Genomic DNA, 270,590 nt, shown 5'->3' with positions numbered 1-270,590 from the left:
TATACCTCTTATGCTGCTGCCATACTGTTTACTATTTTTATCATAATTTATCCTGCTACCAGTCACTTTCTCCTAATCCCTGCCTACATGTACACATCTCAAATCAAATCAAATCAAATCAAATTTTATTGGCCACATGCGCCGAATACAACAGGTGCAGACATTACAGTGAAATGCTTACTTACAGCCCTTAACCAACAGTGCATTTATTTTTAACAAAAAAAGTGTTGAGAAAAAAAGAGCAGAAGTAAAATATAATAACAGTAGGGAGGCTATATACAGGGGGCTACCGGTGCAGAGTCAATGTACGGGGGAACCGGCTAGTTGAGGTAGTTGAAGTAATATGTACATGTGGGTAGAGTTAAAGTGACTATGCATAAATAATTAACAGAGTAGCAGCAGCATAAAAGGATGGGGTGGGGGGGCAGTGCAAATAGTCCGGGTAGCCAGGATTAGCTGTTCAGGAGTCTTATGGCTTGGGGGTAGAAGCTGTTGAGAAGTATTTTGGACCTAGACTTGGCACTCCGGTAACGCTTGCCGTGCGGTAGCAGAGAGAACAGTCTATGACTAGGGTGGCTGGAGTCTTTGACAATTTTGAGGGCCTTCCTCTGACACCGCCTGGTATAGAGGTCCTGGATGGCAGGAAGCTTGGCCCCAGTGATGTACTGGGCCATACGCACTACCCTCTGTAGTGCCTTGCGGTCGGAGGCCAAGCAGTTGCCATACCAGGCGGTGATGCAACCAGTCAGGATGCTCTCGATGGTGCAGCTGTAGAATTCTTTGAGGATCTGAGGACCCATGCCAAATCTTTTCAGTCTCGTGAGGGGGAATAGGCTTTGTCGTGCCCTCTTCACGACTGTCTTGGTGTGTTTGGACCATGATAGTTTGTTGGTGATGTGGACACCAAGGAACTTGAAGCTCTCAACCTGTTCCACTACAGCCCGTCGATGAGAATGGGGCGTGCTCAGTCCTCTTTTTTTTCCTGTAGTCCACAATCATCTCCTTTGTCTTGGTCACGTTGAGGGAGAGGTTGTTATCCTGGCACCACACGGCCATGTCTCTGACCTCCTCCCTATAGGCTGTCTCATCGTTGTCGGTGATCAGGCCTACCACTGTTGTGTCGTCGGCAAACTTAATGATGGTGTTGGAGTCGTGCCTGGCCATGCAGTCATGGGTGAACAGGGAGTACAGGAGGGGGACTGAGCACGCACCCTGAGGGGCCCCCGTGTTGAGGATCAGTGTGGCAGATGTGTTGTTACCTACCCTTACCACCTGGGGGCGGCCCGTCAGGAAGTCCAGTATCCAGTTGCATAGGGAGGTGTTTAGTCCCAGGATCCTTAGCTTAGTGATGAACTTAGAGGGCACTATGGTGTTGAATGCTGAGCTGTAGTCAATGAATAGCATTCTCACGTAGGTGTTCCTCTTGTCCAGGTGGGAAAGGGCAGTGTGGAGTGCAATAGAGATTGCATCATCTGTGGATCTGTTGGGGCGGTATGCAAATTGGAGTGGGCCTAGGGTTTCTGGGATAATGCTGTTGATGTGAGCCATGACCAGCCTTTCAAAGCACTTCATGGCTACAGACGTCAGTGCTACGGGTCGGTAGTCATTTAGGCAGGTTATCTTAGAGTCCTTGGGCACGGGGACTATGGTGGTCTGCTTGAAACATGTTGGTATTACAGACTCAGTCAGGGACATGTTGAAAATGTCAGTGAAGACACTTGCCAGTTGGTCAGCACATGCTCGGAGTACACGTCCTGGTAATCTGTCTGGCCCTGCGGCCTTGTGAATGTTGACCTGCTTAAAAGTCTTACTCACATCGGCTACGGAGAGCGTGATCACATAGTCATCCGGAACAGCTGGTGCTCTCATGCATGCTTCAGTGTTGCTTGCCTCGAAGCGAGCATAGAAGTGGTTTAGCTCGTCTGGTAGGCTTGTGTCACTGGGCAGCTCGCGGCTGTGCTTCCCTTTGTAGTCTGTAATAGTTTTCAAGCCCTGCCACATTCGACGAGCGTCAGAGCCAGTGTAGTACGATTCAATCTTAGTCCTGTATTGACTCTTTGCCGGTTCATTGGAGGGCATAGCGGGATTTCTTATAAGCGTCCGGGTTAGAGTCCCGCTCCTTGAAAGCGGCAGCTCTACCCTTTAGCTCAGTGCGGATGTTTCCTGTAATCCATGGCTTCTGGTTGGGGTATGTACGTACGGTCACTGTGGGGACGACATCATCGATGCACTTATTGATGAAGCCAGTGACTGATGTGGTGTACTCCTCAATGCTCAATGCTGTCTGAAGAATCCCGGAACATGTTTTTTTTTACATTTTACGTCATTTAGCAGACACTCTTATCCAGAGCAACTTACAGTTAGTGAGTGCATACATTATTTTTATTTTTTATTTCTTCATACTAGCCCCCCGTGGGAATCGAACCCACAACCCTGGCGTTGCAAACGCCATGCTCTACCAACTGAGCTACATCCCTGCCAGCCATTCCCTCCCCTACCCTGGGCCAATTGTGCGCCGCCCCATGGGTCTCCCGGTCGCGGCCGGCTACGACAGAGCCTGGATTCGAACCAGGATCTCTAGTGGCACAGCTAGCGCTGCGATGCAGTGCCTTAGACCACTGCGCCACTCGGGAGATTATGTTCCAGTCTGTGCTAGCAAAACAGTCCTGTAGCTTAGCATCTGCGTCATCTGACCACTTTTTTATTAACCGAGTCACTGGTGCTTCCTGCTTTAGTTTTTGCTTATAAGCAGGAATCAGGAGGATAGAGTTATGGTCAGATTTGCCAAATGGAGGGCGAGGGAGAGCTTTGTATGCGTCTCTGTGTGTGGAGTAAAGGTGGTCTAGAGTTTTTTTTCCTCTGGTTGCACATTTAACATGCTGGTAGAAATTAGGTCGAACGGATTTAAGTTTCCCTGCATTAAAGTCCCCGGCCACTAGGAGCGCTGCATCTGGATGAGCGTTTTCCTGTTGATGTATGGCCTTATACAACTCATTCAGTGCAATCTTAATGCCAGCATTGGTTTGTGGTGGTAAATAGACAGCTATGAAAAATATAGATGAAAACTCTCTTGGTAAATAGTGTGGTCTACAGTTTATCATAAGATACTCTACCTCAGGCGAGCAAAACCTCGAGACTTCCTTAGTATTTGATTTTGTGCACCAGCTGTTGTTTACAAATATACACAGACCGCCACCCCTTGTCTTACCGGAGTCAGCCGTTCTATCCTGCCGATGTAGCGTATAGCCCGCTAGCTGTATGTTATCCATGTCGTCGTTCAGCCACGACTCTGTGAAACATAAGATATTACAGTTTTTAATGTCCCGTTGGTAGGATAACCGTAATCTTAGGTCATCCAATTTGTTCTCCAATGATTGAAGATTGGCTAATAGGATTGATGGAAGAGGCAGTTTACTCGCTCGCCGTCGGATCCTTACAAGGCACCCCGACCTACGTCCACGATATCTCCGTCTCTTCCTCATGCGAATGACAGGGATTTGGGCCTTGTCGGGTGTCTCTGTATGATATCCTTCGCGGCCTCCTCGTTGAAGAAAAAATCTTCGTCCAATACGAGGTGAGTAATCGCTGTCCTGATATCCAGAAGCTATTTTTGGTTATAAGAGATGATGGTAGAAACATTATGTACAAAATAAATTACAAATAACGCGGAAAAACACACATAATAGTACAATTGGTTAGAGGGCTGTAAAACGGCAGCCATCTTCTCTTCTCCGGCGCCTACGTGTACACATCTATCTCAATACTCCAGTATCCCTACCTACATGTACACATCTACCTCAATACTCCAGTATCCCTACCTACATGTACACATCTACCCAAAATTACTCCAGTATCTCTGCAAATTGTAAATTTGGTATTGCCAAACTACATGCCCTTTAAAGTCCTTGATATATTTTTCATTTCAGGTTAATATTCCACAGTATATGACTGCTTTAACTGTCTCTGCCTGAACATCATGGAGATGAGAATCATTTGCTAACTAACATGAGATTGTTGTATGCTATACAGGTTTTAATACAGTGGAAGTGGTGTAACGTGCACTAGAGGCATCTGAGCTTGTGAATAACTAACTCTTGACCCTCAGTTGACACAACTAGGAGTCTGACACAACTAGGAGTCTGATAGAACTAGGAGTCTGACACAACTAGGAGTCTGATAGAACTAGGAGTCTGATAGAACTAGGAGTCTGACACAACTAGGAGTCTGATAGAACTAGGAGTCTGACACAACTAGGAGTCTGATAGAACTAGGAGTCTGATAGAACTAGGAGTCAGAACTAGGAGTCTGATAGAACTAGGAGTCAGAACTAGGAGTCTGATAGAACTAGGAGTCTGATAGAACTAGGAGTCTGACACAACTAGGAGTCTGATAGAACTAGGAGTCTGATAGAACTAGGAGTCAGAACTAGGAGTCTGATAGAACTAGGAGTCTGACACAACTAGGAGTCTGACACAACTAGGAGTCTGATAGAACTAGGAGTCAGAACTAGGAGTCTGATAGAACTAGGAGTCAGAACTAGGAGTCTGATAGAACTAGGAGTCTGATAGAACTAGGAGTCTGATAGAACTAGGAGTCTGATAGAACTAGGAGTCTGACACAACTAGAAGTCTGATAGAACTAGGAGTCAGAACTAGGAGTCTGATAGAACTAGGAGTCTGATAGAACTAGGAGTCTGATAGAACTAGGAGTCTGACACAACTAGAAGTCTGATAGAACTAGGAGTCAGAACTAGGAGTCTGATAGAACTAGGAGTCTGATAGAACTAGGAGTCTGATAGAACTAGGAGTCTGATAAAACTAGGAGTCAGAACTAGGAGTCTGATAGAACTAGGAGTCTGATAGAACTAGGAGTCTGATAGAACTAGGAGTCTGACACAACTAGAAGTCTGACAGAACTAGGAGTCAGAACTAGGAGTCTGATAGAACTAGGAGTCTGATAGAACTAGGAGTCAGAACTAGGAGTCTGATAGAACTAGGAGTCTGATAGAACTAGGAGTCTGATAGAACTAGGAGTCAGAACTAGGAGTCTGATAGAACTAGGAGTCAGAACTAGGAGTCTGATAGAACTAGGAGTCTGATAGAACTAGGAGTCTGATAGAACTAGGAGTCTGATAGAACTAGGAGTCTGACACAACTAGAAGTCTGACAGAACTAGGAGTCAGAACTAGGAGTCTGATAGAACTAGGAGTCTGATAGAACTAGGAGTCAGAACTAGGAGTCTGATAGAACTAGGAGTCTGATAGAACTAGGAGTCAGAACTAGGAGTCTGATAGAACTAGGAGTCAGAACTAGGAGTCTGATAGAACTAGGAATCTGATAGAACTAGGAGTCAGAACTAGGAGTCTGATAGAACTAGGAGTCTGATAGAACTAGGAGTCTGACACAACTAGAAGTCTGATAGAACTAGGAGTCAGAACTAGGAGTCTGATAGAACTAGGAGTCTGATAGAACTAGGAGTCTGATAGAACTAGGAGTCTGATAGAACTAGGAATCTGATAGAACTAGGTGTCAGAACTAGGAGTCTGATAGAACTAGGAGTCTGATAGAACTAGGAGTCTGATAGAACTAGGAGTCTGACACAACTAGAAGTCTGATAGAACTAGGAGTCAGAACTAGGAGTCTGATAGAACTAGGAGTCTGATAGAACTAGGAGTCTGATAGAACTAGGAGTCAGAACTAGGAGTCTGATAGAACTAGGAGTCTGATAGAACTAGGAGTCTGACATAACTAGGAGTCTGATAGAACTAGGAGTCAGAACTAGGAGTCTGATAGAACTAGGAGTCTGACATAACTAGGAGTCTGATAGAACTAGGAGTCTGATAGAACTAGGAGTCAGAACTAGGAGTCTGATAGAACTAGGAGTCTGACATAACTAGGAGTCTGATAGAACTAGGAGTCAGAACTAGGAGTCTGATAGAACTAGGAGTCTGACAGAACTAGGAGTCTGACACCACTAGGACACTACCAGCCATTCCACATACACATACGTTTATTCCGTCTATTGAAATAATACCAACATGTCTCTGACGTGGAGTACGTGTTTTACACTATGAATAAACAACTGAGACACGGTTACCTCCTAAAGCATTTGCTAATGCTACAATATATATTTTGAAATGTTGTGGTTCTGAAGAACACTCCAGATGAACCTCAGCCTCCAGCTTTGTACAGTAGAAGGGAAACGGTTACTCGACTTGAGGAGGAAGAGAAATCCGTTACGCTGGTTGGGCTGCGGTGACAACAAACCAACAACAACAACAAAAAAGTAGGCTTTCTCGAACATCTGCTCGGAGTGGATGTCGACCACAGTGCCCCTAGGATGTCTCCCACGAGCCTGGCCAGCGGAAAGAGTCGGCCCTCAGGTTGAAGGAGGGAGCCTCTCTTTTCTTACTCTTTTATTCTTTTTTTACGCAACCCTCACTTTGTGGTGGGATCCCCCTCGGCTCAGTGCTGGGGCATCTGCCGGAAACAGGGCAGCCACAGTGGGGATGTGCATGCTGCCTTGTCAGGCTTCACAGGCCTGAAACAGCAGCTCTGGTCAGGGCCCTAACAGTCTGTCTGCCTGTCTGCACGGGGGGGGTGATAGATAGCCAGAGACCCCCTGAAGACTTCTACATGCACACACTCATGCACAGACACACACACACATTTATTTGCACAAAAACACACAAATGCGAGTGCATACACACACACACACACTCTCTTTTTTTTTTCTCTTTCTCTCTCACTCTCACACACACACACACACACACAATGGCATGAGAAACACTGGGCTGGTAAACCAGATATTATTTCTGTCAGAAGTAAGACTAGTTCTGAGAGGCATTGTGTCTGCTTGTGGTACACTGGGTTCTAGTGGAAAGTGGCACCTGTTACTCCTGGTTCTGAGGTATTTTAGTCTTTGGAGCGGTTCAACTGTCAATTTGAGTTAAAGGCACAGTTTGCAATACTAAACGCAAGCGGACTGTCAGAACACAGTGCTAAATTCACCTCTATGCTCCTTGTTCCTTTTCACCAATTATTATTCTACAATAGTATCACGTCAGGTCCTGACAAAGACCTAGTTGTCCTTTTCTCCTTAAACACTTTGGGAGCAGCATAACAGTATGCAGATTAATATTTTTCTAATCTATATTATTCTATAACAATGAGTTAAATTCAAAGAGCAAAGCAGGACCGAAATCCATTCTTCCCCTCCACAAGGGAAGAAAATTAGTGTTTACGTCAACAGAAATAGGCCTGCTCTGATCGCCAAGTGTCTGTGTCCTGGATAACACCAAGTAACAATAAATGTCTTAGAAAGTAAATCATCGGGGCCTCCCGAGTGGCACAGCGGTCTTAAGGCATCACTACAGACCCGGGTTCGATCCCAGGCTGTGTCACAGCCGGCCGTGACCGGGAGACCCATGAGGCGGCACACAATTGGCCCGTCGTCGTCCGGGTTAGGGGAGGGTTTGGCCGGCCGGGATTTCCTTGTCCCATTGCGCTCTAGCGACTCCTTGTGGCGGTCCGGGTGTCTGCAAGCTGACTTCCGTCGCCAGCTGGACGGTGTTTTCTCCGACGCATTGGTGCTGCTGGCTTTCGGGTTAAGCGAGCAGTGTGTCAAGAAACAGTGCGGCTTGGCAGGGTCGTGTTTCGGAGGACGCATGTCTCTCGACCCTCGCCTCTCCCAAGTCCGTAGGGGAGTTGCAGCGATGGGACAAGACAATTGGGGAGGAAAAAGAGGTAAAAGTACAAAAAATATATACCAAAAGAAAGTCAAGCATCTGCAAACTACTAGCGTAGTAAATCGCTGGCATATTGTCAAAGGACTACATCCATTCCTTCATAGCATTTGTGAACTTCAGCGACAGTGCTTCTAACCCCTTCAATCTACAGTACAAACATATTACACCTACAGTGAGCTTCATAAGTATTGGGACAGTGACACATTTGTTGATGTTTTGGCTCTGTACTCTAGCACTTTGGATTATAAATTATAAAATGACTATGAGGTTAAAGTGCACTGTCAGCTTTAATTTGAGGGTATTTTCATCCATTTCATCACACTTCGACATTAATGTGGATGCTACCATGATTACGGATAATTCTGAATGAATCGTTAATAATGATGAGTGAGAAAGTTACAGACGCACAAATATCATACCCCCATCATACCTCTCCCGATTACAATAACAGGGGGGGGTATGATATTTGTGCATCTGTAACTTTCTCACTCATCATTATTCACGATTTTATTCAGGATTATCCGTCACCATGGTAACATCCACATTAATGTAGAAGTGTTTAGAAACACATTACATTTCTATTTACAATAAAAGTGACTCCAAAATGACACAATACATTATTTACCATTAATTTCTATTGGACACAAAATAATCTCAAACACAACCAAAACAAACACCAAATGCATCCAACAAATGTGTAGATTCACAAGCCTGATGTAGTCATTGCGTGCTATGAATATGGGACCAAATACTTCACTTTTTACTACTTTAATACACGTTTAAGTGAATTTGTCCCAATACTTTTGGTCCCCTAAAATGGGAGGACTAAACCGTGCACCTGATATGGATGAAAGTACCCTCAAATGAAAGCTGACAGTCTGCCCTTTAACCTCGTAGTCGTTGTATGAGCCAAAACAACAAAGAATGTGTCACTGTCCCAATACTTTTGGAGCTCACTGTACTGATGGTGTCAATAAAACTGTGCCCTCTCTAAAGTCAACGAAGCATGTACTAAACAAATAGAATTACAGTCAAGCAACACTATCTCTAATCCCTACAGTCACTTGCAGCCTCAACCTGATGTGTAATTATGAGGTGTTGTATTGAATAACCCCGTGTGAGGAGACAGTGACGAAGGTGCTGTGTGGTGCGGTGTTTTAATTTATTACGCGGTGCGCAGTGGAAGCGGCTGCCAGTTTCAAACCACCGGATATCTATTAGAAGTCTATACAGTCAGACTGAGTCTTCCCTGGGCCCTGTGTGGTTGACCTGCGGTAGACCCTCGCCAGTCACTGCACTGCAGAGGCACTAGCTGAGAGCTAATGCTAAGCTAATGCTAAGCTAATGCCCAGAGGCTATCTAACTACAGCAAACTAGTAGATCAACGGACTACACACAGAGCAGATTCTTTCAACAACTGTCCATAGATGGTTGGGTTGGCTATAGTTGAATAGTTGGGCTCCCGAGTGGCGCAGCGGTCTAAGGTCACTGCATCTCAGTGCTTGAGGCGTCACTACAGACCCCCTGGTTCAATTCCAGGCTGTATCACAACCGGCCGTGATTGGGAGTCCCATAGGGCGGCGCACAATTGGCGTCGTCCGGGTTTGGCCGGTGTAGGCCGTCATTTTAAATAAGAATTTGTTCTTAACTGACTTGCTTAGTTAAATAAAGGTAAAATAAAAATAAAATAGGTGTGTAGAAGCCTTAACAACCCTGTGGCTATTTAAAGTTTGTAGAAATGTTTTGGGGAAATGTGCAAAAATGCTACACTGGGCTTCAATGGTTGGAAACTTTTGTGGTAAGAAAACGGTGAAATTCTATAAAAATCGCATCAAAATGGATAAAAAGCATTGACATGATGGAAAATATTGTATAAATGTATACAAATCTGAAATGAAGTTCTATTTAGTCAGAAATCGCCAAATGTATCAACTTCACCAATCCACATTTTTGTATTTTGCTATCAAATACATCTATTCTTGAAAGAATCAACTATTTTGTGGGTTCTCTATGTATAGAGAACATCTAACTTATTGTCCTTTCTGGTTTGAAGCGATAACCTCATATATTAGCTAATTCTTTACCATAAAATAAATGGTAATCAATGGCAGTATTCTGACCTCATAAACCACAATTGTATTTTTTAAGATATTCATTTTTGTTATTTTGATGTTGAGGGAACATCAAAGTCACTCCTGAAGTATTTGGTTGTCCATATCTGCAGTATTTGGAAGGGAAACAATCTCTAACTTGTCTATCAATATATGAATGTGGCCTTATTTCTTGGTTTTGCAATGAGAAAGAGATGTTAAAAATGGATTTGAAGTACAGTGAGAGCTAGTGTACAAAGTGAATCACTGAAAACATGCTTAGTCCCTTTATCAACCACTAGAGGGGGCCCGTGCACAGAAGAAGACATTTGACTCACTGTATCTTACCACTGTCTCAGGGCCGTGTCTTACCATTCCCTCAGGGCCGTGTCTTACCACTGTCTCAGGGCCATGTCTTAACACTCCCTCAGGACTGTATCTTACCACTGTCTCAGGGCCGTGTCTTAACACTCCCTCAGGACTGTATCTTACCACTGTCTCAGGGCCGTGTCTTAACACTCCCTCAGGACTGTATCTTACCACTCCCTCAGGGCCGTGTCTTACCACTCCCTCAGGACTGTATCTTACCACTGTCTCAGGGCCGTGTCTTACCACTGTCTCAGGGCCGTGTCTTACCACTCCCTCAGGGCCGTGTCTTACCACTGTCTCAGGGCCGTGTCTTACCACTGTCTCAGGGCCGTGTCTTACCACTGTCTCAGGGCCGTGTCTTACCACTGTTTCAAGGCTGTGTCTTACCACTGTCTCAGGGCTATGAATTACCACTGTTTCAAGGCTGTGTCTTACCACTCCCTCAGGACCGTGTCTTACCACTGTCTCAAACGGTCCGAACCAACAACTGCTACTCTATTGCCTCCTCTACAGCAGGGATCATCAACTAGATTCAGCAGTGGGACGATTTTTTCTTGAGCGGATGGTCAGGGGGACGGACTACTTTGGAACAGATTTCCGTAATTAAAATCAATTGGAGCTGATTTGCTCGTGTTTTATGTCCAACAATAATAATAAAACTAAAATAAAACTTGGGGCTGCCAGTTGGGGAACCCTACTCTATTCTTTGTACATTGTCATTGGGAAATCCACTGAATAGCTATAACAACCTCTGCATGTTATATCATCATGTGCACATGCTTCACACATGTTGTGCCAAAGACCTCATACCTTTACTCTACAGGAAGAGGATGTTGACATAGTCCAGCCTACGCTGGTGATTCAGGACTATGACATGCTGACGCAACAGGGCTATTCACAGCTAGGCCTGTCTTAAGAAAAAATGTGTGGGCTTTATGTAACTTTAACTTCCTTAATTGTGACTTAAGAGTGTATCTTTTGGAAGTTATGGTGTTTGTTGCAGGTTAAAACTTAAAGTTAATCATATTGCTCACTGTACCTTGGTGATCAGGTTTGGTGCCTAACCTTAACCTTAACCATTTTACATTTCAACTTCAATGGGGTAGGGACGTCGCAAGGATTCCGGATAGCGAGGACCTTAAACAAATACAGTGGACTACCTCTTGGCTTCTGTTTCCACTGACTGGTGGTGACATCAAGTTTTGGTAGAGCCACACCCAATTGTAAATGCCGCACAGCCGAGCATGCTAGGCATGCAGTTGTGACCAACTGACATTAGTGGACAGAAGAATTAGTCACAAACCCAAGGGGATATACCTTCACCATTTACTCAACTTACGGACGTTTGGTAACTTACAGCCAACGGTTATAATGCATTATGATGTGGTTGTAATGCATTGTAACACTTGTCATCAGCATGTATGACCCCCTTATAATGTCTCCTTTTTTTTTCGGCATTAGGGTTAAGTGCCTTGCTCAAGGGCACATCGATAGATTTTTCACCTAGTCGGCTCGGGGATTAGAACCAGCGACCTTTCAGTTACTGGCACAACGCTCTTAACCACTAAGCTACCTGCCACTCTTATATGTTAGCCATTGTAAATCAGTTGAACATTTGCTAGATGGAGAGATGTAATATATTAGAAGCCTTGTAATAAGGCATTGTGAATGCTCATACATGCTTCTGACAGGTAATAATGTGGTACAAGACATTTCGACAGAGGCATCAACTACTTCCTGCTTGAGAGGTAGAAATAACAGTGCTGATTGTTGCTGGTTCAGTCTTGTATGAGATAAATTAACTTGATACTGGTTTTATCACAGCCTCCTAAGTGAGACCAACTCTATCTGTGTAGAGAAGAAACAAGTCAAGTGGTATTAAGTGAAATGAAAAAAGCTAAACAAAAAATCAACAAGATCTGGAATCCAAATATATTATTGTGAATGTGGAACCAAACTATCGTACAAAAGCTGCCTCCCAAAGGCCCCCGGGCAGGTGGCCAATATGGGCAGCCACAGGAAGTAAAGTGCCTGCTTTGCCTGCTTTGTATTTGTGCCTGTCACTCAAACCTTCCACTGTAATCAAGGTCCTGTTGCATAATGCCATGAATGGGCATGTTCGCTGTGGGTGGATTAACCCACACCACATGCAGGCTTAGAGGTGTGTGTTCAGAAGAACTAAACATTGTTGTTGTGTTTTTCTTTACTGATCTTGTTTTTCATGAAGAGTACTTTATCTACAGTAGAGCACTTTATCTACAGTAGAGTACTCTGTAGTCTACACAACCATCACAATAACTGTAGAGGGGGAATCTTTCTAGAATTACATCTTCATTTGGGTCATTTCCAGTTGACTGTTATATTTGTCTTTACGCAATGTCTCTATTTACACATATAAGAAACAGCCCACTGGGCACAGAGGTCAGTTCTAGCTTTGATTTAGATTTGGTTGAGTTGTCAACTAACGTGAAATCAACAAAAAAATTCACCATGTCATTGGATTTAGGTTAAAAATTAGATTAAAAAAAAAGCTCAAATTCCCTTACGTTGATGACTTTTTTCAAATCCAATCAGTTTTCCACATTGATTTAATGACATCACTGTCGTAGCCGGCCGCAACCGGGAGACCCATGGGGCGGCGCACAATTGGCCCAGCATCGTCCAGGGTAGGGGAGGGAATGGTCGGCAGGGATGTAGCTCAGTTGGTAGAGCATGGCGTTTGCAACGCCAGGGTTGTGGGTTTGATTCCCAAGGGGGGCCAGTATGAAAAATAAACTAACTGTAAGTCGCTCTGGATAAGAGCGTCTGCTAAATGACTAAAATGTAAAATTTCATTTTTTGGTTGAAATGATGTGCAAACAATGTTGATTCAACCAGCTTTTGCCCAGTGGGTGGTGCCTTTGTCAAGGGCAAATTTTAACAGTCCAGAGAGGGTGGATTTACATTTCTAAGGGAGCTGATGGTTACATTTAATATAGCCTATTTCTAGACATTGTAACACAAAACCAACTATTTTATTCTACATTCAGGATGAAAACAAAGGGATAGGTGCCCTCAGTTTGAATAGATACAGTGGCTTCAGAAAGTATTCACACCACTTGACTTTTGTTGTGTTACAAAGTGGGATTAAAATTGATTTGTCATTTTTTGTCAATGATCTACACAAGGTAATCTGTAATGTCAACGTGGAAGAGAAAAAAATATATACATATATATTAATTGATTGTACAATATTTGCCCATTATTCTTTAGAGAATTCTTCAAGCTCTGTGAAATTGGTTGTTGATCATTGCTAGACAGCCATTTTCAAGTCTTGCCATAGATTTTCAAGCCGATTTAAGTCAAAACTGTAACTAGGCCACTCAGGAACATTCGATGTAGTCTTGGTAAGTAACCAGTTAGGTTATTGTCCTGCTGAAAGCTGGATTTGTCTCCCAGTGTCTGTTGGAAAGCAGACTGAACCTGGTTTTCCTCTGGGACTTTGCCTGTTCTTAGCTCTATTCCTTTTCTTTTTATCCTAACAAACTCTAGTCCTTGCCGATGACAAGCATACCCATAACATGATGCAGCCACCACCATGCTTGGAAATATGAAGAGTGTGACTCAGTGATGTGTTGTGTTGGATTTGCCACAAAAATAACACTTGTATTCAGGACAAAAAGTTAATTTCTTTGCCACGTTTATTGCAGTATTACTTTAGTGCCTTATTGCAAACAGGATGCATGTTTTGGAATATTTTTATTCTGTACAGGCTTCCATCTTTTCACTCTGTCATTTAGGTTAGTATTGTGGAGTAACTACAATCTTGATGATTCATCCTCAGTTTTCTCCTATCACAGCCATTTAACTCTGTAACTGGTTTAAAATCACCATTGGCCTCATGGTGAAATCCCTGAACAGTTTCCTTCCTCTCCGGCAACTGAGTTAGGAAGGACGCCTGTATCTTTGTAGTGATTGGGTGTATTGATACACCATCCAAAGTGTAATTAATAACTTCACCATGCTCAAAGGGATATTCAATGTCTGCTTTTTATTTGTTTTTTTTACCCATCTACCAATAGGTGCCCTTCTTTGCGAGGCATTGGAAAACCTCCATGGTCTTTGTCGTTTAATCTGTGCTTGAAATTCACTACTCGGCTGAGGAACCTTACAGATAATTGTATGTGTGGGGTACAGAGATGGGGTAGTCATTCAAAAACACCATTACTGCACACAGAGTGAGTCCATGCAACTTATTATGTGACTTGTTAAGCACATTTTTACTCCTGAACTTATTTCGTTTTGGCATAACAAAGTGGTTGAATACTTATTGACTCAAGACATTTCAAGCTTTTCGTGTTTTATTAATTTATAAAAATTTATAAAAACATAATTCCACTTTGACATTATGGGGTATTGTGTGTAGATCAGTGACACAAAATCAAAATGTAATCCATTTTTAAATCAGGCTGTAACACAACAAAGTGTGGAAAAAGTAAAGGGTGTGAATACTTTCTGAAGGCACGGTATATCTGAAACTTTGGTTAGGCCAGTAACCGAAAGGTCACGGGTTCGAATCCCTGAGCCGAGCAAGGCACTTAACCCTAACTGCTCCTGTAAGTCACTCTGGATAAGAGTGTCTGCTAAATGACTAAAATGTAAAATGGGTAGAATACACAGCACATCTCACCTCTAGCCTCAGTAAGGCTCAAATAGAGGGGACCTGAACCAATATACTCCAAAGTTTAATAGAGGGGTCACCCCAGTAAGTAGACAGTGTGCACGGCAGTGGGCTGTATACGGGACTACAGGCCATGTGAAAAGGCCACTCTCGTCTTACTTGGTTCTATGCTTAATCAACCGCTATTATAGGTACATTCAGCACTATGACATCATCACACTCAATGGGGTGACTTCCTGCAGCTTGGAAACACACATTCACATTGAAACACACATTCACGTAGAAACAAACCCCCCCCTTATTCCTAGTACACCACGGCCGAACTTGTTGAACCCCCGGCGGCAAACATGCCGGTCCGACTGGGCCACGTGAGGGACGACACACAAGCGCTGGCTAGCTAGCATTTGGCTTCTGGAATGAGTCCAGCGGGCATGGCTGTTCACCGTTCAACATTCCAGCTGCATTCAGCACATCGAGCTGGTTAATAATCATGGACCAACCTTACATCAGAATTGAGGGGTATATAATATAGTCACTGATAAGCAGCTAAAATTGGGTCAGCTGTGCCGGGGCTAAAACAAACTGGTCTTTGGACTTCAAAGCATGTTTGGCTTGTGTCTTCGGTAGCTGTGTTATTTGTAGCTCTCTATTGCAAGAGCAGGCCTATATAGGCCTACTAAATTTAGATACATCTCAGATACTACACTTAGACCAAGAGACACTATTGTTCAACAGTAGTCTATAAGACAGTCAAAATAGATTTTAAAAAATGTAATAAAAAAGGAACTAAAAGGGGATGGCCTCTTCTCTGATAGGGAAGCAGAGATAAGACTCTCTAGTACTAGTGAACTGATTACTTTGTTTATTTACTGACAGAGGGGACAGATCCCTGGACAGAGGGGACATCGTCCTAGGCAGAGGGGATATAGTCCTAGGCAGAGGGGACATAACCCTGGACAGAGGGGACATCGCCCTGGACAGAGGGGACATAGCCCTAGACAGAGGGGACATAGCCCTAGATAGAGGGGACATCGCCCTAGGTAGAGGGGACATCGCCCTAGACAGAGGGGACATAACCCTGGACAGAGGGGACATAGCCCTAGACAGAGGGGACATAGCCCTAGACAGAGGGGACATAACCCTGGACAGAGGGGACATAGCCCTAGACAGAGGGGACATAGCCCTGGACAGAGGGGACACAGGCAGAGGTAACATAGCCCGAGGTAACATAGCCCTAGACAGATGGGATATAGCCCTAGGTAGATGGGACATCACCCTATACAGAGGGGACATAGCGCTAGGCAGAGGGGACATAGCCCTTGACAGAGGGGACATAGACAGAGGGGACATAGCCCTAGGTGGAGGGGACATTACCCTAGAAAGAGGGGACATCGCCCTAGACAGAGGGGACATAGCCCTAGACAGAGGGGACATCGTCCTAGACAGAGGGGACATCACCCTAGACAGAGGGGACATAGCCCTAGACAGAGGGGACATCGCCCTGGACAGAGGGGACACTAGACAGAGGGGACATTGCCCTAGACAGAGGGGACATCGTCCTAGACAGAGGGGACATAGACAGAGGGGACATAGCCCTAGACAGAGGGGACATCGCCCTAGACAGAGGGGACATCGCCCTAGACAGAGGGGACATAGCCCTAGACAGAGGGGACATCGCCCTAGACAGAGGGGACATAGCCCTAGACAGAGGGGACATAGCCAGAGGGGACATAGCCCTAGACAGAGGGGACATCGCCCTAGACAGAGGGGACATCGCCCTAGACAGAGGGGACATAGACAGAGGGGACATAGCCCTAGGTAGAGGGGTCATCAACCTAGACAGAGGGGACATAGCCCTAGGCAGAGGGGACATAGCCCTAGACAAAGGGAACATAGACAGAGGGGACATAGCCCTAGACAGAGGGGACATAGCCCTAGACAGAGGGGACATCCCTAGACAGAGGGGACATAGCCCTGGACAGAGGGGACATCAGCCTGGACAGAGGGGACATAGCCCTAGACAGAGGGGACATAGCCCTAGACAGAGGGGACATAGCCCTAGGCAGAGGGGACATAGACAGAGGGAACATCGCCCTAGACAGAGGGGACATTGCCCTGGACAGAGGGGACATAGCCCTGGACAGAGGGGACATAGCCCTAGAAAGAGGGGACATCGCCCTAGACAGAGGGGACATAGACAGAGGGGACATAGCCCTAGACAGATGGGACATAGCCCTGGACAGAGGGAACATCACCCTAGACAGAGGGAACATTGCCCTAGACAGAGGGGACATCGCCCTAGACAGAGGGGACATAGCCCTGGACAGAGGGGACATAGCCCTGGACAGAGGGGACATAGCCCTAGACAGAGGGGACATCGCCCTAGACAGAGGGGACATAGCCCTAGACAGAGGGGACATAGCCCTAGACAGAGGGGACATAGCCCTGGACAGAGGGGACATAGACAGAGGGGACATCGCCCTAGACAGAGGGGACATAGACAGAGGGGACATAGCTCTGGACAGAGGGGACATCGCCCTAGACAAAGGGGACATAGCCCTGGACAGAGGGGACATAGCCTAGACAGAGGGGACATCGCCCTAGACAGAGGGGACATAGCCCTGGACAGAGGGGACATCGCCCTAGACAAAGGGGACATAGCCCTGGACAGAGGGGACATAGCCATGGACAGAGGGGACATCGCCCTAGGTAGAGGGGACATATCCCTGGACAGAGGGGACATAGCCCTAGACAGAGGGGACATCGCCCTAGACAGAGGGGACATAGCCCTTGACAGAGAGGACATAGCCCTAGACAGAGGGGACATAGCCCTGGACAGAAGGGACATAGCCCTAGACAGAGGGGACATAGCCCTAGACAGAGGGGACATCGCTCTCAGACAAAGAGACATAGCCCTGGACAGAGGAGACATAGCCATGGACAGAGGGGACACGCCCTAGACAGAGGGGGACATAGCTCTGGACAGAGGGGGACATCGCCCTGGACAGAGGGGACATAGCCCTAGACAAATAGAGATATCTATTAAAGGACAACACTCAAAAATGATATTTTGGTATTTTTTTCATTAGCCACTGATGTTTTGCATGTCAGCAGTCAGGTTTTCAAGATATTGGACTTTCAAGAAGCAAAGTGTCACCGCCCACATCACCATGATGATGAAATGTAATGACGAAATGTAATGTAAATGTAATGTGGGGCAAATGACACTTTGCTTTTCTGGTCAAAAGTAGTGCACTATGTAGGGAATAGGGTGCCATTTGGGAGACATACTGTGTTTGTGAGTCGAGACAGTGGTCAGACGGGTTACATAACCCTATGGACGGGAGGCCAGCGGCAGTGTATGTCCAGTGTGTGTCCAGTGGGGTGTCCAGGGTGGTGTCCAGTGGGGTGTCCAGTGTATGTCCAGTGTGTGTCCAGTGGGGTGTCCACTGAATGTCCAGTGTGTGTCCAGTGGGGTGTCCAGTGTGGTGTCCAGTGTGTGTCCAGTGTGTGTCCAGTGTGGTGTCCAGTATGTGTCCAGTGTGGTGTCCAATGTGGTGTGCAGTGTGTGTCCAGTGGGGTGTCCAGTGTGTGTCCAGTGTGTCCAGTGTGGTGTCCAGTATGTGTCCAGTGTGGTGTTCAATGTGGTGTCCAGTGTGTGTCCAGTGGAGTGTCCAATGTGGTGTCCAGTGTGTGTCCAGTGTGGTGTCCAGTATGTGTCCAGTGTGGTGTCCAATGGGGTGTCCAGTGTGGGTCCAGTGTGGTGTCCAGTGTGTGTCCAGTGTGGTGTCCAGTGTGTGTCCAGTGTGGTGTCCAGTATGTGTCCAATGTAATGTCCAGTGTGTGTCCAGTGTAGTGTCCAGTGTGTGTCCAGTGGGGTGTCCAGGGTGGTGTCAGTGGGGTGTCCAGTGTATGTCCAGTGTGTGTCCAGTGGGGTGTCCAGTGTGGTGTCCAGTGTGTGTCCAGTGTGTGTCCAGTGTGGTGTCCAGTATGTGTCCAGTGTGGTGTCCAATGTGGTGTGCAGTGTGTGTCCAGTGGGGGTGTCCAGTGTGTAAGCAGTGTGTCCAGTGTGGTGTCCAGTATGTGTCCAGTGTGGTGTTCAATGTGGTGTCCAGTGTGTGTCCAGTGGAGTGTCCAATGTGGTGTCCAGTGTGTGTCCAGTGTGTGTCCAGTGTGGTGTCCAGTATGTGTCCAGTGTGGTGTCCAATGGGGTGTCCAGTGTGTGTCCAGTGTGGTGTCCAGTGTGTGTCCAGTGTGGTGTCCAGTATGTGTCCAATGTAATGTCCAGTGTGTGTCCAGTGTGGTGTCCAGTGTGTGTCCAGTGTGGTGTCAGTGTGTGTCCAATGTAATGTCCAGTGTGTGTCCAATGTGGTGTCCAGTGTGTGTCCAGTGTGGTGTCCATTGTGTGTCCAGTGTGGTGTCCAGTATGTGTCCAATGTAGTGTCCAGTGTGTGTCCAGTGTGGTGTCCAGTGTGTGTCCAGTGTGGTGTCCAGTGTGTGTCCAATGTAATGTCCAGTGTGTGTCCAATGTGGTGTCCAGTGTGGTGTCCAGTGTGGTGTCCAATGTGTGTCCAGGAGGAAACAACAGCTGTGCTTACGCCATGTCAGGCCCATGTCACATTCCACACATCCACTTCCACACTGATCCACAATCAGCTGTGGGTGACAAATAGGAGCTTAGAGGGACGAGGTATGCAATATACACACTCCCTTACAATAGCTTGGCTCATCCATTGGTTCTATGCCTCCACTTTCCCGGCTTCCTACTCTGAACACAAGAGGAGAAGTCATAAAAGAGAATGATGACTCTTTATGTCTTCATTATGACTCTTTATGTCTTCATGATGACTCTTTATGTCTTCATTATGACTCTCTATGTCTTCATGATGACTCTTTATGTCTTCATTATGACTCTCTATGTCTTCATCATGACTCTCTATGTCTTCATTATGACTCTCTATGTCTTCATTATGACTCTTTATGTCTTCATGATGACTCTCTATGTCTTCATTATGACTCTCTATGTCTTCATTATGACTCTCTATGTCTTCATCATGACTCTCTATGTCTTCATTATGACTCTCTATGTCTTCATGATGACTCTCTATGTCTTCATCATGACTCTCTATGTCTTCATTATGACTCTCTATGTCTTCATATGACTCTCTATGTCTTCAGCATGACTCTCTATGTCTTCATTATGACTCTCTATGTCTTCATTATGACTCTCCTATGTCTTCATCATGACTCTCTATGTCTTCATTATGACTCTCTATGTCTTCATTATGACTCTCTATGTCTTCATCATGACTCTCTATGTCTTCATTATGACTCTCTATGTCTTCATCATGACTCTCTATGTCTTCATTATGACTCTCTATGTCTTCATTATGACTCTCTATGTCTTCATTATGACTCTCTATGTCTTCATCTGATGACTCTCTATGTCTTCATGATGACTCTCTATGTCTTCATTATGACTCTCTATGTCTTCATCATGACTCTCTATGTCTTCATGATGACTCTTTATGTCTTCATGATGACTCTTTATGTCTTCATTATGACTCTCTATGTCTTCATGGATGACTCTTTATGTCTTCATGATGACTCTTTATGTCTTCATGATGACTCTTTATGTCTTCATGATGACTCTTTATGTCTTCATGATGACTCTTTGTCTTCATCATGACTCTTTATGTCTTCATGATGACTCTTTATGTCTTCATTATGACTCTTTATGTCTTCATGATGACTCTTTATGTCTTCATTATGACTCTTTATGTCTTCATGATGACTCTTTATGTCTTCATGATGACTCTTTATGTCTTCATGATGACTCTTTATGTCTTCATGATGACTCTTTATGTCTTCATCATGACTCTTTTATGTCTTCATGATGATTCTTTATGTCTTCATGATGACTCTTTATGTCTTCATTATGACTCTCTATGTCTTCATGATGACTCTTTATGTCTTCATTATGACTCTCTATGTCTTCATCATGACTCTCTATGTCTTCATTATGACTCTTTATGTCTTCATGATGACTCTTTATGTCTTCATGATGACTTTATGTCTTCATGATGACTCTTTATGTCTTCATTATGACTCTTTATGTCTTCATTATGACTCTTTATGTCTTCATGATGACTCTTTATGTCTTCATGATGACTCTTTATGTCTTCATGATGACTCTTTATGTCTTCATGATGACTCTTTATGTCTTCATGATGACTCTATGTCTTCATTCTGACTCTCTATGTCTTCATTATGACTCTTTATGTCTTCATGATGACTCTTTATGTCTTCATGATGACTCTTTATGTCTTCATGATGACTCTTTATGTCTTCATGATGACTCTATGTCTTCATTATGACTCTTTATGTCTTCATGATGACTCTCTATGTCTTCATGATGACTCTTTATGTCTTCATGATGACTCTTTATGTCTTCATAATGACTCTTTATGTCTTCATGATGACTCTTTATGTCTTCATGATGACTCTTTTATGTCTTCATGATGACTCTTTATGTCTTCATGATTACTTTATGTCTTCATGATGACTCTTTATGTCTTCATTATGACTCTTGTGTCTTCATGATGACTCTTTGTTCTTCATTATGACTCTTTATGTCTTCATGATGACTCTTTATGTCTTCATTATGACTCTTTATGTCTTCATGATGACTCTTTATGTCTTCATAATGACTCTTTATGTCTTCATGATGACTCTTTATGTCTTCATGATGACTCTTTGATGTCTTCATGATGACTCTATGTCTTCATTCTGACTCTCTATGTCTTCATTGCTGACTCTTTATGTCTTCATGATGACTCTTTATGTCTTCATGATGACTCTTTATGTCTTCATGATGACTCTTTATGTCTTCATCATGACTCTCTATGTCTTCATTATGACTCTCTATGTCTTCATTATGACTCTCTATGTCTTCATCATGACTCTCTATGTCTTCATTATGACTCTCTATGTCTTCATTGATGACTCTCTATGTCTTCATCATGACTCTCTATGTCTTCATTATGACTCTCTATGTCTTCATCATGACTCTCTATATCTTCATTGTGACTCTCTATGTCTTCATTATGACTCTCTATGTCTTCATTATGACTCTCTATGTCTTCATCATGACTCTCTATGTCTTCATGATGACTCTCTATGTCTTCATTATGACTCTCTATGTCTTCATCATGACTCTCTATGTCTTCATGATGACTCTTTATGTCTTCATGATGACTCTTTATGTCTTCATTATGACTCTCTATGTCTTCATGATGACTCTTTATGTCTTCATGATGACTCTTTATGTCTTCATGATGACTCTTTATGTCTTCATGATGACTCTTTATGTCTTCATGATGACTCTTTATGTCTTCATGATGACTCTTTATGTCTTCATGATGACTCTTTATGTCTTCATGATGACTCTTTATGTCTTCATGATGACTCTTTATGTCTTCATGATGACTCTTATGTTCTTCATGATGACTCTTTATGTCTTCATGATGACTCTATGTCTTCATTCTGACTCTCTATGTCTTCATTATGACTCTTTATGTCTTCATGATGACTCTTTATGTCTTCATGATGACTCTTTATGTCTTCATGATGACTCTTTATGTCTTCATCATGACTCTCTATGTCTTCATTATGACTCTCTATGTCTTCATTATGACTCTCTATGTCTTCATCATGACTCTCTGTGTTCATTATGACTCTCTATGTCTTCATTACGACTCTCTATGTCTTCATCATGACTCTCTATGTCTTCATTATGACTCTCTATGTCTTCATCATGACTCTCTATGTCTTCATTATGACTCTCTATGTCTTCATTATGACTCTCTATGTCTTCATTATGACTCTCTATGTCTTCATCATGACTCTCTATGTCTTCATGATGACTCTCTATGTCTTCATTATGACTCTCTATGTCTTCATCTATGACTCTCTATGTCTTCATGATGACTCTTTATGTCTTCATGATGACTCTTTATGTCTTCATTATGACTCTCTATGTCTTCATTATGACTCTTTATGTCTTCATCATGACTCTTTATGTCTTCATGATGACTCTTTATGTCTTAATGATGACTCTTTATGTCTTCATGATGACTCTTTATGTCTTCATCATGACTCTTTATGTCTTCATGATGACTCTTGTATGTCTTCATTATGACTCTCTATGTCTTCATGATGACTCTTTTTATGTCTTCATGATGACTCTTTTATGTCTTCATGATGACTCTTTATGTCTTCATGATGACTCTTATGTCTTCATGATGACTCTTTTATGTCTTCATGATGACTTTTTATGTCTTCATGATGACTCTTTATGTCTTCATGATGACTCTTTATGTCTTCATGATGACTCTTTATGTCTTCATCATGACTCTTTATGTCTTCATGATGATTCTTTATCGTCTTCCATGATGACTTCTTTATGTCTTCATTATGACTCTCTATGTCTTCTGCATGACTCTTTATGTCTTCATTATGACTCTTTATGTCTTCATCATGACTCTCATGTCTTCATTATGACTCTTTGTCTTCATGATGACTCTTTATGTCTTCATGATGACTTTATGTCTTCATGATGACTCTTTATGTCTTCATTATGACTCTTTATGTCTTCATTATGACTCGTTATGTCTTCATGATGACTCTTTATGTCTTCATGATGACTCTTTATGTCTTCATGATGACTCTTTATGTCTTCATGATGACTCTATGTCTTCATTCTGACTCTCTATGTCTTCATTATGACTCTTTATGTCTTCATGATGACTCTTTATGTCTTCATGATGACTCTTTATGTCTTAATGATGACTCTTTATGTCTTCATGATGACTCTATGTCTTCATTATGACTCTTTATGTCTTCATGATGACTCTTTATGTCTTCATGATGACTCTTTATGTCTTCATGATGACTCTTTATGTCTTCATTATGACTCTTTATGTCTTCATGATGACTCTTTATGTCTTCATGATGACTCTTTATGTCTTCATGATGACTCTTTATGTCTTCATGATGACCTTTATGTCTTCATGATGACTCTTTTATGTCTTCATTATGACTCTTTATGTCTTCATGATGACTCTTTATGTCTTCATTAGACTCTTTATGTCTTCCATGATGACTCTTTATGTCTTCATTATGACTCTTTATGTCTTCATGATGACTCTTTATGTCTTCATGATGACTCTTTATGTCTTCATGATGACTCTTTCTATGTCTTCATGATGACTCTTTATGTCTTCATGATGACTCTATGTCTTCATTCTGACTCTCTATGTCTTCATTATGACTCTTTATGTCTTCATGATGACTCTTTATGTCTTCATGATGACTCTTTATGTCTTCATGATGACTCTTTATGTCTTCATCATGACTCTTTGTCTTCAATGACTCTTTATGTCTTCATGATGACTCTTTATGTCTTCATGATGACTCTTTATGTCTTCATGATGACTTTCTTGTGTCTTCATGATGACTCTTTATGTCTTCATGATGACTCTTTATGTCTTCATGATGACTCTTTATGTCTTCATGATGACTCTTTTATGTCTTCATGATGACTCTTTATGTCTTCATGATGACTATTTATGTCTTCATGATGGACTCTTTATGTCTTCATGATGACTCTTTATGTCTTCATGATGACTCTTTATGTCTTCATGATGACTCTTTATGTCTTCATGATGACTCTTTATGTCTTCATGATGACTCTTTATGTCTTCATTATGACTCTTTATGTCTTCATGATGACTCTTTATGTCTTCATAATGACTCTTTATGTCTTCATGATGACTCTTTGTGTCTTCATGATGACTCTTTATGTCTTCATGATGACTCTTTATGTCTTCATGATGACTCTTTATGTCTTCATTATGACTCTTTATGTCTTGCATATAAGGCTCTATAAATGCAACATACTCACCACCACAAGGTAAGTGTTACCGACAAAACTGCTTCCTACTCTAAACTCAAGAGGAGATCTCATCTTTGCGAATGGAAAGCCCTATCTGGGTAGTGAATGTAATCCCCTCTGGGTAGTGCATGTAATCCCCTCTGGGTAGTGAATGTAATCCCCTCTGGGTAGTGAATGTAATCCCCTCTGGGTAGTGCATGTAATCCCCTCTGGGTAGTGCATGTAATCCCCTCTGGGTAGTGCATGTAATCCCCTCTGGGTAGTGAATGTAATCCCCTCTGGGTAGTGAATGTAATCCCCTCTGGGTAGTGCATGTAATCCCCTCTGGGTAGTGCATGTAATCCCCTCTGGGTAGTGCATGTAATCCCCTCTGGGTAGTGCATGTAATCCCCTCTGGGTAGTGCATGTAATCCCCTCTGGGTAGTGCATGTAATCCCCTCTGGGTAGTGCATGTAATCCCCTCTGGGTAGTGCATGTAATCCCGTCTGGGTAGTGAATGTAATCCCCTCTGGGTAGTGCATGTAATCCCCTCTGGGTGGGTAGTGCATGTAATCCCCTCTGGGTGGGTAGTGCATGTAATCCCCTCTGGGTAGTGCATGTAATCCTCTGGGTGGGTAGTACATGTAATCCCCTCTGGGTGGGTAGTGCATGTAATCCCCTCTGGGTAGTGAATGTAATCCCCTCTGGGTGGGTAGTACATGTAATCCCCTCTGGGTGGGTAGTCACATGTAATCCCTCTGGGTAGTGCATGTAATCCCCTCTGGGTGGGTAGTGCATGTAATCCCCTCTGGGTAGTGAATGTAATCCCCTCTGGGTGGGTAGTACATGTAATCCCCTCTGGGTGGGTAGTGCATGTAATCCCCTCTGGGTGGGTAGTGCATGTAATCCCCTCTGGGTGGATAGTGCATGTAATCCCCTCTGGGTAGTGCATGTAGTATTCTCTGGCTTTAGGACCATGCGGACGCCTCCGAGCGGTCGGGTAGGCTGTTTGGAGTGTTTATCCGACTGGATTAAAAAAATATATATAATTGATGTCCCCCCCCCCACTTCTAAAACCAAAGTTGCGCCCCTGAGTGTGTATATACTTCTGTACAGTAAATTACATTTTTATAGTGTATCTTTTCATTAAATGGAGGCCGAAGTTTGGAAAAGTTTTATGTACGAGGGCCAGAATCAAAATAACACCAACCAATTTTGATGAGCCACATTATTTAAATTAGATCCAAAATGCAATTAGCGTAGTGCAATCAAAGTTTTTTCTGAAACGGCACAAGCTACGCCACAGCAAAAAGTTTTCACTGTGGCCACAGGCTGAATGAATCAGACATAGCCCAGTCTCTGCACACAGATCACTCTCATTAATTAATGGTTTTCAGCAAGGTGGTAGTTTCCATGGCGACATATAGACCCACTCATAATCATACCTTCACCGGAGGTTTGGCTGTTATGCATATGGAAGTATGGCTAGTATTCATTGGATCTGATGCACTGACAAGCATTTTCAGGGCTAAAGGTTAAGACCACTAAAGGAAGACTTAGGGCTCTATTCAATCCGTGTCGCGGAAGTTCAGAGCTAAAGCCCAACAGAAATTCAAAGACAATGTTCCCACGTTGGCGGAGACTGCATTCTAGGTAAACGCTGCATATGTCTGCTTAATCTAAAATGACCTTTACATTTCAGCGATACAGATTGAATAGAGCCCTTAAAATATGATTATGACAAGTGTTGTTTGCGTCATTCATCATAGTTATTAGGACTGCCCACTCTTTTCTCGGTGCAGTGTTGCCGAGCAACTGGAGTTCATCTCCGATTTCAAACACGTGAACGTGAGGTAACATACTGAACATAGAGGGTTGAGAGCATGGGGACACAAGGGTGAGACTGGCCCCGAATACAATAATAATGTAGAAAACAAACAATGACACACGGATGAAAGGACAAGGACACTGCTCGTTTCAACCCTGTCTTCCCTTTTCATTTCTTTCTGTTGAGGATAAAATAAAAATACTTATGGGTTTGAGTCAGCAGCGGAAATTATTTCAAATCGTAATTTTGTAATTGAAAAGGGCCCTTTGGTTTTCTATAAGGCATGGCAAAGGAATTGACCCAAACTCTGAAATGGGGACCATTAAATTGGCTACTTGACACACATTTGATGTCATTCCAGTTTTAACAACAGGAAGCTACGCTAAACTCTGGTAATATAAGTACATGTGCTTTGGTTCAGAGTAAGGTTACACAGAACAGATATGCTGGATTCATTCAACAGTTAGATGGCTATATCTAGGAGGGTATAATAGAGTCTTTGCAAACCATATGGGAGGTCAGTTACTCAACAGGAGGAGAAAAAGACGGAGGGTGAGAGAGAGTAAGAGAGAGGGAGAGAGAGAGAGGGGAGAGAGAGGGGGAGAGAGGGGGAGGGAGAGAGAGAGAGAGAGAGAGAGAGAGAGAGAGAGAGAGAGAGAGAGAGAGAGAGAGAGAGAGAGAGAGAGAGAGAGAGAGAGAGAGAGAGAGAGAGAGAGAGAGAGAGAGAGAGAGAGAGAGAGAGAGAGAGAGAGGGCGCAAGAGATAAAGGGAGAGAAAGAGAGAGCGAGAGAGAGGGAGCAAGAGAGAAAGAGAGAGAGAGAGAGAGAGATATGGAGATAGGGATAAACAGTGGGAGAGAGTTGCTGACTCCAGGCCCTCCATGCCCTTGGCTCGAAGATCTAACTGCACTTGTTGGTAAGGGGGAGGGGGGCACAGACTGTGAAACAGAGAGTCTATTTATAGCTCTTCCCCAGGAATAGCACACACGTGAAGAGAGAGAGAGAGCAGCTGTCCTGGGAGGGAGAGATGGACTGTAGGAGACCAGCAGGGCTGCCCCCAAATGGCTCCCTTTTCCACATGTAGTGAACCACATTTGACCAGGGCCCATAGGGAATAGGGTGCCATTTGGGACGCAGGCCAGGAAGGAGGGACTGAGAGGATGGATATGTTGTTCCTTGATGAGATATATTGGATATATGTATATGGATATGTTGTTCCTTGATGGGGGCCTTTCATGACCTTTCACCGCCCAGTCTTAACAGCAGCTAGGGTTTCAAAACCACTGATACCAGGACAGGATTATTATTCAACTAGAGCTGACATGGATACTCTCTCCCTCCCTCCCTCACTCACTCTCTCACTCACTCACTCTGACACTCACTCACTCAGTCACTCACTCCCTCACACACTTTCTCCCTCTCTCACTCCCTCACACTACAGCAGACATGCACACTCACACATAAACTCAAAGACACATTCACACACACATAAAAGCTACCACAGACGTGTCAAGTGGCTAACATTACACTAAGAATGTAGTGTTACATTGCGGAAGATGACATCATTGGATAGCTGGGTGAGCTTACACTATGACTATAACCTGTTCCTTGGGAAAACCAAGTCACCTTCCATCAGATCTAAAGGGAGAAAGTGTTCACCATTCTTTGTAGATAAAAAGCATTTTACTCTATAAACAGTTGTTCTCACACACACAAAACATCTCCAGCACACCGCCTCAACGTCAAATGAATCTTCTCCGGCGCCACCCCAACGTCAAATGAATCATCTCCAGCACCACCCCAATGTCAAATGAATCATCTCCAGCACCACCCCAATGTCAAATGAATCATCCCCAGCACCACCCCAATGTCAAATGAATCATCCCCAGCACCACCCCAATGTCAAATGAATCATCCCCAGCACCACCCCAACGTCAAATGAATCATCTCCAGCACCACCCCAACGTCAAATGAATCATCTCCCGCACCACCTCAATGTCAAATGAATCATCTCCAGCACCACCCCAACGTAAAATGAATCATCTCCAGCACCACCCCAACATCAAATGAATCATCTCCAGCACCACCCCAACATCAAATGAATCATCTCAGCACCACCCCAACATCAAATGAATCATCTCCAGCACCACCTCAAGCGTCAAATGAATCATCTCCCGCACCACCCCAACGTCAAATGAATCATCTCCAGCACCACCCCAACATCAAATGAATCATCTCCAGCACCGCCCCAACGTCAAATGAATCATCTCCAGCACCACCCCAACGTCAAATGAATCATCTCCAGCACCACCCCAATGTCAAATGAATCATCTCCAGCGCCACCCCAACGTCAAATGAATAATCTCCAGCACCGCCCAACGTCAAATTAATCATCTCCAGCACCACCCCAATGTCAAATGAATCATCCCCAGCACCACCCCAACGTCAAATTAATCATCTCCCGCACCACCTCAATGTCAAATGAATCATCTCTCGCTACCACCCCAACGTAAAATGAATCATCTCCAGCACGCCCAACGTCAAATGAATCATCTCCAGCACCGCCCCAACGTCAAATGAATAATGTCCAGCACCACCCCAACGTCAAATGAATCATCTCCAGCACCACCCCAACATCAAATGAATCATCTCCAGCACCGCCCCAATGTCAAATGAATAATCTCCAGCACCACCCCAACATCAAATGAATCACCTCCAGCACCACCCCAATGTCAAATGAATCATCTCCAGCACTACCCCAACGTCAAATGAATCAGCTCCAGCACCACCCCAACGTCAAATGAATCATCTCCCGCACCACCCCAACATCAAAATAATCATCTCCAGCACCACCCCAATGTCAAATGAATCATCTCCAGCGCCACCCCAATGTCAAATGAATCATCTCCAGCACCACCCTAATATCAAATGAATCATCTCCAGCACCACCCCAATGTCAAATGAATAATCTCCAGCGCCACCCCAATGTCAAATGAATCATCTCCAGCATCACCCTAATATCAAATGAATAATCTCCAGCACCACCCCAACATCAAGATAAGTGAAAACAGAATATCATTTTACAAACCACACATACAGGTAACTGCCAAAATAAAGGAATCACTTGAGTAAATGAGGGACACAAGGTATATTGAAAGCAGGTGCTTCTACACGGGTGTGGTTCCTGAGTTAATTAAGCAATTAACATCATATCATGCATGTATATAAATGCTGGGCAGGCCATTATTTTGGCTACCATGGCTATGCCCCCATTGGATGATAATGCCCTCATCCACAGGGCACGAGTGGTCACTGAATGGTTTGATGAGCATGAAAACTATGTAAATATGCCGTCTCAGTCACCATCTCAACCCAATTGAAAACGTATGGGAGATTCTGGAGTTTTCCACCACCATTAACAAAACACCAAATTATGGAATTTCTCGTGGAAGAATGGTGTCGAATCCCTCCAATAGAGTTCCAGACACTCGTAGAATCTATGCCAAGGTGACATAAGACACTTTATGTTGGTGTTTCCTTTATTTAGGTAGTTACCTGTAGGTCGCTCTAAAACAAAAACAAAAATCCTATTGTAAAGGCTTGTACAATGAAGCCACGCCTGTCAACCCTGTCAACCCTGTCTCCACTGATGACTGTTTAGACTGTGTCGCAGGGCTGTGGCAGCCTGCTTCCATGGCCTCTCTATTCCAGGAAGGAATGCAAGGTATTTCGTCAGCACAGCTGAAGGGGGTGGAGGGACACATAGGCCTGGACCCCGGGGCCTATAAACACACAGGCTATGAGCTGGCAGCTGGGTTTTCATTTAGTTGTTGTTGATTTCTGTAAACAGGAAGTCACCCCATTGAGTGTGATGATGTCATAGTGCTGAATGTAAGCTATAATAGCGACTTTGATTAAGTATAGAACCAAGTAAGACAAGGGTGGACTTTTCACATGGCCTGTAGTCCTTCTGAAATCTGTTCCGGCTTTAAAAGTACACACCCCATACAAGAAGATATGCAAGCCCAATGTTTTGTTATAGCTAGACAAAGAACTTAATACAGTTTAACCCATTTGCCCATTTAACCCATCGTCCCATGCAGGACGTGTTACCACAGTCAAATGCAGCTCTTTGCCTCCTTTCTGAGCTGAAATGCTTGTTTTACCTACATTTAGCCCAGAGATATAATAATTGTTTCACCTCCATTCAATTCAACCCAGATAAATAATGCTGGTTTTACCTATAGTCGTGGTCAAATGTTTTGAGAATGACACAAGTATTGGTCTTCACAAAGTTTGCTCCTTCAGTGTTTTTAGATATTTTTGTCAGATGTTACTATGGTATACTGAAGTATAATTACAAGCATTCCATAAGTGTCAAAGGCTTTTATTGACAATTACATTAAGTTTATGCAAAGAGTCAATATTTGCAGTGTTGACCCTTCTTTTTCAAGACCTCTGCAATCCGCCCTGGTATGCTGTCAATTAACTTCTGGGCCACATCCTGACTGATGGCAACCCATTGTGCATAATCAATGCTTGGAGTTTGTCAGAATTTGTGGGTTTTTGTTTGTCCCCCGCCTCTTGAGGATTGACCACAAGTTCTTAATGGGATTAAGGTCTGGGGAGTTTCCTGGCCATGGACCCAAAATGTTGATGTTTTGTTCCCCGAGCCACTTAGTTATCACTTTTTGCCTTATGGCAAGGTGCTCCATCATGCTGGAAAAGGCATTGTTCGTCACCAAACTGTTCTTGGATGGTTGGGAGAAGTTGCTCTCGGAGGATGTGTTGGTACCATTCTTTATTCATGGCTGTGTTCTTAGGCAGAATTGTGAGTGAGCCCACTCCCTTGGCTGAGAAGCAACCCCACACATGAATGGTCTCAGGATGCTTTACTGTTGGCATGACACAGGACTGATGGTAGCACTCACCTTGTCTTCTCCGGACAAGCTTTTTTCCGGATGCCCCAAACAATCGGAAAGGGGATTCATCAGAGAAAATGACTTTACCCCAGTCCTCAGCAGTCCAATCCCTTTACCTTTTGCAGAATATCAGTCTGTCCCTGATGTTTTTCCTGGAGAGAAGTGGCTACCTCGCTGCCCTTCTTGACACCAGGCCATCCTCCAAAAGTCTTCGCCTCACTGTGCGTGCAAATGCACTCACACCTGCCTGCTGCCATTCCTGAGCAAGCTCTGCACTGGTGGTGCCCCGATCCCGCAGCTGAATCAACTTTAGGAGATGGTCCTGGCGCTTGCTGGACTTTCTTGGGCACCCTGAAGCCTTCTTCACAACAATTGAACAGCTCTCCTTGAAATTCTTGATGATCCGATAAATGGTTGATTTAGGTGCAATCTTACTAGCAGCAATATCCTTGCATGTGAAGCCCTTTTTGTGCAAAGCAATGATGACGGCACGTGTTTTCTTGCAGGTAACCATGGTTAACAGAGGAAGAACAATGATTTCAAGCACCACCCTCCTTTTAAAGCTTCCAGTCTGTTATTCTAACTCAATCAGCATGACAGCGTGATCTCCAGCCTTGTCCTCATCAACACTCTTACCTGTGTTAACGAGAGAATCACTGACATGATGTCAGCTGATCCTTTTGTGGCAGAGCTGAAATGCAGTGGAAATGTTTTTTTGGGATTAAGTTCATTTTCATGGCAAAGAGGGACTTTGCAATTAATTGCAATTCATCTGATCACTCTTCATAACATTCTGGAGAATATGCAAATTGCCATCATAAAAACAGAGGCAGCAGACTTTGTGAAGATTAATATTTGTGTCATTCTCAAAACTTTTGACCACGACTGTACATTCAGCCCAGAGATATAGTTTTACCTACATTCAGCCCAGAGATATAGTTTTACCTACATTCAGTCCAGAGATATAGTTTTACCTACATTCAGTCCAGAGATATAGTTTTACCTACATTCAGCCCAGAGATGTAGTTTTACCTACATTCAGCCCAGAGATGTAGTTTTACCTACATTCAGCCCAGAGATGTAGTTTTACCTACATTCAGTCCAGAGATATACTTTTACCTACATTAAGCCCAGAGACATAACGTTGGTTTCCTACATTCAGCCCTGAGATATAGTGCTTTACCTACATTCAGCCGATATAGTTTTACCTACATTCAGCCCTGAGATATATTGCTGGTTTTAACTACATTCAGTCCAGATATATATTTTTACCTACATTCAGCTCAGATATATAGTTTCACCTACATTCAGCAAAGAGATATAATGCTTGTTTTACCTACATTCAGCCCCAAGATATAATGCTTTACCTACATTCAGCCAAGAGACATAATACTTGTTTCACCTATATTCAGCGCAGAGATAAAATTCTTCTTTTACCTACATTAAGCTCAGATATATAAAGTTTTACCTACATTCAACACAGAGATATAATGCCGGTTTTCCTACACTCAGGGCCCCGAGTGGCTCAGTTGGTAGAGCATGGTGCTTGCAACGCCAGGGTTGTGTGTTCGTTTCCCACGGGGGGCCAGTATGAAAATGTATGCACTCACTAACTGTAAGTCGCTCTGGATAAGAGCGTCTGCTAAATGACTAAAATGTAAATGTAAATTCAGCCCAGAGATATAATCCTTGTTTCACCTACATTCAGCTGAGAGATATCAAGTATTAACTTAATTCAGCCCAGTGATATAATGCTGGTTTTACCTACATTCAGCCGAGAGATACAGTTTTACCTACATTCAGCCCAGAGATATTTGACCCCGATCAGATAGCGCTCAGGAAATGGCAACAGACGCAGAGTAAGCACTTCTCAGGGGATTTGTGCATTCAGCTAACTGTTATACAGAGTGAAACAACTGGGCCTGTATTACAATGTAGTCTATAGCCCGAATAGAGGCGGGGATGTTTTTGTGTGAAAGTAATGTAATGTCTGAAAAACAGTAATCTTTCCTGTCGAATTACATTAATCAAGACATTGTCTCATTCCTTTCATTTTTTTAAAAAGCGATAAATAAGACCACATTTACCCTCAAGGGACAATCTTGCTCTACGTCTAATAAAATAAGGATACGTCAAACACTTATGAAACGTGTAGCAACATGGTGTTGACCGTTAACACTAAAACATCAGTGACAATCCAAAGGTATGTCGATTAGAAATGCATGGTTGGATAAAAGGCATGCTGCGAATAGCTGGTTGAATACATATTATTGTTGCATCATGGGAAGTAATCATGCTCCAACCTGTTGAAACGCCTACACAGTTCCTATCCTATTGAGGTTTTAATGCTATTTTGTAATGGAGCACGTTTGCTTAATGTTTCCGACTAACCCTTCCCATCACTGTGTAATAACTTTTTATGATCGTTAAGTCAAAGACTATGTACCACAAACTGCTGAACAAGTGTAATAAAAACTTTAGCTCAGCTGGTAGAGCACGGCGCTTGTAACGCCAAGGTAGTGGGTTCGATCCCCGGGACCACCCATACACAAAAAAATGTATGCACGCATGACTGTAAGTCGCTTTGGATAAAAGCGTCTGCTAAATGGCATATTATTATCATGTCCAATGGACCGCGCATGGATCAAACCAGCTATATCTTGTGTCTGCACAACTTCCGTATTAAATTCCTTGATAAGTGGCTAGTTTTACATGAATAAATTACAGTGGGGAAAAAAAGTATTTAGTCAGCCACCAATTGTGCAAGTTCTCCCACTTAAAAAGATGAGAGAGGCCTGTAATTTTCATCATAGGTACACGTCAACTATGACAGACAAAATGAGAAAAAATAATCCAGAAAATCACATTGTAGGATTTTTAATGAATTTATTTGCAAATTATGGTGGAAAATAAGTATTTGGTCAATAACAAAAGTTTCTCAATACTTTGTTATATACCCTTTGTTGGCAATGACACAGGTCAAACGTTTTCTGTAAGTCTTCACAAGGTTTTCACACACTGTTGCTGGTATTTTGGCCCATTCCTCCATGCAGATCTCCTCTAGAGCAGTGATGTTTTGGGGCTGTCGCTGGGCAACACAGACTTTCAACTCCCTCCAAAGATTTTCTATGGGGTTGAGATCTGGAGACTGGCTAGGCCACTCCAGGACCTTGAAATGCTTATTACGAAGCCACTCCTTCGTTGCCCGGGACGTGTGTTTGGGATCATTGTCATGCTGAAAGACCCAGCCACGTTTCATCTTCAATGCCCTTGCTGATGGAAGGAGGTTTTCACTCAAAATCTCACGATACATGGCCCCATTCATTCTTTCCTTTACACGGATCAGTCGTCCTGGTCCCTTTGCAGAAAAACAGCCCCAAAGCATGATGTTTCCACCCCCATGCTTCACAGTAGGTATGGTGTTCTTTGGATGCAACTCAGCATTCTTTGTCCTCCAAACACGACGAGTTGAGTTTTTACCAAAAAGTTCTATTTTGGTTTCATCTGACCATATGACATTCTCCCAATCCTCTTCTGGATCATCCAAATGCACTCTAGCAAACTTCAGACGGGCCTGGACATGTACTGGCTTAAGCAGGGGGACACGTCTGGCACTGCAGGATTTGAGTCCCTGGCGGCGTAGTGTGTTACTGATGGTAGGCTTTGTTACTTTGGTCCCAGCTCTCTGCAGGTCATTCACTAGGTCCCCCCCGTGTGGTTCTGGGATTTTTGCTCACCGTTCTTGTGATCATTTTGACCCCACGGGGTGAGATCTTGCGTGGAGCCCCAGATCGAGGGAGATTATCAGTGGTCTTGTATGTCTTCCATTTCCTAATAATTGCTCCCACAGTTGATTTCTTCAAACCAAGCTGCTTACCTATTGCAGATTCAGTCTTCCCAGCCTGGTGCAGGTCTACAATTTTGTTTCCGGTGTCCTTTGACAGCTCTTTGGTCTTGGCCATAGTGGAGTTTGGAGTGTGACTGTTTGAGGTTGTGGACAGGTGTCTTTTATACTGATAACAAGTTCAAACAGGTGCCATTAATACACGTAACGAGTGGAGGACAGAGGAGCCTCTTAAAGAAGAAGTTACAGGTCTGTGAGAGCCAGAACTCTTGCTTGTTTGTAGGTGACCAAATACTTATTTTTCACCATAATTTGCAAATAAATTCATAAAAATCCTACAATGTGATTTTCTAGATTTTTTTCCCTCAATTTGTCTGTCATAGTTGACGTGTACCTATGATGAAAATTACAGGCCTCTCTCATCTTTTTAAGTGGGAGAACTTGCACAATTGGTGGCTGACTAAATACTTTTTTTCCCCACTGTAGCTTTATGTGCTGAATGTGGATCGTGAGAAAAACAACGCAGTTCTTTCCTGTTCCCTCTGTGTTTATGAGATAAGCATTACATCACGCTGGCTAATCATTCCCAGAATGCCGCAGTAAAGGTGACCATCCCCCATGACCCCTTGGGGCACAGTTCCAGTTCAGTTAATAAACAGCAAAGTTGCGGAGTCCTGATTTTTTTCTCTCCTCTTGTCACATTCTTCAGCCCTGAGGGAAACGAAGTGTCCTTAAGCAGACAAAGTGGCTAAAACTCCCTAGTCCTTGCCAATGACAAGCATACCCATAACATGATGCAGCCACCACCATGCTTGAAAATATGAAGAGTGGTACTCAGTGATGTGTTGTGTTGGATTTGCCCCAAACATAACGCTCTGTATTCAAGACAAAACGTTTGTTGCAGTATTACTTTAATGCCTAATTGCAAAGAGGATGCATGTTTTGGAATATTTTTATTCTGTACAGGCTTCCTTCTTTTCGCCCTGTCATTTAGGTTAGTATTGTGGAGTAACTACAATGTTGTTGATCCATCCTCAGTTTTCTCCTATCACAGCCATTTAACTCTGTAACTGGTTTAAAATCACCATTGGCCTCATTGTGAAATTCCCTGAACGGTTTCCTTCCTCTCCGTCAACTGAGTTAGGAAGGACACCTGTATTTTGTAGTGACTGGGTGTATCGATACAACATCCAAAGTGTAATTAATAACTTCACCATGCTCAAAGGTATATTCAATGTCTGCTGTAATTTTTCTACCCATCTACCAATATGTGCCCTTCTTTGCAAGGCACTGGAAAACCTCCCTTGAATCTGTGCTTGAAATTCACTGCTCGGCTGAGGGGCCTTTTTAAATCATGTTAAACACCATTATTTCACACAGAGCTAGTCCATGCAACTCATTATACGATCTGTTAAGCAGATTTTTACTATTGAAGTTATTTCGGCATAACAAAGGGGTTGAATACTTATTGACTCAAACTTTTTTACTATTAGTACAAATTAGACATGGGGTATTATGTGTTGATCAGTGACTCAAAATCTAAATTGAATCCATTTTAAATTCAGGCTGTAACAACAAAATGTGGAAAAAGTCAAGGGGTGTGAATACTTTCTAAAGGCATCGTATGTGTCCTCAAGCAGACAAAGTGGCTAACCTTCAGCCCTGAGGGAAACTGTGTCCTCAAGCAGATAAAGTGGCTAACCTTCAGCCCTGAGGGAAACTGTGTCCTCAAGCAGACAAAGTGGCTAACCTTCAGCCCTGAGGGAAACTGTGTCCTCAAGCAGATAAAGTGGCTAACCTTCAGCCCTGAGGGAAACTGTGTCCTCAAGCAGACAAAGTGGCTAACCTTCAGCCCTGAGGGAAACTGTGTCCTCAAGCAGATAAAGTGGCTAACCTTCAGCCCTGAGGGAAACTGTGTCCTCAAGCAGACAAAGTGGCTAACCTTCAGCCCTGAGGGAAACTGTGTCCTCAAGCAGACAAAGTGGCTAACCTTCAGCCCTGAGGGAAACTGTGTCCTCAAGCAGACAAAGTGTCTAACCTTCAGCCCTGAGGGAAACTGTGTGTCCTCAAGCAGACAAAGTGTCTAACCTTCAGCCCTGAGGGAAACTGTGTCCTCAAGCAGACAAAGTTGCTAACCTTCAGCCATAATGTTAACGTTTTTACAACTGACTGTTAGAAGTATGAGCTTAACCTTCCCACCAAAACAAGATCATTATCTCAGGAACGTTCCACTAATGTTTAACAGCTTATGTTTCATCTTTGAAATGCATTCAGAGTGAAATAAATGACCAGTGGGCTTTTGAACGGGATGAAACGCCATTCTCCAAAAATGTCTCTCTTAGGGTGAAATGTCATAAAACATCAATATATTGATGGTAATCTAAAACAATAACTGGGCTTACATCCTAGGTTGGCGGAATGTATTCACATTTGTTTTTACCAGCGAAGTCCCAATATATGTTTTTATGCAAAGCTACAGTATGTCATGTTGTGTAACCAGCTTCAAAACATGAGACGAGAAGCATGGACAGGCGACAAGAGTTTGAGACAGAACTTTATTGTGATAGCTCAACAAAGATTTCCTCTGTGATCTAGGAACATATCCTTTCTCCTAACATTCAAACATTAGAAAACACAGTGAACTTGGGAAGTGCATCGCTTTTATCATGTGATTTGCTGTTAGTGAATGGCCTGCCTGATATCATGAAATGTAATTCGAAAATGGATTGGATGCGCTGACGACCATTCGCTGCTCAAACAAATAGGGCATTTCAGGGACGATTATATTCTGCGTAATACTAGGGTTCTAATCTCATCATAGTTACCAAATTCTTCATTATTCTGATCTCATGAATGTGCTTCTGAATCACTGAGGAACAATGACGTTAACATACAGCAGACAGACCACATGTTGGACACGACAACAAGGAAAGGCAACTCATGACATTAGAAACTGGAAAAAAATAAAATAAAATAAAGAGTCATCATGCAGATTAGCGGTTCTGGTTATTAATCAGCTGTAAAGTTGTTCTCTCCCTAACTTCTATCTCTGTCCGGATACAGTACTTTCACGTGACCTCTCACCTCTCGGTTAGGACACCCCACTCCAGTTCTAGTGCGGAGGGTACTGGCTATAATGTCATCTTATGGGAATCTGACAGAAGCAGTGAAAGGAGGAGAACTGAAGGTAGCCGTTTGCGATTGCTCTTGATTGGCCCAAGGTGGCGTTTACTCTCCCTTGATTGGCCCAGGGTGACGTTTACTCTCCCTTGATTGGCCCGGGGTGGCGTTTACTCCACCTTGATTGGCCCAGGGTGGCGTTTACTCTCCCTTGAAGCGAGGGGGCCTCTTCTCCTTGAACGCAGCCAGTCCTTCCAGCCTGTCTTTTGTCGGAATCACCTTGGAAACCACAAAAGATGTGTCAATGAAAGACAACGACGTAGATGTTCTATCTTTAGTGATCCTGCGAGCGCTAGTGGTTGTGTTGTTTATGTGTCATACTGTGTGAGTTGTTTGAAAGATAATCGAAGACTGTTCAAAGTGGCGTCCAAAGTGAGCGTAGGTATGCAGGTGGAAGAGGTACACTAGGTTAATAGACGCTATCTAACCTTGACAAATCGTGGCGTCATTGTATGTGAACTGCATATAAAAGAAGTGTACATTTTAAATAGTTCTAGCAAAAAATAAGCATAGAAATTCTAGAGAATATGGGCTATTTAACAGAAGGGTTGTTGTTCATGACTAGACCTACCTGGGCATAGCATGCTTCTTCAATTGCTAATCCCGTATTTAAATCCACCTGAAAAATATCAAGATATTAGAGAACATAACTAACATATGCAGCAATATAGACCGTAAAATATCTATTTTCTACCATCTTTATTCTTGACCAGCTATGTGGTTTCCTTGTTTCATTGTTTCCAGTCATTCCTACAGGATCGAAACTACAGATGTAGGATCTTAATTTGATCACCCTGTTGCAGAAGAACTGAAATGTAAAACTTGTAGTGTAGTATTTGAGGTTTAAAAAGGCTTCTGAAGTTTGTAATTCCCACTTTGAAATTTCAGACTTGATTTTCCCTTACGAAAAATGTATCAACACCTACAAAAATGTCCATTAATTACACTGAACAAAAATATAAACGCAACATGTAAAGTCTTGATCCCATGTTTCATGAGCTGAAATAAAAGATCACTGAAATTTATTTAATAAATGTTAGTGAGCATTTCTCCTTTGCCAAGATAATCCATCCACCTGACAGGTGTGGCATATCAAGAAGCTGATTAAACAGCATGATCACCACACAGGTGCTGGGGACAATAAAAGGCCACTCTAAAATGTGCGGTTTTGTCACACAACACAATGCCACAGATGTTTTGAGGGAGCAGGCAATTGGCATGCTGACTGCAGGAATATCCACCAGAGCTGTTGCCAGATAATTTAATGTTCATTGCTCTACCATAAGCCGCCTTCAACGTCATTTTAGATAATTTGGCAGTACATCCAAACGGCCTCAAACCGCAGACAACGTGTAACCACGCCAGCCCAGGACTTCCATATCCGGCTTCTTCACCTGCGGAATCATCTGAGACCAGTCACCCGGACAGCTGATGAAACTGTGGGTTTGCACAACCAAAGAATTACTGCACAAACTGTCAAGGAAACTCATCTGCGAGCTCGTCGTCATCACCGAACGCTCATCTTTGATGGCCACTGGCACGCTGGAGAAGTGTGCTCTTCACGGATGAATCCCGGTTTCATTTGTACCGGACAGATGACGTTGTGTGGGTGAGCGGTTTGCTGATGTCAACGTTGTGAAGAGAGCGCCCCATGGTGGCGGTGGGGTTATGGTATGGGCAGGCATAAGCTATGGACAACGAACACAATTGCATTATATCGCTGGCAATTTGAATGCACAGAGATACCGTGACGAGATCCTGAGGCCCATTGTCCTGCCATTCATCCGCCGCCATCACCTCATGTTTCTGCATGATAATGCACGGCCCCATGTCGCAAGGATCTGTACACAATTCCTGAAAGCTGAAAATGCACCAGTTCTTCCATGGCCTGCATACTCACCAGACATGTCACCCATTGAGCATGTTTGGGATGCTCTGGATCGACATGTACGACAGTGTGTACCAGTTCCTGCCAATATTCAGCAACTTTGCACAGCCATTGAAGAGGAGTGGGACAACATTCCACAGGCCACAATGAACAGCCTGATCAACTGTATGCGAAGGAGATGTGTCGCGCTGCATGAGTCACACCAGATGCTGACTGTTTTTTTTTTTTAAAGGTATCTGTGACCAACAGATGCATATCTGTATTCCCATTCATGTGAAATCCATAGATTAAGGCCTAATTTATTTATTTTAATTGATTTCCTTATATGAACTGTAAATCAGTAAAATCTTTGAAGTTTATATTTTTGTCCAGTGCATAATCCACACTGTAGCAAACTGGCTCAAATTAAGATCCTATATCTATATTGAGCATATGTCTGTGCATTGGTAAAATGTTTACAAAACTTTAACAAACCTACCTTGATCCAAGACCCATTCCACATTCACACTTTAAAGGTTAAATTATACAGAATTAAGGGCAGCATTTATTTTCCCTGACAGCACAGAGGGAGGAGAACCCTACATTAATAGGTTACCTTGGCATTTAACTGAACCAGAAATATCTCCTGTGCCATACTCTCCTTGAGAAAATAACTTAAATTTAAAGATTTCTTGAGCAATTTTATAAAGGAATGCACAGGTTCTTTGTGGAGTAGAATTTCTCTCTGTTTAAAAATGTGCATCTTTCAAGTGGGCCAGATGCTGTTCAAAGTAGGCAGGAACACGTTAAGCTTTAATGACCCGAATTCATATAGCCTGAGAAAACTACATGAAACCAGGCTGGTCTTGCTTGTGATTTGCGTGATTTGACCATTGGTCGTATTTTGCCCCAATATGGATATTGCAAGTTTGTATAGCCTATGACACATTAACTTGGTAGTACAGGCTGTCTACAAACGACACAACACCTGTCAGAAAGTGCGGTTTGGAGATATCTTCACTTGATTCGTCAGTCGTTACCGTTGGCCTCTGGGATAACGAAGTCACTCAACAGATTCTCTCAGGTTTATCTGACGGCCTTCAGATGTGACATGGGTCTCTTTGGCAAGTGAGCTGACTCACTGACTACTGAATCAGATGCTAACTTCAAACCTCGACCATGCTTTGTGGCACCAATTCCTAAATACAGCAAGATCCAAGAGGCCATTCCCAAATAATATTGCTAGACCTAGGAGATCATTCCCAAACACTGTTGCTAGACCTAGGAGATCCTTCCCAAACACTGTTGCTAGACCTAGGAGATTCTTCCCAAATACTATTGCTAGACCTAAGGTCATTCCCAAATACTATTGCTGTAACCAGGAGATCATTCCCAAATACTATTGCTAGACACAAGAGGACATCCCTAAAAGGTCATCCCTAAGGGGCCAATCTCCGATATTATTTGAACCCAGGTCTGCTTAGAACATTACATTGACTTAACCTGTGCCCTGACCATTCAATAATAAACATATGAACAGATTTGGTCAAATTATAAAATACTGTACTCGAGGCCAGTATGTTGACTGGAAACCGAATTTGGGGACATTTGATCACTTATTACAGAGATGGAAAAAGTACTGTTATGTATGAGTCTTACCTCTATGCCCTGGTTGATGGCCAACTTTGCCATCCTAATTGCAATGGGACCCTGAGGAGATCAAAGCAACACAATGGTTTGTTTAGGGTCAAAAGTTCATGTAAATAACAATGGTCGTTGTGTCTACCCTGAGTCTATATACCAGGTGGTTGTCCGGTATAATGTTGCAGGTCACTAGAAATCTAATCCGTACATAAAAGGTACAACATCTGCATTCGCTCAGGTGTTATTTCTGATACATCACGACTGTATGCAACACTCCAAATCATTCAGCCTATTCTGAGTATAGGTTTGATTTCAGGTCAACCACAGAGTCAATGGCCATGTCCGAATAACCGTACACTGCGTTCGAAATAGTACGCTGATTGGGTATGCAAAAATAAAACATTTTATAGTATGTGAAATTTCAAAAACATTTAGTATGCTTTATATATGCCAGGATGTAATCCTCATTTCAGTTTTTCATCTAGTATGAATTCGCTGCACGCTATTGAGGAAGAAAATTACATTTTTTAGACCCAGCTGATAATCAGGTAAGGGCACACGATTTCGGACACAGCCGACGTGTAATTTCTTCCCTGCCTTAACGGTGGTATTTCACAGGTTTCGATACAATATACACACATGCTTTATCGTCCACTCACATTTGGGTTGAACTCGCGGGCCAGGTCCAGAGCTCTCAGGTAGGCGGCATCTCCACTGTTGTTTTGCTCCACGGCATGGCTGACCAGGCCCAGTCTCTTCGCCTCAGTTCCGTCAATCGCCCGCGCCGCAAAGATCAGCTCCTTAGCCAGGGCTACCCCGATGGCCCTGGGCAGTCGCTGGGTACCACCTGGACAGAGGAGGAGGAGGAGGAGGAGGAGGAGGAAGAGGAGGAGGTGGTGAAAGAAGCGGAGAGAGTGGGTGCTACAGTGAGTAACGTTATGTTAATGAATAAAGATGGCCTGCATGCTGACGCGGAACAAAATATGAGCTATAATTCTATTTGCGAGAGGTGGCAGTTTTTATTCATACATGTTGGATTATTCATGGACTATAACACCCAAAGACAGTCTACAGTCGTGGTCAAAAGCTTTGAGAATGACACAAATATTGGTCTTCACAACGTTCGCTGCTTCAGTGTTTTTAGATATTTTTGTCAGATGTTACTATGGTATACTGAAGTGTAATTACAAGCATTCCATAAGTGTCAAAGGCTTTTATTGACAATTACATTAAGTTTATGCAAAGAGTCAATATTTGCAGTGTTGACCCTTCTTTTTCAAGACCTCTGCAATCCGCCCTGGCATGCTATCAATTAACTTCTGGGCCACATCCTGACTGATGGCAGCCCATTCTTGCATAATCAATGCTTGGAGTTTGTCAGAATTTGTGGGTTTTTGTTTGTCCACCCGCCTCTTGAGGATTGACCACAAGCTCTCAATGGGATTAAGGTCTGGGGAGTTCCTGGCCATGGACCAAAATGTAGATGTTTTGTTCCCCGAGCCACTTAGTTATCACTTTTGCCTTATGGCAGGGGGCTCCATCATGCTGGAAAAGGCATTGTTCTTCACCAAACTGTTCTTGGATGGTTGGGAGAAGTTGCTCACGGAGGATGTGTTGGTACCATTCTTTATTCATGGCTGTGTTCTTAGGCAAAATTGTGAGTGAGCCCACTCCCTTGGCTGAGAAGCAACCCCACACATGAATGGTCTCAGGATGCTTTACTGTTGGCATGACACAGGACTGATGGTAGCGCTCACCTTGTCTTCTCCGGACAAGCTTTTTTCCAGATGCCCCAAACAATCGGAAAAGGGATTCATCAGAGAAAATGACTTTACCCCAGTCCTCAGCAGTCCAATCCCTGTACCTTTTGCAGATTCCTGGAGAGAAGTGGCTTCCTCGCTGCCCTTCTTGATACTAGGCCATCCTCCAAAAGTATTTGCCTCACTGTGTGTGCAGATGCACTCACACCTGCCTGCTGCCATTCCTGAGCAAGCTCTGCACCGGTGGTGCCCCGATCCCGCATCTGAATCAACTTTAGGAGACGGTCCTGGCACTTGCTGGACTTTCTTGGGTGCCCTGAAGCCTTTTTAACAACAATTGGACCTCTCTCCTTGAAGTTCTTGATGATCCGATAAATGGTTGATTTAGGTGCAATCTTACCAGCAGCAATATCCTTGCCTGTGAAGCCCTTTTTGTGCAAAGCAATGATGACGGCACGTGTTTCCTTGCAGGTAACCATGGTTAACAGAGGAAGAACAATGATTTCAAGCACCACCCTCCTTTTAAAGCTTCCAGTCTGTTATTCTAACTCAATCAGCATGACAGAGTGATCTCCAGCCTTGTCCTCGTCAACACTGTGTTAACGAGTGAATCACTGACATGATGTCAGCTGGTCCTTTTGTGGCAGGGCTGAAATGCAGTGGAAATGTTTTTTGGGGGGATTAAGTTCATTTTCATGGCAAAGAGGGACTTTGCAATTAATTGCAATTCATCTGATCACTCTTCATAACATTCTGGAGTATATGCAAATTGCCATCATAAAAATTGAGGCAGCAGACTTTGTGAAAATTAAATATTTGTGTCATTCTCAAAACTTTTGACCACGACTGTACAACACTAACACACCTCATTTAAAACATTAACCAATCATGGAACGAAAGCCTCCACACCCTGTGCAGCTGTCCAGGACCTTTGGAACTGGAGAGGAGACCCCTGGTCTACAGTATATCTTTGTTGAAGTTTTCAGTTTAATTTATTGTGATGATTTGACAAGTATGAGATAAGGATGAAAAGTGATGTTTGAACAATGCTGTGGGTCATGGCACAATCCTCCTGGGCTGTGATGTAATGGGCTGTGACCTCCTGGGCTGTGACCTACTGGGCTGTGACGTACTGGGCTGTGATGTACTGGGCTGTGACCTCCTGGGCTGTGACCTACTGGGCTGTGACCTCCTGGGCTGTGATGTAATGGGCTGTGACCTCCTGGGCTGTGACCTCCTGGGCTGTGATGTACTGGGCTGTGACCTACTGGGCTGTGATGTACTGGGCTGTGACCTCCTGGGCTGTGATGTACTGGGCTGTGACCTCCTGGGCTGTGATGTACTGGGCTGTGACGTACTGGGCTGTGATCTCCTGGGCTGTGATGTACTGGGCTGTGATGTACTGGGCTGTGATGTACTGGGCTGTGACCTCCTATGGCTGTGATGTAATGGGCTGTGATGTACTGGGCTGTGATGTACTGGGCTGTGACCTCCTGGGCTGTGATGTACTGGGCTGTGACCTCCTGGGCTGTGATGTAATGGGCTGTGACCTGCTGAGCTGTGATGTACTGGGCTGTGATGTAATGGGCTGTGACCTCCTGGGCTGTGATGTAATGGGCTGTGACCTCCTGGGCTGTGATGTAATGGGCTGTGACCTCCTGGGCTGTGATGTAATGGGCTGTGACCTCCTGGGCTGTGATGTAATGGGGAGGCAGTTTACTTGGTGGATCACAGGAAAATGACTAGAGCTTTATGTAATGTACTAGGCCACTAGTATATACAGTACACAACACTAGAATATAGAGTACACAACACTAGAATATAGAGTACACAACACTAGAATATACAGTACACAAAACTAGAATATAGAGTACACAAAACTAGAATATAGAGTACACAACACTAGAATATAGAGTACACAACACTAGAATATAGAGTACACAACACTAGAATATAGAGTACACAACACTAGAATATAGAGTACACAAAACTAGAATATAGAGTACACAACACTAGAATATAGAGTACACAACACTAGAATATAGAGTACACAACACTAGAATATAGAGTACACAACACTAGATTATAGAGTACACAACACTAGAAAATTATATTATATTATATTATATTATTATATTATATTATATATTATATATTATAATATAGAGTACACAACACTAGAATATAGAGTACACAACACTAGAATATAGAGTACACAACACTAGAATATAGAGTACACAAAACTAGAATATAGAGTACACAACACTAGAATATAGAGTACACAACACTAGAATATAGAGTACACAACACTAGAATATAGAGTACACAAAACTAGAATATAGAGTACACAAAACTAGAATATAGAGTACACAAAACTAGAATATAGAGTACACAACACTAGAATATAGAGTACACAACACTAGAATATAGAGTACACAAAACTAGAATATAGAGTACACAAAACTAGAATATAGAGTACACAACACTAGGATATAGAGTACACAAAAGTAGAATATAGAGTACACAACACTAGAATATAGAGTACACAACACTAGAATATACAGTACACAACACTAGAATATAGAGTACACAAAACTAGAATATAGAGTACACAACACTAGAATATAGAGTACACAAACGGAAGCAAGCTAGAAGGGCAAGACAACTGAACAGCTAATAATTAGACAAACAGTCACTATCTCACCCTATAGTCAATCCTAACCAGTGAACACGGTACAGAATATTTACAAAAATTGTATGTTCATACAAATAGATCAATAAAAATGTATTTTTATATGGAGAGTTGCTCCTCACAATAGTTAGCAAAAAGTCAAATTTTTTTCCCATCCCAGGATTAAACATTCTATAACCACTTCTCTGTATCTCCTGGGAAACGTGTACAGTAGTGAGTCAATTTATTCCTTTGTTCGAGGGACACTGTAAATCCTGACCTTTGCTTTAAAGGCTGACATACTTTCTCATTCAGTGCAAGCAATTACCTCACTCCGTCTGTGGGAGTCACATATCTGGGGAGGTGAAATACAAAGAGAAAGAAGGCCATGGCTTCTCACCACCTGAATATACAGTAACCCCATCTTGCAGGAGCTGTGATGCACCTGGCAGCAGTTATGTCAAGCCTAGATCTAGACATATTAAATATCTAGAAGGCGAACACTGAACTAAATGAGGGGTAAAAAAAAAGGGAGAAATTTGAGATAAAAAAAAAACAGCAATGGGCTTTTTTATTGGGCTTCTCATAAACTGCTAAAGTAGATCGCTTTCCTGTAACCACGAGGGGAATGCTGAAGTAACGCTACGACTAACTTCCTTATCAGACTAGAACAGCGGTTATATTGCTCGCGGCACTGCTCAAAAAGGTAATAATCTCAGTCCGGATGCATTTCTACAGCAAATACAACATTTACATACGCTCTCTGAGGAGACAAAACAATGCAATGCACATGGTCCAGGGGAAAAATAAAACCAGATATGTTGAACTAATGGCGGTGTAGTTCCTTGGTAATAGGGCCTACAGTGAATATGGGTCAGCCACTTAATTTGCAGGGTCTCCTCCCGTCTCACTGGTGTATTATCAGTATGTCTGAGAGTGGTTTTTGTTTACAGTGATCACAGACACTTTCTTCACCTCCCAGACGGGATGCTGACACACACTCATTCTGAATGGATCAGGTTGAGCAGACGGAACAGGACAGGGGGAGTGGTGGCGGCGATAGTCATCTTGGTTAGTTGTGTTTTCTTTCTGACAGCTGCCTACAGCCACATATCTAAGCCACTTGGAAAAAACTAAGACAAAATGATAACACAGAAAAATAAGGGACATCACTAAAAAGTGACATATTATTATTATTATTATTATTATATATTTGTATAAATGACAGGTAAACTATACACAAGCTCAGGTAGAATGTAGCTGTTGCAGACTTTTGGATTTAAATAAATGCCATCTGTTTTTGTTCTCATGAAAGTAGTCGGTTTGAAGCGTTTGGCCTTGTTGCTCAACTCTTACACAAGAACTTGGATGGAAAAGTGTTTACCCGTGGAGGAGCCTGCATGAGTTATCACAGAACCCTGATGGCGCAAAGACAAAACACTAATTTGTTTCCAGTTGCTGTTTTTCGCTGTCTCTCGGTCTACCTCCCTTTCCTTTGGACTGTTTCGCTGTCTCTGTCTACCTCCCTTTCCTTTGGACTGTTTCGCTGTTTCTCGGTCTACCTCCCTTTCCTTTGGACTGTTTCGCTGTCTCTGTCTACCTCCCTTTCCTTTGGACTGTTTCGCTGTCTCTCGGTCTACCTCCCTTTCCTTTGGACTGTTTCGCTGTCTCTCGGTCTACCTCCCTTTCCTTTGGACTGTTTCGCTGTCTCTCTGTCTACCTCCCTTTCCTTTGGACTGTTTCGCTGTCTCTCTGTCTACCTCCCTTTCCTTTGGACTGTTTCGCTGTCTCTCGGTCTACCTCCCTTTCCTTTGGACTGTTTCGCTGTCTCTCGGTCTACCTCCCTTTCCTTTGGACTGTTTCGCTGTCTCTCGGTCTACCTCCCTTTCCTTTGGACTGTTTCGCTGTCTCTGGTCTACCTCCCTTTCCTTTGGACTGTTTCGCTGTCTCTGTCTACCTCCTTTGCTTTGGACTGTTTCGCTGTCTCTCGGTCTACCTCTCTTTGCTTTGGACTGTTTCGCTGTCTCTCTGTCTACCTCCCTTTCCTTTGGACTGTTTCGCTGTCTCTCGGTCTACCTCCCTTTCCTTTGGACTGTTTCGCTGTCTCTCGGTCTACCTCCCTTTCCTTTGGACTGTTTCGCTGTCTCTCGGTCTACCTCCCTTTCCTTTGGACTGTTTCGCTGTCTCTCGGTCTACCTCCCTTTCCTTTGGACTGTTTCGCTGTCTCTCTGTCTACCTCCCTTTCCTTTGGACTGTTTCGCTGTCTCTCTGTCTACCTCCCTTTCCTTTGGACTGTTTCGCTGTCTCTCTGTCTACCTCCCTTTCCTTTGGACTGTTTCGCTGTCTCTCTGTCTACCTCCCTTTCCTTTGGACTGTTTCGCTGTCTCTCTGTCTACCTCCCTTTCCTTTGGACTGTTTCGCTGTCTCTCTGTCTACCTCCCTTTCCTTTGGACTGTTTCGCTGTCTCTCGGTCTACCTCCCTTTCCTTTGGACTGTTTCGCTGTCTCTCGGTCTACCTCCCTTTCCTTTGGACTGTTTCGCTGTCTCTCGGTCTACCTCCCTTTCCTTTGGACTGTTTCGCTGTCTCTCGGTCTACCTCCCTTTCCTTTGGACTGTTTCGCTGTCTCTCTGTCTACCTCCCTTTGCTTTGGACTGTTTCGCTGTCTCTCGGTCTACCTCCCTTTCCTTTGGACTGTTTCGCTGTCTCTCGGTCTACCTCTCTTTGCTTTGGATAGCCTCTCTTCTTACTTGCTTCATCAACTTATAACAGATAGCTTAAAATAACGCAACATAACGTAATGACAGAACTTTGAAGGCTAAAAACTAGCCAAAAATGTGCCTATTGTTTATCTATTCTACAGCATGGTGCACTGCAAATTCTCAGACAACATTTTCAAGACTCCCTCGACAGACAATTAGTGAAGAAGAGGCAGATGAGAGATAAGATGTTACATAGAATAGTTGTGTCACTCATCATTTATAGTATTAATCACACAATTCTGGTAAATTCTGTGGCTCAACCTCATAGCCTTGCATAACATTGTGTAACCAAGTTTTAATACACCAGAAAAATGTTGCAACAACTTCTAAGAAATCATTGTCACAATGCCACTTTCCCCATGGTGGTTGGTCAATTTGCTCATTGCTTAACCATTGCCTGAACTGTAAACATTGCACATTGCCTTGTTAAAAAATAAAATAAAAAAATAAAAAAGGGAAAAGCTACAGTTAGTGTCTTGACATACCTCGAGACAGTATGCTAATAATGTTGCACAGTGCTATCATGTCGAGGCGCTGCCTTTGGGGCGTGTGTTTGAAATCAGTGGGCCGGACAGCAAATGAAGCGAAGTGAAAACGCATTCTGGCTTCAAAGAAAAGTTCAAGGTCGGCGCTGAAGAGGACTCACGACACATGGCAGCTTTGTGAGGAGTCAGACACTTTCTGCAGAAACATGGCTCCTGGAATCCCAACATTAACCCTTCCCAACAGCCTGCACTATAGACTTACAGTGCTGTGAAAAAGTATTTGCCTCCTTTCTAATTTTCTCTACTTTTGCATATTTGTGATACTGAATGTTATCAGATTTTCAACCAAAACCTAATATTAGATAAAGGGAACATAAGTGAACAAATAACACAACAATTACATATTTATTTCATTTATTTCATAAACAAAGTTATGCAACACCCAGTTCCCCTGTGTGAAAAAGTAATTGCCCCCTTACACTCAATAACTGGTTGTGCCACCTTTAGCTGCAATGACTCCAACCAAATGCTTCCTGTAGGCAAATAGTTTTTCCACATAACTGTATATCTAGTAGAATGCTTCTGTTTACCACAGACGTTTGGGGTCAATTCAGGATTGAAATGACCAGACAATTCTCCAACATGAAAACATGAAACGGTGAAATACCTGAATAATTGAAATCTTGCTGGAACGTACCTCAGCTCTGCTGAGTACCGAAAAAAAATACGTTTGTTGAAATCCCAACGTGCTATCACTATGCTTTCAACCATCTAAAAGCACAACCAAATTCCAACGGAAAAACAATGTCTGAATTTTGGTTTAGTTGTCATCTAAATGTGTTATCACTGCACTTTCAGCCATTTAAAAGCACAACAATGTTCAAATGGGAAAACAATGTCAGATATGTTGTATTTAAATACAACAACATAATGTTTTACCACTGTGCTTCATCTAATAGCAGAACCAAATGACCTGGATTATAGTTCAGATTACATTAAATGTACATTGTGCAAGAGATCAGTGCTGTTTGAGATTCTGAGCAGATTATGAATATTGTGAAGATCTTAAACATGCACACTTTCTATGATAATAATAATAATAATAATAATTATAATAATAATAATAATAATAATAATAATAATATGCCATTTAGCAGACGCTTTTATCCAAAGCGACTTACAGTCATGCGTGCGTACATTTTTTGTGTATGGGTGGTCCCGGGGATCGAACCCACTACCTTGGCGTTACAAGCGCCGTGCTCTACCATCATGAGGGGCCACAGTGACTCGGGGGTCTGAACTCATCATGAGGGGCCACAGTGACTCAAGCAGTCAGAGCCGGGTCTTGCGAGCAGAACATTTTAGCCCCCTATTGACAGCAGAGATCTTGTATTCATATTTCAGGGTTCATTTCCTATAACTCCACATATTTTGCCATGAGAAAATGTAGCAGTTTTAAACAAAGGGAACATAAGTGAACAAATAACACAACAATTACATATTTATTTCATTTATTTCATAAACAAAGTTATGCAACACCCAGTTCCCCTGTGTGAAAAAGTAATTGCCCCCTTACACTCAATAACTGGTTGTGCCACCTTTAGCTGCAATGACTCCAACCAAATGCTTCCTGTAGGCAAATAGCTTCCTGTAGGCAAATATATTAAATAATAAGCCATTTATAGTTAGAGTAACCTCAAAATGTGACCATGGATGAGTTACTAATTTTGGGGTTGAATAAAAACTGCTTGGATAGTTTCATCAGAGCCACTGGCTTAATCCTATTCTTTAACTTTTATTTTTTGGTTTAGTTGGAGACGTGAATACAACATATAATTTGTTAACTTGTGTCCACAAGTTAATAGACATTTTGCAAATCCAATGTATTTTCCACATAGATTCCACGTCACAATAAGTGACAAATGACGTTGGAACAACGTTGACTTAACTAGTTTGTGCCCAGTGGGCATGCACTGATTTATAACATACTATTTTAACAGAAGACATTTTTCAATATCTGTAATAACATTTCATGAAGGGCACAAAAACAATCTCAATCAATTTGAGAATATGGCAGCTCATTCTTGACAGGACAGTCCTGATTTTGTCAAATGCAAAATTCAAATGAGATTTATTAGTCTATCTAAATAGAATCCGAATCAAACTGTTGTATCTAACGGAAACAGACAGGCCCTGTGCATTCGAAAAGTATTCAGACCCTTGACTTTTCACCACATTTTTTACGTTACAGCCTTATTCTAAACATTTTCCTCATCAATCTACACACAACACCCCATAATGACAAGGCGAAAATATATATTTTTATTTTATTTATTTTTGTATACCTTATTTACATAAGTATTCAGACCCTTTGCTATGAGACTCGAAATTGAGCTCAGGTGCATCCTGTTTCCATTGATCATCCTTGAGATGTTTCTACAACTTGATTGGAGTCCACCTGCGGTAAATTCAATTGATTGGACATGATTTGGAAAGACACACACCTGTCTATATAAGCTCCCAAAGTTGACAGTGCATGTCAGAGCAAAAACCAAGCCATTGGGTCGAAGGAATTGTCCGTAGAGTTCCGAGACAGGATTGTGTTGCGGCACAGATCTGGGGAAGGGTACCAAAAAAAAATGTCAGCTTTGAAGGTCCCCAAGAACATCGTGGCCGCCATCATTCTTAAATGGAAGAAGTTTGGAACCACCAAGGCTCTTCACTCTGACAGAGCTCCAGAGTTCGTCTGTGGAGATGGGAGATACTTCCAGAAGGACATCCATCTATACAGCACTCCACCAATCAGGCCTTTATGGTAGAGTGGCCAGACAGAAGCCACTCCTCAGTAAAAGGCACATGACAGCCTGCTTGGAGTTTGCCAAAAGGCACCTAAAGGACTCTCAGACCATGTGAAACAAGATTATCTGGTCTGATGAAACCAAGATTGAACTCTTTGGCCTGAATGCCAAGCGTCACGTCTGGAGGAAACCTGGCAACATCCCTACGGTGAAGCATGATGGTGGCAGCATCATGCTGTGGGGATCTTTTTCAGCGGCAGGGACTGGGAGACTAGTCAGGATCGAGGTAAAGATGTGCGGAGCAAAGTACAGAGAGATCCTTGATGAAAACCTGCTCCAGAGCACTCAGGACCTCAGAGTGGGGTGAAGGTTCACCTTCCAACAGGACAACGACCCTAAGCACACAGCCAAGACAACGCAGGAGTGGCTTCGGGACAAGTCTCTGAATGTCCTTGAGTGGCCCAGCCAGAGCCCGGACTTGAACATCTCTGGAGAGACCTGAAAATAGCTGTGCAGCGACGCTCCACATCCAACTTGACAGAGCTTGAGAGGATCTGCAGAGAATAATGGGAGAAACTCCACAAATACAGGTGTGCCAAGCTTGTAGCGTCATACCCAAGAAGACTCGAGGCTGTAATCGCTGCCAAAGGTGCTTCAACAAAGTACTGAGTAAAGGATCTGAAAACGTATGTAAATGTGATATTTCAGTTTTATATTTTTTATAAATTTGCCCAAAAATCTAAAAACATGTTTTTGCTTTGTCATTATGGAGTATTGTGTGTAGATTGATGAGGGGGGAAAAAAAGATTGAATCCATTTTAATAATAATAATACTTTCCGAATGCACTATATGTGTGCCATTCTTAGGGTGAATGGGCAAGATAAAATATTTCAGTGCCTTTGAATGGGGTATGGTAGTAGGTGCCAGGTGCACCAGTTTGTGTGTGTCAAGAACTGCAACGCTGCTGGGTTTTTCATGCTCAACAGTTTCCCGTATGTATCAAGAATGGTCCACCACCCAAAGGCAATCCAGCCAACTTGTGGGAAACATGGGCCAACATCCCTGTGGAACGCTTGACACCTTGTAGAGTCCATGCCCCAACGAATTGAGGCTGTTCTGAGGGCAAAACAGCAGGGCCTCTAACCCATCGCTTTCATGAGCTTAATCTGTACACCAAAAAAAAGTGTAAAGAAACTCATAGTGAGAAATACATACTTACACCTCTGGGCTACATTTCACCTCTGAATTCCTCTGTGGCCTACATAAAGTGTTGCCTACTTGGGGTCATATTTTTGTTGACAGAATAAAGAGAAGGTCTAAACAAAACACTGCCACCGTAGCAACCGTGGAACTAAAACAAAACTTTACCGTAGCAGGATACTTTGCGAGAAACTTGGCAGTGATGCCACAAACATGTAGAGTGGCTTGCGAAAGTATTCACCCCCATTGGCATTTTTCCTATTTTGTTGCCTTACAACCTTGAATTTAAATTGATTTTTTGGGGGGTTGTATAATTTGATTTACACAACATGCCTACCACTTTGAAGATGCAAACATTTTTTTATTGTGAAACAAACAAAGATATAAGACAATTAATTCACCACCCCCCCAAAGTGAATACTTCGTAGAGCCACCTTTTGCAGCAATTACAGCTGCAAGTCTCTTGGGGTATGTCTCTATAAGCTTGGCACATCTAGCCACTGGGATTTTTGCCCATTCTTCAAGGCAAAACTGCTCCAGCTCCTTCAAGTTGGATGATTCCGCTGGTGTACAGCAATCTTTAAGTCATACCACAGATTCACAATTGGATTGAGGTCTGGGCTTTGACTAGGCCAATCCAACACATTTAAATGTTTCCCCTTAAACCACTCAAGTGTTGCTTTAGCAGTATGCTTAGGGTCATTGTCCTGCTAGAAGGTGAACCTCCGTCCCAGTCTCAAATCTCTGGAAGACTGAAACAGGTTTCCCACAAGAATTTCCCTGTATTTAGCGCCATCCATCATTCCTTCAATTCTGACCAGTTTCCCAGTCCCTGCTGATGAAAAACATCCCCACAGCATGATGCTGCCACCACCATGCTTCACTGTGGGGATGGTGTTCTCGGGGTGATGAGAAGTGTTGGGTTTGCGCCAGACATAGCGTTTTTCTTGATGGCCAGAAAGCTCAATTTTAGTCTCATCTGACGAGAGTACCTTCTTCCATATGTTTGGGGAGTCTCCCACATGCCTTTTGGCGAACACAAAACGTGTTTGCTTATTTTTTTCTTTAAGCAATGGCTTTTTTCTGGCCACTCTTCCGTAAAGCCCAGCTCTGTGGAGTGTACGGCTTAAAGTGGCCCTATGGACAGATACTCCAATCTCCGTTGTGGAGCTTTGCAGCTCCTTCAGGGTTATCTTTGGTGTCTTTGTTGTCTCTCTGATTAATGCCCTCCTTGCCTGGTCCGTGAGTTTTGGTGGGCGGCCCTCTCTTGGCAGGTTTGTTGTGGTGCCATATTCTTTCAATTTTTTTAATAATGGATTTAATGGTGCTCCGTGGGATGTTCAAAGTTTAGGATATTTTTTTATAACCCAACCCTGATCTGTACTACTCCACAACTTTGTCCCTGACCTGTTTGGAGAGCTCCTTGGTCTTCATGGTGCCGCTTGCTTGGTGGTGCCCCTTGCTTAGTGGTGTTGCAGACTCTGGGGCCTTTCAGAGCAGGTGTATGTATATATACTGAGATCATGTGACAGATCATGTGACACTTAGATTGCACACAGGTGGACTTTATTTAATTTAATTATGTGACTTCTGAAGGTAATTTGTTGCACCAGATCTTATTTAGGGGCTTCATAGCAAAGGGGTGAACACATATGCACGCACCACTTTTCCGTTATTTATTTTTTAGAATTCTTTGAAACAAGTTATTTGAATGTCCATTACATGAAATCCAAATAAAAATCAATTTAAATTACAGGTTGTAATGCAACAAAATAGGAAAAACGCCAAGGGGGATGAATACCTTTTTGCAAGGCACTGTACCTTGGCGCATGTTTGGAACTTTGTTCAGGGAAAATAGGTATATATATATATATATATATATATATATATATATATATATATATATATATAAATACAGTGGGGGAAAAAGTATTTAGTCAGCCACTAATTGTGCAAGTTCTCCCACTTAAAAGATGGAGGCCTGTAATTTTCATCATAGGTACAGGTCAATTATGACAGACAAAATGAGGGAAAAAAATCCAGAAAATCACATTGTAGGATTTTTTATGAATTTATTTGCAAATGATGGTGGAAAATAAGTATTTGGTCAATAACAAAGTTTCTCAATACTTTGTTATATACCCTTTGTTGGCAATGACACAGGTCAAACGTTTTCTGTAAGTCTTCACAAGGTTTTCACACACTGTTGCTGGTATTTTGACCCATTCCTCCATGCAGATCTCCTCTAGAGCAGTGATGTTTTGGGGCTGTCGCTGGGCAACACAGACTTTCAACTCCTCCAAAGATTTTCTATGGGGTTGAGATCTGGAGACTGGCTAGGCCACTCCAGGACCTTGAAATGCTTCTTACGAAGTCACTCCTTCGTTGCCCGGGCGGTGTGTTTGGGATCATTGTCATGCTGAAAGACCCAGCCACGTTTCATCTTCAATGCCCTTGCTGATGGAAGGAGGTTTTCACTCAAAATCTCACGATACATGGCCCCATTCATTCTTTCCTTTACGGATCAGTCGTCCTGGTCCCTTTGCAGAAAAAACAGCCCCAAAGCATGATGTTTCCACCCCCATGCTTCACAGTAGGTATGGTGTTCTTTGGATGCAACTCAGCATTCTTTGTCCTCCAAACACGACGAGTTGAGTTTTTACCAAAAAGTTCTATTTTGGTTTCATCTGACCATATGACATTCTCCCAATCCTCTTCTGGATCATCCAAATGCCTCTAGCAAACTTCAGACGGGCCTGGACATGTACTGGCTTAAGCAGGGGGACACGTCTGGCACTGCAGGATTTGAGTCCCTGGCGGCGTAGTGTGTTACTGATGGTAGGCTTTGTTACTTTGGTCCCAGCTCTCTGCAGGTCATTCACTAGGTCCCCCGTGTGGTTCTGGGATTTTTGCTCACCGTTCTTGTGATCATTTTGACCCCACGGGTGAGATCTTGCATGGAGCCCCAGATCAAGGGGAGATTATCAGTGGTCTTGTATGTCTTCCATTTCCTAATAATTGCTCCCCACAGTTGATTTCTTCAAACCAAGCTGCTTACCTATTGCAGATTCAGTCTTCCCAGCCTGGTGCAGGTCTACAATTTTGTTTCTGGTGTCCTTTGACAGCTCTTTGGTCTTGGCCATAGTGGAGTTTGGAGTGTGACTGTTTGAGGTTGTGGACAGGTGTCTTTTATACGATAACAAGTTCAAACAGGTGCCATTAATACTGGTAACGCAGTGGAGGACAGAGGAGCCTCTTAAAGAAGAAGTTACAGGTCTGTGAGAGCCAGAAATCTTGCTTGTTTGTAGGTGACCAAATACTTATTTTCCACCATAATTTGCAAATAAATTCATTAAAAATCCTACAATGTGATTTTCTAGAGAGAAAAAATCTCAATTTGTCTGTCATAGTTGACGTGTACCTATGATGAAAATTACAGGCCTCCCTCATCTTTTTAAGTGGGAGAACTTGCACAATTGGTGGCTGACTAAATACTTTTTTACCCCACTGTATATATATATATATAGTTACAGGAGGGGATCTACTTCTTGTGTTACCATTGGAGAAAGGCTAGCACAGTAGAGCCCTGTTGCCTAGTGATGAGCAATGGTAACACAAGAAGTAGATCCCCTCCTGTAACTATATATATATATATACAGTGGGGAAAAAAAGTATTTAGTCAGCCACCAATTGTGCAAGTTCTCCCACTTAAAAAGATGAGAGAGGCCTGTAATTTTCATCATAGGTACACGTCAACTATGACAGACAAAATGAGAAAAAAATATCCAGAAAATCACATTGTAGGATTTTTAATACATTTATTTGCAAATTATGGTGGAAAATAAGTATTTGGTCACCTACAAACAAGCAAGATTTCTGGCTCTCACAGACCTGTAACTGCTTCTTTAAGAGGCTCCTCTGTCCTCCACTCGTTACCTGTATTAATGGCACCTGTTTGAACTTGTTATCAGTATAAAAGACACCTGTCCACAACCTCAAACAGTCACACTCCAAACTCCACTATGGCCAAGACCAAAGAGCTGTCAAAGGACACCAGAAACAAAATGTAGACCTGCACCAGGCTGGGAAGACTGAATCTGCAATAGGTAAGCAGCTTGGTTTGAAGAAATCAACTGTGGGAGCAATTATTAGGAAATGGAAGACATACAAGACCACTGATAATCTCCCTCAATCTGGGGCTCCACGCAAGATCTCACCCCGTGGGGTCAAAATGATCACAAGAACGGTGAGCAAAAATCCCAGAACCACACGGGGGGACCTAGTGAATGACCTGCAGAGAGCTGGGACCAAAGTAACAAAGCCTACCATCAGTAACACACTACGCCGCCAGGGACTCAAATCCTGCAGTGCCAGACGTGTCCCCCTGCTTAAGCCAGTACATGTCCAGGCCCGTCTGAAGTTTGCTAGAGTGCATTTGATGATCCAGAAGAGGATTGGGAGAATGTCATATGGTCAGATGAAACCAAAATAGAACTTTTTGGTAAAAACTCAACTCGTCGTGTTTGGAGGACAAAGAATGCTGAGTTGCATCCAAAGAACACCATACCTACTGTGAAGCATGGGGGGTGAAACATCATGCTTTGGGGCTGTTTTTCTGCAAAGGGACCAGGACGACTGATCCGTGTAAAGGAAAGAATGAATGGGGCCATGTATCGTGAGATTTTGAGTGAAAACTCCTTCCATCAGCAAGGGCATTGAAGATGAAACGTGGCAGGGTCTTTCAGCATGACAATGATCCCAAACACACCGCCCGGGCAACGAAGGAGTGGCTTCGTAATAAGCATTTCAAGGTCCTGGAGTGGCCTAGCCAGTCTCCAGATCTCAACCCCATAGAAAATCTTTGGAGGGAGTTGAAAGTCTGTGTTGCCCAGCGACAGCCCCAAAACATCACTGCTCTAGAGGAGATCTGCATGGAGGAATGGGCCAAAATACCAGCAACAGTGTGTGAAAACCTTGTGAAGACTTACAGAAAACGTTTGACCTGTGTCATTGCCAACAAAGGGTATATAACAAAGTATTGAGAAACTTTTGTTATTGACCAAATACTTATTTTCCACCATAATTTGCAAATAAATTCATTAAAAATCCTACAATGTGATTTTCTGGATTTCTTTTCCTCATTTTGTCTGTCATAGTTGACGTGTACCTATGATGAAAATTACAGGCCTCTCTCATCTTTTTAAGTGGGAGAACTTGCACAATTGGTGGCTGACTAAATACTTTTTTTCCCCACTGTATATATATATATAGTTACAGGAGGGGATCTACTTCTTGTGTTACCATTGCTCATCACTAGGCAACAGGGCTCTACTGTGCTAGCCTTTCTCCATTCAACCTGGGTTTGTTAACATTTCTGCTCACACTGCTCTTGAGAACATTTGCCATTATCCAATTTATCAATTGAGTTCTATCTCAATTGGCCCAGTTTTGAACTCTGACCGTGGCAAATGCGTAACTATGGTTCCAAGGATTGCTCACAACCAAGATAAACATTCTTTCTTTTTTTATGTTTACATCTATTATCTGCACCAAACAAATGCATATATTCCTACACTGTCTCTCTATTTACTGTAGGTCAAAACGGTGATAAAGCAAGTCCAACCCATGCCACTATGCTACCTGATACAGTGCTTTTAGATATGCCTATATCATGTCCTGTCTGTTATCCCCATGGGGTTGTTGGACATGAATAAAGGGCCTGTGATATTAAAAACGCCTACTTCTGAGACAAAGTGGCTCTTTTAAAAGGAACTGGGCCAAGCACCAATTGTTATGAGGAGACCTGGAACTGGGTCAGTGGAGTCATGCAGATACAGTATGTTCTACTTCACAGATACAGTATGTACTACTTCACAGATACAGTATGTTCTACTTCACAGATACAGCATGTACTACTTCACAGATACAGTATGTTGTACTTCACAGATACAGCATGTACTACTTCACAGATACAGTATGTTCTACTTCACAGATACAGTATGTTCTACTTCACAGATACCGTATGTACTAGTATGTACTACTTCACAGATAAAATACAGTATGTTCTACTTCACAGATACAGTATGTACTATTTCACAAATACAGCATGTACTACTTCACAGATACAGTATGTACTACTTCACAGATACAGTATGTATTACTTCACAGATACAGTATGTTCTACTTCACATATACAGTATGTACTACTTTACAGATAAAATACAGTATGTTCTACTTCAAAAACACAGTACAGTCTACTTCACAGATACAGTATGTACTACTTCACAGATACAGCATGTACTACTTCACAGATACAGTATGTTCTACTTCACAGATACAGTATGTACCACTTCACAGATACAGCATGTACTACTTCACAGATACAGTATGTACCACTTCACAGATACAGCATGTACTACTTCACAGATACAGTATGTTCTACTTCACAGATACAGTATGTTCTACTTCACAGATACAGTATGTACCACTTCACAGATACAGCATGTACTACTTCACAGATACAGTATGTACTACTTCACAGATACAGTATGTTCTACTTCACAGATACAGTATGTTTTACTTCACAGATACAGTATATATTCTACTTCACAGGTACTGTATATATTCTACTTCACAGATACAGTATGTTCTACTTCACAGATACAGTATGTACTACTTCACAGATACAGTATGTACTACTTCACAGATACAGTATGTACCACTTCACAGATACAGTATGTTCTACTTCACAGATACAGTATGTTCTACTTCACAGATACAGTATGTTCTACTTCACAGATACAGTATGTTCTACTTCACAGATACAGTATGTACCACTTCACAGATACAGTATGTACTACTTCACAGATACAGTATGTTCTACTTCACAGATACAGTATATATTCTACTTCACAGGTACTGTATATATTCTACTTCACAGATACAGTATGTTCTACTTCACAGATACAGTATGTACTACTTCACAGATACAGTATGTACTACTTCACAGATACAGTATGTACCACTTCACAGATACAGTATGTTCTACTTCACAGATACAGTATGTTCTACTTCACAGATACAGTATGTTCTACTTCACAGATACAGTATGTTCTACTTCACAGATACAGTATGTACCACTTCACAGATACAGTATGTACTACTTCACAGATACAGTATGTTCTACTTCACAGATACAGTATATATTCTACTTCACAGGTACTGTATATATTCTACTTCACAGGTACAGTATGTTCTACTTCACAGATACAGTATGTTCTACTTCACAGATACAGTATGTTCTACTTCACAGATACAGTATGTTCTACTTCACAGATACAGTATGTACCACTTCACAGATACAGTATGTACTACTTCACAGATACAGTATGTTCTACTTCACAGATACAGTATATATTCTACTTCACAGGTACTGTATATATTCTACTTCACAGGTACAGTATGTTCTACTTCACAGATACAGCATGAACTACTTCACAGATACAGTATGTACTACTTCACAGATACAGTATGTTCTACTTCACAGATACAGTATGTACTACTTCACAGATACAGTATGTACTACTTCACAGATAAAGTATGTACTACTTCACAGATACAGTATGTTCTACTTCACAGATACAGTATGTACTACTTCACAGCTCGTGGTACCTGTTGGCACACTTTATGATGGGGAGCGAAACTTGTCATAACACCACGTTCTCAGTATTGGTGTCTGGTACTTAGAAATGGATTATGCGTACCAAATGGCACCCTATTCCCAGTCAAAAGTAGAGCACTATATATGAACCCCATTTGGATGCAGCCACAGTCTTAATACAGGTACCAGAATCACAATGGACAAAAAAGGGAAGAAGTGCTCTCAGGTTTGAACAATACTTCAAGTGCACTTTTTTAATCTCACCTTGACCCTGAGTAAAATAAACTAAATGGGTGTGAGGATGTCATTTCTGACTTCTCAGAAATAGTGAATGGCCTTTTTCTGAAGGAAGAGAAAAGCGTCTTTGGCAATTCAAGAAGCTAATAAAAGGTATTCCAATAATGTTTTCTGTACGATTTGCATCAGGGCAACCACTACATACTGAGAGGAGTAACTCAAGCCTGAGTTCTTAGAATCAGAGCTGATGCAAACACCATTATCACAGGAAATCACGGTTGATATAAAATTAAGATTGTGACAGTCACAGTTGGGTAACACTTCAAAATAAACATAAGGACTACGTAAGATTCATTACACCTTCATAACACTGCCAAAGTCTTTAAGAATTAGTCCTAATTTTTGTATGACACAACATACTTACAACAATAAGAATGCATTAATACTTTCTATTATTATATATTATGAGATTTATTAGGATCCCAATTAGCTGACACCAATGGCGACAGGTAGTCTTACTGGGGTCCAGCACATAACTACAATTTCAATTAGTTTACAATGCAGTAAACTAATTGAAATCATCATATTATGGCATTGCAGTCCAGACTTTAGTCAAAGCACGGTATACATTGATCCAAGTAGAGCTCATTTGGAAACCAGCAGACAAATCTGGCCATGCCAAACGAATGAGCTTTCATTTATTTTCCCGTAAATCCTAACTGGTGTTCTCATTAAAGAACAGGCCAAGACTCTGTGTAAGGGTAGTACTGTATTCTTAGAATTTAGGTGAGTCATGGCTGATAAAAGTTTGCCTGGGACTACGGTGCATCACAAAATGTCACCACATTCCCAAGATAGTGCACTACTTTTGACCAGGGCTTTAAACTTTACTAGGGCTCTGGTCAAAAGTAGTGCACTATATAGGGAAAAGGTGCCAAATGGGACACAGACTACATCTGGCACGCCCACTTCCCTGAGTGTTTCGGAAAACCCCTCAGATGACATGGGCACTTATTATCAACATCTATATTACTAACGTCTTTATTATCGACGTCTTTATTATATTACCTTATTAACAACGTCTTTATTATCTTACCTTATTATCAACATCTATATTACTAACATCTTTATTATCGACGTCTTTATTATCTTACCTTATTAACAACGTCTTTATTATCTTACCATATTATCAACATCTATATTACTAACGTCTTTATTATCGACGTCTTATTATCAACGTCTTTATTATCTTACCTTATTAACAACGTCTTTGTTATCTTACCTTATTAACGTCTTATTATCAATGTCTTATTAACAACGTCTTTATTATCTTACCTTATTAACAATGTCTTTATTATCTTACCTTATTAACAACGTCTTTATTATCTTACCTTATTAACAATGTCTTTATTATCTTACCTTATTAACGTCTTTATTATCTTACCTTATTATCAACGTCTTTATTATCAATGTCTTTATTATCTTACCTTATTATCAACGTCTTTATTATCTTACCTTATTATCAACGTCTTTATTATCTTACCTTATTATCAACGTCTTTATCAAAGTCTTTATTATCTTACCTTATTAACAACGTCTTTATTATCTTACCTTATTATCAACGTCTTTATTATCTTACCTTAACGTCTTTATTATCTTACCTTATTATCAACGTCTTTATTATCAACGTCTTTATTATCTTACCTTATTATCAACGTCTTTATTATCAATGTCTTTATTATCTTACCTTATTATCAACGTCTTTATTATCTTACCTTATTATCAACGTCTTTATTATCTTACCTTATTATCAACGTCTTTATCAACGTCTTTATTATCTTACCTTATTAACAACGTCTTTATTATCTTACCTTATTACCAATGTCTTTATTATCTTACCTTATTAACAACGTCTTTATTATCTTACCTTATTAACAATGTCTTTATTATCTTACCTTATTAACAACGTCTTTATTATCTTACCTTATTATCAACGTCTTTATTATCAATGTCTTTATTATCTTACCTTATTATCAACGTCTTTATTATCTTACCTTATTATCAACGTCTTTATTATCTTACCTTATTATCAACGTCTTTATCAACGTCTTTATTATCTTACCTTATTAACAACGTCTTTATTATCTTACCTTATTATCAACGTCTTTATTATCTTACCTTAACGTCTTTATTATCTTACCTTATTATCAACGTCTTTATTATCAACGTCTTTATTATCTTACCTTATTATCAACGTCTTTATTATCTTACCTTATTATCAACGTCTTTCTTAATGTCTTTATTATCTTACCTTATTATCAACGTCTTTATTATCTTACCTTATTATCAACGTCTTTATTATCTTACCTTATTAACAATGTCTTTATTATCTTACCTTATTATCAACGTCTTTATTATCTTACCTTATTAACAATGTCTTTATTATCTTACCTTATTATCAACGTCTTTATTATCTTACCTTATTATCAACGTCTTTATTATCTTACCTTATTATCAATGTCTTTATTATCTTACCTTATTATCAACATCTTTATTATCGACGTCGGCAGGTGGCCTAGCGTTTAGAGCGTTGGGCCAATAACCGAAAGGTTTCCCGTTCTAATTCCCAACCTAACAAGGTGAAAAATCGGTCGTTCTGCGATTGAGCAAGGCAGTTAAGCCCCCACTACAACAGCTCCCAGTGTGGCAGCCTTTAATCCTTTATTATAGACGTCTTTAAAAAAATTAAGTAGAAACCATTTGTCTCTGTACAGACCGCTCTCTGGCCTTGGCGTTGAATGCTGAATCGCTGAAAACGGCTCAGTCGGCTGCCAAAGGGTTTGTCAGGGAGCTAAGAGTTTCAACGTAAGGATCTTTGGAAGGGAGAATGGCATGCACATTACCTTTTAAGGTTTTGTTTCGTGTTTATAGTCGGAGAGAAACAATATTTTGATTATTTCCCATTCATACCCCAACAACCTAGTGAGCGGATTAGCTGTAACGTGTACGCTAGGAGTCGGGAAGCAAGTACAGGGAATGAATTTAATAATAAATGAAACATGGAACAAAACAAGAAACACGTACAGACATGAAACACAGGAACAGACTCAATAACCAAAGGGATTGACACATATAGGGGAGGTAATCAGGAAGGTGATGAGTCCTAGGGAAGGAACCAAAGGGAGTGACATATATAGGGGAGGTAATCAGGAAGGTGATTGAGTCCAGGTGTGCCTGATGATGACATGCAGGTGCGCGTAATGATGAATCCCAGGACCGGTGACCTCAAACGCCGGAGAGGGAGTATACGTGACAGCACCCCCCTCCTGACGCGCGACTCAAGAGGGACGGTCCCGAAGACAGTCACTTCCTGTTGAGCCAGCCGAGGCACCGCAGGACGACGCCGACCAGAGGGATGGTCCCGAAGACAGTCACTTCCTGTTGAGCCAGCCGAGGCACCGCAGGACGACGCCCGACCAGAGGGACGGTCCGAAGACAGTCACTTCCTGTTGAGCCAGCCGAGGCACCGCAGGACGACGCCGACCAGAGGGACGGTCCCGAAGACAGTCGCTTCCTGTTGAGCCAGCCGAGGCACCGCAGGACGACGCCGACCAGAGGGACGGTCCCGAAGACAGTCGCTTCCTGTTGAGCCAGCCGAGGCACCGCAGGGACGACGCCGACCAGAGGGACGGTCCCGAAGACAGTCACTTCCTGTTGAGCCAGCCGAGGCACCGCAGGACGACGCCGACCAGAGGGACGGTCCCGAAGACAGTCGCTTCCTGTTGAGCCAGCCGAGGCACCGCAGGACGACGCCGACCAGAGGGACGGTCCCGAAGACAGTCGCTTCCTGTTGAGCCAGCCGAGGCACCGCAGGACGACGCCGACCAGAGGGACGGTCCCGAAGACAGTCGCTTCCTGTTGAGCCAGCCGAGGCACCGCAGGACGACGCCGACCAGAGGGACGGTACCGAAGACAGTCGCTTCCTGTTGAGCCAGCCGAGGCACCGCAGGACGACGCCGACCAGAGGGACGGTCCCGAAGACAGTCGCAACTCTGAGACCCGGGAGCCGGTCGCTTCTGCTGAGGTGCTGAAGACTGTCGAGCCGGCCGAGGCGCTGGAACCTGTTGAGCCAGCCGAGGCACCGCAGGACGACGCCGACCAGAGGGACGGTCCCGAGGACCAGGGGCGGAACAGCCGCTTCTCCTGAGACCTGGGACCAAGTCGCTTCTGCTGAGGCACGGAACCTGTCGAGCCAGCTGAGGCATGGGAACCTGCCGAGCCAGCTGAGGCATGGGAACCTGCCGAGCCAGCTGAGGCATGTGAACCTGTCGAGCCAGCTGAGGCATGGGAACCTGCCGAGCCAGCTGAGGCATGTGAACCTGTCGAGCCAGCTGAGGCATGGGAAGCTGTCGAGCCAGCTGAGGCATTGGAACCTGCCGAGCCTACCGAGTCTTGTGAACCTGCCGAGCCAGCTGAGGCATGGAAGCCTGATGAGCCAGCTGAGGCATCCTCGGTAGACTCGGCAACGGACGCTTGACGGGCCAACCGGGTCTTGTGAACCTGACGTGCCGGCTGAGGCATCCCCGGTTGCTCCGGTAGTGGCACCCTGACCCGACGTCACCTACACTAACAAAAAACACTCCCTGATGCTTCCCTTTGGTGAGGCATTATTCTGTAACGTGTACGCTGGGAATTGGGAGGCAAGTACAGGGAGTGAATTTAATAATACATGAAATATGGAACAAAACAAGAAACACGAGTAGCGTACATACATGAAACACAGGAACAGAATCAATAACATCTGGGGAAGGAACCAAAGGGAGTGACATACAGTAAGATAAATAAGTATTTGATCCCCTGCCGATTTTGTACGTTTGCCCACTGACAAAGACATGATCAGTCTATAATTTTAATGGTAGGTTTATTTGAACAGTGAGAGACAGAAAAACAACAACAAAATCAAGAAAAACGCATGTCAAAACATTTTATAAATTGATTTGCATTTTAATGAGGGAAATAAGTATTTGACCCCCTCTCAATCAGAAAGATTTCTGGCTCCCAGGTGTCTTTTATACAGGTAACGAGCTGAGATTAGGAGCACACTCTTAAAGGGAGGCTCCATGCAAGATCTCACCTCGTGGAGTTGCAATGATAATAATAATAATAATAATAATAATAATAATAGGTAATTTAGCAGACGCTCTTATCCAGAGCAATTGGGGTTAAGTGCCTTGCTCAAGCGCACAGACAGATTTTTCACCTAGTCGGCTCGGGGATTAGAACCAGCAACCTTTTGGTTACTGGCACAACGCTCTTAAGCTACCTGCCGCCTCATGAGAACGGTGAGGAATCAGCCCAGAACTACATGGGAGGATCTTGTCAATGATCTCAAGGCAGCTGGGACCATAGTCACCAAGAAAACAATTGGTAACACACTACGCCGTGAAGGACTGAAATCCTGCAGTGCCCGCAAGGTCCCCCTGCTCAAGAAAGCACATATACAGGACTGTCTGAAGTTTGCCAATGATCATCTGAATGATTCAGAGGAGAACTGGGTGAAAGTGTTGTGGTCAGATGAGACCAAAATCGAGCTCTTTGGCATCAACTCAACTCGCCGTGTTTGGAGGAGGAGGAATGCTGCCTATGACCCCAAGAACACCATCCCCACCGTCAAACATGGAGGTGGAAACATTATGCTTTGGGGGTGTTTTTCTGCTAAGGGGACAGGACAACTTCACCGCATCAAAGGGACGATGGACGGGGCAATGTACCTTCAAATCTTGGGTGAGAACCTCCTTCCCTCAGCCAGGGCATTGAAAATGGGTCGTGGATGGGTATTCCAGCATGACAATGACCCAAAACACACGGCCAAGGCAACAAAGGAGTGGCTCAAGAAGAAGCACATTAAGGTCCTGGAGTGGCCTAGCCAGTCTCCAGACCTTAATTCCATAGAAAATCTGTGGAGGGAGCTGAAGGTTCCAGTGGCCAAACGTCAGCCTCGAAACCTTAATGATTTGGAGAAGATCTGCAAAGAGGAGTGGAACAAAATCCCTCCTGAGATGTGTGCAACCTCTGTGATTGCCAACAAGGGTTTTGCCACCAAGTACTAAGTAATGTTTTGCAGAGGGGTCAAATACTTATTTCCCTCATTAAAATGCAAATCAATTTATAACATTTTTGACATGCGTTTTTCTGGATTTTTTTGTTGTTATTCTGTCTCTCACTGTTCAAATAAATCTACCATTAAAATTATAGACTGATCATGTCTTTGTCAGTGGGCAAACGTACAAAATCAGCAGGGGATCAAATACTTATTTCCCTCACTGTATATAGGGGAGGTAATCAGGAAGGTGATTGAGTCCAGGTGTGCCTGATGATGACGTGCAGGTGCGTATGGACAGATACTCAGATACTCCAATCTCCGCTGCGGAGCTTTGCAGCTCCTTCAGGGTTATCTTTGGTCTCTTTGTTGCCTCTCTGATTAATCCTCTCCTTGCCTGGTCTGTGAGTTTTGGTGGGTGGCCCTCTCTTGGCAGGTTTGTCGTGGTGCCATATTCTTTCCACTTTTTAATAATGGATTTAATGGTGCTCTGTGGGATGTTCAAAGTTTCAGATATTTTTTTATAACCCAACACTGATCTGTACTTCTCCACAACTTTGTCCCTGACCTGTTTGGAGAGCTCCTTGGTCTTCATGGTGCCGCTTGCTTGGTGGTGCCCCTTGCTTAGTGGTGTTGCAGACTCTGGGGCCTTTCAGAACAGGTGTATATATACTGAGATCATGTGCCAGATCATGTGACACTTGCACACAGGTAGACTTTATTTAACTAATTATGTGACTTCTGAAGGTAATTGATGCACCATATCTTATTTAGGGGCTTCATAGCAAAGGGGGTGAATACATATGCACGCACCACTTTTCCGTTATTTATTTTTTAGAAACTATTTTTTTTCATTTCACTTCACCAATTTTGATTATTTTGTGTATGTCCATTACATTAAATCCAAATAAAAATCAATTTAAATTACAGGTTGTAATGCAACAAAATAGGAAAAATGCCAAGGGGGATGAATACTTTTGCAAGGTACTGTATGTTGCATTACTCATCTCATCTGTATATACTGTATCCTATACTATTCTATTGTATCTTAGTCTATGCCGTTCTGACATTGCTCGTCCATATATTAATTTATATATTCTTAATTCCATTGCTTTACTTAGATTTGTGTGTATTGGGTATGTGTTGTGAAATTGTTAGATATTACTTGTTAGATATTACTGCACTGTCGGAGCTAGAAAAAGTATTTTGCTACACCCGCAATAACTAAATGCTAAACACGTGTATGTGACCATTAAAATTTCGATTTGATTCATTTGAAAATCGCTCTAACTCATCTCGCATTCAAGTGTGCTCCATTTCCTATGTGAGCAAGTGACTGCGCTAAACTCTGACTGGGCAAAAGGTTACATCCTTAATGACTATTTACAGACAGCGCTCGCACACAAACACACACCGGGGTTTCCGTTAGCCGGTAATTGGCAGCTTTTGTCAACAACAAAAAAATATTAAAAAACGATAAATACAATTGTTGCTGGCCAAATTGACCGGGAGATAAAACAAACGTAGGCAGGCTATCAGCACAGCACCCACCACTTTACAATGTGAGCTGGAAGCAGTATGCATTTTGAAAACATACTTAAATTGTTTGAAACCTGAATGTTTTACTTCAGGTCTTACCTTGCTTGAAAATCCGACCATAGAAACACGGAGGCAATTATTTTATAAAGACTTCATAGGAGGGGCATGAGTTTCAAGTTTGGGGAAGCATACAATTGATTATATCTACTATTTCTACCGATCTGCGTGCCAGTTATGATTTTCATATGCGCATGTGGAACGGTTTAATTTAAAAAAATAATGTTTTTGTTTCTCATAATCATTGTCACGTGGTTAATCATACTGTACAAATCTTAATGAAAAAAATATAAAAGTAAAACGTTCAACTAATGCGAGAGCGCCAGCCTCTGCCATATGGACACATTGATACACCGTGATCACTGGCAGCTAAATAGCCTACATTTTTATATATATATATATATATTATTTTTTTTTGTCATTTAGCAGACGCTCTTATCCAGAGCGACTTACAGGAGCAATTAGGGTTAAGTGCCTTGCTCAAGGGCACATCGACAGATTTTTCACCTAGTCGGCTCAGGGATTAGAACCAGCGACCTTTCGGTTACTGGCACAACGCTCTTACCCACTAAGCTACCTGCCGCCCCAGATGTGTTAGAACTCAGAGACGGCCAATGCAGCCGTTGGCCTATAAACTTCCATTGTCAACTAAGTAAAAATACAGAAAGCAGACAAATAAAAACAGTAAAAAAATATGCAGGTGAAAATTGAAAAGGTTGTTTCAATCACAATCATCTCCCTACAGTCTGTCTGTCTGTCTGTCTGTCTTCCATTCTATCTGTCTTGACTTGAGCTATTGCTAGTGAAGTGCAACATTGTATCAAAATCAATCAAACTGGATCCAGCCAAAAGCTGTCTCTAGCAAATTTTGCAAACACTGTATCAACTAGTCTATTCCCTCAGAGTTTTCCATGCCAGTGAGCTCAGGACAGACAGCTGGGACAGACAGCTGGGACAGACAGCTGTTTTTTGCACAAGGGAAAGTTATCTTATGATGTTTCCACTGGATATATGGGATCATCGGGCGATGATTCTTTTTGCTCTTTCACACCGAGGCTTGGTGATTATCGAGGGGGAATAGGCCTACTGTGAGGAACTGTTAGGCTATCAAGAATACTTTGTTGACTTCCTGTGTGAGGTGAAGAAAATATGACTGTGAAGCTCTGCTTAGTAGTGGTGGACGTGGTGAGTTAAGACGATTAGAAATCAGACATCACCAAAATGGGCACTTTCCTTACATTTATGAGCAGCAGACGAGGTAGGCTATTTCAGTGCGTGCTCAGGCGTGCACGCTCCCTCAACTTTAACAGAGATCATTGCACACATGAATGAATGTGGTCCTCTGTAGCTCAATTGGTAGAGAGCATGGCGCTTGTAACGCCAGGGTAGTGGGTTCGATCCCCGGGACCACCACCCATACGTAAAAATGTATGCACACGTGACTGTAAGTCGCTTTGGATAAAAGCGTCTGCTAAATGGCATATTATTATGAAGCACTCCAAAACAAAAGACAATGTAGCTCAGTTGGTAGAGCATGGCGCTTGCAACGCCAGGGTTGTGGGTTCGTTTCCCACGGGGGGGACCAGTATGAAAATGTATGCACTCACTAACTCTTAAGTCGCTCTGGATAAGAGCGTCTGTTAAAATGACTAAAAATGAAAAAAAATGGACAAGTCATAAATTATGGTTATGATATAAAACCAAAACTTGTTTCTCACAAGTGAACTCTGCAAACAAGAATGAGTATGGTAAACAACTATAGGCCTAATTAGTAATACAATGCATTAACAGAAATTAATGTAACCAAATGACGGGGATTAACGGTACATTTACTCTTTTGGTATTTTATTAGCATCCTCATTAGCTGTTGTGAAAGCAGCAGCTACTCTTCCTGGGGTCCACACAAAACATGACACATGACATAATACAGAACATTAATAGACAAGAACAGCTCAAGGACAGAACTACATCAATTTTTAAAATGGCACACGTAGCCTACATATCAATACGTACACACAAACTATCTAGGTCAAATAGGGGAGAGGCGTTGTAACATGAGGTGTTGCTATATCTGTTTTTTGAAAGCAGGTTTGCTGTTCATTTGAGAAATATGAGATGGAAGGGAGTTCCATGCAATCATGGCTCTATATAACACTGTACACGTTCTTGAATTTGTTTTGGATTTGGGGACTGTCAGACATAGTGGGCCAGACATAGTGGGTCAGACATAGTGGTCAGACATAGTGGGCCAGACATAGTGGGTCAGACATAGTGGGCCAGACATAGTGGGTCAGACATAGTGGGTCAGACATAGTGGTCAGACATAGTGGGCCAGACATAGTGGGTCAGACATAGTGGGTCAGACATAGTGGGCCAGACATAGTGGGCCAGACATAGTGGGCCAGACATAGTGGTCAGACATAGTGGGTCAGACATAGTGGGTCAGACATAGTGGGCCAGACATAGTGGGCCAGACATAGTGGTCAGACATAGTGGGTCAGACATAGTGGGTCAGACATAGTGGGCCAGACATAGTGGGTCAGACATAGTGGGCCAGACATAGTGGGCCAGACATAGTGGGCCAGACATAGTGGGTCAGACATAGTGGGTCAGACATAGTGGGCCAGACATAGTGGGCCAGACATAGTGGGCCAGACATAGTGGTCATACATAGTGGGTCAGACATAGTGGGTCAGACATAGTGGGCCAGACATAGTGGTCAGACATAGTGGGTCAGACATAGTGGGCCAGACATAGTGGGCCAGACATTTCCGTGGGTAACTGCAACAGCCCTTCAGATAGATGGCGCTTAATAACAGGTCAGCAAGCAAATTTGTTCAAGGGCACAGGAAGGCAATCTGGCCAAACAAAAAATGTATCCTGCCGACGTCTCTCCCCCCCCTATTTCCAGGGAGCGCGGCAGTGGTGAATAAATCTCCAAAGACTTGGACGGGCGCCAGGGATCTGGTGACCTATTTTCAACCAGGGGGAGAGACAGGCAACAGGCAAGCAGAGGAAAGACTCTCTTTTGTGGCTGTCTTTTTCTCTCTGCAGAATGCCACTGCTTCCAATGATAGAGACCTAGATGAGAACGCTTTATCTCGCTCTCAAATTTCGATAAGAGACCAAACAGATTTAAAAAAGGCATTTGGGTGCACTGGTGAGACCTCATTAGAAGACAGGCAGTCTTCTCTGAACCGCTGCTAGGCCCCAGGTTTATTCAGCTGTGGTAGTGAAGCTTTGTGCCCTATAAAATCAATTTTGCAGTCCAGACATTAAAACGGACTACAACTATTTTCTAAAATGTGTTGAACTTAGTAGGAAATCAACTAAATGTATTGAACTTAGTAGGAAATAAATTAAATGTACTGAACTTATTAGGAAATTATTTAAATTTGCCCAAGTTAATCATAAGACATTAACAAAATGCATTAGTGATTGGTATTTTCCTGCAACTTTCTGAAACGGCACAGGAATGCCCGTCTGTGTGTGTTGTGTGGTGCAAGTATGTCTCCACTTTGTGTAGCCGTTAGCGATAATGCTAATGATAACCGTCTGCTGGTAGATGGAAAGGCTTTCCCAAAAACCTTCTCAATTAAATGTTAACTACAAAGTAGCCTATGCCTACCTGGCACAATTAAATCATGATTATTTGCATCATTCCAGTGGCCATTTGTTTTGCAAAACTCTGCAATCCCATGAGCGCTACAGAAACACCACTAACCAAACAATGGTCTCTGGCTGGTCCGCACTTGCATTAAAGGGTAACTACACCAACAATTCAGTGAAAATGTACTTGATACGATTGTGATGTTTTGTTGTCTCACCTAGCGATCTTTAGATGAATGCACTAATTGTATGTCGCTCTGGATTTATGCATAAGAGCGTCTGCTAAATTACTCAAATGTAAAAAAATCGACACTTCTTAGATTTTTCCCAGAGCTCAAAAGTGGTCTACTGATGTGGGTTAAGTGTTGTTGTGGACTCAGAACATCAAATGTTGTTTTTCTATTTAAAAAAAAGTGTGATTCTGAAAGCGAAAATCTGAAAAAATTGTGAAAACTGAAACCTGGAAAAACAAAATGGAAAAAAACGAAATTTGAGAAAAACATGAATTGAATAATAAATGAACGGATTCTAAAGGGACATAGAAGCTCCTTCAGCCTGATGGAGTTGACCAATTATCTCTCCTTCTTCCCAAAGTGTGCACTTGTTCACTTCCCTTCACTGATTTGAAAGGAAATGACAGGTGTAAGAAATATGGTGGACACTCCCACTAGCCTATGGCTACACCAATCCAATGCGAGTGCACACTTCAGGAGAAAGGAGATATTATTGGGACACACCCCTTGGACTCACGACCTTCAGTTTATCAGCTGTGATGGTACAGGATCTGTGGATACTGGAGAACCTCAAGAGCTCTTTGTTGCTCTCAATTCAGAGGACCTTTAATATCCAGGGAAAAATACAAAATAAATTCCCCCCAAAAATCCTTAGAACATTATTTGTAAGGGGAAGTGACTTGTAACATTTTAAATGATGCCCAGCGAGAAGGCGGCGTTTATTTATACGAGATTGAAGTAAATAGTGCATCAATGAGTTGCATGCGATGCAATCACCAGCTGTCGTCCTAAAGTTCATTTGGGTTTGCATCCATCTACATCAAATCTGTTATTTTGGGAAACTTTTGGCGCTGCGAGAGCTTTTCTGTGGACACGATTGATACTCCTGAGTGGTGCAGTGGTCTAAGGCACTGCATAGCAGTGCTAACTGTGCCACTAGAGATCCTGGTTCGAATCCAGGCTCTGTCGCAGCCGGCCGCGACCGGGAGACTCATGGGCGGCGCACAATTTGTCCAGGGTAGGGGAGGGAATGGCCGGCATGGATGTAGCTCAGTTGATAGAGCATGGCGTTTGCAACGCCAGGGTTGTGGGTTCGTTTCCCACGGGGGGCCAGTATAAAAAAAATAATAATAATAAAAAATAAAAAAAATAAAGTATATATATATATATGTATTCACTAACTGTAAGTCGCTCTGGATAAGAGCGTCTGCTAAATGACGTAAATGTAAATGTAAATACTCTAATGAACACAACTCACTACTAAAATCTCAATAATGATACATTTTAGGCCACTGACAGATCATTAGGTCAATCCTCAAGTCAAATTTGACTTAAAAATAATGAAATGTGTGACAACTGTGGCTGTCAAATATCCAACAAAATAAATTGTGAGGTGAGATCAGCAGAGAGAGAAATTAATTTCAGAGAGGGAGCCAGCGAAATGTCAAGAGCTAAATCCCTTAGGCCTTGAGAGAAAGACAAAAGGGTACCCGAATCCCTGGATGAGACCGAACAGAGACAGACAAAGCTCTGACATCAACCCTGATGAATCATACAGCAATGGGCTGGTGGTGCCTCAGAAATGACTGACATGCTCTCTGTAATGTAGAACACCCGTCAGATCCAAACAGCAATTCACACTGACATACATATATCTCTGTGACAGATAGGCCCAACATGATGCTCTATACATTTGAGTGAGAGAAATGTCATTGGTGGTACATTGGTGTGGCATTGGTGGTACATTGGTGGTACATTGGTGGGGCATTGGTGGTACATTGGTGGGGCATCTGGATAGATGACAAGTTGTCTTTTAAAAAAACACATTGATGAGTTAACTAAGAATCAGAGAATATAAATGGACTTGTTCTATAGGAACAGGTCATGCCTATTGCTTAACAGTAGAAAGTGGATCATTCAGTCGACTTCCCTACTGGTCCTAGACTACAGTGACATCATCTATATGAATGCAGCTGCCACTTCATTAAAGCCGTTGGATGCAGTCTACCAATAGCGAACTGCGTTTCATTACGGACGACAGGTTTAGTAGTCTACACATCTTCAAAAATTCTCTCCCTTCCTTTTTGGGTGGCTGTGCAGCTAATAGCTATAAAACTAGACACAGGACCTCTGTTGATGCCTCTCTATTCTTAGACCGGGGAGCAGTAAGCTGGTTTTATTAAACAATCCTTGGGAGGGGCTTCAACACCAGTGCAGCTCTGTCAGACATGGATAGACCTATTCCCTTACTGTGTCCTGCCTCACAACTACTTCCTCAACTGTCTTCATCCAAAGTTCCCAACCGCTGCCACCGCTGAGGGAACCTGGATCTTTGGCCATATGGAAACGAGAGGAGCTCCTACTTTTACATGACAAAGGGGAAGACTTTCGTAAAACCATCAGCGGACTCTAGAGAAACGTAAAGAACATGGGGCGACAGCGTAAATGGGAGACACGTGGCCTACTGTAAAAGAGCATTCATGTAGCGAATATGGCACAGTTACATTGCTTAAGTGATGTTCGAAAGAGTTTGGGTAGCATACTGTACGTGCAATAAAAACAGTTGAGGCATATGCGCTAGAATGAGTCAGTATAAGCTTCTCCTAATGAAAGGCTGATCCACAGCAGTTCAGGGTTGTGTACATTTGTAGGTGAACAAATTTGAATTGTGCTCCTTCCTGGTTACAATGGATGAACAAAAGCAGGAAACAAACACACATTTACCACATACATACATACATACACAAGGATACATACAGTGGGGAGAACAAGTATTTGATACACTGCTTTTGCAGGTTTTCCTACTTACAAAGCATGTAGAGGTCTATAATTTTTATCATAGGTACACTTCAACTGTGAGAGACGGAATCTAAAACAAAAATCCAGAAAATCACATTGTATGATTTTTAAGTAATTAATTTGCATTTTATTGCATGACATAAGTATTTGATCACCTACCAACCAGTAAGAATTCCGGCTCTCACAGACCTGCTAGTTTTTCTTTAAGAAGCCCTCCTGTTCTCCACTCATTACCTGTATTAATTGCACCTATTTGAACTCGTTACCTGTATAAAAGACACCTGTCCACACACTCAATCAAACAGACTCCATCCTCTCCACAATAGCCAAGACCAGAGAGCTGTGAATAAATAAAAATTGTAGACCTGCACAAGGCTGGGGTGGGCTACAGGACAATAGGCAAGCAGCTTGGTGAGAAGGCAACAACTGTTGGCGCAATTATTAGAAAATGGAAGAAGTTCAAGATGACGGTCAATCACCCTCGGTCTGGGGCTCCACGCAAGATCTCACCTCGTGGGGCATCAATGATCATGAGGAAGGTGAGGGATCAGCCCAGAACTACACGGCAGGACCTGGTCAATGACCTGAAGAGAGCTGGGACCACAGTCTCAAAGAAAACCATTAGTAACACACTACGCCGTCATGGATTAAAATCCTGCAGCGCACGCAAGGTCCCCCTGCTCAAGCCAGCGCATGTCCAGGCCCGTCTGAAGTTTGCCAATGACCATCTGGATGATCCAGAGGAGGAATGGGAGAAGGTCATGTGGTCTGATGAGACAAAAATAGAGCTTTATGGTCTAAACTCCACTCGCCGTGTTTGGAGGAAGAAGAAGGATTAGTACAACCCCAAGAACACCATCCCAACCGTGAAGCATGGAGATGGAAACATCATTCTTTGGGGATGCTTTTCTGCAAAGGGGACAGGACGACTGCACCGTATTGAGGGAAGGATGGATGGGGCCATGTATCGCGAGCTCTTGGCCAACAACCTCCTTCCCTCAGTAAGAGCATTGAAGATGGGTCGTGGCTGGGTCTTCCAGCATGACAACGACCCGAAACACACAGCCAGGGCAACTAAGGAGTGGCTCCGTAAGAAGCATCTTAAGGTCCTGGAGTGGCCTAGCCAGTCTCCAGACCTGAACCCAATAGAACATCTTTGGAGGGAGCTGAAAGTCTGTATTGCCCAGCGACAGCCCCGAAACCTGAAGGATCTGGAGAAGGTCTGTATGGAGGAGTGGGCCAAAATCCCTGCTGCAGTGTGTGCAAACCTGGTCAAGACCTACAGGAAACGTATGATCTCTGTAATTGCAAACAAAGGTTTCTGTACCAAATATTAAGTTCTGCTTTTCTGATGTATCAAATACTTATGTCATGCAATAAAATGCAAATTAATTACTTAAAAATCATACAATGTGATTTTCTGGATTTTTGTTTTAGATTCCGTCTCTCACAGTTGAAGTGTACCTCTGATAAAAATTACAGACCTCTACATGCTTTGTAAGTAGGAAAACCTGCAAAATCGGCAGTGCATCAAATACTTGTTCTCCCCACTGTATCTCTCCCTTGCTTACGTATCGGAGCAGCTTTTCTTTTAGATTACACAGAGACACAGACAGTCATAAGCTCTGTTTCTTATGCCACATTAAACAATTCCGCAACCAAAAATATATCTCTGCGTAGATTTTAATGCGGTGCACCATTTAATCCAAATTGACCCAGTCAACCTCACGTCTGGTCAACAGTTAGAGTTGGTACACCAGGGATGCTAAATAAAGAACTCTCTGGGATTCTGGGAAAGAAAAAGCCATGTGGCCCATCGACATAGTACGTGATAACAGCCAATGTCGCCATACCTGGACCTGGACAAACGGTGCTATTTATTTGTAATAACAACATGCACTTGAGCTTGCCATGTCTTAGAAACACAAACTGTTTAATTTAGAAAGGGGTTGTATATTCACCATATTGCTTGTGGTCAAATTTGGAAGGCAAGCATTTTTGGTTTGAATGTCAATTTCAGGAAATGTAGGCTTAGCACACAATGGCACAACAGCACTCTAGGAAATGAAACCTTACCTGCTCCTGGAATTATGGCGAGTTTGGTTTCAGTCAGGCCCAGCTTTGCATTGTTAGCTACAGAAAAAGGTAAATATGACAGAGTCAGAATATCTGGAATCTATCAGTTCTAGACAAACATCAGGTTATCTTTGCTCTATTTCCTTACAATAGAAAGTGAATTCCAGCATCGGCTTAGAGCAAACTAACAAACCACATATGCCTTGGCTTGAATATGTACAGTGCCTTCGGAAAGTATTCAGACCCCTTGACTTTTTCCACATTTTGTTACGTTACAGCCTTATTCTGAGATGGATTAAATAAATAAAAATCCTCAGCAATCTACACACAATACCCCATAATAACAAAGCGAAAACAGATTTTTTTTAGATTTTAGCAAATTTATAAAATAAAAAAAACGGAAATACATTATTTACATAAGTATTCAGACCCTTTGCTATGAGACATGAAATTGAGCTCAGGTGCATCCTGTTTCCATTGATCACCCTTGAGATGTTTCTACAACTTGATTGGAGTCCACCTGTGGGAAATTCAATTGATTGGACATGATTTGGAAAGGCACACACCTGTCTATATAAGGTCTCACAGTTGACAGTGCATGTCAGAGCAAAAACCAAGCCATGAGGTCGAAGGAATTGTCTGTAGAGCTCCAAGACAGGATTGTGTCAAGGCGGAATAAGTTTTGAGCCACCAAGACTCTTCCTAGAGCTGGCCGCCCAGCCAAACTGAGCAATTGGGGGAGAAGGGCCTTGATCAGGGAGGTGACCAAGAACCCGATGGTCACTCTGACAGAGCTCTAGAGCTCCTCTGTGGAGATGGGAGAACCTTCTAGAAGGACAACTATCTCTGCAGCACTCCACCAATCAGACCTTTATGGTAGAGTGGCCAGACAGAAGCCACTCCTCAGTAAAAGGCACATGACAGCCCGCTTGGAGTTTGCCAAAAGGCATCTAAAGACTCTCAGACCATGAGAAACAAGATTATCTGGTCTGATGACACCAAAATCGAACTCTTTGGCCTGAATGCCAAGAGTCACATATGGAGGAAACCTGGCACCATCCCTACGGTGAAGCATGGTGGTGGCAGCATCATGCTGTGGGGGTGTTTTTCATCGGCAGGGACTGGAGACTACTCAGGATCGGGGCAAAGATGAACGGAGCAAAGTACAGAGAGATCCTTGATGAAAACCTGCTCCAGAGCGCTCAGGTCCTCAGACTGGGGTGAAGGTTCACCTTCCAACAGGACAACGACCCTAAGCACACAGCCAAGACATCGCAGGAGTGGCTTCGGGACAAGTCTCTGAATGTCCTTGAGTGGCCCAACCAGAGCCCGGACTTGAACCCGATCGAACATCTCTGGAGAGACCTGAAAATAGCTGTGCAGCGACACTCCCCATCCAACCTGACAGAGCTTGAGAGGATCTGCAGAGAAGAATGGGAGAAACTCCCCAAATACAGGTGTGCCAAGCTTGTAGCGTCATACCCAAGAAGACTCGAGGCTGTAATCGCTGCCAAAGGTACTTCAACAAAGTACTGAGTAAAGGGTCTGAATACTTATGTAAATGTGATAGTTCTGTTTTTCATTTTTTATAAATTAGCAACAATTTCAAAAACCTGTTTTTGCTTTGTCATTTTGGGGTATTGTGTGTAGATTGATGAGGGGAATAAACTATGTATATACAAATACATTTTAGAATAAGGCTGTAACCTAACAAAATGTGGAAAATGTAAAGGGGTCTGAATAGTTTCCAAAGGCACTGTGTATTTAGAGTGACTTATGCAAGTCGGTAGCCTATACAGTGAATCCATAGCAGGAAGGTAAGCCTGTTCATGTCCTGCCAATAAATATAATATAATATAATAATGCGGAAACATCTTTTTTCTTTAGTTCACCAGTTGAAGTGTCCTGGGGTAAGGAAATGTTTTGGGGGATTTTCAAGTCCCTTAGTTGAGCACCCGATTCCCCTTTTTGTTTGAAGCTGGGCTGAAGTGCGTTTGGGTGCACTTTCTTACCATTGCAGGTGTCGTTTAAAAACAAGGGAAATATGGAACTGTATGTCTACTTGTTTGTTGCGAAAACAAGGGAAACATGGATTACTGCATGTCTACTTGTTTGTTGCGAAAACAAGGGAAATATGGAATACTGCATGTCTACTTGTTTGTTGTAAAAACAAGGGAAACATGGATTACTGCATGTCTACTTGTTTGTTGCGAAAACAAGGGAAATATGGAATACTGCATGTCTACTTGTTTGTTGTAAAAACAAGGGAAACATGGATTACTGCATGTCTACTTGTTTGTTGCGAAAACAAGGGAAATATGGAATACTGCATGTCTACTTGTTTGTTGTAAAAACAAGGGAAATATGGATTACTGCATGTCTACTTGTTTGTTGCGAAAACAAGGGAAATATGGATTACTGCATGTCTACTTGTTTGTTGTAAAAACAAGGGAAATATGGATTACTGCATGTCTACTTGTTTGTTGCGAAAACAAGGGAAATATGGAATACTGAATGTCTACTTGTTTGTTTGCGAAAACAAGGGAAATATTGAATACTGCATGTCTACTTGTTTGTTGCGAAAACCAAGAAAATATGGAATACTGCATGTCTACTTGTTTGTTGCGAAAACAAGGGAAATATGGATTACTGCATGTCTACTTGTTTGTTTGCGAAAACAAGGGATATATGGAATACTGAATGTCTACTTTTTCTTTTGCGAAAACAAGGGAAATATGGAATACTGCATGTCTACTTGTTTGTTGTAAAAACAAGGGAAATATGGATTATTGCATGTCTACTTGTTTGTTGCGAAAACAAGGGAAATATGGAATACTGCATGTCTACTTGTTCGTTGTAAAAACAAGGGAAATATGGATTACTGCATGTCTACTTGTTTGTTGCGAAAACAAGGGAAATATGGAATATTGCATGTCTACTTGTTTGTTGTAAAAACAAGGGAAATATGGATTACTGCATGTCTACTTGTTTGTTGAGAAAAACCAGGGAAACAAACGAGCTGCTGTGTGAGTCTCCATCCCTACACAGGGTGTGAAATGTGACATGAGTGACTTTTTGGTAGGGATGCACAACATCTTCATATCGGTAACAGACGGCAATGGCTAAAAACATATCTGTCATTTCGTTGTTGCGTCCCTACTTTTGTGTTTATCTTCTGGTTTACAGGCCACAGAAATGCTGCAGGTATCTTTACTGTCAGTAAAGAGGGGCTTATACCTTCTAGGTTGTGAATGTTTTCTGCACACATCCAGGCACCGAGAACCCCACAGCTACTGAGCAGCCCTTAGTTTCATCCCTCACTAAAACAATGACAACCCCTATCGCTGTCGACAGTTGATTCATTCAGAGAGGACTCTTCAGTCACTCAGTCTGGCATGCATGATCACATCTGCGGTGTTATGATGCCATGAAACTTTAAAGCCACTTTCATCTGTGAACACCCCCCCCCCCTCTCCCCATGCTTAAAATAGCTCCCCTGCCTTTAGCTCTGACTAATAAAACGATCAGAGAACATGTGTGAAAGCATATGGAATATCGCCTCTCTCATACGGCGAAGGGGAGTGACGTGTTAGAAACGAGGAACAGATTTAACTCTGAGGCTGAGAGAAACATTGCACACGCTGACATCTGTTCCTTGGCAATTTAAAGACGGTGTGTTGATTCGCTCCAGCAAATGGAAGCCGTGTGAATCTCACTAGAAGGGACTAGTCATGCTCGACGAGGACAACAACATGTACATTCAACAACAATTACAGTGATGTTTCTAGATAGGCATTCATCTTACACATATCATTATGCTAAATCAAACCATCAGTAAATGAATCAACCAACTGCCATAGTCTAATCTCTCAATGTGGGAAACTAAATATAGGTCTAGTACATTCTACTAGATCTGTTCTGTACAGTCTACTCATTCATCAGGGCATGTGGGGGCATGTGCACTCTCTTATATCTGCTCGGTGATCATTTGTCAACTAGAGAATTACAGTATTTGGAAAAACATGTCCATAACTCTGCTGAACAGGAATGTTGTCACGTCTCATAATGGACCCAGCACAAAGACAGTGTGTCAACACTTTGTTTTACTAGTATGAATCATTGGAGGCTCTAGAGAAATGCTAGCTGTCTGTACTGTAACGTCTATGTTACACCCCTATATATTATTCATTTAGCCACACTCTCTTATCCAGAGCGACTTACAGGAACAATTAAGGGTTAAGTGCCTTGCTCAAGGGCACATCGACAGCTTTTTCACCTAGTCGGCTCTGGGATTCGAACCAGTGACCTTTCGGTTACTGGCCCAAGGCTCTTAACCGCTAGGCTACCTGCTACCTGTGTGTACCTGTTTTCCATACAAGCACCTGATCACCCATTTTAAAACAATGGGTTACTTACAGGCAATTCTGATGTCACAGGACAGAGCCATCTCCAGACCCCCACCAAGGGCAGCTCCATCGATAGCTGCGATCGTTGGCATGGGCAGATTACCTACATAGAGACAGGGGGGGGGGGGGTATTTGTCAAATGGAGTATGATGGAAAACATTTTTCTCCAGCAGACACAAAGAAAATAAGAAAACATGGTGTACTCTCTTCAGATCATCTCTCTGAAGACTTGTCTCACACACATCCACAATATAAAACAATACAAATGAAAGAGGTATAAATGACGACGCTACGAATTAGCAATGTGTCCTTAGCCCTCGATCACAATAGTGTAAAATGTGTACAGGCAATATGACTAAATCTCCCTGAAGCACTAAACCTTGTAGCCAGTGTGTAAATCCATTGGTATGGGTTTATGTCATCTTTAAAACAAAGCAACTTCGTGTATGGATTTTTGTGAAAGAACAGAGACGTAGGGAAACCTGGATGCATCAGGATAAAAGTATGAGGCATGTATAGACTATCAGCTTCTCTAAACGATGTAGGTAGTGTGGCATCTGAGTGTTAATCCCATATAGCCTAGTGCCCTCAAACTCAACCCCTCAAAGCCAGTTCAACTGTGTTTTTTTCATTGTTCTTTTGTAATCAGGGACTGATTTAGACCTGGAAAACCAGGTGGGTGCAATTAATTATCAGGTAGAACAGAAAACCAGCGGGCTCCGGACCTCGTGGGGTAAGAGTTGAACACCCCTTGGCCTAGTGAATAACAAGGCTCTAAAAATGGAATAAAATGAGTCATCTCATTCCAGTCCACCTGGCATGAATTTATAACCACAGGAAATGAACAAGACAAAATTATCATCAATGAATAGAATGGATTCGAGGATGATGAAATGATTCATGTGCTGCTTTGTGAACATGAAACAATTTGGGACATTATATGTCCGCTTGGCGGACTAGGAGAGAAAACCAGACTCATTTGTGTGAAATACTAGGGCCGGGACGATACTAGTTAATATCGTGGAAAGGAAACAAAACACAAAGCGGATTTAACTTCTTTAGGAAAACATCCCTAATGTTGGAAACAACCATTATGTTGTCATCCAGTCAAATTTATAAATTTTCCAAGCTATAAAACACAATATTTTACATACAGCAGGTTTTTAACCCTTTAGAGTCGATGTCCGTGCCCCCGCGAAAAATCGAATTAGCATAATACAAAGATCCCCATCAGAATCCGTCAGTTTGAAGGACCAAAGTGTTTGGTCTGCTTCCTGTTTTCATCAGAATCCGTCTGTTTAAAGTACCAAAGTGTTTGGTCTGCTTCCTGTTTTCATCAGAATCCGTCTGTTTAAAGTACCAAAGTGTTTGGTCTGCTTCCTGTTTTCATCAGAATCCGTCTGTTTGAAGGACCAAAGTGTTTGGTCTGCTTCCTGTTTTCATTTTGGGATTGGAAGAAATTTTGCGATACTGGTATCGTCCCGGCCCTATAAAATACAGTACCAGTTAAAAGTTTGGACACACCTACTCATTCACAGGTTTTTCTTAATTTTTTACTATTTTCTATGTTATAGAATAGTAGTGAAGACATCAAAACTATGAAATAACACATATGGAATCATGTAGTAACCAAAAAAGTGTTAAACAAATCAAAACACATTTTATATTTGAGATTCTTCAAAGTCGCCACCCTTTGCCTTGATGACAGCTTTGCACATTCTTGGCATTCTCTCAACCAGCTTCATGAGGTAGTCACCTGGAATGCATTTCAATTAACAGGTGTGCCTTCTTAAAAGTTAATTTGTGGAATTTATTTCCTTCTTAATGCGTTTGAGCCAATCAGTTGTGTTGTGACAAGGTAGGGTTGGTATACAGAAGATAGCCCTATTTGGTAAAAGACCAAGTCCATATTATGGCAAGAACAACTCAAATAAGCAAAGAGAAACGACAGTCTATCATTACTTTAAGACATGAAGGTCAGTCAATACGGAAAATGTCAAGAACTTCAAAAGTTTCTACAAGTGCAGTCACAAAAACCATCAAGAGCTATGATGAAACTGGCTCTCATGAGGACAGCCACAGGAAAGGAAGACCCAGAGTTACCTCTGCTGCAGAGGACAAGTTCATTAGAGTTACCAGCCTCAGAAATCGGCAATTAACTGCACCTCAGATTGCAGCCCAAATAAATGCTTCACAGAGTTCAAGTAACAGACACATCTCAACATCAACTGTTCAGAGGAGACTGCGTGAATCAGGCCTTCATGGTCGAATTGCTGCAAAGAAACCACTACTGAAGGACACCAATAAGAAGAAGAGACTTGCTTGGGCCAAGAAACACGAGCAATGGACATTAGACCGGTGGAAATCTGTCCTTTGGTCTGATGAGTCCAAATGTGAGATTTTTAGTTCCAACCTCAGTGTTTTTGTGAGACGCAGAGTAGGTGAACGGATGATCTCTGCATGTGTGGTTCCCACTGTGAAGCATGGAGGAGGAGGTGTGATGGTGTGGGGGTGCTTTGCTGGTGACACTGTTTGTGATTTATTTTGAATTCAAGGCACACTTAACCAGCATGGCTACCACAGCATTCTGCAGCGATACGCCATCCCATCTGGTTTGCGCTTTGTGGGACTATTATTTGTTTTTCAACAGGACAATGACCCAAAACACACCTCCAGGATGTGTAAGGGCTATTTGACCAAGAAGGAGAGTGATGGAGTGCTCCATCAGATGACCTGACCTCCACAATCACCCGACCTCCACCCAATAGAGATGGTTTGGGATGAGTTGGACCGCAGAGTGAAGGAAAAGCAGCTAACAAGTGCTCAGCATATGTGGGAACTCCTTCAAGACTGTTGGAAAAGCATTCCAGGTGACTACCTCATGAAGCTGGTTGAGAAAATGCCAAGAGTGTGCAAAGCTGTCATCAAGGCAAAGGGTGGCTACTTTGAAGAATCTCAAATATAAAATATATTTTGATTTGTTTAACACTTTTTTGGTTACTACTATGTGCTATTTCATAGTTTTGATGTCTTCACTATTATTCTACAATGTAGAAAATAGTAAAAAATAAAGAAAAACCCTTGAATGAGTAGGTGTGTCCAAACTTTTGACTGGTACTGTACGTCGTCATCGATTCCCTCACCAAGTTCTGAGATTAGTGCCCTTGCTTTGGACACAAAGGGTCCCACTTCACTTTGGTGCATTTTGGCCCGCTCTTTAAGGTCCGCACCTGTACAGAGAAAACAACATGTCATAATCATACTTGCAAAAACATTTTTTTTGTGTGTGTGTGCATCAGTAGAATGCATTACATTTGCCTGAATCCAATAAATCTTCTAATAGAATGAAAATGTGAAACATTTTCTGTTTTCAGCCAGTATCTAGGCTACGACATAGGTTACATCAATTGGTGAGGAGTTACAGACAGCATAAAAGCAACAATGATTTACACAGATTATGGCTACCGGTAAACTGATTCCACACCCGTGATTTCAAACAAAAAAAATAAAAAATACATGCAGGAAATATTCAAAAATACACATATAAATATTGGCCTTTTAAATTAACGACATACCCATTGAATTATTAAGAATATCACTTACACAGTAAATGCATCAAGGACACAGTTCAAACTGTCTAACCCCATCATCACCCAAAATATTAAGCTGTTGTGTACCTGCACAGAATATCCCAGGCACCATACTACAAATGATGACAGTCCGCACTTTGTTGTTCTTTTTCACACTCTCCACAGCCTCAGTCATCTAACAGAGAACACAATCATGATGAAAATGGGTGCTAATAACAGCCATACTTGATCTAGGCTACCTCACTGATGTCCATACATACCCTAATCACAAGGTTTTTGCTGATGGCATTTTTTTGCTTTGGTCGATTGATCCCAAAGACGACAATCCCTAAAAGATAGATAACATGTTAGAACCACGGAGAGGGGACCATGAATAACAGACAGAGAGGACCATGAATAACAGACAGAGAGGACCATGAATAACAGACAGAGAGGACCATGCATAACAGACAGAGAGGGGACCATGAATAACAGACAGAGAGGGGGCCATGAATAACAGACAGAGAGGGGACCATGAATAACAGACAGAGAGGACCATGAATAACAGACAGAGAGGGGACCATGAATAACAGACAGAGAGGGGACCATGAATAACAGACAGAGAGGGGACCATGAATAACAGACAGAGAGGGGACCATGAATAACAGACAGAGAGGGGACCATGAATAACAGACAGAGAGAGGACCATGATTAACAGACAGAGAGGGGACCATGAATAACAGACAGAGAGAGGACCATGAATAACAGACAGAGAGGGGACCATGAATAACAGACAGAGAGGGGCCATGAATAACAGACAGAGAGGACCATGCGTAACAGACAGAGAGGGGACCATGAATAACAGACAGAGAGGGGACCATGAATAACAGACAGAGAGGGGACCATGAATAACAGACAGAGAGAGGACCATGAATAACAGACAGAGAGGGGACCATGAATAACAGACAGAGAGAGGACCATGAATAACAGACAGAGAGGGGACCATGAATAACAGACAGAGAGGGGACCATGAATAACAGACAGGGAGGACCATGAATAACAGACAGAGAGGGACCATGAATAACAGACAGAGAGGACCATGCGTAACAGACAGAGAGGGGACCATGAATAACAGACAGAGAGGGGACCATTAATAACAGACAGAGAGGGGACCATGAATAACAGACAGAGAGAGGACCATGAATAACAGACAGAGAGGGGACCATGAATAACAGACAGAGAGGACCATTAATAACAGACAGAGAGGGGACCATGAATAACAGACAGAGAGGGGACCATGAATAACAGACAGGGAGGACCATGAATAACAGACAGAGAGGGACCATGAATAACAGACAGAGAGGACCATGCGTAACAGACAGAGAGGGGACCATGAATAACAGACAGAGAGGGGACCATGAATAACAGACAGAGAGGGGACCATGAATAACAGACAGAGAGGGGACCATGAATAACAGACAGAGAGGGGACCATGAATAACAGACAGAGAGGGGACCATGAATAACAGACAGAGAGGGGACCATGAATAACAGACAGAGGGGACCATGAATAACAGACAGAGAGGACCATGAATAACAGACAGAGGGGACCATGAATAACAGACAGAGAGGGGACCATGAATAACAGACAGAGAGGGGACCATGAATAACAGACAGAGAGGGGACCATGAATAACAGACAGAGAGGGGACCATGAATAACAGACAGAGAGGGGACCATGAATAACAGACAGAGAGGGGACCATGAATAACAGACAGAGAGGACCATGAATAACAGACAGAGAGGGACCATGAATAACAGACAGAGAGGGACCATGAATAACAAACATGATATATGATATAATATAGTACAGTACCATGATATAATATAGTACAGTACCATAGTACTATGATATAATATAGTACAGTACCATAGTACTATGATATAATATAGTACAGTACCATGATATAATATAGTACAGTACCATAGTACTATGATATAATATAGTACAGTACCATAGTACTATGATATAATATAGTACAGTACCATGATATAATATAGTACAGTACCATAGTACTATGATATAATATAGTACAGTACCATAGTACTATGATATAATATAGTACACCCATAGTACTATGATATAATATAGTACAGTACCATAGTACTATGATATAATATAGTACACCCATAGTACTATGATATAATAATTTGTAGCATTTGTGTTGAGATGAAACAATCATTGTGAGCAGTTGATATTGACATTGCTTCCAGTCCCCTAAATAACCCTTCTGGATGTATTTAGGTTTGTTTTGTTTTGGTCCATTTAAAGCCGACAAATGGTAATGTCTTTGTCTTACTTGAACAGTGTAAGGCATGCGTTTGCTCATCATTATATTTTCTCCTAAGCAGTGGGAGAACAGTCATTTACAGTCATGGACCACCATTACTTTTATTGCAATACTGATTGAATGTAGCCAGGAAGGGCATAAAGAATAATAAAACAAAGTTTCAAAGTAATGGAAATGCCACTTTACCTAACTTATTCTGGAGAAAAACTAAATTATCCCATTGTAGCTGTTCAAGCTGATTATCTGTTCTTAGTTCACCAACCGCCATCATTTTCAGATGTGCAAAATTCCAAGTTCTGTGGTTGATAGAGTCCCCTGTAGCTCAGTTGGTAGAGCATGGCGCTTGCAACGCCAGGGTTGTGGGTTCGTTTCCCACGGGGGGCCAGTATGAAAAAATGTATGCACTCACTAAACTGTAAGTCGCTCTGGATAAGAGCGTCTGCTAAATGACTAAAATGTAAATATAATACGGAAATTATATAATCTGGTGTGGCGTAAATCAATATGATCCGTTAATGTGTCCTATGGAATAACGAGACATCACCATTACTTACTATGTCTGTGATCATACTGAATACCATCAATAACATTATGGCACTGTGCCCCAGAGGCTCATGGGAATGTATTATTGGTTCCATGTCTCTAAACAGAAGCCAATGGCCATGGGTGAATCTCAAAAATGTTTCCTGGATTCCTCCAGGATTTTCCTTGCCTCCTCAATCAAATCAAATCAATTTGTATTCGTCACATGCGTCGAATACAACAGGTGACCTTACCGTGAAATGCGTACTTACAAACAATGCAGTTTTAAGAAAAATAAGAGTTAAGAAAATATTTACTAAATAAAACTAACGTTTTATTTTGAGAAGTAGGCAAGGAATTGAGCAAAATACTTTTGACATTCACTGGCAAGTCCTGGACTGGGTATTGAAGGGACAATAGCAAACAGCAAACTCATCATTTATATTGACATGGGACACCCTTAGGACAAGATCACAAGGGTGGGAGGTGGTGAGATTTTGCAAGAGTCAAGAAATTGACACTGACAAACACCTTGCAGTCAGTTTGAGCATGGATGTTGTGGGCATTTCCATTGAAAAAGTTTTAAAGGGCTTTGCTACTTACTTGACTTCTGGATAGTTATCTCTGACATTGCTAGAGAAAACGTGACAAATATTTTTGGAGAGATGATTTATCTAGATTTACAATTGGATCAGTTGGGAATCTTTTTACCAAAAATAGCCTCCCGAAAAATTACAAAAATAAAGACAATAATGGCCGTTTTCAAGCTTTCTTCAGTGTTGTGTGTCAGTCATTCAAATCCGCTTTTTATAATAATAATAATATGCCATTTAGCAGACGCTTTTATCCAAAGCGACTTACAGTGATGCGTGCATACATTTTTGTGTATGGGTGGTCCCGGGGATCGAACCCACTACCTTGGCGTTACAAGCGCCGTGCTCTACCAGTTGAGCTACAGAGGACCATTAGCCAATAGGTCATGCATGTGATTAGTGGTTTCACCACAGCATTAATTTTGCAGTCTACACTAGTGACATAGGATTCGTTCTCGACGTTTTCTTTCAACGTTTGGTAATTAGGACATTGTAACAACTATTGAGGAACAATGTTTCTCTTTCAAGGATTAGGCATTTTAACATTGTTTTGACAAGTTATGACGTTGAGCAACAGATAGCGTAGCAGCTAACAGAGCAGCTTTATCTGCAGGCAACTCAAACGTGTCGCGTTTAGTTGTTATAGCTATTTCATTTGGCAACACTTTCTGAAACAAAGTCGTCTTACACCATCAACACGATTTGGGATTGTTTTATACACTAATTGCAATGGCTAGCTACCTGAATCTTCTCCGTCCAGATATCTAATGCTCAAGTCATCCTTAATATCGGAGCTGTAATGACGGGTCGCTCCATTGCTTGTCGGACGAATGCACAGTAGTTTGTTGTTGAGGACATTGTGCAAAGACTTCGCATGCTCCGGCAATCTGCGCACTCCCTCGAGGGTACCCGTTTGGGGTCGAATAGCTTGCAGAAGAACTCGGCACCCCACAAGAACCGCCATACTGTCGTGCTGCAGTGTTGTTTTGACTTTCAACTTTGAACCGAGTGTGACGTGTATTGATCACGTGACTAGCCACACAATAGTATTCCCTCTGCTAGCTACAGCAATACAATAATGCTATCTCCATAATTGTTAAAACATTTTTTTTAATAAAAACTTCTAAATCCATCACTTTGACCTGTGTATCTTCGTCGAGTGCGTAATAACACTACAGTGAAATTCTGAGCTATGGCACGAACGCATTTTTGCCCAAACATGCATTATATGGGCAAAAACAAAGCAACTTGAATGGTTGCTTGCGCTCAGAATGCATTGGTCTCAGGTTGTCCATCAAACCATCAAAGAGTGATTCCACCAACAAAACGTAAACACTGCAGTGTGCTGTATCACATTACATTATCACATGGTAACTGCCTTTGGTCCTGTATGCAGTGCTCAAGGAATGACATTCCATGAAAGTAACCAGTTTGGCTACTAGAAAACATGACTGTGCATGACTCCATTGTTCTCCTATGGCTTAGTTTCATGGTTATGATGGATTAAGAAAGACAGTTGTATTAATCTCATTAAGGTACGCTATTCATGAAAATCAAGTGGTATTTCATTAATTGAAATGACTGAGACTGGAGTCTTGAAACAAGTATTTCGGTAGTACCCCAGTCAGCCAGTGAAGGAATGTAGACATGCCAACTGTATCGTCGTTTTTTCTGTGATGAGGCTGGATTACTTTCCCAGATTTGATGAGATAGTAATATTGTTATTATTGGGTGTTTGTAGCCTTGCATCCCAGGCATCATCTTGTAAGTGGATACTGGGGACAGAGCCAACATGGTCTGCAATGCTTTTCTATGTTATAGTTGTGGCCATATGACCCCAAATCAATAAACCCTTTTTCTGACAAAATGCAAGTTAGGTTGGTTGCTGTGAGAAAACAGGTCCTCAACGGGATAATATTTGTTGGCTTCAGATAGCAATAATATATTCATACATGGGATGTTCTCATTTCAAGGTAAAGGCTGCATAGTTAGTTGTATGTTAGTCAGCTCATTTTCAGGGTTAAAGAGGGTATTGTTTTGCCTATGGGTGCTCTTGAGCCAAAATGGTTCCCCTAAATGGACAGAAATATTGTCCATAAATGACATATAGGCTATTGTTGGCCAAATACTAAGCATTTGTGTGGTTTCATGATATACTGTAAGAAACTGATTATTAACATGAATGTATATGACTTGAACCATTCAGCCAAGATTCTATCCAAAATTGTACATAAATAATTAGCAATTTAACTCATAGTGTTTCTTTAACTTGTAGGGGCGGGAACACAAAAGTGGGCATCTGCAGAGCTACCTTCATTAACATGCCTCATCAATAGTTTTTCCCCTGCTAAACTCTTCAGAGATTGTGATGGACATGAACGGTTTCTGATGAGTGTATTGCATTAATCCTACCAGTATCAGAGACAATGATTTATTTGCATCCTTGTCCTGAACTGTTTGTTGAAATACTTAACAGATCAACTGAAAATAATACTGTTAAAAGACACACACGCACAAGGTTCAGTGCTTACACATATTTATTGTCAACAAAAAGTCACCATTTACAACATAACTTTAAAAAGTTAACATAAAATGTGCATGTACAGTAGCCTCAGCCTGACATTTGGCTTTGGGTTACAGGTGGAGTTATCAAGAAGATACACCGAACTACAACAGCAAGTGCACAACACACCATTAATTTTAAATGTACTGCATTTATACACCATATCAACCGCACAGCGCAATAGTAAATGCAGTGGAAAACAAGGCATTGTGCAAAACAGAAATCATTTTGAGTAACATCCTTTCGATAATGACTCATGGTCAGTAGTGCTTTTGGTTGATTCTATCACGGACCCTTGCCGCGTCGTTATCAGTCTTTTCAGAGAGAGAACTTCTACAGACAGGTCAGCTATGCCTCGTTTTAAGTACAAGTTCCCAGAGTCTGACTGGGCGTAGGAGCCATCATCAAGGTCCACATTGAGTTTCTTGGAGGCAGGGCCCGGGGAGAGCCTGTTCTGGTAGCCATTTTGTGGCTTCTCTGAGCTGTCTTTGTGCCAGTGCTCTGGCCGGTGGGTCCAATCCCGGATGTTGGTCACTTGGAGTGACAAGGGGCTGAGGGACGACTGCATGTAGTCTGCCGCGGCACTCTGGCTCCTCTGGTAGCATTCTCTGGCCGACATGTCAATGGGAGAGGAGGACTTTCCAGAGGAGTCGTAGTCAGGGTCGATGGCCTCCACTTTGATTGGAATGGCCCTGGTCTTGATCCGCAGTTTGTGGGGCAGAGCCGATGAACAAGCATCTGGCGCTTTGAGGCGGGCGACAATGACACTCTTCTGGTCGGCTGCATGCGGCATGGGGCCTTTGGGGACCTGCTGCTCATCCTCGCCGTCCGAGGACTTACTCAAGGCCCCGTCGTCCGAGGTCCTCGGGGAGTTGCTGGACGACCTGGTGAGCGGCAGGAACAGGGAGGGTTGGGAGTAAACCCCGGGGAAAGGGCTGGCCATGTAGTTCCTGTACAGTTCGTACGGACTGCTCCTCTCACGCGCGTAGCTTCCGTGCTCGGCTGGCTCTTGCTTGATGATCTCAGGGGTCCTGCACATGCTACCCTTGGTCGCTGCAGAGATTTCGGCCATGTCAGATAGCGCGCTGTGAGGGGAGTGCTTGATGACCGATATGCAGCTGCTGCCCAGGTGAGGGGACTCTAGGTCCCTGATGTAAGAGCCTCGGGCTTCGCCAGGCAAGACAAAGTCGTGGTAGAGGGCGGCCGTTGACACAGAGATCTTCTGCACCTCCTGCGTGTAGGCCGCAGAGCTGACCAGGCCGAATTTGAGCTTCAGGGCCAGCAGCTCTCCTTTGAGGGAAGCATTCTCCTCGCCCAGGGCCAGTAGCTTGTTCTCCAGCACCATGTCGTTGAGGCGCCGCTTCTCCCGCGAACGCTTGGCCGCCTCGTTGTTCTTGCGTCGCCTCTCCCAGTAGAGATAGTCTTTCTTTTCGTCCGGGGTGAACTCCCGTTTCCTGCGGCAGGTGGTGCCTTTGGCCTTGAAGGGCATGGCGGAGAGCTTGTGGTCCATCAGATCCCTGTCGGCCCCTTGAAGGGCCACAGCCAGGACCAGGGCGTCGTCTCCGCTGTAGGAGCCATTTGACAGTGGCTCGCTCTTGATGGTCTGCATATTTCAAAGATTGGGATATTTGTGTTCAAGAAACTCATAGGTCCTTAGTCCTTTTGACTGGACATCTCGTTATCTTAAACCCAAAGGTACCAATGACATTTGTGTCCAACAATGGTACTTCTAACAGGGGGATGGTCCTTTGGAATTCACCGAAGCTGTGAAGAAAAGAAAATGGCACGTTTTAGATATCAAAGTTTAAGATCAGACGGCTTTTCACAATTGTCTCTGGCTTCCATTTCATGTGCTCAGTCGCAGTGTACATCACTATTACATTAATCTTTCGGCTGCGTAAACATAGATGTTGCTTAGTACTCATGGAGTACTGTAAGAAACAAAATCTTGAAGATTCACACTCACCATTTCTACATACTACTTAATAAAGGGTTGAAGAATGGCAACATTTGTGTTTGAAGTTTTTTATGGGGATTGTTTTGTGCAGAACATACCATATATACCCGAAAAGGAGTAGCCAGGCTAGTTCATTGTTTATACAGTGCCTTGCAAAGGTATTCATCCCCCTTGGAATTTTTCCTATTTTGTTGCATTACAACCTGTAATTTAAATGTATTTTTATTTGGATTTCATGTAATGGACATATACAAAACAGTCAAAATTGGTGAAGTGAAAAAAAAGAACTTGTTTAAAAAAATTCTTAAAAAATTAATCACGGAAAAGTGGTGCGTGCATATGTATTCACCCCCTTTGCTATGAAGCCCCTAAATAAGATCTGGTGCAACCAATTACCTTCAGAAGTCACATAATTAGTTAAATAAAGTCCACCTGTGTGCAATCTAAGTGTAACATTATCTGTCACATGATCTCAGTATATATACACCTGTTCTGAAAGGCACCAGAGTCTGTAACACCACTAAGCAAGGGGCACCGCCAAGCAAGCGGCACCATGAAGACCAAGGAGCTCTCCAAACAGGTCAGGGACAAAGTTGTGGAGAAGTACAGATCAGGGTTGGGTTAAAGAAACTTTGAACATCCCACGGTACACCATTAAATCCATTATTAAAAATGGAAAGAATATGGCACCACAACAAACCTGCCAAGAGAGGGCCGCCCACCAAATCTCATGGACCAGGCAAGGAGGGCATTAATCAGAGGCAACAAAGAGACCAAAGCTAACCCTGAAGGAGCTGCAAAGCTCCACAGTGGAGATTGGAGTATCTGTCCATAGGACCACTTTAAGCCGTACAAGCCACAGTGCTGGGCTTTACGGAAGAGTGGCCAGAACAAAAGCCATTGCTTAAAGAAAGAAATAAGCAAACACGTTTGGTGTTTGCCAAAAGGCATGTGGGAGACTCCCCAAACATATGGAAGAAGGTACTCTGGTCAGATAAGACAAAAATTGAGCTTTTTGGCCATCAAGGAAAATGCTATGTCTGGCGCAAACCCAACAACTCTCATCATCACAGTGAAGCATGGTGGTGGCAGCATCATGCTGTGGGGATGTTTTTCATCGGCAGGGACTGCGAAACTGGTCAGAATTGACGGAATGATGGATGGCGCTAAATACAGGGAAATTCTTGAGGGAAACCTGTTTCAGTCTTCCAGAGATTTGAGACTGGGACGAAGGTTCACCTTCCAGCAGGACAATGACCCTAAGCATACTGCTAAAGCAACACTTGAGTGGTTTAAGGGGAAACATTTAAATGCCTTGGAATGGCCTAGTCAAAGCCCAGACCTCAACCCAATTGAGAATCTGTGGTATGACTTGAAGATTGCTGTACACCAGCAGTGGTTGGCATGTTGTGTAAAAACAAATGATACAAACCCCCCAAAAATCAATTTTAATTCCAGGTTGTAAGGCAACAAAATAGGAAAAATGCCAAGCGGGGTGAATACGTTCGCAAGCCACTGTAACACCATAGCTACTTAAGCAAGCAAGGTACATTAGTATGGTTGTCTTCAACCTTACAGCTTACGAACTTGAAAAACTGGTTTTGGGGTTAGTGATGCCATAATCTCCTCATAACGTTTAGTATAATTGACTCACAAAGTAGCTGAAATCCTCTGCGGATTTGAGATGTGAAATATCCTCCACACCATTATTCAAACTCATCTTGTATTCTTACACCATAATATAAAGCGACTTTCACAGCAGAGGAAAATGAACGTCTGAGCTGATGTTGAGCTTCGTAACAGATGAATTAGCGCAGACGGAATGTAATGGCTTTAACATTTACCTTCTGCTTTACAGTAGATTTACACCAGTCCGTGTCCAATTAAATACACTGTTTTGGTATAGGTATGTATTATTCTTTATTCTGTATTGTTTACTGACATGGTGCATGTGAGCAGGTTACACCACTCAGGGTGGCCCTTGGCCAAATACAGATCTTACAAATCTGACCCTGCTGGTCATCTATGAACGTTTGGACATCTTGAAGAACAATCTGGCCTTAATGGCCATGTACTCTTATAATCTCCACCCGGCACAGCCAGAAGGGGACTGGCCACCCCCTCAGAGCCTGGTTCCTCTCTAGGTTTCTTCCTAGGTTCTTGCCTTTCTAGGGAGCTTTTCCTAGCCACCGTGCTTCTACATCTGCATTGCTTGGTGTTTGGGGTTTTAGGCTGGGTTTCTGTACAGCACCTTGTAACATCCGCTGATGTAAAATGGGCTTTATAAATACATTTGATTGATTGAACTCATCCTGAGAGCAGACATAAACTGTTAAACTTTGCAACCTCTTCAGATCACAATATCAAGAGGGATATGCTTGCTGAACCAGGTCTTAATTTCCCTATTACAACAGACCAATCAGATTCCCTGTCTTCATTCTTCACTTCAGAAAATGTATTACAGTGGATTCAAGGTTTTATGACCTATTACCAATAGTTGTGTCCCATTCTCTCTCTCCCTCTCAAATTCTAATTCAAAGGGGCTTATTGGCATGGGAAACGTGTTTACATTGCCAAAGCAAGTCTCTCTTGCTTGCCTTCTCTCTCTTTCTGTCTCTCTTTTTCGCTCTCCCTCTGTTTCTCTGTCTATCTGTCTCTCTCTCTCCCTCTAAAAGTACAGTGTAGGAATTAGGTAAAAACATTATCATAAATACATTAGACTGTCCATCTATATCTACAGGCAAAGTAGATGCTTGTAACAAGTCCAACATTTTCCAGGCCGAATGGAGGACTAGACTACTCTGACATTTTAGGGTGACACAACTGCGAAATCCATTGCTCTGAGAGTGGCGAAAATTATGCGATTTTTGAGCGCGCACGACCCCATTCAGCGCTACAGATTATGTCATCGCCAGAGGTCTTCACGCATTAAGTCATGCACACTGAAACAATGCCCGTTTCAAAACAGTCTAGGAGGAAAATCTATTTGCTATTTTCTTGCAGCAAGTCAGTTGAAAAGCAACATCTATTAGTGCCGTCAACCCACTGCCCTAAACATAGATTTTTAGCTCCAGTCGTAAAAGCGCCGAGAGACTGCCTGACAATGACCTTCAATGGTCAAGCTTGGTGGTGCGTTCAAATCCAATGAGATAAACATCTCGAAGCCAAATGCGTGGGCTTTACAAAAGGCGTAGTCCTTTAGTAACCACTAACTACCGCCTAGGTTTATAGTCAGATTAAGCAGCAATTGGAAGAAAAAAACTACGCAGCTATACTGTAGTTACATTGTGTTCCTATATTAGAGCCTACAACATGCTCCCATAACTCCTAAAAACAAAGAACAAAGGAATGCGTCCAGCCATAATCATCACACGTGGTTGGACAGAAACAACAAAATAAAGACAAAATCAGGGAACAATGACGCCACACTCACACAATTGACACTAGGTTAACTAAAGGCCCGAAACACGTGCGAATGAGTCTGCGATGCTTTTGTACACATTTATAATGGAGTCGCTTTTGGAATGAATTTGAGTCAATATCGCGCCAATAATGTAGCCAACAACTGAATAATAACGCATTATACTACGGTAGCTTACAATGTCGCCAATCGCGCACCAAATGGAACAATACATTATGCAAATATTGATTCCCCGCTCTTTTTTTGATACCATGCTCGGATTTGTGAGTCATTTTAGCCTATGGGCATCAACTCCAGACTGTCTAGGTGTAGCATGCATAGTTCGTCAATCGTTCAACAGCGACGGAATGTTCTGATTGTCAGTTGGAAGGACGCGAAAGGATGAGGTGCTCGTTCACCGTCATGTACCATTGCCCCTGTCAGAATTATAAAATAAGCGCGATCAACACCCTCCCTCCGCAGAAAATTCTGAGGCTGAAGAGGTTATGCAATTTTAGCCTATACTGGACTGGTAATTGGTTTAAATAAAAAATTATCTAACACTAACAACAAATGCAGGTCTACTTGAAATACATTATCCAAGCCTATTTCCTCAGCGGAAAGCATCACACATAGGTAGTACCGTGCATGTCTTACATGCTGTATTGGTATTTAGTCTAATGCCCATTTTAAACTGCAGCGGTGTGATGTAAAGCAATGCTTGGATAAGCCACCAACCCAGGCATATTAGGCTATTATATTATTATTATTATATATTGACTTATTTCCATCCGCAGAGCGACAGCAGCAAATCCACCCACATCGAATTCCAGGTCACTGTGCCATGCTCCGTCTGCGCGTGATGTTTACTGGTAGTTATCTAGCCTACAATGATACAAAATATCCAACTAAACCGCACGCTTGTTACTGTAGCAACATGTGAAGTCTCCAGCCGTTACAGCTAACAAAGCAGGCGAACCACATACGTAACCTCATACGTGATACCACAGCTGTCCAACTAGCTAATTACACAGTAATACACTTGTTATGAGTTAATGTAATACGTAAGAAAAGAAAATAACACGTAAACTTTTTAAATAAATGAATATGGTGCAATACAAAAGCTACAGAGCTTTTGTCTTTAGAGACAAAATAGTTAGGGCGGCCAACTAGACTACGTAAACATAATTTCTACCAGTATGGCTGGCTTTCCAACGCTGAACTAAAATAAAAATTACCTTTTCAAGCATCAGGTTGATCAAAAATGTATTGTTTTCCGATGTATACCGTGTAAAAGAGTAAAGGCTAAGTTTCTGATACACAAAAACTAATAGTTTTGCCGGTGGTAAAATCCAGTAAATTTGAAGTAACGTTCCTTGTCTGCTTCGCTTTTCCTTTCGGAGTGACACTAGTATTCGGCCAGCAGCACAAACGATGACGTATGCTAATAAAGAATTCTTCAAAATAAAAGCCCGCATTTCAAAACATTGCAATGTGGATAACTAATTCATTAAAAAGATATTAGATTTTAATCAATGTCCATTTTTATTGTGATTATAAGCGAATGAAAGAAGGACTTTGTGGAAACAATTACAAATATGCTTCTAAAAACATTTCTTAAGACCACTATCGAAAAATACAATGTTCAGATATGTTCACAATATTGGCCTTTCTACTCCACCCATTTCATTGGTCCCAATGCAATACACTGTAGGGCCTATACATTACATATTGGCTTATAGAGAAAAAACTATTCTATGTGCCGAGGTAAAAGTGGGGTTTGGGTATACTCAGTTGGGTCTATAGAATCTATATATGGTGTTATTTCATGGGGGGCTGAGGTCGAAATACCCAGCAGCAGTTTATACTCCAACCACTCCATTCACTGTAATGCCTATAAATTACAAATTGGCGTATAGAGAAGAAAACGAGGTCATAAAAATAAAAATAAACACTTTAACCAAAGGCACATAGAATATTTTTTTTCTCTATAAGCCAATATGTAATTTATAGGCCTACAATGTATTGCATTGCAGTGAATGTAATGGGTGGAGTATAAACTGCTGCTGGGTATTTAGACCACAGTCCCCCATTCAACACCATATATAGATTCTATAGACCCAACTGAGTATACCCAACCCCACTTTTACCTCTGCACATAGAATAGTTTTTTTCTCTATAAGCCAATATGTAATTTACAGTGTATTGCATTGGGACCAATAGAATGGGTGGAGTAGAAAGTGCTTCTGGGTATTTAGACCACAGTCCCCCAATAAATACAACCCATATACAGATTCTACAGACCCTGCTGAGTTTTCCCAACACCACTTTAGAAATACAAGAAAATCCGCAATCGCGACGCCAGCATAATATCCTGCTGCCAGGAGAACAGTAATCGAAGTGACCGCTACCTCATGAATTTGTGTTAGTAGGTCAGTGGAGAAGTGTATTGGCAGCGTGCAGTGAGTGAAAGCCCACACAGCCTATTGAAACCCAGTATTTTCTGCTTTGAGCCAATGATTATTTTATTCCAGTGGACATATCAAGTCCGATGCTCGTGAAGTCACAAATGTTTTTCGGGGAACACAGTAACAAGAGATATTCATATCAATTTAAACATTGTGTATTTTTGATTGATGGCAATTTTTTATATTTTAATTAGATGGAAACATTTAAGTACAAATATGATTCTAGAAAAAAAAACATTCATGTGAAAGATTTTTGCATTAAAGTAACCAAAGCCAACTCTTTAGTGGGCTAACATACCCAGCAAAACAAGAGTGCCCTCTATTGACTAAAATAGATACAAAACGATATATTTTTGCACCTGTTTGATGCCATATTTACAGGCCATTTCAGTCATTTATGTTACAAGAAATAAATAAAATATGACAATAACTTAGGCCAAGTTAATATAAATCGAAATTTGCAGTGCAGTTTCTAGGCTACTCAAGCGAAATGACTTGGAGTAATCGAACAGGAGTTAGGCTAGACTAACTGATTGACACAAGTAAGATCATTTATCCAAGTAGCTACATTTCGGTTTATAAAAGGATGAAAAACGAATTAGTATGAGCAGTCTTTGTGCGAGGGCACCTACTAATGTGTAGGTAGGCCATACTGGCTCATGCGCTTTATAGAGAAAGCGCGACATCACCTGGCTGTAAAGTCCATATTCATGATTTTGCAAGCCTAACAATGTTGTTACTGTAATGTACTGTGCAATGTATGTTTGAATAATAAACGAACTAGGCATACAATAGGACCATTGTCGTTTAGGGAATTTTAATCATGACATAACATTTAATTTTCATTTTATAATAGGCTTCAATAGTTTTAAGCCAAAACAGATGATGGAAGGGCAACACAATACCATAATAATATTTTTTGAAAAGGCTATATAAAGTTATAACAGTCAATCGGGTTTCAATCCAAAAATCTGTGTGATTTTGCCAAAATGATTTGCTTTAGGTTTTTCACCTCGGCACATAGCGACGCCAACTGTTGCCTTAAATGTCCATTCTCAATTATTTCACCTGGGACGATTGTGGCAGGTGAACTTGTCATTATTTCTGGCGTAGTTGCTTCTTTTGACACTAACAGTTTACTGCAAGTGCTGGCAAAATATTGCGGCAACTTGTCTTTGTCAGGTTGAACGTTGGACCAACTTGAATTAGGCTTACTTTCTTTTGCGCAATCCCTTTGTGCCAATTCTTGCTCATCCATAGGCCTACTCCCATTGTAGATGCACAGTTGACCACTGTTCTTTATTTCATTGTCGTTATCTGTCGAAGCTCTGCTAAACCAATTCGTTTGTTCCTTTAAAGGTTTGTTAGCTTTGAACCTTAATTTGTGTGGTAAAAGGTACATTGTCCCACCGTCAGATGTTTCGGTGGTTGTTCTGTCATGGGCTTGTGCGGCCCTTTCATTTCTTTCCGAAGAGCTCGGTTCTATACTGTGACTCTGTCCGTCAGTTGAGATTCCTTTATTTGCGCGGTCGAAATCCACACGTTTGCTTCCATTTGCCCAATCTTCAATGACGGCATCTCGCGCATGGTGCGCACGTGCATTGGAGTATTGAGCGCTTGACCGAATCACTGAGTATGATATGCCTACATTTGGAGAGGTGCTATATCTGGATGGTGATTCAAATATATGAGACGGATAATGTCCAACATTGCATGCAATACCAGCATTTCTGTAGCACTGATAGTCATTCAAAATTGGCACCGGTGGATAAGAACCGGGAACTCCAGCTCCAGAGAAACATTCCTTGTCTGGAGAATGGAATTGGTGGGAAACATCTGAACAGTTAAAATGGGTTCTTCGACAGGTGCCAACGTTGGGGAAACCTGGGTTATGGATTAATCCAGGAACATCAGTAAATGTATTGTCCAACACATCTTTTAAAACGTTAAAGTGTGTGCCAGATGACACGTCAGGTGGCAGCATCCAAGGAGCCGCACGAGGTACACTAGTTGAGGACGGATGAAAACAATGTGTTGAGAAGTGTTGTTCATCAACGGGTTTATCATGACCACCCTGCACTCCCATGGCGCGATATTGGACAGCCGAAAGGGTCGCTTTTAGTTTTTCGTTCTCTCTGAGAAGGTCATTAGCTCGGCCCTCCAAAAGAATCCCCTCCATTCTCCGACGCTGCCTTGACATTTTCGCTGCCTCGTTGTTTCTTTTCCTTTTGAACCAATAATTTCCATCTTTTTGCTCCTCGGGTATGAACTCTCTCTTTCTGCGCACTCCTATTCTCCCTTTAGGACTAAAGGTTGAATTTAATCCCAAAACGGATTTTGCGTAAAGACTCACAGGGCTGCTGGAGTTGTCACCAGACTCGTGAGAAGGAGAGGACAACATGGTGGTCGTGGACATCACATTTGGATAAAGCGATGTATCTTGGCTAGTCTGCATCCCACCAACACTTATCCATTGGGTTGCCATAAATTATGTGCGTAAATCCACCCTTTTTCTGTGCACGGGCAACTTCCATTCTGTAGGCCACAACTTCGAGGTCCATCCCATGTGCATGCCTTTTAAGTGAATTCAGAGGGACGTTCAAGGATGCTGTCATGTCAGTTGGATCAGTGAGGCACGCCTACACTTTGCAAAACCACAAGGATAAATCGAGTGAAGCTGTGTGTCTGTTATGTTTTTACGCGCCAGCCCAGCATCGGGCAGCTCGTGCACTTTTGTTAATCACAATGCAGCATTTTACAGCGCTTTACGTTTTTATCCGAATCAAGGGCCATTTTGTTTTTCATTTCAAACACTTAGAAATGGGATGCCAGCAAGGGAGAGATATCAAAACCACTCAACGTGTATGTTCACTGCAGATATTATGATCGTTTCAGATTTTCCTAATTTAATACTATTTCCTGTTCATTGTAATGCATTTATATATTTTTGCTTTTGATGGTTAAGGTTATGTAAAAGGTTCATTCTCCCCTTTGCTTTTTTCATGGAAAAATATCAGCAAATCATTTACATTAATTACATCTCTCTTCTTCAGGGGATGAAGTGGATAGATATAATAATTAAAAGATAGATATACAGTACCCTCCGTAATTATTGGGACAGTGGAGCATTTTATCTTCGTTTGGCTCTATACTCCAGAAGTTTGGATATGAAATCAAACAATCAAATCAAATCAAATTTTATTGGTCACATGCGCCGAATACAACAGGTGCAGACATTACAGTGAAATGCTTACTTACAGCCCTTAACCAACAGTGCATTTATTTTAAACAAAAAAAGTAAGAATAAAACAACAACAAAAAAGTGTTGAGAAAAAAAAGAGCAGAAGTAAAATAAAGTGACAGTAGGGAGGCTATATATACAGTAAAATAAAGTGACAGTAGGGAGGCTATATATACAGGGGGGTACCGTTGCAGAGTCAATGTGCGGGGGCACCCGGCTAGTTGAGGTAGTTGAGGTAATATGTACATGTGGGTAGAGTTAAAGTGACTATGCATAAATACTTACTTAACAGAGTAGCAGCAGCGTAAAAAAGGATGGGGTGGGGGGGCAGTGCAAATAGTCCGGGTAGCCATGATTAGCTGTTCAGGAGTCTTATGGCTTGGGGGTAGAAGCTGTTGAGAAGTCTTTTGGACCTAGACTTGGCACTCCGGTACCGCTTGCCGTGCGGTAGCAGAGAGAACAGTCTATGACTAGGGTGGCTGGAGTCTTTGACAATTTTGAGGGCCTTCCTCTGACACCGCCTGGTATAGAGGTCCTGGATGGCAGGGAGCTTTGCCCCAGTGATGTACTGGGGCGTATGCACTACCCTCTGTAGTGCCTTGCGGTCAGAGGCCAAGCAGTTGCCATACCAGGCGGTGATGCAACCAGTCAGGATGCTCTCGATGGTGCAGCTGTAGAATTTTTGAGGATCTGAGGACCCATGCCAAATCTTTTTAGTCTCCTGAGGGGGAATAGGCTTTGTCGTGCCCTCTTCACGACTGTCTTGGTGTGTTTGGACCATGATAGTTCGTTGGTGATGTGGACACCAAGGAACTTGAAGCTCTCAACCTGTTCCACTACAGCCCCGTCGATGAGAATGGGGGCGTGCTCAGTCCTCTTTGATGACAATGACAACGAGGTTAAAGATCAGACTGTGAGCATTAATTTGAAGGTATTTTCATCCATATCGAATGAACCGTTTGATGTAGTCATTGCGGGCTATGAAAATGGGACCAAATACTTAACGTTTTACTACTTTAATACACATATAAGTACATTTGTCCCAATACTTATGGTCCCCTAAAATGGGGGGACTGTGTACCAAAAAAGTGCTGTAATTTCTAAACGGTTCACCCGAAATGGATGAAAATACCCTCAAATTAAAGCTCACAGTCTGCACTTTAACCTCATAGTAATTGTTTGATTTCAAATCCAAACTTTTGAAGAAAAAATGCTTCACTGTCCCAATATTTATGGAGGGCACTGTATTGATTGAATTATACATATTCAGTTACACTTACGTGGAATGATGAAAAAAAGAAATAGTTTTGTTTGACTTTTATTTTCAGGTTTACTCTGATCAGTTGAACTTCAAGTGCATTCGGAAAGTATTCAGACCCCTTGACTTTTTCAATTTTGTTACGTTACAGCCTTATTCTAAAATGGATTGAATTGTTTTCCCCCCTCATCAAGCTACACACAATACCCCATAATGACAAAGCAAAAACAGTTTTTTATAAATGTTTGCAAATATATATTTTTAAAAAATAAACACGGAAATATTACATTTACATAAGTATTCAGACCCTTTACTCCGGACTTTGTTGAAGCACCTTTGGCAGCAATTACAGCCTTGAGTCTTCTTGGGTATGACACTACAAGCTCGGCACACCTGTATTTGGGGAGTTTCTCCCATTATTCTCTGCAGATCCTCTCAAGCTCTGTCAGGTTGGATGGGGAGCGTCGCTGCACAGCTATTTTCAGGTCTCTCCAGAGATTCAAGTCCGGGGTCTGGCTGGGCCACTCAAGGTCATTCAGAGACTTGTCCCAAAGCCACTCCTGCGTTGTCTTGGCTGTGTGCTTAGGGTCATTGTCCTGTTGGAAGGTGAACCTTCACCCCACTCTGAGGTCCTGAGCACTCTGGAGCAGGTTTTCATCAAGGATCTCTCTGTACTTTGCTCCGTTCATCTTTCCCTCGATCCTGACTAGTCTCCCAGTCCCTGCTGCTGAAATACATCCCCACAGCATGATGCCGCCACCACCATGCTTCACTGTGGGGATGGTGCCAGGTTTCCTCCAGATGTGACACTTGGCATTCAGGCCAAAGAGTTGAATCTTGGTTTCATCAGACCAGATAATCTTTGTCCTTTAGGTGCCTTTTGGCAAACTCCAAGTGGGCTGTCATGTGCCTTTCACTGAGGAGTGGCTTCCGTCTGGCCACTCTACCATAAAGGCCTGATTGGTGGAGTGCTGCAGAGAAGGTTGTCCTTCTGGAAGGTTCTCCCATCTCCACAGAGGAACTCTGGAGCTCTGTCAGAGTGACCATCGGGTTCTTGGTCACCTCCTTCTCCCCCGATTGCTCAGTTTGGCCGGGCGGCCAGCTCTAGGAAGAGTCTTAGTGGTTCCAAACTTCTTCCATTTAAGAATGATGGAGGCCACTATGTTCTTGGGGACCTTCAATGCTACAGAAATTTTTTGGTACCCTTCCCCAGATCTGTGCCTCAACACAATCCTGTCTCGGAGCTCAGTAAACCAATGCCGTCATACAGTGCTGAAATAGGAAAGGGCCTTCCCCAAACTGTTGCCACAAAGTTGGAAGCACAGGATCATCTACAATGTCATTGTATGTTGTAGCGTTAAGATTTCCCTTCACTGGAACTAAGGGGCCTAGCCCGAACCATGAAAAACAGCCCCAAACCATTATTCCTCCCCCACCAAACTTTACAGTTGGCACTATGCATTCAGGCAGGTAGCATTCTCCTGGCATCCGCCAAATCCAGATTCATCCGTCGGACTGCCAGATGGTGAAGTGTGATTCATCACTCCAGAGAACGCGTTTCCACTGTTCCAGAGTCCAATGGGGGCGAGCTTTACACCACTCCAGCCGACACTTGGCATTGTGCATGGTGATCTTAGGCTTGTGTGCGGCTGCTCGGCCATGGAAACCCATTTAATGAAGCTCCCAACGAACAGTTCTTGTGCTGACGTGGCTTCCAGAGGCAGTTTGGATCTCGGTATTCAGTGTTGCAACTGAGGACGAACAATTTTTACGCGCTATGCGCTTCAGCACTCGGCGGTCCCGCTGTGTGAGCTTGTGTTGCCTACCACTTCGCGGCTGAGCTGTTGTTGCGCCTAGACATTTCCACTTCACAAAAACAGCACTTACAGTTGACTGGGGCAGCTCTAGCAGGGCAGAAATTTGATGAACTGACTTGTTGGAAAGGTGGCATCCTATGACGGTGCCACGTTGAAAGTCACTGAGCTCTTCAGTAAGGCCATTCTACAGCCAATGTTTGTCGATTTTATACACCTGTCAGCAACGGGTTGTGGCTGAAGTAGCAGAATTCACAAATTTGAAGGGGTGTCCACATACTTTTGCATATATAGTGTATCTGCAATGCACGCAGAGATAGTGTACCTGCCTCCATGGTTATAATGCCATTTGTGCGAAGATTGCAATGTATGCCACAGATTTTCAGGATTCCAAACATTATGATTCTGAAGTAGTACACCCCCCTCACTCACACTCTCACTGGTGCTGTGAAAAAAACCTGGAAAAGACAGAACACATATGGGTTTCTCCCCCCCTCACCCCTCTCTCTTTCTCGCTCTCACAACGCTTACAATATACAACTGCAGTGAAGGATACATTATAATTCACCATTTGTTGGGTTCTAGTGCTTGCCGATGTTAGTGAGGATGTTTTTTGTAGACCAGGGAAGTATATTGAAGGGTCCATAGTAACCACTAGTCCCCAAAGTAACAGAGAATGCCACCTTCCATTCTGTAAGAGGAAACACACACGCACGCACGCCTATCTGTGTCTCACCTGTGTTCTCCATCTTCAGTTCCTCCACCTCAGTCTCCTGCAGTTCCAACCTGGCTCTCAGTGTGGTTGGAGCGGACATCAATAGGCCTCAGCTCCAGGGCTTGGGCTGGAACCAGAGAGTTCAATCGATCAATGGTTAGAGTAACAAATTACAAAATATTGGTAGATTATCCATTTCACCAAAAAACAGCCAAAATATCTTGTTTTCTGTGTCATCCCCTGCATTCTCTACCGCTCTTCCACCTGCATTCTCTACCGCTCTTCCACCTGCATTCTCTACAGCTCTTCCACCTGCATTCTCTACAGCTCTTCCACCTGCATTCTCTACAGCTCTTCCACCTGCATTCTCTACAGCTCTTCCACCTGGCTCTCACTGGCTGTCAGCCTGGCCTGTGTTTCTGAAATGTAATGACAGCAAGGGCTCTATTCAATCTGTATCCTTAAAACGTTACAGATTGCGAGATATACAGTTGAAGTCGGAAGTTTACATACACCTTAGCCAAATACATTTAAACTCAGTTTTTCACAATTCCTGACATTTAATCCTAGTAAAAATTGTTGATCCTAACTGTTTTAGGTCAGTTAGGATCACCACTTTATTTTAAGAATGTGAAATGTCAGACTAATAGTTTATTTAATCACCTTCCCAGTGGGTCAGAAGTTTACATACACTCAATTAGTATTTGGTAGCATTGCCTTTAAATTGTTTAACTTGGGTCAAACGTTTCGGGTAGTCTTCCACAAGCTTCCCACAATAAGTTGGGTGAATTTTGGGCCATTCCTCCTGACAGAGCTGATGTAACTGAGTCAGGTTTGTAGGCCTCCTTGCTCGCACACACTTTTTCAGTTCTGCCCACAAATGTTCTATAGGATTGAGGTCAGGGCTTTGTGATGGCCACTCCAATACCTTGACTTTGTTGTCCTTAAGCCATTTTGACACAACTTTGGAAGTATGCTTGTGGTCATTGTCCATTTGGAAGACCCATTTGCGACCAAGCTTTAACTTCCTGACTGATGTCTTGAGATGTTGCTTCAATATCTCCACATAATTTTCCTTCCTCATGATGCCATCTATTTTGTGAAGTGCACCAGTCCCTCCTGCAGCAAAGCACCCCCACAGCATGATGCTGCCACCCCCGTGCTTCACGGTTGGGATGGTGTTCTTCGGCTTGCAAGCACCCCCTTTTTCCTCCATTATGGCCAAACAGTTCTATTTTTGTTTAATCAGACCAGAGGACATTTCTCCCAAAAGTAAGATCTTTGTCCCCATGTGCAGTTGCAAACCATAGTCTGGCTTTTTTATGGCGGTTTTGGAGCAGTGGCTTCTTCCTTGCTGAGCGGCCTTTCAGGTTATGTCGATATAGGACTCGTTTTACTGTGGATATAGATACTTTTGCACCTGTTTCCTCCAGCATCTTCACAAGGTCCTTTGCTGTTGTTCTGGGATTGATTTGCACTTTTCGCACCAAAGTACGTTCATCTCTAGGAGACAGAACGTGTCTCCTTCCTGAGCAGTATGACGGCTGCGTGGTCCCACGGTGTTTATACTTGCGTACTATTGTTTGTACAGATGAGCGTGGTACCTTCAGGCGTTTGGAAATTGCTCCCAAGGATAAACCAGACTTGTGGAGGTCTACAATTCTTTTTCTGAGGTCTTGGCTGATTTCTTTAGATTTTCCCAGAATGTCAAGCAAAGAGGCATTGAGTTTGAAGGTAGGCCTTGAAATACATCCACAGGTACACTTCCAATTGACTCAAATGATGTCAATTAGCCTATCAGAAGCATCTAAAGCCATGACATAATTTTCTGGAATTTTCCAAGCTGTTTAAAGGCACAGTCAACTTAGTGTATGTAAACTTCTGACCCACTGGAATTGTGATACAGTGAATTATAAGTTAAATAATCTGTCTGTAAACAATTGTTGGGAAAATTACTTGTGTCATGCACAAAGTAGATGTCCTACACCTCTCACACAACGTCAACAAAACAAAGGAGCTGATCGTGGACTTCAGGAAACAGCAGGGGGAGCACACCCCTATCCACATTGACGGGACCGCAGTGGAGAAGGTGGAAGGCTTCAAGTTCCTCGCGTACACATCACTGACAATCTGAAATGGTCCACCCTCGCAGACAGTGTGGTGAAGAAGGCGCAATAGCGACAGATGCACAATTGAGAGCATCCTGTCGGGCTGTATCACCGCCTGGTATGGCAACTGCACCGCCCGCAACCGCAGGGCTCTCCAGAGGGTGGTGCGGTCTGCCCAACGCATCACCGGGGGCAAACTACCTGCCCTCCAGGACACCTACAGCACCCGATGTCACAGGAAGGCCAAAAAGATAATCAAGAACAACAACCACCCGAGCCACAGCCTGTTCACCTCGCTATCATCCAGAAGGCGAGGTCAATACATGTGCATCAAAGCTTGGACCGAGAGACTGAAAAACAGCTTCCATCTCAAGGCCATCAGACTGTTAAATAGCCATCACTAGGCGGCTTCCACCCGGTTACGTAACCCTGCACCTTAGAGGCTGCTGCCCCATATACATAGACTTGGAATCACTGGCCACTTTAATAATGGAACATTAGCCACTTTAATAATGTTTATGCACTGCTTTACTCATCTCATATGTGTTTTATTCTATTCTACTGTATTTCAGTCTATGCCACTCTGACATTGCTCGTCCTAATATTTATATATTTCTTAATTCCATTATTCTACTTTTAGATTTGTGTGTATTGTTGTGAATTGTTAGATACTACTGCACTGCTGGAGCTAGAAACACAAGCATTTCGCTACACCCGCAATAACATCTGCTAAATATGTGTATGTGACCAATACATTTTATTTTATTTTATTTGAATGCAGTCTCTGCTCAGGCGGGAACATTGACTTTAAATTTCAATACGCTGTAACGCTGAACTTTAGCGATACAGACTGAGTAGAGCACTAAAACGTGACATAATGGTGTGTGTGTGTGTTTGTGTGTGGGTGAGTGTGTGTGTTTGTGTGTGTTTGTGTGTGGGTGAGTGTGCGTGTGTGCATGTTTACCTCCATTCTCAGCCTTAACTCCTTGTCTGGAACAACAATCACAATGATGGATCTGTTGTTGGACTCTTATCTGTACCCTTGCCGATATATATCATAGACAGTAATGGTTTGAGAAAATTCCATGATTTGAAAGATACATACAGATTACCGGGCAGGTGGGCGGGTAGATCGAGATATGGGGGTTAGGGACTGACAACCAACCTCTGTTGCTAGGAGGGTTGGAAAACATGGTTTCCAGGTGGGGGGAGGGATGTTGGGCTGGGGGAATGGGATGGGGAGTTGGGGGTGATGTTGGGCTGGGGGGAATGGGATGGGGGAGTTTGGGGTGATGTTGGGCTGGGGGGAATGGGATGGGGGAGTTGGGGGATAATGGGATGGGGAGTTGGGGGATAATGGGATGGGGAGTTGGGGGTAATGGGATGGGGAGTTGGGGGTGATGGGATGGGGAGTTGGGGGATGATGGGATGGGGAGTTGGGGGTGATGGGATGGGGAGTTGGGGGTGATGTTGGGCTGGGGGTGATGGGATGGGGAGTTGGGGTGATGGGATGGGGAGTTGGGGGTGATGGGATAGGATGGGGAGTTGGGGGTGATGGTGTGTTGGGGAGTTAGGGGGTAATGGGATGGGGAGTTGGGGGTGATGGGATGGGGAGTTGGGGGAAATGGGATGGGGAGTTAGGGTGGAATTGGATGGGGAGTTGGGGGTGATGTTGGGCTGGGGGTGATGGGATGGGGAGTTGGGGTGATGGGGGAGTTGGGGGTGATGGGATGGGATGGGGAGTTGGGGTGATGGGATGGAGAGTTGGGGGTGATGGGGAGTTAGGGTGGAATGGGATGGGGAGTTCGGGGGAATGGGATGGGGAGTTGGGGGTGATGGGATGGGGAGTTGGGGGTAATGGGATGGGGAATTAGGGGTGAATGGGATGGGGAGTTGGGGGGTGATGGGATGGGATGGGGAGTTGGGGATGATGGGATGGGGAGTTAGGGGGATGGGATGGGGAGTTGGGGGTGATGGGATGGGGAGTTGGGGGTGATGGGGTGTTGGGGGTGATGGGATGGGGAGTTGGGGTGATGGGGTGTTGGGGGGTGATGGGATGGGGAGTTGGGGGTGATGGGGTGTTGGGGGTGATGGGATGGGGAGTTGGGGTGATGGGGAGTTGGGGGTGATGGGATGGGGAGTTGGGGTGATGGAGAGTTGGGGGTGATGGGGAGTTAGGGTGGAATGGGATGGGGAGTTGGGTGTGATGGGATGGGGAGTTAGGGGGGAATGGGATGGGGAGTTGGGGTGATGGGATGGGGAGTTAGGGGTGATGGCGAGTTGGGGGTGATGGGATGGGGAGTTAGGGGGGAATGGGATGGGGAGTTAGGGGGAATGGGATGGGGAATTAGGGGTGAATGGGATGGGGAATTAGGGGTGAATGGGATGGGGAATTAGGGGTGAATGGGATGGGGAGTTGGGGGTGATGGGATGGGGAGTTGGGGGTGATGGGATGGGGAGTTAGGGGGGAATGGGATGGGGAGTTAGGGGGGAATGGGATGGGATGGGTAGTTGGGGGTGGAGGCACATCTCTTTTTGTACCAATTGTATTATTAGAAAATCCTGTGTGATCAAAATGATCATTTCTCTGTATGTATTTTTTGTTTTTTTTTGTTTTGGAGTGGCAGCCGACGGGTACCTGTGGTATTAACGGTTTAAATTGACATGAGTATTGTACCTGTAACCCCCACCCCAAACAAAACAAGCTAATAAAAATATACAATAAAAATAACTCTTATTGAGCCCATTTATACCTGGTATTAATATGGTCTTGTGTTTTCTATCTAATTGCAGTTCAGAGCATTTACTCCGGGTGTCTTCTATATTCAATATGCTGTATTGGGGTGACTCGTTACATGAATTCTGTGTCTTCATGTTCTCCAGTAGACTCCGAGTGAAAGCCAGCTCCACTTTCTGCTCCACCACCATGTCCCCAGTTCTACTTCCTGCTCTGCCACCATGTTCCCCAGCTCCACTTTCTGCTCCACCACCATGTTCCCCAGCTCCACTTTCTGCTCTGCCACCATGTTCCCCAGCTCTACTTTCTGCTCCACCACCATGTTCCCCAGCTCTACTTTCTGCTCCACCACCATGTTCCCCAGCTCTACTTCCTGCTCCGCCACCATGTTCCCCAGCTCTACTTTCTGCTCCGCCACCATGTTCCCCAGCTCCACTTTCTGCTCCACCACCATGTCCCCAGTTCTACTTCCTGCTCTGCCACCATGTTCCCCAGCTCCACTTTCTGCTCCACCACCATGTTCCCCAGCTCCACTTTCTGCTCTGCCACCATGTTCCCCAGCTCTACTTTCTGCTCCACCACCATGTTCCCCAGCTCTACTTCCTGCTCCGCCACCATGTTCCCCAGCTCTACTTTCTGCTCCGCCACCATGTTCCCCAGCTCTACTTTCTGCTCTGCTACCATGTTCCCCAGCTCCACTTCCTGCTCCGCCACCATGTTCCCCAGCTCTACTTCCTGCTCCGCCACCATGTTCCCCAGCTCCACTTTCTGCTCCGCCGCCATGTTCCCCAGCTCTACTTTCTGCTCCGCCACCATGTTTCCCGAGCTCCACTTCCTGCTCCGCCACCATGTCCCCCAGCTCCACTTTCTGCTCCGCCACCATGTTCCCCAGCTCCACTTTCTGCTCCGCCACCATGTTCCCCAGCTCTACTTCCTGCTCCGCCAACATGTTCCCCAGCTCTACTTCCTGCTCCGCCACCATGTTCCCCAGCTCCACTTTCTGCTCCGCCACCATGTTCCCCAGCTCCACTTTCTGCTCCGCCACCATGTTCCCCAGCTCCACAACCATGTTTCTCAGAGCTCTCATCTCAGCCCAGATGTCCGGCTCGGCGGATGTCTGTCTGTCTGCTGACGTTTTGATCTCATTTCCTGTCTCGAACTCTACACCTTTACCTTTAGTGAACTGTACACTTTAACCTCTCGTGATCTCTACCCCAGACAGACCGAGCAGTAGCAGAGGAACAACAAAGACTTGCATTTTCATATCACAAACACACCTTTCTTATGGAAAAGGAGGGGGGGGGGTCTTTGAATATCTCTCACCCTTATATGCACACACACATATGCAGGTGCAAGGAACCCACACACACACACACACACACACACACACACAGCCTGTGCAGGTGTGTGATAGTCAATCATTACCTGTGTTTGTCAACAGCTCTGCAGTGTTACAGCTAGTTTGGTCTGGTTAACAGTGTCCTCAACTGCCCTGGTCAAAAGAATAGGGTACCATTTTGGATGCAGCATAGGATTTTGGAGGATCAAGTGTACATCTATATTGTAATACCACAAACTTGCAGCGGGGTCTGCTCCTACAATTGTATACAGATTTTCTTCATTTTAGGCTCAGGAGAACATGCCACAGGCCACTTAATGTTTGGTATTTGTGTTTATTTTTCAGGTTTTTTGTTTTTGGCATGTCTGTAACCCAAATCAACCCTGATGTCACAATGCATGCTATTTAATTAGGCTAATTAGGAAACTGTAGAATGACTACATTACCCATAATGCTCTATATATCGGCTTCCATAGAACTATGTGATGTCATGAATATGCATCATAATGCTTTTGGTACAAACCTCACAATGACCAATTGAACTATGGCTCTGCCAAACAGGTGTTGAAGGTAAAAGCTTGGTGTCCCTCATATCAGCAATCTCAAGGGCACGGCCCACTGTCACGCTTCCCTGTTTACACAAACTCCTAAAAAATCCCTCAAATCCTTTCAAATAATGCTGCTTTTAAATAATGCTGTCAAATGAAGCAAGGTTTATAATGAATCAAACAAGCACTAGGCCTAAAACATAGGCAACAAACGTGAGCGGGTAGATTTGTCAGCCTACACTGGACAAATAGCCTATATCGTCACTCTTTGTGAATTCTGTCTCTCTTTGTTTCTGTGTCTGCGTGTGTGTCTCTCACTCGCTTTCTTAGTTGTCCCTGTCTATAGAGCAGGAGAAGCCTATATGTAACAATGTTTACCTAATTCAATGTGCCTACCTATGTAACTAATCATTCTCTGGGTGGACAGCATCTGACCAAATGACACAATATTTTAGTTCTGGTTAACTAAGATTACTATGTAACTAAACATTTTTTACATTTTTTTAGTCATTTTAGCAGACGCTCTTATCCAGAGCGACTTACAGGAGCAATTAGGGTTAAGTGCCTTGCTCAAGGGCACATCGACAGATTTTTCACCTAGTCGGCTAGGGGATTAGAACCAGCGACCTTTCGGTTACTGGCACAACACTCTTACCCACTAAGCTACCTGCCGCCCCATGTAGGGGTACTTATTGTACTGCGGTGGGCTTTAATAAAGAGAGGAACAAGGCTGATGTCTTTATAATGTATCACTTTATTGGGCACTCCATGTGGCTGGATGTATACAATATATGGTTTACATTTGTTATTACACCTTTGGGGAAAAAAAGCAAATATCTGGTTGCAATGACATTTAAGTATTAACCTCAGACTAAACACTCTTTGCCAACAAGGCATGATAAAACAAAAATTGTGTTAAAAAAATTATAATTACATAAATTACAAATCTGTAAAACAGGGTATCAAAGTTGAAGTTGAGCAATGTCTAACATACAAGTCCATACAAAGGAGAATATGAGCATAAGGCAGTCATACGGAATAAGGCTAAACATCAACAATTCCCACGCTAATATACTTATCATGTACAGTTCTTTCTTGTCTTATCACATGAAGATGTATGTTGAGTAGTGACACATCCATGTTCAGTGACAGTGAGCAATTTCAATCTACTGAGTATACAAACTATTTGATAAAGTTTTATCCAAATACTGTTTCTAAGGAAGGTGTAAAAAGGCAATTCCAACCTCATACGCTACGTTTCAACCTCATATTCATTATCTCCAGCACCATACCGGTGTCTACATACTGTATGTGAAAACAGTGCTTCTCTATGATCTGCGGTTAAAGAGATAAGGTCCTAAAAAATGCTTCTCTGTGACATCACATTGTAGGATTAAAAGTAAGATTTTTTAATTAAAAGTAAGACAGTGATTTTCAAAATCGGCAATGAGTTTCTAAAAAAATCACTTCTTTTTTTTTAAAAATGTTTTAACTTTTGATGATGTCATCAGGTAGAACTTTTTAACCTCCTATTTATTTCTACAAAATGTAAAAAATGTGCCATTCTTACATATGAAGACAATGAAAATGAGGTTGAAAAGTGGTGGAATTGCCCTGTAAGCTCCAATTAATTTTCTGTCCATTCATCATACATTCTGCCAAATTGACACACTCCTATCTCACGTAAAACCACAGTATAAAATCGTGTCTGGAGTAGGCCTACTACTATACAATTTAAAAGTTTGAAACATTAACACAAGGCAACTTCAGGAATCCTTGTCGAAAAGAAAAGACTTCATGTTGCACAGAAACAGTAAGAATGTACATTCTTCTGAATGGCTTTGCAACTAAGTGAAAACACTGTCCATGCCGGTCGCACCCACAGCCCAAATGGTGAAAACGGTTCTCTTCATTGACGTTTTCTGTCGAGCGGCTTTCAGGGTTCAGGGTTAGTTTCATGACACTTCGCTAAAGGGGTCCTGCAGGGAAGAACCTGAGACACTGATAGCATTCGGATGCACCCGTGACAGCTAAACAACCCATAAATAACATTCAGTCACTGTTTTTCCAATGCGTTCCCTTCACTTATTCATGACGCTCAATTGAACTCAAACAAACTAAGTTCACAGAGCGTTTCAGCTCTAGTTTGTTCCCCAGTCCTCCAGACTTTCGGTCCCCCTATGCCTCAGAGTGAATCTCCATGTCGTCAGTCTGTGGCAGGTCATTGTCACCCAGTAATTCCGTTTCGGGGACTGTCGTGTCCTCCCCATGCCCCAGCCCGTTCTGGGACGCACCGTCCGCCATGTCCTCCATGTTTGCCTTGGGGCTATCGCTGAGCAAGGCTGCCCGCTCCGTACCTGAGGTGTTGGAGGGCGCCGTGGTGACGTAGCCCGTGGAGGTGGAGCCGCTGCCACTGTGGTGCGATCCCGCCTTGGCCACCATCTGCGGCGGGTGGTGCGCCATCTGCTGGTGCGCCATCTGGTGCATTGACATCTGCATGGGGTAGAAGTTCTGCAGGTATGGGTACGCCGGCATGGGCTGGTAGCCGTTGACCGGGATGTAGAGCTGCTGCGGGTGCTGCTGCAGCATGGGCCGGTGCATCTGGCCCTTCATGGGCATGAACTGGGGCTGGGGGAAGGGCGAGTTCTTCTTGGGGCTGGCGTAGCGCGCGGCGTTGGTTGCACTCATGCTGATGTTGCTGATGGGGCTGGTGCTCAGGGAGCTGGTCTGGGTGGTGTTGCTGGTGCCGGAGGTCTGAGCCGAACTGTTGTAGTTGGACAGGCTCTCCCAGGTGCGCAGGCGCGTGTGGACGTCCTTAAAGCGTGGGCGGCGTGCCGGGAACTCGCTCCAGCACTCTAGCATGAGCGTGTAGATCCAGGCGGGGCAGTCGTCGGGACAGGCCAGCACCTGACGGTTGCGCACCATCTCGATGACATCCTGGTTGGAGTAGCCGCAGTAGGGCTGCAGACCGTAACTGAAGATCTCCCACAGCACCACACCGTAGGACCAGATGTCCGAGTCGGTAGAAAACTTGCCGTACATGATGGCCTCCGGGGACATCCAGCGGATGGGGAAGGGGCTGGCGCCCATCAGCTTGTAATAGTCGGCTGAGTAGACCTCCCGGAAGAGGCCCAGGTCCAGGATCTTGACGTTGAGCTTGTCGCAGACTAAGATGTTGCGGGCGGCCAGGTCCTTGTGTACCACGTGGTGGCTGGAAAGATACTCCATGCCGGCGGCCACCTGTGTCACCACGTGCAGGAAGTCGGCCTGCTCCAGCGTGGACTTCACCGTCTTGTCGTCGTCTGAGCTGCCCACGTCCGAGTGCGGCGAGCGCATGACCAGAAACTCGTGCAGGTCGCCCAGGCCAGAGTAGCTGAAGATCATGCTGATGGGCTGCTCCTTGGTCACCACGCCCAGCAGGCACACGATGTTGGGGTGCTGGAGGCGCGAGCGCAGCATGGCCTCGTGGCGGAACTCCTCACGGAGGGTGCCCTCATCCTTGTCCTTGACCGTCTTGATGGCCACCACCTGGGTCTGCTCGCCGGGTGCCGTGCCGTACAGGTGGCCCTTGTAGACCTTGCCGAAGCGGTCCTCACCCAGCTCCTCCATGAAGCGCACCGCCGAGAGGTTGATCTCCCGCAGCTTCGCCTGGGTCACAAGGAGAAAACAGAGAGAATCAGAGTTAATAAAACAGACAATGATTCATGCTGATGTTTCATTACCACATATGACAGTAGCTAGCCAATACAGTGGCTTGCGAAAGTATTCACCACCCTTGGCATTTGTCCTATTTTGTTGCCTTACAACCTGGAATTGAAATAGATTTTGGGGGGGTTTGTATCATTTGATTTACACATGCCTACCACTTTGAAGATGCTAAATATTTTTCCTTGTGAAACAAACAAGAAATAAGATTAAAAAACTGAAAATTTGAGCGTGCATAACTATTCACCTCCCCAAAGTCAATACTTTGTAGAGTCACTTTTTGCAGCAATTACAGCTGCAAGTCTCTTGGAGTATGTCTCTATAAGCTTGGCACATCTAGCCACTGGGATTTTTGCCCATTCTTCAAGGCAAAACTGCTCCAGCTCCTTCAAGTTGGATGGGTTCCGCTGGTGTACAGCAATCTTTAAGTCATACCACAGATTATCAATTGGATTGAGGTCTGGGCTTTGACTAGGCCATCCCAAGACATTTAAATGTTTCCCCTTAAACCACTCAAGTGTTGCTTTAGCAGTATGCTTAGGGTCATTGTCCTGCTGGATAGTGAACCTCTGTGTCAGTCTCAAATCTCTGGAAGACTGAAACAGGTTTCCCTCAAGAATATCCCTGTATTTAGCATCATCCATCATTCCTTCAATTCTGACCAGTTTCCCAGTCCCTGCCGATGAAAAACATACCCACAGCGTGATGCTGCCACCACCATGCTTCACTGTAGGGATGGTGTTCTCGGGGTGATGAGAGTTGTTGGGTTTGCGCCAGACATAGCATTTTCCTTGATGGCCAAAAAGCTCAATTTTTGTCTCATCTGACCAGAGTACCTTCTTCCATATGTTTGGGGAGTCTCCCACATGCCTTTTGGCGAACACCAAACGTATTTGCTTATTTTTTTCTTTAAGCAATGGCTTTTTTTTCTGGCCACTCTTCCATAAAGCCCAGCTCTGTGGAGTGTACAGCTTAAAGTGGTCCTATGGACAGATACTCCAATCTCCGCTGTGGATCTTTGCAGCTCCTTCAGGGTTATCTTTGGTCTCTTTGTTGCCTCTCTGATTAATGCCCTCCTTGCCTGGTCTGTGAGTTTTGGTGGGCGGCCCTCTCTTGGCAGCTTTGTTGTGGTGTAATGGTGCTCTGTGGGATGTTTAAAGTTTCGGATATATATTTTTATAACCCAACCCTGATCTGTACTTCTCCACAACTTTGTCCCTGACCTGTTTGGAGAGCTCCTTGGTCTTCATGGTGCCGCTTGCTTGGTGATGCCCCTTGCTTAGTGGTGTTGCAGACTCTGGGGCCTTTCAGAACAGGTGTATATATACTGAGATCATGTGACAGATCATGTGACACTTAGATTGCACACAGGTGGACTTTACTTAACTAATTATGTGACTTCTGAAGGTAATTGGTTGCACCAGATCTTATTTAGGGGCTTCATAGCAAAGGGGGTGAATACATATGCACGCACCACTTTTCCGTATTTTTAATTTTTTTAATTTTTGAAACAAGTTATTTTTTTCATTTCACTTCACCAATTTTGACTATTTTGTGTATGTCCATTACATGAAATCCAAATAAAAATCAATTTAAATGACAGGTTGTAATGCAACAAAATAGGACAAAACGCCAAGGGAGATGAATACTTTTGCAAGGCAATGTATGACAGCAGCTAGCCCATATGACACTAGTTAACCCCCTAGTTAACCCCATATGACACTAGTTAACCCCCTAGTTAACCCCCATATGACACTAGTTAACCCCATATGACACTAGTTAACCCCATATGACACTAGTTAACCCCCATATGACACTAGTTAACCCCATATGACACTAGTTAACCCCCTAGTTAACCCCATATTACACTAGTTAACCCCCATATGACACTAGTTAACCCCCTAGTTAACCCCCATATGACACTAGTTAACCCCCATATGACACTAGTTACCCCATATGACAGCAGTTACCTCCATATTACACTAGTTACCCCCATATGACAGCAGTTAGCCCATATGACAGCAGTTAGCCCATATGACAGCAGTTAGCCCATGACAGCAGTTAGCCCATATGACACTAGTTACCCCATATGACTGTAGTTAGCCCATATTACAGTAGTTAACCCATATGACTGTAGTTAGCCCATATTACAGTAGTTAACCCATATGACACAAGCTAGCCCATATGACACAAGCTAGCCCATATGACACTAGCTAGCCCATATGACACTAGCTAGCATACATTTCAGTATTTAACCCATATGACGGTAGCTAGCCCATATGACACTAGCTAGCCCATATGACACTAGTTAGCATACATTACAGTATTTAGCCCATATGACACTAGCTAGCCCATATGACACTAGCTAGCATACATTACAGTATTTAACCCATATGACGGTAACTAGCCCATATGACACTAGCTAGCCCATATGACACTAGTTAGCATACATTACAGTATTTAGCCCATATGACACTAGCTAGCCCATATGACACTAGCTAGCCCATATGACACTAGCTAGCATACATTACAGTATTTAGCCCATATGACGGTAGCTAGCCCATATGACACTAGCTAGCATACATTACAGTATTTAGCCCATATGACGGTAGCTAGCCCACCTGGTGCTTGTGCTGATTGAGCAGTGGCAGCTCCATGTCCTGGCTGGGCGAGGCAGTAAGCTGACGGCGAGGGGGCGTGTCAGTGGGCTCCTTCTGCTTGTTGCGGCACATGCAGACAAGGAAGAAAAGGCAGGCGATGACCAGCGGGATGGCGATGCTGGGGATCAGGATGTACAGGATCTCCTTCTTCAGGTTCTCTGGCGGTGCTGGAGGTCAAAGGTCAAACAGGGTATGTTGTTAGTCAGCCTTAAACTGAGACTCAGCAGTATAACGTCGCCGCGAGCAGCACCGCACATATTTAGATGAGCACGTTGCAAGACTTTGCTCTCACACACGTGCACAGGTGCATTTCACACTGCTATGTGGTAGCTATGGGACCAAAACAGCTGAGAAGTTTACCCTCGCACTTAGTTGTTTGGTAATTGACCCGATATTGCGGTTTACTTCGTGTATCGCTGACTCTACCTTTAACTGGGCCTTGATGAGTTATCTACTTTAGTGTTTTTATTGATTTAATGCTGGTTTTCCCGATTCAGATTGAGCCTATTCCTGGACTGAATAACATTTTCTCCATTGGGTCTACATTTTAGTCCATTAAAGGCTTTATCTGGGTCCGGGAAACTGGCCTATAATGTGTGTACATATAATCCAATGTAGAAAAAGTCCAAGTGTACTCTTGTAAGAGGAATGGAATGGCATGTAGTAAAATTAAACGGTATCATTATGCACATATGGTACCACTGGCAACACAAACAAACACATTCCCTTTTGTTACACATTTTCCACCAGACTGTGACTCTCAGATCTCACACCTTTTATGTGAAGGGGGGGGGGGATGTGCCAAATCGGTGACAAAATGCTAAAAAGACATGCTCAGCTCTTACTAAGTTTAGTAAATGAGTCTTTTGTAGTGCTGTAGCCCAGGATGTAATTTCCATGCAAATCAGCGGCCAGCCATAAAATAACTCTGGGCTTCAGTACTCACTGCAGGGGCGGACGTCGCACAGGTCCACTCTGACCTGCTGGTCCAGGGTGAAACACCAGGGACCCTCCATCTGGCCCCCGGGGTTACGGCAGAAGTTGTGGCCTCCTCGCAGCTCAGGGTACTCCACGGGTGACAGGTGGTGGCTGTGTGGGTACTGGGCACTCCATGGCTGGCAGGGGTAGCCCGACTCAGAGACGCTCACCGTGCCCTTGTAGTTGGCTCCGCTGCCGTTGTAGCAGCTGTGATCTGTTGGCGAATCTTTCACGAAGATTGAAAGTTAGTTTTGGGTGACTTCAACTATGTTTTTACAATGTTTGAATTATAACTGCCAGGAAATGAAATAAGGAAGATAACAAGAAGAAAGTTGAAAGTTTCTTCAAATGTAGTTCCCCCTGCATAAATGTGCCAAAATACCAATCTCCAGAAATGCCACAAGAGGGCCCCCTAGATACACAACGCATACAACCATAGTTCCTTGACCTGATGATGTAATGAAATGTCATCCAAAAATATGCATAATACAAAATATAGGCTACAGCCTGTGTCCGTCCGTCCGTCTGTCCGTCTGTCTGTCTGTCCGTCTGTCTGTCCACTTCTGCCTGCATGTTTGTGTTCAGGTGTCCACCTACATGTCCCTGTCTTGTGTGTTCATGTCTGTGCGTCTAGGTCTATTGTCCACTTACATGTGCCCAGCTTGTCCAGGGGCACCCCGATCCTCATGCAGCTGGCAGCGTCGGGCGAGCCCGGGTGGGGCAGCAGGTGGCAGCTGGGCAGCTCCAGCTGCATGAGGATGAGCGGGTTGGAGCGGGCGATGGTGTACTCTGTGTGGCACAGCTCGTTCTCCAGCGCCTCGCACTCGTCCCGGCACAGCTGGCGGCGCCGCGGGCCGCGCGACCCCTCATCGCACAGCGGGAACACGTAGTGGCAGAAGGAGGGGATGGCGAACTTGGAGCACTGGTCCGAGAGTTGCGTGGACGTGCCGATCATGGTGAAGGCGGCTGCGGGGGGGTCGAGAGTTATTATCTTGTAGCGACTTTAGTGCAACACCTAGTGACCTCATTAAAAGGTTCAGACCTCTAATGGACCCCCGAGTGTTCCGGGGCTCCTGTTCATTAAGCGTCTCAGACTAGGAGTGCTGATCCAGGATCAGGTCTCCCTGTCCATGTAAATCTTATTCATTGCGACCTAAAAGGCAAAACTGATCCTAGATAAGCACTCTTACTCTGAGACATTTGAATAATTATGGGCCCTGGTCAAACAACACCTTGAATTCACAAGAATATATGATGGTGATGAGTTTGGTCAAATGTAGAGATGATGCCATTCTAAGAGTATATTCTGATTCTAGTATTTAGCATTGTATTAGGATCTCCATTAGCTGTTGCTGAAGCAGCAGTTACTCATCCTGGGGTCCATTCTGCAGCACTACTGTCTTTATATCAACTTTTGTATGCAATCAATGCAAAGTAAGCAAAGTGAATGGGAAATTCTTCCCATAAGCCTTTTCTGTTCTGGGGGTTAGTCTCTACTTGAGGTAGGGACACCATGTCCTCACTATAGATATTATTACATAGAGGAGTGAAAGTAATGAAATAAAATACCCTAATTTCCCGAGAGAACGCATGCCAAACAGAATATGGGGGTACGTCCGAAATGGCACCCTGTTCCTCATGTAGTGCACTACTTTTGACCAGAGCCCTATGGTCAAAAGTAGTGCACTATATAGGGAATAGGGTGCTATTTGGGATGCAGCCTGAGTTTAGGATGGAGGAATCATGGGGCAATATCTTCTCCGACAGAGTTATTGCTTCGAATTTATTTCATTTGAGGGGCTTAGCGATAAGATTATACTTCTTAGTCGTATTTTCTGTGTCCTTATGGTATCTTAAACTCAAGTTAGGTAACTGTACTTGGCATCTGTTTTGTGTAGAGACCCGTGCATTCCAAAGGTTTAAAACCTCCAGAACCCCCAATTTTACAGATCTGATGTACCGCGATCTGCCAGGGCAATTTTCACCAATCAGATTTGGTTGCCATACATACTTTAATAGCCTCCAGATCTATACAAAAATAATCCTTTCCTTATGTATCCTACAAAACGACCACTTGGAAAACATGGAAACGTTCAAAACACACATCATGCCTGTGCGAAGGCATGTTTATGTGCGTGCATTTTTGTGTGTGTGTGTGAATAAGCGAGAGAAACAGACAGTGTTTTACTCCAGCAGAGCTTGTGACTGTATTTTGGCATACCTCCCCACGGGCAGCCCCGGGACACGCCTCCCCACGGGCAGCCCCGGGACACGCCTCCCCACGGGCAGCCCCGGGACATGCCTCCCCACGGGCAGCCCCGGGACATGCCTCCCCACGGGCCGCCCCGGGACATAACTTCTCATGGGCAACCCCAGGTCTAGGGTTGCAAAATTCCGGGAACTTTCAACAAATTCCCTGGTATTACCGAAATCCTGGTTGGAGGAAACCAGATTTCCTTATTATTCCCTTCTGATACCGGGAACCCTCAACCGGAATTCAGGAAAAAACAGGGAATTTATTGAAGGTTCACAGAATTTTGCAACCCTACCCAGGACATATGAGTCACAGTGAAAATAAAAGAAGCGCTGTACAGTGGGTCAGAACAGTATAATATAAGTGGGCAGCAATTTGGCGAATGATGACTGAGAGATAAATGCAAGGCGCATCACTACTAAACCAACAAAGCAGACATAAAGCAGACAAAATATTTTCTTCATGACTTGGGATCATTGCATTTTTATTCCAATTCCAGTGTCCAGTTTTCCAATTCTAGGTGTTGAACTGGATGTGGAACATCTACATTATGGCCAATAAATGCATGTATTATTGTCTAATAATTGACCAGCCTTGGAATGGATCTGAGCAACACTATGGACGTCGTCAGGGTATTGTTGATCAATGCACTATGCTTTAAATCAAAATAAGACAACACAACATTGTATCTCTGGTAGTAATGGAGACAAAACACAGTGTACTGAATTTGCCCCTAGATGGCGCTGCTCTTGGGTCAGTTTTGAAGTTTCCTCCACCAATAGTTAAGGTTAACATTTGGGGAGGGGAAGCTGATCCTAGATCTGTACCTAGGGGGAACTTCACCCCAGAGCATAACGCTGGTCGGGGGGGTGTGGTCTCACCTGTGATGCGGTTCTCGCTCTCTCCCTGCATCTGCAGAGACTCCACGTAGATGCTGCGGTTGCCGATGAAGCGGGCACAGGCGATGCCCCGGTATGGCTGGCAGAAGCCCTTCTCATGCGTCCTGTAGGAACACAGACAGACCATTTACATTTTAGTCATTTAGCGGACACTCTTTTCCAGAGCGACTTACAGTTAGTGAGTGCATACATTTTCACTCAGTGTTTCCCCTGCCGTTGTATAGACGGGGCAGAGAGAGAGAGACACACACACTTACTTAGGTACTCAAACAGACACACACACACACACACACCGTGTGTTGAAACCGTGACAGGACACAGAGAGCATGTTCAGCCAGATCTCTCGGCTAGGCTACATGCTAACACTAACATGCTACCGTATCACATAACAGCCTCTCCTGTGTACGCTGATGTACAGGTAGCCTGTGAGCTAAACCGAAGGGGAAATGTCTAATGTAATCTTGCCTTGTTTTGAAACTTCACTTTTCTCTGAGAACCATTTTGTGTTTGCACTGGGCTTAATTCTGGTTCTAGATCAGTCAGGGAGCTGCCAGGGTCAACTACAGACCTTAATCCAAAAACACAAACAAGCAGTGGGTTCAGTGACAAAACCTGTATGTTACCGAAATGTGAGACTTACCTTAGGTTTGCACATTATCTAGAATGGGTGGGATCATTTTCTGTATCCCTGAGAGGTTGGTGTGTGTGTGTCTTTCTGTGCAGTGTCTCTTTTGAGTAGCCGGTATATGAAAACACATTGAACTGAGCGTGTAAACTCATTATACAGTCTGAAGGTAGGAATATGACTTATAGAAACTCAACGCAATTAACCGATTAGCACCTTGCAGTTGGTAGTCTGCAGAGAAAGATTAGAGAGAGGCTACATAAATGTAGCAACAAGTAGCATTGTGACTTGCGAGTGTTGAAAACCGACGTAGTACTACATCTAAATTGGAGTTCATAATCACAGAGGCTATTGCAATAAAAGGGCCTAAAACAGCCTTTAAATAAGCAGGCCAATAGTATTTGCTTCACTGTCTTTATATAAACTTTGTATAAATGTGACTGATGCATGAGTGCTGTCTATGTGTGTGCGGTCTACCACTTTGTGTGGCAGTTAGCGATAATGCTAATGATAAATGTCTGCTGGTAGATGGAAAGGCTTTCCCCAAAAAAACCTATCTCAATTAAATGTTAACTACAAAGTAACCTATTCTTACCTGGCAGAATGATATCATGATTATTTTCATCAATCCAGTGGGTATTTGTTTTGCAAAACTCTATCATCACGTGTGCACTAAAAAAAACACCACTAAACAACAGCCTTTTGCTAGGTGCACACTTGAATTAAAGGATAGCCACACCCAAAGATCTAAATTTCTCAATACTTTTCTCAGACCTCAAAAGTGGTCTCCTGATGTGGTTTAAGCATTGCTGTGGACTTACAACATCCAATTGTGTTGTTTTTATATTTAAAAAGTTTGATTTTGAGAGTGAAATCCTGAAAACAATTGGAAAAAAACTGAAACCTGAAAAAACAAAACCTTTTTCTAGATAATGTGGGCTATTTACTTCATTTTTACTGTTTTAATCAAATACATAATTTAAAGAACAAACATCAGTGTTAAACTGTAAATAATACTTAAATCTCAAGAGAAGACGGGTTAAATGTTTTTAAAAAAACAAAGAACAGGTTGAATGTTCTCTTAGAAAATAGTCCAGATCATATAGGCCTAGACCTAGATAATATCCAAAATAACTAACACACTGAATTCATACATTTTCAGTAATTTAAATGGTAAAGTCATGTCTTTCTACACAATACCACAACACACTTTTTCCAATCCGGGAGGTAAACACAATAAAGTATTCAATAAATTCGCTGTGAATGTCAAATGGAATCAAGGCATTAGAATGTACCAGAGGCCACCAAAAGAGAGCTCCTTTGGCCCAAGGGTGTGCCTGGCTGGCTACCTTTTCTATTTGGCTGGCTACTCTATGTACTTGTAGAAAACACTGCTTTGGGTGAGCTTGAATCATACTTCCTCACAACAGAGAGTGGGGAGTGACACGGGAAGAGCATGGAATATCGCCAAGCTCCCAATCCTACAACTCAGCTGCCGCTCGCAGACCTCTCAGCTGACAGGCAGCCCATAGGTATAGGGTGATGTTGCCTCTAGACGCTGATCTAGGGTCAGTTTTGCATCTTCCCCCACTAATGGTTAAGGTCAGGATTAGGGGAGGGGAAGCTGATCCTAGATCTGTACCTAGAGGAAACTTCATCCAGAGCCAGCCCATTTGGAAGCAGCATGAGGTGGGAAGGGGAAAAAGAAAGCTGGGAAGCAAAGCCACAATAACGTACGTCGACTCGCCAAGAGACTCGCCAAGAGAGACTTCAGCATTCTAGAGTGTCCCGTGATCTGCCCTTTTCCCAGATGAAAGAAAAGTGGGATCCAAGCAAAAGACGTGGGCCAGTGTTGAGGTTAAGGATTTCAACTACAATACTGTGGGTTGGGAATCTTGGGATAAAATTCCCTGTTCGTAAGACTCTTGTAGGATACACAGTATGCCTACCTTCCTTTAGTAAAGGTCTTGTTGATACACAGTAGTCCTACCTTCCTTCCTTTAGTAAAGGTCTTGTTAATACACAGTGTGCCTACCTTCCCTTTGAGTACAATGCGTTTGCTTTCCCGAAAGGATCTTGGTGCAGTAGTCAAAGAAGAAGTGAGGACATCCTCTTTTCCAAACCCAAGCAAGCAATCCGGAGAACCTGATACTGATCTCTTAACCCGTACCAACACAAACTGTCTGGAGAGCTAGCTCAAGGCTGCGGTTACTGCTCGCTGCCCTTAACAACTGAATTAAGATCAGTTCCCCCAAACCCCAGTCCTGAGCTTAAGCAAGATTAACTAGAACACTGGTCCAAGGCCAGTTGTTAAAAATTTACAATAACCACACACAGATCTTGAATATCAGATTCATAGTAGGGGAACATGCACACTTCCCAGCTAAGAGGCACACCTTTCCCTAGGCACAGATCTAGGACCAGTTTAATCCTAAAGACAAATCATAACCCCAATCCATACAGGACATAAACTGATCTCAGATCACTGTCTAGGGGCAACTTCATCCAACTCCGATTTAAAGGGATTTTGGCACTTAAGCCATTCTTTTTACTCACCCTGAGTCAGATTTCTCTGCATGCAGTTTGCAGAAAGTTGAAGGTAGTTTCTGGCACCATTGCTAACTAGCATTAGCGCAATGACTGGAAGTCTACAGGAACAGCTAGCATGCTACTGACCCCTAGATATAGATTAGAGAGACTGGCGAGATCTAGCCTAGGGAGATCTGGGGTCAAGCCTGTGTTTGGGCTTGCCCTGTAATCAGTAGCAGACAAGACCTGCCGTCGTAAATCAATCTAGATTATCTCAGGGAACACAAATCAGAGAGTGCTCGTGCTTTGTGTGTATTGTGTACCTCAGCGTGTTGTCTTCCTCAGATTATCTATAATCCCCTTCACGACGGTTATCGTCGACACCTCTGACTGAATCTTTTCCCCTATGACCAATAATATTGTACTGTCGTCATCCGTGCTTGGCTTCAATTGCTCACAAAAAAGCTGCAGGTACACGTGAAGTTGTCGTGGTTTTGAGAGGTTGAGAGCCAATTTCCAAAACGTCAAAACATAAAGCAAAAAAGCAGCCAGCGGTCAATACGCCTCAGAGAAAGGAAACTTGCTTGATTCCTAAAAAAAAGGAGAACCTTTGTAGTTATTCCTCAACGGAAGAGGGGAAATGCAGGAGTAGATGTGGCAGATAAACTGGGGACATAATTGCATGTGGCGGGCCAACAAAGGCTACTTTGAAAACGGCCATGCCCCTGGGGACTTTGTCCAGACTTTGTTCAGCCCTACTGTAAACACAAAAGGAGTTACTAGAACCAGACCGCGTTGAGAGCACAATGATGCTGTAAAAGTTTAAAGGTCAGGAGTAATAGTGTTATGACATATTTTCTCCAATTCATGGGTTAAGTTTACAACAGCTTGGATATATGGATCCTCTTTTCAGTGTGTTTGTGTGATTTGTGCGATTTGTGCTTTCTCTCTATTCAAACAAATGGGGTGTGTGAATGGATATGGTGCAGAGTGTGGCACCTCTAGAACAGGAATGTTTCCACCATTCACTTCTCGTTTGCTTCAATGTCCTCCAGAGAGGCACGTTGCCAGGAGAGCTGTCAATGCTTTAAGCCCCGCAGTCCTTCCAGCTTCAATATCCCATATGGTTACAATTTAACTCCAGCTTGGATCAACTGCGGGGGATTTTTGCCCCAAAACTCACGTTTGAAGACTGAACTTTAACAAGAATTACTGTAGGTTCGACATCCTACTTTCTTACTTCTTTTTGGCCGACAAATGCGTGGTGAAGGTAAAAAAATAAAATACTTGCGTGAATAAAAAAATAAAAGGGAGGACGGAAAACGTTTCCAACTGGACACAGCCAAAACGCAGCTACAGAAGCTGGAGTATGTTAAAATGCTTGTGGGTACCGAGGGTCAGATGAGTTTCAGAACGAGAGAGAGGAGAGGTCACTATAGTTCAGAGCTACAGGGTCATGGACAAAGGCGTCAAAACTGACAGGAAGAACTCCCTAAGGCTACTCTGGCATTGACACTGTTTATAGACCTATGGCATTGATTTGCCTCCCTGTTTTTTACAAATGCAGCTCAAGCATTATTAGCACACATTCCACACAAAAAAAAGTATTAAAACGACATGCGTGTAGTGTACAATTGTGTGATGTGTGTGGAAACTGGATCGGATAATTATGCACCAAAAAAATAAAATAATAATAATTCACTTCATTTAGCCCTCATTCACATCAGCTGGACTGAAAAACACTGGAATTGTATTTATAAAAAAAACGCCTGCATGTGGTGCGAGCAATTTCAAACAGCTTTTGATCTACGCGAGCATCTACTTATAAAGCTATGGCTTCCTTCTCGGCCTCAACCACCTATTATCTTTGTGACTGCACAAAGTATATAGAGAGTCTGGAACCTAACCTATATTTATGCGAGAAGGTTGTGGACAGTAAAATAACTCCAAAGCAGCCAAGACGAGTTGCCGGATGGTTTTCGATGTGATTGCACAAAAGGGGGAGATACTCAAGAAACAAATTTAATCGGCACGATCCGTTGGGCTGTTTTGCTACGAAGGATACTTTTCCAACTCCAACCCCCCCAAATAAATAAAAACATTGTTGATTATCTGCAAAGACACCGGCTTGATTACTTGGCTTTGCAGTTTGTCCTGCAAAGAAAACTTGACAATACCAAAACCTGTATCATCTTTTCTCCAAGCCTGCTGAACTCTCCAAACAGAGAGAGAGAGAGAGAGAGAGAGAGGTATTGGTATCATAACATGCAAGCTCCAAATAAACTCTTTGTTCTGCATATCACAGCAAAAAAAACAGCATCATCTCCACACTACAAAACACACCATTCCAAACCTGCTCCACTCCACACTGAGAGAAGTGGGTAACATAACAAGCACATAACATGCAAGCTCCAAATATGAAATTCCCTTTGCTGAAACCCAACGCTCAGAAATGCCGTTTGTTTGGGCATTTCACAGGGGGGAGCCAGCCTGAAGGTGTGTGGAGTGGGGCGAAGGGGCGAGGGAGAGACAGAGGAGGGTTTGTGTGAGTCGAAGAGAGGGGAGAGAGGGGAAAGCAACCAGGTCAGGCCAGAGGGCCACAGAACACAGAGAACCTGTATAAAGGCAACATTCTCCCTGATCAGCATTAAGCTATGTACACACACACACACACACACACACACACACACACACACACACACGTGTGTGTAGAAACACAAACCGCACACCCACACACACACACGGACGGACGCGCACACACGCATGCACACACACAACCATTTTGCAAATTGCAACCTGACAAACACAAACCAGACCCCTTCACCAGAAATCGCAAACCTGGCTAAGAACGCTTTCTCAAACTGACAAATTCTTAAGAAAGTACTTTTGGCTAGGTGAGACATTTGGTTTCTGTTTCAAGGTAAAATACATATTTTCCACTGTAAGTGAACCATTAAAGTTATACATCCTATTCCTATTCACCTCTATTGCAATAATCTACTCAATTCTATATCACTAGGTTAAAAGGTTACGTTTTACATTGGCAGCCAGATATTCTAAAAGCATCAGTAGTAATAGTCAATCTGTGTATTGGATCAGAGACGGGCTCCTATTGGCCAGTTAGTCTCACACTCTTCAGATGGCTCAACAACAATGTAGTTAGTTGTAAACACACCGAATGCGGGGGGGAGAAAAGTCTCCAGTTTTCCATTCATTCTAAAACAATGTACTCTATAGGCTTTTAGAAAGGGTGAGATTCTCTGAAACAAACAACTTGTCAACAGAGCTAGTGTGTGGAGTTGGACTGGGAGTAACAATGACTACACATAATATGAAGCACACAGTTGCTGCTAAAATAATTGTAGGTTTATTGTCTGTCTTTTGAGAGTGCCCCGTATACCGTTCAACTCCGTGGCATAAAGAGCAAAGACTTAGCTGTAGTTTGATTTATCTTAAATTTACTTAAAAACAACACAAGCTTTAAATTGTGCACACCTGACTAACAACAGCCCCATATCTCCACACGAAGCCCGCTGAGGTAAGCCAAGCCACACATGAATTACGCTCACAGAGTGAGGCTGGCACCTCTTTTGAAGCCTGATGAGACATTTCCTCACAACTCACGGGTTCTCACCATTGATTGGGCGATGCCAAGTAGCAGGTGACCTATTACAACCCTCCACAAACAAGCATGCTAATTGCTAGGAAGCTCTATAAAGATCTGAGGCCCTCAGCAAGGTTGAGCTCTATTGCGTCCTTGCAGGCTACGAATGGAAAACTTCGCCTTTGGTGGCAGAGAAACATCACATTTACCTCAGCGGATAGGTGAATATTGCCTTCTGAGGTAAAATGTGATAGTTTACGACCGTTTCATTTACTTTGGCTGAATTCACCAAGCCATGTAAATGAGTTCCTCCAGGGGTAAAATTGGGTTTAATGGCGTTACTAGAGGCAATTATGTATTTACGCACGGGCAGTGTGGTTTGTTTTTCTAATAGAGGGGAAAGCTACAGAAATGTCACTTGTTTGGCCTCTGGATTAAATTAAAAACAGTTCATGCAGTGGCCTTTGTGGCAGTAAAGGACAGTGGACAGTGCAAGTAATAAATGAAGTCCACCACAAGGTGGCGATAATGAATTAAATAATGGGATAGATTGGTTTATATAGAAGTGCGGCCAGGCCGTTAATAACTGCTGTTCACAAAGTTGGAAAAAACTAAATCTGTTCCATCTCACCAGTGACAAAACAGACAGGACCATCTTCAGTGCCACATGTGAGACTCGGTCTTGGTAATTCCATACAAAAACTATGAGTGGAAAACCCTGGGCCATCTTCGCTGCGCCACTGAGGTTTATTTTAACCCACACAACACTACGTCTCCCATGACGACAAAAGGGTGAGAGAGTGGTGCTCTCCTTTCTCCTTTTACCATCTCTGAACACACAGCATCTCTCCCTCGCTCTGTAAAATCAGTGTGTGTGTGTGTAGTAACCATTAGCATTACAGGGTCGTGACTGGGGGTGCTACTCAGAGATACAAAGGCATTCTTCCAGTGTGGTATTTACGACAGAGCACTAATCTACCACCAGTCCTCCGTTTGATTGGGCTAGGGAACCATCGTCACGGAAACAGCCCCCCCCACTATCAGTACTAGCCCGAGAGCCTCTGCTTCGCCCATGAGCCTCCAGGAAGGGACAGATCTAGGATCCGCCTCCCCTCCCCCAAATCTGAACCATTAGTGGGAGAAAAAATACTAAACTGGCCCAAGATCAGCATCTAGGTGCAACTTCAACGCTACTCCTTATATTGTGTGACCCCTTTGTGATAATAATGACTGTCTGAATTTGCAGTTGATCAAAACATTATTTGCACATAGCTTATTGCCTGCATCCCAAATGGCACCCTATTCCCTATATAGTGCACTACTTTAGACCAGGGCTCTGGTCAAATGTAGTGCACTAGGGTATAGGGTGCCACATTTGGGCCGCAGACAAGATCACAGAAGAATGATTCACTACTCTTACGCCTTCCTCCAAGTTCTACTTCAAAGGGAATTATCTTGGTTGTTTATTGCTAAGTAAGGTGTTGTTAAGAGATCTGTCTGAATCATTGCTTAGTCAGAATTCCAGTTTAGGTGACGAGGGTTACAGTTTAACTCCAATTGAGGTAACCACACACTGAATGGAAGAGTGGTGGCTCACTTGTGGGTTCATTAGAGGTGTGTGTGTGCGTGTGTGTGTTGGGGGGTTCATTAGAGGTGTGTGTGTGTGTGTGTGTGTGTGTGTGTGTGTGTGTGTGTTGGGGGGTTCATTATTGGTGTGTGTGTATAAAATGGACCACACCCCATCAACAGCTCGCACTTCTGAAACAACCAATCCACAACAAGTCACTACCTAGCCCTGTCTCATATCAGTGTACCCTCAAAAACATCCCCCCTTCAGTAGCCTACTTTGGTTAACATGCTACATTCAGTGTGCGTCGCTTTCAGAATGCCCCCTCAGACATGGCACTATTTATTTGACCTTGACTAGGAACAATTACGACCCCAAACTGAAGGGTGACTGACAGCTTTCTTAAGGCTCTCTGGGACATTAGACAGGACCTGTCCAGGATTAGAATGAGTCTTTTTGTTTCCCAGCCTACGTAAAGCGGTCCCAAGCAGGGGTCCCAACACTACTGCACCTACGGAGGTCCACCACTCCTTTCAGACACCCCAACCCCCTCGCTTATCGGCTTCAACTTCCAATCATCACCCGCTTTGTTAGGCTTTATTAGGACGCCACAGCGGCCAAAAGGAACAAGTACTTTTTTTTTTTGTAACTGGGTGTGTTGCTGTGTGTGTGTGTGTGTTTTGGGGGGCAACTAGCAGTGCCAGGGTCATTGAGCTGGTCTGGTCTTGAGGAAACAGAGTGAGTGGGAGTGTGATTTATATTGGCCAAGCGCTCTGTTGAGTTAGACACGGTCTGCGTAGAGAGTGTGTGTCTGTGTGGACAGGGGTGGGCGGTGTGAACGGAGCAGAATACCAGGTCTGACACACACACAGACAGGTCCAGTGCTAAGCTACGCTAACGCCGAAGCTTGACGAAAGAAACACTGTGGATTCTAGAACATGTCTGCCCTTAATAAAAACAATAATAACACATGGGTTTCATATAAGCCTAGTGCTTTTCGAAGTCACTTAAAGCTAGGCTAGCTATGAAGCTAGGCTAGCAATACACATGACGACTGGTTAGCATCCTGCATTTGACAAAACTGCTTCAGACAGCTAATTTCATTGTTAGCCTACTAAAGATACAAGCTACTTGGTCTGAGAGAGGTTCCAAAAACAACTGGTCACAATATAGAGACTATGAATCAGCCAGTGTTGTGTTCGAGACCACCTAAAGCACGACCGATTCAACACCAAGACCCAAAGCTAATCAAGTCAGAGTCAAGAATATGGAGACTATGAATCAGCATTCTTTCCACTTTTGGACCAACCTCGACAAAAACCACTAGCGTCTGACTCATTGAAGGAATTTATTCCCAGCTCTGTCTTTAACTCATTCACCTCAAGAGAGCTTCAAAGGACAGGAGAAGAGGAACCTCAGTTCTCAAATGAGTTCTGCTTCCATGTATCTTCTGTTCAATGACATGCTGCTACATTTTACATTTAAGTCATTTAGCAGACGCTCTTATCCAGAGCGCCTTACAAATTGGTGCATTCAACTTATGATAGCTAGTGGGACAACCACCCTAGGTGTTATATTTTTATAGAAGGATTACTTTTATACTATTCCAGGTAGACTATGTATTGATAATTGCGTAAACCCACAATGGTGTGGAAATTATGAGAGTGGGATAGAGGTAGAGAGTGAACATGCCTGTATTTGAGTGTGTTTTTGGGTGCAAGTGAAGTCACGTACTCATATATACACTGCTCAAAAAAATAAAGGGAACACTTAAACAACACAATGTAACTCCAAGTCAATCACACTTCTGTGAAATCAAACTGTCCACTTAGGAAGCAACACTGATTGACAATACATTTCACATGCTGTTGTGCAAATGGAATAGACAACAGGTGGAAATTATAGGCAATTAGCAAGACACCCCCAATAAAGGACTGCTTTGCAGGTGGTGACCACAGACCACCTCTCAGTTCTTATGCTTCCTGGCTGATGTTTTGGTCACTTATGAATGCTGGCGGTGCTTTCCCTCTAGTGGTAGCATGAGACGGAGTCTACAACCCACACAAGTGGCTCAGGTAGTGCAGCTCATCCAGGATGGCACATCAATGCGAGCTGTGGCAAGAAGGTTTGCTGTGTCTGTCAGCGTAGTGTCCAGAGCATGGAGGAGCTACCAGGAGACAGGCCAGTACATCAGGAGACGTGGAGGAGGCCGTAGGAGGGCAACAACCCAGCAGCAGGACTGCTACCTCCGCCTTTGTGCAAGGAGGAGCAGGAGGAGCACTGCCAGAGCCCTGCAAAATGACCTCCAGCAGGCCACAAATGTGCATGTGTCTGCTCAAACGGTCAGAAACAGACTCCATGAGGGTGGTATGAGGGCCCGACGTCCACAGGTGGGGGTTGTGCTTACAGCCCAACACCGTGCAGGATGTTTGGCATTTGCCAGAGAACACCAAGATTGGCAAATTCGCCACTGGCACCCTGTGCTCTTCACAGATGAAAGCAGGTTCACACTGAGCATGTGACAGACGTGACAGAGTCTGGAGATGCTGTGGAGAACGTTCTGCTGCCTGCAACATCCTCCAGCATGACCGGTTTGGCGGTGGGTCAGTCATGGTGTGGGGTAGCATTTCTTTGGGGGGCCGCACAGCCCTCCATGTGCTCGCCAGAGGTAGCCTGACTGCCATTAGGTACTGAGATGAGATCCTCAGACCCCTTGTGAGACGATATGCTGGTGCGGTTGGCCCTGGGTTCCTCCTAATGCAAGACAATGCTAGACCTCATGTGGCTGGAGTGTGTCAGCAGTTCCTGCAAGAGGAAGGCATTGATGCTATGGACTGGCCCGCCCGTTCCCCAGACCTGAATCCAATTGAGCACATCTGGGACATCATGTCTCGCTCCATCCACCAACACCACGTTGCACCACAGACTGTCCAGGAGTTGTCGGATGCTTTAGTCCAGGTCTGGGAGGAGATCCCTCAGGAGATCATACGCCACCTCATCAGGAGCATGCCCAGGCACTGTAGGGAGGTCATACAGGCACGTGGAGGCCACACACACTACTGAGCCTCATTTTGACTTGTTTTAAGGACATTACATTAAAGTTGGATCAGCCTGTAGTGTGGTTTTCCACTTTAATTTTGAGGGTGACTCCAAATCCAGACCTCCATGGGTTGATACATTTGATTTCCATTGATCATTTTTGTGTGATTTTGTTGTCAGCACATTCAACTATGTAAAGAAAAAAGTATTTAATAAGATTATTTCATTCATTCAGATCTAGGATGTGTTATTTTATTGTTCCCTTAATTTTTTTGAGCAGTGTATATATATATATACATACACACACATACATACACACATATACACAGTGCCTTCGGAAAGTATTCAGACCCCTTGATTTTTCCCACATGTTGTTACGTTACAAACGTATTCTAAAATGGATAAAACATTTAAAAATCCTCAGCAATCCACGCCAAACTGAGCAATCGGGGGAGAAGGGCCTTGGTCAGGGAGGTGACCAAGAACCCGATGGTCACTCTGACAGAGCTCTAGAGTTCCTCTGTGGAGATGGGAGAACCTTACAGAAGGACAACTATCTCTGCAGCACTCCACCAATCAGACCTTTATGGTAGAGTGGCCAGACAGAAGCCACTCCTCAGTAAAAGGCACATGACAGCCCGCTTGGAGTTTGCCAAAAGGCATCTAAAGACTCTCAGACCACGAGAAACAAGATTCTCTGGTCTGATGACACCAAAATCGAACTCTTTGGCCTGAATGCCAAGAGTCACTTCTGGAGGAAACCTGGCACCAACCCTACGGTGAAGCATGGTGGTGGCAGCGTCATGCTGTGGGGATGTTTTTCAGCTGCAGGGACTGGGAGACTAGTCAGGATTGAAGCAAAGATGAACGGAGCAAAGTACAGAGAGATCCTTTATAAAAACCTGCTCCAGAGCGCTCAGGACCTCAGACTGGGGTGAAGGTTCACCTTCCAACAGGACAATGACCCTAACCACACAGCCAAGACAACGCAGGAGTGGCTTCGGGACAAGTCTCTGAATGTCCTTGAGTGGCCCAGCCAGAGCCCGGACTTGAACCCGATCAAATATCTCTGGAGAGACCTAAAAATAGTTGCGCAGCAACGCTCCCCATCCAACCTGACAGAGCTTGAAGGGATCTGCAGAGAGGAATGGGAGAAACTCCCCAAACACAGGTGTGCCAAGCTTGTAGCGTCATACCCAAGAAGACTCGAGGCTGTAATCACTGCCAAAGGTGCTTCAACAAAGTACTGAGTAAAGGGTCTGAATACTTATGTAAATGTGATATTTCCGTTTTTTATTTTGTATACATTTTTTTTATGTTCTTGCTTTGTCATTATGGGGTATTGTGTGTAGATTGATGAGGGGAAAAAACAATTTAATCAATTTTAGAATAAGGCTGTAACGTAACAAAATGTGGAAAAAGTCAAGGGGTCTGAATACTTTCCGAATGCACTGTGTGTATGTGTGTACATGCATAAATACAGTGGGGGAAAAAAGTATTTAGTCAGCCACCAATTGTGCAAGTTCTCCCACTTAAAAAGATGAGAGAGTCCTGTAATTTTCATCATAGGTACACGTCAACTATGACAGACAAATTGAGATTTTTTTTCTCCAGAAAATCATATTGTAGGATTTTTAATGAATTTATTTGCAAATTATGGTGGAAAGTAAGTATTTGGTCACCTACAAACAAGCAAGATATCTGGCTCTCACAGACCTGTAACTTCTTCTTTAAGAGGCTCCTCTGTCCTCCACTCGTTACCTGTATTAATGGCACCTGTTTGAACTTGTTATCAGTATAAAAGACACCTGTCCACAACCTCAAACAGTCACACTCCAAACTCCACTATGGCCAAGACCAAAGAGCTGTCAAAGGACACTAGAAACAAAATTGTAGACCTGCACCAGGCTGGGAAGACTGAATCTGCAATAGGTAAGCAGCTTGGTTTGAAGAAATCAACTGTGGGAGCAATTATTAGGAAATGGAAGACATACAAGACCACTGATAATCTCCCTCGATTTGGGGCTCCACGCAAGATCTCACCCCGTGGGGTCAAAATGATCACAAGAACGGTGAGCAAAAATCCCAGAACCACACTGGGGGACCTAGTGAATGACCTCCAGAGAGCTGGGACCAAAGTAACAAAGCCTACCATCAGTAACACACTACGCTGCCAGGGACTCAAATCCTGCTGTGCAAGACGTGTCCCCCTGCTTAAGCCAGTACATGTCCAGGCCCGTCTGAAGTTTGCTAGAGTGCATTTGGATGATCCAGAAGAGGATTGGGAGAATGTCATATGGTCAGATGAAACCAAAATAGAACTTTTTGGTAAAAACTCAACTCGTCGTGTTTGGAGGACAAAGAATGCTGAGTTGCATCCAAAGAACACCATACCTACTGTGAAGCATGGGGGTGGAAACATCATGCTTTGGGGCTGTTTTTCTGCAAAGGGACCAGGACGACTGATCCGTGTAAAGGAAAGAATTAATGGGGCCATGTATCGTGAGATTTTGAGTGAAAACCTCCTTCCATCAGCAAGGGCATTGAAGATGAAACGTGGCTGGGTCTTTCAGCATGACAATGATCCCAAACACACCGCCCGGGCAATGAAGGAGTGGCTTCGTAAGAAGCATTTCAAGGTCCTGGAGTGGCCTAGCCAGTCTCCAGATCTCAACCCCATAGAAAATCTTTGGAGGGAGTTGAGTCCGTGTTGCCCAGCGACAGCCCCAAAACATCACTGCTCTAGAGAAGATCTGCATGGAGGAATGGGCCAAAATAACAGCAACAGTGTGTGAAAACCTTGTGAAGACTTACAGAAAACGTTTGACCTGTGTCATTGCCAACAAAGGGTATATAATAAAGTATTGAGAAACTTTTGTTATTGACCAAATACTTATTTTCCACCATAATTAGCAAATAAATGCATAAAAAATCCTAAATGTGATTTTCTGGATTTTTTTTCTCATTTTGTCTGTCATAGTTGACGTGTACCTATGATGAAAATTACAGGCCTCTCTCATCTTTTTAAGTGGGAGAACTTGCACAATTGGTGGCTGACTAAATACTATTTTCCCCCACTGTACATATATACATACATACATACATACATACATGCATACACACACACACACACACACACACACACACACACACACTACCAGTCAAAAGTTTGTACACACCTACTCATTCAAGGGTCTTTCTTTATTTAAAAAATGTTTTACATTGTAGAATAATAGTGAAGACATCAAAACTATGAAATAACACATGGAATCATGTAGTAACCAAAAAAAGTGTTAAACAAATCAATATATATTCTATATTTGAGATTCTTCAAATAGCCACCCTTTGCCTTTATGACAGCTTTGCACACTCTTGGCATTCTCTCAACCAGCTTCACCTGGAATGCTTTTCCAACAGAAGTAGTTCCCACATATGCTGAGCACTTGTTGGCTGCTTTTCCTTCACTCTGCCGTCGGACTCATCCCAAACCATCTCAATTGGGTTGACGTCGAGGGATTGTGGAGGCCAGGTCATCTGATGCAGCACTCCATCACTCTCCTTCTTGGTAAAATAGCCCTTACACAGCCTGGAGGTGTGTTGGGTCATTGTCCTGTTGAAAAACAAATGATAGTCCCACTAAGCCCAAACCAGATGGGATGGCGTATCGCTGAAGAATACTGTGGTAGCCTTGCTGGTTAAGTGTGCCTTGAATTCTAAATAAATCACAGTGTCACCAGCAAAGCACGCCCACACCATAACACCTCCTCCTCTATGCTTTACGGTGGGAAATACACATGCAGAGATCATCCTTTCACCCACAGCGCGTCTCACAAAGACACGCCGGTTGGAACCAAAAATCTCAAATTTGGACTCCAGACCAAAGGACACATTTCCACCGGTCTAATGTCCATTGATCGTGTTTCTTGGCCCAAGCAGGTCTCTTCTTCTTATTGGTGTCCTTTAGAAATGGTTTCTTGCAGCAATTCAACCATGAAGGCCTGATTCACACAGTCCCCTCTGAACAGTTGATGTTGAGATGTGTCTGTGACTTGAACTCTGTGAAGCATTTATTTGGCCTGCAATTTCTGAGGCTGGTAACTCTAATGAACTTATCCTCTGCAGCAGAGGTAACTCTGGGTCTTCCATTCCTGTGGCGGTCCTCATGAGAGCCAGTTTCATCATAGCGCTTGATGGTTTTTGCGACTGCACTTGAAGAAACTTTCAAAGTTCTTGAAATTTTCCGTATTGACTGACCTTCATGTCTTAAAGTAATGATAGACAGCTGTTTCTCTTTGCTTATTTGCGCTGTTCTTGCCATAATATGGGCTTCGTCCTTTACCAAATAGGGCTATCTTCTGTATACCCCCCCTACCTACACAACTGATTGGCTCAAATGCATTAAGGAGGAAATAAATTCCACCAATTAACTTTTAAGAAGGCACACCTGTTAATTGAAATGCATTCCAGGTGACTACCTCATGAAGCTGGTTGAAAGAATGCCAAGAGTATGCAAAGCTGTCATCAAGGTAAAGGGTGGCTATTTGAAGAATCTCAAATATAAAATATATTTTGATTTGTTTAACACTTTTTTGGTTACTACATGATTCCATATGTGTTATTTCATAGTTTTGATGTCTTCACTGTTATTCTACAATGTAAAGAGTAGTAAAAATAAAGAAAAACCCTTGAATGTGTAGGTGCGTCCAAACTTTTGACACACACGAAAAAACATATGCATACTCACACACACACACACACACAGTAGAATTACTTACGCTTCATTTGGCTCGTGTGTTGGTGACTGCCCTGTAGAGAACAAGAAAACAGGAGTGTGTGAAAATAGAGAAATTTGCGATCGCCTTTTTATCACATCCCATTTCACTTCTGGTATTACAATCACAGGTCAAGGCCAAAGGCTGAGGATTCAGAAAGGGCTTTAGTATCACTGAGGGAAGTTAACACCCAGTTTGTGTTTTTGGCCTTGGTTTACCTCCATAAATCATCTGTTTGAGACGGAGTGTAGCTAGTAGTTGATGTTCAAAACTGCCAAGCATCTAATCGGTGATTTCAATTATGACTCTTGTAATTACAACTCTACAACATGGCCCAAAGCATCATTATATAGCATAACACACCATAATACACCATTATATGTCCTGGGAGAAACATGAATGATAAATTGCTAGTGCCATGAGTTTAGAAATAAAATTCCCACCAGTGACATAACACAACTTCTCCCTCTACTTCTGTTTTCAATAGCAGCCTTGGTAAATGTTCACTCACTAAAAGCACTAACATTATTGTACCCAGATTCCTACGCGTGAGGATAGCTAGCGCTACAATTTTAGCCGGCTTTCGCACTAAAACTGTCAGCGGCGTGGGCCTTTAAAAAACGAGTTTATCTAGAATCACATAAAAGCAGTTGAAAACATTTGGAGAGCAAAAAACACTGGGGAAACTGTTTCTGTGCTCGGCTAGATTTAGGAATGGTCGTTTTTACGTTAGGGAGGTGAGAGAGTTATAATAGCACTCTTCAATAAATCTCAGTGCGGTGCCAGGAGTATGAGGTTGTGCATATGGCCCCTTGACTTGTGTCGCTCCAGTTAATTTAGATCAATGGCATTGCCACATAATAACCCTCCAAAATAACTGTCCAGAACGGGAATAGGGCTATGATCGCTACTTGGGTGAATGAATCGATTGTGACTTATGAGTAGTGAACAGAAAGACCATATCCCCTGAAAGGAAAGTCCAATTACCAAAAGAGTGCAATTTGCCTGGTCCAGGAGTAGCTAAGACTGCTGGGTTTATTTATTGAGTAGGGGAGTGGTTTCTGAAACCATGTATCCCACGGTAGGTTTAACAACCATCTCTGTATCGCTCTCCGTTTACGTGTGAGAGAGACAAAAAACAAGAGTTAAAGAGGGAGAGAAAGACAGACACAGGCTTAAGAGAGACAGACAGACACAGGCTTAAGAGAGAGACAAACAGACACAGGCTTAAGAGAGAGACAGACAGACACAGGCTTAAGAGAGAGACAGACAGACACAGGCTTAAGAGAGAGAAAGACAGACACAGGCTTAAGAGAGACAGACAGACACAGGCTTAAGAGAGAGACAGACACAGGCTTAAGAGAGACAGACAGACACAGGCTTAAGAGAGAAAGACAGACACAGGCTTAAGAGAGAGACAGACAGACACAGGCTTAAGAGAGACAGACAGACACAGGCGTAAGAGAGACAGACAGACACAGGCGTAAGAGAGACAGACAGACACAGGCTTAAGAGAGAGACAGACAGACACAGGCTTAAGAGAGAGACAAACAGACACAGGCTTAAGAGAGAAAGACAGACACAGGCTTAAGAGAGAGACAGACAGACACAGGCTTAAGAGAGAAAGACAGACACAGGCTTAAGAGTGACAGACAGACACAGGCTTAAGAGAGACAGACAGACACAGGCGTAAGAGAGACAGACAGACACAGGCTTAAGAGAGACAGACAGACACAGGCTTAAGAGAGAGACAGACAGACACAGGCGTAAGAGAGACAGACAGACACAGGCTTAAGAGAGAGACAGACAGACACAGGCTTAAGAGAGACAGACAGACACAGCTTTAAGAGAGAGACAGACAGACACAGGCGTAAGAGAGACAGACAGACACAGGCTTAAGAGAGAAAGACAGACAGACACAGGCTTAAGAGAGAAAGACAGACAGACACAGGCTTAAGAGAGAAAGACAGACAGACACAGGCTTAAGAGAGAAAGACAGACAGACACAGGCGTAAGAGAGAAAGACAGACAGACACAGGCGTAAGAGAGAAAGACAGACAGACACAGGCTTAAGAGAGAGACAGACAGACACAGGCTTAAGAGAGAGACAGACAGACACAGGCTTAAGAGAGACAGACAGACACAGCTTTAAGAGAGAGACAGACAGACACAGGCGTAAGAGAGACAGACAGACACAGGCTTAAGAGAGAGACAGACAGACACAGGCTTAAGAGAGAGACAGACAGACACAGGCGTAAGAGAGAGAGACAGACAGACACAGGCGTAAGAGAGACAGACAGACACAGAGCCCACCAACCACTCCTTACCCAGCTTTACGTAGAGCACGCCGGTGGCGGAGATCTCCTTGACCGGGTTGGAGGCCACGCACTGGTAGTAGCCTGTGTCCGTGGTGTCCAGGTCCGTGATGCGCAGCTTGGAGCCCGCATCGGTCTTGCGGATGGAGATGCGCCCCTGCTCCTGGACCACAGGGGCGTCGTTCTTCAGCCAGCGGATGGTGGGCCGCGGATTGCCCGTCACCTTGCAGTGCAGGGTGGCTGTCTGGCCCTGCACGATGGTGATGTTGTTCACCGGCTCCTGGAACTCCAGGAAGTAACCTAGGAGAGAGGTCACAGGTTAGGTTGAAGGTTAGGGGTTAGAGGGCTAGGGGAAATATCAATGAGGGATGGAATGTTGGGGTTGAAGACTACGTTCTCTTGTCCTGGTTGGTCTTCGGTCAAAGTTTTTCCTGCACTTCTCACACTGTTGTGCCGACTTGAACCGTACTCTGCTGGCTTGGATGTTTTGTATTCACTTTGTTGTTTCTAACATAGTTCCAGTAACTATGGTGGACGTGTAACTAACCAGGCCAGTGCAGTTCAGCTCGGCTCAGTAGTGTGAAAAGGGTACAGAGGCCTATTATAGATACGAGGCAACATACAGCACTGTGTTGAATCAAAGGGAAAGAATGCATAGAACAATATTGTGAAGCTCCAAGGCCTGTCCTGTTCTTTACTGCAGTGTTGCAGAGAGAAACACCCATTCCCCTCTACTGATATCTCTATTAGATGTGACCGAGGACTGCAGCGGTGGACACATTATCTCAATGGCTACAATAAGGAACACGCTAGTGGAAGCATTAATGAGTGAGGGGCTGATCCTTTTCTTTTCATCCAAGGGTGCGTCCCAAATGGCACCCTATACTCTATATAGTGCACTACTTTTGACCAGAGCCCTATGAGCCCTGGTCAAAATTAGTGCAATATGTAGGAAATAGGGTGCCATTTGGGACACACCCCCAGTTTCCTGTCTGGAAGAGAGGAGAGTTAGAGCCAAACAATCATGCTTCCCACCCATCCCCCCACTTCCTGTTCAATGGAGGTTGAGTACTTCCTGCATCCCTCTTTCTTTCTCTCTCATTCACTCTTCATCCCTCCTGCCCTCCAGCTGCCTATTTTTAGAACACAAGGCCCACAATTAGAAAAAACATGTGCACATTTATCTATATGCCAACAGCGCCTAATTTATCAACCATTACAGAGAACACATCCTAATTGTTAAATTGCTGCATATATATTCAGTCAATAAAAAAAACAAGTGCCATTTAAGATTGATTTATTGAAACCGTAATATGAACTGGTTATATCTTGGAACACAATCTTGAAAATGGTAGTAACCTCAGCAGTAACCTCAGCAGTGGCGGCTTGCATAAGCCTATGGCTGTGCAATGGCATAGCCTTGTTTTATTAATTTAGCAGACAAGACGCTCCTATTTCCCGAGGCCTTATCACAGTCAAGACACACCTAATATATCGTTTTAAAAAACATGTAATATAACAGAATAAAATAGAACAGAATATTTTTCTAAATGAAAAAAAAGTTGCCGGTGCGAAGTGATGCGCACCTCGTGCCTGGGACAGTAGTTCTCAAAGAGTGATCATTTGAAACGGGGCTCAATTTGGAGAATAAAAAAACAAAACATATATAAAACATCAGGGTTACAAACCAAAGTCGGTCTTCTTTTCAATATACAGAGGTTCGGTTTAGTTCATTCTGCCTGTTCTTTGGGATTTTCTAAATGGATGAACAATTCCACATTGAACATTGCATGGTGATGAATTACGGCCACAACATCTATTTGGTGAGTAGGCATATGCTTAATGATTCTGATGAAAATACGCTCTGTCTTTATCAAACTAATGTTTTTGCATATTTTCAGTGTGGAACGTGTCTATGTTTAGGGCGGTTATAGCCTACGCTAACCAATTCTAAACGGCACTAGCAGTTTGCAAAGTAGTATACGCGGAAAATAGACGGGACTCAACTATTCGAAAACTGCAGATCGTTGTTGGAAAACATATTTTCCTACTTCCATCAACCAGTCCATTTTCAATTTGTAATAAAACAGTCATCATTTGGCAAGGAATGTAGCTTGTGTATCCCATGAGTTAGATACGTTTTTATAGGCATTTATCTCTGTAGGCCTAACGGGAGCACTCAGTCTGCACGCGTGTGTGGAGGAAGCGGCCGGAACACAATTGAGTGAATGAGACACTGAGGGGAAAGGGAATTTAGGGAGAAGAACAGTGTGATGCTTGGTTTCTTTTTTGTTCTGCCCCGCAAACGCACATGCACAACTGGAACACTAGAGTCAAAGTAAATTAACGTGGTCTTCAAGACAACATTTCACTTGCCAGTTCGGGCAGCCAAAAAGGACATTCCACCAAAAAAGTGGGACAGTAAAAAAAAGAAAAATCTGATCTCTGATTAAAGATCGAGTTGACGTCCGTTAGAATACTCGATTACTCACGCCCATCCATGCGCGCAACCTTGTGACGGTGGCCACATCTGGATTAGGTAACACTGACTCTTCAACAAAACAAACATGTCACTTCCTCTCGACAGAGATTGAGGGAGTAGGGTGGGAGAGGGAAGGAGACCTCCTCTCCCCTCTGCTGCTCACAAGGAGGTGAGAGGAGACGAGGTGAGGAATACCACAGCCAATGAACTCTCTCTCTCGATCTCGATATAGAGGGTCCGGGAGGAAGGAATGGAGAGAGCGGAGAGAGTGTGAGAATGAGAGAACGAGGGAGAAAGACTAAAGAGAAAGACCTCAGCCATTGGATAAGAGACCCAGACCGAACCCACACTACACAGTCATGTGATCCCGCCCTGTCGCCAGGTAACCAATGTTAACAAACGTTGTCCAGAGTCAACACTCTGGTCAAGACCAGTAGACCACTGAACCATAAAAATAGCCAATATAATATCTAAGGACTGAACTCTGCGTGCCAAGGTTACAGAAGCCTAGCCCCAGACCTGCATGGCCTTTAGCCAACTGCTTTAGCAGATTTGGGGTCCATTCCATTTCAACTCTGCAAGGTATATATCATCAATAATCACATTGGACATGGGATTGGAGTCAAAACAATTTCTGTTCACATTTATGTCCTGTTCATATATTGTATCCTATTCCCTATATAGTGCCCATAGGCTTCTGGTCAAAATGCATGATGTAGGACAGTGTTTCCCAACTCCAGTCCTCCAGTAACCCCAACAGCACACATTATGTAGAACAGTGTTTCCCAACTCCAGTCTTCCAGTAACCCCAACAGCACACATTATGTAGGACAGTGTTTCCCAACTCCAGTCTTCCAGTAACCCAAACAGCACACATTATGTAGGGCAGTGTTTCCCAACTCCAGTCCTCCAGTAACCCCAACAGCACACATTATGTAGGGCAGTGTTTCCCAACTCCAGTCCTCCAGTAACCCAAACAGCACACATTATGTAGGGCAGTGTTTCCCAACTCCAGTCCTCCAGTAACCCCAACAGCACACATTATGTAGGACAGTGTTTCCCAACTCCAGTCCTCCAGTAACCCCAACAGCACACATTATGTAGGACAGTGTTTCCCAACTCCAGTCCTCCAGTAACCCCAACAGCACACATTATGTAGAACAGTGTTTCCCAACTCCAGTCCTCCAGTAACCCCAACAGCACACATTATGTAGAACAGTGTTTCCCAACTCCAGTCCTCCAGTAACCCCAACAGCACACATTATGTAGAACAGTGTTTCCCAACTCCAGTCCTCCAGTAACCCCAACAGCACACATTATGTAGAACAGTGTTTCCCAACTCCAGTCCTCCAATACCCCCAACAGCACACATTTTAATTGTTACCCTGGACAAACACACCTGATTCAACTAGTCATCAAGCCCTCAATGAGTTGAATCAGGTAAGAGGAAAATATAGTGTACCCTATAGAGGGCGTAGTGTACCCTATAGAGGGCGTAGTGTACCCTATAGAGGGCGTAGTGTACCCTATAGAGGGCGTAGTGTACCCTATAGAGGGCGTAGTGTACCCTATAGAGGGCGTAGTGTACCCTATAGAGGGCGTAGTGTACCCTATAGAGGGTGTAGTGTAGCCTATAGAGGGCGTAGTGTACCCTATAGAGGGCGTAGTGTACCCTATAGAGGGCGTAGTGTACCCTATAGAGGGCGTAGTGTACCCTATAGAGGGCGTAGTGTACCCTATAGAGGGCGTAGTGCACCCTATAGAGGGCGTAGTGCACCCTATAGAGGGCGTAGTGTACCCTATAGAGGGCGTAGTGCACCCTATAGAGGGCGTAGTGTACCCTATAGAGGGCGTAGTGTACCCTATAGAGGGCGTAGTGTACCCTATAGAGGGCGTAGTGTACCCTATAGAGGGCATAGTGTACCCTATAGAGGGCGTAGTGTACCCTATAGAGGGCGTAGTGTACCCTATAGAGGGCGTAGTGTACCCTATAGAGGGCGTAGTGTACCCTATAGAGGGCGTAGTGTACCCTATAGAGGCGTAGTGTACCCTATAGAGGGCATAGTGTACCCTATAGAGGGCGTAGTGTACCCTATAGAGGGCGTAGTGTACCCTATAGAGGGCGTAGTGTACCCTATAGAGGGCGTAGTGTACCCTATAGAGGGCGTAGTGTACCCTATAGAGGGCGTAGTGTACCCTATAGAGGGCGTAGTGTACCCTATAGAGGGCGTAGTGTAGCCTATAGAGGGCGTAGTGTACCCTATAGAGGGCTTGTGTACCCTATAGAGGGCGTAGTGTACCCTATAGAGGGCGTAGTGTACCCTATAGAGGGCGTAGTGTACCCTATAGAGGGCGTAGTGTACCCTATAGAGGGCGTAGTGTACCCTATAGAGGGCGTAGTGTACCCTATAGAGGGCGTAGTGTACCCTATAGAGGGCGTAGTGTAGCCTATAGAGGGCGTAGTGTACCCTATAGAGGGCGTAGTGTACCCTATAGAGCAGGGGTGTCAAACTCATTCCATGGAGGGCCTAGTGTCTGCAGGTTTTTGGTTTTTCCTTTCAATTAAGCCCTAGACAACCATGTGTGGGGAGTTCCTTACTAATTAGTGACCTTAATTCACCAATCAAGGACAAGGGAGGAGTGAAAACCCGCAGCCACTAGGCCCTCCGTGGAATGAGTTTGACACATGTGCTATAGAGGGTGTAGTGTACCCTATAGAGGGCGTAGTGTACCCTATAGAGGGCGTAGTGTACCCTATAGAGGGTGTAGTGTACCCTATAGAGGGCGTAGTGTACCCTATAGAGGGCGTAGTGTACCCTATAGAGGGCGTAGTGTACCCTATAGAGGGCGTGAGTGCACCCTATAGAGGGTGTAGTGTACCCTATAGAGGGTGTAGTGTAGCCTATAGAGGGCGTAGTGTACCCTATAGAGGGCGTAGTGCACCCTATAGAGGGCGTAGTGTACCCATAGAGGGCGTAGTGTACCCTATAGAGGGTGTAGTGTAGCCTATAGAGGGCGTAGTGTACCCTATAGAGGGCGTAGTGTACCCTATAGAGGGCGTAGTGTACCCTATAGAGGGCGTAGTGTACCCTATAGAGGGCGTAGTGTACCCTATAGAGGGCGTAGTGTAGCCTATAGAGGGCGTAGTGTACCCTATAGAGGGCGTAGTGTACCCTATAGAGGGCGTAGTGTACCCTATAGAGGGCGTAGTGTAGCCTATAGAGGGCGTAGTGGAGGTTAGATATATCTCTGGGATAGAAAGGAGAGGGAGGGAGGTGGTCAGGACATGATCACTTCAACAGAGAGAGAGAGCTGCGCCTGATACACATCTCTGGAGAGAGAAGGAGATGGGGGAGACATGTCGGATGGGTTAAGGGAGAAAGAGGGGGAGAAGGTAGAGAGGGGGAGCAAGGGAGAAAGGGAGAGTGAGAAACGGAGGTGCAAGAGAGAAGTAGGAATAAAGTGGTGAGTGAAAGAGAGAGCAAGACAATGAGAGAAAGTAAGCAAAGGGAGGGAAAAGGAACTAAGATGAGATGGAGAGGGGATGGGAGAGGGGGAGATGGAGAGAGGGGGAGAGAGGAGGAGATGGAGAGGGGATGGGAGATGAGGAGATGGAGGGAGGAGATGGAGAGGGGATGAGAGAGAAGGAGATGGAGGGGGAGATGGAGAGGGATGGAGAAGGAGGTAGAAGGGGATGAGAGAGGAGGAGATGGAGGGGGAGATGGAGAGGGATGAGAGAGGAGGAGATGGAGGAGGAGATGGAGAGGTGTGAGAGAGGGAGATGGAGGGGGAGATGGAGGGATGAGAGAGGAGGAGATGGAGGGGGATGAGAGAGGAGGTGATGGAGGGAGGAGATGGAGAGGGATGAGAGAGGAGGAGATGGAGAGGAGGTGATGGAGAGGGGATGGGAGAGGAGGAGATGGAGAGGGGATATGAGAGGAGGAGATGGAGAGAGGAGATTGAGTGGGGAGATGGAGAGAGGATGAGATGGAGGGGGATGAGAGAGGAGGAGATGGAGGGAGGAGATGGAGAGGGGATGAGAGAGGAGGAGATGGAGGGGGAGATGGAGAAGGAGATAAAGAAGGATGAGGGAGGGGGAGATGGAGAGGGATGAGAGAGGAGGAGATGGAGGCGGAGATGGAGAGGGGAGATGGAGAGGGGATGAGAGAGGAGGAGATGGAGAGGGGATGAGAGAGGAGGAGATGGAGGGGGGAGATGGAGAGGGGATGAGAGAGGAGGAGATGGAGGGGGAGATGGAGAGGGATGGAGAAGGAGATAGAAGGGGATAGAGAGAGGAGGAGATGGAGGGGGAGATGGAGAGGGATGAGAGAGGAGGATATGGAGGGGGAGATGGAGAGGGGATGAGAGAGGAGGAGATGGAGGGGGAGATGGAGAGGTGTGAGAGAGGGGAGATGGAGGGGAGAGATGGAGGGGATGAGAGAGGAGGAGATGGAGGAGGGATGAGAGAGGAGGAGATGGAGGGGAGATGGAGAGGGGATGAGAGAGGAGGAGATGGAGGGGGAGATGGAGGGGATGAGAGAGGAGGAGATGGAGAGGGGATGGGAGAGGGGGAGATGGAGAGAGGGGGAGAGAGGAGGAGATGGAGAGGGGATGGGAGATGAGGAGATGGAGGGAGGAGATGGAGAGGGGATGAGAGAGAAGGAGATGGAGGGGGAGATGGAGAGGGGATGGAGAAGGGAGGTAGAAGGGGATGAGAGAGGAGGAGATGGAGGGGGAGATGGAGAGGGATGAGAGAGGAGGAGATGGAGGAGGAGATGGAGAGGTGTGAGAGAGGGGAGATGGAGGGGGGAGATGGAGGGGATGAGAGAGGAGGAGATGGAGGGGGATGAGAGAGGAGGTGATGGAGGGAGGAGATGGAGAGGGGATGAGAGAGGAGGAGATGGAGAGGAGGTGATGGAGAGGGGATGGGAGAGGAGGAGATGGAGAGGGGATATGAGAGGAGGAGATGGAGAGAGGAGATTGAGTGGGGAGATGGAGAGAGGATGAGATGGAGGGGGATGAGAGAGGAGGAGATGGAGGGAGGAGATGGAGAGGGGATGAGAGAGGAGGAGATGGAGGGGGGAGATGGAGAAGGGAGATAGAAGGGGATGAGGGAGGGGGAGATGGAGAGGGATGAGAGAGGAGGAGATGGAGGCGGAGATGGAGAGGGGAGATGGAGAGGGGATGAGAGAGGAGGAGATGGAGAGGGATGAGAGAGGAGGAGATGGAGGGGGAGATGGAGAGGGGATGAGAGAGGAGGAGATGGAGGGGGAGATGGAGAGGGGATGGAGAAGGGAGATAGAAGGGGATGAGAGAGGAGGAGATGGAGGGGGGAGATGGAGAGGGATGAGAGAGGAGGATATGGAGGGGGAGATGGAGAGGGGATGAGAGAGGAGGAGATGGAGGGGGAGATGGAGAGGTGTGAGAGAGGGGGAGATGGAGGGGGAGATGGAGGGGATGAGAGAGGAGGAGATGGAGGAGGGATGAGAGAGGAGGAGATGGAGGGGGAGATGGAGAGGGGATGAGAGAGGAGGAGATGGAGGGGGAGATGGAGGGGATGAGAGAGGAGGAGATGGAGAGGGGATGAGAGAGGAGGAGATGGAGGGGGGAGATGGAGAGGGGATGAGAGAGGAGGAGATGGAGGGGGGAGATGGAGAGGGGATGGAGAAGGGAGATAGAAGGGGATGAGAGAGGAGGAGATGGAGGGGGGAGATGGAGAGGGATGAGAGAGGAGGAGATGGAGGGGGAGATGGAGAGGGGATGAGAGAGGAGGAGATGGAGGGGGAGATGGAGAGGTGAGAGAGGGGGAGATGGAGGGGGGAGATGGAGGGGATGAGAGAGGAGGATATGGAGGGGGAGATGGAGGAGGGATGAGAGAGGAGGAGATGGAGGGGGAGATGGAGAGGGGATGAGAGAGGAGGTGATGGAGGGGGAGATGGAGAGGGGATGAGAGAGGGGAGATGGAGGGGGAGATGGAGAGTGTGAGAGAGGGGAGCTGGAGGGGATGAGAGAGGAGGAATTGGAGGGGGAGATGGAGGAGGGATGAGAGCGGGAGGTGATGGAGGGGGGAGATGGAGAGGGATGAGAGAGGAGGAGATGGAGGGGGAGATGGAGAGGGGATGAGAGAGGAGGAGATGGAGGGGGAGATGGAGAGGTGTGAGAGAGGGGGAGATGGAGGGGGGAGATGGAGGGGATGAGAGAGGAGGAGATGGAGGGGGAGATGGTGGAGGGATGAGAGCGGAGGTGATGGAGGGGGAGATGGAGAGGGGATGGGAGAGGAGGAGATGGAGGGGGAAGATGGAGGGGGATGAGAGCGGAGGTGATGGAGGGGGGAGATGGAGAGGGGATGAGAGAGGAGGAGATGGATGGGGAGATGGAGAGGGAGATGGAGAGGGATGAGAGAGGAGGAGATGGAGAGGGGAGATGGAGAGGTGTGAGAGAGGGGGAGATGGAGGGGGAGATGGAGGGGATAGAGAGAGGAGGAGATGGAGGGGGATGAGAGAGGAGGAGATGGAGGGAGGAGATGGAGAGGGGATGAGAGAGGAGGAGATGGAGAGGGGATGGGAGAGGAGGAGATGGAGAGGGGATGGGAGAGGAGGAGATGGAGAGAGGAGATTGAGTGGGGAGATGGAGAGAGGAGGAGATGGAGGGGGATGAGAGAGGAGGAGATGGAGAGGGGATGAGAGAGGAGGAGATGGAGGGGGGAGATGGAGAGGGGATGGAGAGGGGAGATAGAAGGGATGAGGGAGGGGGAGATGGAGAAGGGAGATAGAAGGGGATGAGAGAGGAAGAGATGGAGGGGGAGATGGAGAGGTGTGAGAGAGGAGGAGATGGAGGGGGGAGATGGAGGGGATGAGAGAGGAGGAGATGGAGGGGGATGAGAGAGGAGGAGATGGAGGGAGGAGATTGAGAGGGGATGAGAGAGGAGGAGATGGAGGGGGGAGATGGAGAGGGGATGAGAGAGGAGGAGATGGAGGGGGGAGATGGAGAGGGGATGGAGAAGGGAGATAGAAGGGGATGAGATGGAGGGGGGAGATGGAGAGGGATGAGAGAGGAGGAGATGGAGGGGGAGATGGAGAGGGGAGATGGAGAGGGGATGAGAGAGGAGGAGATGGAGGGGGAGATGGAGAGGTGTGAGAGAGGGGGAGATGGAGATGGAGGGGGAGATGGAGGAGGGATGAGAGATCAGGAGATGAGGGGGAGATGGAGAGGGGATGAGAGAGGAGGTGATGGAGGGGAGATGGAGAGGGAGGAGAGAGGAGGAGATGGAGGGGGAGATGGAGAGGTGTGAGAGAGGGGGAGATGGAGGGGATGAGAGAGGAGGAGATGGAGGGGGAGATGGAGGAGGGATGAGAGCGGAGCTGATGGAGGGGGAGATGGAGAGGGGATGGGAGAGGAGGAGATGGAGGGGGATGAGAGCGGAGGTGATGGAGGGGGAGATGGAGAGGGATGAGAGAGGAGGAGATGGAGGGGAGATGGAGAGGGGATGAGAGAGGAGGAGATGGAGAGGGATGAGAGAGGAGGAGATGGATGGGGAGATGGAGAGGTGAGAGAGGGGGAGATGGAGGGGGAGGTGGAGGGGGAGATGGAGGAGGGATGAGAGCGGAGGTGATGGAGGGGGGAGATGGAGAGGGGATGGGAGAGGAGGAGATGGAGGGGGAAGATGGAGGGGGGATGAGAGTGGAGGTGATGGAGGGGGGAGATGGAGAGGGGATGAGAGAGGAGGAGATGAGAGAGGAGGAGATGGAGGGGGGAGATGGAGAGGGGAGATGGAGAGGGGAGGAGAGAGGAGGAGATGGAGGGGGATGAGAGAGGAGGAGATGGAGGGAGGAGATGGAGAGGGGATGAGAGAGGAGGAGATGGAGGGGGAGATGGAGAGGGATGGAGAAGGAGATAGAAGGGGATGAGAGAGGAGGAGATGGAGGGGGGAGATGGAGAGGGATGAGAGAGGAGGAGATGGAGGGGGAGATGGAGGAGGGATGAGAGCGGAGGTGATGGAGGGGGGAGATGGAGAGGGATGGGAGAGGAGGAGATGGAGGGGGAGATGGAGAGGGATGAGAGAGGAGGAGATGGAGAGGAGGAGATGGAGAGGGGATGAGAGAGGAGGAGATGGAGGGGGGAGATGGAGAGGTGTGAGAGAGGGGGAGATTGAGGGGGAGATGGAGGGGATGAGAGAGGAGGAGATGGAGGGGGAGATGGAGGAGGGATGAGAGCGGAGGTGATGGAGGGGGGTAGATGGAGAGGGATGGGAGAGGAGGAGATGGAGGGGGATGAGAGCGGAGGTGATGGAGGGGGAGATGGAGAGGGATGAGAGAGGAGGAGATGAGAGAGGAGGAGATGGAGGGGGGCGATGGAGAGGGGAGGAGAGAGGAGGAGATGGAGGGGGATGAGAGAGCAGGAGATGGAGAGGGGATGAGAGAGGAGGAGATGAGGGGGAGATGGAGAGGGATGAGAGAGGAGGAGATGGAGGGGGAGATGGAGAGGTGATGGAGGGGGGATGAGAGAGGAGGAGATGGAGGGGGGAGATGGAGAGGGGATGAGAGAGGAGGAGATGGAGGGGGAGATGGAGAGGTGATGGAGGGGGGATGAGAGAGGAGGAGATGGAGGGGGATGAGAGAGGAGGAGATGGAGAGGGATGAGAGAGGAGGAGATGAGGGGGGAGATGGAGAGGGGATGAGAGAGGAGGAGATGGAGGGGGAGATGGAGAGGTGATGGAGGGGGGATGAGAGAGGAGGAGATGAGGGGGGAGATGGAGAGGGGATGAGAGAGGAGGAGATGGAGGGGGAGATGGAGAGGTGATGGAGGGGGATGAGAGAGGAGGAGATGGAGGGGGAGATGGAGAGGGGGATGAGAGAGGAGGAGATGGAGGGGGAGATGGAGAGGTGATGGAGGGGGATGGGAGAGGAGGAGATGGAGGGGGATGAGAGAGGAGGAGATGGAGAGGGGATGAGAGAGGAGGAGATGAGGGGGGAGATGGAGAGGGGATGAGAGAGGAGGAGATGGAGGGGGAGATGGAGAGGTGATGGAGGGGGGATGAGAGAGGAGGAGATGGAGGGGGGAGATGGAGAGGGGATGAGAGCGGAGGTGGTGAGGGGGGAGATGGAGGGGGATGAGAGAGGAGGAGATGGAGAGGGGATGAGAGAGGATTACATTTACATTTTAGTCATTTGGCAGATGCTCTTATCCAGAGCGACCTACAGTTAGTGAGTGCATAATTATTTTTTTTCAGATGGAGAGGAGATGCGAGAGGTGGCGATGGAGAGGGGATGAGAGAGGAGATGGAGAGGGGATGAGAGAGGAGGTGGTGAGGGGGGAGATGGAGGGGGATGAGAGAGGAGGAGATGGAGAGGGGATGAGAGAGGAGGAGATGGAGGGGGAGATGGAGAGGGATGAGAGCGGAGGTGGTGAGGGGGGAGATGGAGGGGGATGAGAGAGGAGGAGATGGAGAGGGGATGAGAGAGGATTACATTTACATTTTAGTCATTTGGCAGATGCTCTTATCCAGAGCGACCTACAGTTAGTGAGTGCATAATTATTTTTTTTCAGATGGAGAGGAGATGCGAGAGGTGGCGATGGAGAGGGGATGAGAGAGGAGATGGAGAGGGGATGAGAGAGGAGGAGATGGAGAGGGGGTGAGAGAGGAGAAGATGGAGAGGGGGTGAGAGAGGAGGAGATGGAGAGGGGATGAGAGAGGAGGAGATGGAGGGGGGAGATGAAGAGGGATGTGAGAGGAGGAGATGGAGGGGGATGAGAGAGGAGGAGATGGAGGGGGGAGATGAGAGGGATGAGAGAGGAGGTGATGGAGAGGAGATGAGAGGAGGAGATGGAGAGGGGATGAGAGAGGAGGAGATGGAGGGGGGAGATGAGAGGGATGAGAGATGAGGTGATGGAGAGGAGATGAGAGAGGAGGAGATGGAGAGGGGAGGAGGCGATGAGAGGGGAGGAGAGGGGATGAGAGAGGAGGAGATGGAGAGGAGGAGATGCAGAGGGGATGAGAGAGGAGGAGATGGAGTGGAGGAGATGCAGAGGGGATGAGAGAGGAGCACATGGAGAGGGGATGAGAGAGGAGGACATGAGAGGGGATGAGATGGAGGAGATGGAGAGGGGATGAGAGAGGAGGAGATGGAGAGGGGATGAGAGAGGAGGAGATGGAGAGGGGATGAGAGAGGAGGAGATGGAGAGGGGAGGTGGCGAAGAGAGGGGAGGAGAGGGGATGAGATGGAGGAGATGGAGAGGGGATGAGAGAGGAGGAGATGGAGAGGGGATGAGATAGAAGGAGATGGAGAGGAGATGAGAGAGGAGGAGATGGAGGTGGGATGAGAGAGTAGGGGATGGAGAGGGGTGAGAGAGGAGGGTGAGAGAGGAGGAGATGGAGAGGGAATAAGAGAGGAGGAGATGGAGGGGGGATGAGAGAGGAGGAGATGGACTTTGGGTGAGAGAGGAGGAGATGGAGAGGGGATGAGAGAGGAGGAGATGGACTTTGGGTGAGAGAGGAGGAGATGGAGGTGGGATGAGAGAGGAGGAGATGGACTTTGGGTGAGAGAGGAGGAGATGGAGAGGGGATGAGAGAGGAGAAGATGGAGAGGGGATGAGAGAGGAGGAGATGGAGAGGGGAGATGGAGAGGGGTGAGAGATAAGGGTGAGAGAGGAGGAGATGGAGAGGGGATGAGAGAGGAGGGTGAGAGAGGGGGGTGAGAGACAATATAAAAGAGCAAGAGAGAGCAAAAGGAGAGTTTGCTAATGTTCTGACAGCCAATCATGTCCCAATCTGTCATCAGACTGTCTGTCGGCATCACCACAATATATCTCTATGGTCTGGTCATGCTCTGTTAACACCCTGAAGAGCCTCACAGTACACCCACTGCATTGGGAGACTTACAGTACACACACACACACACACACACACACACACACACACACACACACACACACACTCACACACACACAAGGCCCATAACTCTAAAGATAATGACTTATTCCCATATAATTACTGAACCATCTCTGATTCAACAGTAGATGACTTCCTGCTTTCTTATCCTTGTACCTGAGGATCTGCCTGTGCTATCTGTCCTATGATCACTGGTGTCTTTGCCCAAACCTTGGTGAGGTGGCATGCCTGATCATGTAGGTTTGCTAAATTCCTATGACCACATAACCACCAAAGTACTTGATTGCGTAACACAGTAGATCAATTGTTACACACATGCTTTAACTAAATCCTATAGGACCTACCATGAGTATGCCCTCTGTAACCACAAACCTAATCTACTGTTCTACAGCAGTGAAATCCATGTACACACACTCTTGCAGAAAATAACATATAGTGCATTCGGGAAAGTTTTCAGACCCCTTCCCTTTTTCCACATTTTGTTACGTTACAGCCTTATTCTGAAATTGATTAAATAGTGTTTTTCCCTCTACATACAATACCCCATAATGACAAAGAAAAAACAGGTTTTATACATTTTTGCACGGAAATATAAGTATTCAGACCCTTTACTCAGTACTTTATTGAAGCACCTTTGGCAGCGATTACTGCCTCGAGTCTTCTTGGGTATGATGCTACAAAGGAACTCTGGAGCCCCCGATTACTCAGTTTGGCCGGGCGGCCATCTCTAGGAAGAGTCTTGGTGGTTCCAAACTTCTTCCATTTAAGAATGATGGAGGACACTATGTTCTTGGGGACCTTCAATGCTGCAGAAATGTTTTGGTACCCTTCCCCAGATCTTTGCCTCGACACAATCCTGTCTTGGAGCTCTACGGACAATTCCTTCAACCTCATGGCTTGGTTTTTGTTCTGAAATGCACTGTCAACTGTGGGACCTTATATAGACAGGTGTGTGCCTTTCCAAATCATGTCCAATCAATTGAATTTACCACAGGTGGACTCCAATCAAGTTAAAGAAACATCAAGGATGATCAATGGAAACAGGATGCACCTGAGCTCAATTTCAAGTCTCATAGCAAAGGGTCTGAATACTTATGTAAATAAGGTCTGTTTTTCGCAAAAAAATCTAAAAACCTGTTTTCGCTTTGTCATTATGGAGTATTGTGTGTAGATTGATGAGGAAAATGTTTTTATTTAATCCATTTTAGAATAAGGCTGTAAAGTAACAAAATGTGGAAAAATGGAAGGGGTCTGAATACTTTCCGAATGCACTGTATGAACTTCACAGAGCCCACCACTTGGGTATGCCTTGAAGTTGTATATTTTGCCATAACAAATGTTGCAGAGGTTACAGCATTGTATTATTCAATTCAGCAGGGCCCGTTAGTACATCAGGTTGCCAAGCAACAACTAGCTACACTAGCCTCAAACAGCCTTAATGGAAAGTAGTGGACAACGTTAGCAGGCCCAAGGATACTGTAAGGCAAAGCTCCACTCCAACTATAGTCCAATTGGAAAATAACCTTAATAATAATAATAATAACAATAACCTTAAATCACTTTGGTGTTTTCCCCTTCCTCAAGGCTCAACTGTTGATTCGAACAAATACATTTAAACAGTCTTGGAGTCGGTAGATATCTTGGATACTTGTCCTCGAGGCATCGATTCAAAAAGGCTGGTGATAGGATTTATCCATTTAAACGCCAACAAAGGCCAAGGGTGAAACCAATGGTGTGGGAGGAGTCTCAAACATTTACTCTATTTAGTGCATTATGCCTATAGGCATTTCATGTGGAATGTCTTCACGGATGGCAACTAATGGGATAAAATAAGGAAGTGATGATGATCATCATTAACCAATCAAACTGTACAAGCAATAACCCAAGTTCAAAAGTGGTATGGAAAGTTTACCAACCTATTAATGCTACTATTCTCTAGAATACATTTTACGTGATATTTTCTCCAAATTGATCTCAATATGTTGAGTTTTGGACCATTTTCCCCCATAATGCCGTTGGGTAATATAATAATAACATTACTGTTAGACACACTTCCCCCCTGTGTCAACCATAACATTACTGTTAGACACACTTCCCCCCTGTGTCAACCATAACATTACTGTTAGACACACTTCCCCCTGTGTCAACCATAACACAAAATGTTAGTCTATTATCAAAAATATCAGGATGACAGAGACGTTTACAGTTAAAAAGTCCTCTTCCCTCACCTTCCCACTTTACTAATTACAGTTAAATTAGAGGAGTAACATAATGTCCTCTTCCCCCTTTACTAATTACAGTTAAATTAGAGGAGTAACATAATGTTCTCTTCCCCCTTTACTAATTACAGTTAAATTAGAGGCGTAACATAATGTCCTCTTCCCCCTTTACTAATTACAGTTAAATTAGAGGAGTAACATAATGTCCTCTTCCCCCTTTACTAATTACAGTTAAATTAGAGGAGTAACATAATGTCCTCTTCCCCCTTTACTAATTACAGTTAAATTAGAGGAGTAACATAATGTCCTCTTCCCCCTTTACTAATTACAGTTAAATTAGAGGAGTAACATAATGTCCTCTTCCCCTTTACTAATTACAGTTAAATTAGAGGAGTAACATAATGTCCTCTTCCCCTTTACTAATTACAGTTAAATTAGAGGAGTAACATAATGTCCTCTTCCCCCTTTACTAATTACAGTTAAATTAGAGGAGTAACATAATGTCCTCTTCCCCCTTTACTAATTACAGTTAAATTAGAGGAGTAACATAATGTCCTCTTCCCCCTTTACTAATTACAGTTAAATTAGAGGCGTAACATAATGTCCTCTTCCCCCTTTACTAATTACAGTTCACTAGGAGGAGCCAGAGAATGCATGGTTGAATAGTGACACACACACACAAAACACACAATTTCAATCCAACAACTCGTACATCCCATCCCCTGGCTCCCCATACTAAAGCATCTGCCTGGAGTAGTTGTGGTCTGCCTCGGAGAGAGCTTACGCAATGGAAAAATGGCGCAGAGGAGTGTGCCGATCCCCGCCGCATGCAGCAGAGCACTCAACATAGCGTAGGCCAATGATGTCACCATTTAGGGTTTAATTAAAGCTTCCTAGTCCGTGACTGCGTCCCAAATGGCACCCTATTCCCTACATAGTGCACTTCTTTTGACCAGTGGTACACTATTTAAGGAATAGGGTGCCATTTGGGACATGACCCTCCATTTGGAATCCCCCCCCAGCTCTGCAGCTGGCAGACAGAGCCAAATGGGTTTGACTGTTTGTGTGCAGTGGTGATTGGAGGACAGTAAACAAAGCGTTGAATGCTGACAGGGCATTGCACACTTCTACGACGCAGCCTCGCAGCGCCACTGGACGAGCCAAAGTACGCCGGAAGACAAACGGAGGAGCTCATTAAGAGGTGAAGATGACGGGAGGGTTTTAGTTTGGGGCAAACACATAACATGCTGTCTTTAGCCAAGATGAGGCGAATACGTTTATTTGCAGGAAACACGCCCAAATAACTGTTAAAGTACATTTGTATCGATTACTCGATGCTTTTTTTTCCAACCCTCGGGCTAGGGTATGTAATGAAATACATCTCCAGCTGCTACGGCCCGCGTGTGCTTGTAACTGGGCCTGGTTCACTGAAATCCTTGAGTATTTAGCCATCATCAGTCCTGGTCAAAAGCCAAACTACTTTGTGTCCAGTGCCGGGGTTCTTGTGGCAACACGGTTGTATCGAATATCAAGGCTTGAGCGCTTGACTGATTTACCTCTCCCCGAGAGATAGACGTAATGAAAATCAGCTTCCTCCTAAAGCCCGGTACTGCCACCCTATTGGACCAGGCCAACGAAACCTCAGTCTTAGAAATGGCTGGGTATGTGTGTGGGATCATGGCACAGAGATGGTGTTGATGCCTCCAAAACATACGTCCCCACCCATGACTCTCATGCCTGTATTTCCCCTCTGTCGCTGATATCACTGTATCCCATCTCCTTTCAACTACCCAAATTCACTGGGAAAAGAAAATGGCTGGGTATGACTTGGGCAAATTCAAGCAACCACTGTTTGAGAACGTAACCTGGTCTGACCAACCCATACAGACCAAAACCTTCCCTTGCATCTGTCAAAGGAGAGGGAAACCCTGAGATTAGGGAGCTTTGATTTCTCTCGAAAGTTCAATTTGTTTTAATTAAATGAATGGTTCCGAATGTGCAGAGTAGAGCCGCTCCTCTGAAAACTACTACCACGTCCCAAGACCCGGGACCGATGGCCAACACAAAGTCTCCATGGTGCGGGCATTCCATTTTCCCTCTGCTGGTATTAAAAACAGACCCCTCCCCCCAAGAACCAAGTGGTAGCTTTTCTTTAAATGACATCCTGATTTATGCACACAGTTGACTGAGGGGGGGCTCGCCCGCAACGGACGTCAAACCCCCACCGCGCTCCACAACAGAATTAGGCTGCACATGGAAGATGGAGATCTGTGAGTTTGGCAGGGCTATGTCGAGTTTGATGTTTGTGCCAATGTGGCGTCCGGTGGCTTCAAAGCCTCACATTTGCCAATACGTAGCATCAGCAATCCAGGGTTTACACAAATCATTGGTTTGGCAGGGCTAGGTAGCTTTTGACGTTTGTACAGCCATTCGGAACGCTATTAAAAAGTTTGTCCGGTGGTCATTAATTATCCTAATAACATAGGGCTGTGGGCTGATTTTCATTATGAATTTTGGAGTATGGTTTTGGGTGGAGGGCTGTAGAATGGCTCTGCTCCAGTTACTTCCTGTCCTCCGTAACAGATCTAGGATCAGTTCTTCCAGCCCCAGTCTAACACATTCTGAACATCTCAGCCAATCTGGCCAGGAATCAGTTCTTATGTGGAACAAATGTGCTGTATCAACATGACAGAATAGGGGGGGCCTCTGCTACACTCCTCCACTCCAGGATCCAGATTAGAATGGGGATGGGGATGGGGGAGACAAAGGGCTACAGGAACTATCAGAACAAATGCTTTATTCTGACATAACGGCTTCCCTCGTCTGCAATCACCCAGAGTCATTCAAGCAGAGGAGGCTGGTGGGAGGAACTATAGGAGGATGTGTTCATGGAATGGAATAAATGGAATGGAGTCAAACATGTGGTTGCCATATGCTTGATGTGTTTGACTCCATTCCAGCCATTACAATGAGCCCGTCCTCCTATAGCTCCACCCAGCAGCCTCCTCTGAACTTAAGCATGGGAAGAGAAGAGCTGTGAGGCCTCGCTGCAAAGGGATGGGAGCTCTGTTAAACTCCAACAGTCTTTCATTTTGCAGGTTCCCGTGCCGCCACGCTTACCCTCAACATGGGGGTCCCACAGGGGTGTGTGCTTAGTTCTCTCCTGTACTCCCTGTTCACCCATGAATGCGTGGCCGCGCACGACTCCAACACCATCATCAAGTTTGCTGATGACACGACGGTGGTAGGTCTGATCACAGACGACGATGAAACAGCCTACAGGGAGGAGGCCAGTGACCTGGCAGTGTGGTGACGGGAAAACAATCTCTTCCTCAATGTCAGTAAGACCTAGGAGCTGATCGTGGACTACAGGACAAGGGGAGGCGAGCACGCCCCCATCCACATCGACCTCAAGTTGAACCTCGGCAAGACGGAGCTGCTCTTCCTCCCGGGGAAGGACTGCCCGCTCCATGATCTTGCCATCACGGTTGAAAACTCTGTTGTGTCCTCCTCCCAGAGTGCAAAGAACCTTGGCGTGACCCTGGACAACACCCTGTCGTTCTCCGCTAACATCAAAGCGGTGACCCGATCCTGTAGGTTCACGCTCTACAACATTCGCAGAGTACGACCCTACCTTACACAGGAAGCGGCACAGGTCCTAATCCAGGCACTTGTCATCTCCTGTCTGGATTACTGCAACTCGCTGTTGGCTGGGCTCCCTGCCTGTGCCATTAAACCCCTACAACTCATCCAGAATGGCTACACGGACTATCTGAGTTGACCTTGTATGTTATTTTTGCAGTCTCTATGCACACTCACAGGACTCTTCACACTCATGTACACTGACACTCCAATACACACACAACATGCACACACATTCATACTGACTCTACACACACACACACACACACACACACAATCATAATTTACTCTGCTGCTAATCTGTTTATCATATATCCTGATACCTAGTCACCTTAGCCCTATACATATCTACCTCCATCACGCCAGTATCCCTGTCACCTTACCCCTATACATATCTACCTCCATCACTCCAGTATCCCTGCACATTGTTAATATGGTACTGGAACTGACTGACCCCTGTATATAGCTTCTTACTTTCTCCTGTTCTTCTTATTTCTATTTCTTGTGTGTTTTTGTTCTACCTTGTGTTATTTTTTAGTACTAAATTGATATTGATTACTGCATTGTTGGGTTTGGAGCTTGCAAGAAATGCATTTGACTGTACTTAATCTCGCCCCGGTCACTTCATTTTACTGCCTAGTGAACCGAACAAGGGGTTTTCTTACAGCTGCAATATGTCACTTTTTGGGCGACCTGACCAAATTAGCATAGAAATATGAGTCATAGATCTGTCATTTTCATTGAAAGCGAGTCTAAGAAGCGGTAGATCTGTTCTATGTGCGTTATTTCCATGCTTCCCGTTTTTTGCGTATTTTACTTTTGGTTTTGTACACCAGCTTCAAACAGCTGAAAATACAATATTATTGGTTATGGAAAATATATTTCACTGCGGTTTCGATGGTACAACGACTCTCTACACTATACTTGCTTGTTTTGTCACATAAACTGACATTCGATTTGATTTTAGCATCCAGGAAATGGCGTAGCGATTTCTGCACAGTGCATCTTTAACCGAGCAAACGAGGCTGTGTCCAAAATGGCACCCTATTCCCTATATAGTGCATTAAATAGGGAAAAGGGTGCAATGGGACACATCCAGAGACACTCAAGAAACAGGAAAGTCAAGGACATCATTGCGCTTGAGAAGAAGCAGGTCTCTGCAGAGCCTTTGGGGAGAGGTTTTGGGCCAGGGTGGGTCTGGAGGCCTGGAATGTTCTTTCCAGAGATTCTGTGCTCTGTCACACCACACTGGGTTCAGATTAACGTGAACAACTGCTCTTCAGATAGAGATAAGGGAGTCCGTCTGTCAATCAATTTGTCCGTATGACAGTAAACAGCTGTAGGAACTGATAACAAGTAAATATGTGTGTGTGTGTGTGTGTGTGTGTGTGTGTGTGTGTGTGTGTGTGTGTGTGTGTGTTTATAGCTCAGATACACTCCTTCAGTAAATCATGATTAGGGAAGGGAGAAAAGAGGGGGGGGGCAATAAAGAGAGAGGGAAGGAGAGGAGGAGGTTACCTTCAGCTGTGGGTGCTGCTCCACTTTAATAAAGAGAGAAGGAGAGAGAAGTAGAGAGAGAGAGAGAGAAGGAGAGAGGGAAGGAGAGGAGGGGGTTACCTTCAGCTGTGGGTGCTGCTCCACTTTAATAAAGAGAGAAGGAGAGAGAAGTAGAGAGAGAGAGAGAGAAGGAGAGAGAGAAGGAGAGGAGGGGGGTTACCTTCAGCTGTGGGTGCTGCTCCACTTTAATAAAGAGAGAAGGAGAGAGAAGTAGAGAGAGAGAGAGGGAAGGAGAGAGGGAAGGAGAGGAGGGGGTTACCTTCAGCTGTGGGTGCTGCTCCACTTTAATAAAGAGAGAAGGAGAGAGAAGTAGAGAGAGAGAGAGAAGGAGAGAGGGAAGGAGAGGAGGGGGTTACCTTCAGCTGTGGGTGCTGCTCCACTTTAATAAAGAGAGAAGGAGAGAGAAGTAGAGAGAGAGAGAGAGAGAAGGAGAGAGGGAAGGAGAGGAGGAGGTTACCTTCAGCTGTGGGTGCTGCTCCACTTTAATAAAGAGAGAAGGAGAGAGAAGTGAGAGAGAGAGAGAAGGAGAGAGGGAAGGAGAGGAGGGGGTTACCTTCAGCTGTGGGTGCTGCTCCACTTTAATAAAGAGAGAAGGAGAGAGAAGTAGAGAGAGAGAGAGAAGGAGAGAGGGAAGGAGAGGAGGGGTTACCTTCAGCTGTGGGTGCTGCTCCACTTTAATAAAGAGAGAAGGAGAGAGAAGTAGAGAGAGAGAGAGAGAGAAGGAGAGAGGGAAGGAGAGGAGGAGGTTACCTTCAGCTGTGGGTGCTGCTCCACTTTAATAAAGAGAGAAGGAGAGAGAAGTAGAGAGAAGGAGAGACAAGGAGAGAGAAGTAGAGAGAGAGAGAGAGAAGGAGAGAGGGAAGGAGAGGAGGGGGTTACCTTCAGCTGTGGGTGCTGCTCCACTTTAATAAAGAGAGAAGGAGAGAGAAGTAGAGAGAGAGAGAGAAGGAGAGAGGGAAGGAGAGGAGGGGGTTACCTTCAGCTGTGGGTGCTGCTCCACTTTGAGCTTCTGCCAGCCCCTCAGACTCCACTGGCTGGGATAGGCTAGGGTCTGCTTCTGCTGCAGAGACAGGAAGGAGACCAGAGTTAGGAGGGCGCAGAACTCACCTAACCCTGCCTTGGTGGGCCTTAGATCCATCCAGGTGTCTGAAAATAAACCTGGTGATACTGACTACAGTGCTGCTGACGCATCAAACAATATACCACCTGAAATATTAAACACATCAATATGTTTCTGTTAGTAAATGATGCTATCATCTTGCTAAATGTGCAGCAAAGAATGATCCAGCAACTGTCTCAATGCTTGAAGTCACAGAATGGAGAAGGGAGTCTTCATAAACTCCGCCAACACAACAAGTGGATCCAAAAACTAAATTGAATACAGCCGTTTTGGGAACAAGGCTTTACAGTGACTAGAGGGATATACCATTTGATCAAAATGGCCATGGCCAAAAGCAAAAAACAACAGGGTTTTGATGTAACTATGATATTGTATTCCATCCTTACAACATCTGCCACCAAGAGATGCTGGTCTCGCTACAAGTTGAACAGAGATAGATTTTCAGTGAGCCTGGCTAGAAATGACTCAATCACATCAAAGGATCAACGTTACCTATTGATTTGTCATTAGACCAATGTGCTACAGATGATAGCTGCATGCTCTACTGATGTTTACGATCACACAATAGATCATTACTGCCTAATTGGTCTCAAGGCACTATTGAAAATGAGATTTACTTATCCCAGAGGAATTACAAAAAAATACAACACAAAAATTATTGCAGATGTGCACAGAAAATCATGACTTATAAGGTCAAAATTCACAATAACAGGTTATTTCTCAAAACCATCTGGACAATGTTTTGGACAAACACTGATTCATATGCTCAGTTTTTGATCCAAGAACAATCTAAAAGATCAACAGATTTATGGAAGTGATTTTTTCCCCCTCAAAACTTTACGATCGTTAAGAATTGCTTTCCAAAAGTGCCGGAAAAAGAGAGAGTTCATCTTATAGGAAACCACGCTTTGGCACATAGAAACCCAAACATAGCTGCTGGACAAGTTGAGGTCACTCACATGGCCTGCGTCTCAAATAGCACCCTATTTCCTATATAGTGCACTACTTTTGACCAGGGCTCATAGGTCTCTGGCCAAAAGTAGTGCACTATATAGGGAATAAGCTGCCATGTGGGATGCAGCCATGATTACTCTGCACTACCGTTTCCCCACAACCGGGTTAGGAATGTTCTGCGGGCTGGCAATTAACGATTAGCACATTAATGAGTGAGTGGCGATGAGGAGAGTTTTAGCCCTGTCCAGTCTAATCCACACCTCCTATGCCCTGACATACACAGTAGCCAAACATGGTTGAACATTGCAGATTGAAATGGCTTGAATAGAGCTGACGTGATTCGTTATTCTACATGTCAGAGTTTGTTCTACATAGCATATGTCTATCTGAACATTTCCACAACTGTGTCCTGCTGAAGGCCCTTGGTCACCAGACACCACATCAGCTGTGTCCTGCTGAAGGCCTTGGTCACCAGACACCACATCAGCTGTGTCCTGCTGAAGGCCTTGGTTACCAGACACCACATCAGCTGTGTCCTGCTGAAGGCCTTGGTTACCAGACACCACATCAGCTGTGTCCTGCTGAAGGCCTTGGTCACCAGACACCACATCAACTGTGTCCTGCTGAAGGCCCCTGGTCACCAGACACCACATCAGCTGTGTCCTGCTGAAGGCCCTTGGTCACCAGACACCACATCAACTGTGTCCTGCTGAAGGCCCCTGGTCACCAGACACCACATCAGCTGTGTCCTGCTGAAGGCCCTTGGTCACCAGACACCACAGCAGCTGTGTCCTGCTGAAGGCCCTTGGTCACCAGACACCACATCAACTGTGTCCTGCTGAAGGCTTATGATCAGTAGGGCACACCGTAGCAAATGTATTTTTGGAAAATGAGCATTTCTTATTGGACAAATTCTGGTAGTACCTCCCCCATTTCTTTCGGTTTCAAAAATGTTTCTCCCTACTGGGCATGACCCTGGAAGCCTCAGGAACGTGTCCATCTGGTAGACACATCTCACCAGTCTTCACTTCAGCTCTATCCAACTCCTAGGTTCTGGCTATGAAAAAAAACACGTTTCTGATAAAGACTATACCATTTTATCACCTCTAGCAGTGTTCTGTGTTATTAAAATGTGTCAAGCACAGAATATTATTACAACTTCCTGCAAGTCTTCACTTGGAAAAACATCATACTACATTTTTCTAGTTATAGTGCATGAACGTGGATATGTACGTGAGCTCTATCAAATGATTCGTCCCAAATGACACCCTATTCCCTATGTAGTGCACTACTTTTGACCAGGGCCCATAGGGTTCTAGTGTAGTGCACTACATAGGGTTCTAGTCAAAAGTAGTGCACTATATAGTGAATAGGGTGCCACTTGGGACGCAGCCAAGGTTTAGCTCAGCTCCCACGGTCTGGTTAAGTCATGCTGAAAAGCACAGCTAGGATCTGAGAGAGCAACACCTCACGCAAATTCCATACATCGCAAGACCAATTAATTTGACTGAAGTCTACCACGGCAATGGCCCTTTAATCAAATAAATTCTCAACCCAATTATGTCAAATCAAAATATTTTAGCACTCCTATTTTTTCTTCTATTCAGAGAAGACTTCAAGGTGTTTATGTTGTATCCCGGTTCAGTCCTTCATAAAAACTGCTTCCATCCTTGACTGGGCAAAAAACATTCTTAAAATAATATTTAAAAATGGGACAGTAGAGTTTCAATTGCATTGAACGTGAACTATTTTCTTATTCTACAATGACTGCAAAAGTACTCAAATATCCCTCCTTGATGAGCTTATAGGGCTTGTCAGACAATATAATTAACTAAACAGCTTGCATATATATATATATATATATATATATATATATATATATATATATATATATATATATATATACACACACACACACACACACACACAGTACCAGTCAAATGTTTGGACACACCTACTCATTCAAGGGTTTTTCTTTATTTTTACTATTTTCTACATTGTAGAATAATAGTGAAGACATCAAAACTATGAAATAACACATATGGAATCATGTAGTAACCAAAAAAGTGTTAAACAAATCAAAATATATTTTATATTTGAGATTCTTCAAATAGCCACCCTTTGCCTTGATGACAGCTTTGCACACTCTTGGCATTCTCTCAACTGCTTTTCCAACAGTCTTGAAGGAGTTCCCACATATGCTGAGCACTTGTTAGCTGATTTTCCTTCACTCTGCGGTCCAAATCATCCTAAACCATCTCAATTGGGTTGAGGTCGGGTGATTGTGGAGGCCAGGTCATCTGATACAGCACTTCATCACTCTCCTTCTTGGTCAAATAGCCCTTACACAGCCTGGAGGTGTATTGGGTCATTGTCCTGCTGAAAAACAAATGGTAGTCCCACTAAGCCCAAACCGGATGGGATGGCGTATCGCTGCAGAATGCTGTGGTAGCCATGCTGGTTAAGTGTGCCTTGAATTCTAAATAAATCACAGACAGTGTCACTAGCAAACCACCCCCACACCATAACACCTCCTCCTCCATTCATTACGCTGGGAGCTACACATGCTGAGATCATCCGTTCACCCACACCGCGTCTCACAAAGACATGGCGGTTGGAACCAAAAATCTCAAATTTAACTCCAGACCAAAGGACACATTTCCACCAGTCTAATGTCCATTGCTCGTGTTTCTTGGCCCAAGCAGGTCTCTTCTTCTTATTGTTGTCCTTTAGTAGTGGTTTATTTGCAGCAATTCGACCATGAAGGCCTGATTCACACAGTCTCCTCTGAACAGTTGATGTTGAGATGTGTCTGTGACTTGAACTCTGTGAAGCATTTATTTGGCCTGCAATTTCTGAGGCTGGTAACTCTAATGAACTTATCCTCTGCAGCAGAGGTAACTCTGGGTCTTCCATTCCTGTGGCGGTCCTCATGAGAGCCAGTTTCATCATAGCGCTTGATGGTTTTTGCGACTGCACTTGAAGAAACTTTCAAAGTTCTTGACATTTTCCGTATTGACTGACCTTCATGTCTTAAAGTAATGATGGACTGTCATTTATTTTTGCTTATTTGAGCTGTTCTTGCCATAATATGGACTTGGTCTTTTGCCAAATAGGGCTATCTTCTGTATACCACCCCTACCTTGTCACAACACAACTGATTGGCTCAAACGCATTAAGAAGGAAATAAATTCCACAAATGAACTTTTAAGAAGGCACACCTGTTAATTGAAATGCATTCCAGGTGACTAACTCATGAAGCTGGTTGAGAGAATGCCAAGAGTGTGTAAAGCTGTCATCAAGGTGGCTATTTGAAGAATCTCAAATATAACATATTTTGATTGGTTTAACACTTTTTTGGTTACTACATGATTCCATGTGTTATTTCATAATTTTGATGTCTTCACTATTATTCTACAATGTAAAAAATTTTAAAAATAAAGAATAATCCTTGAATGAGTAGGTGTGTCCAACCTTTTGACTGGTAGTATATATTCAATTATTTTTTTGAAATATTCCCTTTACATAAGTATTCAGACCCTTTACTTAGTACTTTGTTGAAGGACCTTTGTCAGCGATTACAGCCTCAAGTCTTCTTGGGTATGACGCTACAAGCTTGGCACACCTGTATTTGGGGAGTTTCTCCCATTCTTCTCTGCAGATGCTCTCAAGCTCTGTCAGGTTGGATGGGGAGCGTCGCTGCACAGATATTTTCAGGTCTCTCCAGAGATGATCGATCGGGTTCAAGTCCGGCCTCTGGCTGGGCCACTGAAGGACATTCAGAGACTTGTCCTGAAGCCACTCCTGCGTTGTCTTGGCTGTGTGGTTAGGGTCATTGTCCTGTTGGAAGGTGAACCTTCACCCCAGTCTGAGGTCCTGAGCGCTCTGGAGCAGGTTTTTATAAAGGATCTCTCTGTACTTTGCTCCGTTCATCTTTGCTTCAATCCTGACTAGTCTCCCAGTCCCTGCAGCTGAAAAACATCCCCACAGCATGATGCTGCCACCACCTTGCTTCACCATAGGGATGGTGCCAGGTTTCCTCCAGACGTAATCCTTGGCATTCAGGCCAAAGAGTTCAATCTTGGTTTCATCAGACCAGAGAATCTTGTTTCTCATTGTCGGAGTCCTTTAGATGCCTTTTGGCAAACTCCAAGCGGGCATGTGCCTTTTACTGAGGAGTGGCTTCCGTCTGGCCACTCTACCATAAAGGCCTGATTGGTGGAGTGCTGCAGAGATGGTTGTCTTTCTGGAAGGTTCTCCCATCTCTACAGAGGAACTCTGGAGCTCTGTCAGAGTGACCATCGGGTTCTTGGTCACCTCCCTGACCAAAGCCCTTCTCCCCCGATTGCTCAGTTTGGCCGGGCGGCCAGCTCTAGGAAGAGACTTGGTGGTTCCAAACTTTGGCCACTGTGTTATTGGCGACCTTCAATGCTGCAGAAATGTTTTGGTACCTTTCCCCAGCTCTGTGCATTGACACAATCCTGTCTTGGAGCTTTACAGACAATTCCTTCGACCTCATGGCTTGGATTTTGCTCTGACATGCATTGTCAACTGTGAGACCGTATATACAGTGGGGAGAACAAGTATTTGATACACTGCCGATTTTGCAGGTTTTCCTACTTACAAAGCATGTAGAGGTCTGTAATTTTTATCATAGGTACACTTCAACTGTGAGAGACAGAATCTAAAACAAAAATACAGAAAATCACATTGTATGATTTTTAAGTAATTAATTTGCATTTTATTGCATGACATAAGTATTTGATACATCAGAAAAGCAGAACTTAATATTTCGTACAGAAACCTTTGTTTGCAATTACAGAGATCATACCTTTCCTGTAGGTCTTGACCAGGTTTGCACACACTGCAGCAGGGATTTTGGCCCACTCCTCCATACAGACCTTCTCCAGATCCTTCAGGTTTCGGGGCTGTCGCTGGGCAATACAGACTTTCAGCTCCCTCCAAAGATTTTCTATTGGGTTCAGGTCTGGAGACTGGCTAGGCCACTCCAGGACCTTGAGATGCTTCTTACGGAGCCACTCCTTAGTTGCCCTGGCTGTGTGTTTCGGGTCGTTGTCATGCTGGAAGACCCAGCCACGACCCATCTTCAATGCTCTTACTGAGGGAAGGAGGTTGTTGGCCAAGATCTCGCGATACATGGCCCCATCCATCCTCCCCTCAATACGGTGCAGTCGTCCTGTCCCCTTTGCAGAAAAGCATCCCCAAAGAATGATGTTTCCACCTCCAGCCTTCACGGTTGGGATGGTGTTCTTGGGGTTGTACTCATCCTTCTTCTTCCTCCAAACACGGCGAGTGGAGTTTAGACCAAAAAGCTCTATTTTTATCTCATCAGACCACATGACCTTCTCCCATTCCTCCTCTGGATCATCCAGATGGTCATTGGCAAACTTCAGACGGGCCTGGACATGCGCTGGCTTGAGCAGGGGGACCTTGCGTGCGCTGCAGGATTTTAATCCATGACGGCGTAGTGTGTTTTCTTTGAGACTGTGGTCCCAGCTCTCTTCAGGTCATTGACCAGGTCCTGCCGTGTAGTTCTGGGCTGATCCCTCACCTTCCTCATGATCATTGATGCCCCACGAGGTGAGATCTTGCATGGAGCCCCAGACCGAGGGTGATTGACCGTCATCTTGAACTTCTTCCATTTTCTAATAATTGTGCCAACAGTTGTTGCCTTCTCACCAAGCTGCTTGCCTATTGTCCTGTAGCCCATCCCAGCCTTGTGCAGGTCTACAATTGTATCCCTGATGTCCACACACAGCTCTCTGGTCTTGGCCATTGTGGAGAGGTTGGAGTCTGTTTGATTGAGTGTGTGGACAGGTGTCTTTTATACAGGTAACGAGTTCAAACAGGTGCAGTTAATACAGGTAATAAGTGGAGAACAGGAGGGCTTCTTAATGAAAAACTAACAGGTCTGTGAGAGCCGGAATTATTCCTGGTTGGTAGGTGATCAAACACTTATGTCATGCAATAAAATGCAAATGAATTACTTAAAAATCATACAATGTGATTTTCTGGATTTTTGTTTTAGATTCCGTCTCTCACAGTTGAAGTGTACCTATGATAAAAATTACAGACCTCTACATGCTTTGTAAGTAGGAAAACCTGCAAAATCGGCAGTGTATCAAATACTTGTTCTCCCCACTGTATTTATATATATATATATATATACACATTCATACACACATACATATATGTACACACATACATACCTATTTGTATGACGTTCCTTGTCTGTGTCCCAAATGGCCCCCTATTCCCTTTATTGTGCACTACTTGAGTATATCCATATGTTCTGTAAAGGGAGGATGAGTTATGGCTAGTAATTGAGCCAAAACCAACACGGAGGGGGAGTTCCCATGTCAAATGATCGCCCCATTGTTGTGGAAATACGCCTGGGATTACTTTTACAACGTACATAATACACATGCTCTTTCATGGAGAAGCTTACCTCAGAAAAGAAAGATGAATGAATGCCTGTCGTAGCGCAGGAAGTCAAAGTCATTTCTGTTCGCCGAGTAACAAATGAATACAAAGAGTAGATCATTCTTTCAGTGTTAACAACGGCTCCGTGAGACACTTCAATTTCACCGGCAGTAAGTAATGAGTCTAGAGGCTCACAACTTCCAACAAAGCCAATGATGCTCGGTGCTCACATAATAATAATAATAATAATATAATATAATATGCCATTTAGCAGACGCTTTTATCCAAAGCGACTTACAGTCATGCCTGCATACATTTTTGTGTATGGGTGGTCCCGGGGATCGAACCCACTACCTTGGCGTTACAAGCGCCGTGCTCTACCAGCTGAGCTACAGAGGACCACGTCTTTATTTTACTTCAATTACTATCTGTAATGTTCAGTTTAAAAGGCCCAATGCAGATGTTTTTATATCCATATCAAATCATTTATGTGTAACAATTAAGTACCTTCCTGTAATAGTTTTCCATTCAAATGGTCAAAAATAAACAAAAATAGCTTTTTAGCAAACAAATATTTTTCAAGCAAGAATTTAGATAGGACTGTTTGGGAGTGGTCTGTGGGGAGGAGAAAACTGAAAACTAGCTGCTATTGGCCTATTAACTAATTGACCGCCTGGTGATGTCACCAGGCAGTCTGAAACTCCACTCATGCAAAACCTGCTGACTAGAAGGTCCTGTGTAGATTGTATTTTCAACCAGCAACTATCAGGAAATAACACTGATCAAATTGTTCACAATTTTACAGTGTTAGTTTCATCAGCTATTGTACAATATGATACAAAATGCAGGAAAAACTTAATTTTGACTGCACTGAGCCTTTAATTTAGACAAGTGTATATTCCTGGTCAATATCCATGAAGAAGAACTCTTAACATTAGGACCCTTTCAGGCCATTTTTGGCCGACTTGCTCAAAAGGCACTTTGTAACATGACCCTTCCAGCACCACCTAATGTCCTACCAATGACACCTGACACAACAAAGCCCTCCCTTGATAATGAGCCCCAGTATTAATCAACAACTAAATACCATGTTCTCCCCCTCCCACCCCGTGTAGAATGGACTGATGAACAGAAACAGAGAGAAGAGAAAGGCAGTAAGAGACCAAAAGAAAGAGAAAAAGTGAGAGAGAAACAGAGGTAGAGAGAATGACAGAAAGAGAAAGAAACAAGGAGAAAGTGAGAGGGAGGGGAGAGAGAGATAGGGAGGAGAGAGAGAGAAAGGGAGGGGAGAGAGAGGGGAGAGAGAGGGAGGGGAGAGAGAGGGGGAGAGAGAGAGGGAGGGAGAGAGAGAGGGAGGGGGAGAGAGAGAGAGGGAGGGGAGAGTGGGGGGGAGAGAGGGAGGGAAAGAGGGGAGAGAGAGAGGGAGAGAGAGAGGGAGAGGGAGGGGAGAGAGAGAGGGGGAGGGAGAGAGAGAGGGGGAGGGAGAGAGGGGGGGAGAGGGAGGGGAGAGAACCTGACCACTGTAACTGACCCAAACTTAAGGAAAGCTTTGACTATGTACAGACTCAGTGAGCATAGCCTTAAATAATAATAATAATAATAATAATAATAATAATAATAATAATATGCCATTTAGCAGACGCTTTTATCCAAAGCGACTTACAGTCATGTGTGCATACATCTTTATGTATGGGTGGTCCCGGGGATCGAACCCACTACCCTGGCATTACAAGCGCCATGCTCTACCAATTGAGCTACAGAGGACCACAATAGCCTTGCTATTGAGAAAGGCCGCCGTAGGCAGACCTGGCTCTCAAGAGAAGACAGGCTATGTGCACACTGCCCACAAAATGAGGTGGAAACTGAGCTGCACTTCCTAACCTCCTGCCAAATGTATGACCATATTAGAGACACATATTTCCCCCAGATTACACAGATCCACAAAGAATTTGAAAACAAACCCAATTTTGATAAACTCCCTTATCTACTGGGTGAAATACCACAGTGTGCCATCACAGCAGCAAGATTTGTGACCTGTTGCCACAAGAAAAGGGCAACCAGTTAAGAACAAACACCACTGTAAATACAACCCATATTTTGTTGATTTATTTTCCCTTAAATTGAATTGAGAGGAAGGGGAGAGAGAGGGAGGGGAGAGCGAGAGAGGGAGAGGGAGGGGAGAGAGAGAGAGGGAGGGAGAGAGAGAGAGAGAGAGAGAGGGAGGGAGAGAGAGAGAGAGAGAGAGAGAGAGGGAGAGGAGAGGAGAGAGAGAGGGAGGGGAGAGAGAGGGGAGAGGAGAGAGAGAGAGAGAGAGGGAGGGAGAGAGAGAGGGAGGGAGGAGAGAGAGGGGAGAGAGAGAGAGAGAGAGAGAGAGAGAGAGAGAGAGAGAGAGAGAGAGAGAGAGAGAGAGAGAGAGAGAGAGAGAGAGAGAGAGAGAGAGAGAGAGAGAGAGAGAGAGAGAGAGAGAGACAGCGCGACCCTGGACTGAGGCGCTAGCTGATCTGATTATTTTGGCTCTGCAACAGTGGAGCCCTCGAGGAGCCCACAGTGCCCCACGAATCACAGCCGCCTTTCACAGAGGATTCTCCTTTTTCAACATCCGCCTCTCCTAGCAAAAGCCGGGCCGGCCCAGACGGTCCAAACACTCATAAAGACGAGAGAGGAGGCAGTGGAGGGCAGGGCGGGCAAATGGCCTCCAGCCCCCCCTCGGGGCTTAGTTGGGCTCCAACGAGGGGAGCAGCAGACCCCCTTGGCCCAGCCCAAAATGTAGGAGCTTGTTAACACTCCCTGTGCCCCTCAGGGGAGCCATTCTGACCACGCCTGTTTTGCCAAAGTAATAAAATAAAAAAGAAGCGGAATTAAATAATGAAATTGAGCAGCTGGAGGGCTTGCTGGGACCAACACAGTACTAAAATGCAACATCAAAATTCATAAGTCTTGAGCGTCTACAAATGTCATTACTCCGTTTTTTTTTGTCTTAGTGTGGATGGCTGATGTAAGTGTGTTTGCATCATTACTCCTCTTCATACCACTTGTTGACAGCAAGGTAACAACAATGTCATCCATCATTGACATCTGCAGATGCTTGAGCTTTCAGAATTTCTCCAGAAATACTCTCACAGTACTACACCAACGCTCTTAATGGACCACATCTCTGTCTGCAAAAGCCCTTAGAGCAGAAGAGGCTGCTTGGAGACAAACAGCTCCTGGAGGTGCCTGATATCCGTTAACTTGCAGATGCAGTGACCTGGAGTTCCCTGAGCGTGTAGAAATGTTGGCAACGTCCTGCACACAGAGTCCATACCTCTCAATTTAAGTTGAAGAATGAAAGAATGAGTGAATGACAAAACCCCATGCAAACTGTTGGGTTCTCTCCTCCAGTGGATAGTTTATTTGCAGACAAACGTGAACTTCTTTTGACCAGATAAATATGGGCCTTGGTCAAAAGTAGTGCACTAAATAGGGAATAGGGTGTAATTTGGGACACAATCAGGGAGACATCCAGGCTAAATTCCATCGTGATGCATCAAAAGTGTTGTTCAGGACTAAACACAACACTCCATCTCTCAGACGCTGTGACCCTGCGAGAGCCTGCTAGCTAAGTGCATTGTACACCACATTCTAATTTGGGAATTAACACCTTCAGTGCAAAACGAAGTTAGAAATTAGGTGATCTATGGCTCTGGACCAAGTGGTGCGTAAGTTAGGCCTTGTGCTGTAGTTTAACCACTGGTTCAAGTTTGAATCCCACATGCTATTTTCAAACCAAGGCCTTTTCAAGAAATGACATCATAGCCTAGCGGTTAAGAGCGTTGGGCCAGTAACCAAAAGGTCGCTGGTTCGACTAGGCGAAAAATCTGTCAATGTGCCCTTGAGCAAGGCTCTTAACCCTAATTGCTCCTGTAAGTTGCTCTGTAAACCTTGAGAATTTCAGTGGGATGCTGCTTCTCACAAGCGCTTAAGGAGTCGATGCCAAGACGGAAATTAACTATAAGCTCCAGCCACAAGACACTTTGTATGGATCTGAAAGGATTGGATGGTGTAAGCAATATGGTGGCAACTCCACCTGGGCTATCATATTACAATAGTCCTTACACCCATCCTATCCTTTTATGAAACTAGACTGAGGGCTCAGGTAGACTTGAGCATGCATGCATATGTAAAAGTGGGGCCTTATAAGGACTGTGAGGATTATGGAATTTTGGGTAACAATTAATGGTCATGGTTATTGTCATAACTGTCAACTTTCTGTTGACAAATGTTTTCATCTTGTAATGCATGTTTGAAAATGAGCTATGGCATACCTAACGAATACAACACAGCTTTGGAGACACCCCTGTCTCAAGAACTAATGGTTGGAACTTTTGGAAATTAAGTTTCTCCTCCTGAACATTCCGTTCTGCTCGTAAAATTATTACCAACTTTACTCATTTTATTTAAAATTTAAAAACTGCTATTGGGTAAACTGTATCTGCTAGAATATAAAGTTGAATCACCCCTTCTCCTAAAATAAATGTATTAAGATGATTATGAAGATTTTTTTTGTTGTTCACGGATATTGTCTATAATTGTCAGTTACGCTAGGGCCTATTGCTGCTTTCATTATATCATTGAATCTACCACCCTCTGCCTTCAGTATTACCCAATCTGAGATACAGTATCTTTATATTCATTTACAGCTATATTCACCCAATAAGTACATTTCTCATTATTACCCAATCTCAGATATCGTTATATTAATTTACAGCTATAGTCACCCAATATGTACATTCCTCAATAAGTAACAAAAACATCACAGTGGACTGAACCTCGAGTATTCTGGCAAGAGGCAGAACATTAGAAACAATCTTGTTTATTAGCTAATAACAAATCACCAAATGTAACAGCGCATGGGACGAAATTGGAATCAAACTCGTCCTACGGCAATTACTGTAAATTGTCCATTACATAGAATGGCAATTTACAACAGCTTGAGCAAATCCACTTGCGGTGTGGGAAAATGGTTGGTCTAAAAGTAAGCAACTTCATGTTCCCAGAAAAATATATATATAATGATGGTCTGATCCTAATAAGACCCTTATGAAAATATCTAACTAATGATATTTTTCGAAAAGCGACTCAAGTACTCCAGCAGAGTGCAAACACAACAGAACAGTGTTGTAGTGGTGGAAATAATTCAAGGTGTTTCCACCAATGCATTGCTGTAGAAGCCAGGGTTATGGAAAAGTGCTAACAGGAATCAATCAATAGGGTGTTTTCAGACAGAACCCTCAGCCCACCCTAACACAAAGCAGGCACATTCAGGGCTTCGTGTGCCCGAGGACATCCGCCTGGTTAACAGAAACATTAAGGAAGACCTAGGGACTATTCTAGAGATAGTTTAGCCCCGACATTAATTAAGAACTGTGGCTACCATGGACTTTTAAATTTCTTAAATTGCAGCATGCACTTTTAACTGACGCCTTAATGTTTTGTGTGTTTGTCCTGCCTAAAGCATTCTGTCTGACCTGAACGAATTGCCCCTAGGGGATTAATAAAGTTGCATTGTATTGTATTCAATTTGGCCTGAGCTACGTCCCAAATTACACCCTATTCCCTATTTAGTGCACTACTTTTGACCAGGACCCATATGGATCTGATCAAAAGTAGTGCACTACAGGCCTGGGAGGAGATGATGGGAGTGTGTGTGTGTGGGGGGGGTTGTTTACAGTTCAGGGCATCATTTTCCCACCCTACCAATCTTTCTGCATGTCTGTAGCTGTTGATGCTCGTCATGCCAAATATCTAATGAAGTCTATCTTGCAGCTTCTGAGGTTTTTCCTCTACCAGCTCTGAACACAACAAACTGAATACTTTATTATTCCATATGTGAAGTCATTCAAGATATTTTGATCTGAACGGTATTCATCTGAGTAGTACACTGAGGGTAATTATGAACACCAAAACACTACAACCATCTGTTCATTGACGCTTAAATTAGAAAATAGTCTCAGATATGACACTGTCAGGTTTAGGGGTGGCATACTGTACTGGCTTTAGTCACTACGATCGCCAATTAACTGATTGAACAAGAACCTAAAGTGCTCAGCATGTAACATGCTATGCGTGCTGCGCTAAAAATACGACACAAAGCCTTTGATTCCAGTGGAGTGGTGCATTTTTATGCCAAACGTAATTACATAGCGGAACAGCCGACTCCTCAGATCTTCCACAATTAAGGGATAACGACAGCCCTCTCCGCAGACATAAACTGCACTCCACGGAACTCGCAAGGTTCTGTGTTTATTGTCAGGAATTCTGGTAGTCATAACAACACCTCTAAATATAAAAGTGCAACAGGTCATTAGACAAATAGAGTACATGGAACAGAAATGTTCAACCCCCTCCTCCCAACGGTTGGTATGTGCCATGCCACCATGTGTCCCAATAGTCATTAATTAGGGTGGCAACATGTTGTGACATTCTGGAGGGGTGGTTGGGTTGGGGAGGTTGATCTGAAATGTAAGGTCATGCCTTGAACCTCAAGCTGGAGCACATGTAATGAATAATATCGAGTGCCAGCCGTGTTGACAAGAAAAACATGGAGAAATAATCTATTCTCCAACTTTTTGGGGATTCGAGGTTCTGAACATTGCTTCTTGAACAGTTGCACAGTTCAGTGAATCTGACTGCCGTTCATGCAGGTACAGTAAATCATGGTACAGAAGCTCACTGAACAGGACCACCCCATATTGTGTGCCTGACTGAAAGTGCAGTAATGCAAAGATATATGGACCCACTCGGCCAATGGGGTAATTAAATAAATCAACTGGTTGCACGGTGAGCAATAACATCGTACAATGTTCAACTGTGGAGGTCCGTAAGTGAGATTACTTGGCCTTTGCCCAAGATATAACACTGCTTACTGTCCCATAACAGTATTTTGCAGGAGCGACAATCAAATGTAAGAAATACTCTGGCAGATAACTGATTTATTACATCTTATTTCCATTTGTTAGAATGGGTTCACAGGGCTACTATCCTGCATGGCCTTGTTTGGAGTTGAACTGCAGGGAGTCTAAGTTCCTGGGTTCTGAACAGGCATATGTGGTCCACTGCCTCATAAAACCTCTGGTCCAATGCAGACGTGTAGAGACACTGGGGGAGACGAAGGAAGGTGTGGCCGGGTGGGAGACTTGCAGAGATGCTGGGGGAGACGAAGGAGATGGTGGCTGGGTGGGAGACTTGCAATTACCTCGACTAACCTGTGCCCCCGCACATTGACTCTGTACCTCTATCCCCTGTATATAGCCTCGCTACTGTTATTTTACTGCTGCTCTATTTTTTAGTTATCTATTTTTTACTTAACACTTATTTTTCTTAAAACTGCATTGTTGGTTAAGGGCTTGTAAGTAAGTATTTCACTGTAGTATTCGGCGCATGTGACAAATACAATTTGATTTCATTTGATTTGAGATGCTGGGGTAGACGAAGGAGGGGGTGGCCGGGTGGGAGACTTGCAGAGATTCTGGGGGAGACGAAGGAGGGGGTGGCCGGGTGGGAGACTTGCAGAGATTCTGGGGGAGACGAAGGAGGGGGTGGCCGGGTGGGAGACTTGCAGAGATTCTGGGGGAGACGAAGGAGGGGGTGGCCGGGTGGGAGACTTGCAGAGATTCTGGGGGAGACGAAGGAGGGGGTGGCCGGGTGGGAGACTTGCAGAGATTCTGGGGGAGACGAAGGAGGGGGTGGCAGGGTGGGAGACTTGCAGATATTCTGGGGGAGACGAAGGAGGGGGTGGCCGGGTGGGAGACTTGCAGATATTCTGGGGGAGACGAAGGAGGGGGTGGCCGGGTGGGAGACTTGCAGAGATTCTGGGGGAGACGAAGGAGGGGGTGGCCGGGTGGGAGACTTGCAGAGATTCTGGGGGAGACGAAGGAGGGGGTGGCCGGGTGGGAGACTTGCAGAGATTCTGGGGGAGACGAAGGAGGGGGTGGCCGGGTGGGAGACCTGGCACGACTAAAGGCTCTGGAGCGTGCTTCGTAACCAGACTAATTTATTTTCTGCATGCTCATCAGTGTGAGGGAGTAGCAGTGGTGAGGGGTTGGAAATGGTTCCCTGAAACCTGGAAGACTTCCCAACCATTTCCTCCCCTCCCCTCGCCTCCCCTCCCCTCGCCTCCCCTCGCCTCCCCTCCCCTCGCCTCCCCAGAGCAGAGCAGGGAGCTGCTGTTGGGACACGGCTCAGGTTCACAGAGTTAAGATCAGAGTCTTCCATCAGCCATTTGCCCCGAGCCTTTCAGAAGGTCCAAACACAACAACAGCTGGAACCATTGGATTACATTAAATTATCCATAAAAAAAAGCTACATCAGCAATAAACTTTCACAGACGTGTGACAAAGACATTTTTAATTTATGGTAAAATGGGATTGTTAATAAATGATGGGGTAATTGTTAAATGTGGAGTACTATACCAGTACTGTACTTCTGAGCAAGTCTGTAACGATGTAGTGGTTACAAGGCTTGTTCCAGAAATACTAAATGTAGGCTATCGAACTCCATGACATTTATGAATGACAGTGAAACTGTTCTCTGAATGACTGCAAGCAGGTCCACAGGAAGGCCTCTGTGCATTACAGATGCCAATAAAGCTCTACAGCGATAAGCTGTAACGAAAGTCACTATCGCTAACCATACATTCTTTATTTCTGCATCCAAAAGCCTGTCAGGGTTCAAGGTGAACAAACATGATTAATACGGTGGGTAAACAGTTTAAGTCCCGATTACAGTCAAATTACAGTCCGCGTTCCTTTATGGACTGGCAGCTCAGACATTTTTCTTCACAAACAATTTAGTCAAACGCAAATTCATAAGTCAACATAATTTAATCTCTTTAAGTTTCCCGGGGGGGATCCCAAGCCAGCTCTTGCCAGTGAAAACATTAAGAACATGAGTTATCTCTCTGGGCGCGCTCAGATCAAAGCCATTGCGCTGCCTTGAGACTTTCTAAGGAACACTCCTCCCTGTGGGTAACAAGGGCCATCATTACGGTGGGCTGCCCTTATAGAGGCCTCCAGTCCAGTACCACTTCATATTATTAATCACCACCAAACTGCCGTGGGCCATGACACAGTACACAACATGATGTCTGCCTGCATGTACAGTGGGTCCCTACTGTGAATGGAATTAACGGATATGAGTCTCCCATTTAAGTAAGTGGAGAAACGTATTAGTTTGACTAGACAATCTCTGGTTCCGCCTGTAACCAATGGAGAGAAAACTTTATAAAAATAAAAAATAAAAATAAAATAAAAAATGTAAGCATTTACATTTTACATTTTAGTCATTTAGCAGACGCTCTTATCCAGAGTGACTTACAGTTAGTGAGTGCATAAATGTTTCATACTGGCCCCCCGTGGGAATCGAACCCACAACCCTGGCGTTGCAAGCACCATGCTCTACCAACTGAGCTACAGGAGGCCCATTTAATATCTATTCATATCTATTAAATATTAATAATAGTGTCCCACAAGGTGGCTAAGCCCAGTATTACGTCCAGGGCAACAATTAGTCCTCTGATGTCCATGTAAGGTCACAACCAGAACCATGAAATAAGGCCAGAAACAACTTTATAGTTTTGTCCAAGATGCCAAAGTGTGGAGTTACCAGAGGGCTTCGAGGTTGGTAGGACCTACATCCGTTAATGTTGTTCTGCCATGCCTCTTTATTTGCAGTTACCTAAGCAACAAAGCCTCTGGTTCGGAGGTGTTAAACCTTTTTAATGTAAGCAAGCTTAATGACTTTTCCTCAAAGACTACAAGCACTCACGGCTAACAGAATTCTGATGAACTATGTGAGGCATTCACCTTGTTTGGTTCTACCCCCAGTGAATGGAAAATGTACGTTCATGAGAGGAAACAAGTTTAGTATCTTAGGGCCAGTTGGAGAGATGGCTGCTAAGCTAGTCTTCCTAGTGTGAACGTAACTTCCTCAGGAGAGCGGGGGGGGAAAAAAAGCTTCATTCCCAGTTAGCTTTTTCCTTCCAACTGAAATTTAGGAAAAAATAAACAGTGAGGGAAGATGACCTCTGACAAATCCCTGGGCAATACCCTCAGGTCTGCTCTTTTAAATCTATACAACAATAATAAGACAAAGGCCTATAACTTCTTCCTGACATTACTGATGATTCTTGAGGAAAAGTGTTGTTTAAATGTGTTCTTCCTGATTCATTAGCAACAGGGCCCTATTAAAAAACAATGGCACATGAAGATGCAATGAGTCCTTACGGGGTCATCAGGTTCCCAGACAGACTGCTGCATAGATTGCCAAGGCAACTAGTGTCAGCCCCCCCCCCCCCGACAGTTTGTGGCTTCATGGTACTAAATTATTTTACGTCCCCTTGCTTCCTTCGATTTGACCCTACTGCCCCATTTGGTGACCTCAGCCGCAAGTGAGGAATTTGTCTTTCAGAGACTGTCCAGTGCCATGTTAAATGATTAATAATGGACTTTGTCAAAACTGACCAACTGTGTTCAGCACCATCATCAGATCTTGCAACTAGGAGTTTGGGTTGAAATTTCTCCCTGCCCGTTTTAGCGCTTATACGCTGCAAAGACTGTTACAAAGTCACCTCTTTTGTCTCACTTATGGCCCCTTCTTACTCTCCTATAGAGATGCTGACAGCAGAGTGAAACAGCAAATGGTGCTAGACAAACTATAAAGCAGTATGTGGAGAACTGAATGTCTGAGGTAGAACAAAAGAGAGAGAACATGAGAAGACTCCAAGTCAACTGTGACAAAGGGCCACGTTTACCTTCTTAATTACCGACAGTCAGCTTCAATTAAAGGCCAAAGTGAGCTGGGCAATATGGTCCATCACAGAGGCTTTGTGGTCAGTTCATTATCGCTAAAAATGTCTGAAGGTTAGCCTATATTCATTGATTCACAGTAAGGCTCTTCATGAATCTTCATTGTCACCCAGTAGGAATGACAAATACATGTATGCACAATGTCGTACACGTCTCATGCCACAGTCAGCCCGACTATGCGAGAGTAGTCTCCCCACGCACACTGTAATTTATGGGTTAGCGTTTTATCATGATCCGGCTCCATTTCATTTTCCATGGGGTTTTAAGCCTTGGCAGCATCCTCAAAACCAACAGCAATTTCCTTCCTCTGACTGGTTAGAGAGTGAGAGACATTGCGTGGCATTCACACCAGTTATGACATGAGCTTTTCTTCCACAAGCTGAGATCCTTTCCCCAGACCCTCAACACCACAATGAATGACTACAATATTAGGCTCATCAACACTAGTTTATAAGGGAAGGGAAGGAAGGAACGTGATGAGAAACATTGAAGAGGCTAGGGAAGGTGAAAAACGTGATGAGAAACATTGAAGAGGCTAGGGAAGGTAAGAACGTGATGAGAAACATTGAAGAGGCTAGGGAAGATGAGAACGTGATGAGAAACATTGAAGAGGCTAGGGAAGGTGAGAACGTGATAAGAAACATTAAAGAGGCTAGGGAAGGTGAGAACGTGATGAGAAACATTAAAGAGGGAAGGTGAGAACGTGATGAGAAACATTGAAGAGGCTAGGGAAGGTGAGAACGTGATGAGAAACATTGAAGAGGCGAGGGAAGGTGAGAACGTGATGAGAAACATTGAAGAGGCTAGGGAAGGTGAAAAACGTAATGAGAAACATTAAAGAGGGAAGGTGAGAACGTGATGAGAAACATTGAAAGAGGGAAGGTGAGAACGTGATGAAAACATTGAAGAGGCTAGGGAAGGTGAGAACGTGATGAGAAACATTGATGAGGCTAGGGAAGGTGAAAAACGTAATGAGAAACATTGAAGAGGGAAGGTGAGAACGTGATGAGAAACATTAAAGAGGGAAGGTGAGAACGTGATGAGAAACATTGAAAGAGGGAAGGTGAGAACGTGATGAGAAACATTGAAGAGGCTAGGGAAGGTAGGAACGTGATGAGAAACATTGAAGAGGCTAGGGAAGGTGAAAAACGTGATGAGAAACATTGAAGAGGCTAGGGAAGGTGAGAACATGATGAGAAACATTGAAGAGGCTAGGGAAGGTGAGAACATGATGAGAAACATTGAAGAGGCCAGGGAAGGTGAAAAACGTGATGAGAAACATTGAAGAGGCTAGGGAAGGTGAGAACATGATGAGAAACATTGAAGAGGCTAGGGAAGGTGAGAATGTGATGAGAAACATTGAAGAGGCTAGGGAAGGTGAGAACGTGATGAGAAACATTGAAGAGGCTAGGGAAGGTGAGAACGTGATGAGAAACATTGAAGAGGGAAGGTGAGAACGTGATGAGAAACATTGAAGAGGCTAGGGAAGGTGAGAACGTGATGAGAAACATTGAAGAGGCTAGGGAAGGTGAGAACGTGATGAGAAACATTGAAGAGGCTAGGGAAGGTGAGAACGTGATGAGAAACATTGAAGAGGCTAGGGAAGGTGAGAACGTGATGAGAAACATTGAAGAGGCTAGGGAAGGTGAGAACGTGATGAGAAACATTAAAGAGGGAAGGTGAGAACGTGATGAGAAACATTGAAGAGGCTAGGGAAGGTGAGAACGTGATGAGAAACATTAAAGAGGCTAGGGAAGGTGAGAACGTGATGAGAAACATTGAAGAGGGAAGGTGAGAATGTGATGAGAAACATTGAAGAGGCTAGGGAAGGTGAGAATGTGATGAGAAACATTGAAGAGGCTAGGGAAGGTGAGAACGTGATGAGAAACATTGAAGAGGCTAGGGAAGATGAAAAACGTAATGAGAAACATTAAAGAGGGAAGGTGAGAACGTGATGAGAAACATTGAAAGAGGGAAGGTGAGAACGTGATGAGAAACATTGAAGAGGCTAGGGAAGGTGAGAACGTGATGAGAAACATTGAAGAGGCTAGGGAAGGTGAAAAACGTAATGAGAAACATTGAAGAGGGAAGGTGAGAACGTGATGAGAAACATTGAAGAGGCTAGGGAAGGTAGGAACGTGATGAGAAACATTGAAGAGGCTAGGGAAGGTGAGAACGTGATGAGAAACATTGAAGAGGCTAGGGAAGGTGAGAACGTGATGAGAAACATTGAAGAGGCTAGGGAAGGTGAAAAACGTAATGAGAAACATTGAAGAGGGAAGGTGAGAACGTGATGAGAAACATTAAAGAGGGAAGGTGAGAACGTGATGAGAAACATTGAAGAGGCTAGGGAAGGTAGGAACGTGATGAGAAACATTGAAGAGGCTAGGGAAGGTGAGAACGTGATGAGAAACATTGAAGAGGCTAGGGAAGGTAGGAACGTGATGAGAAACATTGAAGAGGCTAGGGAAGGTGAGAACGTGATGAGAAACATTGAAGAGGGAAGGTGAGAACGTGATGAGAAACATTAAAGAGGGAAGGTGAGAACGTGATGAGAAACATTGAAGAGGCTAGGGAAGGTGAGAATGTGATGAGAAACATTGAAGAGGCTAGGGAAGGTGAGAATGTGTGTAGCCAACAGCAGCTTATGGTGTGATAACTGGGGCAAGGTGTCAGACAGCCAGCCCAACACCCCGGTTTGATTGTGTTTTCAATCACATAAGGGACTCTTTGTTTGGTAACGTGTCGTCTACACTGACCCTTTGCTCCAATTGATGTTCAATTAGTCCCTCAACAACCTGACAACTGGAAATCAACGCCTCAGCTGATCTGACCTTGTACGACCCAAAGCAAAGGCCTCACGCCACATAAAAAACAAGAGTGGCTGCTGTTCTGGATTTTCTGGAAACCAGATTTGCCGTGGCTAAACATACAGAGATTTCTGCGCAGGTGCTAGATTTTTTTTTTTTTACCTAGCTGCTGCTCAGTGCTCTGTTGCCTCTTCCCCCTCCTTGATCGACGATGAACACCTTTGTCTGGTGTAGCCTAGAAACGTAATGTTGTACACAAAAGGACATGGTCGACATGTTCCGACTATTGCATTCTATAGTAGGCTATTAAGCATAAGCGCAATTTCATGTTCTTTTTTCAGGAAGGGAGTTAAAAGGCTACACGCAGCTATTAACACGTTGTACACAAAAGACATGCTCAACATGTTCGTACAAACTCGCAGATAGTTTTTTTGCCCCAATGCAAAACTCAAGTGGGGGAGTTACATGCAGCTAGCTAGGCCAGCACATGAAAACACAAGCGAGACACAGACACGCAGTCTAATTAGCAGTTTAATTATATATTTTTTTTATCATCATTGCAAACACTGGCTTATCAGGAGGCAGACAGCCAGTCAAAGTAGTAGTCTTCTTTTTCAGCAACTCTGGCTAGTGGCTACGATATGGCATCAACTACAAAAGATTAGCCGGCATCATCATGCAATGTGTACCGCAATATCCGTTACAGACAGAGAAGGTTGTAGAAAATATGGTTTAATTAGGTTTAGAAAAAAACTGTGGTTGTAGCCTTCATAATGCCCTTGAATGTTTGTTCAAATCGCTACAGGGTTTTTATTTCAGCTGTTCAGAAATATTAGGTAGAGACATAGGCTACATCATCATGGTTCAGAAGAGGGTGGGTAAAGAGAGAAATGTGAAGGGAGGTGGAGTGTTGGTATCAGCTACGTAGAAAAAAAATGTGTGCATAAAATAACACGTGCGCAGAACGTGATCCGGATCCGTAGCTTTGAGAAAGAGGTTTCCAGAGGGGCGGGGCGGGGGTGAAAACCCTGTATTCGCAGCCACGGCCTAAAAAAAAAAAAAAAAAAGGCCCCTGGTTTCAGCGGTTTGAAAACACTGACGTGTGGTGAGCCGGACTGAAATGAATCGGTCACTTGTCTTCTGAGGAGACAGCATGTTTCACAGCTGAGGGAAGAAGAGGACTAAGGTACATTCAACCACCTCACATGACTGCTAGGGAGGGTGCCTGAAAATCTCTCATCGTTAGCAAGCAGTAAAACCTATTTATTTTTGTCAGGGGATTTCAGTCATTTGTTTGCTCTAGTCTTCCTTCAGTCTAATACCAGGGAAGAACAACAAGCCCAGTAAAAGTTATTTAAAAAGCACTCCTAATCCTAGATGATTAGGAGCAATTTATCTAGGATCAACTTATGTTTAAATAAATGTTTAACACATTTCTTTACTCCTTCAGTTCGAAACTTAAAACTCATGTTCTTGCTTCACCATTTTTTCATCGAGGACATCACTTGAGTGCTAGGATTCTAACATCGCCACGATGAAGGGGTTGAAAAGTGAAATTACAGACTTCAGACTCGTATTCCTAGACAAACATATGGGAACATTTAATGTGATATTCTTAAAAACGCCACTAACTGTCCTCTTGAACTCTCTCCTTAACACAAACTACCGATTCACTGTGTGTCTGACATTGACGGCTACATTTTTCTTAGATGCTCAGCCAAGGGGCGAGGATCCAAATAAACTGTTATCCTCTTCTCTTTTCCATAGATGGAGGGAAACCAAACAACACATTTGATCAATGGTGTAGCAGAGCTGTAGAAATGTTCTCTTGTTGAAGCTCAACATTACCAGCTGGGCATACACACACTGACTTTTCGGACCCGAGGAACACGCTCCGGCTTTTAATTCTCAAGATGGAAGGTTGACAAAGCACAGATTTACCAAATGGCACCTTGCTGCAGCACATCTCGCTAGCGCACGTTGAGCTGCGAGGGGCTACAAATTACAACCGTTGACACTCGCGTAACCTAAACGTTCCACCCAGGAGAACAGTTGCTCCAGCCTACAGGTAGAGTATACTGAGTTTATACATGTAATGGGATGTTAGTAATAGTGCCCGGAGCAGGGACCACTACTCCAAGTCCCAGACCACTACTCCAAGTCCCAGACCACTACTCCAAGTCCCAGACCACTACTCCAAGTCCCAGACCACTACTCCAAGTCCCAGACCACTACTCGTATGACAGACATTTGTCAACTGTGGGTTTTCCCCTCCTCTTTGTCCCCCTCCATGACCGTTTACTTTGAGAAGGATGTCCGCCGACAACAGGCGTGACGTGAACTTTGTTTACACAAGCTTGTCTTCTTAGGGTCAAATCAAATCAAATGTTATTTGTCACATACACATGTTCAGCAGATGTTATTGCGGGTGTCGCGAAATGCTTCTGTTTCTAGCTCCAACAGTGCAGTAGTATCTAACAATTCACAACAATACACAACCTAAAAGTAAATATTAGGATGAGCAATGTCGGAGTGGCATAGACTAAAATACAGTAGAATAGAATACAGTATATACATATGAGATGAGTAAAGCAAAAATATGTAAACATTATTAGAGTGACTAGTGTTCCATTATTAAAGTGGCCAGTGATTCCAAGTCTATGTATACAGGGCAGCAGCCTCTAAGGTGCAGGGTTACGTAACCGGGTGGAAGCCGCTTAGTGATGGTGGCTAGTGTTGGGCGGTATTTCGTTTTCCATACTGTCATACCGTTTCTGTACCATACCAGGGTATACAGTATTACTGAATGTGCACACAAGGGGCGCTATTAAAAAAATATTATTATTTTTGACGCACAAAACAATTTAGGCAACAGGGATCAAATCAAATCAAATCAAATTTTATTGGTCACATGCGCCGAATACAACAGGTGCAGACATTACAGTGAAATGCTTACTTACAGCCCTTAACCAACAGTGCATTTATTTTAAACAAAAACGTAAGAATAAAACAACAACAAAAAAGTGTTGAGAAAAAAAGAGCAGAAGTAAAAATAAAGTGACAGTAGGGAGGCTATATATACAATAGAATAAAGTGACAGTAGGGAGGCTATATATACAGGGGGGTACCGTTGCATAGTCAATGTGCGGGGGCACCGGCTAGTTGAGGTAGTTGAGGTAATATGTACATGTGGGTAGAGTTAAAGTGACTATGCATAAATACTTAACAGAGTAGCAGCAGCGTAAAAAGTATGGGGTGGGGGGCAGTGCAAATAGTCCGGGTAGCCATGATTAGCTGTTCAGGAGTCTTATGGCTTGGGGGTAGAAGCTGTTGAGAAGTCTTTTGGACCTAGACTTGGCACTCCGGTACCGCTTGCCGTGCGGTAGCAGAGAGAACAGTCTATGACTAGGGTGACTGGAGTCTTTGACAATTTTGAGGGCCTTCCTCTGACACCGCCTGGTATAGAGGTCCTGGATGGCAGGGAGCTTTGCCCCTGTGATGTACTGGGCCGTACGCACTACCCTCTGTAGTGCCTTGCGGTCAGAGGCCAAGCAGTTGCCATACCAGGCGGTGATGCAACCAGTCAGGATGCTCTCGATGGTGCAGCTGTAGAATTTTTTGAGGATCTGAGGACCCATGCCAAATCTTTTTAGTCTCCTGAGGGGGAATAGGCTTTGTCGTGCCCTCTTCACGACTGTCTTGGTGTGTTTGGACCATGATAGTTCGTTGGTGATGTGGACACCAAGGAACTTGAAGCTCTCAACCTGTTCCACTACAGCCCCGTCGATGAGAATGGGGGCGTGCTCAGTCCTCTTTTTTTTCCTGTAGTCCACAATCATCTCCTTTGTCTTGGTCACGTTGAGGGAGAGGTTGTTGTCCTGGCACCACACGGCCAGATCTCTGACCTCCTCCCTATAGGCTGTCTCATCGTTGTCGGTGATCAGGCCTACCACTGTTGTGTCGTCGGCAAACTTAATGATGGTGTTGGAGTCGTGCCTGGCCATGCAGTCATGGGTGAACAGAGAGTACAGGAGGGGGACTGAGCACGCACCCCTGAGGGGCCCCCGTGTTGAGGATCAGTGTGGCAGATGTGTTGTTACCTACCCTTACCACCTGGGGGCGGCCCGTCAGGAAGTCCAGGATCCAGTTGCAGAGGGAGGTGTTTAGTCCCAGGATCCTTAGCTTAGTGATGAGCTTTGAGGGCACTATGGTGTTGAATGCTGAGCTGTAGTCAATGAATAGCATTCTCACGTAGGTGTTCCTCTTGTCCAGGTGGGAAAGGGCAGTGTGGAGTGCGATAGAGATTGCATCATCTGTGGATCTGTTGGGGCGGTATGCAAATTGGAGTGGGTCTAGGGTTTCTGGGATTATGCTGTTGATGTGAGCCATGACCAGTCTTTCAAAGCACTTCATGGCTACAGACGTCAGTGCCACGGGTCGGTAGTCATTTAGGCAGGTTATCTTAGAGTTCTTGGGCACGGGGACTATGGTGGTCTGCTTGAAACATGTTGGTATTACAGACTCAGTCAGGGACATGTTGAAAATGTCAGTGAAGACACTTGCCAGTTGGTCAGCACATGCTCGGAGTACACGTCCTGGTAATCCGTCTGGCCCTGCGGCCTTGTGAATGTTGACCTGCTTAAAAGTCTTACTCACATCGGCTACGGAGAGCGTGATCACATAGTCGTCCGGAACAGCTGGTGCTCTCATGCATGCTTCAGTGTTGCTTGCCTCGAGGCGAGCATAGAAGTGGTTTAGCTCGTCTGGTAGGCTTGTGTCACTGGGCAGCTCGCGGCTGTGCTTCCCTTTGTAGTCTGTAATAGTTTTCAAGCCCTGCCACATCCGACGAGCGTCAGAGCCAGTGTAGTATGATTCAATCTTAGACCTGTATTGACTCTTTGCCTGTTTGATGGTTCGTTGGAGGTCATAGCGGGATTTCTTATAAGCGTCCGGGTTAGAGTCCCGTTCCTTGAAAGCGGCAGCTCTACCCTTTAGCTCAGTGCGGATGTTTCCTGTAATCCATGGCTTCTGGTTGGGGTATGTACGTACGGTCACTGTGGGGACGACATCATCGATGCACTTATTGATGAAGCCAGTGACTGATGTGGTGTACTCCTCAATGCTGTCTGAAGAATCCCGAACATGTTCCAGTCTGTGCTAGCAAAACAGTCCTGTAGCTTAGCATCTGCGTCATCTGACCACTTTTTTATTAGCCAAATCACTGGTGCTTCCTGCTTCAGTTTTTGCTTATAAGCAGGAATCAGGAGGATAGAGTTATGGTCAGATTTGCCAAATGGAGGGCGAGGGAGAGCTTTGTATGCGTCTCTGTGTGTGGAGTAAAGGTGGTCTAGAGTTTTTTCCCCTCTGGTTGCACATTTAACATGCTGGTAGAAATTAGGTAGAACGGATTTAAGTTTCCCTGCATTAAAGTCCCCTGCTACTAGGAGCGCTGCATCTGGATGAGCGTTTCCTGTTGATTAATGGCCTTGTACAACTCATTCAGTGCAATCTTAATGCCAGCATTGGTTTGTGGTGGTAAATAGACAGCTATGAAAAATATAGATGAAAACTCTCTTGGTAAATAGTGTGGTCTACAGCTTATCATAAGATACTCTACCTCAGGCGAGCAAAACCTTGAGACTTCCTTAGTATTTGATTTTGTGCACCAGCTGTTGTTTACAAATATACAGAGACCGCCACCCCTCGTCTTACCCGAGTCTGCCGTTCTGTCCTGCCGATGTAGCGTATAGCCTGCTAGCTGAATGTTATCATTGTCGTCGTTCAGCCACGACTCCGTGAAACATAAGATATTACAGTTTTTAATGTCCCGTTGGTAGGATAACCGTAATCTTAAATCGTCCATTTTATTCTCCAAAGCTTGAACGTTGGCTAATAGGATTGATGGGAGAGGCAGTTTACTCGTTCGCCGTCGTATCCTTACAAGGCACCCGGATCTGCGCCCACGATATCTCCGTCTCTTCCTCACGCGAATGACGGGGATCTGGGCCTTGTCGGGAGTCTGTAGAATATCCTTCGCGAACGCCTTGTTGAAGAAAAAGTGTTCGTCCAACGCGAGGTGAGTAATCGCTGTCCTGATATCCAGAAGCTCTCTTTGGTTATAAGAGACGATGGCAGAAACATTATGTACAAAATAAATTACAAATAACGCGGAAAAACACACATAATAGTACAATTGGTTAGAGGGCTGTAAAACGGCAGCCATCTTCTTCCGGCGCTGATCTTGATCCAGGAGGGGATTGAATGTCTCTTCAGTAACCAAGAAGCTTGATCTTGACAACTAGCATCTTAGCTAGCAAGTTAGCAAACCAAATGCATAGCTGGGGCCCTCTGCTGGATGTAATTTATTTGACACATCTTAGATTTCTTATAGTTATACTTAAAAAGGTAATGAACAGTCAAAATCCTGTTTTTCATGAAATTGGATGATATTTGAAGGAAACCAGATCAAAGTATGCTCCTGAGTGGCGCAGTGGTCTAAGGCACTGCATCGCAGTGCTAACTGTGCCACTAGAGATCCTGGTTCGAATCCAGGCTCTGTCGCAGCCGGCCGCGACCGGGAGACTCATGGGCGGCGCACAATTGGCCCAGCGTCGTCCAGGGTAGGGGAGGGAATGGCCGGCAGGGATGTAGCTCAGTTGATAGAGCATGGCGTTTGCAACGCCAGGGTTGTGGGTTCGATTCCCACGGGGGGCCAGTCTAAAAAAAAAAATGTATTCACTAACTGTAAGTCGCTCTGGATAAGAGCGTCTGCTAAATGACTAAAATGTAAATGTAAGTATGATGACCAAAGTATGAAAAATTACTGTTGTTTCTACATTGATAAAGTTTGATCATAAAGTTACTGGACCCCTCCTCCACTTGGATTCATTATGATTTAACTATCATTTTAATACACCAATCGTAACATTATATTCTTTAAATAAGTATCTAGCCTTGTAATCAACACCGGAAAAGGCGTGTGTGTAGAGGGGCGTTGTTTATATAGCTACTCCACTGGTGCCAAAACGTGACTGTAGGGTGTCAGTGAATATAATTAAAATGGTACCTATTCATCTATGGCAAAGATACTTATATGTTTCCCCTTTCATCTGTGCCTGGTTTAAGCTTGATACTGGTTAGCTAGCTAGTCGTTCAAAACTCCTACGCAGTTGTCAAGTCAACACATCCGTCAGTGCTGCTGTGACCCGCTTCACAAGAGATATGCCAAAAACGGGAGACGTATGAAATAAATGATGGATATCATTGACGCAATTTCAATGTTGGAGTTGCTTTGTGTATCACCAAATTTGCTTGAGATGATTTTACTGCAACACTGCATCCAAGTTGCTTGACATAGGCGTTTCAAAGCGCTGTCAGTCAAGGCGAGCACGTGAATATAAGCTCCCCGCGCCCACTCAGCCGGTCTTTTGAAACTTCCTGGTAGGTACTTTTCAGAATGACTGTTCAGGAGCTTTAATAATAATAATAATAATAATAATATGCCATTTAGCAGACGCTTTTATCCAAAGCGACTTACAGTCATGCGTGCATACATTTTTTTTTGTGTATGGGTGTTCCCGGGGATCGAACCCACTACCTTGGCGTTACAAGCGCCGTGCTCTATCAGCTGAGCTACAGAGGACTTATATAGTTATAAGCAGTGGCATAGCAAGCACTCCTGCAGCCACTGCGAGGAGGAGGTGCTTCCCCCTTCCACATTATTTTTTATATGGTATTGAAAATCATACCGTCGGTACTTCGAAAATACCCCGGTATACTATATTAACGGTATATCGCCCAAGCCTATCATCCAACTCTGAGCTCATGTGCTCCTTACTCACTTAAGTACTTTCTGTTGTGTTCCTCAAAGAACACAAACTGACAACAGTTGTAGACAGACGTAGCCAGTCAACAGATGTAGCCAGTCAACAGATGTAGCCAGTCAACAGATGTAGACAGTCAACAGATGTAGACAGTCAACAGATGTAGACAGTCAACAGATGTAGACAGTCAACAGATGTAGCCAGTCAACAGATGTAGACAGAACCCAAGACTGGATTTTTTTTTTACTCTAATGGTAAATAACACACCAACAGTAAAGTGATTGCCCTGTGTACATGTTGACAAGGAAGACAGCTCGAGACAAACGTGCAGCAGTGAAGGAGTTTCTCCAGTCGGGGCATAACTTGCCGCAGCAGGTTTTCACTCCCAGGTGAGTCTTTATTACTTCCAGAGTGTTGATGGGGAACTATTGCCCTGTAGGGATGGGCCAAGTGAACTAGTGCGCTTCCTCCCGAGCACAGCTTACACAACACAGCTGGAAGTAAGGCTGGCGTGTTGTGGTGTTGACTTCCACAACACAGGAAGTAAGGCTGGCGTGTTGTGGTGTTGACTTCCACAACACAGGAAGTAAGGCTGGCGTGTTGTGGGGTTTACTTCCACAACACAGGAAGTAAGGCTGGCGTGTTGTGGGGTTGACTTCCACAACACAGGAAGTAAGGCTGGCGTGTTGTGGGGTTGACTTCCACAACACAGCTGGAAGTAAGGCTGGCGTGTTGTGGTGTTGACTTCCACAACACAGCTGGAAGTAAGGCTGGCATGTTGTGGTGTTGACTTCCACAACACAGGAAGTAAAGCTGGCGTGTTGTGGGGTTGACTTCCACAACACAGGAAGTAAGGCTGGCGTGTTGTGGGGTTGACTTCCACAACACAGGAAGTAAGGCTGGCGTGTTGTGGGGTTTACTTCCACAACACAGGAAGTAAGGCTGGCGTGTTGTGGTGTTGACTTCCACAACACAGGAAGTAAGGCTGGCGTGTTGTGGGGTTGACTTCCACAACACAGGAAGTAAGGCTGGCGTGTTGTGGGGTTGACTTCCACAACACAGGAAGTAAGGCTGGCGTGTTGTGGGGTTGACTTCCACAACACAGGAAGTAAGGCTGGCGTGTTGTGGGGTTGACTTCCACAACACAGGAAGTAAGGCTGGCGTGTTGTGGGGTTGACTTCCACAACACAGGAAGTAAGGCTGGCGTGTTGTGGGGTTGACTTTCACAACACAGGAAGTAAGGCTGGCGTGTTGTGGGGTTGACTTCACAACACAGGAAGTAAGGCTGGCGTGTTGTGGGGTTGACTTCCACAACACAGGAAGTAAGGCTGGCGTGTTGTGGGGTTGACTTCCACAACACAGGAAGTAAGGCTGGCGTGTTGTGGGGTTGACTTCCACAACACAGGAAGTAAGGCTGGCGTGTTGTGGGGCGGCATGCGTGCAAACACACACGGCAAGGGGGTTCTGTGTGTGTGGCTGTTATGGTTGTACAGACCGTTGCCACCTAGCCTGGCGCCGTCCCACCACAACCAACCTTCTAAAATCTCCCGCCACAGAAAAACACGAGGAACTTGAAATGAAATCCTTCGTTCTTAAAACATAATAAGCCTTGAACAGCCAGTTCTACTTTTAAAATAGTACTTTTCTCTCCCTAGAGTCTAGTCAACTAAAATAAACTGATAGTGAGTCATGTGGGCCGGCTGGGTCCTACATTGGTGTCTCAGACTAAGGGATGGTGAGGGTCTCCAGGTCTGTGTATGTAATGTAAATGGTCCTCCTTTGGTCTGAAATCTTTGGGGAATAAACACTCTAGTACATCTAATCTCAGGGGAAGCGGGCTGCCAAACACGCCTGTGGCTGCAAGTTCACAGCAGTCTCTTACTGTAAACAGAAGAGGACGGCCGCATGGCACAACTAATGCCAAACAGGTCTCCCTGAATTAAGCCTGATGAAAAAAATATCTGCTAGCTAGAGGGGCCCAAATTAAGCCATTTTAGTGTATTTTTTTCTAAAACGAAAAGTTTGAGTCATGCGAGTCCCCTCTACCAAAATATAGTGATGTAGGTAGAACGAGGCCTGCTGGCTCCAAAGTTGCAATGCCAGTAATAATTATTTCATGTTTCCTTTATGGACTGTGCTTAGGCCCTCGAGGGAATCTCTCTCCATCTGTTCTGGGCCACATCGGCCAAGCCGTAAATCACATCCTGTCAGAGTTGAGAAATGGAGATGAGAGACGAATAATGCATGTTTATGGACAAAGGGTCCCCAATAGGTTGATCACTTGCGTCAATACCAATACACGGTAAAGTCATTTCATCGTAAACTCACTTTTCTAATTTAAGGAGATAACTGAGCCCTGTGAGGCCAAGCTTAGCCTCCACCAACACAAAAATAGCATCTAGTTAGTTAGTGACACAGGACTTGCACATGGATATCCTTGCCCACTAGTGGATTTCTTGAAACTCAATAGATAAAAAAAGTATTCACAAGAAAATAAGGCTGGACTATGTGGCCAAAATATCACATCACGATATTCGTCTTATTTTTTTGACTGTATTATATGTTTCTGAATAATAAAAGTTCTAAATATGTTTTATGAGTGAGTGCATAACCCTAAGATGGCAACAAATTATGTTTAAGTGGTTTTAATGGCTTTCTCCATTCTGATGGTTTTATACTCAACCAAACTTGGACAAAACTGACAGTGAAGTAGTCTAATTTGTAGAACTTTTCTTATTATTTAGCACTGTATCAAAACATATTTAATAGACTGTATTGTAAAAATCCATACCAGTATGTGGATCCATACCGGTATGTGGTTGGTTGCCATGTTAAAATTGTGTTTTTGGAGCTGTGAGAAACAACTTTGTAATCGGACAACATTCTTTTTCCTTTTTTCTGTCTTTTTTAGGGCACTTTCTTCTTTTAGCATTCTTGGAAGGGCGGCAGGGGGTTTGCACAAGCACTAAAAGCTAATAGGAGTGTTGTGTCATAGGCAGGAAGCTGAGGAGTAATTTGCCTCAGACAGTGTCGACGAAACCCTGAGGGTGCTCTTACTTTACAGGGCCCTGGAATGACAACAGCTTCACTGTACAGCTGTGGTAACTAGCTGCTATTGGAGGGGGGGGGTTGAAACAAGGGCTTAGACCAAGCGCTCAAAAGCACAAAACTGCTATTCTTTTACCATTTCCTCCAGCCCTTTTCAAAACATACTCAGCCCCCACCCCCTGTTCTTCGTGAAAGACAATGACAAGGACATCTTTTCCTGTTATTAGCCTTTAGGGTATAATGAAAAGTGCTATTCTCTGTGTATTAGGTAACCGAAACCAATGATATTTATAGCCTATATGAAGGATACTTCAGGTAAAACAGGCATTATGAGTCATTCTAAAATGCTTAATCCTGTCATCAACACTTTCCTATCAAGCGTGCAATTGAGAGATCTGAGATGGGAAATCAGGCTACACATTTGGTAGTCCTCTTAAGAACATTCGTATCAGTCATGCCCATTGCCTGCATAGCACAATGAATGCGTCGCTGTAGCTTGAAGAGAAGCAGTCTCTGATCAGTGCTGTTGACTTTAGGACCTCACACTGTCATCAATTATACGGGAACCCAGCTAACACCACGCAGGTTGACGTTTATTGTCATGAGTCTTCCCCCTTAGATAGGCCAGATGCAAAGTCAAAATAGTCTATATTGTAAAAAATTCCTTTTTTTTTTTTGTTGCTTTTTGATCTTAATTTAAGGTTAGGGTTAGGCATTAGCATTAGCAGAGTGGTTAAGGTTAAAATCAGATTTTATGACTTTGCAGCTGTGCCAGCTAGTGACCACACTGCAGTGCCGCTGCAGAACGAGATTCATGACTAAAACCGCTAACCTGCTAACACCGCAGGACACCGGGAAAGTAAATGAGTCTAAACAAACGCGATCCCACCAGACTCACCCCTGCACTTCATATATGTCGAGGGGCTGCATCCGCATCCCTAATAGCGCCCTATACAGTGCACTACTTTTGACCAGTGCACATAGGGCTCTAGTAAAAACAATAGTGCACTAAGGGGGTGGGTGGTGCATAGGGAATGAAGGGTAGATCCGATTGTATACATTTCCAGAAAGGTGTAGCTTCCATAAACCACCAACCGGGTGAAAGTGCAAGGCTTCCAGAAACTAAAGTGGGCGTCGTCAAGTTTCTGCTGAAGGGAAGTCGGCGTCATGGGACTTGACCATGAACAGCCACGGGTCACAGTCCCATTCTGCTGCTAATGTTCCCTGTCTGGGGAGATATTTCTTTTATGGCTTACTTTACACACTCAGGCCCTTGGCAGATCCATATGGAAATTACTAAATTACCTTCCAGTTTTCATAAGTGTGGTCGCTTTTGATTTTGTTTGAATTGCATTTCCTTCCAAGTTCCACACACTCTTTCAACAAGGGGAGGGAGCCGGCAAGGCTTGCACTTGGGATATGCTTCATTGTGGAGTGGATTTTGTAAATGTAAGCGACGCTGTTCAAAACAACAGCTTTTTTATGTCTAAACAAAGCCATCCATGTCAAAGTTCTGGTTCTTGTGCACCATCATTCTTATACTGTAACTAAAGAGTAGAGCGCAAAAGACACATTTACAAAGAAGTAGGCCTGGGCTATCTGGCCCAAATATCATCTCACCAATGTTGCCAACTCCCCAGTAAGGAAAGTAGCTATTGGCTGTCCTAAAAGTCGCTAGAAGTCACTAAATGACGTCATCACCCAATTTGCATAATTGGCCATGTGCATGTAATTGTGATGGACGCTGTAGGAGAGAGGAATAACGTCGTGGGAGAGACAAAAAGTGAGTAAAAAACACCCTACATTTACATCCCGCCCTGAATGTAAGCCAGGGCGGGATCAGCCAGCGGCGGCTTCCCGCATGCGTGATTCATTTGCCGTCAGGACACGGAGGGGTGAACATCTCCTGCTCTGACTGCAGCTGGGAGGGACTGCTGCGCGAGGACTGGGCCGCCTTTGAGTGCTTTGGGACGGGGGTAACAAAGCACCCGCTGCTCGTTGAGAGGAGTAAAAACGATACGTGCTTTCACGTCAGAGTCTCCAATAACACCAGAAAAAGTAGCTAGATTTGTCGCTAGTCGCTTTTTTAGTCGCTAGAGGGGTCTGAAAACTCGCTAAATATAGCGACAAAGTTGCTAAATTGGCAACACTGCATATCACAGTATTTGTAAAAAATTGGACCGTATAATGGTATTTCACTGCATTTTATGTTTTGAATAATAACAGTTCTACATTTCCCCATTCTGATTGTTTTATACTGTTCAATTCAACCAAAAATATTTATTTGCATTTTCATCAAATTTCTGCATTTCCTGCAGTCATCTGAGATCATTTCCACACTGCCACGTAGGGCTGCACGATATGGGTAAACAATCTAGGCCTTATTTTTTACCAAATGTTGCAATTGCTATTTCATTTGCGATTTACAGCAAAGCACTTCGGTGAACTGTTGGAATCATGGAAATAGAATGATTATTCTAATTCTATAGTTAGAATATAATAGTGGGAAGTTTGAATCCAGTGTTGTTTGTCATGACAACTAATGAAAATGCCAGGGAGGAGTTATTGTGAACCAAAGTGTTGACAAGTGTTTCCTAGGGGACCCTATAATCTTTGACTACATTGAATGTTTTCTCTTAGCTACTTCACAGCTAACATATTCTTGCTTCGCAGATTCCTCTTTGATTTAGAAGATACTGTTGCACAAACATGGTGATTTAGGTCTACTCCCTGGTATTATCAGGCTGCATTGCTAATTACGTTTGCTCTGACTCAGTACATGTTTTAGCTCGCTAGCGATTAGCATTAGCGATTAGCATTATTGGCTAACAATTAGCAGCTTTACATTTACATTTTAGTCATTTAGCAGACGCTCTTATCCAGAGCGACTTACAGTTAGTGAGTGCATACATTATTATTTTTTCATTTTTTCGTACTGGCCCCCCGTGGGAATTGAACCCACAACCCTGGCGTTGCAAGCGCCATGCTCTACCAACTGAGCTACATCCCTGCCGGCCATTCCCTCCCCTACCCTGGACGACGCTGGGCCAATTGTGCACCGCCCCATGGGTCTCCCGGTCGCGGCCGGCTACGACAGAGCCTGGATTCGAACCAGGATCTCTAGTGGCACAGCCTTAGACCACTGCGCCACTCGGGAGACTACAGCGAACAAGATTTAGGCCCAACTTGCTAAGAAAAGACAAGCTAGCTGTTTGCAGATGTAAAAACACAAACTAATAGTGTAATTATAGAACGCTAATGGATTTATATTAAGAAGCAAAGTGAAAACAGTATCGTTTTCATCAACATTGTTGCATGTGTTGCATTGACCATGCAGACTGAGCACAAGTGTCTCGTGGTCAAGCAACAACAAATGTGCTCCTTGAGTGACAGGGGGCAGGGCTAGTTCTGTAAGGAAAGCGGCATGGAGAGAGAGCTGAGAGAGATGACTCAAGTACCGAAGTAAACTATAAAAATGGACGTTACTCATGGCGTATCACATTTAACAAACCAAACATTCAAATACCGTTAGAGGGTAAAGTAAAAACCCAAACCGGTCCGTGCATCAATACCGGTATATCGGTAAAATACGGTATACTGCCCAGCCCTACAAAGAAGCATGTAATATGCAATTCTGCAAGTCGTCCAAAAACGTAAACGCTCTGGAATCATCATGTTTCTTGGGCTGTGATTTCCTGTGGGGGTTATAGGAATCCAGTTTATCACATCATGCAATGCTTTTACAAAAAGTTCTGTGCTAGCGGTCAGTAACCCAAAATAAATTATATGAAATGAAAATTCAGAAAACCTTCAATTTCTACACATCTCAAAGTCATACATGGTAAAATGAAATGACTCTACAAACAGCCAGTTGCAGCACATCCTGCTCGACTGAAACGCTAAAATAGCAGTGTTCGGATGGTTGTAAACCATAATCAACATGGCTAAACCATCTGCAAACAGACCTCAAGTACCACGACATCCAGGGAAACTTGGAAAACAGCAAAACACAATGCCGCTGACCGCCGGAACAGCCAGAAAAACACAATAACCCCCTAAATGCAAGTTGACGGTAACTAGAGACCGGTGGTGTCTCTTAGGCCTGCTTACCATATGCCTTTCCTAATCTAACATTTGCATTGTGGGTTTATTGTGCCCTTAGCAACTGGTCCAAGGCCAGTTTTGTTGTAAAGCTCATAAAAGTGTTCATAGTTGGACTGGCGTTAGATGAGCTGACCCCAGATCTGTTTGTCAGGACAGAGGGTTATTGGAACTGGGATAGTACTGCCTGAACTACTCTGTGGAGGTTGCCTAGGGGCTTATGGGGCTGCTGGCAGACAGAATGAAACACACACACACACACACACACACACACACACACACACACACACTCTCTTCTGGTAAGCTCTCTGGCTGAGACCCACATCTCTGCCACTTCAAACCCTTGAGCCCGCTCCAATGTGGGTCTGATTAGGACTCAGCGCCCCTATGCTTAAAGACAAGCAGCTTCATTTCTCACACCAGTGACTACACGTTTACAGATTCTGTTTCACAACCATTGTGCTACCACAGCGTCATATGGGTGCAGAGCTTTTAGATTTCCATCAGACCTATTTTACCATGTTTCCAGTTTCTTATTCACTCCATAAAAACCTCTTGTATCGTACTTTGACAGATAGCGAAAACCGAAAGTCGGTCTCATAACGGAGGTGAACGGTGAAACCGAGGCTGTCAGACTTCCTGTTTTGAATCCAAGTCCTAAAATACAGGTCTATAGATCGGAATTTGGTGGAGACTTGGCAGAAGCGAAAAACAGATGCTAAGCTGCCAACCAGGCTGATAATATAGACTCCACACAGGAAACCAGTAAGACCTGAGGACTGACTACACCTGGCTAGTCTCTCTCACTTCTGGCCAGGTATGACGCTCTGTCTCTGTCCATCGTGTCTGTCCACTAGGACCATATTTGGTTATGGGTGGATGACCACCAAATGAAAGGTGATCCACAAATGAAAGTCAAGATCTAGGGTTCCGCTCTTGTGCTGCGCGAATACAAGTTTATTCAGTGTAATTAATTCAGTGTAAAACACAAAGGAGCCAGTCTTGTTATTAATTTAGACATACTCTCTCAAAGCATGGGGAACAAGTTGTTTGGCCTCCCTCTGAAAATGTCCACACAGGTTGTGATTGAATGGGGCACTTAGATGTTAAGAGTTTGAAGGAAGGCACAGATAGGGAATTAGCTGGACAGCTTCGCACCATTACAGATCCACAACCAACCAGCGGGCAATTTAAAAAGGAGAAATGACGGTCTGCCCGTTGCTACATGTAGAATCGGTTTGCAGATTACAGCCTGCACTCTGTTCAGAGGTGCCACTACTCTCGGCCGGCAAACGCTACTAACGATGTGTCCATGCCTTTACACTATCAACTTCTACTGCCCTTTCAATACCCTCATATTAACAACATATTGAGTAAATCCCAACCAGATTTTGCCATACAGTGGGATTAATATGAGCTGTTAAGAAAACACAATCATTACGGGGGCCAGTGAGTAGTTAAGATGGGATTACATACCCAGAACCATTTTACAAAACAACTATGTTATTTTGTGCTGCTGCTTCCCTCCATCCATGATGCACGTGTGTTTGTTTTGGGGCTTTGTAGAGCTTCTCATTGATGGGAAACATCTCGCAGAGGGCAACATCATTCAGCATCCTGGGGCACAACAAGAAGAAGAAGAAGAAGAAGAAGAAGAAGAAGAACAGGTAGTAGTAGTGATAGTAGTTGTGGTAGTAGTAGTGATAGTAGTTGTAGTAGTAGTAGTAGTAGTAGTAGTAGTAGTTGTAGTAGTAGTAGTAGTGATAGTAGTTGTGGTAGTAGTTGTAGTGATAGTAGTTGTAGTAGTTGTAGTGATAGTAGTTGTAGTAGTTGTAGTGATAGTAGTTGTAGTAGTAGTAGTAGTAGTGATAGTAGTTGTAGTAGTAGTAGTAGTAGTAGTAGTAGTGATAGTAGTTGTAGTAGTAGTAGTGATAGTAGTTGTGGTAGTAGTAGTAGTGATAGTAGTTGTAGTGATAGTAGTTGTAGTAGTTGTAGTGATAGTAGTTGTAGTAGTAGTGATAGTAGTTGTAGTAGTAGTAGTAGTAGTAGTAGTGATAGTAGTAGTGATAGTAGTAGTGATAGTAGTAGTAGTGATAGTAGTAGTAGTGATAGTAGTAGTAGTAGTAGTAGTTGTAGTATTTGTAGTAGTGATAGTAGTTGTAGTAGTAGTAGTAGTGATAGTAGTAGTTGTAGTAGTAGTAGTAGTAGTGATAGTAGTTGTAGTAGTAGTAGTGATAGTAGTTGTAGTAGTGATAGTAGTTGTAGTAGTAGTAGTAGTAGTAGTAGTAGTTGTAGTAGTAGTAGTGATAGTAGTAGTAGTAGTGATAGTAGTAGTAGTGATAGTAGTAGTAGTAGTAGTAGTGATAGTAGTAGTAGTGATAGTAGTAGTAGTAGTAGTAGTGATAGTAGTAGTAGTAGTGATAGTAGTAGTTGTAGTAGTTGTAGTAGTGATAGTAGTTGTAGTAGTAGTAGTAGTAGTGATAGTAGTAGTTGTAGTAGTAGTGATAGTAGTTGTAGTAGTAGTAGTAGTGATAGTAGTAGTTGTAGTAGTAGTAGTAGTAGTGATAGTAGTTGTAGTAGTAGTAGTGATAGTAGTTGTAGTAGTGATAGTAGTTGTAGTAGTAGTAGTAGTAGTAGTAGTAGTAGTTGTAGTAGTAGTAGTGATAGTAGTAGTAGTAGTGATAGTAGTAGTAGTAGTAGTGATAGTAGTAGTAGTAGTAGTAGTGATAGTAGTAGTAGTGATAGTAGTAGTAGTAGTAGTAGTGATAGTAGTAGTAGTAGTAGTAGTGATAGTAGTAGTTGTAGTAGTAGTGATAGTAGTTGTAGTAGTTGTAGTAGTGATAGTAGTTGTAGTAGTAGTAGTGATAGTAGTTGTAGTAGTAGTAGTGATAGTAGTTGTAGTAGTAGTAGTGATAGTAGTTGTAGTAGTAGTAGTAGTAGTAGTTGTAGTAGTAGTAGTAGTAGTAGTAGTTGTAGTAGTAGTAGTAGTAGTTGTAGTGATAGTAGTAGTAGTAGTAGTGATAGTAGTTGTAGTAGTAGTAGTGATAGTAGTTGTAGTAGTAGTAGTGATAGTAGTAGTAGTAGTAGTAGTGATAGTAGTAGTAGTAGTGATAGTGGTAGTAGTGGTGATAGAGGTAGTAGTAGTGATAGTGGTAGTAGTGGTGATAGAGGTAGTAGTAGTAGTAGTAGTAGTTGTAGTGATAGTAGTAGTTGTAGTGATAGTAGTTGTAGTAGTAGTAATGATAGTAGTAGTAGTAGTGATAGTAGTGGTGATAGAGGTAGTAGTAGTGATAGTGGTAGTAGTGGTGATAGAGGTAGTAGTAGTGATAGTGGTAGTACTACTACTACTACTACTACTACTACTACTACTACCTCTATCACCACTACTACTACTACAACTACTATCACTACTACTACTATCACTACAACTACTACTACAACTACTACTACAACTACTACTATCACTACTACTACTACTACTACTACTACTACTACTACTACTACTACTACTACTACTACTACTACTACTACCTCTATCACCACTAGGATACATTTCTAAAATGTAAAATGTAAAATGTAGTGGTGATAGTAGTAGTAGCTCAGTTGGTAGAGCATGGCGCTTGCAACGCCAGGGTTGTGGGTTTGATTCCCACGGGGGGCCAGTATGAAAAAATATAAAAATGTATGCACTCTTTAACTGTAAGTCGCTTTGGATAAGAGCGTCTGCTAAATGACTAAAATGTAAAATGTAGGACTGTCTGCTCTGGTTTAGATAAAGCCATCGCTGTGGAGGAGTGCTGAAGTGAGAGAGTCAAGGCTTTGTGGGTAATCAAAACCATAGATGTGCATAGGCACTCTGCAGACACAGGGTCAATGGGATAGATAGGAGAGGGAAGGGTGACAGGGAAGAGAGAGAGTGCCATGACGTCATCAACCATGGTGGCATTTCACAACTGCTAGTACGAGTAGAGACTTCTTGGAAGCGCCTGAGGTCATTGAAGAGAGGACATTGAAGAGAATGGAACATAATAATATAATATGCCATTTAGCAGACGCTTTTATCCAAAGCGACTTACAGTCATGTGTGCATACATTTTTACGTATGGGTGGTCCCGGGGATCGAACCCACTACCCTGGCGTTACAAGCGCCATGCTCTACCGATTGAGCTACAGAGGACCACATAAACATAAACTAGGATGCCTAGTGGTGATAGAACCCTCAAATTGAAGTAGGCTTGGATAAGTGTAAGCAAGGACAACACCCAATGACTTTTACCAATTCAACCAATTCAGGTCTGGAAAGGAAGGATACATTTCTGAAGTATTTCTACCAGGGACTGTTATTTGTCTTTTTCTCACTGAAACTGAGAGGTTACTGTCTTTCAAGACCAACGTAGCCCACAAAGAGAGGCTCAAACTTTTTTTTTTTTTTCCATATCTGATGGTTTAGACATTCATCCTAGGCCCACAGTTGGCGATGTGTAATGGTTATGCCATCCGTAGAACTGATTTAATCTAGGTCTCCCTGGGAGCTAATCAGTACAAGAGACACACAGCGGGCGGATGAGTCCCAAATGGCACCCTATTCACTATATAGTGCACTACTTTTGACCAGAGCCTTATGGGCCCTGTACTATAATAGCGAATAGGGTGCCATTTGGGACGCAATTGGCGACTGTGGTAGCTTGAGGAGTGAGACTCCCATCACCCCTCACTCTCCTTTTCATTTCCTTCATTTAGCAGACGCTCTTATCCAGAGCGACTTAGGGACGGAATGTTATTTATAATAACATGGAGAAAAATCGGACCTCTGAAGGCCCTCACTTCAGCAAAACATATTTTACCTAAACTCTCCCCGAACACAAGTGACCCTCCCCTATACCCAAAATAATAATTAAAACAAAGTGGATTAGCTTGGACATTTTTTACAGTTTACCCTCACTTCTTGGACAGACCAGAGCCTTAGATATGCGGTTTTAGAAACTGTTCTTCGTCCTGTAAGCATTACACAGCAACGCAGGAATGTTGATAGCACACGGGGCTGCCGGCCAGAAGGTTGTGGGTTCACAGAACCACCGTGGACAACAGTAGGGGTGGAACAATCTCCTTTATAGTAAAAGCATTGTATGAATTTATCATCGTATTTGCAGGCCTGAGTAAGAAATAGCCTTTTTGTAAAAAAAAAAAAATGCAATTCTACGTTAGTTTAGCATAATATTTTTTGAATACCACACAAATGACTGTAATTAGAGGATCTGAATGGACAGAGATAGGTCTATGTGTTCATCTTATCATGTTTTATCAGCCTATAGCCTCATTTCATCTGTCACACAGGTAGGCCTACCTCTTGGTTCTTAAATAGGAGGAAATAGGCTCCAACAAAAATACTTCTTGTTGTTAGTAAAGTCTAGTTAAAATGAAGACTGTTTCAATGAATGACGCCTACTCAAATTTGCCTACTTTTAGCACCATGAGCTATGCATTTCTGATTGCCACGGCTGCTGCTTCAAGTTTCAGAACCACAATGTAAGTTACTTGAATCTGGCTTATTGTGAGGTCAGTAACTCTGATAAATACATCATGGGCAAGAAACATATTGTTTTTAATAAAATCAATTATAGTAGTAGCAAGCTGTCAAAGTTGACCTCCGTTCCTCCTCATCTTCCCGCTCTCCTTCTCAAACCGAACAGAACATAGTCTAGTCCGCGAGCAAGACTAGGCCTAATCAAAAATTATTTTCAGAAGAAACCTTTGACTCTCCTCTTGAACTATCACCATAGGCCTACACACCACAGCCATTGGTTAGGCAGCACACAAAAACATTTTTGATCAGCAAGAGCAGAGCAGGCCGGGGCTCAGGGTTGGAATATCCATTGCAGTGTGTAATGCAGCCTAGTTTTATTTACTCCATCCCAACAGCTCTCTTAGAAATATAACTTTGCTCTGTGCTTCTCCGAGCATGCACTTTGTAGCCTACAGCCTACGGATCATGTGATTGAGACCACACTAAATAGCCTATAGCCTACGGATCATGTGATTGAGACCACACTAAATAGCCTATAGCCTACGGATCATGTGATTGACACCACACTAAATAGCCTACAGCCTACGGATCATGTGATTGACACCACACTAAATAGCCTATAGCCTACGGATCATGTGATTGAGACCACACTAAATAGCCTACGGATCATGTGATTGACACCACACTAAATAGCCTATAGCCTACGGATCATGTGATTGACACCACACTAAATAGCCTATAGCCTACGGATCATGTGATTGAGACCACACTAAATAGCCTACGGATCATGTGATTGACACCACACTAAATAGCCTATAGCCTACGGATCATGTGATTGAGACCACACTAAATAGCCTATAGCCTACGGATCATGTGATTGAGACCACACTAAATAGCCTATAGGCACACTTGATATTATGCACCCAGCAGAGAATCAGATATGAGGAGTGGAATCGGGCACACATAGAGATAGAGCCTAAGTCAACAAATTCTAAAACACTGAGAAATACAGAAATGTAATAAATGACAAATTACATGACCCTCCCCTGGACTAGATAAAATAAAATAAATACTAAACCCTCCCCCTTGACTGAAATTGAAAAAGCATGACCCTCCCCCATTTTCCTCCAGGTAACCATTCTGTAAATGCATACATTTTCGTAGTTTTTCATACTGGTCCCCTGTGGGAATCAAACCCACAACCCTGCCATTGCAAGTCCCATGCTCTACCAACTGAGCCACACAGGACCTCTCCCCTGTGCCACTCCCATGTGCTCGGCAGATGTGGAGGGAGGAGAGCTGGAAGGACAAAAGCATGAGCCTTTCCCTCTGTGCCCATGCTCCCCTAATTCTGTTTTGTGATTTAGCCCGACAATCCAGACTGTGGCCTCAAAAAAGCTCATTAAAAACGAAAACACTGATTTCTCTCTGCTGAACTACAAAGTTATTTTCAGAGCCAAAGACGGAGAGTTAAGAATTTCTGAATTCCAATAATCAAAAAGCTCTTGAAGAGAAGAAAATCATGGTTTGAATCAAGGAATTTTAAGTTTAAGAAAGTAAATATGTGGTATTTAACACCACGGATGCCCTGGCAGAACTTTCCAGGAGACTGTCACATTTAACGAACGTGTCCCAAAGCGGTGTTGACTTAATGTAAACATTCGACCGAGTGGTTTTGGAGGAGTAGCTCAACGCTAAACAAACATGTTCGCACACACACAGCTAACGTTCATACGAGACAAACACACACACAGCTAACGTCCATACGAGACAAACACACACACAGCTTACGTCCATACGAGACAAACACACACACGGCTAACGTCCATACGAGACAAACACACACAGACACAAAAGGGCTTTTTTCTCAATCTTCTTACAGAGTCTGTACCCTTTCACTTCTCCTTCTCACGGTGACTAGCTCATTGTGGGCAATGGGGTCATTCATGTTCCTTCGAGATGCCATTGGGGACTCCTCCAAGGTCTAGGCTTGCTCTCACTAACACCATTGAGCCAATTCGTCAAATCTGATGATTGAGGGCTTCCTCAACACAACAGATTGGTTGTACATTCATCCTGGTGTTTTCCTTCCATACACAGTTGACTTTTCACCGGACTAAAAATCAACTCCGATATGTAACATAAAGCTAATGAAAATACAAACCGCCAGTGTTAACCCTTCCTATATGACCATACATCATTTGTGATTATTGTTATTATTTCATGAACAGCCAAGGCTTTGTACCATTGGATGTGTAGGCTCAGGTCAACTCCATTAGACTATTACAGTCCCTTCAGAAAGTATTCACACCCCTTGACCTTTTCCACATTTTGTTGTTGTTACAGCCTGAATTTAAAATTGATTTAATTGCGATTTGGTGTCACTGGCCTACACACAGTCAGTATCTGGATAACGTGTGTGAAATGCTTGATAATGTATGTGATATCAACAGAGATGTATATTTTCTGGGTGATTTAAATATTGACTGGCTTTCATCAAGCTGCCCACTCAAGAAAAACCTTCAAACTGTAACCAGTGCCCGCAACCTGGTTCAGGTTATCAGTCAACCTACCAGGGTAGTTACAAACAGCACAGGAATGAAATCATCAACATATTATAATAATTATTATTATTATCAACATGTATTGATCACATCTTTACTAATGCTGCAGAAATTTGCTTGAAAGCAGTATTCAGATCCATCGGATGTATTAATCACTATATAGTAGCTGTATCTAGGAAAACCAAAGCTCCAAAGGCTGGGCCTAATATAGTGTATAAGAGGTCATACAATACGTTTTGTAGTGATTCCTATGTTGTTGATGTAAAGAATATATGTTGGTCCGTGGTGTGTAATGAGGAGCAAACAGACACTGCACTTGACACATTTATGAAATTGCTTATTCTAGTTACTAATAAGCATGCACCCATTTTGAAAATGACTGTAAAAACGGTTAAATCCCTGTGGATTGATGAGGAATTGAAAAATCGTATGGTTGAGAGGGATGAGGCAAAAGGAATGGCAAATAAGTCTGGCTTCACAACCGATTGGCAAACGTACCGCAAATTGAGAAATCATGTGACTAAACTGAATAAAAAGAAGAAGAAACTACACTATGAAACAAAGATAAATAACAAAGAATGATAGTAAAAGATTTGGAGCATCTTAAATGAAATTTTTGGAAAAAAGGCAAACTCCGCTCCATCATTCATTGAATCAGATGGCTCATTCATCACAACACCGACTGATATTACCAACTACTTTAATTATTTTTTCAAACTTAGGCATGACATGCCAGCAACAAACGCTGACACTATACATCCAAGTATTTCTGACCAAATTATGAAAGACAAGCATTGTAATTTTGAATTCCGTAAAGTGAGTGTGGAAGAGGTGAAAAAAGTATTGTTGTCTATCAACAATGACAAGCCACCAGGGTCTGACAACTTGGATGGAAAATTACTGAGCATAATAGCAGATGATATTGCCACTACTATTTGCCATATTTTCAATTTAAGCCTACTAGAAAGTGCATGCCCTCAGGCCTGGAGGGAAGCAAAAGTCATTCCGCTACCCAATAATAGCAGAGCCCCCTTTACTGGCTCAAATAGCCGACCAATCAGCCTGTTACCAACCCTTAGTAAACTTTTGGACCAGATACAATGCTATTTTACAGTAAACAAATTGACAACAGACTTTCAGCACGCTTATAGGGAAGGACATTCAACAAGCACAACACTTACACATGTGTTATGGCTTTACACCCCCTGCTATATTGTGGATAAAGAGTTACCTGTCTAAAAGAACACAGAGGGTCTTCTTTAATGGAAGCCTCTCCAACATAAATCAGGTAGAATCACCAATTCCCCAGGGCAGCTGTCTAGGCCACTTACTTTTTTCAATCTTTACTAACAACATGCCACTGGCTTTGAGTAAAGCCAGTGTGTCTATGTATGCGGATGACTTGACACTATACACGTCAGCTACTACAGTGACTGAAATTACTGCAACACTTAACAAAGAGCTGCAGTTAGTTTCAGAGTGGGTGGCAAGGAATACGTTAGTCCTAAATATTTATAAAACTAAAAGCATTGTATTTAAGACAAATCATTCACTAAACCCGAAACTTCAACTAAATATTGTAATAAATTGACATGACTAAACTGCTTGGAGTAACCCTGGATTGTAAACTGTCATGGTCAAAACATATTGATACAACAGTAGCTAAGATGGGGAGAAGTCTGTCCATAATAAAGCGCTGCTCTACCTTCTTAACAGCACTATCAACAAGGCAGGTCCTACAGGCCCTAGTTTTGTCACACCTGGACTACTGCTCAGTCGTGTGGTCAGGTGCCACAAAAAGGGACTTAGGAAAATTACAATTGGCTCAGAACAGGGCAGCACGGCTAGCCCTTGGATGTACACAGAGAGCTACTACTATTAATATGCATGTCAATCTCTCCTGGCTCAAAGTGGAGGAGAGATTGACTTCATCACTACTTGTATTTATGAGAGGTATTGACATGTTGAATGCACCGAGCTGTCTGTTTGAACTACTGGCGCACAGCTCGGACACCCATGCATACCCCACAAGACATGCCACAAGAGGTCTCTTCACAGTCCTCAAGTCCAGAACAGACTATGGGAGGCGCACAGTACTACATAGAGCCATGACTACATGGAACTCTATTCCACATCATGTAATTGATGCAAGCAGAATAATTAGATTTAAAAAAACAGATAAAAATACACCTTATGGAACAGCGGGGACTGTGAAGGAACACAAACATAGGCACAGACACATGCATACACACACACATGATAACATACGCACTATACACACACACGTACACATGGATTTTGTACTGTAGATATGTGGTAGTGGTGGAGTAGGGGCCTGAGGGCACACAGTGTGTTGAGAAACCTGTGAATGTATTGTAATTAAAATTGTATAGCTGCCTTGGCAGCAGCTAATGAGGACCCATAATAAATACAAATACAAATACAATACCCCATAATGTCAAAGTGGAATAATGTTTTTAGAAATGTTTACAAATGTATTAAAAATTAAAAACGGAAATGTCTTGAGTCAATAAAATATTCAACCCCTTTTTTATGGCAAGCCTAAATAAGTTCAGGAGTAAACATTTGCTTAACAAAATCACATAATAAGTTGCATAGACTCACTCTGTGCAATAAGTATTTACCACGATTTTTGATTGACAACCTCATCTCTGTATCCCACACATACAGATACATGGATTTCACCATGAGGCCAATGGTGATTTTAAAACGGTTACAGAGTTTAATGGCTGTGATGGGAGAAAACTGAGGATGGATCAACAACATTGTAGTTACTCCACAATCCTAACCTAATTGACAGAGTGAAAAGTAGGAAGCCTGTACAGAATAAACAAATATTACAAAACATGCAACAAGGCATTAAAGTAAAACTGAAGAAAAAAATGTGGCAAAGTAATTAACTTTATGTCCTGAATACATTTACATTTTAGTCATTTAGCAGTTACAGTTAGTGAGTGCATACATTCTCATTTTCAATACAAAGTGTTATGTTTGGGACAAATGCAACACAACACATCACTCAGTACCACTCTTCATATTTTCAAGCATGGTGGTGGCTGCATCATGTTATGAGTATGCTTGTCATCGGCAAGGACTAGGGAGTTTAAAAATAAACAGAATAGAGCTAAGCACAGGCAAAATCATAGAGGAAAACCTTTTTCACTCTGCTTTGCTACAGTCACTAGGAGACATATTCACCTTTCAGCAGGACAATAACCTAAAACACAAGGCAAAATATATGATATGGAGTTTCTTACCAAGACGACATTAAATGTTCCTGAGTGGCCTAGTTACAGTTTTGACTTAAATCAGCTTGGAAATGTAGTCGGTTTTGACTGGTAGTGTAAAATCGGCTTGAAAATCTATTTCAAGAATTGAAAATGACTGTCTAGCAAGGATCAACAACCAACTTGACAGAGCTTGGATAATTGTTTTAATATTGTACAATCCAGGTGTGCAAAGCTCTTCAACTTACCCAGAAAGACTCACAGCTGTCATCGCTGCCAAAGGTGACTAACATGTATTGACTCAGGGGTGTGAATACTTACACAACCGGTCAAAAGTTTGGACACACCTACACATTCAAGGGTTTTTCTTTATTTTTACTATTTTCGACATGGTAGAATAATAGTGAAGACATCAAAACTATGAAATAGCACATATGGAATCATGTAGTAACCAAAAAAAGTGTTAAACAAATCAAAATATATTTTATATTTGAGATTCTTCAAATAGCCACCCTTTGCCTTGATGACAGCTTTGCACACTCTTGGCATTCTCTCAACCAGCTTCACCTGTAATGCTTTTCAGTGAAGTTCCCACATATGCTGAGCACTTGTTGGCTGCTTTTCCTTCACTCTGTGGTCCGACTCATCCCAAACCATCTCAATTTGGTTGAGGTCGGGGGATTGTGGTGGCCAGGTCATCTGATGCAGCACTCCATCACTCTCCTTCTTGGTAAAATAGCCCTTACACAGCCTGGAGGTGTGTTGGGTCCTGTTGAAAAACAAATTATAGTCCCACTAAGCCCAAACCAGATGGGATGGCGTATCGCTGCAGAATACTGTGGTAGCCATGCTGGTTAAGTGTGCCTTGAATTCTAAATAAATCTCCGCATGGGAAATAGACATGCGGAGATCATCCGTTCACCCACACCGCATCTCACAAAGACACGGCGGTTGGAACCAAAAATGAAGAATTTATTTGGGCTGCAATTTCTGAGGCTGGTAACTCAAATGAACTTATCTTCTGCAGCAGAGGTAACTCTGGGTCTTCCTTTCCTGTGGCGGTCCTCATGAGAGCCAGTTTCATCATAGCGCTTGATGGTTTTTGACGAAACTTTCAAAGTTCATGACAATGTCCTGATTAAGACATGAAGGTCAGTCAAAGTAATGATGGACTGTCATTTCTCTTTGCTTATTTGAGCTGTTCTTGCCATAATATGGACTTGGTCTTTTACCAAATAGGGCTATCTTCTATATACCCCCCCTACCTTGTCACAACACAACTGAATGTAGAAAATAGTAAAAAATAAAAGAAAAACCCTTGAATGAGTAGCTAAAACTTTTCACTGGTAGTCTATGTCAAATCAAATCAAATTTTATTGGCCACATGTGCCGAATACAACAGGTGCAGACATTACAGTGAAATGCTTACTTACAGCCCTTAACCAACAGTGTATTTATTTTTAATAAAAAAGTAGAATAAAACTAAAAAGTGTTGAGAAAAAAAGAGCAGAAGTCAAATAAAATAACAGTAGGGAGGCTATATATACAGGGGGGTACCGGTGCAGAGGTGCAGTGTGCGGGGGCACCGGCTAGTTGAGGTAGTTGAAGTAATATGTACATGTGGGTAGAGTTAAAGTGACTATGCATAAATAATTAACAGAGTAGCAGCAGCGTAAAAAGATGGGGGGGGCAGTACAAATAGTCAGGGTAGCCATGATTAGCTGTTTAGGAGTCTTATGGCTTGGGGGTAGAAGCCTTTTGGACCTAGACTTGGCACTCCGGTACCGCTTGCCGTGCGGTAGCAGAGAGAACAGTCTATGACTAGGGTGGCTGGAGTCTTTGACAATTTTGAGGGCCTTCCTCTGACACCGCCTGGTATAGAGGTCCTGGATGGCAGGAAGCTTGGCCCCAGTGATGTACTGGGCCGTACGCACTACGCTCTGTATTGCCTTACGGTCGGAGGCCAAGCAGTTGCCATACCAGGCGGTGATGCAACCAGTCAGGATGCTCTCGATGGTGCAGCTGTAGAATTTTTTGAGGATCTGAGGACCCATGCCAAATCTTTTCAGTCTCCTGAGGGGGAATAGGCTTTGTCGTGCCCTCTTCACGACTGTCTTGGTGTGTTTGGACCATGATAGTTTGTTGGTGATGTGGACACCAAGGAACTTGAAGCTACCAACCTGTTCCACTACAGCCCCATCGATGAGAATGGGGCGTGCTCAGTCCTCCTTTTTTTCCCTGTAGTCCACAATCATCTCCTTTGTCTTGGTCACGTTGAGGGAGAGGTTGTTATCCTGGCACCACATGGCCAGGTCTCTGACCTCCTCCCTATAGGCTGTCTCATCGTTGTCGGTGATCAGGCCTACCACTGTTGTGTCGTCGGCAAACTTAATGATGGTGTTGGAGTCGTGCCTGGCCATGCAGTCATGGGTGAACAGGGAGTACAGGAGGGGACTGAGCACGCACCCCTGAGGGGCCCCCGTGTTGAGGATCAGTGTGGCAGATGTGTTGTTACCTACCCTTACCACCTGGGGGCGGCCCGTCAGGAAGTCCAGGATCCAGTTGCAGAGGGAGGTGTTTAGTCCCAGGATCCTTAGCTTAGTGATGAGCTTTGAGGGCACTATGGTGTTGAATGCTGAGCTGTAGTCAATGAATAGCATTCTCACGTAGGTGTTCCTCTTGTCCAGGTGGGAAAGGGCAGTGTGGAGTGCAATAGAGATTGCATCATCTGTGGATCTGTTGGGGCGGTATGCAAATTGGAGTGGGTCTAGGGTTTCTGGGATAATGGTGTTGATGTGAGCCATGACGAGCCTTTCAAAGCACTTCATGGCTACAGACGTCAGTGCTACGGGTCGGTAGTCATTTAGGCAGGTTATCTTAAGAGTCCTTGGGCACGGGGACTATGGTGGTCTGTTTGAAACATGTTGGTATTACAGACTCAGTCAGGGACATGTTGAAAATGTCAGTGAAGACACTTGCCAGTTGGTCAGCACATGCTCGGAGTACACGTCCTGGTAATCCGTCTGGCCCTGCGGCCTTGTGAATGTTGACCTGCTTAAAAGTCTTACTCACATCGGCTACGGAGAGCGTGATCACATAGTCATCCGGAACAGCTGGTGCTCTCATGCATGCTTCAGTGTTTCTTGCCTCGAAGCGAGCATAGAAGTGGTTTGGCGCGTCTGGAAGTCTTGTGTCACTGGGCAGCTCGCGGCTGTGCTTCCCTTTGTAGTCTGTAATAGTTTTCAAGCCCTGCCACATCCGACGAGCGTCAGAGCCGGTGAAGTACGATTCAATCTTAGTCCTGTATTGACTCTTTGCCTGTTTGATGGTTCGTCGGAGGGCATAGCGGGATTTCTTATAAGCGACCGGGTTAGAGTCCCGCTCCTTGAAAGCGGCAGCTCTACCCTTTAGCTCAGTGCGGATGTTGCCTGTAATCCATGGCTTCTGGTTGGGGTTTGTACGTACGGTCACTGTGGGGACGACATCATCGATGCACTTATTGATGAAGCCAGTGACTGATGTGGTGTACTCCTCAATGCTATCTGAAGAATAGCATTGAGGAGTACACCACATCAGTCACATATGTAAATTAGTATTTCTGTATTTCATTTCCAATAAATTCGCCAAAGTTTCAAAATACATGTTTTCACTTTGTCATTATGAGGTATATTTAATCCATTTTGAATTCAAGTTGTAACAAAAATGTGGAATAAGGGGTATGAATACTTTCTGAAGGCACTTTCCCTTCATACGCGGTCTCCCTCTTTCCCTTCACACGGTCTCCCTCTTTCCCTTCACACGGTCTCCCTCTTTCCCTTCACACGGTCTCCCTCTTTCCCTTCACACGGTCTCCCTCTTTCCCTTCACACGGTCTCCCTCTTTCCCTTCACACGGTCTCCCTCTTTCCCTTCTCACGGTCTCCCTCTTTCCCTTCTCACGGTCTCCCTCTTTCCCTTCTCACGGTCTCCCTCTTTCCCTTCTCACGGTCTCCCTCTTTCCCTTCTCACGGTCTCCCTCTTTCCCTTCTCACGGTCTCCCTCTTTCCCTTCTCACGGTCTCCCTCTTTCCCTTCATACGGTCTCCCTCTTTCCCTTCATACGGTCTCCCTCTTTCCCTTCATACGGTCTCCCTCTTTCCCTTCATACGGTCTCCCTCTTTCCCTTCACACGGTCTTCCTCTTTCCCTTCACACGGTCTCCCTCTTTCCCTTCACACGGTCTCCCTCTTTCCCTTCATACGGTCTCCCTCTTTCCCTTCATACGGTCTCCCTCTTTCCCTTCTCACGGTCTCCCTCTTTCCCTTCTCACGGTCTCCCTCTTTCCCTTCATCTCTCCATTTCATTTAAATTCATTTCATAGACCTGGATTTCAGATGAGATAGGCCCTGTATTTCCTGATTTTATTCAGACTAAAATGGAACTCATTTGCCTTGGGGTTTTCATCCTAAGTAGGGTAAAACAAATGAACTACAAATCATGGAACGAGAGAGAGAGAAAGAGAGCGAGAGAGAGAGAGAGAAACAGAGCGAGAGAGAAACAGAGCAAGAGCGAAACAGAGCGAGAGAGAGAGATTAAGAGGGTTTAAAAGTGACCAGAGGAAATATTTACTGTCTGAACTACAGCACTGCATTAAACTTAAGGGCCATAATCCCTTCAAAAAAGAAAGAATTGTCTCTTCTTCCAACAACTGACCAAATAAGGTATTTAAATGTATCTGTTGACCTCCGTTGGTACAGACAAGAAAACCAAACCAAAAATATTTTTTACACATTTTGTTTATTAATTAAAAGTATTGTGGTTGCACTCTTGCAATGTACTGTACTGAATTCACTACTTATTGTACCGTGAGAGGAAATATGTAATTTTCCCTTCTGAAAGAATTCCCAGCTCCTGTGCTCAGAATGCAGGGCTAGTGCGTGGCTTCCATCCACAGCTAAATATCAGTGCTGGCTGCATTGCATTCCTGTAGCCTGCTGCCCTGGCCATGAAAGGGCCCTTTGAGAGTGGGGAAAGGAGGGCCAGACTGCTGGGGTATCAGGAAAGGCTGGCTGGTGAACCTCAAGCCTCTCCTCTCTCCTGCCAGGCTGTTCAAACCTCTTTTGGAGAGAGGTAGGGGTGTGTGTGTGTGTGTGTGTGTCCTTTGTTGCCTCCCATCCTCCATCAGCCCCAGGTTTCTACCCGTGAGGAGGCCCCTATTAACTGCCTGATTCCTGCCCACCATTTCACTGTCAGCCCTGTGGTAAATACCTTCTGACCTCCTATGGAAAGGGCAGCACTCCACCGGTGCGGAGGCCTGTGGAACTGCTCAGGGTGTCAAAGTGTGGACCATGAATCCTGAACCAGATGTCTCAGGAATGGTTCAAAATAGCAGTATAAAAAATAAAATAAAAAGTTATGAAATATATTGACTGAAATATATTTTACCATTACATTCTAATCTACATGACAAAGAAAATGTGTCAAGCAAACAGGATATTGGCCCTGAATGCAATGAGATGGCAATCTTCTCAACACATTAGCTGATGTTAGAGCTTTCAGTAAAATCATCAACTGCCCTCCAGTAGTCCAGACAGGCTATTCACAGCGTACGTCACTTTCACATTCTACAGACCACACACACACACACACACACACACACACACACACACACACACACACACACACACACACACACACACACACACACACACACACACACACACACACACACACACACACACACACACACACACACACACACACACACACACACACACACACACACACACACACACACACACACACACACACACACACACACACACACACACACACACACCATGGCAGTGAATTAATCCCCACTACAGCTGGTCATATCCTGCCTGATTGACCCTTTCATGACAATACCCAGTCCTATAAACAGTTCAGGGCCTGTGGTGGGTTTTTATGGAGAATATCATAATCATTTTCAGTTTCCATATACACAGTGCCCTGCCGTCGGCTCATTTTGGATTTACGCCGCTTGGTTGTTTTCATAGCGCATGCCTCTCCCAGCTTAGGGGGGCTTCACTTGTGTATCTTTCAGCACCTCACACAAAGTTTACAGTCTCCACCAATCCAAACCTCCCGGAGAGCCAGCTTTGTGGTAAACACGGCCAGGATCAGGACAGCATGGAGGGGGATTAGGCTGGCAATCCCCACCGCCTGCGACCCAACTGCAAGGTTGACCTGCCACTATCACATGCTAGCCATATGCTAACAACACCTCTCTGTGATAGCCTTCAATGTCAGCACGGTATCCACAATAAGGCTAATCAAAAAGAGTGCGGCAAATTGAGGGCTTTGAAACCGACACCGAGCGTGGTGTGCGAAGGGAGTACGGTTTCTCGCGTCGACTGCACAAAGGGGGGTGGGGGACGATAATATTGGCTTTGATCATGCCCATGCTTAACCCGCAGAGCCAAACCGCACCGTAACAGATACACAATAAAACGTGACCCAACCCTTAGTCAATCTAATTGGAGCCCTCTGAGGGACGGCTTTACAATGGGAGGTCTGGTACACATTGTGTTTCCCCCCCAAAAAATGTATTTATTCTTAACTGGGGCTTGTAAAACATAACATGCTTTCAATGCCCAGAACGAGTGGGGACAACATATCATAGCGGTAAAATGTTGGAAAAATATTATTTCAGAGAAAAACCTCCTATAGGTACGAGGTTGCAAGGACTGATGAGTAGAGGAGTAGGACTTGGAAGCATCTGGGCCAAGCTTGGGGGTTCATATGGAATTTAAGAACTCCTGACAAAATCAGTAAAAAGTAAAGTTACAAAATGTAATAATGGCTTAAGAAAAATCTTATCATCTGAACATAATTCAACAAAGCTTTACAACAGCCCAATAACTTTTAAATTCCAATATATGGAAGATTTTTGCAGTCAATTTGTAACAGATGAATGAGCTACACAAAGGATTGAAAAAGACAAGGGAATTAAATGACACTGCATCCCGTTCCTCATACCGAGCTGAGAGAGACAGATTTCAGAGTCGCTTTTCTGTCCCACCTTCAAACCACAATCCATTCCTGCTTCTCCTCAAATGACCATCTGGTTGCCATTTCTACCTCTGCAAACTGCTTTTTAATTGCAACATTAATCAGATGTCCAATCCGCCATCGCTAAGGTCGTCCCATAAACTGGGTGTTTATTTGATGAACACTTGTCATAACAGCAGCAATGGAGAGGATCCAGTTGAGCAAACTCACTAATTCTGGATCAGTGCTTATTAAGCCATTAGAAGTCCTCAAGAGGAGAGCAAGGTTAAAACAGCCTTAGTGTTGCCACCTCAAATTAGATACCAAACGATGTGCTAATTTACATTTTACATTTTAGTCATTTAGCAGACGCTCTTATCCAGAGCGACTTACAGTTAGTGAGTGCAGACATTTTCCATACTAATTGCGCTCTGTGCTTAGACGTTTTATTTTCTCCCAAATGCTAATCCCAAACTCAGGGATCTGAACGTCGCAAGGTCAACTGTCTGTACTTTCTCCAAAAGACAAGACATTATGAAATATAATAGGGCTTCTTCGTAGACACACCACCCATTAGCCTCCGAAGTACTGGGATATCAACAGCAGAGTAAGTCATCTGGAGAAGTAATATCTCAGCTTGAGGTCAAAGCCTCAACCCCCCTGAGGGGCCTTAAGTCACCTAACGCCGTCCTCTACTCACTATCTCTCCGAAACAGGGGACTGTGGGATACTCCAGAGATCTCCTGTGGGAGAAATCCAGCGTTTCCCTCAGACCTGCCGGGGGGGGGGTACAATGAGTGGCTCCGAGAGGATACCAAGAAACTTCACAGGAAGGACGGGGCTTGGTTCCACAAAGAGGCCGAATCCTGGGTGTAAATCACTGTGGTGACCTGAAAGCAGGTGTGCATTGAGCGGCAGGCAGTCAGCTGGATCCTGATTTAGTGTGACTGAGTTTAAACGGCCGCGTGGTGTGGAGGAGATCCGTCAGGGCGTTTACAGCTGGGAAGTTTCCCCCAATTGGCCCATTGGCCGATCAGTTATAAATACCCTGTAAATTAAATAGACCTAGGTAGCAATTGCCTGGAGCACTTTAGCAGATACTGTAAAGAGAAGAAAATGCCAGGATATTGATCCCCTCTAGGCACAGTGACTTTGGGGGCTGGGAGGTGTGATGTTCCAGGTACTGACCAGTATGGCTCATCCCTAACCTTTGGACGTCTCACGTCCAGCCTTGGGTTTAAGTGACAGAAAAATTTATCAAATTTAAACAATTGGCCTGTTTTCACACTGACCACACCGGAGTGAGAGTGTGTGCAGGCCTGGTCTGGTTCTCATAGATCCCAGGGTGCGTGCGTTCTCCCTCTTGGAAGCATCGCTCTTTAATTATGATGAAAGGCGGTAACCCTGGTAACCCTAGAGCGCGCAAATCCGGGTGTATCACGGCGGTAATGAAAAGGCAAGTGGTCTTCATTGAGAAAGCGGCGCCGCACATGGACTCTCTCGTGCACATGGACTCTCTCGCGCCCCTGCCCTGAGCCCTCACTTCCTGTCTGGGGTTTAACCTAAAGCTTCAGGGGGAGACTGTGGTTGTGTTTGCAGAGCCTTGCAGTGATTTAGCCCCTACACGCTCTGACCTCGGTAAACCTCACGGTCCTGTTTGCCCAGCCGTCTACACAGAGCAGGGGGTGGGATCCAAACCTCTTATCACAGCTGCTTTGTGTTACCTCACCAGCGAGGCAGCCAATCGGGGGTCCCCGACACAAAGAGGGGCAAGATCTCGTGCTGGCGTTATCCAAAACAGATTAGCACAGAGAATTTGGGAGTGGAGCGTAAATTGGCACCGATTCTGAAATAACTTTAAAACTGAGCATCCATGGCCTGAAGGCTTTCTGAGGCCTGGTTTATCATCCTTTCCTATCTGTCTATCTAGGGCCTCCAGCGGGTATTTGCATGTCAAACGTCTGCTACACTGGACAAATCCTCTTTCACTGCCCCTCCCAGCTGCAGCCCCGCAGCACAACGCCTCGCTTCAACCGAGACGGGAAATCATCAAAAACTTGACTAATGAATTAATGCCCAAAGCGTCATATGAAAGTGACTTGTTTCATAAGGAATTCGTAACGACTTTGTACCAAAGAAGCTCACAGAACTGAAAGGTTTGGCCAGCAAATATAACACATGGCCCAGCAGATCACAGATGTTGAAAAAAATGTATCCCCTACACTTTCAAAACACTGACATTACCCAGACTTCCTCCAATCCAAGTCTTAATGACTGTCACAACCGACTGCATAGTTTCCATCACTGAAAACCATTTTTGATGATTTAACTATGATCTTAACAATCAATCATATTGTAAATGATAAATAGGATTAGGCTTCTAATCACATAGGAGGAATGCCTTTGTTGTAGTGGACGTCTGATTGGACACGGAGGAATTCCATAACTTGACTGCGATGACTTGTCAAATGCACTTTGTAGAGCGACCCATGCATCGTGCAGAGCCTCTATCCTCTGTCTTAGAAGTAATTGGCAGCTCGCCACTGCTGCTGTTCATGTAAAGCCTAAACACATCGGGTCAGCGGGTCACATACACACACTGGATTTAGATGGCCCCAAGGCAACCACAGCTGTCTGAGCATCGTTTCTCCAGTTCCTCTGCTATTTGGCAGCAGAGCGAGTCCCTAAGTCTAAGATCTGGGGAGCACCTGTACAATACAGTAGGTATTGGAGGGCTGGGTTTTGGATAGAGCTGTGGGAGTCCAGAATAGTTCCAATCGTTGCCTTGGACAGGTTTTCTGGACTACCCATCGGACTGTTCAATTCCCTGGGTTTATCCCTCCCGGTTTCCTGCGGGTCCATGAACGGGCAGCAAACCACAGGCGCACTCTGCGGATACAGCAAAAGGGCAAATGTAAAAAAAAAAAAAGCCACAATCCCCGATTCTCGCTGCAACATGTCGGAAGCCAAAAAGGAGGAGGGAGAGGAAAGAAGAGCGACTTGGACGGCCAATGAGTGGATGGATTTGTAATCATAGCCTCTTTCTCAAGTCCCCATAGTGTCCATAAATCACTGGAGTGGGCCACAGACAGGACTGCATGCACAGCAAAGCCGGGCCTCGTGTTGAGCTATTTGTTAATTATTGGGTTTGATGGGCTGAGGCATGTGATTGAACATGTCCAAAGGCGACGTCTTGTCAAAGTAGGAGAAAAAAAGCAATTTCCTCTCTTGGGTAATGAAGAATACAACACTTGCACTAGAGATCCTGGTTTGAATCCAGGCTCTGTCGTAGCCGGCCGCGACCGGGAGACCCATGGGGCGGCGCACAATTGGCCCAGCGTCGTCCAGGGTAGGGGAGGGAATGGCCGGCAGGGATGTAGCTCAGTTGGTAGAGCATGGCGTTTGCAACGCCAGGGTTGTGGGTTCGATTCCCACGGGGGGTATGAAAAATAAAAAAAATAATGTATGCACTCACTAACTGTAAGTCGCTCTGGATAAGAGTGTCTGCTAAATGACTAAAATGTAAATGTAAGTCTAGAATACTCATGAATACAGCACTTTCCTGGTAAGTATAGACCAATCCAAAAATGATGAACATTGGTCTGATGTCAAAGCTAAACTTTAAATATTGAACAATTAAAGACTTTAACTATTAAGAACAATACTACTATTAGGTGACAGAGTATTAGGTCTGGCTATAACAGATATGTAACTTAATATACCAAGATGTGGCTAACATGCTGAAATATGTAGCCTACTCTAATGTTGACTGAAATGTGCATCTAGGCTGGGGATTCATAAATCGGTATATCTGGACTTCTACTGTAGAAACATTAAAATACAGCATGGAGCATTGAAAAATTTGTCAAACTAAACATTGGGAATCCAACCCCAGTGTTTCTGCTTCCCAAGAATGTGATGGGTTCATGGAGTGTTTTAATAATTTATTTTCGATTTATGAGAAGTTATGATATACATCCAGTGTGCTGATACCCCTCCAACATTAACATCCCAGGGAATGTTAAACTTGGACGAACAACAGAAATTACCGACGGGGTCCGCTCTGGTATTGTCTAAGAGTTTAATGGGGAAACCATGTCGGCTGAAATGGCAGAACATAAAATGTTCCATTCACCACTTAGGGTTAATTGTATACCTGTATCCTATAGACTTTAATAAGGGCTTAAATATTCATTCATATATTTATGTGGCTCACATACACATTTCTGCAATGATATGTCAAATCAAATGTATTTATAAAGCCCTTTTTACATCAGCAGATGTCACAAAGTGCTTATCCAGAAACCCAGCCTAAAACCCCAAACAGCAAGCAATGCATATGTAGAAGCACGGTGGCTAGGAAAAACTCCCTAGAAAAGGCAGGAACCTAGGAAGAAACCTAGAGAGGAACCAGGATCTGAGGTGTGGCCAGTCCTCTTCTGGCTGTGCCGGGTGGAGATTATAAGAGTACATGGCCATTAAGGCCAGATACTTCTTCAAGATGTTCAAACGTTCATAGACGACCAGCAGGGTCAAATAATAATCACAGTGGTTGTAGAGAGTGCAACAGGTCAGCACCTCAGGAGTTAATGTCAGTTGGCTTTTCATAGCCGAGCATTCAGAGGTCGAGACAGCAGGTGTGGGAGATAGGGAGAGAGAGAAGGGGAAAGAGAGGGAGAGAGAGGGAGAGAGAGAAGGGGAAAGAGAGGGAGAGAGAGAGAGGATCGAAAACAGCAGGTCTGGGACAAGGTAGCACGTCCGGTGAACAGGTCAGGGTTCCATAGCCGCAGGCAGAAGAGTTGAAACTGGAGCAGCACGACAAGGTACGACATATGTGTTCTGTAGAAATTGAATCTTAAATGTATTAAGATGGCCGGGTCTGATATTAGGCCTATAACTTGAGGACATTTCACATTCTCTATGACAAACATAGGTCTACTTACACAACATGCATCTTGCTTTTGACCCAAGTTCATTTTGAGAGGAGTTCTGTCCAGTTCTGTCCACAGTTCACCTGATGTGAGTTCAGATTATTTAAATGGTGTTCCGCTAGGTTTTATGTGGTGCACCTGGGCAGGCTAACCATCACCTATCACCTGAGGAACTCTCCCAGAGGTTTTTGCTATGTGGCACTGCACACTATCCGCCCCACCAAATCAATGTCAGCACCAGAGCCAAAAATAGCCCAAGCAAAACACAGAACCATCAACATGCATTAGCCTAGAGCTATTTTCCTGAATAAAGTCAGTCAGTTTATGGCAACTCAATACACACCCGCCTAACTTCCAGAAGAACCGACTGGGCCAAGACAGGGGCCTCGCTTTGGTAAGACATTCTAGAGAGAAGACAGTGAGTCAGTGTTAGTAGTAGTTATTGGGGATTAATGACGTATGGTGACGGTGGCAGCCATTTCGGGGCGGTGGGCATCCATATGGAGCCACAATGGCATCCACCCACCCAGCCAGACAGGCTCTCAAGAGTCTGGCCCAGAGTGCCAACAGCAACAACCCAGGGTGGGGTTTCATTTCTCCATTTCCACTTTAAATTAATCACCCCATTTTACTCTGTCCTAAGAAACCAAAGCACAATACACTAGATTTAAATGGCTTCGTCGCCCAAGGTGTTGCTTAGAGAGTTCCTATTGTGAAGAACTACTCTGGACATTCTAACTAATCTTTTATTTTGGTCAGCCTGAGTCACCGGAGAACATGAGGTGTGTAGATAGGGAGAACTGTTTTGGGTAAATACTAAAAACAGGGAGGTCAAGTTCACTTTTGCTCATACGAAAATGTAAAATGGGTCAGGCACATGAGAAACAAATTCATACTCGGATTTACAAGACACTTCCCTGGCATCTTTCTGTTAACAGAAGTAAATCCTCCTGCAGTCTCCATTTCAGCTCATTTATCACCTGATTTACTTAACAAAAGCCACATCTCAATAGGTGGTCCAGGTGTCCTCTGACATGGCACAAGTGTGTGTGTGTGTGGGGGGGCTCTCCTCTTTTGTCCTCTATTGTTCCTCAAGCAAGGGGGGGCTGATGACATCAGAAGGCACCATCAAACCAACTCCTTGAATGGCCTACTCTGTGAAGTTTGCACTTGTGTAAAAAAAAAAAAAACGTAATTTTTGCTAAAAACATTTATTTTTATTTATTTTTATACCCTGAAGTGTTTGTACATTACTGTATTTATACGTGGGGAAAGTAAAAAAATAGCTGGAGTGTGTATTTACATTTTCAGTTTTAAACATTGTAGAACTATTTCCTCTATCTTATCGATACAAATTTTAAGACAAAGCACCTAGAACATTTATACATGCAGGGCATTGAACAACACTTCAATCTGACCACCATTATCTTTAAAGACAAACACAAAAGCAGCCATTTTACAAAAGCTTAAAAGAGGTAGCGGCCACACACACTTAGCAAACTGATGATAAGAGCCCATTTATCAGAGTAACAGAAGAAGACCAACCCAAATCCCATGGTAGGGAACCGTGAGCTAACCAAGGCACAATAGACAGAGCAGGCCACTTGGGGTAGGCACAATAGACAGAGAAGGCCACTTGGGGTAGGCACAATTGAGCCGTATTGGGTAACGACGGTAGAAAAGAGAGGGTTTGATGAGGGGACTTATTTAGACATAAAAAGGGGCCCTCAGTCGCATGGCCCATCACACAGATTGCAGTACAAAGGGATGCCCCTGGCAACGGCTATGTACTCTGATCCAGCTTGATACAGGTCAAGTGACAGCTTAGCGGCGTGAATGTGGTCACTTGCGCTAATGCTTTTAGAGAGCGGGCACTTGAACGCTGATAATATTCCACAGTAACAGAATGACGCTGAGACTCATTATATATATATATATATATATATATACACACATACATACATATATATATATACATATATACATATACATACACATATATATACACACACACACACACATACATACATACATATATATACACATATACATATATATACACACACACACATACATACATACATATATATACATATATATATATATATATATATACACACACACAGTGCTATGAAAAAGTATTTGCCCCCTTTCTAATTTTCTCTACTTTTGCATATTTGTGATACTGAATGTTATCAGATCTTCAACCAAAACCTAATATTAGATAAAGGGAACATAAGTGAACAAATAACACAACAATTACATATTTATTTCATAAACAAAGTTATGCAACACCCAATGCCCCTGTGTGAAAAAGTAATTGCCCCCTTACACTCAATAACTGGTTGTGCCACCTTTAGCTGCAATGACTCCAACCAAATGCTTCCTGTAGTTGTTGATCAGTCTCTCACGTCGCTGTGGAGGAATTTTGGCCCACTCTTCCATGCAGAACTGCTTTAACTCGGTGACGTGTGGGTTTTGAAGCATGAACTGCTCGTTTCAAGTCCTGCCACAACATCTCAATTGGGATTAGGTCTGGACTTTGACTAGGCCATTCCAAAACTTCCAATTTGTTGCTTTTTAGCAATTTTCATGAAGACTTGATTGTGTGTTTTGGATCATTGTCTTGCTGCATGACCCAGCTGCGCTTCAGCTTCAGCTCACAGACGGATGGTCTGACATTCTCCTGTAGAATTCTCTGATACAGAGCAGAATTCATGGTTCCTTCTATTAAGGCAAGTCGTCCAGGTCCTGAGGCAGCAAAGCATCCCCAAACCATCACACCACCACCACCATGCTTGACCTTTGGTATGATGTTCTTACTGTGGAATGCAGAGTTTGGTTTTCACCAGGCATTACTGGAACCATGTTGTCCAAAAAGTTATACTTTTGAATCATCTGTCCATAGAACGTTCTTCCAAGAGTCTTGACGATCATCCAGGTGCTTTTTGGCAAACTTGAGTCAACCTTTTGGACGAGATGGGTCCCATTATGCCTGGCGAAAACCAAACACTGCATTCCACAGTAAGAACATCATACCAAAGGTCAAGCATGGTGGTGGTGGTGTGATGGTTTGGGGATGCTTTGCTGCCTCAGGACCTGGACGACTTGCCTTAATAGAAGGAACCATGAATTCTGATCTGTATCAGAGAATTCTACAGGAGAATGTCAGACCATCCGTCTGTGAGCTGAAGCTGAAGCGCAGCTGGGTCATGCAGCAAGACAATGATCCAAAACACACAATCAAGTCTACATGAAAATTGCTAAAAAGCAACAAATTTGAAGTTTTGGAATGGCCTAGTCAAAGTCCAGACCTAATCCCAATTGAGATGTTGTGGCAGGACTTGAAACGAGCAGTTCATGCTTCAAAACCCACACGTCACCGAGTTAAAGCAGTTCTGCATGGAAGAGTGGGCCAAAATTCCTCCACAGCAACGTGAGAGACTGATCAACAACTACAGGAAGCATTTGGTTGGAGTCATTGCAGCTAAAGGTGGCACAACCAGTTATTGAGTGTAAAGGGGCAATTACTTTTTCACACAGGGGAACTGGGTGTTGCATAACTTTGTTTATGAAATAAATATGTAATTGTTGTGTTATTTGTTCACTTATGTTCCCTTTATCTAATATTAGGTTTTGGTTGAAGATCTGATAACATTCAGTATCACAAATATACAAAAGTAGAGAAAATGAGAAAGGGGGCAAATACTTTTTCATAGCACTGTATATATATATATATATATATATATATATATATACACACACACACACATACACAGTGGGGAGAACAAGTATTTGATAACCTGCCGATTTTGCAGGTTTTCCTACTTACAAAGCATGTAGAGGTCTGTAATTTTTATCATAGGTACACTTCAACTGTGAGAGACGGAATCTAAAACAAAAATACAGAAAATCACATTGTATGATTTTTAAGTAATTAATTTGCATTTTATTGCATGACATAAGTATTTGATACATCAGAAAAGCAGAACTTAATATTTGGTACAGAAACCTTTGTTTGCAATTACAGAGATCATACGTTTCCTGTAGGTCTTGACCAGGTTTGCACACACTGCAGCAGGGATTTTGGCCCACTCCTCCATACAGACCTTCTCCAGATCCTTCAGGTTTCGGGCTGTCGCTGGGCAATACGGACTTTCAGCTCCCTCCAAAGATTTTCTATTGGGTTCAGGTCTGGAGACTGGCTAGGCCACTCCAGGACCTTGAGATGCTTCTCACGGAGCCACTCCTTAGTTGCCCTGGCTGTGTGTTTCGGGTCGTTGTCATGCTGGAAGACCCAGCCACGACCCATCTTCAATGCTCTTACTGAGGGAAGGAGGTTGTTGGCCAAGATCTCGCGATACATGGCCCCATCCATCCTCCCCTCAATACGGTGCAGTCGTCCTGTCCCCTTTGCAGAAAAGCATCCCCAAAGAATGATGTTTCCACCTCCAGCCTTCACGGTTGGGATGGTGTTCTTGGGGTTGTACTCATCCTTCTTCTTCCTCCAAACACGGCGAGTGGAGTTTAGACCAAAAAGCTCTATTTTTATCTCATCAGACCACATGACCTTCTCCCATTCCTCCTCTGGATCATCCAGATGGTCATTGGCAAACTTCAGACGGGCCTGGACATGCGCTGGCTTGAGCAGGGGGACCTTGCGTGCGCTGCAGGATTTTAATCCATGACGGCGTAGTGTGTTACTAATGGTTTTCTTTGAGACTGTGGTCCCAGCTCTCTTCAGGTCATTGACCAGGTCCTGCCGTGTAGTTCTGGGCTGATCCCTCACCTTCCTCATGATCATTGATGCCCCACGAGGTGAGATCTTACATGGAGCCCCAGACCGAGGGTGATTGACCGTCATCTTGAACTTCTTCCATTTTCTAATAATTGCGCCAACAGTTGTTGGCTTCTCACCAAGCTGCTTGCCTATTGTCCTGTAGCCCACCCCAGCCTTGTGCAGGTCTACAATTTTATCCCTGATGTCCACACACAGCTCTCTGGTCTTGGCTATTGTGGAGAGGATGGAGTCTGTTTGATTGAGTGTGTGGACAGGTGTCTTTTATACAGGTAACGAGTTCAAACAGGTGCAGTTAATACAGGTAATGAGTGGAGAACAGGAGGGCTTCTTAAAGAAAAACGAACAGGTCTGTGAGAGCCGGAATTCTTACTGGTTGGTAGGTGATCAAATACTTATGTCATGCAATAAAATGCAAATGCATTACTTAAAAATCATACAATGTGATTTTCTGAATTTTGGTTTTAGTTTCCGTCTCTCACAGTTGAAGTGTACCTATGATAAAAATTACAGACCTCTACATGCTTTGTAAGTAGGAAAGCCTGCAAAATCGGTAGTGTATCAAATACTTTTTCTCCCCACTGTGTGTGTGTGTGTGTGTGTGTGTGTGTGTGTGTGTGTGTGTGTGTGTGTATATATATATATATATATATATATATATATATATATATATATATACATACATACATACATACACACATACATACATACATACATACATACATACATACATACACACACACACATACATACATACATACATACATACATACACACACACACACACACACACACACACTACCGTTCAAAAGTTGAGTCACTTCGAAATGTCCTTGTTTTTCATGAAAACATACATGAAATGAGTTTGAATAGGATATATAGCAAAATAAATAGGCAACGTAGTCATTGACAAGGTTAGAAATAATGATTTTTTTATTGAAATAATAATTGTGTCATTCAAACTTTGCTTTCGTCAAATAATCCTCCATTTGCAGCAATTACAGCCTTGCAGACCTTTGGCATTCTAGTTGTCAATTTGTTGAGGTAATCTGAAGAGATTTCACCCCATGCTTCCTGAAGCACCTCCCACAAGTTGGATTGGCTTGATGGGCACTTCTTACGTACCATATGGTCAAGCTGCTCCCACAACAGCTCAATAGGGTTGAGATCCGGTGACTGTGCTGGCCACTCCATTATAGACAGAATACCAGCTGACTGCTTCTTCCCTAAATAGTTATTGCATAGTTTGGAGCTGTTCCTTGGGTCATTGTCCTGTTGTACAGTGGGGGAAAAAAGTATTTAGTCAGCCACCAATTGTGCAAGTTCTCCCACTTAAAAAGATGAGAGAGGCCTGTAATTTTCATCATAGGTACACGTCAACTATGACAGACAAAATGAGAAAAAAAATCCAGAAAATCACACTGTAGGATTTTTAATGAATTTATTTGCAAATTATGGTGGAAAATAAGTATTTGGTCAATAACAAAAGTTTCTTAATATTTTGTTATATACCCTTTGTTGGCAATGACACAGGTCAAATGTTTCCTGTAAGTCTTCACAAGGTTTTCACACACTGTTGCTGGTATTTTGGCCCATTCCTCCATGCAGATCTCCTCTAGAGCAGTGATGTTTTGGGGCTGTCGCTGGGCAACACGGACTTTCAACTCCCTCCAAAGATTTTCTATGGGGTTGAGATCTGGAGACTGGCTAGGCCACTCCAGGACCTTGAAATGCTTCTTACGAAGCCACTCCTTCGTTGCCGGGCGGTGTGTTTGGGATCATTGTCATGCTGAAAGACCCAGCCATGTTTCATCTTCAATGCCCTTGCTGATGGATGGAGGTTTTCACTCAAAATCTCACGATACATGGCCCCATTCATTCTTTCCTTTACACAGATCAGTCGTCCTGGTCCCTTTGCAGAAAAACAGCCCCAAAGCATGATGTTTCCACCCCCATGCTTCACAGTAGGTATGGTGTTCTTTGGATGCAACTCAGCATTCTTTGTCCTCCAAACACGACGAGTTGAGTTTTTACCAAAAAAGTTCTATTTTGGTTTCATCTGACCATATGACATTCTCCCAATCCTCTTCTGGATCATCCAAATGCACTCTAGCAAACTTCAGACGGGCCTGGACATGTACTGGCTTAAGCAGGGGAACACGTCTGGCACTGCAGGATTTGAGTCCCTGGCGGCGTAGTGTGTTACTGATGGTAGGCTTTGTTACTTTGGTCCCAGCTCTCTGCAGGTCATTCACTAGGTCCCCCCGTGTGGTTCTGGGATTTTTGCTCACCGTTCTTGTGATCATTTTGACCCCACGGGGTGAGATCTTGCGTGGAGCCCCAGATCGAGGGAGATTATCAGTGGTCTTGTATGTCTTCCATTTCCTAATAATTGCTCCCACAGTTGATTTCTTCAAACCAAGCTGCTTACCTATTGCATATTCAGTCTTCCCAGCCTGGTGCAGGTCTACAATTTTGTTTCCGGTGTCCTTTGACAGCTCTTTGGTCTTGGCCATAGTGGAGTTTGGAGTGTGACTGTTTGAGGTTGTGGACAGGTGTCTTTTATACTGATAACAAGTTCAAACAGGTGCCATTAATACAGGTAACGAGTGGAGGACAGAGGAGCCTCTTAAAGAAGAAGTGTCATGTGAATTTCTATCTCTAATTCGACCTAAGCTTGAATCATTACCAGAGGTTGTAAAGCTCTGGTTTTAATCATCAATGATTCAAGGTCCACAATCCACAAGTAATTATCGGTAAATTTATTCATGGAGAGCTCTGCTCAAAAACACAAATATCCTGTTTTTTATACTCCTTGACAAACAAAGGCACTATGCTCCTCCCACCTTTAGGTGGCTTTCTTAAACAGTTCCCCCCTTCCCCCTTGAATGGTTAGTAACGCCCCCTCTGTTAGTGGGTTGACACTACATGATAATTCTAACATTTATACTGTGTTTGGGGTGAAATTCTTTAGTCATTATTCTTAAAATCCAAATTAATCTAACAAGAAGTTACAGGTCTGCTTGTTTGTAGGTGACCAAATACTTATTTTTCACCATAATTTGCAAATAAATTCATAAAAAATCCTACAATGTGATTTTCTGGATATTTTTTTCTCCGTTTGTCTGTCATAGTTAACGTGTACCTCTGATGAAAATTACAGGCCTCTCTCATCTTTTTAAGTGGGAGAACTTGCACAATTGGTGGCTGACTAAATACTTTTTTTCCCCACTGTAGGAGGAAATAGGCTCCAATCAAGCACCATCCACAGGGTATGGCATGGCGTTGCAAAATGGAGTGATAGCCTTCCTTCTTCAAGATCCCTTTTACCCTGTACAAATCTCCCACTTTACCACCACCAAAGCACCCCCAGACCATCACATTGCCTCCACCATGCTTGACAGATGGCATCAAGCACTCCTCCAGCATCTTTTCATTTGGTCTGCGTCTCACAAATGTTCTTCTTTGTGATCCGAACACCTCAAACTTCAATTCGTCTGTCCATAACACTTTTTTCCAATCTTCCTCTGTCCAGTGTCTGTGTTCCTTTGCCCATCTTAATCTTTGATTTTTTTTGGCCATTCTGAGATATGGCTTTTTCTTTGCAACTCTGCCTTGAAGGTCAGCATCCCGGAGTCGCCTCTTCACTGTTGACGTTGAGACTGGTGTTTTGCAGGTACTATTTAATGAAGCTGCCAGTTGAGGACCTGTGAGGCGTCTGTTTCTCAAACTAGACACTCTTATGTATTTGTCCTCTTGCTCAGTTGTGCACCGGGGCCTCCCACTCCTCTTTCTATTCTGGTTAGAGCCAGTTTGTGCTGTTCTGTGAAGGGAGTAGTACACAGCGTTGTACGAGATCTTCAGTTTCTTGGCAATTTCTCACATGGAATAGCCTTCATTTCTCAGAACAAGAATAGACTGACGAGTTTCAGAAGAAAGTTATTTGTTTCTGGCCATTTTGAGCCTGTAATTGAACCCACAATTGCTGATGCTCCAGATACTCAACTAGTCTCAAGAAGGCCAGTTTTATTGCTTCTTTAATCAGCACAACAGTTTTCAGCTGTGCTAACATAATTGCAAAAGGGTTTTCTAATGATCAATTAGCCTTTTAAAATGATAAACTTGGATTAGCAAACACAACGTGCCATTGGAACACAGGACTGATGGTTGCTGATAATGGGCCTCTGTAAGCCTATGTAGATATTCCATCATGGATCCCTGATCTGTATTACACAGAAATGCATTATTATGAAAGTCATTCTCTTCATGGTGATGTATCCTGAATAGGTAGAAAAATGTAATATGCTCCTTTGCATATTTGGGTATTATTCTATGCACTGGCTATTATTCTAATGAACTCCACCCCCAAACAAGACCAAATTTGGTTGGTCCAGACCGGACCAAATCTGTACCAATCGTAGACGTCTATGTTTCACAAGTTTGAACATCACATTACAACACAGTAAAGTACAGTATAGGTCAGTACAGTAGAGTATAGTTCAGTACAATAAAGTAAATTATACTGTACTCTAGTGTACTAAACTCTAATCTACTGTACAGTACTGTGCTGTCCAAACTTGTGAAACAGACGTCTATGATTGATCCAGATTTGGACTGACCAAATTTCAACTACTTTTCAACGTCCATGGACATCCAGTGTCGGTCAATGCTCAGTGGGCTGGTTACAGTAAATGGAAAGAGAGGGGGCTCATGGGTAGGTGTCATTAAGAACCGGGAGAGGTGACATTAACTGGTGAGAGACAGAGACGGGGAGAGAGAGGGGTTGTCCAGACAGACTGTTTTAACACTCTTGGTTTGACCACCAGACGACAGCAAGAGAAGAAAAAAACATTACAGAAGACTAGCAGGAGACCCTATGAGCTGAACATTACAGAAGACTAGCAGGAGACCCTATGAGCTGAACATTATAATTAATATAATACATAATCAACTTTCTTTTTCAATCATATGTTTTCACAAGATTCCGCTTGGTTTTCATGGATGATAACATGTATACTTTCTTATTTTTCACCTAGTCGGCTCGGGGATTAGAACCAGCGACCTTTCGGTTACTGGCACAACGCTCTTAACCACTAAGCTACCTGCCACCTACGGTGCATGCATGTGAAAGAACCTCATCCAAGTTTAGAGCTCATTTTGGGGGTTCCTCCTAAAAGAGAAGCTATATTTACCATGTGTGAAGTGTAGCTCCCAGTTACCACCCAACAGTATGAAAAGAGGAATTTAGGAAAACGTTCTGTCTGGAAAAACAGTCAGTCATACTCATCCTGTGGTTCCCATCCCCTTTCAAATGGGACCCAGCCAGGGGTGTCTTAACCACTGACGTTGTTCCAGGAGGTGGAGAGACATGACTGTTCACAATTAGTTCATTGTTACCTTTATGGCTAGTCACCACCACAACAACAAAAAAAAGGTGAGTCGAGGTATTCCTTTTCATTTAATTTGCGTTGCTTTTCATTCTAACAGGTAGGCTTAGAGACCACATGTTCAAACCCCAGGCTTCAACCTTCTCAATGCATCAGAGACAACTTTAGAATTCAAATAGGAAAAGAACACTGACTGGGCTGTTGAAATAATTTGATCAAATTGCTATTGAGGGTTTTTCCTTTTCCTTCATGAGAGACGAAAAACGGTCTGACACATTGGAGGTATTTGGCGTATAAGCGATTTGGACAGGTGGATAAAGAATACAAGCGCTTGTGGCTCTAGGTGCCAAATCAAGCTGGAATGTAGCCTACATGTTGTGGAAAGAGGAATTAATGAAGTGAAATGTTTAAGATCTTAGTCATGTTTCAAATCCTACAATATAAGTGTAACGGGACGGTCTAAAAGGAGGGAAGTGTTCCTGCACATGGGGGATATTTATGCAGCTAGTTCAACATGTGGCATCTTGAAATATAGTAACATGATCATATTTGACAATTTCATATGAAGCAGATCATACCAAGTATGGTTTCATCTAGTTTTCCCCATCATGAGACTGATATGAGAAGCACAATGACCAGGCTCTTTAACTGGATCTGACAGCACAATGACCAGGCTCTTCAACTGGATCAGACAGCACAATGGCCAGGCTCTTTAACTGGATCAGACAGCACAATGACCAGGCTCTTCAACTGGATCAGACAGCATAATGACCAAGCTCTTCAACTGGATCAGACAGCACATAAACAGAAGTACTGGATCTTTGTAAAATCACACATACACTACTCACATGGCATCTTGGGTTTTACAGTCTGCTGAGTGTTCGCCTACATCTGTGTGTGCATGTCACATACCATTTGCCTGACGACTCAAACTCAATTATTCCGCTGCTCTGTCATTCGCTATATACTTTAGTCAGAGACTGCCGTCATTGAAGTCGTTTGTGGTGACGAGGGGCACGAGGGTTATTGTAAAAAACAAAGTCATCGGCGATTGGACCGTCTCCAACCAATCAAAAGTCAATGACACATATTCTAACTGTTGTTTTACCCACGTGGGTTCTGGCTCTGCCCCAACTCCAATCGGTTTTTGGACCAATCAGAAGGCCCCGAATGTGTTGGTATTCGGTGAAGGGTCGGGGGAGGTACTCAGATCCAGACTCATTGCAGAGAAGAAACTAACGTCCGTGGACGCGGCGTAGTGTTTGTCCGGAGCAAGGAGTCTGGATAACCAGGCAAACATGCCATTGGTTGGTATTGTGTCTCTGTTGACTGGTCACAGGGCTATGGACCCTGGGCTGAGGACAGAAGTGTACTGGTCCATTAAAACACCAGCCCCAATGCTGGGATGCAGACGTGTAGGACTACATAACTATGTCCCCCTGTATTTGCCTCCTTAATAGTTCAACCCTCTCGTCGCACTCCGCTCCACCTCTTTTTCTGTGGACAATAATGCAAGACATTGTGATCTTAATCTAATCTGTAAACAAATTATACAACTTCCTATAAAGGGTTTACAATCTCAGGATAAGGAGCTGTCAGGTCCAGGGGGGACTCAGGGCTATAGGACTAGTTATAGCTATGCTCTATTTTAACAAGCGTGGTTAAAAGGAGAACTCTCATCCTACAAACTTGTTTATCCTACCAAGAGAGAAACATAATTAGGTGTGCTTTCTGAAGGCAAAGCACAACTCTAGGTTTCTCTCATAAGCTAGGTTTCCATTCAATTGGTGACCGATTTTCATGCAAATATTCTAAAAATCTACATCAAAACAATATGCAAATTTCCCCACCAGAGATTGTGTTTACATCAAATTGACTTGTTGGCGGATAAAAAGGCTGTGTGTGATGACGTAGTGCACATAAAAATAACTTTTGCATTAAATTCCCATGTAGCGAATAAAAAAATAAAAAAAGTTAAATTAAGTTTCCATCGCATTTTCAACTCTACTGATGGTTTTCTCACAACAAATGTTGCGTTATGTTGCCAGTGTGCCCCCTCTGGCACAGGCATGAGCGCTCTAGACAACAGCTCGCATATAGCCCATCTATTGCTTATCTGCGTACTGTTGGATAGAGCGCACGTATAGCCTATATGATGAGATTATTATGGCCAAAAGAGCAAGATTATATATATTTTTTTTTGTCAAACTGCAGCCAAGCATCGATGATCACGTCACCGGAATAAGACCCTCGATATTTATTGGAAAGGAGCGTCAAGCTCATCACCTTCGACTTTCACCACCCTGTGAAGTTCATCATGTCTTATGGTATCTGTAGCCTAATAAACTGCATGCTTTCCCGACGAGTCGTAGTTTGAGGACCATCGTGTGACTCCAAGTTTACTTAGGAATGATGGTTATTATATCAATATTTGCGCATTAAAAAGCGTTTCCACAGACATTTCTCGCATAATTCATTTTAAAAGGGGGTAAAATAATTATTGATAATAAATAAAATAAGAACGAAGTGGTTGACATTTTAAATGATACCGCTATTTAACAATTTCAGCTACAAACATTAACATTTTCAAAACTTAAAACCATAAATGCTTTAAAACAAGCACACCACATTTTCTTCAGGAAATGTATTTTTCTAGTTCTTTTTTTAAGGCTGTGCACTATGGACCAAAAATGTACTCTTACCAACACAATGAAACTGTTGCTCTCCTTGCTGAAACAAGCAAAAGAGTCTTCGGTTGCCTAGGCAACACCACCCACAATGCAGCAGCAGCACACATAGAAATAGAACGAGTAGAATGGGCTTGGAACTTCTAATCCTGGCATTTTGACTGGTAAACTTATGGTTACACTCTCAATGGCTGACTGATATTGTGATGCAATAATTTCCATGGTAATGTAGAATGTTGAAATCACATTATGTTAACTGGCTCATGCAACGGAATTAATTTTTTGGTAATGTTAGTCAAGTTGAATCAACAAATCACAGCACATATTTTGGCTGGCCAATTACCGTCATCCAAAATTCCCAAGACTGTCACAGCCCTTCAAATCATTGACGTTGATGCATGATTTATGAGCAAGTTTGAATTTCTTATAACTTTTTATAAAATGTTAAGTAAATCTGTAACTGCCACCCCATACATGCTTTTACGGTCTACTTGCTACTAACCTAACGTAGCAGGCGTTTTTCAGGGGAATCTGAAGTTAGGTTGAAAATACTGTTTCGCTGAAAACCGGATGTTAGCGTTTTCTGGCTAACTGGCTACTGGATGCTTTATTTCCTTCAGAAACATCTTCAAATCCAGATGATGTGATTAAAATAAAACACAGAAAGTCCGAAAAGTAAAATCAACAGTCAGATGCTGCTTCTTGCCCAAGGGCTTGTTGTGTTTGTGTTACTAAGACGTTAATACTGAAACAAACACTTCCATACACAGCTCCTGCCGGCTAAGAGTAACTTAAACAGAGCAAGAGGAGATCGAGCCGTACTCCAAACATCAAAATCATCTAAAAACATGCAGTATTTAATGATGTCACACACACCTGAAACCCCATTGGATGAGAACCAAGCTCTCAGAAAACATGGTCCCTGTCATCTGTATCTGATTAATTAGGGAGGGGAGAGAGGAACTCTGGGTAATTGCACGCTGCTAACTTTTCTAATGTAATCTAATCGGAGACCACCAGTGGAAACTTAGCTTTTGGGCAGCGGTGGCAATCCAAACACCCAACGATGATCGACTCATCAAACCACTTACTGGTGAGCCCAGGTTGAAAGTTGGAATTTCACTGTGGGAATTGAGGAGGAATTTGTGGAGAAAAAAAAAAGTTTTCCTGGCTGGTGACTTCTCTCAGAGCGTTGGCAGAAACGCTGATTCTAATCAGCAAATAGGTGAGGGTGGGGGGGGACTGTAAACATGGCATCAGAACCCAACAGGCTCCTCCTCCCAGCTCATAACATCAGGAACGAGTGATGGCGGAGGTCTTTAATTAGAAGCATATGTCTCATCTCGTTTCTGCTCCCATTCGTCCATAAAGCACCAAACATAAAAGCATCAAGAGACATTATCGGTTGTTACAGAAAAAGCGTTATAAAAGTCTAAGATGGTTTCTTGAACATGGCTGTATTATACAGTATGGGCTCTTCAACTGTCAGCAGTCTAATTGGCTCCTGTTCTGGCGTATGAAGCCACGCTGGGTTTTAATAACAGTTCTCTATTATGTGCATCTCTTTCCTGTATTTCCCACCATCATTTCTGAGTAAGGAGAACCAATCAATCATCAATCAAGCCAGTTAATCGTTCACTGTGCTGACCTTGGCTAGTAGGCCTACTTCAGTTCAGTTCAGACAACAGACATTAGGAGAAAGCTCTTCAACATTGTGATAAACATGCCGTAAATGGGAATAGAGCAGCACGTTTACAGTGTTGCTAACACATTGGCTGTGTGTGTCTGTAGTTTTTCATTTGCAGCGAGATCGTATCGCTTGTCTGCGTACAAATGGCATTCTCCCCCATATTACCGATTCAGATGCTATCTCCCCAGCAACAGAACTCGCCCTCATCGTCAAGGTAGCTTAAGCACGGTAACTTCATCCCAGTGGCTGGGTTAAAACAACAATGGCCATCTCGTAAAATGGAGGCGCTGCCCTTTGAAGCCTTGGCCATTTGGATGCCTAAAAGACAAAGATAATAAATGATGCGAGGAATGAAAGCTGTGAAGTGGGACCATCTCCTTATGGCATGTTGCATTTACATTTTATTGGCTTCGAGATTAAGTTAGTGCAGTGCTAAACAGAGTTTATTGTCACCTGTGCTCTGTTACCGATGAAGGGCATTTGATTTGGACACAAACCCTCAATATTAGTGAACGTGGCATGCAGAGTACATCTACTGTCATTTGTCTGACTCATGTCCTTTATCCTGACAGTTAGAGGGAGTATGCACCTTGAGTACATCTTTCCTGTAGTGAATTATGCTCTTATTGCAAAAGGGCATATTTCATTAAGTACAAAGCTTTATAAGTGAATGCATTTGGGCTAGCGGGGCACATTTCTCCCACATTCATTCCCTGGCTCCCTCCTCTGGCCTCCGTCACCAAACTATGATTAACAAAGCATCTGTGTGAGTGGGACAGACTTTATCTAAGGGGCTTGTTAAACCCCCCACTACGCACATGTCATTTCCGTACGTTCGCGGGAGACTGTTTTTAACTCTTACGTGAAAAGGAAAACAAAACACCGGGAACAAAATTGGACAGGGTCGATCCACTTGGAAGAAGAATGATGTGTTCTCATTTGGGGTTGTTTAACATTCGAACTATCCTGATTTTTCACTGGTTGTGTGTACGCTAGTGCTTAGGTTACACATGGTTTGAAACGTCACTGTCGGTTGTTGACAAAGGTTGAAGGTTCTTCCTGGTTGGGATGTTGCGCCGGTTCAATCATTTTTGGTCACTAAGCTTTATTCACTTCACTTCACTGCGGAGACTGTCAGGATCAAAAGGAGGCAGTGGAGAAGTGCACGTGTTTGGAACCAGGCCCATTTGTTTTAATTAAGTTAGGGGAGGAAGCCAAGACAAGAGCCCCGGGCTGGAGAGAGAAATATACAGAAATACAAAAAAAAAAAAAACTGGCGGCTGACTTTAAACAAGGTTACACAGTTGGGGAAGTATGTGCTATCAAACATGAGACATCGTCCTGTGACTGTTTACGAGGTAGATTAGGAACAGATCGGCCAGGCAGGCACATATGAATATTATTTAAATAAATAAGCTGTAACACTCATCCATATCCCATGAGAAGTGAAAATACTTGTGCCATATGGAATCTGATTAGGACATATTAAGAAACTTACTGTAAAATATTCAGGGTTCACTGAAATCAGTTCTGGTAAGTGCAAGTGTCAGAGCAAATGCAATTAGCTGAAGAAGCTGTTTTGAGGAGTTTTATGAAATTACACTTTTAAAGTGCTTTATCATATCATTTGGATAAGAAACTAATGCAAAAATAACTATGACATTTGAGCTAACGTCCTAAATAAAATAGTAATTTGTATCTGGAGCGTCTCAAATCAACACTAAACAAAGAAAGCCACGCTTAACAAAATGTTCCTTCACCTCTTGAACTTAACTTAGGAAATCAGCCTGATTAAGTTCACATTCTCCTTTTGTCTCACTGACGGTCAAAACCACTAATATGGCATGACACCACATTTCAGGGAAATACTCAACACACTCCATGTAGGAATGTGGTCAAATAAATAGTAAAAAGTCAACAGGAGAGCGGATCCATTTTTCAAACACTGTCAAAAAATGAAGACGGGACAACGAGTGTCTACTTGGCATCGTTACAAGGCCAAAACTAACTATAAGCTCAACACTCCTTCCTTGCCCCATGTGTTAACTCTCAAAATATATCTGATGCAACACTCCAGAAAGCCAGCCTGTTTAAATTAAAAATCCTTATTGAAAACTATGAAGGGGGGGAAGAAAAAAAACATCTTCCAAACTTCTCAAATCGGATCTGAACCAAACACTGCTGGATGAGTCAGGGAAATTCCTCACGCCAAGTGAGGACCTCAAATAATCCATCCCCATCTCTCACGCCACCGTTATCGTCTCACGTTCTTTTATTACATTCCTGCATTTTAAGTGTCCATCCCCTTGCCCCACAGCTTTCATGTTTATTACAGAGCTGGAGTATCAGTGTAGGAAATACTGGGCTCTTGGGAACACCTGGTGCTGGGGTGGGTGGACAGTAAAATCCCTTTGGATTCAGCTGGTCAGGTATGTGACGGACAATAATGGAAGTCACCACTCGCCACACCTTCATTACCCAGCTAGCTACAGCACGTGTCCAACTCATTCCACGGAGGGCCGAGTGTCTGCGGGTTAACTCATTCCACGGAGGGCCGAGTGTCTGCGGGTTAACTCATTCCACGGAGGGGCCGAGTGTCTGCGGGTTTTCACTCCTCCCTTGTACTTTGTTGATGAAATAAGGTCACTGATTAGTAAGGAACTTCCCTCGCCTGGTAGTCTATGTCTTAATAGAATGGAAAACGCCAAAACTCGCAAACACTAGGCCCTCCATGGGAAGAGTTCAACACCCCTGAACTAAAGGGTCGTCCCACCTCAAAAAGCACAAGAAAGAGGATTTCGACACCCACCATGACAGATTGTTCTGAAATTGTTTCTGTAGTTAGTAACAGGTACGATTACCATTCCTGAAAATATACTTTTGTTTAAATATAATTTTATCTGTGAAATTAAACTAATTGATTGCACCCAAATTGGCCATTTTAATTTATAGGATTAAGATATTATTCAATAAATATAGTACCCAACATCCGATTTGGACCAAACTTCCTCCTACCAATGAGTAAGAAATGAGGAACCCCCCACCCCCCCCAAAACATTTTTCAAAAGCCACCCATGGACCCCCCACGCCAATCCCACCCCAACAACCAGTATACAGAATCAGTTCTCTATGTTTGACAAGTAGTATGAAGCTGCGGCTTGGAGTATTGCTTCTCCATACACTGTAATGTATTCCCTGTGAATCTGGTGATGTTTTTTCCCTGTTCAGAGAAATTAGTAATTGAAGTCGCTTGAATTATTTACCATAAAGTAGTATGATAATACCAGGATTTGACAACTAGGTTTTGGCCGCTGTTCCTACTATACCACCACGCTCTTTTATCCATTTTACTGGTCTCTTGTGTTTATTACATAGATCACAACATTTCCTTTGCAACTTCAGGTAGAAAATCTATAGATTTGACTCATGATGAAAATAAATTGTTTGGTCATCCATACAATTTAAGCCAGTCCTCCATGAAAGCAATTCCGTTTGTCCTTCTCTTAGCAACCTATTGCTTCAACCCAACTCTACTTGAACAGTCCAACAAGTGGCCGCTCTCTGAGAGGGCTATCCCTATGCAATTCTCATATGAAGACTTTTCCTACAAGCCCAAAACTTTGATGGAGAAATGGGCTAGGGACTACCCTAATAAAAGAATGGGACAACCCTAATAAATAATTCAAGCGACTTCAATTACTAATTTCTCTGAACAGGGAAAAAACATCACCAGATTCACAGGGAATACATTACAGTGTATGGAGAAGCAATACTCCAAGCCGCAGCTTCATACTACTTGTCAAACTGATTCTGTATACTGGTTGTTGGAGTGGGATTGGCGTGGGTGGTCCGGTCCGTGTGTGGCTTTTGACCATTTTTATTCCTCATGTCTTTTTCCCAAATCGGATGTTGGGTACTATGTTTATTGAATATTAACTGAATCCTATACATTAAAAATGGCTCATTTGTGTGAAAATCTAATTAGCTTAATTTACCGGAGAACATTTTATTTCAACAAAAATAATGGTTTCAGGAATGCCAAGCTTGCCTGTTTCTAACTAAATAAACAATTTCAGACAATTCCAATAGTAAATATGAAAAATGTATGCACTAACTAAGTCGCTCTGGATAAGAGCGTCTGCTAAATGACTAAAATGTAAATTTCGATCGCTAGGATTTCATTTTCCTTGCCGACATGCTTTACGTCATTATCTTTATTTTCAAGTTATCCTCTTTGTACACATCCCTGGCTTTGACCATCTTTCACACACTGTAACTGTTATCAGACAGACAGACAGACAGACAGACAGACAGACAGACAGACAGACAGACAGACAGACAGACAGAACCGACCGAACAATATTCTAGACCTTCTGATTAGCTACCTTGAATGCAGTGTATTGTAGTAAATACAGTAACTTCTAACATCATTAAAAGTATACCAGCTATGGAATGAGCAATTTCCTCCACAAAACACCCTGACCTGTACTAAAGGGGATGTACTGCTGGTTTTCTTATGGTCCTTCTCAGCAGGAATGGTTCTCCTTCACTGTAGCACCAAAGGCAATTAGTTGGATGTGTTCACATTATGGGTAAATAGGCACGGCTCTGTTTTACATGCAATCGAGATAATTTTGCTCAATCAACGACGTCAATGAATGTTCCAGCCAAAGAATAAAGAGCACTGCAGGTCACGGACCAAAGTCATTATCTTTAAGAGTGCAAGCTTTTTCAATCAATGGATAGTCTGGCTTTCTGTTGAATAGCAGCTAGGTCCAAGAAGGTACAGTTTCATTTGGAGGAGAAACTCAAGGTAATTTTCACTGACTACAATGTCCTAAAGTAGTCATAATAAATTAGTTGTGATTTAGATTTCAGTGCTGTTTTTTGCGTACAATTTCAAGCATAAATCTGACTGAAAGATACAAGAAAAACACAGCACTTAAAAAGGCAGAACAAGAGAGAAACTCCACAAAAATACTCATATTGATGTTGAAATTACATTAATTTACAACCAAGAGTTCTAGACCCCTGCAGGGAACTAAATCGAGACACCAAGGCTGAGCTGTTGGTGCTAAAGCTACAGCATTAATGGCACGTCCTTGGTTTATGGTTTTCTACCGATGAAATATGATCCATTCTTGGAGGAGACTGGTACAGCAAAGCAGATTTGCGAGATTTAAGAACATTAAATTTGCATTTGTTTATCGTTCTATACCTCATGCAAAATTCCAGATTGAGGATGGGAAAATCGCTCTCAAAACATTTTGAATTACCTTCACATTAGTGTTGCACCAGGGACAGAGGAGAGATCCAATTTTCCAACAGAAGGTAACCACATTAATATTCCTTTCCACTGAAAAGTCAGTGTTCATCTTTGAGTTTGGTTGGACTCTGACCCTTTCCTCAACATAATCACTGGATCTCCTAGTCTGGTTTTCAGCCATCTTGGACCAGGTTACTCCTAAGAGCTGATCTAAGGTGAGCTTTTCCTTTTAAGATATGAAGGGTAAAGTGACCCTAGAACTGTACGGTTTACATTACCACCTCCTCATCTCACTGAAACCCCATCAAAACCAGGGCAACAGAATCTGTAAAAATTGATTTAGAGATGATTGAGGCCTTGTGTTCACTGTTCAACTAACTAAAACACATGCTGTCCGTTTCATGTATTGAGAGCCATCTGTAGCACGCAACAACTAGGCCAACTTTTACAGCTAGGGCGGATGAAGGTAATAAACAGTTACGGATGTCAACGGAGTAGCAGTTGACATTTAATAAATCTATGCATATAGTTTGTTGAAAGTCTGAGAACCAGTGAGGGACTACCCAAACAGGACTGTCCTGATTACATGAAAGTACACAGAATCTGATGTTATTTTATCCCCTACCATCTTACTTCTCTGTTATACTGATGCCCTAACCTAATTTAGAAATGTATTCAGCTTAAAATCTTAAAAAACGTAAAAACGTGTAAGCCTGAAGGTTCCAAACAAAACGGGTACCAAGACATCCAAGTTCATAGAACTACAACCAAGATGAGAACTAAAACATGCAATGGTCTTGTTACACTTTTCAGTTTGTTCACGTTACTCTATGAAATAAGGGGGGAAATGAATGATACAATAGGACTGCTGTTAGTTTGTATCAAGCCTTTCTTTGGCTTGCTCTCTACTCCGTGACCGCAGCTCTGAGCGACTATTCCGGAGCTGTGCTTTGGGTGGCCCGAAGAAAATGTTACTTTGTGGCTTTAATGCGGTGCGTGGATGAATAAGGGCCCTCCAACTGCCAGAGGAAATCATAAGTTTGAGAGTCAGTACAAATTCCACGGACGTTAGTCATCCAACGACATGGCTTGGAAAACTCTAAAATGTCAAGAACAAGCTTGGCACAGAGGGTAATGGCTGTCAATCACACCAAGTAAAATGAGCGCATTGTGTAAAATGTTTGGTGTGAGAACACAAATGACTGACACAAATAAATACATATTTTAGAGAGAGAGTGAGAGAGCAAGGGTTCTATTTTGAAAAACTGATTTGAATGCAAGAATTACACAGAGGGCATGGAATATTTTTTTCAGATAAAAGAAATGTAGTCAGTTACACCAGGGGAAACCTCACTAACATATGACTAGTGGGGATGTGACGATACTAGTATCGCAATATTTTTTCCACTGTAAAAATGAAAACATGAATCAGACTAAACTCTTTGGTCCTTTAAAAACCTGCTGTATGTAAATGTGTGCTACAGTGCCTTGCAAAAGTATTCATCCCACTTGGCGTTTTTCCTATTTTGTTGCATTACAACCTGTAATTTAAATGGATTTCATGTAATGGACATACACAAAATAGTCCAAATTGGTGAAGTGAAATGAAAAATATAACCTGTTTCAAATCATTCTAAAAGAATAAATAACGGAAAAGTGGTGCGTGCATATGTATTCACCCCCTTTGCTATGAAGCCCCTAAATAAGATCTGGAGCAAACAATTACCTTCAGAAGTCACATAATTAGTTAAATAAAGTCCACCTTTGTGCAATCTAAGTGTGACATGATCTCAGTATATATACACACCTGTTCTGAAAGGCCCCAGAGTCTGCAACACCACTAAGCAAGGGGCACCACCAAGCAAGCAGCACCATGAAGACCAAGGAGCTCTCCAAACAGGTCAGGGACAAAGTTGTAGAGAAGTACAGATCAGGGTTGGGTTATAAATCGGCAGGGACTGGGAAACTGTTCGGAATTGAAGGAATGATGGAGGGAAACCTGTTTCAGTCTTCCAGAGATTTGAGACTGGGAAGGAGGTTCACCTTCCAGCAGGACAATGACCCTAAGCATACTGCTAAAGCAGCACTCAAAACATTTAAATGTCTTGGAATGGCCTAGTCAAAGCCCAGACCTCAATCCAATTGAGAATCTGTGGTATGACTTAAAGATTTCTGTACACCAGCGGAACCCATCCAACTTGAAGAAGCTGGAGCAGTTTTGCCTTGAAGAATGGGCAAAAATCCCAGTGGCTAGATGTGCCAAGCTTATAGAGACATACCCCAAGAGACTTGCAGCTGTATTTGCTGCAAAAGGTGGCTCTACAAAGTTTAGACTTTGGGGGGGTGAATAGTTCTGCAGACTCATGTTAGTTTTTTTGTCTTATTTCTTGTTTGTTTCACAAAAATATATATTTTGCATCTTCAAAGTGGTAGGCATGTTGTGTAAATCAAATGATACAAACCCCCCCAAAAATCCATTTTAATTCCAGGTTGTAAGGCAACAAAATAGGAAAAATGCCAAGGGGGTGAATACTTTCGCAAGCCACTGTATAGCTGGGAAAATACATAAATGTGACTCTGGATGACAACAGAATGATGTTTGTTTCCAACATTAGGGCTGTTAAATCCACTTCGTGTTTTGTTTCCTTGCCACGATACTAACGAGTATCGCGATACCGGTATCATCCCGGCCCTACAGACTAGCATGCCTTTAAATTCATTTGATATCAAAACCGATTAAAATTGAAATCTCATGGACAACACCTAACTGTGTTTCAGGGGTTGGACAACAGACGGGGTTAGACTTCCTATTGTTTCCTAGTGGCTAGCATGACTAGAAGCCTAGCAAGAAAGGCTAGTTGGGATCCTACATATGTGTCTTCTAATAGCAGGACGTAAAGCTCCACCTGCACTCACAGGAGGCAGATCAGCCCTCTCTATTCAGTGTCTCTTCTCCCCATCCTGGCATCTCTCAGCGCTCTCCACATGTGTCAGATTATCTAATGACGTGATGCTGAGATCTCATTTCCAGCCAGGGCCCCTTGATTACAAATGGAGCTCTTCTCCCACAACTTCAGGTATGCTTGAGAAGAGTCGCTTTTCGACGAACCAGCATGGCTTTCTCTGGGTAATTAATCCACCTGGGATGCGTCGACTGTGCCCGTATTTACATTTTAGTCATTTAGCAGACGCTCTTATCCAGAGCAACTTACAGTTAGTGAGTGCATACATTATTCTTTTTTTATATATATATATATATATATATTTATTTTTTTACTGGCCCCCCGTGGGTATTGAACCCACAACCCTGGCGTTGCAAACGCCATGCTCAACCAACTGAGCTACATCCCTGCCGGCCATTCCCTCCCCTATCCTGGACGACGCTGGGCCAATTGTGCACCGCCCCATGGGTCTCCCGGTCGCGGCCGGCTACGACAGAGCCTGGATTCGAACCAGGATCTCTAGTGGCACAACTAGCACTGCAATACAGTGCCTTAGACCACTGCGCCACTCGGGAGACTCTTCATAAAGAGTCTCAGACCAGGAGTACTGATCTAGGATCAGGTCTCCCTGTCCATGTAAATCTTATTCACTATGATATAAAAGGCTAAACTGATCCTAGAAAAGCACTCATATTCTAAGACTTTAAGAATAGGTCAGTTAAAGTTCCGTACTTGATCAGTCTTGAGGTTTCTGTGTTTGGATTTTTTATTATTCGGGATGAGCATTTATGGAAAAAAACGGAGCAAATAGATTTGGAACCACTGATCACAACCTCTGAGAACGCACAATGTGTTCTTTATTCTGATATTGTGTTCTCTATTCTGACATTGCATGTCATCGTTCACGCACATCTGCATGGGTTTCGTGTGACAGCTGCTCAGTCGCAGTGAAACATAGCATTTCAATGTTTCATTGAAATTCACAGCCAAATAATACACTGAACACATTTAGAGATGAGTCGATATCTTATCCAATCTTTCTCCTCGCTCCTGTTCTGCTAGAGGGGAGTGCTGTGTACATCAACACATCAACTATCATGTCAGTTTCTTCACAGTTGTCACCAGTTGTCACTGGTAATTTCAGAACAAAGGAGACAATTTCTCTGCACACTGGACTACTCCCTATGGGCACTTTGATATGAAACCCCGTCATGTGTTGAGTTAGTCAGTGAGATTAACATTTATATAAATATCCAAATCTAGACTATGCCAATTAGGAGAGCTGCCAAGCCTACAAAGGTAGGCCTAACTATGCCAAATTGTAATGTACTAGAGGAAAAACAAATGTAAGCTTGCCTAAATTGAATTTTGCTAGCTATGCTATTGGCATGGCTCAAATATGATGAATCATGAAGAAGGGGGGATCAAAACTGTTGTTGAGATGCGGGGAAACCTGGAGCAGGGAGCGGCTTTGAAGATTTCCACCCGCGGCCTGGGTTAACACTAGATTAGCTGGCTGAACTCTGGCTAACTCCTCGACCACGTCCAGTCCCACTACCTCTCACCTCACTTCACAGCTCAGCTGCGGGGGAGGAAAGGGAGAGGGTTGGGAGAGTTGATAGTGGAGGCAGTAAAAAGAGAAAGCAATAAGACAAACCTGCCCTTTCTGTAACTTTTCTTCTGCCAGTCCCCTGCCCTGCGACTACTTACAATAGTTCCCTCAATAAAAAGGCACCACGTGAGTCACTTCTGTTAATGGCATCACCGGTTGTGTGTTGTGATCATAGTAAAAGCTATTGTTTGGTATTACAAACCACATATAAGTGATCCACCCTACCATGACAGATGTGTTTATTATGCTTTTAATCTAATTAAAAATCAGTAAATTAGAGGGCACCTCGTTGCAACGCCAAGCATGGTCGGTTTACTCTGAACAGAAAGCATGGTCGGTTTACTCTGCACAGAAAAGGGCCAGACGTCAATCATTTTGACCTGCTGTTACTAACAAGTTTCGAACTGCATTAAGGTTGGGCACTGGAGGGAGAAACACTGGAAAATGTATGTTATGGTTTCGCTTGTGATGTAAAAAAAAAAGAAAGAAAATAAGAAAAAAGAAAGATGCATGAACAAGAAGTTGTTTTAGAAGTCAATAAAGGGGACCAGTTACCACCAAGCTGACATACCTGGATATTGCCATGGCCTGAACATACAAGGAGGCCACCCATAAAGCCTTTAATGTAAATAATGTATTCTCAAGAAAAGTCATCCAAAGGGTGCATTTCAAACACAATATATGCATAATCATTCCAGTTGAAGGGGATAGACATCAACTCAAGGCTAAATGACAGCCTCAACACATTCGCATTCTAAAAATCAACTCCTCTTTAGAGGAAAAATGCTCCTTGGTTCCACTGTAAAGACTATAGGCCTGTAGGTTCAAGGGACGGTTATTAGCAATTGAAACAATTACCATGTCAATGGCCTGCTTGAATATCCCCCAACACCTTTTGATGGGATGTGAGTGAGGGGGAAAAAAGAGGTGAGCCTCCTGTAGATACCCCCTACCCCCTCTCACCCCCTTCACATACCTCCCCAGGCCAAGCCCTGCTGCCCCCATCAACAGGCACTTCTATTCTATTTATACCCAAACCCCTGGATGAGAAACTGTTGCGCCAGCCATAAAAAAAAAAAAAAAGCCTGCATGACCAGTATCCTATAAGTTACGGATATTGTAAAAACTAATTAACCACCCCGGGTGGAAAGAGCGAAACCTTTAGCTTGATTTGTCGTAAAAATTCCACTGCAATTGAAAGTAATTCCATAAGAGTTCCATCATTTACACAACTTTTTTTCTTTCAATCCAAGAGGCCTATAGCATTTTTAATTATACTAAAGGTAGTCATTTAGGTTATTTTATATGTTATTGCAAGGACCTAGAGATGCAAGGTAGACCTACATGGTCCTAAATCTCTGTCCTACCCCCCTTGACCTGATACCAAATGGCAGGACCTGGGGACCCAGGCTGAAAACAGGAAACCCCAACATCTGTCACGTCCCACCAAGGGCCTAAATGAATTAGCAAGACTGACAAAGACAAGAGATCACTTTCAAATAGGCATCTGATTAACACCTTCACCAACCCTAGCCTAGGCCTAGTATTCCTTGGCTTTATGGGAGATGGATACTGGATATCATAAGATGGACACATTCAGTGTCATGGGCACTAAACATCCTCCTCAGGTCAGTCTGTAGGCCTACAACATTTCAGATCATACAAATCAAAAACAGGAACAAGATAGCTACATTTTAAACTTGTCCGATACAGTGCACTCTATTCTTTAGCTTGAATGAGAGGACCTAACGGGAAAACGCCCTCTCTTGTTCCACTAGGACCTTCTAGGGGTGATTTAAAATTACCTAGGTCTGATCATCACAACCTGAATGCATCCTGCCCCAACAACAATGGACGTGCTTGTTGAACCAAATCCAAACCTCCCACAGACAAGAAAATAACTGCAAATGGTCTGACAGGAATCATAGGAAAAATAAACCAGTGAAGGATTCCAATAAGCTCTTTTAGAACCTATCCCTGCGATGCAACGCACAATAAGAAGAACATATTTATGTATGTGAAAATGTGCTATCCTACTATAAACTCTTGCTCAAACTTCAGAAACTGATGGACATAAAATGTGTCAGAGAGTAGCCTATAACACGAAGTTAGAAATAACTGCAAATTCCAAGGAGCACTTACCTGCGTATCTCAAACTTGGAGCCAAGACAACCAAAAGAAGGAAGCTTTTGAAGAACTTGATCAAAACACCACTCTTTATCCATGCCATGGTTCCACAAAGTGGACTCGTGCAGTTTTATGAAACTTGACCTAGGAAAGTCTCATCCGATATGCACTACAGGTATTTAAATTATTATATTTGGAGATTGAATTCGGCTGGGGAAAAACTGAAGTAGTAAGTCAGCACTCAATGGGATAAAAACTACGGTGTGCAATAAACGAAACTTCTGTTTATGGTAGCTAGTTTTTCTGAAAAATAACGGCGAATTTCATCCAGTGCATTCAGGAGACCGTCGAGAGTCGCTATTCCTTCCTTAACTGTTGCCCGAAGTATCCTAGTTAAAAACGCCAGCTTGCTTCACACATGACGTATCATGGAACTCTCCCCCAAGGAGTGAAGCAACTTTGGGAGGGTTTGTATTTAGTGGGAGTTGCGCCATCTATGTGTGAAATGTGTTATAAGTTAAAAACCTTGACGTGCAACGTTGTTTCTGAGACGGCTACTTTGTGGATCATTGGTCGATACCTCCATCAACGAACGTTTTTTTTGACAATGATTTTACTAACACTTAAAGGCGAAATATGCGATCGCTACATACATTTTGGGACTTTTAAATTAATCATATACCCATTGATTCTTGAAGACTATAACGTATACATCCTCATGAACTTTAATTCAACTGTCGTTTCCCATCAGAACCCAAAATATAAGCTTGTTTTACTCCAGTGTTTGTAAACAATGTAAACGTAAACAAACTGTATAGCCTCAGAACTAAGTCACAATTTTCCCATTTATTTGATTAATAGTCATTCAAATTGATAGCACAGTTAGCAACAAAGGCACATAATATACTGCATATTGGATTTTGTATAAATGAACCAGTGAGTATGTGTGTGGTACAAAAAGGTGACACTAGCTTGTTATTCAGTAGTGTGTCATTATGTTACTCAACAATAGGCTTCAAAGTGAAAATGAGATTGATGTGCATCACAGTGCAAATACAGTGCAAATATTTATATTCAAGTTGGCATGTTAAAACTATCTCAAATTACATAGAATGGTTTGCATACAAATTTCACCTGTGTAACAATCATTCGTGATCTAATGAAGAAAATGAACTGTTCAAATCAAACCGCAAATAATTTTTAACACTTAAAACACAGAGAAAAGTTACTTAATGATTAGTAACAGAACAAATATGTAATACGTTCAAAGAGCCTAACTTAACATAATAATCCAAATCCCCAATGATACATACCGTCATGGTGTCAATGCAGGCTGACCTAGCCATGATGGCAAGTGGGGCGATTGGTGAGATGTGAAAGAGAAACAATCTTGCAAGGCTTAAAAATCAGTGAGCGCTTGTAATAAAATATTAATTTGTATACAAGACAAAACATAACATAAATAGGTGCATTTCATACAACGCAGTGCGATAATATGAAACGCTTTTTGGAATACAATCTAACATTTGGTCAAAAGCGGGAAAATCATAATATACACAATTTGGTTTGTGTCAGTATATGAAAAACAAAAACAAAAGAGAGAAAAACGGTGTTACAATACCGTATATATATATATAAAAAAAGTAATTTAACTTACAAAATGATACAGCTCTTGGTTTCAAATATTTAATTGTTTATTAGTTAAGACTTGCAACCTTAATTCAAACAGATAGTGAACTGAATGACGGTTGGGTGACGAGGCCCACATTTTACATTCATTTAGATGTGAGAAAGTGAATGAGGATCGCCAGCAAATGAGGTCAATAAAATAAGTAGCTGCAAAAAGGATATAATCTGATTTTTAAAAAAATCGACAATGCTCCTCACGGAGTGTTGTCCACCTATCGAGTCTTCTCGAGTTTGTGGAGGAACACACCTGGCTATGCCATGACGGACCTTTCCAACTTCCCTCTCTATTGATGCTCTGCGAAGCCTGGAGTTGAATCCTGGGAATGTCGGCAAACTCTGAGAACGGAGAATTTCATGTCTCGTTGGTCAGGAACCAGGAATCATTTGAGGATAGCCAGAGCTGCTTCTCTGATGCAGGATGCAGCTTTCTCAATGTCCTCTTCTGTCTGCTCGATGGTGACCACTACCCGGATCCTGCAGACAGTTGGACCGTCAGAACACATTCAGCAGTGTCATGGCAAATGTCATCTTTCAATGCTGTGATAACTTCCAATAGATATGACGTCATAAAAAAAAACTGCATACATAACCATATCTATATCTATATCTATATCTATATATATATATATATATATAAAAAAAATATATACAAAATATATACAACTGCAAAAAAAGAAACGTCCCCTTTTCAGGACCCTGTCTTTCAAAGATAATTCGTAAAAATCCAAATAACTTCACAGATCTTCATTGTAAAGGGTTTAAACACTGTTTCCCATGCTTGTTCAATGAACCATAAACAATTAATGAACATGCACCTGTGGAACGGTCGTTAAGACACTAACAGATTACAGACGGTAGGCAATTAAGGTCAAAGTTATGAAAACTTAGGACACTAAAGAGGCCTTTCTACTGACTCTGAAAAACACCAAAAGAAAGATGCCCAGGGTCCCTGCTAATCTGCGTGAACGTGTCTTAGGCATGCTGCAAGGAGGCATGAGGACTGCAGATGTAGCCAGGGCAATAAATTGCAATGTCCGTACTGTGAGACGCCTAAGACAGCGCTACAGGGAGACAGGACGGACAGCTGATCGTCCTCACAGTGGCAGACCACGTGTAACAACACCTGCACAGGATCGGTACATCCGAACATCACACCTGCGGGACAGGTACAGGATGGCAGCAACAACTGCCCGAGTTACACCAGGAACGCACTATCCCTCCATCAGTGCTCAGACTGTCCGCAATAGGCTGAGAGAGGCTGGACTGAGGGCTTGTAGGCCTGTTGTAAGGCAGGTCCTCACCAGATATCACCGGCAACAACGTTGCCTATGGGCACAAACCCACCAACGCTGGACCAGACAGGACTGGCAAAAAGTGCTCTTCACTGACGAGTCGTGGCTTTGTCTCACCAGGGGTGATGGTCGGATTCACGTTTATCGTCGAAGGAATGAGCGTTACACCGAGGCCTGTACTCTGGAGCGGGCTTGTTGTCATTGCAGGCAATCTCAACGCTGTGCGTTACAGGGAAGACATCCTCCTCCCTCGTGGTACCCTTCCTGCAGGCTCATCCTGACATGACCCTCCAGCATGACAATGCCACCAGCCATACTGCTCGTTCTGTGCGTGATTTCCTGCAAGACAGGAATGTCAGTGTTCTGCCATGGCCAGCGAAGAGCCCGGATCTCAATCCCATTGAGCACGTCTGGGACCTGTTGGATCGGAGGGTGAGGGCTAGGACCATTCCCCCCAGAAATGTCTGGGAACTTGCAGGTACCTTGGTGGAAGAGTGGGGTAACATCTCACAGCAAGTACTGGCAAATATGGTGCAGTCCATGAGGAGATGCACTGCAGTACTTGATTTTGACCCCCCCTTTGTTCAGGGACACATTATTCAATTTCTGTTAGTCACATGTCTGTGGAACTTCTTCAGTTTATGTCTCAGTTGTTGAATCTTGTTATGGTCATACAAATATTTACACATGTTAAATTTGCTGAAAATAAACGCAGTTGACAGTGAGAGGACGTTTCTTTTTTTGCTGAGTTTATATACTACATTTGAAAAACTTACGAAGGTGGAGGGAGAAAGCGTTCCTCTTTATCCAAGTACCGAGCTAGGGTGAGGGCGATCCGTCTCTCCAAACACTGGTCAATGAAAAACAAAACTCATGATATCCACATCTCTACAGTACTTCCTTCATATGTAATGTAACACTCACTTATGAGCAACACTCAAGAACCATTTTTAAATTGAAACTCGTAGTAAAGCCATTTGTTTATCATTAAGACACTAGTGGTTCTAAATATTTCATACATAATGTGGATCTCTTACGTAATCTACGATGCTGCGAAGCATCCTCACGTCAGTGTCTCTGGATCCAGAGCTCCTCTCCAGCTGCAGGTGAATAGCAGGGGCATACGACTCCCCTACAACCTTCAGCCCAGGACTTCTGCAATGCAGAGACCACATGTACATGAGAATAGTGTAGATACATATTTCACAGCAGAATAAAGAGTCTGTATTGGAAAACATTTTTTCACCAAATCATACATTTTAAAAAAAAGGAGAAAAAAAAAGCTAAATAGTCCCTTTAGGGTCACTTTGGTTCCAGTTAAATGCTACAACTTTGAAAGGACTATTACTTTGGAGTCTTCAAACCCTTGAGAAACCAACACCGAATTTCCCAATATCTAACACATACACTCCCGAGTGGCGCAGTGGTCTAAGGCACTGCATCGCAATGCTAGCTGTGCCACTAGAGATCCTGGTTCGAATCCAGGCTCTGTCGTAGCCGGCCGCGACCGGGAGACCCATGGGGCGGCGCGCAATTGGCCCAGCGTCGTCCAGGGTAGGGGAGGGAATGGCCGGCAGGGATGTAGCTCAGTTGATAGAGCATGGCGTTTGCAACGCCAGGGTTGTGGGTTCGATTCCCACAGGGGGTATAAAAAATAAAAAAAAAGATTTAAAAAAAAGTATAATAATAATGTGACTAAACTGTAAGTCGCTCTGGATAAGAGCGTCTGCTAAATGACTTAAATGTAAATGTAATATTGAATTTAAAGTGCTTTCTCCCTACAGACTTCTGGGAAAAGAAGAATTCTTAGCAACCCTGTGGTCATAACTCTGAACATGCTTCCCATTTAGCGTCGCTGCAGATTTCAGCTTTGGGAAGCTATTTACAAGGAAAGGAGGTTCTCTAGTGCTGCTTTTCCACATTAACACCAGTGTTCCACCTTGATGTTATCCTAGGGACATGGTGTTTCCATATCTAGGGCTGATGTTATACTGGGGACATGGTGTTTCCATATCTAGGGCTGATGTTATACTGGGGACATGGTGTTTCCATATCTAGGGCTGATGTTATACTGGGGACATGGTGTTTCCATATCTAGGGCTGATGTTATACTGGGGACATGGTGTTTCCATATCTAGGGCTGATGTTATACTGGGGACATGGTGTTTCCATATCTAGGGCTGATGTTATACTGGGGACATGGTGTTTCCATATCTAGGGCTGATGTTATACTGGGGACATGGTGTTTCCATATCTAGGGCTGATGTTATACTGGGGACATGGTGTTTCCATATCTAGGGCTGATGTTATACTGGGGACATGGTGTTTCCATATCTAGGGCTGATGTTATACTAGGGACATGGTGTTTCTATATCTAGGGATGATGTTATACTGGGGACATGGTGTTTCCATATCTAGGGCTGACAGTGAGGACTTGTGGTGAGCAGAATCAACAACCTCTGTATAATTAAAACAGTTGCTTTGTGAGAAGGTGTTAAAGTTCACAGTTGTTATGTAAATGACAGCTGAAAAGTACCAGTGGCCTGGCTTTGGCCCCAAGTGAGAGCAGATCCGCCGGAGCCATGGCCCAGTAAGACATGGGTGCCGGCCCGCGTAGATGGAAACACTGGGGTAAATCCTGTTTGGAAGTGTTCCAACGGTGCAATCACATTGACCCCTTTATTAACTTCCCAGTACATTGTGTCAGATATTAAAATACTCACTACATCCCCATGGAACAAGACTGATTTTGTGCTCTGATGTATAGCCTAGCTACGGTATAGGGACAGCCAATATAAGCAGGGTGGATCTGTCGTCTCCTATGAGATATCCTATTGCCAGACGAGAGGAAGAGACGCTAAGCAGAAACCATGGGACCCTTCGCAGGGACAGAGGAGAATCCATGGAAAACAGAGAGACATGCGAGAGACTGCTGTTATTGGTTTGGTGTATAGGATTTCAAAATGTGTAAAAAAAAAAAACACATATGGATAACCACAGGATCCCGCACCAAGGTTGAGCAAAGACTGTAAAAAAGGGAAGGTTTTGTGAGAGCAGTGCGTTGCGTGTGGACATCTCATTGTTAAAAAGTGTAATAAACTACCAAAAATGTCTGCGTCTTGCTTTAACTACTCCCATACCGTGCCTATATTCAGTGTTTTCTTGAGTTTGGTTTCAATGTATTGTTTTCACTCTTCCCCCCACTCAACCGTAACGACCAGTGTTAATATAATGGGAACAACCTGACTGCTAGGCCACAGGCTGCAAGAAACTGTGTTCGGCAAAAAGGGACCCCACTTACTTCACAGCTGCCCTACAATGTATTTACGGAGGCCAATCCATCTTCATTGAAAGGAACTGTTTGATACCAATGATGTGTGTACAACAGCAACAATGTCTTACTAATCAATGTTGTATCAGATATTTTCACCAAATTACTACAAACAGCAAAGTTTCAACAACAAAAAAAAATACATTGATGTATATTCTCAGAATATGATAACAAAATTCATAATAAAAAAAATCTAAAACCTGTACAACCGCCGCTAATCGTATATCATGTTATAATATCAAACTAAATCAAAAAATATGTATTAAGAAGGCCTGGATCTTATCATTCAATGGAAAGTTCACAGGACCATGCATAATCACAATTCCTTTCCCAGGACAAAAAAATCTACTTAACTTACTCTTGCAACGCTTTGTGGACGCATTTGCACTTCTCCCTCAGGATGGTAAAAATGTCTACAACACAAGAGGAGTGAAAGGTTCAGCATCCAGGGTATTTTTCATTCTCAGATTGAGGCACCAGGCGAGCCAAGTTCCAGCTGTCGTACAGTAATTAGTTTACCTTGGCCAGTGTGTGGCTGGCGCCTTTTCAACACGGAGTGAGACCGGGGTCTGCTCGGCAGTGCTAAGTGCACTCGACCTTAGCTCATCTCACGCTGTAAGACGCGTGAGTGCACACACGCACGTAAGCATACTTAGCATTCACACACACACACACACACACAAATGTACTGTTCAAGCACCAATCACACCTAATAACACAAAACACTGACAATAACTCACACTGGACACACGCACATACACACTTAGAAATTGGACTGCCATTCCTAGAAACCTCTTTATTGGAGGAGAGCAAAAGCCGTCCAGGTTGTGAACAGTGCATGTGGTTTGGATCAGAAACTCAAATTGATCACATGGTGTTTCACTGAAGCGCTGCCAATTCAATCAGGGGATAGTCAAAGAATGTCTGGAGTCATTTAATAAGGATGTAGTAAACTAATTAGTTGACAGACATGAATATCAGGGGGCAAATAATTGTTGTAAGTGTAAGATATGGTGCGTGCGTGTGTGTGTGTGTTTGGAAGAATCCCTGTTGCGAGTGAATGTGTGTGTCATCTACCTGGGTCTTCCTCCATGATGTTGAGGGCCTCTATGGCGGCAGCAGCCAGCATGGGGGGCAGGGAGGCAGAGAAACAGTATCCCTGGCCTGACAAACGCTGAGAAACACACAGAAACAGTATCCCTGGCCTGAAAGACACTGGCAGACACAGAGAAACAGTATCCCTGGCCTGACAGACGCTGAGAAACACACAGAAACAGTATCCCTAGCCTGAAAGACACTGGCAGACACAGAGAAACAGTATCCCTGGCCTGACAAACGCTGAGAAACACACAGAAACAGTATCCCTAGCCTGACAAACGCTGAGAAACACACAGAAACAGTATCCCTGGCCTGACAAACGCTGAGAAACACACAGAAACAGTATCCCTAGCCTGAAAGACACTGGCAGACACAGAGAAACAGTATCCCTGGCCTGACAAACGCTGAGAAACACACAGAAACAGTATCCCTAGCCTGAAAGACACTGGCAGACACAGAGAAACAGTATCCCTGGCCTGACAAACGCTGAGAAACACACAGAAACAGTATCCCTGGCCTGACAAACGCTGAGAAACACACAGAAACAGTATCCCTGGCCTGACAAACGCTGAGAAACACACAGAAACAGTATCCCTGGCCTGAAAGACACTGGCAGACACAGAGAAACAGTATCCCTGGCCTGACAAACGCTGAGAAACACACAGAAACAGTATCCCTAGCCTGAAAGACACTGGCAGACACAGAGAAACAGTATCCCTGGCCTGACAGACGCTGAGAAACACACAGAAACAGTATCCCTAGCCTGAAAGACACTGGCAGACACAGAGAAACAGTATCCCTGGCCTGAAAGACACAGAGAAACAGTATCCCTGGCCTGAAAGACACAGAGAAACAGTATCCCTGGCCTGAAAGACACTGGCAGACACAGAGAAACAGTATCCCTGGCCTGAAAGACACTGACAGACACAGAGAAACAGTATCCCTGGCCTGAAAGACACTGACAGACACAGAGAAACAGTATCCCTAGCCTGAAAGACACTGGCAGACACAGAGAAACAGTATCCCTAGCCTGAAAGACACTGACAGACACAGAGAAACAGTATCCCTGGCCTGAAAGACACTGACAGACACAGAGAAACAGTATCCCTGGCCTGAAAGACACTGGCAGACACAGAGAAACAGTATCCCTGGCCTGAAAGACACTGACAGACACAGAGAAACAGTATCCCTGGCCTGAAAGACACAGAGAAACAGTATCCCTGGCCTGAAAGACACTGACAGACACAGAGAAACAGTATCCCTGGCCTGAAAGACACTGACAGACACAGAGAAACAGTATCCCTGGCCTGAAAGACACTGGCAGACACAGAGAAACAGTATCCCTGGCCTGAAAGACACAGAGAAACAGTATCCCTGGCCTGAAAGACACTGGCAGACACAGAGAAACAGTATCCCTGGCCTGAAAGACACAGAGAAACAGTATCCCTGGCCTGAAAGACACTGACAGACACAGAGAAACAGTATCCCTGGCCTGAAAGACACTGACAGACACAGAGAAACAGTATCCCTAGCCTGAAAGACACTGACAGACACAGAGAAACAGTATCCCTGGCCTGAAAGACACTGACAGACACAGAGAAACAGTATCCCTGGCCTGAAAGACACTGACAGACACAGAGAAACAGTATCCCTGGCCTGAAAGACACAGAGAAACAGTATCCCTGGCCTGAAAGACACTGACAGACACAGAGAAACAGTATCCCTAGCCTGAAAGACACTGACAGACACAGAGAAACAGTATCCCTGGCCTGAAAGACACTGACAGACACAGAGAAACAGTATCCCTGGCCTGAAAGACACAGAGAAACAGTATCCCTGGCCTGAAAGACACTGACAGACACAGAGAAACAGTATCCCTGGCCTGAAAGACACAGAGAAACAGTATCCCTGGCCTGAAAGACACTGACAGACACAGAGAAACAGTATCCCTAGCCTGAAAGACACTGACAGACACAGAGAAACAGTATCCCTGGCCTGAAAGACACTGACAGACACAGAGAAACAGTATCCCTGGCCTGAAAGACACAGAGAAACAGTATCCCTGGCCTGAAAGACACTGACAGACACAGAGAAACAGTATCCCTGGCCTGAAAGACACTGACAGACACAGATAAACAGTATCCCTGGCCTGACAGACACAGAGAAACAGCATCCCTGGCCTGACAGATGCTGACAAACACAAATGATCTATGCTGCAAATTATCTTTTTTGCCCGGAACTAATGGAATAATTTAAGCGGAATCAAGTGTGCCTGAAATACTTCTCCTATACTATGACTTGTCCGTTTCATAAACAACCATATCAAAGCAGTCAGTATTCAAAAGTCAATTTTCCGACACAGATAGCCAAAGCCATCATGAGGACACTAACAGTCATACATGTACAGCGCACGTACTGTATACAAACATATACATGTTTTCCTCCTTCAAAGCAGAGCTGTACATGTTACACACGTGTGTGTGTATATATATATATATATATATTACACACGTGTGAGTAACCTGCTTATGGGAAGTGTTCCAAGTGTGTGTCCTTTGAAAATAACAACAGACAGTTTGGGGACCAAAACCAGTTTCCAAGACTAGAACTGGGAAGCACTTCACTCCAACTTGTAAAAAGACCATTATCAATACCTGATGATCTATGACGAACGACCTTCCACAGCAGAAGCCGCCTATGGAAGCCACAGCGTTCTCCATGTTGGCACTAATAAGGTCAATATCGTCAATCTGAAAATGACAAACAGGAACCAAAGGGAGGGTAGTGAGATGCACCACACAGTTCACTAGGGCACCAAATCAAATACTTAAAAAAACATTTTGCAACAGAACATGGAAGTAAGCGTTTCTAATTGACCAGGTAGTCCCTCCCTGTTTCCGTCAGTTGTCTTCCGTTTGGTGCCTACTGAACATGACCCAGATTAATCCATCATATGGGGTTGGGTGGCGTACTACTCACGTTGACCCCAAAGTGTTCCGTGACCCCTCGGCCGTGTTCTCCCAACACTCCGAATGACATGCTCTCCTCCAGGAAGATGCGGACCTTGTACTTGTACTTCAGCTTCACCTGGTGGCCAATAGAAATATGAGATGAAGGTGGAACATACCAAACACTATGTTCTGTTGTAACGTGCTAGAAACCTGTCCCATGGACTCAAAGTGAAAAAAGGGGGTAGCGCTCATTGACACAGCTGCAGTTGACACTTTGATCAAAATACTGTATAACATGAACCATGAATTAAGTACCATTGTTACAAAGTACCACATGACACACATGGCTCTATCTACGGGAATCAAGAATTGATTTGCACAACTCAACAGTAAAAAAGGTAAACTATCTTGGGATATAATGGAACCATATTGGGTATCTCACCAGGTCTGGAAGGGGACAAACATCTGCAGTGTTTATATACAGCCCTTCCACTACGATGAACCTTCTGGTCACTCGGGCCTTCCGAGGATTCTACAGCAGAAAACAAGATAGGTTTGATAAGTGTGACTTTCAAAATGGCCTCCACACACATACAGGTCAACTGGATGGTGTTGAAACAAAATGGTGGCAGCCATCACACATACGTTGCGTCCCAATAATCTCGCTCCCCAAAGAGTGCACTTGTTCGCTTTTCCTTCATGGATTTGAAAGGAAATGACTGGTATATACCTACACCAATCCAATGCTTTTAAATGTGGAACTAGTGAACAAGTGCAAGCTTCAGTAAGAAGGAGACATTATTGGGACGCAACAAGAGTCTACGTCCCAATGCTCCACCCTTCTTCTGAAGTGTGCACTTCCCGTCATGAATTTAACAATGGTGGAAACTCTCCTCAGCAAAAACGTACACCTTTCCTATACTTTTAAATCCATGCCAGTGGGAGAATCTCAATGGCATTTCCTTGATTCTGCGTCCTCTCTCCATGCTTCCTTCTCAAAACACAATGGATGAGGTCAGAGATCACTCCCCTGGATTTTGAGAAGGAGGTGGGGAGAGAGGACGCAAGTAAATGCAATTGAGATACTCCCACTGAGTATGTAAGTGCACACTTTAGAAAAAGCGTGGAGAATCAGGATGTAGAGATTGGTCAAGTGGATGGTGTTGACAAAATGGCAGCAGGCCTGCTTTGACTAACCCTCTGATCCTCGATCTCCTGTTCTTTGAGCAGTCTCTCCAGATCCTCCATGTCGTTGTGTTTGAAGTACTTGATGAAACTGCGGGAGGCTTGGAGACCCTTTTGTATGGAGAAACATGCCGCCTCATCCCTGGAAAGATCAAAATAAATATGATACAAAATGCTTGTTGGAGAATAAATTCAAGTAGGACTAGTTGGCTTGTTGAACCAATGGGGATGTGAGAGAAACACTTACACAAACACTATGTCTCCTCTCTTGGAGTAGGCAGGTATTGCACTAGCTATCGTTGCAAAGCCATAGGAATAGATAATGGCCTCCTCTGTTTTCATGAACTTGGCCAAACGATCCTCTAACTCCAAGTGGACATCTGGAAGGATCCGAAAAACATCAGAGTTATGGAGACAAATGGAACAAAACAAAATAAAAAAAGGACACTGACATGTACGTACAAGTTCAGACTGAGAACCCGTCGGTCTACATTTGAACATATTGATACATGTTGATCTGAAATACTCAGAGGATAACTGAACTGTGGTGCAAATAAAATTTGATTTGTCACATGCGCCGAATACAACAGGTGTAGACCTTACCGTGAAATGCTTCCTTACGAGCCCTTAACCAACAATGCAGTTAAGAAAAATATTTACAAAATAAACTAAAGTAAAAAATTAAAGAGCAACAATAAAACAACAATAACGAGGCTATATACAGGGGGTACCGGTACCGAGTCAATGTGCAGGGGCACAGGTTAGTTGAGGTAGTCCCCTGTAGCTCAGTTGGTAGAGCATGGCGCTTGCAACGCCAGGGTTGTGGGTTTGTTTCCCACGGGGGGCCAGTATGAAAATGTATGCACTCACTAACTTTAGTCTACTAAATGACTAAAATGTAAAATGTAATTGAGGTAATATGTACATGTTGGTAGGGGTAAAGTGACTATGCATAGTGTGGTATCCCCGGGGGTTGGTGATAGAGGGGAGGTGTGTGCTGCGACGTTGTCTCCCTCTGCTGCGAGTACACGGGCTGGGCACCCTGACGCTGATGGGCCAAGTAGAGGTAATTAAGGGAGAGTGCCAGTCAGCCGTGCAGGCCACATAAAGGGAGCACCGTGGCACTCCACGAAGAGGACAAAGAGAGAGGCAAGGAGTGAGCCTACGAAGGGGAACAAAGCTCCCGGAGGCACAGAGCCGAGTATGAGAAGAAGTACAGAGCCAACCCTGAATTATTTTGTTAACTTTATTTTCGTTGCCTAGTAAAGTTGTGTTCTCTGTGTCCATCTCTGCACGCTCAACCAAACACCCCATGGTTTACCACAATAGATAAACAGCAGTGTAAAAAAAATAACTATGCAAATAGTCCGGGTAGTCATTTGATTATCTGTTCAGCAGTCTTATGGCTTGGGGGTAGAAGCTGTTAAGAAGCCTTTTGGACCTAGACTTAGCGCTCCGGTACCGCTTGCTGTGCGGTAGCAGAGAGAACAGTCTATGACTAGGGTGGCTGGAGTCTTTGGCAATTCTCAGGGCCTTCCTCTGACACTGCCTGTTATAGAGGTCCTGGATGGCTGGACGCTTGGCCCCAGTGATGTACTGGGCCATACGCACTACGCTCTGTATTGCCTTACGGTCGGAGGCCGAGCAGTTGCGATACCAGGCGGTGATGCAATCAGTCAGGATGCTCTTGATGGTGCAGCTGTATAACTTTTTGAGGATCTGAGGACCAATGCCAATGTGTTTGGACCATGATAGTTTGCTGCTGATGTGGACACCAAGGAACTTGAAGCTCTCAACCTGCTCCACTACAGCCCCGTCGATGAGAATGGGGGCGTGCTCGGTCCTCCTTTTCCTGTAGTCCACGATCATCTCCTTTGTCTTGGTCACGTTGAGGGAGAGGTTGTTGTCCCGGCACCACACTGCCAGGTCTCTGACTTCCTCCCTATAGATTGTCTCATTGTTGTCGGTGATCAGGCCTACCACCGTTGTGTCATCAACAAACTTGATGATGGTGTTGGAGTCGTGCTTGGTCACGCAGTCATGGGTGAACAGGGAGTACAGGAGGGGACTGAGCACGCACCCCTGAGGGGCCCCCGTGTTGAGGATCAGCGTGGCAGATGTGTTGTTGCCTAACCTTACCACCTGGGGGCGGCCCGTCAGGAAGTCCAGGATCCAATTGCAGAGGGAGGTGTTTAGTCCCAGGGTCCTTAGCTTAATGATGAGCTTTGAGGGAACTATGGTGTTGAACGCTGAGCTGTAGTCAATGAATAGCATTCTCACGTAGGTGTTCCTTTTGTCCAGGTGGGAAAAACGCAGTGTTGAGTGCAATAGAGATTGAGTCATTTGTGGATCTGTTGAGGCGGTATGCAAATTGGAGTGGGTCTAGGGTTTCCGGGATGATGGTATTGATGTGAGCCATGACCAGCCTTTCAAAGCACTTCATGGCTACACAGGTGAGTGCTACGGGTCGGTAGTCATTTAGGCAGGTTACCTTGGTGTTCTGGGGCCCAGGGACTATGGTGGTCTGCTTGAAACATGTAGGTATTACAGACTCGGCCAGGGAACAGGTTGAAAATGTCAGTGAAGACACTTGGTCAGCGCATGCTAGGAGTACACGTCCTGGTAATCCGCCTGGCCCTGCAGCCTTGTGAATGTTGACCTGTTTAAAAGGTCTTACTCACATCGTGATCTCATGCATGCTTCAGTGTTGCTTGCCTTGAAGCGCGCATAGAAGTCGTTTAGCTCGTCTGGTAGGCTTGTGTCACTGGGCAGCTCACGGCTGGGCTTCCCTTTGTAGTCCATAATAGTTTGCAAACACTGCCACATCAGACGAGCGTCGGAGCCGGGGTAGTAGGATTCAATCTTAGTCCTGTATTTACACTTTGCCTGTTTGTCTGAGGGCATAGCGGGATTTCTTATAAGCGTCCGGGTTAGAGTCCCGCTCCTTGAAAGCGGCAGCTCTACCCTTTAGCTCAGTGCAGATGTTGCCTGTAATCCATGGCTTCTGGTTGGGGTACGTACAGTCACTGTGGGGACGACGTCATCGATGCACTTATTGATGAAGCCGGTGACTGAGGTGGTATACTCCTCAATGCCATCGGATGAGTCCCGGAACATATTCCAGTCTGTGCTAGCAAAACAGTCCTGTAGCTTAGCATCTGCGTCATCTGGCCACTTCCGTATTGAGCGAGTCACTGGTACTTCCTGCTTAGGTTTTTGCTTGTAAGCAGGAATCAGGAGGATAGAATTATAACATACTGGTAGAAATTAGGTCAAACTGATTTAAGTTTCCCTGCATTAAAGTCCCCGGCCACTAGGAGTGCCGCCTCTGGATGAGCATTTTCTTTTTTGCTTTATATAGCTCGTTGAGTGCGGTCTTAGTGCCTGCATCGGTTATCGGTTTGTGGTGGTAAATAGAAATGAATGAAGCTATGAAAAGTAAATAGTGTGGTCTACAGCTTATCATGATACACTCTACCTCAGGCGAGCAAAACCTTGAGACTTCCTTAGTATTCGATTTCGCACACCAGCTGTTATTGACAAAAAAACACAGAGCGCCACCCCTTGTCTTACCGGAGGCAGCTGTTGTCTTGCCGATGCACGGAAAAACCAGCCAACTGTATATTATCCATATCGTCGTTCAGCCACGACTCAGTGAAACCTAAGATATTACAGTTTCTATTGTCCCGTTGGTAAGATAGTCTTGAACGGAGCTCATCCAGTTTATTCTCCAATGATTGCATATTGGCCAATAGGACGGATGGTAGAGGCGGGTTACCCACTCGCCAACGAATTCTAGCAAGGCACCCGGACCTGCGTCCCCTGTATCGTAAATCCTTTGCGTCCGACTTGATAAAGTAAAAAATATTTGTCCAGTTCGAGGTGAGTGATCGCTCTTCTGATATCCAGAATCTCTTTTCGGTCATAAGAGACAGTGGCAGAAACATTATGTACAAAATAAGTTACAAACAATGCGAAAAAAACACAAAATAGCACAATTGGTTAGGAGCCCGTAAAACGGCAGCCATCTCCTCCGGCGCCATTCTCAGAGCATGGCTTTTCTTTAGAGCAACTCACCAAAGGTTCCATAGAACCCTCTTGGACCACAGGTACCAACACCATACCTCCTGAGAGAAGTCAAGGCCTTTTGCTGTCAGAGAAGAAGGGGAAATAGAGCTATTTATATTCATTTAAATGCTTTTGTCCTTCTACACATATGCATTGCTGCTATAGGCATGTGTGGTGATGCACGCTTCAAATGGGGCAGAAGTCTGTGAGTTGTTGTGATTCTGGATGGCCAGATAGCTACCAACAATGACAAGAAACTGTCATGTGAGGAATCATAAGTAACTCATTTCAGCTAGTTTCTTGGTCTTGATACAATGTCTTGTTTTGAGGTGTTTTGACTGATTTCATGTCAATGCTAATATGGCTCAAATTTGCTAGCTAGCTAGCCAACAACTTTAACGATGTATTTGAGAGACAACAAGTGCTCATTGTGCAAATTCATTTATGTTTTCAATAAACATTGGACAGGAGAATAAATATAGTTTACACGTTGTCAACAATATAAACCAACCGTCTGTTTTGGCCCATAGTTGCGCATGTGTCGGTTATGTTGCTAAACAACCAACCTGTCTATAGGTTAAGCCCAAGAGACACACCAGTGGTTGTCAACATAGGGTACTAGTACCCATTGAGGTATTTGGCATATGGATCATTCATATCGGAACATGGGATATTTCATCATTTGTCGTGTAAAAACAGGTTGAGAAACAGCCATGATTACTGAATGATTGTTTTTGTTTCAATTTTTCTCCACAAAAGTATTTAGCTCATGTCCTTAGCATTGTACTGTGCCAACATTTAAACAAAATTGAATTGTATCAAAATGGCTAATAGCTTAGAAAACAAACAATAAGGTGTGCTTCTACTTAAAATAGTACCGACCTTCACTCGCTCGTTGTCAAGGAGACCCAAGAAGTTAAATGAAGCAAAGTTAATGCACTCTTTTCCATTTACAATGATTTTGTGGCTTGGCGGGCTGTAAAATAAAACACCCTGCTATTAGCTAAAAACAACACAAGGTTCACTTTATGCTAGAATGCAATCTCAGAGAAGTGAGGTAGACCGCTAGACCTGGGTACCGTTCAGTAGGCAGAAAACAGTTTAAACTGTTTTGAAATCATGTACAACAAGACCACATATTGTAGTTTTTGCTACGGTGTGCCCTACTGAACATGACCCAGGTATTTATTTGACTGTACTGTGTAAAGCAAAAATCGGCTAGATTAGCCTACTTGGAAAGATGTTGCAGTAAAGGCTGTGAGATCTTTCACTGCACTTCAGAAACAGTCAAGAAAGCATAATTAGCTTACCCAGTGACTATGTCATAATTGAGGGAAGGATGGTCTTTGGACATAGGAGGGACAAGGGGTTCTGGTTGCCATTCTTCGATCAAGTCCTCCTTTTCCTGTTATAGACAAACACTACGGAGTTAACACATTGTGCCAGAAATAGTTCCACAAAGAATTTCCACCCAGAGTGTCCTATGCACTCCCAGCTGGGGTGAAACCATTTCCCTCTACCTTCTCTGTGAGGTCTGAACGCTCCTGTAGTTTGTACGTCTTTGAAAACAGGAGTCTGATGATCCACAATATGAGGATCCCCTCCAGGACCAGATGGTAGGCAGGTGCCTGAGGAGAGACATAGGTCAATTCTGGGTCCATTGCAAAACTCCCTTGCATAGTAGGTTTGAGCAGGTAGGGTATTTTATAATTTTTTAAATAGTATTATTTCCAAACAATTTATTTAGTTTGTGTTAAACATCATAGTGATGAAAACGATTACTGCTCCCCAAGGGACTTTGCTTTCTTGGAGCATTTCCGTCTCTGGACCCGACCCTAATCGGTTCAATTCATTCCTCATTGTGCTTCTGAATCGAGGTGTGAATTGAACCAAGCACCCTTGATTATCACAATATAATCGTGCTTATTAACGCCAGGGTCATTGTCATACAGATCAGGGATCTTCTGTCATTTAAAAACCTTACTCCTTAGTTGTTAATGTAGACCTAGCCTTGTGACGTGTAGGCTAAAAGGTAGCCTAATAGGAAATGGCTTTGCCTGCAATTCACAACTCTAAACCTCATGCTACTGTCTCATGAATCAAGGGGTGAATTGATATCTTTGGTTCCAGAGCTGGACATGGTCCGGCTGCTCCAAGACAACTAGGCTAGCTCCCATGGGAGAGCGGTAATCGTGCTCATCAACGCTAGGATCATTACAGTATCTTAGAAATGAATCCACCCTCCCATCCCTCTTCTCCTCTTCCAAACCATGTAAAGCAGTGGTTGACAAGTGTACTACTCTCAAGTAAATGTGCCCCAACTCATTTTACTTGCAAAGTTGAACTCAACTCTTATCAAATCAAATGTTATTTGTCACATGCGCCGAATACAACAGGTGTAGACCTTACAGTGAAATGCTTACTTACAAGCCCTTAACCAACAATGCAATTTTAAGAAATAATTTAAATAAAACAAATAAAAAAATAAAAAGTAACAAATAATTAAAGAGCAGCAGTAATAGGTATATTGTCTTTCCATTTTAACTAAGAGCAATGCTGACATGTTCCAACAAATGACAAGCACAGCTGCCTATCCCTGTTAGGTCAGCCCTTGATCATGACTCTCAGTTCCATTACATTACACATAAGAGTCATTGGACGAAGGCATCTTCTGTACGAGGGAGTTTTTTTAAAGAGCCCCAACACTCGGTTTGAACATTAACACGCATTGCTTGTGGTACGGTTTTGGAGCATTATGATCTTCTCTTTCAAATCAGTGAGAAATAATTTTTAAATTGATACACACCTTTTTAGGGTTGGGGTTCCCACACAGCCATATGTTCATGTTACAGCGCTTATTTACAGAAAACAGATGGAAGACTACCTGTGCTAATTAGCTATCTGCATCTCCGAACACCTGTGTGTAAACGGAAGACAGACGCGACAAACGTGTTGTCACTGAAAAATACTCGGCTGCAACTGTTAAAACGGTGTACAGTATGTGTGTATTTAGCATTTGTGAAATTATTTAGATGTGACATGAAAGTAGAGGGATTTATGTTTCTAGAACCGTACCGCAACTGAGAATCGATTCACATTTACATTAAATATTTGGCTGTTTTACCTTCGAACAGAACATAAGTTATATGGTGATCAATGAATTTGGAACAAACTCAACCCCAAAACGATCAAAATATCGAAATATGTCCTCGACATGGAACAGGTGAAAAAAAAACGAAATACGTGTGTTTCGAAATTAAGATAATGGAAAATGTATGTAGTGGTTAGTTGTGTTATAAAATCATCACAGCTCACTTCATATGTATCTCTTGAAACGCCTTTGCTGAAAATATTTCACTAAGATTGGCCCATACTACAAAATCGAACGCGACGCACCCCTGACACGAAAGACTATTGGCTAAAATATTGTCAATCATGTCTGGTAACAATATGAACTACACTTCCTGAACAGGAGTTTTCTATCGTTTCTCTCTTTTTACGCAGTTTAATACACAAACAACATACGAGACAGTATGTTGTAACGGAACAGAATAAATCTACAACTTTAAAGAGAATGTATATAAATAAAGACAAATTACCTCGTAGAGTGCTTGTACCATCTCCACTAACACCCACTGTTGCCCCGACGCCATCTTGGTTATCTGATCACATGGTCAACGTCATCGTCTATAAAATGAAGGGTTCGTTCGTAAATTCACTCTGGCCATCTACTCCGATTTCACTGATGAATTTACGAAAGCGCAATATTTTTTTATTTAACCTTTATTTAACCAGGTAAGCTAGTTGAGAACAAGCTCTCATTTACAACTGCGACCTGGCCAAGATAAAGCAAAGCAGTGCGATAAAAACAACAACAACAACAGAGTTACATATGGGGTAAACAAAACAAAGTCAAAAATTCAACAGAAAAGATATATACAGTGTGTGCAAATGTAGCAAGTTATGGAGGTAAGGCAATAAATAGGCCATAGTGCAAAATAATTACAATTTAGTATTAACACTGAAATGATAGATGTGCAAGAGATGATGTGCAAATAGAGATACTGGGGTGCAAATGAGCAAAATAAATAACAATATGGGGAGGAGGTAGTTGGGTGGGCTAATTTCAGACGGGCTGTGTACAGGTGCAGTGATCGGTAAGGTGCTCTGACAACTGATGCTTAAAGTTAGTGAGGGAGATAAGAGTACCCATTGAATATGACCGGTGTCAGTAAACGTCAGCAAAAAAAAACGTAATTTAATTGTTGCCAGCAGCACATTTACAGTCACAAGAAAACAGCCTACCAGCTCTGCTAATGCGAGTAAAATGGTCAGAGTGAGGTGTTCTCTCGTTTGTGTCTGAAGTAGCTAGCCAACTTTAGCCAATTAGCTTGGGTGCTTGACTGCCGTTGTGAGGTCAGAACGCTGGGATCAACCCTACTCCTCCGCCAGGGCGTCTAGTGTGCGCTCCGAGCGCGAAACGCTCTGAATTTGCGAACGCCCAGACCGTACTCTGGCACTCCAGAGTGAATTTACGAACACACCTCTTGCGAAAGCGCATAGGGCCGCGCCCCTTTCAGGTCATGGCTAGAAGGGATCCAGCTTTTGTCAAATTATCGTCAAAAGTTTAAATGTTTTGCATTTTAGCTAACCCTAA

At 43.8% G+C, this 270,590-nt stretch overlaps 4 protein-coding genes across 11 annotated transcripts; all 4 read right to left on the bottom strand.

The window, feature by feature from the left end:
• Positions 1–37,929: 37,929 nt before the first annotated feature.
• On the bottom strand, positions 37,930–90,511 carry auh (AU RNA binding protein/enoyl-CoA hydratase). The gene is made up of 10 exons (XM_041897356.2): positions 90,250–90,511; positions 86,326–86,393; positions 86,153–86,240; positions 85,619–85,705; positions 82,486–82,578; positions 78,070–78,126; positions 42,744–42,931; positions 42,100–42,150; positions 39,145–39,192; positions 37,930–38,792 (listed from the first exon to the last, which is right to left on the bottom strand). Exons 1-10 carry the CDS (start codon positions 90,470–90,472, stop codon positions 38,715–38,717), a joined length of 981 nt encoding a protein of 326 aa, XP_041753290.1. The 5' UTR covers positions 90,473–90,511; the 3' UTR covers positions 37,930–38,714.
• A 1,516-nt stretch (positions 90,512–92,027) lies between these two features.
• nfil3 (nuclear factor, interleukin 3 regulated) lies at positions 92,028–98,857 on the bottom strand. Its single transcript, XM_041897355.2, has 2 exons — positions 98,667–98,857; positions 92,028–93,835 (listed from the first exon to the last, which is right to left on the bottom strand). Exon 2 carries the CDS (start codon positions 93,678–93,680, stop codon positions 92,295–92,297), a length of 1,386 nt encoding a protein of 461 aa, XP_041753289.1. The 5' UTR covers positions 93,681–93,835; positions 98,667–98,857; the 3' UTR covers positions 92,028–92,294.
• A 15,533-nt stretch (positions 98,858–114,390) lies between these two features.
• ror2 (receptor tyrosine kinase-like orphan receptor 2) lies at positions 114,391–250,732 on the bottom strand. Of its 2 annotated transcripts, none has more exons than XM_041897353.2 (9): positions 250,335–250,732; positions 164,368–164,451; positions 142,616–142,903; positions 140,292–140,322; positions 124,135–124,256; positions 121,651–121,965; positions 120,968–121,225; positions 119,983–120,188; positions 114,391–117,304 (listed from the first exon to the last, which is right to left on the bottom strand). In XM_041897353.2, the coding sequence occupies exons 1-9, from the start codon at positions 250,420–250,422 to the stop codon at positions 115,835–115,837; spliced, it is 2,862 nt and encodes a 953-aa protein (XP_041753287.1). In that variant the 5' UTR covers positions 250,423–250,732; the 3' UTR covers positions 114,391–115,834. The 2 variants fall into 2 exon arrangements, with proteins under 2 accessions (XP_041753287.1, XP_041753288.1); XM_041897354.2 differs by having other exon boundaries at positions 120,968–121,213.
• Positions 250,733–251,150: 418 nt separating this feature from the next.
• sptlc1 (serine palmitoyltransferase, long chain base subunit 1) lies at positions 251,151–269,682 on the bottom strand. Of its 7 annotated transcripts, XM_041897346.2 has the most exons (17): positions 269,533–269,674; positions 267,454–267,561; positions 267,244–267,338; positions 266,816–266,909; positions 265,943–266,015; positions 262,113–262,245; positions 261,878–262,007; positions 261,123–261,212; positions 260,709–260,816; positions 260,384–260,479; positions 258,119–258,379; positions 257,960–258,077; positions 257,709–257,795; positions 256,990–257,044; positions 254,338–254,455; positions 254,077–254,150; positions 251,151–252,482 (listed from the first exon to the last, which is right to left on the bottom strand). In XM_041897346.2, the coding sequence occupies exons 1-17, from the start codon at positions 269,584–269,586 to the stop codon at positions 252,389–252,391; spliced, it is 1,788 nt and encodes a 595-aa protein (XP_041753280.1). In that variant the 5' UTR covers positions 269,587–269,674; the 3' UTR covers positions 251,151–252,388. The 7 variants fall into 7 exon arrangements, with proteins under 7 accessions (XP_041753280.1, XP_041753284.1, XP_041753283.1 ...); XM_041897350.2 differs by lacking the exons at positions 257,960–258,077; positions 258,119–258,379 and having other exon boundaries at positions 257,709–257,805; positions 269,533–269,668; XM_041897349.2 differs by lacking the exons at positions 251,151–252,482; positions 254,077–254,150; positions 256,990–257,044 and having other exon boundaries at positions 254,354–254,455; positions 269,533–269,682.
• Positions 269,683–270,590: the final 908 nt, after the last annotated feature.

The sequence above is a fragment of the Coregonus clupeaformis genome, chromosome 15, assembly GCF_020615455.1.
Source record: "Coregonus clupeaformis isolate EN_2021a chromosome 15, ASM2061545v1, whole genome shotgun sequence".
NCBI classification, from domain to species: Eukaryota; Metazoa; Chordata; class Actinopteri; order Salmoniformes; family Salmonidae; genus Coregonus; species Coregonus clupeaformis.
This window is presented reverse-complemented; position numbering and strand designations above follow the sequence as displayed.

What these genes read in the sequence shown, in the direction of transcription:
- auh (XM_041897356.2), bottom strand. Translation starts at nt 90,472, where the DNA reads ATGGCGGTTCTTGTGGGGTGCCGAGTTCTTCTGCAAGCTATTCGACCC. An exon ending in TCTGGACGGAGAAGATTCAG is followed by an intron (nt 86,394 to 90,249) that starts GTAGCTAGCCAT and finishes TCTATCTTTTAG; the next exon opens with GGATTGTCGTCTTTGGGATC. An exon ending in GCAAAAACCTTGTGATTAGG is followed by an intron (nt 86,241 to 86,325) that starts GTATGTATGGAC and finishes GTTCTCTGTTAG; the next exon opens with ATGACTGAGGCTGTGGAGAG.
- ror2 (XM_041897353.2), bottom strand. Translation starts at nt 250,422, where the DNA reads ATGGCATGGATAAAGAGTGGTGTTTTGATCAAGTTCTTCAAAAGCTTC. An exon ending in CGTGCTCTACGTAAAGCTGG is followed by an intron (nt 140,323 to 142,615) that starts GTAAGGAGTGGT and finishes TGTTCTCTACAG; the next exon opens with GGCAGTCACCAACACACGAG. An exon ending in CCTGGACAAGCTGGGCACAT is followed by an intron (nt 121,226 to 121,650) that starts GTAAGTGGACAA and finishes TCTTCGTGAAAG; the next exon opens with ATTCGCCAACAGATCACAGC.
- nfil3 (XM_041897355.2), bottom strand. Translation starts at nt 93,680, where the DNA reads ATGCAGACCATCAAGAGCGAGCCACTGTCAAATGGCTCCTACAGCGGA.
- sptlc1 (XM_041897346.2), bottom strand. Translation starts at nt 269,586, where the DNA reads ATGGCGTCGGGGCAACAGTGGGTGTTAGTGGAGATGGTACAAGCACTC. An exon ending in AATTATGACATAGTCACTGG is followed by an intron (nt 266,910 to 267,243) that starts GTAAGCTAATTA and finishes TTTATTTTACAG; the next exon opens with CCCGCCAAGCCACAAAATCA. An exon ending in TGTTTCTCAGCGTTTGTCAG is followed by an intron (nt 257,796 to 257,959) that starts GCCAGGGATACT and finishes AGCGTTTGTCAG; the next exon opens with GCCAGGGATACTGTTTCTCT.